This window comes from Halichondria panicea, chromosome 1 (assembly GCF_963675165.1).
Source record: "Halichondria panicea chromosome 1, odHalPani1.1, whole genome shotgun sequence".
In the NCBI taxonomy this organism is placed as follows: domain Eukaryota; kingdom Metazoa; phylum Porifera; class Demospongiae; order Suberitida; family Halichondriidae; genus Halichondria; species Halichondria panicea.
In genome coordinates, this window is record NC_087377.1 from 8105926 (window position 1) to 8330750 (window position 224825).

General features: G+C 41.2%; 12 protein-coding genes and 14 long non-coding RNA genes across 56 annotated transcripts; 15 read left to right on the top strand and 11 right to left on the bottom strand.

The window, feature by feature from the left end:
* Positions 1-6923: 6923 nt before the first annotated feature.
* On the bottom strand, positions 6924-10533 carry LOC135341976 (uncharacterized). 2 transcript variants are annotated; one of them, XR_010396705.1, is made up of 4 exons: positions 10368-10533; positions 9358-9461; positions 8714-9261; positions 6924-8673 (listed from the first exon to the last, which is right to left on the bottom strand). It is a non-coding gene; the product is annotated as an uncharacterized LOC135341976 (long non-coding RNA). The 2 variants fall into 2 exon arrangements; XR_010396703.1 differs by having other exon boundaries at positions 6924-9261.
* Positions 10534-22461: 11928 nt separating this feature from the next.
* Positions 22462-23732, bottom strand: LOC135341936 (uncharacterized). Its single transcript, XR_010396695.1, has 3 exons — positions 23196-23732; positions 23007-23141; positions 22462-22947 (listed from the first exon to the last, which is right to left on the bottom strand). It is a non-coding gene; the product is annotated as an uncharacterized LOC135341936 (long non-coding RNA).
* Positions 23733-46162: 22430 nt separating this feature from the next.
* On the top strand, positions 46163-47034 carry LOC135342703 (uncharacterized). Its single transcript, XM_064539521.1, has 2 exons — positions 46163-46808; positions 46852-47034. The coding sequence occupies exons 1-2, from the start codon at positions 46248-46250 to the stop codon at positions 47032-47034; spliced, it is 744 nt and encodes a 247-aa protein (XP_064395591.1). The 5' UTR covers positions 46163-46247.
* A 15504-nt stretch (positions 47035-62538) lies between these two features.
* LOC135342714 (uncharacterized) lies at positions 62539-63800 on the top strand (the record flags this gene model as incomplete). Its single annotated transcript, XM_064539547.1, has 1 exon — positions 62539-63800. A coding segment is annotated over exon 1 (1119 nt), but the record flags the coding sequence as incomplete, so codon positions are not given.
* A 1991-nt stretch (positions 63801-65791) lies between these two features.
* Positions 65792-67652, bottom strand: LOC135341632 (uncharacterized). Its single transcript, XM_064538240.1, has one exon. The coding sequence runs from the start codon at positions 67445-67447 to the stop codon at positions 66950-66952; it is 498 nt and encodes a 165-aa protein (XP_064394310.1). The 5' UTR covers positions 67448-67652; the 3' UTR covers positions 65792-66949.
* Positions 67653-69911: 2259 nt separating this feature from the next.
* Positions 69912-71511, top strand: LOC135341551 (uncharacterized). Its single transcript, XM_064538139.1, has one exon. The coding sequence runs from the start codon at positions 69912-69914 to the stop codon at positions 70722-70724; it is 813 nt and encodes a 270-aa protein (XP_064394209.1). The 3' UTR covers positions 70725-71511.
* Positions 71512-71514: 3 nt separating this feature from the next.
* LOC135342721 (uncharacterized) lies at positions 71515-74616 on the bottom strand. Its single transcript, XM_064539557.1, has 3 exons — positions 74590-74616; positions 74154-74488; positions 71515-74116 (listed from the first exon to the last, which is right to left on the bottom strand). The coding sequence occupies exons 1-3, from the start codon at positions 74614-74616 to the stop codon at positions 73930-73932; spliced, it is 549 nt and encodes a 182-aa protein (XP_064395627.1). The 3' UTR covers positions 71515-73929.
* Positions 74617-75553: 937 nt separating this feature from the next.
* Positions 75554-103497, bottom strand: LOC135341898 (uncharacterized). The gene is made up of 8 exons (XR_010396684.1): positions 103341-103497; positions 101745-101795; positions 101100-101233; positions 100904-100996; positions 82246-83656; positions 76705-82054; positions 75987-76073; positions 75554-75824 (listed from the first exon to the last, which is right to left on the bottom strand). It is a non-coding gene; the product is annotated as an uncharacterized LOC135341898 (long non-coding RNA).
* LOC135342156 (uncharacterized) lies at positions 84382-85704 on the top strand. 2 transcript variants are annotated; one of them, XR_010396776.1, is made up of 3 exons: positions 84382-84514; positions 84564-85196; positions 85274-85704. It is a non-coding gene; the product is annotated as an uncharacterized LOC135342156 (long non-coding RNA). The 2 variants fall into 2 exon arrangements; XR_010396775.1 differs by having other exon boundaries at positions 84564-85704.
* Positions 103498-113282: 9785 nt separating the features above from the next.
* Positions 113283-117405, bottom strand: LOC135341185 (dentin sialophosphoprotein-like). Of its 18 annotated transcripts, none has more exons than XM_064537768.1 (17): positions 117252-117405; positions 117100-117172; positions 116951-117027; positions 116799-116861; positions 116579-116629; positions 116268-116372; positions 116069-116173; positions 115870-115974; positions 115669-115773; positions 115078-115155; positions 114825-114929; positions 114674-114746; positions 114525-114601; positions 114373-114435; positions 114153-114203; positions 113842-113946; positions 113285-113745 (listed from the first exon to the last, which is right to left on the bottom strand). In XM_064537768.1, the coding sequence occupies exons 1-17, from the start codon at positions 117345-117347 to the stop codon at positions 113605-113607; spliced, it is 1473 nt and encodes a 490-aa protein (XP_064393838.1). In that variant the 5' UTR covers positions 117348-117405; the 3' UTR covers positions 113285-113604. The 18 variants fall into 18 exon arrangements, with proteins under 18 accessions (XP_064393851.1, XP_064393838.1, XP_064393843.1 ...); XM_064537729.1 differs by having other exon boundaries at positions 113286-113745; positions 115078-115212; positions 116069-116152; XM_064537735.1 differs by having other exon boundaries at positions 113287-113745; positions 115078-115212; positions 115669-115752.
* Positions 117406-129277: 11872 nt separating this feature from the next.
* On the bottom strand, positions 129278-130115 carry LOC135341841 (uncharacterized). Its single transcript, XR_010396667.1, has 2 exons — positions 129573-130115; positions 129278-129451 (listed from the first exon to the last, which is right to left on the bottom strand). It is a non-coding gene; the product is annotated as an uncharacterized LOC135341841 (long non-coding RNA).
* A 10-nt stretch (positions 130116-130125) lies between these two features.
* Positions 130126-166534, bottom strand: LOC135341457 (uncharacterized). Of its 2 annotated transcripts, XM_064538031.1 has the most exons (3): positions 163692-166534; positions 131395-131500; positions 130126-131228 (listed from the first exon to the last, which is right to left on the bottom strand). In XM_064538031.1, the coding sequence occupies exons 2-3, from the start codon at positions 131419-131421 to the stop codon at positions 130323-130325; spliced, it is 933 nt and encodes a 310-aa protein (XP_064394101.1). In that variant the 5' UTR covers positions 131422-131500; positions 163692-166534; the 3' UTR covers positions 130126-130322. The 2 variants fall into 2 exon arrangements, with proteins under 2 accessions (XP_064394101.1, XP_064394096.1); XM_064538026.1 differs by lacking the exon at positions 163692-166534 and having other exon boundaries at positions 131395-131689.
* LOC135341905 (uncharacterized) lies at positions 133681-136261 on the top strand. 5 transcript variants are annotated; one of them, XR_010396690.1, is made up of 5 exons: positions 133681-134960; positions 135010-135459; positions 135512-135627; positions 135675-135807; positions 135952-136261. It is a non-coding gene; the product is annotated as an uncharacterized LOC135341905 (long non-coding RNA). The 5 variants fall into 5 exon arrangements; XR_010396688.1 differs by having other exon boundaries at positions 135010-135129; positions 135171-135627; positions 135952-136260; XR_010396686.1 differs by having other exon boundaries at positions 135502-135627; positions 135952-136259.
* Positions 136797-139935, top strand: LOC135341542 (uncharacterized). Its single transcript, XM_064538128.1, has 10 exons — positions 136797-137282; positions 137352-137435; positions 137520-137651; positions 137708-137797; positions 137994-138075; positions 138169-138256; positions 138309-138499; positions 138684-138867; positions 139519-139688; positions 139800-139935. The coding sequence occupies exons 2-9, from the start codon at positions 137363-137365 to the stop codon at positions 139576-139578; spliced, it is 900 nt and encodes a 299-aa protein (XP_064394198.1). The 5' UTR covers positions 136797-137282; positions 137352-137362; the 3' UTR covers positions 139579-139688; positions 139800-139935.
* On the top strand, positions 140222-142138 carry LOC135341670 (uncharacterized). 2 transcript variants are annotated; one of them, XR_010396590.1, is made up of 9 exons: positions 140222-140451; positions 140576-140686; positions 140753-140945; positions 141032-141076; positions 141248-141370; positions 141540-141593; positions 141652-141749; positions 141801-141858; positions 142007-142138. XR_010396590.1 is itself a non-coding variant. In XM_064538287.1 (9 exons), the coding sequence occupies exons 5-9, from the start codon at positions 141253-141255 to the stop codon at positions 142058-142060; spliced, it is 462 nt and encodes a 153-aa protein (XP_064394357.1). In that variant the 5' UTR covers positions 140222-140451; positions 140576-140686; positions 140753-140945; positions 141032-141076; positions 141248-141252; the 3' UTR covers positions 142061-142138. The 2 variants fall into 2 exon arrangements, 1 of the variants encoding a protein (XP_064394357.1); XM_064538287.1 differs by having other exon boundaries at positions 141460-141593.
* Positions 143283-145044, top strand: LOC135342167 (uncharacterized). Its single transcript, XR_010396778.1, has 3 exons — positions 143283-144230; positions 144291-144596; positions 144787-145044. It is a non-coding gene; the product is annotated as an uncharacterized LOC135342167 (long non-coding RNA).
* On the top strand, positions 145080-145654 carry LOC135342169 (uncharacterized). The gene is made up of 2 exons (XR_010396779.1): positions 145080-145501; positions 145584-145654. It is a non-coding gene; the product is annotated as an uncharacterized LOC135342169 (long non-coding RNA).
* On the top strand, positions 145757-147771 carry LOC135342108 (uncharacterized). Its single transcript, XR_010396758.1, has 6 exons — positions 145757-145997; positions 146052-146102; positions 146178-146202; positions 146299-146466; positions 146521-146692; positions 146747-147771. It is a non-coding gene; the product is annotated as an uncharacterized LOC135342108 (long non-coding RNA).
* Positions 156037-159153, bottom strand: LOC135340921 (uncharacterized). 2 transcript variants are annotated; one of them, XM_064537353.1, is made up of 7 exons: positions 158965-159153; positions 158491-158845; positions 157787-158184; positions 157578-157691; positions 156644-157433; positions 156372-156593; positions 156037-156310 (listed from the first exon to the last, which is right to left on the bottom strand). In XM_064537353.1, exons 1-7 carry the CDS (start codon positions 159151-159153, stop codon positions 156186-156188), a joined length of 2193 nt encoding a protein of 730 aa, XP_064393423.1. In that variant the 3' UTR covers positions 156037-156185. The 2 variants fall into 2 exon arrangements, with proteins under 2 accessions (XP_064393423.1, XP_064393417.1); XM_064537347.1 differs by having other exon boundaries at positions 156037-156593.
* LOC135340877 (uncharacterized) lies at positions 159515-162637 on the top strand. Its single transcript, XM_064537293.1, has 7 exons — positions 159515-160321; positions 160430-160551; positions 160715-161132; positions 161272-161377; positions 161442-161701; positions 161793-162092; positions 162170-162637. Exons 1-7 carry the CDS (start codon positions 159515-159517, stop codon positions 162635-162637), a joined length of 2481 nt encoding a protein of 826 aa, XP_064393363.1.
* A 5164-nt stretch (positions 166535-171698) lies between the features above and the next one.
* Positions 171699-175771, top strand: LOC135341949 (uncharacterized). 3 transcript variants are annotated; one of them, XR_010396699.1, is made up of 10 exons: positions 171699-172025; positions 172496-172801; positions 172852-172903; positions 172984-173095; positions 173147-173395; positions 173581-173841; positions 173938-174025; positions 175111-175176; positions 175230-175578; positions 175631-175771. It is a non-coding gene; the product is annotated as an uncharacterized LOC135341949 (long non-coding RNA). The 3 variants fall into 3 exon arrangements; XR_010396700.1 differs by lacking the exons at positions 171699-172025; positions 172496-172801; positions 172852-172903 and having other exon boundaries at positions 172966-173095; positions 175230-175303; positions 175356-175578; XR_010396698.1 differs by lacking the exons at positions 171699-172025; positions 172496-172801; positions 172852-172903 and having other exon boundaries at positions 172966-173095.
* LOC135342039 (uncharacterized) lies at positions 173769-180146 on the bottom strand. Its single transcript, XR_010396734.1, has 3 exons — positions 180034-180146; positions 179282-179346; positions 173769-174018 (listed from the first exon to the last, which is right to left on the bottom strand). It is a non-coding gene; the product is annotated as an uncharacterized LOC135342039 (long non-coding RNA).
* A 22-nt stretch (positions 180147-180168) lies between these two features.
* Positions 180169-208962, top strand: LOC135342009 (uncharacterized). Of its 2 annotated transcripts, XR_010396730.1 has the most exons (5): positions 180169-180324; positions 183485-183582; positions 206653-206836; positions 207472-207810; positions 208652-208962. It is a non-coding gene; the product is annotated as an uncharacterized LOC135342009 (long non-coding RNA). The 2 variants fall into 2 exon arrangements; XR_010396728.1 differs by lacking the exons at positions 180169-180324; positions 183485-183582 and having other exon boundaries at positions 205641-206836.
* A 120-nt stretch (positions 208963-209082) lies between these two features.
* LOC135341133 (uncharacterized) lies at positions 209083-211044 on the bottom strand. The gene has a single exon (XM_064537631.1). The coding sequence runs from the start codon at positions 210911-210913 to the stop codon at positions 209198-209200; it is 1716 nt and encodes a 571-aa protein (XP_064393701.1). The 5' UTR covers positions 210914-211044; the 3' UTR covers positions 209083-209197.
* Positions 211045-211161: 117 nt separating this feature from the next.
* Positions 211162-215821, top strand: LOC135342096 (uncharacterized). Of its 2 annotated transcripts, XR_010396756.1 has the most exons (6): positions 211162-213693; positions 213774-214071; positions 214121-214304; positions 214358-214497; positions 214547-214697; positions 215383-215821. It is a non-coding gene; the product is annotated as an uncharacterized LOC135342096 (long non-coding RNA). The 2 variants fall into 2 exon arrangements; XR_010396755.1 differs by having other exon boundaries at positions 214547-215821.
* Positions 215822-218232: 2411 nt separating this feature from the next.
* On the top strand, positions 218233-220155 carry LOC135342102 (uncharacterized). The gene is made up of 5 exons (XR_010396757.1): positions 218233-218409; positions 218563-218690; positions 218757-219341; positions 219406-219493; positions 219652-220155. It is a non-coding gene; the product is annotated as an uncharacterized LOC135342102 (long non-coding RNA).
* Positions 220156-224825: the final 4670 nt, after the last annotated feature.

Sequence of the window (224825 nt, forward strand, 5' to 3'; positions counted from 1 at the left end):
AGTGTGCCAACCCTTGCCAAAGTTAGGTTTAATGGAAATCGAGTTGTAACAGGAATTGAATTTGCTCAAGAAGCTGGAGAATAATTGAACATTATGTACGTATTTATCAAAGTACAGATCAAAATGACTCTCCCAGGACCAGTAGCGGTCAATAAAAAGTTCCCGTATATCGTTTCTGTAGTACATGCGTCGTACGTTTGTACCGTCCAATTAAAATGTTATAAAAAAATATTCAAAAACGCTACGCAAAAAACGGTCCATAATTATACTGTTTATTGTAAACAGTGCATAGTGTCTCGAACACTGCAGGGATGATACGTAGCAACTGCCAAACAGTTTCGAGTGCAAAGCACTGACTGAGTCTGCTGCAAAGGATGGTTAACTCACAAACAAGCACTGAAGGCTATACAAGTAATGGCTGTTTGCTTCTACATGTTATAAGCAAATTGGCTAGGATGCACGTTGCCGAATCAAGATTGGCGTTTGGTACGAGTCCTCCAGCCTCTGCTGCAGTAGTAACTTACCATCATAGTCTTTCTGCTAGAAATGCACTAAATAGTGCATTCCCTCATTAACCAAAACCTATTACGTCTCATTTTCCTACTGCTCTTTAACTCGTCTAGCCGTATTTGTTGAGTTTGCCATTTCGTAGGAAACCAAATTGTCAGTATATTGATGGTAAAAGATGCTTGCAGTCCATATCCTTGATTTGTCAGGTAGCTAAGCATACACATAGAGTATGTTATCCAGACGCAAATGATACGTTACAAGACAAACTGTTGGCTGAGGCTGCTTCTGCCAAACTGAACAGCCTAAAAAAAATATATGATTCTGTTTCTGAGTCACAGAACAATGAAATTCTCCTTGCAAGATTTGCTTATGATGCATGGACACCAACAACATTTAATTATGATTCATGGATATAGTGTAACCTCAGCATGTCTTATACCAAACAATCTAACTACACCCTGAATAGCGGACACCATCTAAACACCGCTAAGCTCCGAACAACGAACAACAGCCTTGCACGAAAGATACATTTGTAGTGCTCTTCAATAAGAAGAAATTATTACAGCAAGCCTTATCAAGTTATCGTCAACGGTATACAACAAAATAGCGAGAAAATGGCAGAGCAAGAAAAATTTCGTGTAAACTGTCACCCGTAAAAAAAAGATGAGTACGTTGAAACGACGCAGACACACATGGCAGTCGGAGTTGCAATAATAAAACAAACTTGCATTGGCATGTTTCTATAACATTAGTCAATGATGTCTACCTGTTTAATTTCAGGACCATGCACGGTGACTTGTAATTAGTACTGTCACAATACCGTGTATTCACTAGCTGTGTGACGTCTACCTGTTTAACTTCAGGACCATGGAGATTTGTATTAATTATAAATTTTCATACCGCCACATTAAAAATGCACAATACTGTTGTGTTCACTGTGTGTAAGAAGTTACTAATTATGATCGTCGATTTGTACAGCATTCCACTATTCTTTCATTATAGACAGAGTGGCAGGTGTGACCGAAGCATTCCTCACTGTTGTGTGAGAAAATGGGACAGGGACCGTGTATAGGTTTGTTGTCATAGTAACCAAATATTTCAATAATTAGCTGTACACTCTTAATACTTATTGGCGAAGCAAAACATAGTGAGAGGCATTAGCACAGACCAGCTTGCATCATACTTTACGACCTGATCATTCCATTGCGCACCTAGCAATCATCCGAGTGTAGTGCTGATTTGCTGTCCACTGTTGCCATGAATGTACCTCTGCCGAGGTTGAGGATGCAGCCCGACTCTTGGTCGACTGATACGATATATACTGGATTCTATCATTGACGCTGGTGTTATAATAGATCGAAAATAAGTCGCCATGCATTTGCCTTCTTTGCATATTAATGTATGGGATCTGTCCCTGAGGTTTTATCACCATGTGTGCGGAGTTCCTGCTGCAGGTAGTCGTTGGGCGGACGTTTCGTGTAGTTTGTAAGGAGCCTTTGACTATATCACCTTATCCGTTTACGACATACGAACTACATTGGGTATGCTACAATCGTCCAGCTCAGCAAAAAATTGCCATCATGGACCGGGTATGATTACAACTTTCGGGAGGACGCAGCAGCAATAAGACAGCTCAGTTTCTTAGAGTGATTGGTCAAAAAGCGAGGCTGGAATATAATGTGACATGCAAGCCGTATTCTAGGCGGGCTGGTGTCACATGTGCAACTCCATGGACCCATTCCCAGCCGCTCCAAAATATCCGATTAAGGGGCACTAGCGTCACTCGGTGTTGTCGACTCCACCCCCAAAGCGACTACGACTGGATAATTTTTAATACCCGTATTTCCTAACTTTAATGGCAACCTGTCTATCTGCAAACATGCAAATCAGCCCTGCAGCAAGGGGCTAAGCTTTAGATGTAGTTAAACGTAGTTAACGAGGGAGCGGCCCACAGACATACGGGCATGCCCCTTTTTGCTAAGCTACCGCACATGCGTAGCCTATAAGTGCAAGTACAGCTGCTTACAAAACTGCCTCACAAGCACATCCACTAGACTGGCTGCTGCTCAATTTTCGAGTCTTGCGACAGTAGTTAACCTATAATTATGTCTAAAGACATGCATGCAGCTTGTGTACCATGCACGATCTGCTGGCCAACTTTACATTCAGCAGCTGGAAGTGTGGTAATGCATGCACATCACGACACCATTAAAAGCCGAAGCATGGGTGGCAGAACCGAGCCACCACCCAGATAGCAAGCATACGGCACGGCTTGGCTGAGAATAACTGCTGCATATAATGTGTATTACTACATGCATGAAGTGTACAACCTCTATAAAGACATATGCAACAAGTAAGAAGTTATAGTCATAGGGCATTGCTCAGGAGTCACTATATCAGATAAACCGTCCGTTAATACCAACTGTTATGCAAGAACAATAATTATATATGTAGTACCTACCCCTCCATACAAAGACACATTAAGCTGTAATGTAAGAAGTTATAGCCGTAGGGCATTGCTCAGGAGTCACTATATCAGATAAACCGTCCGTTAATACCAACTGTTATGCAAGAACAATAATTAGTACCTACCCCTCCATACAAAGACACATTAAGCTGTAATGTAAGAAGTTATAGCCGTAGGGCATTGCTCAGGAGTCACTATATCAGATAAACCGTCCGTTAATACCAACTGTTATGCAAGAACAATAATTAGTACCTACCCCTCCATACAAAGACACATTAAGCTGTAATGTAAGAAGTTATAGCCGTAGGGCATTGCTCAGGAGTCACTGTATCAGATAAACCGTCCGTTAATACCAACTGTTATGCAAGAACAATAATTAGTACCTACCCCTCCATACAAAGACACATTAAGCTGTAATGTAAGAAGTTATAGCCGTAGGGCATTGCTCAGGAGTCACTGTATCAGATAAACGGTCCGTTAACTGTGCTTAAGAAGTTGTAGCCTTAGGGCATTGCTCAGGAGTCACTGTATCAGATAAACGGTCCGTTAACTGTGCTTAAGAAGTTGTAGCCTTAGGGCATTGCTCAGTAGACACTGTATCAGACAAACTGTGTTTTGTAAGAAGCTATAGCCTTAGGGCATTGCTCAGGAGTCACTGTATCAGATAAACCGCCCGTCAATACAAAGGCATCCCTTTCCATTTCTTCTTGTGGTATTCTTTCTGACACTACATAACAAGGGTCGGTGCTTGTTGGAACTGCACGTTATATACGGAAGAATTTCCCCCGTGAACTAGTGGTCCCTAAGAATAAGGGAAAAGGGCACTATGACTATCGTTCCTCCGGTCCCCTCCTAGCTGGGTAGACAGCCGTTCAATTTATTTCCTAACGACAATTCATTTAGCTGTGGCCTCAACTGTATCCCAAGTGAAGCGCACTACCCTTGATGGTAGTTGTATCTGGGTTACATGCCCTCCTCTTATGCCGGACCACCAGAGGTGTATGGGTGGTGTTGACAGGGGAGACCACCTGATTGCGTGCTACAATTTAGGTGGCCTCACAGCAGAGACTCGACTCTAGGCACAGCGCATGCAGCCTTGCAATCCTGTGCTCTATATAGAATTGAATTGACCTGAATAAAGCTTTGCAAAAATGTATGCTTGACCACCGTACCCCATGGCGACACTATTCATACGTACTTGTTTCTTTGCAGAGGTTTGGCATAATTATACTAATGGGCGCTCCGAGAAGTGGTGGAAGCGTGTGTCTTCCTACCTGTTAGAGACGAGCATCCTTACCATCTATGGAAGTTTACTCGAAAGGATTGGTCACATGAGAAGCTGAAGAGGAAGGGTAGTTACATCAGGCTCAAATTAGAGCTAGCAGAGCAGCTCATAGATATCTACCGTAAGAAAGTCAACAAAGGTAGACCAAAGACTGCAGCTAGGGAAACTAAGATTCCACCCTTTTCATAATCCCGAGTACAATAACACGGAGCAACAGTGTGTCGTGTGCAATGCTGTAAGACGCAAGAAGAAGCTTACTAGGACACAGTATAGGCATGCACGGGGCGTGCTTCTCGTGTTCAGTGTGTAACGCCCGCCGTGTATCAACAAAGAGCGCAACTGTTGGAAGAAGTACCACCATGAGCAGCGCAACTATGCCTGCTAGGTGATTTTTATTTCAATTCCTTGGGGGTAGGACGTTCGTCCGGTGGGGCTATGACTGGTGGGAGTGGTAGCTAGGCCACGTCTTTATCCCCAAGTACTTAATTAGGGGAGCAATTATTTTAAATCAGCGGGGTTGCATTCCTCTAATTAAAGAGGGGATGCCTAACCCTATAATTAACAATCATCAGTCATGGTCCGACTCACCCTCCAAGGAGCGTTGCGGTAATGGATATATATGTTGTTTGTAGGTGTAGTTAGCATTATTATGTTTCTCGGAGTACCGAGATTAATTAGTGTCAACAGCTACGTAGTTACATACACTAATTTTGTTCTACTCTCTCTTGACACTGGCACAGAAGATATGGAACCTAGTTATGACTCTAATGTTTCACACACTGTGGACTTAGTAGTTCGCAATATAAAAGGCCGCTTAAATTAATGACAACAAATCCCTCCGTATACACTGCATGTACTTGGTGGTCAGTCTTCTATTAGCATTCTACATGTTAATAATTATGCATCTATCCAACCCTAACTCAGGTTCCTAATGTGTTACCTGGTTTACACCAACTTCCAGCGCCAGGGCGCAGTGGTCAATATGACAATGCGTGAATTGAGGAGTACGGAGAACAAGAATGAATTTAAGGTGGTGTCGGTGTGGGGGCACAAAACTGCAACATCACATGGATCTGCAAGGATCGTGATGCCTGTTAATATATACAAGATCATCATCGACCAATCACCACCAGGGGAGGATACCAACTTAGTATTTACGACTGCGGCTGGGGGGAAGGTAACACACATCGGTGCAGAACTGACAAAGCTGGGGGACTCTTTCGGAAAGAAGTTTGCTGTAAGTGTTAATTTAAGAGTTGAACTTCTGCTCTCACTTGCAACAAACTGCTGCAGATTACACCCACCCTGAATCGGAAGGCAATCGCAACCAAAGTGGGCAGAGAGTGCAGTGACGTTGAGGAAAGACAAGTGGCCAAATATATGACACACTCCATAGAAGTTGCCAGGGCCAGCTACCAACACCTGGCAACAACCGAGCAGGCGGTGTCTGTCTATTCCTCTCTCAACAAACCGACTGACAAGGAAGAACCACCCACAAAAAGGAGGAGGTTTTTTACAGAAACTGAAAGTGAATTAATCACAAATTACTTCAAACCTAACAAGGCCTCCAAACCACCAAACCCTGACATTCAGAACAGTGTGTATAACTGAGTGTATCCATTGCAAAAAAAACTTGTGAGCATACATGTTCTTCCTTTAGGAATTGGTTATTGTGTTACAACTGGGACGAAATGACTATGAAGTTATGGTCAAGAACAAACACAACATTTTTTTTTTCGAACTTTAAAAATTATTCTTTTCATTCAGCTGGCGAATTTGTGTTTTTTTTTTAATGGCATACTCTTTTTCTACAGTGCAATGATGTCCACAACAACAAAAGTCCCGCCCCAAATGTTGGGGCTAACGTGCATTGCTATCGTACCCTATCATACACTGGATTGTTTAGCCATCCTACCTTAACGAACTTAAATATAAACCGCGGGTGCTGATACCTCGGTGGAGGTGGCAAAGCTAATGCATACATGTACATGTATATAGAGCTTAGCTTTGGTTTCGTACTCGTGCTAGAACATATCTGCATGTAGTCATTAATTTTCTTGAAAATTTAGCTGATGGGACCCATTGACATATGGACGTCAGTGCAACATGGATCGAGGCGTACCATCAAATTTTAATGCTAGCTATAATTATGGGAGGAGTTATGGCACTCAATGCCACAAAGCAGATTGTTTGAAAATTTTTCAAAAATTATTCACAGATCGTACCACGTAGTGTGTTATATTGAAGACATTTCAAGCTACACACACAAGATATCATTTCCTATTCTCCTTGGGGATCAAAACATATTTTGGAATCTCAGTGGCAGCTGTTGATGAGCATGCATCAACTGATGACATAGTTTACTCGAAAGGATTGGTCACGCGAGAAGCTAAAAAGGAAGCGTAGTTACATCACATTCAAATTAGAGCTAGCAGAGCTCATAGGTAAGTAACTAAAGGTAGACCAAGGACTGCAGCTAGGGAAACTAGGCTCGATTCCACCCTTGATCATAATCCCGAGTACAATAACAAGGAGCAACAGTGTGTTGTGTGCAATGCTGTAAGACGCAAGAAGAAGCTTACTAGGGCACAGCATAGGCACGAGGCGTGCTTCTCGTGTTCAGTGTGTAACGTCCAGCTGTGTATCAACAAAGAATGCAACTGTTTTTAGTTTTTATGTACGTGGAGAATGCCGAACCACTATAAAAAACAAGCTAACCACAAGAATGCAGATAGTATGGCTGCAATAATTGCACACGTGCAATGTTTACAATCACTGTGTGTGCGTATCTCTGGCTGCGCTCACATGTATATTGTACTTACTACCGTACGGTGCAGCAGTAATACAAAGTTTGTAGACCACATTATAGCTAGCTAGTATGTCTTCCAGGACCACAAATAAAAGCTGGGATGAGGTGGTGGCGTAATGGAACAATAAAAATCGTATGCCAGGTACAAGGATTTCCAATTCAGAAGCTAAAATGGGTGTAATAAAATGAAGAATTAGGAATAACCACAAGAGCGCCTAATGCAACTACAGGCTTCCAGAGAGGCCAAAAAAAGTCTGAACTCTGAGAGAGGTGACAGTTCATAATTATAAATACAACAATAAACAATTACAAATTAAACCATAATATTATGTAAATGCATAGATGATGACAATACGTTCAGCATGCCAAGTGTTGGGGTGCAAACAGAGCATGAGCTTGTCTGCCACGGCGTGCAGACGGCGGAAGTAACTACGGATGACAAGAGTATCCAGTTCCCTGAGCCCCAATCAGCAGATGTCAGAATAGATGCTGTATCCCGTCTTTCAGAAGCAGCACAGCAGGCAGAGTATTCTCTTGATTCTGAGAGTCTATCATCTTTCGTCTCTAACGGGAGTGTGTCACTTCAATCGGTGGGTACTTTCCACATGCACAACTCCAGCTGTTCCTGGACACAATACTATCTAGTGTTAACATTTCTACTCAATGGTTATTTGCACGCGGATTACTTTCGATTGTATGGTTCTTTAATAGTGGGCTATGACTGGTGGCTAGGCCACGTCTTTACCCCTAAGTACTTAGAGAAATTATAATCATTATTTAACCAGCGGGATTGCATTCCTCTAATTAAAGAGGGGATGCCTAACCCTATAATTAACAGTCACGGTCCGACTCACCCTCCAAGGAGCGTTGCGGTAATGGATATAATTATATGTTGTTTGTAGGTGTAGTTAGCAAGGGTAGCATCATTATGTTTCTCGGAGTACCGAGATTAATTAGTGTCAACAGCTACGTAGTTACATTTTATTCTACTCTCTCTTGACACTGGCACAGAAGATATGGAACCTAGTTATGACTCTAATGTTTCACACACTGTGGACTTAGTAGTTCTCAATATAAAAGGCCGCTTAAATTAATGACAACAAATCCCTCCGTATACACTGCCATGTACTTGGTGGTCAGTCTTCTATTAGCATTATTCAGAACAGTGTGTATAACGAATGTAACTAACTCTATCCATTGCACAAAAACTCGTGAGCATCGTTATCGTACCCTATCATACACTGGATCGTTCCGCCATCCTACCTTTGTTCAACCATCCTACCTTAACGAACCCAAGTGAATTAAATATTAAAATGAAAGCACCGCGGTGGCAGTGCTGATACCTCGATGGAGGTGCCAAAGCTAATGCTAGAACATATCTGCATGTAGTTATTAATTTCCTTGAAAATTTAGCTGATGGGAAAAATGCTCCTCTGCCACCATTGACATATGGACGTAAGCGCAACGTGGATCGTCTTCGTACCATGGGCGGAGACGCGTCATGTGTACCATCAAATTTTAATTCAAAAATGCTAGCTATAATTATGGGAGGAGTTATGGCACTCAATACCACAAAGCGGAAAAGTCAGCACACCACCTCTCCTAACAAAAGTACAAAGAGCACTGCATAGCTCAAATGAACCGCTCTTCCTACCCTTTTTTGCCAGTATCATTCGCCAATGCAAAGGATTGGCTCTGTAAAAGCAAGTAGTTGCACGTCTACTCTTTTTCTAGTCTCGTGGGATCATACGATAGAACACTGGAATATTACAAATAGTTGCTGTGAACACTCACTGATACATCCTAATTATAGAGCACTGGTAAACTCCGTGAAGCGAAGTATTTTATGAATGGGAAGGGAAGGGGGCGGAGTTTTAAGAGTTTTTTTGGGTTCTAATACAGAGGAGGTACGACAGGCGCAGTGCAGCTCAAGTAATAATTATTAGCCTCTGATTACTCTCAGCAAAAACATACGACGTGGGCGGATAATTATTGCTCAATCAAAGGCTAATAAACTTGAGCTGCACCACGCCTGTCGTACCTCCTCTGGTTCTAATAGGCCCAGATCAGGATAAAACCCCGCCCCCTCCCATCTAATTACTCAAACCTCATTATAATTGTGCATCCACACCAGGTTGAAGATGGAGCTTGAGCCTCAAAAAAGTACGTGATATTGCAACCGGATCTTTGCTAAAGTGTGTGCAACAGGAATTAAAGGCGAATGACAAATTTGATATAATTATTGCTATCTTATATAAGTACTCCCAACTGCCAAGTCAGTTTTACCTTGGTGATAATCTCTGATAAGAAGGCACTGTGTTGAGGCGATGCATAATTATAGATCTAGGTCTCCCTAGCTGCTCTTTGTCAATATTCGGCAGACTGTGACACTGAGTGAGGAATGTATAGTCACGTGCACGGTATCTGTTAATGTAAGTTACATTCAGAATTTTGGACAAACAACAATTCTCACAATATTCACGAATTTTGCAGCTACCGTAATTATTATTAGTTTTCGATTTAAGGCGACTCTCTAACAATACGATAACCTTGATCGAACACAATTTTCTACCATCGAAGGCCTTAAGTCTAAGCCATTATAATAGCTCACAGTTTAACTTGGAACAACTCATTTAACATGTGGCACAAATACGTACAAATACAGAATAAATACATATTTTTCTTTTCGTATCTCATGAACCATACATTGAAATCACTCGTAACTATTTCCTACAGGTAGCCCAGATCTCGCTAAGATTATCCTACGAAGATCTGTAGCAATTACCAATTCGTCACTTTTCTTTCGATAATACTGTATGAAGCGTTCGAGGCAGCACAATCAAAATACCAGGTGAAAGAGCAGCTCAATGCACATGTGCTGGTACCTACAGAGTGTGGCATAGCTCCAACACAGCGCGCGCACAATAATTTTTTGGAAATTAGCAGTAGACATAGCGGCTAGGCTAAAGCGGAGAAAGGGCACTTAATAGAAACACAAACTGTGGTATAATTCAGAAGGAATGTATATATTGCTGCTTTATAATTATACTAGGAGTCAAGGTAGGCAGGACTAGGCAGGACCACGTACGTACGCATACCACAGATCAGTTCTTCAGGGTGCTATAATTAGAATGACAACGGTATGTACGTTTAATACAATAAAATGCAGTGCCGTGTATCCCACTTGATCCAACTATACTGTCACAGGTTTTATGAAAGATAATTTATTGAAATAAGTGCCAAAGTTAATCATCTTGCTAAAACTGAAGCGAAGGAATAAAAATAGTTCAACTTACCTATATATATCTATGGCTGCACACAGATTGTGAAGACCAGTGAAGGTTTTAGCATGGTTTTAGACATATATCCCAGTCTAGTCTGTCAAGCATCATGTATGGAGTATACAGTGAGTAGGAGTTCGAGTCTTCTCAGGAGTGAGCTTTTTAGGACCACGAGGTCCAATCCTCGATTTCAAGCCGCTGCCTCGGTGCGCGTGCGCATGCGTACCGTACATACATGTACTACAAGTCATAATGAAAGCAGACTTGACTTCTACTACAAGTGATAATGAAATCAGACTTGACTTGACTGCTAACCTCCTAACAGAGGTGTGCAGTAACGTTAGCACCGAACCAGAGCTGCAACCTATCACTAGCTCTGAGAGAGAACTGAGAACTGAGAACTGCTGCGGTGCATTGTGTCTGTCCGGCTGCTGACTATACAGTAATCCGTTAAATTTCTGCACTACTCTCTGACTTTATGTGTGCTGTGTTGTAGCTGCCACTGGGCTTAGATAATCTAAAAATTCGAGCGTGGTTCTTGTAACTGATATATGTGATTGTTGTGTATCGTTGCGCACGTGTCTTGTGTGACTGTTGTACGACAGCTGTGCTGTGTGATGTGTGATAATTATATTTGTGTGATATTTGTGATTCGGCTTGAGATATCGATCGGCGTCTGGCGTTGTTTTTTGTCAGATAAATCTTCAATTTGTTATTATTAATTGTTTGGCTCGACATGCATGCTTGTTAGCGGTTGTCATGGAATTTTCAAAGGTGGGACTGTTAAAAGCCAATCGGTTAAAGGGAAACCTGCTGTGAAACCTAATGAGAAGACCCCTTCTTCAGACCCACATTCTTTTGAAACTCAATAAATTGAAGCTGTGGCTCCACTGAAGACGACGGGAGTCCAATGGTGGAGTGCGATGTCTGCCAGAAATGGTCCCAGTCTCAATGTATTGGTCTCTCTGAGGCAGATGCTATCTCTGCTACATGCTCTCCCGACACTATAGCAATACTCAAATATCGTTGGAACTTGCTCGTATCAGCAGTTCCAGGAAAAAAGAAATGCATGGTGGCTCAGAGTCACCACAGGAGTCTCTCTCTAATTGATGAGAAATGGGATTCCCTCTCCTGCCCACCACACACTCCCACTCTGATCGATTTACAGGCACTTCTTCCACTGAGCAGGAAAATCCCCCCTCCCAGAGTGATTCCCCTGTGACTTCGGAGAACATACCTATGACTACTACTAACACCCTCCAAGATAACACCTCCCAAGATAAGAGATCCGTACGTCTCCCCTGCTCCCTCAACGCGGAGCTGCATGGAGGGGGTAGACTAAACCAACCTCACAATACGCACTTACATCAATTCTAAATTTCGGCTAAATATTAGAGGCTTCAAATCAAATATTGATTATCTGCGTACATGCACTACTTATATGCCACACGATTTATTCGCGATTTCTGAACACTGGCTTCATGAGTACGACCTGCATCTACTCTCCTCCTTAGTCTATGAATATTCATCATACATTATTATTATTTTGGCACTTCTTATTCAACTGAAGACATTCAAGAATTAGGTAAACATGACTCTATAATAATAATTATGCACAAAATAATTAATAATACATTGTGATACTTGTTGCAGATTCGTGTCACTTTTCTACCATGCAGTAGCTACGTAGGTCACACTCATGAAGATGTGGATCAGCTTTTCCAACACATTAATTTTATCTCGTGTGGGTGCAGAAACCATTATAATGGTGAGCATTTAATTGTCTGATCATGAATTATGCACGTCATTCACTTTCACCGTACGTTTACGCAACTTTTGACGTGTATAATACAATTTACAATTGCATCACTAGATATTGATAAAGTAACCTATGCATGGTTGACTATAATTATTGAGTGTGTGAGATACATTTTTATTAAATGTAAGTGCAAGTTGTTATAATGAGAGCTGGTATTGTTTTAAAACGTTTGATGAAGGTGACAGCACAAAGCTATACGCCACAGCCAGTCACAATTCAACTGAAGAGTGTTTACGATGTGCGTTCTTGGCTAGTTCCATACATTGAGGAGCTTCATGGACATAACCAGCCACATTGCTTTCGTCACTTTAGATGAAGATGGACGAGCAGTGATGCACTACAAGAATTGGAGCGAAGATGGATGGTAAGAGAAAGGTCTTATCTTGCTAAAGGTATATATACACAATGTCATGGGCTGTCAACATGCATCGGAAAAAATATACAGATGTGCGTCAGAGATAATTATCTTTAGTATAATTATAATTATATGAATGCATGTATATATTATTATCATGGATTCAGCACCTATTATGTATACTAAATTAATTATAAAATTAATTATACTATGCAAACTTTTAGGACGTGCCAGAGAGTTGCCCTTCAGCAGTTATTCCTTCTGATGAGAAGCAGGATGGACAACCAGTTGCGAATCGACATTCCCAAGTGGAAGCAATGGCTTTCTCCTCAATCCTGGGAGGAATCGGAAGAATTTCTACTTGTCTGGATTAGACAAGCTTGGAGGCACATCACAAGAAACTTCACAGTGGCCTTTGGAGCTGCTGGCAAGTACCATACAAGCTGACTCACTCCCTCCACACAAAAGAGAGGCAATGGTAAGAATCATAACGATGCAGTATACCGTACACAGCGGGTATTTTCGTATGCATGGTCGTATAATTATTTCGTATGAGCATCATACGAAAATTCATTATTCTACCGCTAGATTCTAATATTCAAAATAGGTCATTCGTACGAAATTGTACACCAACCAAAATTACCGGCTATGCGGTATGGCAATGCATTATACCCCCACACTAAATCTAACCCCTCCCCCTCCGATGTAAACAAGGAACACGCACTAACACCTTTAATTATACGACACTTACGTCACCACTACTTGATCTCATTGGTCAACAGCTGTAGGATATTATTATAGGGAGAGCATAATTATAGCCCCAGCCGGGCATGCACAGTTTTTCAAGTTGTTTTTTAGTCGAATGCATGGTAAACGCTTGGACCAAGGAAGCTCTTGAGCTGCTCAACTAGCTATTTGACGGCCCCAAATCCATCGTGGATTGAATTGTTGCTAGGGGGAGGTCCCTGTGGTATAAATCAGATATGCCACACCGGTGTGGTATATATACTTTACTTAATCACACTGTACACATTATACATGACAGTGAGCAAAATAATTGTGCGGCGTTTGTATCATAAAAAAATCAAATTTGAAACACCTTCGACCCCACCTTCTTAAATTTGAGACCCCTGATAAATAGGGATCTCAAGAAATCGTTGACACTTAAAACACCCTTCACAAATTTGAGACCCCTGCTTAAACGGGGTCTCAAGAAAATGATGACATATTACACCCTTCTCAAATTTGAGACACCTATTAAATAGGTGCTGTTTCAAAGAAGACCTTGTGTACCCACCGATTGGATAGCATAACCGCCGACAGTTTTATTTTTGTGAAATGTGCAAACAAACGTGTTAGAATCCTAGATGTCAGCCCAGAGATGGATGGTATAACTCTTAACCAGATTTACCCTCACGGCTCCATTTATATTCGTTTAACAGATTCTATAGTGTTCCTGCACCAAGTCGACCTTCCAGTGGAACTCAACCTCCTATCAATGCTCTTAGTGTGACAGCTCCCAACTCGTCCTCCTTCCACTCCAACGGCACCTCCTAGTGGGATTCCACTTCAGAGTGGCGCATTTAATTTTAATCTTTTAGAACACAAACAATTGCTTCAGCCCAGCTGGCCCCTAAATTATGGTGGCGTTTATGTTCTACAGCTAGTATAGAATTTGTAGAGAGAATAGGTGTGGTCTAGCTCAGTTTCACTTGCTAGCTGCCCTGTTGAGAGCTGAGTGACTCGTGAACAAGGTTCATTGACTGTAGCTATGGCATGGGTTAGACCTGTTTAGAAGGGTCAAAGATGCATGTGTTTTGATGTCTCAAACAAGCCTTTTTATAAGCACCAGAAACCAGCAACGGTTGGTGCTTCTTTAGGACCTAAAAAATTATGCTAATGCTGGCTGACGTGACGCTTAAATTATGGTGGCGCTGTAATTACATAAATTACGGTATATTCAATTATTTAACCCTTTAACCGTCACGGGCCACGATCGTGGCCCGCAATAGTGACTTTTTTTGCGAAATTCTAATTCTGCGATACTTAGGAAGTAGCTCGAACTACGCACATCCCTGTATACAGGAAGAGCTGTAGAATCACGTGCAATTTAGTCTAGAATTTTCCAAGCCACGTTGCTATGTTAAAATTTCAGTAGCATCTTACCGCACGAAGTTTATAGCTATGGCTAGGTTGTTTACTTGTGCTGATGTGCTTGAACAGCTTGAGGACAGCAATGGTGATGTCTCCTCTGGTGATGACAGTGCCTATGAAGGAGAGGGGATAGTAGGATACCTCCCAAAGGCTACCAGCTTTATGCCAGACGCTGATGAACTGTCTGGGACTGAAGACATGCATGACATGGACCTAGACGCTAGAGCTATGGACCAGGACGGTGAAAGACCAGGAGAGGGCTCACTGTGTGACTCTGGCAAGTAGTATAGTATAGCTAGAATATCAGTAGTAAGTATAGTATAGCTAAAATAGAATTAGCAGTAATGAACAGTCTTTATGTGAGCTTGTAAATTTCATAGATCGTTCACCGATATAGTAATACATGTACGTATTGTACTTCAAATTTATATATCTTAGCACTGTTACATTCATATGATGTGAAAATCAAGCTTAGTCAAGCCTTTATACCATATGATAGGCTGATCCATAAAAAAAAATTTTTGGATTTTATCTCACTGCTGGCCGAGCATTTAAAATGATAAAAACGGGTGAGCGTAATAACCGTGGTTGTTATGGCAACACATGTTGCACCATTTTATTCCTTGTTGTATGGGCATTCTATTGGTATATGGTTGCTAGGCATTTTATTGCTCTGGAAACCCGATAGAGAATTTACAGACATTTCACTTCACTGTTAATTAAAAATCCGACGGTTAAAGGGTTAAATGCATATAGATAGCATTGTTCATAACTATAACTTACCAGGGGTAAATTTAACTTCTTCCTCAGTCTTCCACCACTGACATTGATGGGATTTGATAACTTTGATTCCCATTCTACAAGCAGCAACCCAATTAGATTATGAAGATCCCTTAATTCGGAGAGGTGTTCTTCATCACCAGATTCAGAAATACTTAAGTAGTTACCAATGATCAGGGATAGATTTCTCATCACACTGATGCAATCTAGTTCTACATTTCCTTCACCCCTGCACTGTCTAATCACATCCTCCACAGCTTCTAAACAGTCCTCCATCGACATCATCATGACTCGAGGCTACAAATCTCTGCTTTGTAGTAGGAATAGTCACGTGACATGCAAGAGTTGATTTTGCCCCCGGCGCGGGATATAAATGTGTACACTGCGAGATAAAATGTGTACACCGCGGGATAAAATTGAAATTGCTGGGTGGTTCGCCAACGCAGTTTTGGCCATTCCATACACTTGCAGCCCAACAGCAAAACCACCAGATATGAATTTCATTGCCAATAATAATGAAAGCACCGCAGGTGCAGATGCTCGGTGGAGGTGCCAAAGCTACATAACATAATTATAGCTAGCTTTTTATACACACATTAATTTATCATGATGAATAATTTTCTTCATGCGGGAAACTCAAATATGACCATGATTGTTGTTAAAAACATGGCAAGTCAGCAGAGCCGTGCAGCTCTCTTCTTGCTCTGCAGCTACCAATAGCTAGCGTTCTAGTGCAGAGCTAACTACTAAGTAGAGTAGCAACACTCGGTGAACACATTTTGCTATGGACTATGGCATTCCAAGTAAGCAAAACTAGGCATAACTCGAGAACGAAGCTTTATTTTGCAAATCCAACCATTGCAAGCCAAGAAAACATGACTAGAAGCCTATAGAAACTCTTACTTGCATTTCATTGACCCTTGAGCAGCTGAAATAGTCTACACACACAGACACACAAACACACTACCATATACCTCGCTTGCGCATGTGCACCGAGACATAACTATAAGCTCAGCTTGCACTTTTAGCAGAATCTCATCAAATTGAATCTACAAGCCCAAAAAGGTGCTCAGTCACACATCTCCATGCGATTATATAGACTATTACTCACAGTGACTCAGTATTAGGCAGATCTCCACGTGGCAGAATTAAAACATGGCTATGAAGGTGTTGTTGTCTTACATGGATAGGAATAAACCTATCACAATTCCAGCCCAAGTTCAAGCTGTGCCGTTTCTAAAAGCTGAATTTGTAAAGCATTTCAACTTTATAAAACGTGAAGCTTAGTATTGTTTTTAAAATATGAACCTTACTTGGACTGAGTTTTAGACAAAGATGCTGTTATAAAAGATAAGGACAAATTAAAGGTGGTTGTGATACCACTTCCTACCTAGGGTGAAGAGCTAGAGCTATCTGATCAATTCGGAAAGGTTAGTTTGTAGTACATGCATGTAGTTAAATGCAGTCTTATACATTGGTATCATCGATATCTGAAAAACCATGCAGTAAGTAGGTCATCAAAAATTTTAGTTGAAGATGTGATGATAATGTTGTGACCTCTCTGGGCGTACTCTTGTTTTTCTTTTGAAGGAATTAATGGAGTCTTGCTAAAACAAGTACATGGAAAACAAGGAATTGCCTTACAGTGCAAGCGTACATACAGTATGATCAAGGCAATTCCTACACAGCATGCTGCCATATAGTAGTAAGGAACCACATAACGCCAGTTGAGGTATAATTATAATTATGGTTTTTACATTCAGGTCGAAAAGAATTGTGTCTGAATAAAGCATACACGTGGCTAGCTCAAAAGAAACCGGAATCAATACAGTCAGCGTGTAAGTGATTACATTATGAAACTAGTGTTCAAGCTGGCGCTGTGCTAATGCCTCTCGCCATGTTTTTGCTTTCGCTGAAAAGTATTAGAGTGTTATATTAGTTTCTATAATGAATTTTATATTAAAGTTAGCTTATCTATATAAAGTCACTGAGAAGAAAATACTTATTTACATGCATCTATTGTTGTATTATGTGGCTTACCAGGACCTCAAGAAAGAAGAAAATTGATCCTTCCAGGATCTGTGTAGTTGCAGTGTATATAATATCTAAGAAGAAAAGACCTGTGTACATGCATATTGTTATCTATATTGTTATATGGTAGTGTTTTGTGGCTTACCAGGCCTTCAAGACAAAGATGATTCTGCCAGGAAGTCTTGGATACAGAGGTTTTCAGGTTCCTTGAGAAACTATCATGTGCGCTTGCGCAAAACATTGAACTATGTACTCTGGTTTGCTGTGTCAGCACAGCTGCAAGATCATCTGATCATGGAACCAGGACAGCCTTTGTGTTCACTTTCGCTTGCTGTAGCTGCCACTGGGCGCCGAGTGACTATTAATAGTGGATCACAGAAACAAGTATCAAAGAACGGTGGTGGGTGCGTGTTAATTACACCATTAAGTAAAGGTACATATTCAATGCCAAATGTGCCTACTGCAAAACTCAATACAACATTACAAGGAGCTTCCCCACTTCTATCCAAAGTTTTGGTGAAAGTTGCATCAAAAGATGGGCCTATAAGCTCCTAACCCAAACTTGAATACTGCGCCGCAGTATGGGACCCCCATCAATCAACACTCACCAAGAAACTGGAGAACACCCAATCATTTGCCTGCAAAATCATAACCAAAGAATGGAAATCTGACTATACTTCTCTACTTAACAAACTCCAACTCAAATCTCTTAAAGACCGCAGGAATATCCAAAAACTTAAAGTATGCTTCAAAATCATCAACAACAAATCCTGTATTCCTCCCTCTGTCTTCTCACCCCACCCATCCCCTTCCCCCCGTCATCCGCACAGCCAAATACTCTTTATACCACATGTGGGCACCTCATCCCACAAACATTCCTTTTTTCTGGATGTAATACCAAAATGGAATTCTTTACCACCAGAAGTTATCAACAGCTCCTCTGATTCATCATTTAAATCGAACCTCAGTAGCTTTTTGTGTAATAATTATTATAATTAGCCGTAGCTCCTGTTTTATTTCTCTGTTTTTGTGTTGTCCAGGGGAAGTCTTCACACTAGCCATCTGAGCTACCTGATCTACCCTTATGCACACCTTGGTTTTGCATAAAAATTTCTTAAATAAAAAAAAAAAAAAAAAAAAAGATGTTCACTCTTCGTGATTTAGATATTACTACAATTCTCACATGTGAGAACTTAAAAGATGCCATTAAGAGACAGTTAACTGATGACATTGTTGATAGTGACTTCGATGTTGGATATGTGGAGGGTTCAAGTGTTGTGCGGATTAGAAATAGGCGTGATCTGGAGGAGGTGTGGTCCTGTATTGCAAAAAGTAAAGGCAAAGTAATGCTGTGGTGTGATGGCTTAAGCAACACCAAAGAGAGTCGCAAGCGTCCTCGAAGTGATGGCGTATCTGTGGTTAATACAAAGAAAAAAGTACCTGACAAGGCTGACAAGGAACAGAAAGTTCAGCAACTGGTCGACTCATTGAAAGAAAAGCACCTTAGTGATTATACACCTATGCAATTTCGTATATGGGCCGAAATGGTAGCAAGTGGTATGTATTGTAGTATGGACAATCCGCCTAACACCACAATGTTCACTCGTGCTGGCAGCGGCACTCCATCTCGAAATGTGCCAGTTGCTCGGGCTCTCTCTGATGCGGCAACTGTGATTGCTACAGCTTTGTCTCCTACCAGTTCGACACATATTTCAAGCAATAGCCCAGCAAAAGTTATAGAAAGTAGGTCGAAGCTATACAGGCAGTTGAATGAACTACAAAATCTAAAGCAAAGCGGGGTGTTGACTGACGAGGAATATTGTGAAGAGAAGGGTACAATCATGAAGTTACTTCAACAACTAAAGTGACATAATATTGATTAAACTGACAATTTTTGGTGTGCTGTGCATAGTTATTATTATACGTTGTGATAATGTTTTAGTCAATGTATCCACTATGAGAGATATAAGAAAGGCAGTCTTGTTTGGTTACCATACTAAATGCCATACTTAAGAGTACTCTTGAGGCACTGCATGATTGAAATACTCCATCGTTTTGCTTCATAATTGATTTCACTTGACTGAAAACCTCTTCGCAAGGATTCAAATCAGGTGAGTATGGAGGGAGAAAAAGCAGTCGTGCTCCTTCTTGGTTTTCAATTAAATCCATAACACCCTCCACATGGTGTATGGAGGCATTGTCCATAATCACAACTGAATGGGGATTTACCCAATTGAATGGATTTAGAATTGGAAGAACACAATCTCTCAAAAACTGCTCAAACCTTCCACCATCCACAGTCCCTTCAAAGAAGCATACATCATGTATTCCATCAAGGGACAGTACAGGAATTGCTGAGTAGCGTGTTCCACATGCTAGCAGCCTATGGTCTCTGGGCGTCATACCTCTTATACTGTATGCCCATTTTCGTACACAATTTCTTCTATCACACCCTGTCTCATCTAGCCATATGAGCATTCTTGGATCATAGGTTGTAACTTCAGCCATAAACTTAGCACGTAATTCATCATTACGCCGTATATGAATGTGTTGAATAACTTGCCGTGTACAGTTCATGAACTTCAGTGTTCGACAGATGGTTGCAACACTTACAGTAACGCCAAACATTGTAACAAGTTTTGCTTGAATTTCATGTAAGTATATGCCAGTGTTCTCCAAAATGATTCGTAGAAGTACAAGCTGTTCAAAATCTCCGAGTAGTTTCTGAGGACCATGTGTTGAAACTCTTGGCGCTACATCACCAGTTTGCTCAAAAGCATTAATATATCTATAGACAGTGCTCTCAGAAAGGCTGACTTGGTGTGATATGTCTTTACAATTCAAGTGATGAGCAAGATGGAGCCAAATTACTCTCCAACAAAGGTCCAACGAGTATGGAATCGGCATCTTAGTTTTTGAATTTCGCGAGTTTATTGATTGAAGTAGCCGGGCGGAGTCTATAGCTATTGTGCATTGCGCATGCTCTATTTATTTCACAGTCACTATAGTCAACCAACCTGAAAACCTCTGTATTATTTCTCACACATGGGGAATGAGCGCGCATGCGCATTACATCCACAGGAATAATTAAAGGGTGTGTCCAAAGAGATCAATTTTCACAAATGGCTACTGCTAGCTAGCTGTTTTAACAGATATTTTCTGAGTATTGTAGCTAACAAAAAGCTAGCGCTTTAGTGCAAGGCTAACTCATATGTTGAATAGAAAGTTTGTGCGGACAGATGATGCTATGAAAGATTCTGAAGAGACTGCAACAGCCTTCAATGTGAGTCAAACTAGCCATAACTCGAGAAAGAAGCTTTAGTTTGCTAATCCACGAATCAAAATCCAAGAGAACGTGGCTAGAAGCCTATAGAAGCTGTTAGCTTTCGTCGCATTGCAACCGTTGAGCAGTTACAGCTGGAACAGACACACACACAGACACAGTCAGCTTTACCTTATCCCTCATGCGGCTACGCCTCGAGGCATAATTAACAATGCTACATGTGATTAACAGAAAATTAATCTATCAGTTAATTGTGTGGGCTGTGAAAGAGTTTAAATTATGGCTATATCCAGATACTTATGGAGCTTAATTTGTGTCAAAATTCTAAGAGCAGTTTATTCAATTCCAAGTCCATGTTCCAATTCAAATTCCAATATTAAATGTCAACAATCCAATGCAAATTCCAAAGGCACATACACACATATGGAGCTTAATTTGTGTCAAAATTCTAAGAGCAGTTTATTCAATTCCAAGTCCATGTTAAATGTCAACAATCCAATGCAAATTCCAAAGGCACATACACACATACAGTAAAAACATTACAATTTCAAGTCAGTGTTCCAATTAAAATTCCAATATTTAATGTATTTCTCGTAAACAATAATATTTCCAAAATTTAATAGTATTCATTGTCCGTAACATAGTCCAACACTTCTTGGAAGACATCTACAGCATGAACACTGGAATGGAGAGTTCTTTGTAGAGGATAGAATGCTGGAAATGAGTCTATCGTACACACAAGGGGAACAATTGAACAGATACGAGAGATATTTATTTTTTAGCTTTGCACAGAGGATGTTCACCTTTCAACCAGACTGTTATTAAAGAATGACCTAAAGCTGATGCTGAGGATAATGAGACTAAGAATGAAGAAAAGGAGACGTTCTGTTGAGATAGATCCCAATGACATAGTCAGCAGTTTCTTAAGCCTCTACGAAACTGGCTTTGATGTTGCCATTCCGTTGGAGGTGTCGTTCCGTCATCAACAGGCAATTGATGTCGGAGGTGTGCGGAGGCATTTTCTTTCTCAGTTGCTGATAAACTTAGCTACGAGCAGTACCCTCTCATTGTTTGAAGGACAATTAGCTACGGGTGTTTTACCTTCTGTCAACCAGCATGCAGTGATGGCAGGCTATGTTAAGATGTTTGGTCAAGTGATAGTCCACAGTGTCCTTCAGGAGGGGCCTGCATTTCCCTACTTCCCCAAGTCTGTGTTTTTGTATCTGTGCAAAAAGGATTTGAATGCTGCCGTTCCCTTTTTGACAAAAAAAGATTTGCCACTGCCATCACGGATGATTGTCAATCAGGTGCGCAAATAATAATTATGTTTGTGTATTATACATGTACAAGACATTGATTTGAGAACCACCTTTTTTCCTATCATCGTTATCGCTTTTCTATTTCTTTATAGATACTAGAAGCAAGCACTGATGAAGAGCTAATGACTATGGCAAGAGAGGAAGAGTGTGCTCTGTTGCTGGCTCAAAGTGGTTCACGAGCGTTACTGAAGGTAATTCAATGCAAACTCATAAAAAAGTGGAACCTCCGCAACCACACGACGCGTTGCTAGGGAAGTTGCATTCGTATCTCTTCCCCTAGAGGCATATATCACACACTGAACATTTCTACTATATAGTATAGCCTCGATCCCAGGCCGATCCGTCTCTAATTGAACGCTAGGTCGCCTCCTCAGCCTGGTATTGATTGTATCTGGGCGTGACCGGAAACTGGTAAGTATCAGCTATGTACTGTAAAATCTTCAGTTCATCACAGTTGGCTAAAAATACAGCGATATAATGATATAATGACACTAGAAATTAATACTGTGCACACCAGTACTGCGTCCATAATAAATGCAGATGTTTAGAAGCGAAGATCTCAAACAAGAGCTTCCAGAAAGACTTAATAATTACTGCGCCTTCAGATGGCATAACAAAGATTGTGTGTTCACAGTGCATCAAGAGACAGTAGAATCCTGACGTCACTGGTCAGGATAGCAACCACAAGTGTTGAAAGAGCCATTCCACGTCAGTAGTTTTAGTGCAGGTAGTTCTATAAGATCGGACCCTTGGGAAGGACACGAGTGGCACTGGGGCATCCTCTTTCAATGAGTTCACACCCATCAGCTAGGAGGAGTACGACGGGGGTTGGAGGGGAAGGTTCCATTTTGCTCCTGTATACAAATTAGTATGAACTTAAATTCACCATTCCACTATACATTTTGTAACTCACAGTGATGGTCCACACAAAACTAGCCACGATCCCAGGCCGCACTTCCTTGAAGGCCGGTGAAGGAGGCTATCACAACACCAGTGCCAGTGCCGTAATGTCATATCTTGATCCAGATACCAAGGATTGGGCTATAGGCTATAGTGTACAATTTCCAATGATGAAAGGGTATTATTGATTTATATCGCTCACCTTGACAATACATCCCAGGCCCAGCCACTTGTGGACACCCCTGAGCATAGTATACAAGAGATCGATGGCCAGAGTCTGAGGATAGACTCTACCAAGTGTATCTGGCAATCAATGGTCTAATCAAGCGCTTGTATTAAATTGTGTAGTCAATCAAAAGTAGCCACTGATAGCAGAAACTTGAGAACCTAGATCTGTTCTTTCACAAGAGTGATGCTCCTTCTTCCTTGGCACAAGACAGCTCCTCACACTCTAGCTAGCTAAGCCTATATCTATGACAAACTAAACGAATAGACCTATGACACGGAGTTCTTTGTGATTTAACGGTGATTTTACGGAGTAAGTATGCTTACATACACTATTAGTGTTTCTATTCGCTCCACCTTGCTCAGGTATTCGCTCTTTTTTAGTGAATACCTGAGCAACCACAGCAACCACAGCACATGCCCAGATACACGCCCAGATACAATCAATACCAGGCCGAGGAGGCGACCTAGCGTTCAATTAGAGACGGATCGGCCTGGGATCGAGGCTACTATATAGTATAGATGTCAATCACAAAAGGGAAGCAATTTTAGTAATCTCTGCTTTTGTTTCCGGTTCCTGCCATGCCCAGATACAATCAACAATACCAGGCCGTATTTTTCAACTTCATTCTATTAAAAAAAAATTCGGCCTGGGACCGAGGCTAGTATATAGTGCTGTGTGTGTAATGATTGTGTCCAACTAATTGTGTTGCCTGTAAGTTATTTTGTACACTACGTGCATGCATTAATTTAGATTTGATTGTAAGCTCTCGCCTGAGTTCCTTAATTCCACTGGCCTATGGACGCTGAAGGTACACGAATGGCGTCAATTTTTATGATACCCCCAGGGTTTCATCTAATGGGAGGGCATGCTTAGTTCCTCCCAAAATTTGGGACATTAGTACTGTCTATGAAGTGCAATATGTAACTATAATATCTACTGTGATGCCAGAGGAGGTCCGACATGCATGCACGAATCACTATAAGTTCAGTGCATTGTGGTCATTGGGGTAACGTGATATGTTCAGGCCAAATGCACTGCAAATAATGGGCCTCCTTAAATTGATTAGGTCCTTTCCCGACATTTTTTACCCCTCTTTGTTTACACTGGCAATGTGTCTGCTGTGGAAGTTGCTGAAGCCATATTTGTCGACAGGGATTTATCTGCTGATGAACATGAAGTCACAAAAAAGAGGGGTAAAAAAATGTCGGGAAAGGACCTAAAATTGTGACATTCCCGCACCCGGTTGTGGCAATCGATCCCTCTTTGACAATCGATGGTGGCAATCGATTCCTGCAATCGATTCCTCTATGACAATCGATGGTGGCAATCGATTCCAACGATCGATCACTTAAAGGAAATCGATAATCGCCATCAACAATCGGAATCAAACTCTAGTATTGTCCACTATGGCATTCCATATAGACTCGCTTCGCTTGGAGCAAGATTAACTGCGATATAGTCTTCCATGTGTCTGCGACCATCAGCATTCGTTAAGATTTATCGATCTGTTTAATTGATTATAGTAAGTACTGTACCTAATATCTGTTCATCATCATAAAGTTATTTAATCCACGGTCATGTGACAAGTGGATTTGCTGGAGATCATGTGATCAGCAGTACTAATTACAATTCAAGAAATAGAAACCTAGCAAACAAACTATATTTCGTGGGATAAACTTTCGCGGAAATACTTTTAGAAAGGTTTTCGCGGATTTAATTTTCGCGGAATATAGCACCCTTTTGCAATCGCATGCATGTGGTATTAAATTCGTGGGTATAAATGTTTGCGGTTACCCACAAAAATTACCCGCTATACGGTATGTCGTGTTCAATTTTACATTGACCCTTGCATGCAGGTACATGCACCCACCAATGGAACAACAGCAAAATTTCCACTAGCAGAGGCCGAATAATATTGGCCACACCCCCTCCGCTGCCCCCACCCCTACCAAAGGGGTAATATGTTTCCTTAGAATTTCCAAAACCACTGGCCAAATACCCAGCCCCTCAACCAAATACAAAGAATAAAGTTATTTATGCAAGTATAAATTTTTCGTCAATGGCAGACACTCTGAGGCAACTGGAAACTGTTTTACCGTTAATACACTCGCTTCGCTTGGAGCAAGATTAACTGCGATAATAGTCTTCCATGTGTCTGCGACCACCAGCATTCGTTTCAGCTGTCCATTAGTGTGGCTCATTTAATCATTTTTGAGAGTGTAGTGTTATCAGGTTATTGTGGTTTATAAACTATGCATGTATAAGTATAGGATAGACTACACCTAAGAGTAGAATATGCGTCTATGTAACCTCCGCGGTTGCGGTTAGCCCGAGGCGCAAAGCCGAGGGAATCTAACCGTAACCAAGGCGGTTACTAAGACACATATTCTACGAGTGGGTGTGGTCTATCTAACTTGGACTTCATTGCGCATGCGCGAGGCGTGGTTATAAAAAGCCAGGTTTGGTGCGTAGCAACAGAAATTGAATTTGTGCGAGCTGGACGAGCTGGAGCTGTGAGAGACACCAGTTGACAGAAAAAGACAAGAAGATGGCTTCAAAACAACGAAAAACTACAGTAAAACTTAGTAAAGCTTGTGAAACGCTTCCTGAAGATACTGGAAAGAACAGACACGTAAAAAGAACATAGAACTATGCTAGAACTGACTCTGCAACACTACAAGAAGAATGAAGCACTGTGGTGGAGTGGAGGGGGTATAGAGCAGACTGGACCGGCATGGAACCTCAATAGAAAGTGTCAAGCGACTACTAAAGTGTTTTTGATGCTTCCTGGCCCCCCTGCCCATGCCCAACTGGAAAAAGCAATACAAAGCAACAGTGGACATGGAAAGAATGGATATTGACTGAAAAAACTATTGCATTCTGTGTTTTTTATAATGTTTTTGTCATCTTCTTGTCACTTTCACTAAAAATTTCATTCCAACTTTTGAGAACTTCCTGCAAATTATTTGTCACTTCCTGTAGAATATACGTCCATTTCCTGTAGAATATGTGTCCACTTCCTGTAGAATATGCGCCCATTTCCTGTAGAATAAGTACCTTCCTGTAGATTATGCTTCCATGTAATCTACTGTTTTTAGCCAATCAGATCAATTACAGATGATGTAATGTAGTCTAATTATAGAGAGAGGGGAATGAACCACGAAGCTCAACCAAACCCATACTTCACACCAGGTAAGATTTATCGATCTGTTGAATAATTATTATGATTATAGCTGCTCATCATTATAAAATTATGTAATCCACAGTCATGTGACTCTTTTAGCCAAGCGGATTTGCTGGAGATCATGTGATCAGCAGTACTAATTACAATTCAAGAAATAATTACGATTAGAAACCTAACAAACAATATGAGCTGCTTGATGATAAATAAAGTGCAAGTATAGAGAGCACTAGCACACTCAACATTAATTATCGTTACACATTAATTTTGTCTCGTGAGTTTTTGTGAGACTGTCACAAATTTGAAATACTGTATTAGTAAGTACACCAACATGAAAGAATGCACTCCAATTTAACCAAGAAAAATTGCACAACAAAAATCAGGTATACAATGTACTGCGGGAACCCATTGCCAAAATGAGTCTGTAGCTCTGTAATTGCTGCATGCAAGCGTATCCTCCCAACTTAGGAATTTCAGGGAAACACCAGCTGCAAAGTGTTAGCAAAGAGCTAGAGTAAGTGGCTAAAAGTACGCAAGTAATTTTCTGGATGCTAATAATTATTAAGCCAGTTCGCCCAGGCCTATAACCGCTAGCTGGATTAGGGGTGCACCCCCCTCCACATTACGTGCCCAAAAATTGATGCATAAAAATGTCAAAGATCACAAATCAGCAGATTATTGGGCTGGGTGCCAGCAGCAGAACTACAGCTGATACGTTTATATGGGAACAATATTATTTTCCTAGAGCCATTCCATAAAGAACCCAAATAGTGTTAACACAAGGATCTTAACAGTTCGAATAAAAAAAATCGGAAAGAATTTAAAAGACGAATGGATGGCTCCCTTAACGAAAACAAAAACTTGCAGCAATCAAACACTGTCTAGCAAGTGCAGTCACATGCATATGAAGTAATGTTAGAAGTGAGTCTTGAAGAGTGCATTTGTATGCACTCTTCAGAGACGACATGCAGAGCTATGAGAAGGGTGATCCTCCTCCGGTATTGGACGGAGAAAACCCTTGTGAACATTGTCACTTGTCACCCTGCGTCATAGCTACACCCAGCTGGTTGAGCAGCAGCTAATTTGGGCAACTTATGCAAGCGCTTCAAAATGTACCGGAAGTTTTGAGGCGAAGAGGTGGACAAACTAATAGATTGGGTATTTGGGCCTAGTCTCATGAAGAATCTACTCCATTTATCAAGCTACTCAGACACAAAGGACTATTTTATTATGTGCATGTTCGAGGGAGCTTAGTCGCAAATGTAGGCCTACACCCTTCTCATCACTCGATGCACTCCATCACAACACCTACAAGCCCATGGGGCCGGTGCTCCACAGTCCACAACCTCACACATCAGCCCCTCTCTCCTATATCTATACCGTTCACCACACCTTCCCTTTTACTATGGCCGAATCTATCTACCCATCTATCCATTCTCCACAAAAACAGCTGCACAAACCTCTCGAAAGAGAAAAGCTAAGACGGTGTTCAGTGACAAACGTACGAGGCAGCTTGAAAAAAGTTTCACAGAGAAGAAGTATTTATCCTTTCCTGAGAGGATTGGACTATAGCTCAAGCGAGCTCTGATCAGTACGAATGTGCTACTCTTTGTAGGAAGTCAGGTCAGCTGTAGCAATTCAAGGAATAATTATGATTACAAACAAACTGCTACGATATAAATGAAGTGCAAGTAGAGCGCTAGCACACTCTACATTATATGCTTACATATTAATTGTTGTCTCGTGAGGTTCCCGCCGTATCGGTAAGTGCACCAAAATGCCTGCATGGAATGCACTCCGATTCAACAAAATAGATAAATTCAACACTCATCAACCATGTTCCCAACCAGTGGAATTTGTACAGGAGATTTAAGTAAGAAGATTTATCAGCTATCAGCTCGTGGTGCGAACAGTGGAACCTTAGTCTCAATTACAAAAAAAATGCAGTGCTGTTCATTTTTCCAACAAAGTCCTCGCAACAATCCAACGTGTATACTATAGGTGAATGTGGTATTCCTTTTCTGGAATCTCAGCATGATTTGGGTGTAACAGTTTCAGGTACCCTATCTTGGAGTCAGCAGTGTGATACTGTCTGCTCCAAAGCATATGGAGCTCTCTATGTATAATTATACTACGCAGAAACGTGCATACAACATCATAGATAACTATCAAAAAGCAACTATATCTCTCGCTAGTTAAATCTTCAATCAGCTACTGTTGTCAACTCTGGATACCTCACCTTTGTAAAAACATTCAGTCAATAGAAAGAATTCAGAGGAGGGCTACGAAATACATCTTGAAGGACTACATTAGTGATTACAAGTCAAGACTGTTATCTTTACACATGTTGCCCCTCATGTATTGGTTAGATCTACAAGACATTATACTGATGATTAAATGCCTTAAAGATCCTCAAGATACGATCAATATCCACCAGTACATACAATTTGTAAATAGCAATACCAGAGCAGGAAAAAACAAAAAAATGTGTCACAGATTCGCAAGACTACAAGGAATTTTTATTTTGTTTGAATATGGATGTTTGTTGTAATCCCAAATGTTATACCATACACTATAAATATAAACGGGTTCCACGTACTGCATTCAATTATTTAGATTACTTTTAAAAAGTATACGTCTAGTTCCTTTCCATTGTTGTTTACTGCGTGGCATTGTTGTTTTGGACAAACATACTCGAGCAAAATGGTTGGGTTTGTCGCATTTCTTGCAAGTTTTTCCGATTGCAGGGCACGGAACTTCCTTGTGGGGCCATGTGAGTCCACACTTTCGACATTGGTTCGAAGGGGTGTGAGTTTGCTTCATCGGGAATTTACGTGGAGGTCTCTTCACGTGGAGTTGGTTCACAGACGCAGAGAGTTGTTCCATCCCACTAGCCTGGGTCTCGCTCATTTCCATTGATCTGGCTTTGCCAATCAGAGTATCAAGTGTGAGATCGTCACGAAGTGCTATTCTACGGAGTCTTTTCGATAAACAGTTCTGAATAAGGTTTAAATCGTTAAACTCGCAATTCTGGGCCAACTTCCGGAGTCTTGTTGTGTATTGTGTTTTGAGCATCAGTGCGAAACTTGAATCAACATTCTTCTTGGGGGCGAAGTATTCATCCAGCTTGTCTATAGCTGTGTCATAGTCATCTCGGATCATGACGGATACACGGCTCCATGGCCGAGAGGAAAGGGGGCGTAGTCAGAAGTCACATGGTGACACGCCCACTTCCAGTACGCATCTTTCGTGCGGATGACAAACGCCCATTTATTTCGCACCACTGCACTGATAAATTCACGGTAATATTTTAGTATGTCTCTCATTAATGTTGGTACAGCAGCTTTTGGCTCACCAAGGTGTATCTAAGAAGTCTTGGTTTGCTCGCAGATGACATTGTGTTCGGTAAGACAGTATAACTCTAGAAAACATTATTAAACACAAATCATTATAGTTGTGGTGATGACATGGAAGAGAGACTGAGGAGAGATGTGAAGGATGGGTATAAGTGGTGGTGCAAGGCGTGTAAGACGAGCAAAACTGTAAGGGCGGGCAGTTTCTTTGAGAAATCAAAGATTCCCCTTCGGACCTGGATCCTCCTGATTCACCTCTGGGCCTACCAACTTCCAGTGTGTACAGATGGTGGACACCTCCACGACTCCATCGTTAGGCTATATGGAAATAGTTCAAGACCGACAGGCAGCCACACTCCTCCCAATAATCAATGCCCATGTTGCAGCAGGGACAACAATTTATTCGGACCAGTGGAGTGCCTATAGCCAGGTTGGCTCTCTCCCCAATGTTGGTAGCCACTCAAGTGTGAACCACTCACTCAACTTTGTTGATCCAGCTACGGGAGTTCATACCCAGAACATTGAATCCTACTGGTCATCGGCCAAAAGGAAATTGAAGGCGCCATCAGCTACCCAGTGGAGGGAAAGATATGGATCAGATGGCTGTACAGCTTACAGCAGCATCACACAAGACATAAGGCAGCAGTACCCAGTTTAAACTACTACTGTCTATAGCTTACATCTCCGCTTGGATCATTTAACCTCACATTTAACCTCACATCATTATTCTCTCCTCATATTTTATCCTCAAATCATCTTGTTACAGTGTCTTTTTGGCTGTTATTCAATGGAATGTTATTTCACTGTTTTAAGGGGCGCGAAGAGTAAGTCACACTGTCGACACACTTCATGGTATGACAAACAAGTTGCGGGTGAAGAAGGAGACATCACAACAAGACCTCAGGATCATCGCAGAATTGTCTCACGTAATCTTGTGTGCACGCATGCAGATAAAGCAAAACCATCCAATTATGGATTTAAATAGACAGACAGCAATGTTGAGCACTATAGGTATAACTCGTATCATACACATACATAATACATACACATAGAGACAACTACAGCAAACACTGTACATTTCCTTTCCATGGCATGCTTTATTTTACAGATTGTATGGACCTTAAACAAAGTGGTAAAATTCATCGCATCTCTCAACCAAAAATGTCGGGATATACGAAGACAATAATTATTGTCAATGAAAACTGGTTACTCGTATACTTTATACTTGAGAGAAAACGGATCCAATTGTATGATCTTGCACATTCTTGTAGCAAGATCTTACGACAACATTTTCACTAGCAAATTGATAACAAACAAACAAAAAGCACCAGCGCAATCAACCTTTTCTCGATCTCAGTTCAAGCAGCTCGATTGTATCTCGTTTATCGGACAGGAAAACTTCGTTAGCTACAAACGATGGAATGTTTGCTGCCTTCTTTACCCGTTTGAGATATTTCTCCAATTTGTCTGGCCAGTATACATACTCGATGGTAGCAGAGGCTTGTTGATCGGTGTTGTTATTTCTGGTAGGGGCCACCGATCACATGATCAAGAGCTTTGCCCAGCACAACACCAGAACTGTCCCTAACCTAAGGTCAGTGTACAAAATTGCAGCCGGTCATAGGCCAATTTCCGTGCAATTCACACAAATGACCTAGCAAAACAGCACATGGTCATCCCTTGTGACCGATCAATCATTTGGGGTGTGGCTCAATTTATCCAAGAAGAGTTAGTAAACACTTGGCTAAAAGTCTCAGGCGTGTAGCTATGTAGATCTAGACTGTCCGACTAACCACTTGAAATTGCTAGTCTGTTTTTGTGTAGTCTCTCAGGCTCTGCATGTGTAGCTATGTAGATCTAGCTAAATGTTCAACCAGCTATAAAGTATAGTTTAGTGAAGTTCTCTAGCTCTAATCTAACTTCTTAAAAATAGATAAAAAAATAATATTGTTGATGATCAATAAACACCAGAAGAATTGTACACAGTATAGAGTATAGAGTATAGTTACATGTACCGGGCATGTATATATATATAGTGCAGCGATGTGCATGTCCTAGCAAATTAGTGGTATGTCCAACCAATATGCTACTTGGTCTGACAAATGGCCTAGCAAGTTATTTTGTACACTGAAGGTGTTTACTGTTGAGGAGATGGTGAATAGGAATCCCTCGGGGAATACGCAGTCTGCAAATCTTGACAGAATATAGATTGCAAGCAAAATGAAATACAGGAGAGACATAATTCAGTACCGAATTACATTCCTTTGTAAATTCTGTTATCGTGTTCAAACTACATGTACGTCCAGACGACTACCCATTTTTGAACGAGACCAAAAAACGGCTCTTGTCCAATTAACTTTCAGGACGTTAGTTTTGCGAATCTGGTAGAAACTACTCTAGCGTGAGTTAATTGCTGATAGTTGTAATGCTTACACAAGGTTCTTACTCTCTTAATACTCGGTTTATCTCTTGTCGGTTATTAGTTCTCCGTACAAAGCACAACAAGTGATTTCAAATTTTTTTTACCACACTAGGGTTGCTAGATGTTTATTTATTCCGTCACAAATGCTTTTTTCTGGACTCAAGTTCTGGGTTGTGTTACCATATAAAGTGTCTCGCTTTTTAATTCAATCATTTTGTCATCATATCCTGTCTAGGGCCATAATTATGCTGCCTCAGGGTGAACAGGTTAGCTTAAATGCTTCATACAAATTGCTGGGTCATTCATTCTTTATCCTTTTCTCGTTACAGTGTCACGATCCGTCTTCACCACTTTACTGGCAGGCAATTCCCTCACAATCTGTTGTGGAACGAAGTTCAAGTATCAAATTATACTACCCACAGGCGCAGTAATTTGCTTACAAATAATTTTTCCTCATTGGTGGAAAAATGTGGCACTTTCGGGGGGGTCAGTACTTGACAAGACACTCATGCGACCCTGCTCCAGCTCCTTTTGAAGGTACGAGTCTATCACCTCCGGGTGTCCCAGCGCTGACCCCTTGCAATTTGTACTCGTGTACTCATGTCACCCACTTGTGTTGTAGTCAATCCTCCATTATTAAACGACTAGTTGGTACTGGGTATAGTGGCCTGGGGGTAGCAAGCTAATTACCTCAGTTGCGCATTCGCAGCTAGGTATGTGGTAGTTTTCGAGAAAGTGTGGCCTGGGATCGAGGCTCTTTGTGCGTCTGCTAGTCAGGGCTGCATCCAGGATTTTGGGTCAGGGGGGCAAAGGCATGCACCGGGTAAGGCCAAATTAGGGGGGGTCCAGGGGCATGTTCTTCCAGAGGCTTAGATCACTTCTGGCGCAATTTTGGCTCATAATACCGTATAGCAGGGCACTAAATTTTAGCGGATTGCCCAAAATAAAACATTTCGAGGATAGAGGTTCAATTGACCACACCCCTAACAGTAAAGAGGTTCAATACCGGATGTAAACCAATTTTCGAGGCACTAAATATACTACTATAGTATGTACCTGTGCAGATTTCATTTGCCCAGAAGCACAAAGGAATTATAATGTTTGCTTGTGAATTCCTACCAGTGAGGCAAAGGTTTTTCACCAGTAAAATATAAATGTAAACCTCCATGTGTACCACAGTGCAAAAGCGTGGGCGGCTTGTTAAATTTGCTCACTTAGCTCTATTCTTACGCAAAAAAAAAGTTATGTCTTGCTCCAGTAAGAGAAAGCGCTGCTCGGGTGGAGATGGAGGATTAGGATTAGGAGGACACAAACCCCCATTGTGACCCCCAAGAGTTACAGCCAAGGGATATATAGGGATAGGGATATAGATCTAGTTATAGTTTTAAATTTAGAATCACTCAATATATAAAATAATATTGTAAAGTATACCAATAGTGCAAATTAATTAAGATCATGACAACAATTCACCTACTTTAAAATTGTTCGTAAGTAAATATCTTACAAATGCCATGTTTGCTATTTTGAACGATAACACTTTCAACGCCACTTGCTTTTCAACTGTCTAACAGTGTCTTTATTCTCTGATAAACTGTTCGAGTTTTTGTTTGAGTTCAGATTCTGGGTTAGAATTGTTGCCTCTATGACCAGTTCCTCAGTGGAATGATTGAACTTTTAACTTATATACATCATAGTCTTTCTGCTGGAGAAATGCACCAAAATAGTATAGGCACTTTAATATAGCGAGCTGCTTGGGCTCGGTTTATAATTATAAATTATGGAGCAAAAAAAAAAAAAAGTAAATTTGTGACAGTGACAGTGAGCCTGATGAAGCTGATGAACTAATAACAATAACAATAACAATAACAATTCATTCATAATTATCATCAAGAGATCAATCTACCATTTACACTTTATGCTATTGTACTTTACACCCAATGCTGAAAAAGCAAACTTGGTGACATTATTTCAGCCAAACCAGCTGAAGCTGCTCCTGTCAAAGAAGTTGTCATAGCAATTTAGCTGTTCCCATGCATTATTCTGCTTGCAACTGGAAACAGAACGACCAACAAAAACAGTACGTGTACTGGTATTAGAATAGACATTTATTGTGTACATAAGAATTAAAAATTCGAACCATCATCGAGTGCAAGAAAAATGTATTGCGTCATTACCAATGACATCATTAGGATCCAGTCCAGTGATTGTAAACAGTCAAATTTATTTTCTAAAGGGTTTTCACCAGTAAAATATTTAGTGTTCTCTGTTCTACTGCCGGTGTTCACCCCCAGGCAACTGACCAAGGAATTAATTATAGTCAATATTGCACATGCAATGCAATGGCTGCTACCAAAGTGCTCGGATGTCACTGTATAATTTCTGAAGTCTAGTTAAAAGTGAGCTATATATAGCTTCCAGAGACAAGCGTTGGTAGTTTAATATTGAATAATGAACTGAATGACATATGCATGCACATTAGACATCAACTTAAGAATAATAAGGCCTTGTAAAAATATCCACTGTCTCGCGTATCTTAACCAGCCCAACGTTAAGATGTAGCTGGAGTAGGAGCATGCATATACTTTTGAGCCCCATCTGAAGCGCTCGAATTTCCACCAGATGTGATTTTATTTATGGATTTCTTGTCACGTTGTCTCTGGCTACTACTTCCATGGTTGAAGTCTAGTCTTTGGAGGGTCCCCCAGGAGCATGCAGATATATCTAGGGCCATCTTTACCATTCTCCACCAGTTGTCTAGATTGTACAGCGTTCAAAATTCTTGCCATGTGGCCTTCACACGTTACCACGATTCTCAATCGTAATTGTATCACATCATGTAAGGTATATACGCATACTACATCTATACATTGAAAAATAATGTCTGTTTCTTAATTGGCACAGATCTGTTAAAATCTGTGTAAGATGACTTTCACGCCATAACCCTACACTAGAAACGAGTTACGAAGCGTGTGGAAGGTGCCAACCATGCAGTGAGAAAGTATATGAGCCAGAAGTTTTGGAATCTTCGCCGGGTTTCTAAACCATCCGAAATTGTAGGCCAGCTCATACGAATTCGCTAAGGTACCGATTCCAGTAGAACAGCAGGAGACTGAAGATGAACTGTTGTACGAGCGGAATGTTGAGTCTCTTCTGGAGGAGTTTGCAAACTGTAATTGAACAGAAAATTAATCTATCAGTTAATTGTGTGGGCTGTGAAAGAGTTTAAATAATAGCTATATCCAGACACTCTAAGGCAACTGGAAACTGCTTTACCGTTAATAAAGAAGTTTTTAGGTCATCTTCAAGCCTTTGGTGATCTTCCATAGTATTTATGATCTTGAGTAGCTCGACATCAAAGCAAAAAGGAAGCAGCTGGAATAGGTTATAGTGTCAGGTATATCGTGCTTTGAAGCAATTTCGAGCTTGTAATTTCAGTTGTGTTTTTGTTACGTAATCGAATGATAAATAATCGTACTTAAGAGCATGGGTTTATTATTAACTTGGTTGATTTCTACTGTCTGTATAAATAATAATAATATTATGCACTGAACTGCTGTGCACTTCTGGAAAAGTGAAAGGGAAATTATTATGCAGAGGTGATGTGGCACTGTATAGACTGTAATCACATAATAGCTGGTATTCTGTTATAAAGTTTTTCGGTGAGGAATATTCCCATAATTATGTTCACGAAGGAATAGAGCCACAGAGTTTTGTTAGGTTCATATTGTGTCAGATTTCACTCTCATATTGGCATTTCCACACTACCAGTGTTTGGAACTCGCGAGAGGATCCGGGGGAGGGTTCCTCCCTCAGCTGTGTAATATTTAATTACAAAGCCGCGGACCAAATTATAAGGAGTGGATCAAAATACGACATAGTTTTGTAAGTATAATGGCGGCGACAATGTTAGGGGGAAAATTACAAGTACGTTACCTGCTGGGCAATGCTTAGAATTATGTCCCCTCGGCGCTCCATATGATACCATTACAAATTATGCATCATGCTTGTTGGAAACTCGAAGCTGCAGTATTCCCCCACTCAAAATTGAAAATGAGTGTATCAAATTTTGCAAGAGAGCAGGTAGGTAACTCTGAACTAACACACTGTAGGTTTTGTTTGATCACGAGGTATTGTTCCCCACGCCCTCGACATGTGCAATAACGCTCGTCCTACTGACATGCTTCAAAGCCATAATGTCACAGGGTCTTGTGTGCTGGGTTCGGCAACTACTGACAACTATCAATTGATTTTTCGTGGCAACAAATGTGTGTATTGTAATTGTAGGATTTATGTGTTGTAAAAGTTTCGTTGTCATTCATTACTTTCATTTTAGAGCGCATCGCTAACATTAACAATAATATAAGATATGTGCATGCAAGTTAAAATAATCGTTAAAATAATCGTTAAATGAATAGTAATTTATTAAAATGATAAATGACAGGTGAGCATTAACTATAAATAACAACAAGACACCCTTGAGGTACGGCATAACATTATTATTATATGGGTGCACATGCTCACCAAGGAGTGATTCTAAAAGATGATAAAAGACTGTTAAGTTCAACCATAGATATGAAGGGGAAGCGTTTCGTGTATGTTGTGTATTTTAATTGTAAAAGAGGGCAAATAAACTCCAGTGTGAAGGTACTGAATAAAACTCCATGCCTTGTTAGCTCTGTTTGCTTTTGTAGATGAAGAGATTGATGGCTCAGCTTTTTGGTCCGCTGTGATGACACTTTGTTTGTACTTGTTTAAAGAAACTCGCAAAATAATTATGTTGGGTCAAGATCAATTAATACACCAAGAAGGAGCACAGACTAGAGGTAGCTTCAACTCTAGCTATGACAATACACAGTGCTGGCATGATTAGCTGTATGAAGTATAAAGCTAGAAACTTAATTGAATCAAGTTTTACTGTACAACCAGTTTCCCTTAGTTTAAAGTTCAAACAGGTGGCCGGACTATGGTAGGGGGGAGGCAGTAGATGTTAAATAACTGCTAATCTTTCTTGCCAGGGGTAAACAGATGTCCCGGGAAGGAGCACAGACGAGAAGTAGCTCCAACTCTAGCTATGAGTGAGTTGACAATACACAGTGCTGGCATGAATTAGCTGTATGAAGTATGAAGCTAGAAACTTAATTAAAGGACTCTTTATTATGCCTCGATGCGCATGCGCAAGCGAGGTATACAGTGTTTGTCTGTGTATACTGCTACAGCTGCTCAAGGCATTAATCAAGTGCAAGCAAGTGTTTCTGTAGGCTTTTAGTAGTCATGTTTACTTGGATTTTAACTATTCGTGCATGTGCAAAATAATGCTTCGTTCCTGAGTTATGCCTAGTTTTGCTTACTTGGAATGCCATTGCAGCCTTTTAAAAAGAGTACGTAGCAAAACTTGTCTATGGAGTGTACTTAGTAGTTAGCTCTGCACTAGAATGCTAGCTGTTGATAGCGGCAACAGTGAGAAGAGAGCTGCAAGCCATGTACCCCTTGAGAATGGAATTAACTGCAGTCGATGTCAAAGCATTATTCCCAAAACTGGGATAGTCAAGAAAATATGAAGTCGGTAAGTGGAAGTTCTTAAAGTTCTGCGCTGGGCCCTAACTCGATGTGCATTGACTTGTTATTCCTACATGCATGAAGTGTAATTTCTATCCCACAGCTGTAACTTTAGGGCATTGCTCAGGAGTCACTGTATCGTCTGTTAATAAGCTAATCGATTAATAGTACTCTAATAATTCAATGCATATCTAATCCAAGTACAACTACAAACCTGAACACACATGGGTCCATAGAAAAGATACGTTATTAATTCTGGTGGTAGCAGAGATTCAAAGCTGTATGTAGCGCTCCATGCAACAGTATGCTACCTCAAAAGGGCCGGAAACAACGTTACGGAGGAGGATGCTTCATGGTTTGTAGTACTCCAAAACACACGATTCCCAAAGGATATAGTTATGTACCAGCATGTCCCTAGAAAAGGGTGCATTGAACGAGGTATGCATGCACAACCAGTTGCACAATTATAACAGGTTATGGCAAGTGTTGAAACTTTGTTTCCCTCAACTGTGCATTTTAACCAACCTGTATTTTGATTCTAATATTCCTTATCAATGGTAGGCCACTCAGCTGTACATGTTCATGACGTTGTAACGGATTGGAGTTATGCACTCGCAGAATTTCTTGTTTCTTCGCTTTTTCGCGCTTTTCCTGGCAATCCTAGCAACGTTCACATTGCAAATGTTTTTTAGTTTTGATTCCCTTTCTTTTTCAATACAGTAGTACACTAATGATAAGATAAATGTGACGTTGATTAATTTTTCATCGTCCTGTAATCTTGTTGAAGACAATATATACCGTACCGTCGCGAAAATAAGCCCATCTTGAATAAACGCCCATCCCCTCTTTTGCCTCGAAGTTCTTGCACGAGGGTATTTTCACTCGATTATAAGCCCATCATCCAGCTACTATTACTATCACGTGTCCAGAACTGACGTCATAATTGTGATGAATTTTTGCATAGTGGTAGCTTTTAGAAAAGCTGGTTAGTGACAGAGTTAGTGCTAGCGCTAGCGCAGTGAGTTAGCCTCTATTTATATTCAGTCTCTTTGCTAGCTACATGTAGAACAGTCATGAGTTTCTCTGTGTGATTTCGCTTGCCCTCAAAAATGTAGATGCAGGGAACAACTAGCCCTTTCCCACGGATCTCGGAACGATGTCGATCCCCGGTGACTTTGCAGGTTATCTTACTGTTCCTTCTGTGGAGAAAGTACCAGAATGTACTGGATAGCTCTCTAGGAACATGACCGACGACTTGTCCACCTTTCCATGCTGCTACAGAATGGACATCAAAAACATTTCCATGGTCAGCAGTAACTTCGAGGTTCTCATTGATGTGTGGTGTCCATATCTCCTTGAATACATGATGTCCTCGAATGGTGGATTCAATTCTAAAGGAGGTAGCCATGATGCCGATGAGAAGAAGCAGGGTAATGATTTCTGTGCCGACTAGGCAAGATGTCTTGAACTGGGTGTCGACTGCCTGGAAATCCATCACAGTGGAGACGCTAGTCCATTCTTTTCTAGTGTGTGGACTAGCAAACGCTCTTGACGGTTCTTGACGGTTCACAAGACGATCTCGTGAGCAATGATGTGCCTTCTGTGGATGCTGAAGAAGTAGAACTGTCGGAGGAACTAGGATGAACCAGAAAGCAATGATGTCGACGAGATTGATCCGTTTTCAGAGGATGAAAGTGACACTGACTGACTACAATAATTATTAATGGTATCATATATATAGACTGCGCACAAAAAAGATGTGTATGGTAACTGAAAAATGAAAAAATTTTTTTTTGCTGAGTTTGCACAAATTAATTCGAGGTTAAGCCGCGTTATTTCGAGGTTAAGGCGCGGTGGGCGTATATTCGAGTGAAAATTCGCCGTTCGCGAATAAACGCCCAGTCCCCTAAAAGGCCCAAAGTTGTTGCAGAAAAGGGTGGGCGTATTTTCGCGACGGTACGGTGGTTTTTGGACACGTACCTGTGAACATGTGCATGTGCAACGTGGGAAGTTGTCATAGCAATGTAACTGTTCCCATATTATTATTCTAAAGTTGAAAACAAAGAGAGGTGAGTTTCTTGTGTTTGCATACCATTTTGAACAACTCTGTTACAGAATGAACCACCCACCGCCACAAGCAGCAGGACTGGCTCCTGAGCCTCCTCTGCCACCTGCACCACCAGTAGCAGGACTGGTTCCTGAGCCTCCTCTGCCACCAGCCTCAGGACTGGCTCCTCTGCCACAGGCACCACCACCAGCAGCAGGAGTGGCTAGACTGCCACCTGCACCACCAGCAGCAGGACTGGCTCCTGAGCCACCAGCCGCAGGACTACTGCCTCTTCCTGGACGTAGTCCACCTAGAGGTCCACCTAGAGCTCAACGGCCATGGCATCTGGCCAGGGCTAGGCTAAGAGTCCGAGGCCGTGGACAAGGCAGAGGAGGCCGTGGGCGAGGCAGAGGAGGCCGTGGACAAGGCAGAGGAGGCAGAGGAGGAGGTAGAGGCCAGGGCCTTGGAGCTGGAGGCAGAGCTTGTTGTGTAAAGTCCCTAGTATGCCACTGCTGAAGTTTCCAAGTGTATGAGTTAAGCAGCCCAGAGCAAACAGTGCTTTCTGTATTCAACATCACTCAGCTATCCAACAGATGTAAGAGGCTTCCTTGGTTACTGTGGAGCGAATAAATCAGCTGGTACATAGATACATAATTGAAGTCCTATAGTTATATACAATCATGTATATGCACGTGTGAAAAGGGTGGTTGCATGTATATGCACGTGCTCTATTTAATTATGCCCTGCAACTTGTAACTTAGTATATATGGTGTGATTATCCTCTGCTTAAAAGGTGCACATCTGAATGGGTGCAATTTTGGAAAAGTCATTATGCCGATAGTTCAACGCGCAAGCACTGAGCACACTTCCTGGGAATATTGTGAACAAATACTGTATAAGCTTGTATAAGTATTGTTGTCAGCACTCCATGCAACAATGTGCTACCTCAAAAGGGCCGGAAACAACGTTACGGAGGAGGATGCTTCATGGTTTGTAGTACTCCAAAACGCACGATTCCCAAAGGATATAGTTGCTATTGTGATTATTTATTTCCGTCACAGACATTATAATTATCATGGACAAGTGATATTCTACGTACTCTACACTTGTAACACTGTAAAACAGAACTTTATTCTGTGAAAATATAGTGTGTGTGGAGTGGGCGGCATGTGTGTGTGCATACCTCCACATATATAAGTCATGGTTTGCTTGGATTGGGTGGGGTTAGGTGTAGCTCCTCCTGATGCGGCTAGGCAAAAAATTGCTAGAGTGCCAGCTAGGATCCATCTTCTGTTTTCAACGAAAAGCTAAAGGTATTCTGCATGCATGGGATAAAAGGGTGGGACTGGTCTGGGAGATTACTGCGCATGCGTAAAGTACACTTGCGGCTGTCAGGGACAGATTTCGCAATACCCACAATTACTCACAACACCTTGTAGTTAGTACTCCTGCGGTCCTCTACTCAACTGCTCTACTATCAAGTAGGTGGAGACCGGAAGTTCTTGGCGATAATTTGCAGATTAAACCTACGAGACCTACGGTGGTCGAGGATTAGCCAGACACTATTCAGCCTTTGTTTTTCGGGAAAGTGCCAATAAACCGTCTCCTCAAATTTCACCAGAGGATAAAACATAATATGTTCCCCCGTCCACTTGCAGCAATTTGTTTGCTGATTGCAGATTACTTTGAGCGATCTGATTTGCCGGGCAACTAAGAGCATGAAACTAATTAATATTCTAAACCTCCAATCTCCAGGATGATCTTTGTTTTCTTTTCTCTTCTAGGAGTTCATGAATATCTCACTTTGTGTATCATATATTATATCATGGTATAATTCACTAAGATCCAAACTTACAAAAGGCATGCTCGTTTTAAAAATTTAGTCTACATCAGCATAGCTAGCTAGCTATCATGACTTCTTGTCAACTGTATGTCGGCTAGCTATCATGACTTCTTGTCAATTATATGTCGGCTAGCTATCATGACTTCTTGTCAACTGTATGTCAGCATGTGACATAACAACGCTGCTGTGTTGGGAGAGATAATGTCATATGTAGTATAAGGTCGCCATACTTCCGTTTTCCAGCTGTGTTTCGCTACACCATGCTGATGAGGACCAAAAGGCCGAAACCATCTGATGACATGACGGAAGGTGTGTATCTATGACCAGTCCCAATCCCTAGATTGGACTGGTCAGCGAGCTTAGTACGTACATAGTATGTTAATATATCAGCTTCCAGTTTATACTACGTTGTTTGCAGCACAGCCGAGGGGTTGCATTTCAGTGCTCTATGTCTTTATTCAGATGAACAAACCTGTAGACAAATGGTCACCACTGGATCCGTTGCGCATTTATACCTTCACACCAGCGGACCCTGGATTCTCTGGAACTTTTTACTCCTAAATCCTAAGATAACTGGAAGAAGACTCACGCTCATATTACCAGCAAGACCACCGGCACCACAAGCACTCCTGTAAGTCATATTCTATCAACTGAATAGTATAGTAGCTAAGGGGGCACTTCCCCCTTTAAAGACCTCCACACTCATGATTGACCAATCACCACCGGAGGAGGAGACAGACTTAGTGTTTACAACTGCGGCTGGGGGGAAGATCACTCACATGGGGGCCAAACTGACTAAGCTGGGGAACAAATTTGGAAAGAAGTTTACTGTAAGTGTTAATTTAAGAGTTGAACTAGTACTTGTTTTAATGAATACAATTGCACATCACCATAACTCTGCTCTCACTTGCAACAAACTGCTGCAGATTACACCCACCCTGTATATATCGCAAGGCAATCGCCACCAAAGTGGGCAGAGAATGCAGTGATGTAGAAGAAAGGCAGGTGGCAGAGTACATGACTCACTCTGTAGATATTGCCAGGGCCAGCTACCAACACCTGGCTTATTCTTCCCTCAACAGACGAAGTGATGAGAAAGAACAACCTCCCATGAAAAGGAGGAAGTTCACTGACAACAGAAAGTGGATTAATCCACGATTACTTTAAACCAGAAGAAACCTACAAACCACCGACCGCAGACAGAGCCCGTGCTTTCCTACAAGATAACCAAAGAGAAGGAAAGTTCTCAGGAAGAAGCTACCAGCATATCCAAGACAGAGTAAAGACAATATGAGGCACAATATGTTTAGTGTTTGACGACAATCAAGCAAATGGAAACCAGTTAGTCAATACTGTCCAGCCAAAAAAAGGCATTGTGGAAGGTACTCTAAAGAGTCAATGTTTATTGGTGTGTACAGCTATGAGTGCATAGGAGGTACAACACAAAGGAGTAATTATAACAACTATATGCTGCAATTTTTGCTGAGTCAGCAAATACAGTTTCAGCGTGAAGCGAAAACTACCAGCTCAATCAATGGAGTTGGTGACACAACATTTAACGAAAATTTTCAATGTGATAGTAATTACTGCTCTTTAATTATCTGTTTTGTTTGTTTCAGCGAATGCTTATCTAGGAACCTTTGCCTATAATTATATTGTTCTTGGACAACGACTGATATGGAAAAAAGAAAAGGCAAACGTAGAGCAGTCACTGTTAAGGACAGATTCTAATATTTAACATTTTTATAATGCTGTGGTGTTACAACACAATATCATTATACAGGTGTTACCGGACATGTTACAGGAAGTTGATAGTGGTCATTATAGTAGCAACGGTACTATGAGAGATATCTCAGATAGCTTATAGTAGCAGATAGCTTATAGTAGCAACGGTACTATGAGAGATATCTAGCTGTGATGGCAGTTATGTCAGAGACAACTATGGAGCTGAATATTGTAACAAAAAGCTCCAACTGGCATTTTACTGTGATGAGGCAATCCTTTGGGATCAAAAAGAGGAAAACACAGTGCATGGCTATATCTGCATCATCGTATATACCCATCGGGTCTATACTGGTGAGTTCAATATATTATAGTTTATGTATTTTTAAATTAAGCAGATGTTTGAGACCCCTAGATAGAGTCTTCACCAACATTTTAAAAGACAAGGCATGTATATACAGACAATGTGGCGTTAATAATCGCCTCAAAACAAAACAGGGCAACCGATAAGATGACAACACAAGATCAGGTAAGCGCGTATTTATGATGTTGGATACAGTAATAGCAAAAATATGAAAACACTCTATTAATTAGTAGTCAGTAAAAGGAAACTTTTCGATATGTAGGTAATAATATGCAGAAGCAGGTATGCTGGGAGGAGTAGCAAGACAGAGTGGCGAAAGGCATGTGCTAGCTAGTATACTCAGACTGCAGGTGAGTGACAACCTCATGCTTATACATGTACATTGTCATACCTTTGGCATACGTAATGTGCATTTGCATAGTACGTACATTGTATCTCGGGTTAGCTAATTCGCAACGCTTGCATACAGGTGCGCAACAGCTCAAATACTCGATAGGCTTCGTTATCTAACGTTGAGTATGGTTGTGTTTTAGACAAGCTGTCACGAGGGCAGAGACAACATCTCAAAAATTAGCTGCAAAGGCGTTAATTTTAAGCCGCTTTGAGGGTTAATTAGAAGAAAAAGACGTAAAGGAAGTACAATGTGGAGAGTTATAACTAAAAGATCTAAACCAAAAGTGCGAAGTCATAAAAAATGAACTGGCCTTCATAACGCAACTCAACATTGGGAAAGCACTGCAGCTTTATCCTATGCACATGCACATCTGACGAAAATTTGTCCCAGTTTACCTTCCAATCTTCCTCAAACATTTTCCTTCTGTACCCAAGCAAAGCAAGCTATACTCAATAGAATAGCTAACTAGCGTCACAAACGGCCTACACATCAGTTATGACAACAACTTTGAGTAAATTAATGCGAACATGATCACGGTCAGCACGAGAGAGTTACTGGATGGCTTTGGAAGTCTGCACCTCACCATCCTCGACACACCAGAGGTAAGAAATTATGCCCCGGTGCACATGCGCAAGCAAGGTATACGGTAGTGTGTCTGTCTGTGTATGTAGACTGCTACAGCTGCTTAGTAAGAGTTTCTATAGGTTTCAAGCCATGTTTTCTTGGATTTAATTTGTGGATTTGCATACATGTTCATCAGGATATAATGTGTGTATAAAAGCTATTGCTAATAGCTAGTACATCCACTGAGGCATCAGCACCGCGGTGCTTTCATTTTACTTCGGCACATCATAAGAATACAATTAAAAGGCAGCATTCGTTTTTTGCACAGTATAATTATTATATAGACCACGTTCATATGTGTAAATCTTTCATCTCTTATAATGATACAGGACTGGTCATGCATAGAGGTAACGGCAATTGTACGCCTAGTGAGATCCACCAACATTGCCCTGAGTCTATCGCCATTTGCAGTAGTTGTAATTCCTCACCGAAAGACCCGAAGTTGCAGCAGCAAGGTTGCAAAGTGCACTTGCAAGACACCAGCACTGCAAGCAATAATTATGTACTCATGACTTGTCGTCAACATTTCTATAATTATGTTGTATGAGTATGTACACCAGAAAGCCAACCACTTCTTTACAGTCAGTAACCAAACCCAAACACTATAACACCAATGGTGACTGGGCAATGGTCTTCTCAGTTGTGACGAGTAAGAAAACAGAGTTTGTGGGCAACCTTCTAACAGCAACTACGGTCAATACACCTCAAGGCAGGGCAAGACCAAAACCATTGCTTTATCAGGAACTAGTAACATCACCTGCATGGAATGAGTCTTTGACCCTTTGAGTGGGAATGGTAAGTATGGTTAACATATGGAAAAGATCCTTTAACAAGAATTTGCCTTCTAGCATATTTATTTTTGTGCATGAGAATAGCATGATACAGGCCATTTGTACTATCAGGACGTGGTAAACGTCCTGTGACGGGCATGTAACGACCCCGTGGATTTTGGCTGTGTAGTATTCCTATCTTACATTATTGGAGGAGCTAGATTTTGAGCATATTTATTTTTGTGCATGAGAACAGCATGATACAGGCCATTTGTACTATCAGGACGTGGTAAACGTCCTGTGACGGGCATGTAACGACCCCGTGGATTTTGGCTGTGTAGTATTCCTATCTTACATTATTGGAGGAGCTAGATTTTGCCCCCGAGTCTGTTGGTCTTGTTCTGAATATACTATATAAATAGAATTTTCCTAGTTCTGATGTATCATGGTTCAACTTTGTACAAAAGAGGTGTACACTTCTCATTGGGTGGACCTCAGGCTCTATACAGCTACCACCTATGGTGTAGTAAGCAATTCGATTTTGAACGAGTGCCGCTACCTCCATATGACTAGCGGCCTTTTTAGACCCTTAGAATTACTTTTTCTGACGGTAATTGTTTCTGGGAAAACTTGCGTGATGTGTTTGCACCAGTCACAACTGCTGACAAAGAGCAGAACGTGGGAGGGGTTACAAACAAAGCAATTATTCATTCACTACAAGTATTATTGAATTGAAGTTAAAATCAAGCATGGAAATTTCCAGAAGAGAAAAACTTAATATTCAATTCATGCTATTAATTCAACCATTATCTAATCCAATTACAACTACACAATACAGTATGAGTCGAACAGTCGCTACTGCAAAACCAAAACAGAAAAAGTTGAGTTGGTTGTTACTGCTTCACTATTACTACAAACATCATGGCCTAGGGGAGACGGAGGTGTACCTGCACGCTGACAATTGCACGGGTCAAAACAAAAACAGCTGCATGATACACTACCTTTATTGGCGTTGTATGACAGGACGGCACACGAAGGCCACAATCTCGTTCATGGTTGTCGGCCACACAAAGTTCGCTCCAGATTGGTGCTTTGGTCTTTTAAAACAGCGGTATAGAAGAACAAGAATTGGCTGTCTCACAGATATTGCTACCGTTGTCAACCAGTCTGCAGTCTGCAATGTCTCCCAGCTTGTTACCAGAGAGGACGGGACAACAGTTGTACCTGTGTATGATTGGACCAGTTTTTTTGCTGTCCGGATGAAGAAACTGACTGGCATCGAAAAGTTTCACCACTTTTACTTCGATTCGGCAAAACCAGGCGAGGTCGTTGTAAAAGTGCGCTCCGATTCAGAAATACGAGTTGCTGAAACAGCCTTGGACTCCTGATCCTCAAACACTTCCCGACAAAGTTCCACCAAGAGGGCTCTCAAGTGAACGTCAGTGGTACTTATACAAAAAAATCCGTCCGTTCTGTCCCTTTGAATCCCAAGACGTAACTTGTCCCTTGCCTACCGCATACATTAAATGCAGTTAAACGTAGTTAGCGAGGAAGCATCATATCTGCGGCGTCACCTCGGTTATAGAGATGCTCAGGCGTGGCCCCGTATATCGCGCATGCGTGACCGACTTACTTACACGTGCAAAGAACTTAAGTACTGCTATAAATCGGGTTGCTCAACTTGCATGTTTTGTAATTTATACAAACTGTTCAATGTACCACCAGTGATTGACACTGTCGTTACAAGAAGAAGTATAATGATTAACCAACTCATTGCAAAAACTGTTCACGTGCTTCTTTCCTTGGCCAACAGATTTTCCAGCACAAACTGGAAGGGATATACAGCCCCCGTACCCTCGCAAAAATAAGCCCATCTTGAATAAACGCCCATCCCCTCTTTTGCTTCGAAGTTCTTGCACAAGGGTATTTTCATTCGATTATAAGCCCACCCAGAATAAGAATTTGAGCATGCGCAGTAGCTGAATGCCACATGTTCACTATTAATTTTAGTGAAGAAAGGAAGTTTTAGGTAGTAGCTAGTAAGACTATACTCCTTGCTGGACCAAGATCAGACATTATAATTTTCTCTGTATGGATCTGTTTGCCCCTGAAGATGTATATGCAGGGAACAAGTATATGCTGAGAAAGAAAAACACAAAGTCCAAGAAAGTTATCACGCAGGCTAATTTTGCAGGTTACCTTGCCTTGGTTTTCTGAAACAAAGTACCTGATAGCTGCTCTGTAAGAGTATGACCTACTATCCTTCGAGAAGTTTCTGCTACATCTAACATCAACAAATAGAGTCAGAGCCCACTTCTTCATGTTCATTCTCTTGTCATGCTTCAATCATGATGCTCATGCATTAGTTTATAACATTGTTGTTGTCAATAAAATTTTCATAGTATGAAAATACAATAAATTAATAAGAATTGGCATAGAGCAAAGGTAAACCTCGATTTGAGGCCGCGGGTGGGCGTATTTTCGAGAGGGTACGGCAATTGTGTTTGCTACACTGGTAAACTCTGTGAAGCAAAGCATTTTATAAGGAAGGGAATTCTACTTTTTTTGTTCAATTTAATAGGGCCAAGACCAGATCAGAAGAAACGACCCCCTTCCCCATCATCACACTAATTAACCAAACCTCATTATAGTTGTGCATCCACACCAGGTTGAAGTTGGAGCTTGAGCCTCAAGATATTGCAATTTGCTAAAAGTGTGTGCAATGGGAAAGTAAGAGCGAGTGACAAATAATATTATTTATTGCTACTGTGTTTTGCAAGTTGCTTGTCATTGTGCACAGTAAATGGGCGTTGTCTATAGTAAAGTGAATGTGTCTATTCAGCAAAAAAATTAATTTGCTAACTTAGTTAGCTAAGCTGTTATAGTGTATATGCACATGCAGTACTCTGTTGACTTGCTATACTTCTGTTGATTTGAGCAGTTGTTTTAGTTATAGAAGTGCACTAAAAGAGCAGGTAGCCAGCACATTCCTGATTAAATCTAGTAACCACAGTAGTACTATAGACAACACCCATTTACTGTGCGCACAATGACAAGCAACTTGCAAAACACAGTATCTCTTAATGTTACCTTGGTGATAATCTTTAACTAGCTGATGAGGATATACTTCTTGAAGATATACACTGATGAGGCGATGCATAATTATAGATGTCAGTCTCTTTCAGTCTTTGGTCAATATTCGGAAGGAACATCTGCACTGATGAGGAATGTAGTCATGTGCAAGATATCTGTTAATCGTAACACATTCAGAATCTGGGACAAACAACACGAATATTTGCAGCTACCATGATTACCATTTCGATTTTAAGGCAACCCTCTAAAAATGCAATAACCTCGATCGAACACAATTTTTTACCGTCTAAAACCTTAAGGTTACGGTAAACACTTTGCTCATGATTTTTGTGAAACTGTAAGTGCCATGATAGAAGTTTGAAGCACATATACATGGTGTATCAATATGTAAAACATCTTCCAGTGGAAGCTCTGAGAAGTTACTAGAAACAACACATTCTAAATTAGCTCTGTACGTCTTATAGGGTACCATACTAGAGGGCTAAACTAAGCTTTTTTTGTTCCTCGGTCCTTTTTTTTTTAAACCTTTTCATATAGCGGCAGGGTAGTGATAATTTTCAAAAAATCATTGTCAATTCAAGATTTTTAGAGGTCTGAAAATTATTGAAGCTCCAGGGTGTCGCATATTTGGAGGATCGCCTTATAATTATACTAACACTAAAACATTCTACAAAAAAAGATTACCGCACTTCTTCTAAATAAGGCGCCTCTTTTAATAATTACCTTTTCGAGGCTAGTGTATGCAAAACAAGAAATAGCCAATAATTTATGGTGCCTTATGGGATAAATCTCCAGGTGGCACCTTATTTAATAAGGCTAATAAGTTATTAGAAGGGGGCCTCTTTTAGGGTAACATAGTTTCAACTTACCTATGGCTGCACGTAGATTATGAAGACCAGTCTACAGTTTAGACATCGTTCTGTACTGTAGAGACATCATGAGAGTCGGAGAAGAGTGAGTTTTAGGATCTTTTCCATGCACGAGGGCCGCCAGAAAATTATGTCTCGGTGCATGTGCGCATGCACGCGCATGAGCAAGCTACATGTTAGCCTGGATTCCAGGCCGAGTTGTTTCTAGCTAGGTCGACAACTTTCCGTTCTATTAAAAATAAATCGGCCTACATGTACATTTTATACACATTAGCCTCGATCCCAGGCCGCTCTTCCTTAGGGGAGGCCGGCTAAGACTACATGTAAGTTAGTCTCATGAATCAGCCGCCGTTCCTTTGGAACACCAAAGGAATGGCGGCTGATTCATGAGACCAAAGGAACGGCGGCTGATTCATGAGAGTACATGTAAGTCAGGGGAGGCCACAATGAAGGAGGCTAAGACTATCACTTCATAGTCCTGTCTGAATCACAGATTATAATGGGTGGACTCTCCAGCAGTGTTTTGCTGATTGCCACATGTCGACGTTGGCCCAGTTCAGCAAGAGGTATCGGTTCCCGTCGTCGCTACTGTATGACCGTGGGGAGACGGCAGAATCTGGCAGGACCGATGGTCGAAGGTGCATTGTTTCATCGGGCAGGGTGTAGACGGTTGGTGTCGGTCACTTGACGCTTCGAAGCGTGCAATGCAACCAACAAGCGATCCTTCAAGAGGAGGCCCCCTTGTCGCCGGCCCGACTGCTTATTTGGAGACGATTGTATTTACAGCCTGCGGAGTTGGTAAGCGGCCCCACAGACGTCAAATCAATTCAGAACACGTAGTAGTAGGTTGTGACATGGTTTGAGTTATGTTACTAGTGTGGGTCTGTATATTTATGGGGGTGGGGGTGCTTCGATTACACCGGGCTCGGCACCTGCACCCGAGTACCTCAAGTTGGGTCATGGCCTGGTTGTGCTATGGCTGTGAAGATCATATAGGCCATACCCTCCCATTGAACGCCTAGCAGGTCCGGGTGCACTGGAACAATCCCCCACTTGTAAAATTCGGTCGACTGCACTGTAGGTGTAGGTGGTGATGTACGAAGTGCTGCACTGTTTGACGCTAGCTATGTCGGGGTGAAGTAATGCCATCCTGTTGAGTAGCTAGCTTTTCCTTCGCCAGGGATGTTCCAAGGCGGACTTCAGGCGATGATCAAAGCCTACTCGGAGAACGCGGTCGGTAATAGTCATGCAGGTCTGACTGGAGATGGGGAGTCGCCCACTACCTTGGTGACTCATCACCCTGGGTCCGCCCGAGTCCCAGCACACTGGCTGCAGGTGTCCACATGCGAGGGCCCGTCATCGACGATTACCTTCCTGGGTCTGAGCTCGACACGGATCGGATGGAAATTCGGTGTAGGCCGGCAATCACCACCACCGACCAGTGTGGTCCTCCCGAGCGTACGTCGTTGGTAACGGAACATATGATTGTGTTGGTTATTGTCTTACTGGCTAAGTCTAGCATGTTCTCTTGTGTCACTAGCTAATTAAATAGCTGTTCTTATGATGTATGTTGATATTCGTGAATTAGATAGCGACGAGTGTTCTTGGAACACTCACTGAATTCAATTCCTTGCTCATTTTTGCTTGTCTTTCAGCACTTGAGCATTCGTGATAGCGCTCGGATTCTATGCTGATCAACTTGATGACCCAGGTACTGGCCATAAATTGCACTTCGGCTTCTGCATAGATGTTCCTTCTCAGATGTGCCCGTAACAAGTATATCATCGATCACTCTGGGGATGCCTCGCAGGATCGTGTCCAGTGAAGACGTGTATACTGGTACAAGCCTTGGTGTATGATGGATGCCTCGGGAGTTGTAGGTATGCTTCGGAGAGATCCAACTTGGTGAACACGGTGCCATTAGCCAGTGTAGCAAAAGATGAACGGTAACTCTCCACAGTCTATCCTTCTTGGGGAGCCCAGTTACTAGTGTTGACCTGCCTTGCTTCTCTAGGTGATTGAGTTCTTAACCAACAGGTAGGTTTGAAAAACTTTGGGGTCGTCCTTCTTTAGCAGGCCGTCGGGACTGCTTTGTCAATTCGGTAGTTGAAGCCAGTTCCTACAAAGTCTGTGTCCAGCGGTAGTCTAGCGGGTGTGTCTGACTTCCGTATTGGACGTGAAGTTGGAGTTGTCTGCATCGGTTCATCTGTGTATGTTCTTAACACAGTGCTCGATTTCCAACATGGTCTTCCATGTGGTTTGCCTTCTACCTTGAACTTGCATAGGTATAATTCCTCTGCATCAGAGTCAGGTTGCCCTTGGCCTTCTTCATTCATACCATAAGTTTTCGGTAACTTATTGGGGTACTTCTTTTCTTTGTTCTGGGATTTGGGCGCAATGTGCCACAAGTATGGCATTGGGCATCCTTGAAACGGGAGCAGGGTTGCTTCAGTACGACTAGGGGTCAGCGAGTGTTACAATCCATTCTTGGGACAGTAGTCTCTTCTGGATCGCTTATGTGCGTAGGCCACCTACGAGCCTGTCACGTAGTGCTTCATCCAGGAATGTTGCAATGAAGTGCAGCTTGCCGGAGTGCAGCCGCGATCGGAAATGAAATCGTTTTAGCAATCACAGACTTAAGAGTGTCAGGAGTTAGTTGGACCAATGATAGAGATCAACGCGTTCGAGAAACGTTCCAAGACCAACTGGTGTACTGACACACTATGATCCCAAAGTACCGGCAGCGGAACTAGAGCAGTCATCTTTGCGCACCGGTTTCATCAGTACTTGTACGGTTGACAATTCACCCTCGTGACCGACTTGACAGCAATTTTCGGCTCAAAGAAAGGAGTCCCCTCTGTCTATAAGATTGAGTTAAAATGTACTCACATGTCAAAGTTAACTATTGCAGGAACTGCATAAACATAGGTCCTTCGAACCAGATAGGTAGCTTCATAGTTTCTCTCGTTTCTCTCTTGGAAACTCCACAGAGACTAGACATTATTGTGCTTTATGTTATGTAAGAGCTGGATGAGAGAGCCTCATGGTGTGTTAAGTTTCTGGTTGATATTAATTGTTATTGATTATGTGATTGTTAGTGATTAGGCTATTAGATAGTCCTACGGATTGGAAGCGGTCGGTGACATTTTGGTGGCAGTGGGTGGGATTGATATCTACTGGTTTAGATAGACCCTAGGACTCAGAAAGGAACAGAGTTTAAGAGATCAGTTGATGTGCAGAGTGTAGCGATGGCAAGGGAACTAACAGAAATGTTAAAGGCTTGTTGGAAGACAGGGAGGTATTGGAGACAGAGATGAGTGATGAAGAGATGAGGCAGCTTGCTGCGTGGTTTTGTTGAGGGCACCCGCGGAGGGTGGCAGTGAGGAGCGAACGTGATCCAAAGGTAGCCGATATTGAAGCGTATCTTATCACTTTTGAACGGTTGTTGACGCCTTATGAGGTACCTGGGCTTTGCCCCCCAGCTAACTGGCAAGGCATATGCTGCTGGGGATTATACTCAATTGAAAGAGTATGTAAACGAGGAAACGTATCGGCAGTGATTTTAGTTGACTGTGGTGAAGACAGGCGAATCGACAAAGGAGTTTTGTGTGAGGCTAGACGATTTGGTGAGGAAGTGGACTTAGAGGTTGTTGCTAAAATGAGAGATGCGATTGTGTTGGATTGAATACTATGTCGAAAGAAGTGCGAATGTGGGTGAAGCCAACTACTAGTAGTGTGGAAGTGGCCCAACTAGCAGATGATTACTTTTAAGCTGTCGAAGGTGATGAGAAGAAACGACTCTCTATCACGTGCCAAGGATTGTCGGGTCCCCCCATCTAAAACGGAGAGGAGGCGTGACTTGAAAGATATCACATGCTTCAATTGTGGAAAAGGGTGTGGCCAAGTGTGTTGAACGTAGGAGTGATTTCGAGGGTTGGTTGACCGCAAGGTTGATGCTGTCGGATGTGTGCCTTGACACTGGTTGTACTAGGACCATGATTCGTCAAGACTTGGTTCCTAGATCGATCGATTGCTATTTACTGTGCACACTGTCGTCTATCCCCTGGCTAGAGTCGAGGTAGAGGAGACACATGAAGTTGAAGCAGCGGTATCTGAAACATTACCAGTGTCTATGTTGATGGGAACGGTTTTGAAGAGTTTGGTAAAGAACGATACGAAGGTGCCCTGGCAGTCATGGCTCAGGAAGACGAAGATGAGTCAAATTAACTAACGGAGGAAGAGTCAGGTATCTGTCCTCGTCAGTTGGATACGGAACCACAAAAAAGGATGCCGGTGTTACCAGACATTGATAACGAATTGTTTGTTGGCGGTAAAGAGTATCAGAAGAAAGACGGTACTGAGTGCTTGGACTTGTCGGCAGAAGAGCTGTAAGATGAAGACAGTACCAGGTGAAGAAAGCAGGAGAAGTGATGAGCATGATGTTGTGGAACAGTTGGTATTGCCGATCACAAGATGTCCTGATAAGATGGTGAATCGAATACTTCGGAGGTTCTACTGGCCTAGGCGAGGTTAGAAAGCTGCTCCGGGCGGGGCCCCATTAAGTGATAACTGAACGATAGATATCGTCGGGTTGTGATTATGCTACACGGTTTCCCGAGGTAGACGAGGAATTGTTGGTGTTTTTCTCGAGAGTAGGAGTGCCGGAGGAGATTCTCACGGATCAAGGTGCAAACTTCACATAAAAACTTTTCTATCGGATGCTGCACATTCACCCAATCCGTACTACTCCCTACCATCCTCAGACAGACGGGCTGGTTGAACGTTTTAACTCAAATCGATCGTGGATGGAACAAACTGATACCGTACGTTCTCTTTGCGTACAGAGAAGTAGAGCAGGCGTCGACGAGATTCTCGCGTTTTGAGTTAGTTTACGGTTGGTCGGTTCGTGGTCCGTTGGATGTGCTCAGAAGAAAAGACGAAAGATTTGGTATTGAAAAACGTGGAGACTGCACAAGGAGAGCAAAAGCGTTGGTACGATAGGAAGGCTCGCACTCAGGAGTTTGTTGGAGTCTTGATTTTGTTGCCTACGGATACTAAGAAACTACTTGCTCGCTGGCAGGGTCCGTACAAGATCATTTGGAAGATTGGCAAGGTCAACTATCAGGTTGACATGACGTAAGCGATTTTTCATGTCATAATTATGTTGAGGAGGTTTTATTGTCGAGAGTTTGTGGGATTTAGGAATCTGGTTCGAAGTTAGACATGGCAGTGTGAGTATAGGCTCAGAGGTGAACAAGCTGATATTGGAGGCCCAAGAGGTTGATCTAAAAGACCTGACAAGAAAGTCGCTGTCGAATCAAGTGTGGTGGACAGAGGAGTGTCAATGGGCGTTCGACGTTTTGGAAGAATCCTGTACTTCATAACCCCGGCTATTTGTTTTGCAAATGGATGCTTAGTGTGATTGCTTACTATAGCAGGATAGCGGTATTCCACGGTAGAACAGGAAAGGGGTCCAGGCGTTCAAGGATCATCATTCCCTCACGTGGTTGAATAATCGATGGAGTTTGGCATTTAACCAATGCGTGAAACTAATTCCCCTAGTTTCTCGCTGGACAATGGAGGGGGAGACTAGACATTATTGTGTATGATGTGCATGTTAGTTGTGGTTTTGTGGCTTATCTTGTGTTATGTAATAGTTGTGTGTCAGGTGATTTTTATATGTTATGTAAGAGCTGGATGGGGTAATAGAGAGGCCGCCTCATGGTGTGTTAAGTTTCTGGTTGAGTTTTGTGATTGTTGTGTTCATTTGTTGTGTGATTGTTAGTGTACTGGCTTGGAGTTAGGCTATTAGTCTATTGTCCTACGGATTGGAAGCGGTCGGTGACACTTGGAAACAGACACAAGGTCTGGAGATGGCTGAGGACAGTCTTCTCTGACAAAGCTTAGCACCAAGTTGGCAGAACTCGAGGCTAACCCACACGACACTAGCAAGATTGAAAAGCTAAAGACACTTAAACAAGAATTCAAAAATCACCGACTTTCTATTATCGATCGTATTGATGATAGAATGGTGGCATCAGCCGTGCAGCTACACCTTCTACCACGCCAGACAGGTGGGCACGAAGCAGTGGAGTTCGTTTATAAACGAGCTGGATAATGAAGAAGACGATTTAGTATACACCCTAGAAGAATACTGAGATCAAAACTAATGATCGACATTAATGTCGAGTTGACTAAATTACAGTACCTGAACAGAAAGGACTGTTTTTATAACTGTCATGAAACGCTATGCCGAGTGAAAGTTCTGTGACCAAGCTACCATAACGACATTTTACGATGGAAGACTACGCATCTGTACATGAACGAACGACTATCTTGCAAAGCGGCCTCACCAAGTCCAGTGACTACTACGATGAAGCAAAAAAGTGATCGCCTTCGTCAGATTCATCAGACGCATGTCCGTCGAAGTCCCTTCTCTCAGAGATGGTACTGGGAAGAAAATCAGCGCACTACATGATATGGTGACTCAAGCCCTCAAGTCGCTAGGACCTCTGAATTAGATGTTTAACATATTCAAGAACACTCTGACGTCCCGGACTACCTCGACTTTCTCAACCTAAGCGGCAAAAGCTTCGACTGAAAAGAAACGTGCATCAACTCTATGGCGACCAACCCCTGTGGACAAGAGAAACATCAACTGTACACCTGTTCCAAGTTTCGATCCCTGAAAAGATTCGATCCAAGAATCACTGCCTAACTCCTGGTCATTTTGCAACCATTGCAAACAAACCACACCATTCATTGCTCCACACGGACTACTGACGCCACTTCGCTACATGTGTCGATCAGTTAATGATGTGTCAAATCATGGTAGTCAAAGTATGTGTTTTAACTTAATTATTGGTTAATTTTTAGTTACCATAGTTTGTGATAGGAATGTTTATTAGTAATTATCTCTGTTGAGTTTCCTGGAGCAGAGCCTCCCTTAGTAGTGTTTTGTTTTGTACTATAGTTCTTTGTTGTGAAGAGGCCTATACCCTGCATGCATGTTCTGTTTTGTACCACATCAAAACGATGAGCGAACTGTTTGCAGCACTCGCAGTGCTTGGAGATCCTGTGAAAGAAGAAGACAGAGTCGTGCATCTGCTCGCTAGCCTACAAGACTCATTCGATATGTTGGTGACGGCACTGGAGGCACAGTCAGAGAGCGTGCCTAAATGGGAACTAGTAACCGAGAGACTACTGCACGAAGAATCAAAGTTCCAAGAAAAGGCTCCAAAACGTACGGATAGCGACGGACGGAAGGCACTCACAGCAAGTAACCTCAAGAGGCCCAAAAGCTTCAAATGTCATTTTTGCGACAAGCCTGGCCACTTCAAGAAGGACTGCATGAAGTTTCTAGCGACTCAGAGTCAAAAGAAACAAGCAGCCAGCCTAGCTGAGACGTACTCAGATGAAGAAGCTCTGGTGACTACCTAATGCTTCAACAACGAAAGGCGCCTGGATTGTTGACTCAGGAGCAACAAGTCATGAATTCTCGTTTACGGAGCTGAAGCTACTGCAAACTCCACAAGTAGTGACACTAGGCTCTCTTGAAGGAACTGCTGAAGGCATAGTGATACTGGAGACGGATGGACACACAAAGAAGTGCAAGTTGAACAATGTTCTTTTGGTACCCAAACTCTCATACAGCGTATCCAAAGTCTCCAGTAAAGGAAAGACAACAAGATTCGACAAGAAGGGGGCTGTGAAATTCTGAACGAGAAGAAGTTGCTTTCGCCACACGCGTTGGCAATCTCTACCACCTGGAACACTGTGTTCATAAATGTGGCTGGAAAAGACAGCACAGAGAAGCTGTGGCACAGAGTGAACAGAACTTGAAACTTGTTGAACAGTTTAACTATGATGCAATCGGTTTTTGCGAGACCTGTGTTAGTGGAAAGCATCATTGTAGCCCATTTGCCAGCAGTACCTCTCAGAGCCCTGGAACTTGTGCACTCGGACGTGTGTGGGAAAATACAAGAAAAGTCCCTAGGAGGAGCTGAATATTTTCTCACCTTCACTGATGAAAAAACAAGATACACGTGGGTGTATATCCTGAAAACTAAGGATCAGGTGTTTAATCACTTTCGCAATTGGAAGCAAACGAACGCTAAAAAACTCTAAGAACTACACTTCAAACGAATTTGAAAAATTCTTGAGGAATCCGACACGAAAGAACAATCCCAGAAGGCTCAATAGGACATTGGTTGAGTCAGCAGCAGCTTTTAGATGCAAATCTCTCCAAACGTTACTGGGCCGAGGCAGTATCAACCGCCTGAAGAATCGTTGCCCTACAAAGGGAGAAAAGCCGAAGGTATGCAACCTTCGAGTGATTGGGTGTGATGCATACGCCCATATTCCCAAAGATGAACGGGGTAAGTTTGACATTTCTTGTCGGGTATGGTGAAGAAACCAAAGGGTAGAGACTCTATAATGTAAAAACCTTCTACAGTCGAGACGTAAAAGATGGTGAAGAAACCGAAGCTAACGATTTCAAACTGATTGTCAATCTATCAAGTGAATCCGAATCTGAATCTGAAACGGAAGATGAACAATCCAACACCGAAAACGCCACCTAGAAGATCTAGCAGAGAGAGAAAGCAGCCTGTTTACTATGGAAGCTACCTCACAACTAATGCTAGCCGAGACAAGGCTAAATGGAAGGTAGCCATGGAGACAGAAATGAAGTCTCTGGAAGAAAACGATGTATGGAACCTCGTCAAGCTGTGAAAGCTAGTTGGCAGCAAATGGGTGTTTGTGAGGGATCGGGGATTTAGAGTACTTGAGATAACAGTTTTCACAGTCAGTTCGAAGGCACTAAACAAATACAAAACTCAAACACTTAAATACTAAGACCTGTTTCTAGAATGTTCTACTCACAAAACACATGATCTAAAATGTTCTAGAATGTTCTACTAACAAAACACATGCTGTTCTAGAATGTTCACTATAGTACTTGTGGTTTACCACATGATTAGCAATGTCCTGTGAGGCCTTGTCCTCACACTCCTCCGTCCTTCTCCGGCGACAAAGTTGTCGCGTTTGGATCATGAGCACGTGACAGTCCGTCAGCATTTGCATTAGCCCTTCCCGCTCGATGGCGAACAGTGAATGAATATGACTGCAGTTCTAAACTCCATCGTGTTAAACGAGCGTTTGTATCTTTGAGTCGGTTGAGCCACTCGAGGGAACGATGATCTGTTTGAACAGTAAATGGTTTCCCAAGTAGGTACACTTTGAATGCCTGTACTGCTAGCCGAATAGCCAGACACTCTTTCTCCACAGTGGAATAACGCTCCTCTCTAGGCAGTTTGCGGCTGTAGTAGGCAACAGGGTGCTCTGATCCCTCATCAGATAACTGGCTGAGTACGGCTCCAATAGCACGATCAGATGCATCAGTTTGTACAATAAACAGACGGTCAAAGTCAGGGTTCTTCAGTATAGGGGATGAACACAACAATCCCTTGAGAGTCTGAAATGCTTCTGAACATTCCGGTGTCCAAATTGTCTTATTGGGTGCATTTTTCCGAGTGAGATCAGTCAAGGGTGCTGCGATAGTGGTGAAATTAGGGATGAATTTTCTGTAGTAACCTGTGAGTCCGAGAAAAGCTCTAACTTGTTTCTTCGCCTTTGGTTCGGGAAAGTTCTTTACACTCTGTAGTTTAGATTCTTCTGGTGACACTCTTCCTCCTCCGACAACATGACCCAGATATACACATTTAGTCATTCCCAACTGGCATTTTTTTGGTTTGATTGTCAACCCAGCTGAGCGGAGTTTCTCGAATATCATTCGGACATGTCTGAGGTGCTCCTCCCAAGTTGTGCTGTGGATGATGAGATCATCAAGGTATGCTGCAGCAAATTCTGGTACATCCCATAATAGGCGATCCATCATTCGTTGGAAGGTGGCTGGGGCTCCATGCAGTCCAAAGGGCATCACTTTAAACTGAAACAGACCAAAAGGAGTTGTAAATGCTGTCAGGTGACGTGACTTAGTGTCTACAGGTACTTGCCAGTACCCTCTTGATAAGTCCAGTGTGGTGATGTACCTTGCTCCTCCAAGTCTATCAATGAGGTCCTCGACACGAGGCATCGGGTAGGCATCTGATGGTGAAACGGCATTGAGACGACGATAATCAACACACATGCGTAAAGAACCATCTTTCTTTTTCACCAGGACGATTGGTGCTGCCCAATTACTTGATGAGCGCTCGATAATACCTGTCTGTTCCATATCTTTGAGCTCAGTAAGTACGGTTTCACGATATGCGTGTGGCAATCGATACGGCGGTAGGCGAATCGGTCTTGCGTCACCCACTTCAATGTGATGCTCTGCAACAGTAGTCCTTCCAGGTTTGCTGTTTAATACGTCGCTGAATGATTGCAGAGTATGATGTAGTTCTTGAAGCTGAGTTGGGGTAAGGCTGCTGTTTATGACTGGTTGTTGTTTTGCTGTTGCATCTCTCCATAAAACGATTTCGTCGCTTGGGTCAACCTCGTCATTGAACATTGCAACATCAGTTGGAGTTTCCCATTTCTTGAGCATGTTGACATGAAACACTCTCTTTTGCTTTCGTCGATCGTGCATATCAACTTCGTAGGTGACTTTGCCAACTGGTTTGATGATGGAGTAAGGACCTTGCCATTCAGCTAACAGTTTGCTGGTTGATGTAGGCAGTAGTACAAGGACTTCATCACCAGACTTAAATTCTCGGTTCCTGGCATGTCGGTCATACCAGGTCTTCTGATCCTTCTGCGCTCTTTGGAGATTCTGCTGCACAAGTTCACTCAATTTTGCCAGTTTCTCTTGAATCGATAGGATGTATGAGACAACACTTTCGTCAGTTTTAGGGCTCGCTTCCCATGTTTCTCGGAGAATGTCGAGTAGTTCTCGCACGGGCCTTCCATACAAGAGTTCAAATGGAGAGAATCCTGTAGAAGCTTGTGGAACTTCTCGGTACGCGAATAGTAGGTAGGGTACTAGCCGATCCCAGTCTTTGCCTTCTTCTTTAGCCGTTTTCCTTAACATAGCTTTGAGAGTTTGGTTGAATCTTTCGACAAGTCCATCTGTTTGAGGATGATACGGACTGGTACGAATTGGCTTGATATGTAGAAGCCGGTATACTTCAGCTAACAGTTTGGATGTGAAGTTCGAACCCTGATCTGTCAGAATTTCTTCTGGTATGCCCACTCTCGAAAAGAACTTAACCAGCTCCTCGGCAATAGTCTCTGCATCGATCGCTCGGAGGGGAATCGCTTCGGGGTATCTAGTAGCATAGTCACAGATGACAAGGATATACTTATTCCCGCTTCGACTTCGTGGTAGTGGTCCCACTATATCCATGGCCATGCGTTGGAAGGGTGCTTCCATCACCGGTAGAGGTATAAGTGGGGCTCGATGCACACGTTTCTGAGAGGCCTTCTGGCATTCCGGGCACCTCTTGCAGTGGTCAGCAACATCCTTGTACACGTCTGGCCAGTAGAATCGCTGAAGGATACGCTGGGCTGTTTTCCATTTTCCCAGGTGGCCTGCAAGGGGTATATTGTGTGCAAGATTCAACACCTCTTGACGACATTGACTCGGTAAAACTAATTGTTCCAGTGTATCAGATTCTTCTTTGCTTCCAGGGGGGATGTATTTGCGATACAATATTCCATCTCGTTCGAAAAATTTGTTCCCCGCCAAACCAGATTCACCACTTGCTATCTTTCGAACAGTCTCAAGGGTAGGGTCGGCACCCTGTAGTTTCTGTAAGTCAGCTGCAGTAATTTCGAGAGAATGAGTGTCTGCTTGACGAGCGTGTTCCAGCCTTTGCTGTCGTTTTTGACTTCTGGTTTTTTATTTCTTTGGCCCTTCCTGGGATAAAGAGGGATTCGTCAAGGCTATCAAAGGGTTCGCACTGGGGCTCTGTCTGCACCATTTGCTCCTCAAGGGGTTTAGCTACTGCCCCTGATTCCTTTTCTTTTTCTTGGAGTTTTTGTTCAGTCTCTTGCTGTCGCTTCTCCTGGGCCCGAGTAGTGACGAGGAAGGCGTCCTCTTCATTTTGGTCTGTAGTGCCATTAATGAGAGATAATAGTCCGGGGATATCTCGGCCAAGTAAGACTGGTACCGGGAGAGTGTTGGAGATTCCAGCTCGCACCAGAAATTCTTTTGACCCTGTGGATACTTTGATATCTGCAAGGGGGTAAGTGACAGCATCACCATGAGCACATCTAATTGTAACTTCACCCTCCATCCTAATAGAGGGTGGCAGGAGGTCGGACCGGACCAGCGTCCTGGTAGCTCCAGTGTCCAAAATCAAATTTGAAACGGGCTTTCCTTCCACGAGACCTCGTCGGATGATCCTTTCGTTGGGGTTGAAGGACGTCAAAGTAGCGTTTCGTTCATCACAAAACAGATTTGGGTTGCTAGGGCACTTGTTAGCGAAGTGTCCCTTCTTTTGGCAGTTGAAACAGGTTGGTTCTCGTCTTGGTACAAAGGTATTCTCCTGTCTTGGCTTGGGGCAGTCTCGGGCCCAGTGACCTAGTAGTCCACATCTAGGGCAATTTCCTGGGGGTGTCTTTTCGCTCTTAGTAAATTTACGCTCCATGGTGCGGTGAGCCTGGATGTAGTCCTCAGCAAACTGAGCTGCTTCCCCACTGGTCTCTGGCTTTCGTTCACTTACATGGAGGCGTACATCCTCGGGAAGACCTTCTAAAAATTGTTCTCTGACCATGAGGTCGATCACTTGGGCGATGTCAGTACAGTCTCTTGTCCATCTGGTTGCTAAGTCTGTGAGTCGGGTGACCAACTCTTTAGGCGATTCTCCAGTGTTCATCTTCTGTGATCTGAATTGTTGCCGGTATGTTTCCTCATTGATATCGTATCTCCGCAGTATCGCGTTCTTCAACTGGTCATAGTCATTGGCTGTATCAGCCGCCATAGCTACATAAGCCTGCTGTGCCTTGCCAGTTAATTGAGGTGCAAGTAGGCATGTCCATCTTGACTTGTCCACTTCGTATGCTCCCATGCTACGTTCGAAGGTGATGAGAAAAGCCTCGATATCATCTGCATCTAAGAGACGACTCTGTCACGATATTTAGCATTACATCATCTTTTGTACTCAGTGACCTCGCCTCGTGTTGATATACATTGGCTAAAGTGAAACTGACTAGCTAGTTGCAGTAAACTATATATGCTCGTTACATGGTGGCAGCGGCGGGATCAACTACAAAGAAATGGCAACAGGTGGTTATATATTACCACCTCCACAAACTCTGGAAATACATGACACCCAAGCAGCAGAAAAATGGAAAAAATTCAAACGAGCATGGACTAACTATGCACTAGCAACGGAGCTAAACACCAAATCAGAGGCAGTTCAGGTGGCAACTCTACTCACTGTAATTGGAGAAGAAGCTCGCGAAGTATTCTCCACGTTCACAGACTGGGTAGATGATGACGAGGCCAAGATACTACCAGTGCTGGCCAAATTTGAACAGTATTGTCAGCCCCGGAAAAACACTCCTTTTGAGAGGTATAGATTCAACCGTCGGTCCCAAGAACAAGGTGAATCATATGATCAGTACAGAACAGCCCTGAGAAAGCTAGGAGAAAGCTGTGAGTTCCAGACTATCACTCCAGACGAGATACTAAGAGACAGATTGGTCTTCGGGATCCGAGATCCAAAAGTACGAGAGCGATTATTGCGAGAGTCTAACCTAACGTTGGGGAAAACCGATGAAATATGCCGTGCCGCAGAGAGCATGATGATGCAGATGAAAGAAGTGGACGGAAACTCAGGAGCCACTATATGTGCAGTCAAGTCAGAAGTCGAACGAACGAACCAAGAGGGCCGCAGTGGCCGAGAATGTTGGAATTGCGGTAGAAAACATGAATTCAACAAGAAAGAACTATGTCCAGCCTATGGTAAAACGTGCAATAAGTGCCGTAAACCAAACCACTTTGCAGTGAAATGCAGAAGTAGGCAAACTCTGAAGGAAGTCAAAACATTAGACGAGCAAGAGGAAATCTTGCAAACAGGAGTGCCAGGAACAGGCATAGATGACTCTCAGTTGGTCACACTCAAACTAGAGAGCGGAAACTGCTTACGCTTCCAGGTGGATACGGGAGCGCAGTGCAATGTAGTCCCGTTAGACTTATACAAGAAAGCAACAAAAGACCACAACCTAAGAAATGTCAAATCCACCAGTCAGAAGATCATTGCGTATGGAGGTACTCAAATTCCCGTGTACGGTATTGCTACCATCGAAGTCTCACGTGGAAGTTCCAAGTACAAGCTAGCCTGCAAACTAGTCAATAAGACGAATTACCCGACCATTACTAGGAAGGAAAGCTTGTGTGGGCATGAAAATTGTCGCATAATTATTTGGACAACGATGGCCTCAACAAACCAGTTACAGGAGATGCCACGGTGTTCTCAGTAAACGAGAAAGGCAGCCCTTTGGACCAAGACACTATCCTAAAAAAACACCCCAAAAGTTTTGGTGAAGGAGTGGGGTTAGTAGCAGGAGAGTACCACATCCGGCTCGATAAAACGATGGACCCTGTGCAACACCCTTCCAGAAGAGTTCCAGTTGCATTGAGAGGTCGCTTACAAGAGACACTCGACGTCCTAGTCCAGCAAGACATAATAGCCCCTGTGACAGAGCCCACTCCCTGGATCAGCTCGTTGGTGGTTCGGACCATGAAAGATGGAAAGCTACGTTTGTGTTTGGATCCAAAGGAACTAAACAATGCTATTCAGCGGGAGCACTACCCGTTACCCACCATTGAAGAGATTGCAACTCGTCTCCATGGGGCAAAGTTCTTCACGGTTTTGGATGCAAGAAACGGGTTTTGGCATGTGGCATTGGACATGCCATCGTCTCTACTCACCACGTTCAACACTCCATTTGGGAGATATCGGTGGAAACGAATGCCATTTGGGATTTGTTCGGCCCCAGAAGTTTTCCAGCGGAAAATGCACGAGATAATTGAGGGGCTGGAGGGAGTGGAAGTTGTGGCTGATGATTTCGTCGTAGTGGGTTACGGGGACACGACTGAAGCCGCCATCCTAGATCATGACAAACATCTAGAAGCTTTTTTGAATCGATGCGAAGAGCGAAACTTGAAACTGAACGACAAAAAGATCAAGTTGAGGCTAACAGAAGTACCTTTTATTGGTCATGTGGCCACGGCTGACGGGTTGTGTGTGGATCCCCACAAAGTGAAGGCCATCCAAGAAATGCCTCCTCCTTCTGACGTTGCCGGAGTGCAGCGTCTATTAGGACTTGCACAGTATTTGGGCAAGTTCCTGCCTCACTTGTCAGACATCACAAAACAATTGAGAGATTTGACCAGGAAAGACAGCGAATGGACGTGGGATCAGGCACAACGAAATGCTTTAGAGTCATTGAAGAAAGCCGTATCCAGTGCACCAGTCTTGCGGTACTACAATCTGGAAGATGAAGTGACACTACAATGTGATGCCTCACAATCTGGCCTTGGAGCTGCCCTACTTCAAGATGGTCAGCCGGTAGCATATGCATCAAGAGCACTTACCGAAACAGAGACCAGGTATGCTCAAATAGAAAAAGGATTGCTAGCAATTGTATTTGCTTGCGATCATTTCGAGGCGTACATCTACGGTCGAGAACAAGTTAATATCGAAACAGACCATCAGCCATTGGTATCGATCATTACCAAGCCGTTAAACAAAGCACCAGATAGGCTTCAACGAATGTTACTTCGGTTACAAAAATATAGCCTCCGGTTGAAGTATAAGAAAGGCCCGGAGATGTATTTGGCGGACACACTGAGCAGAGCATACCTACCAGAAGTCAATGTGTGCGAGTTCATCCAGAAACTAGAGGAAGTGGATCACACATCCACATTGGCCATTCCTGCTGACAGAATAGAACGTTTGAAGCAAGCATCGTCGGAGGATCCCGTTTTGGACGTGTTGCGACTCACCATTTTAAAAGGTTGGCCCGAAACGAAATCGGAGGTACCAGAGAGCATACATGCATATTATGACATTCGTGACAAATTGACAGTGCAAGACTCGTTGATCTTCAAAGGACAACGATTAGTGATCCCAGTGGCGTTACGGAAGGAGATGATTGAATTGGTCCACACTACTCATATTGGAGTGGAGGGATGCCTCAGACGGGCAAGAGAAACAATGTATTGGCCACGAATGTCGACGGAGCTCAAAGAATACATATCGAAGTGTGATGTGTGTGCAAGTCACCGAGTCATGCAAGGCAAAGAACCTCTCCAGCAGCACAGATTTGCAGCCTGACCATGGTCAAAAGTGGGAGCCGACTTATGTGAGCTAAAAGGACGTACATTACTTGTGGTGAGTGATTACTTTAGTAATTACGTTGAAGTCGAGAATGTTAGCAAACCCAATACAAATGGGGTGACCAAGCCGTTGAAGGCCATGTTTGCAAGGTGGGGTGTGCCTGAAGAGTTGGTGTCAGACAACGGCCCACAATTCAGCTCAACAGAGTTCGCAGAATTTTCAAGGAAATGGGGTTTCGAACACACCACATCATCCCCACACTACCCACAATCGAATGGGAAAGCGGAAAATGCGGTCAAGACTGTAAAACGGTTATTTACCAAGGCCAGAGAAGCTGGCCAATCCGAATTCCAGGCTCTACTAGACTGGCGTAACACACCCACAGAAGGAATAGGCACCAGCCCAGCGCAACGGTTCCTTGGTCGCCGATGCAAAACACTCCTTCCCACAACCAGAGCACTATTACAACCTCAGTACTCAACAGAGGAGGACACGCAAGCAATAAACCAGCAGAAAAAACGTCAGGAACTCTATTACAATCGTCAAACCAAACCACTAACACCTTTGACCTCGGGAGACACAGTGAGATTGCGCTTACCTGGAGAGAAAACTTGGAGTGCTGGTGTCTGCACAGGACTAGTTGGCCCCAGAAGCTATAAAGTCCAAGTAGGTGGTCACGAGTACAGACGAAACCGCCGTCAAGTGATTCAAACTGAGGAACCTCGAGAGATTGAGCTCCCAGAAGCTATAGTCCAAGAAGAGCAGCCAAGTAGTGAACAGGGACCTGCCCCGAACGATACCACAAGGAATGTGTCCCCTCAATTAGAAACTAACATACCCAAACCTGTACGCAGGTCTGGACGAAATCGGAAATCTCCAGATTGGTTCATGAACTATGTCCCAGCATAGGACAGAACACAAGTACGCGTTATTACGTAGCCTGTTATTACCTTTATTGTTAAATGTAGTCATTAGAATTATGGGTCACTATTATTTTACTATGGACCATTATGTTAATTTGTTTATGTCATCTATTTGGTTATGTATCGTTTAGTTATGTGTTTTTTTGGGGGAAAAAAAAGATGTCACGATATTTAGCATTACATCATCTTTTGTACTCAGTGACCTCGCCTCGTGTTGATATACATTGGCTAAAGTGAAACTGACTAGCTAGTTGCAGTAAACTATATATGCTCGTTACAGACTCAACTTCAGTGAGGGCCTGCTTTCGCTAGTTGGGGAATGAGCTGTCTTGTCAATCACAAGCCTCTGAAGCAGTGCCATCTGTTCCTTCAACTGGTGGCGCTCCTCTGCAAACTGCTCCTCCCGCAGTTGTCTGTCTCTAGCAAGTTCCTCCTCTCGTTGTCGCCTTTGTTCCTCTCTCTGCTCACTCTCAGCACGTCTTTGTTCTTCTCTCTGCTCTCTCTCGGCAGCTAGTTCTTCTTCTCGTTGTCGCCTTTGTTCCTCTCTCTGCTCTCTCTCGGCAGCTAGTTCTTCTTCTCGTTGTCGCCTTTGTTCCTCTCTCTGCTCTCTCTCGGCAGCTAGTTCTTCTTCTCGTCTCTGTCTCTCTTGTGCTATCTCCTCATCTCTCTTTCTGCGGTCCTCTAGCATCAGCTGCATCATCTCCCGGAGAGATGTAACATCTGTTCCCTCATTGCTAGACATCTTGTAGAGTCGTCCTGATCTAGTAGTCATGAACTGTAGGTCAGTGGAAAATCTGTCGCACTAGCGATCCCACCGCTGCCACCAAATGTGAGGGATCGGGGATTTAGAGTACTTGAGATAACAGTTTTCACAGTCAGTTCGAAGGCACTCAACAAATACAAAACTCAAACACTTAAATACTAAGACCTGTTTCTAGAATGTTCTACTCACAAAACACATGATCTAAAATGTTCTAGAATGTTCTACTAACAAAACACATGCTGTTCTAGAATGTTCACTATAGTACTTGTGGTTTACCACATGATTAGCAATGTCCTGTGAGGCCTTGTCCTCACAGTGTTTAAGAAGAAGACTGGATCTGATGGCTCAGTAGAACGATACAAGGCGAGACTAGTAGCTACACTCAGAAATATGGGACAGACTACGATGAAACATTCTGCCCAGTGGTTAGAAAAGAATCACTACGTGTCCTCATTGCTCTATCTGTTCAGAATGGACTCAAGCTTTTCTCTTGAGGAAGAAGTGTTCATGAAACAACCTGAGGTAAATGGAAAGGAGCAGTACGTCTGTAAACAAGAAGAGCATCTATGGACCGCGATGCTGGAACACAGCTCAATTGAAGGAGATGGATTTCACTCAGTCACAAAACAACCCATGTATCTACGAGAAGTTTTATATTGGAGTTAATTGGGCTGAACCCACGACTAGGCTTACACGTGAATATACCATCACAAACCACAAAGGTTTCAGACCAACCCAACTAACACATCACATTAATCGGCTACTCCGTGCTCTTATAATTACTTATTAACCATGTATAGCTTAACCACCAACCGCAAGTGGTTAGTTCCCAAAACCACACCCTAGTAGCTTAGGTACATCCTGTTCGCTTGGGGAGAGGGGTCAGCAGAACCACCCCAAAAGGGAGTGGCTCGTTACATGAGCCCTACCCGACCCCAAGCCTAGTACCTACCACTGTTACAAAGTTCAGATAAGGTGTATATGAAATTATAATGACTAATGAGCATTATACAAGTTCCGAACAGTTTCGTTACTGCTGACCGATAGTTCTAGCGACGGTACACAACTGGTCCCGGGGAGTGCGAACATACAACAGATAAGCCGAGCTTTCCTACCTGCCCATCGTCTTAATGAGCTGCCCCGATTCTGAAGCTGTGTCCAGCATACTGCTATCGACAAGGCTGATCTCACCGTTTTGATGAACCTCTACCGTCAATAAATTGAATAAATTGGCCTGAAGTGATCCTCTTGATACCATACCTCTTGATACCATATAGGCCAACCCTGCCACTGGGCATATGTCGTTATCCGTTTTTCCGACCACTACCGACACACCTTGGCGGAATGGGTCCGTCTTCGATGCCTGATCTAGGGTCATCGACGCCGAACGACAGGTGCACACTCTCGTCGTACTCAACGTCCGATGGAACTATGATTTCACCTGCTCTCAAGAAGCCGGAGCATTACAGCATCTGGCTGGCAGGTCATCTTTTCCCAGACTGGTAGACTACGAATCGTTGGCGTAATTGGTAGGCAGGAGATCGCCTTCTTCTCCTCTGATAACGTATTCCAGTCGAGGCATTGCCTCTACCCTGGGATTTCCCATACCGAGGGCGATTTGGACTGCAGCCAGCTTTGCCACAAACAAATGTGCCACAAAGAGACTGTTCTGATGCCGGGAAAGGGGTAATTTCTGCTGTTCTACAACATTTTAGGTACCTATTTGAACCGGTCCGGTATTCCCGCTGAGCTAAACCGGCGGAAAACAAGCTTCGAACGATTCCCTCCAGGTGGGAGCTAGCCAGTCCAGGTGCTGGTCCGTTAGGAGGGACACCATTGTCGGATGCAGTCTGTACTGTGCCTGGCTGGCCGCTGGGACCTGGGAGATACACGTTATCTCTAGAAATGGCGTCAGCCAAGACCCCTGGTACGTGTACCGCGATTAAATCCACCCTGAATCGGTATCTTGCTATTCCCCGAATTCTACTGCTCCCGTATTGTCGCAGTAGACCGTCACTGCCGAGTCCTTCCCCCAAATTGCTAAAGCCCATACAATCGGGAGCAGCTATCTACCCCCAGTTCCGGCCACCTCGACATGGCCTCGCTCTCCCATTTGACTTGGAACCACCGCGAGGACCAGAAGGCCCCAAAACCGGATGCGTCCGTGTACACCGTGAATCGTTCCGGCCGATTGTCCACCGATCTAAAGGGAGCCAGAAAGGTATGCCACCAGAAGAGGTCTGATCTGTGTGGAATGTGAACTAATTGTATCATGTATTTAGTAGAGTATTCTAGAATGTTCTGTTAGATTGTTTGTACTATGCTAGTTGTTATTAGATAGATCTAGAACCTTCTAGGAACTGTTTTGGTGTTTTGTATAAATACTCTGGTGTTGTTACAATGATGAGTCTTCATGTCTAAAAGTCAAATGACAACAAATCTACACGATACTACATGGTAGCAGCGGTGAACTATGGCCCACTTACGTCTACAACCGTTTAACTTTCGCAACCCCGATGACTGGCCTCGATGGAAACGCCGGTTTGAGCAGTTCAGAGAAGCGTCCTCTCTGACAGACGACAGTGCCAGAAAGCAAGTTAATACTCTTCTGTACGAAGAAGCAGATGCGGTGTTATCATCTACGAATGTAACCGCAGAGGAGCGTGCTGTCTATGAGACTGTTCTCGAGAAATTCGACGCTTTTTTCCAAGTGAGAAGAAATGTGATTTTTGAACGGGCACGATTCAACCAAAGGAACCAACTCAGTGGAGAGACGATGGAACAGTACATAATGGAACTGTACAAGTTAGCCGAAAGCTGTAACTACGGCGACATGAAGGACGAGATGATCCGTGATCAACTAGTAGTGGGAATTCATGACAATGCACTCTCAAAGCGACTGCAACTGCTCACTCTGGACAAAGCCAAAAAGACGGTACGTCAACAAGAGGCAGTGGGAGAACAGCTTAAAGGAACAGTAAAGGACGAATCAAGCTTAGACCAGCTTCGACAACGAAAAGGATTCCGTAAACAATGGAAGGCCAAAAAGCCAAGCTCAACAAACCCTCGAGTACCAACCAAGTCTAATTGCCAACGCTGTGGGAGAGGCCAACACACTCGTGAGAAATGCCCTGCTAAGGAGGCTACATGTCACACATGTCAGAAGAAAGGCCACTACAGTGCACAGTGTTTTTTCAAGAATGTATCCGAGTTGGAAAGTGGTAATGGCATGGATGCAGCTTATCTGGACACAGGTTCAAGTAAATCAGAAAACAACCTCGTTTAAGATGGACACAGGAGCGGAGGTCACAGCGATATTGATGGATACTTACCGACACTTAAAGAAGCCGCAGCTGACAACAGCTAGCAAAGCTCTATATGGACCTTCAAGAATCAAGTTGAAAGTAAAGGGAATGTTCGTGGCATCAATTTCTCGTGGAGACGTCGTGACGAAACAGCCCATATTTGTAGTGGATGGTCTGAAGACTAATTTGCTTGGATTACCTGCTATATCTGCATTGAATCTTGTAGTCAGGTTAGACGCCACTGTCGAAGGACCAAACAACACCCAAGCTATGGTAATACAGAAATACCCATCTGTTTTTCAAGGTCTCGGCAATCTAGGAGAGGAGTATGAGATAAAACTGAAAGATGGTGCTAAGCCTTACTCACTCATGGCTCCCAGACACATAGCATTACCTCTAAGGCCAAAGGTGAAGGAGGAGCTCTCAATCTCTGGGCGTCATATCCAAAGTGGACAAACCGACACAATGGTGTGCAGGGATAGTCGTGGTGCCAAAGAAGGCAGGAGCAATCCGAATTTGTGTCGACCTCAAGCCACTAAACGAGCATGTACTCAGGGAAGTACATCCACTGCCGAAAGTGGATGACACACTGGCTCAAATGACAGGAGCTAAAGTATTCAGCAAACTGGATGCAAACAGCGGGTTCTGGTAAATTCCGCTAGCCAAGACCTCAAGACACTTGACGACTTTCATTACTCCTTTTGGTCGGTACTACTTTAACAAATTGCCATTTGGAATATCAAGTGCCCCGGAACACTTTCAGAAACGAATGAGTAACATACTCTCAGGACTGGAAGGAGTTCTCTGTCTGATTGACGATGTGCTAGTCTTCGAAAAAGACAAACACGAGCATGACGAGAGACTTGCAGCAGCTCTAACACGGATCAAAGAAGCCAGAGTCACACTCAACGTAAGCAAATGCGAGTTTGAGAAGAGCAAATTGAAATTCCTCAGTCATGTGATAGATGCTGATGGGATTCGAGCAGACCCAGATAAAACATCAGCTATTCGGAATATGGTACCCCCCACCAATGTATCTGAGCTACGACGCTTTATGGGGATGGCAAACCAATTGGGAAAGTTTTCGAGCAAACTAGCAGAATTATCCCAACCACTTCGAGTGCTACTTAGCAAACGAACAGCCTGGATATGGGGACATGACCAAGAGAAAGCATTCACAGATCTCAAAGAAGAGCTATCAAGACCGACAATTTTGGCACTCTATAATCCACTAGCAGCAACAAAAGTTTCTGCAGATGCCTCAGCATACGGGTTGGGAGCAGTCTTACTACAAGAAGACAATTCCATGTGGAAGCCAGTTGCATATGCCTCCAGGTCAATGTCTGAAACAGAGCAACGATATGCTCAGATCAAGCTTTAGCTATCACCTGGGCATGTGAGAAGTTTGCAAGCTACATATTGGGAATGAAATTCCATATTGAAACAGATCACAAACCGCTAGTACCTTTACTAGGTTCGAAAGATCTCGACAAACTTCCACCCCGAGTGTTAAGATTTCGATTGCGACTTGCACGATTTCAGTACACAATTGAGCATGTTCCTGGAAAATATTTGTACACAGCCGATGCTTTATCAAGAGCACCTGAAGCAACCACTGAGAATGACACCAGATTACAAGAGGAGACGATAGTAGCATGCATTACTCATCTTCCAGCTGGCAAAGAAAGACTCGACGAATATAGGAAAGCCCAAGCAGCTGACCCTATTTGCTCTACCGTTGCAAGCTACTGCCAACATGGTTGGCCAAATCAAAGTGAAATCACTCCCGATATCAAACCCTACTGGAAAGCTCGTGGTGACCTTATGATACCCGATGGTACACTTTTGCTTTACGACCAACGAATTGTAGTCCCAAAAGCACTGCAAAGGCAGACCCTACAAAAGATTCACACGGGACATCAAGGAATTCAACAATGTCGTCTCCGTGCCAAACTCTCTATTTGGTGGCCGGGAATATCAAAAACCATCAACGACATGGTTAAGCAATGTTCAACATGTTCGAAGCACTTCAGTGAACCAATGATACCAACACCACTTCCTGACTACCCGTGGCAAAAAGTATCATCTGACCTATTTCAACTCGATGGTGCACAATAATTATATTGTAGTTGTCGACTATTACTCAAGGTACCCAGAAGTTGTCAAACTGCCAACAACTACCTCCAGACAAATCATTGAAGTTCTGAATAGAATATTTTCTCGTCATGGAATTCCGGAAACCCTAGTGAACGACAATGGACCTCAGTACTCATCTCGAGAGTTTCAAGATTTCGCAAGTTCCCGCCATTTGACAAGCAGTCCTCACTATGCACAGAGCAACGGACATGCAGAGAGAGCAGTGAAGACGGTGAAGAAACTGTTGCGAGAAGCAGAAGACCCTAACATGGCCTTACTAAGTTATAGGTCAACTCCTTTCCCTTGGTGCGGGCTCTCACCAGCTGAATTGCTGATGGGGAGACGAATACGAGCTAACATGCCTATTCAGAAAGACTTGCTTATCCCAGACTGGAAATACCTGAACCAGTTTCACAAAAGGAATCAAGAGTTCAAGGACAGGAAGATTTTGATTGCCGCCACAGGACCCAGTCACTCCCAGCACTCCCTGACAAAACAGAAGTGTGGGTTACTACAGGAAACCAACCGATACTTGGACAAATTGTGACTTCTACAACTACCCCTCGATCTTATGTTGTAAGTATACCCAGTGGAGAAATTAGGAGAAACAGGAGTCATCTCAACCCAATACCTCACTCCGATAACAGGACCGAAGAACCTGACCCGATTACAACTACGAGGGTGATTTAAACCAGATCCCGAACTGGGACAGCTATTCACCCACCAGAGAGACTGTAATTCCATCCCAGAGAAAGGGGGATGTGGAATGTGAACTAATTGTATCATGTATTTAGTAGAGTATTCTAGAATGTTCTGGTAGATTGTTTGTACTATGCTAGTTGTTATTAGATAGATCTAGAACCTTCTAGGAACTGTTTTGGTGTTTTGTATAAATACTCTGGTGTTGTTACAATGATGAGTCTTTATGTCTAAAAGTCAAAATTAATGACAACAAATCTACACGATACTACAATCTGTATGACTGATTCAATCGAAGGCAGCATAAAGGTCCGGACCACGCAGCAGGCATGGCCAACTAGCGATTCCAGTTTACGTCTTTCGCATGATTCCCGGCCCCAGCCATGATCGGATCAGATCCTGTAATGCTCGGAGTTTGGTATCGGATAGACAAATCTCAAGTGATCGAGTATCAATCTCAATACCCAGGAAGGTTAGGCAGGTGGACGGTCCTTCCAATTTGGGGAGTGCTACTGGGAGACCTAGATCCTCAAACGTTCTAAGCAGGTGTTCTAACGAGCGGGTACATTCGTCACTCTCCCAATACCATGTAGTCATCAAGATAATGAACGATAAAATTAACCCCTTCTTGGCGAATAATCCATTCCGCTGCGTCCGCTACTACTGACCTGAGACCGAATGGCAATGTGGTGTTTTCACATCCACCTTCGCCGCCTCTTCCCAATCCATCGTCCACTGAGGCATATTTCAGTGAGCCGTCATTAACACTCGCCCCTTCTGGGGATGAGAGGTCCACAATCAACCTCCATTCCCCCGGAGTTCGTATGAACCCCCGGGTGAAGTGCTCGAGGGAGGGGGCCGATGATTCGCCCAGCTGCGCACTTCGTCGCCAAGTAGTCTCGAATTGCTTCTGGGTGGAGACGGACAGCACCTACCCTAAAGCCCCCTTCTGTAATGTAACCACGAAACCGTTGGTCCGGGTGATTAACCAGTTTTTGGTTCCACACATACCGCACCTGGGAGTGAGGTGAGATGCATGCCATGAGGTCCTCGATGTACTGGTACACGCCTGCAGAGGATATACACGAATGACCTACCCCTAGGCTGTAACAATGCACTGTCAACATAAATGCAACAATGATCAATCAACACATAGATAAATATAATGCTAACTAAGCCAGATCGTCCTGATTAGCATGGGCGAAATCTTTCTCGGTGACCTTGCCTGCTCGCTCTGGGTAGTTAAGGCCCGGGTCTAGCCTTAAATACCAAAATTTACACTATGTTCATACTGCTGTATTATTTGTAATATACAGTGTTTGCTGCATCAAAATGATGCAAAATGAAGCTCAATGTTTTCTTTTTCTAAAAAACTGATTAGCTTAATTCAATTATGCTAATTAGCCCGTCATGGCAGTTTTGTAAGAAGAACTACAAATGCGGACATGAAGAAGCTAAGATCAAGCTTCGAACATCTCATAGCTAAGTACTAGGATGCATTCTTGAGATACACAACATAGCCTACCTCTAGAGTGGCCAGCATAGCTAAGGCAGTTTTGCACATATTAATTTCCCCAGCTGGAAACATAATCATGACAACCTACTCGGATCAGGTGGCACCGACACCCTAACTTTTGTTATTTTAACCCGAACCCCTCCCCCTGCAAAATTACATCCGGTGCCACCTGACCCGCAGCTAGTACCTTGGACACGTGACTTCACTTCCAATAATAAACATTATGAATCTCTACATAATCTACATGAAATGTTGGCAATGAATAAAATTAATGTTATCAGTGCCTGACCCAGGCCCGCATGTTGGCTTTAATTACCGGATTAGCAACTTCCGGATCTCAGAGCGAGTTTTGAGTATAAAAAGAGCTGCCGTGGGTGCGACCTTTGACCCCTAAATTTCATTCAAGCCTTAGTAACGAGCTGTTTTTTTCTCTTGCGCAAAAGCGCTCAGAACCCACACTAAAAAATATACACAAAGGGAAGGGAAATACATTCTTGGTAGTTTTTCTTTTTTACCAGAAGCAGAAACAAAAAACAAAAAAATAAAATAAATGGCTGACAAATACTTTATGTATAGATACAGCAAAAGGCAATGCACAATAAAGGAATCTTTTCAGCTCCAGGTCAGCTACAGTGAGCATACTCCAGGGCACGTTGTGGAAGAGTTAGGAAGCTTGCTTTCTTGCATAATAGACGGCATTGAAACTGTGAAACTCACCGAAAGTTCGATTCTGAAAAGGATTTTTATGGTACATCTATATCAAACAAAATCTTTACTACCATTTTAATAGAGCAAGTGGGGTGCATGGCACCAGACAGTGAGGCTCTCCTCCCCCCAGCAAAGAGCTAGGGATATAATAGGATATTTGCTTGATACAGATAGTAATACTTACATTTTCTACATAGGTTGATGATATACCCAGGGAGACTGTCAACAAGCAAAGGCAGTCGCAGTCCTTCAGAGCGTCCTTCAAAGCGACCTGAGAAAAAAAATGAATGTTACTGAAAGGGTGATGATGCCTCGGTACGGTGTAGGCAATGAAGCTACATGCAGTGCCATTATTAATGAATACACTGTACATAATTATAATTTACATTTTAGATGGATTCATCGGCCCTGGTGGATAATGCTTAATTCTTTATTTTACTTTATTCTCTCGTTATTCCTCTATTTTGCTACACACAAGTTGTACTAGCTTTCAAAGTAAGCAAACATAACCATAAGCATTATTTTGCATACCCAACTAATTGCAATTCAAGAAATAATTATGATTAGCAGCCTACAATAATTATACAAAAACTCTTCGAGCTTCATTTATCATCGAGCAGCTGTAACAGTCGATCTACACATACACAGACACACTACCGTATACCTTGCGCATGCCCAACTGAGGCATAATGACTGTATATATGAACAAACAAACTGCAAATTAATAGATATTACACAAAGGTCTTTCCCTACAGACATTCAACTCTCCTCTTCATTACTTTATCCATGAAAAATGAACAACAAAATTAATGTTAAAAAGCGAAAAAGCGTTCGCAGGTTGATGAAGTCACATTACTTTATACTAGACTACTACTTTTACTATAGACCTATGGACTACTTACTTGAGTTATTTATGTCCACATCTTCAACAACAGCATCAGTTTGTCAGATCCTTATGTTGGGCCAATGCATCTCTGGCAGCAAGATAACGCTTAGCACTGTCAATTATACCTACAAAGACTTGCTTGGTATCTTCACTCTCGAACTTTAGCTCCTGTGGAACCCCCAGTTGGCTTCTTTTGAGGTTGAGAACAGACTTCTTGAAATAAACTTTTGACAGCCATTTTTTGTTTTTAGTTTGTGTCTACTATCTCGTGAGAGAGCGAAAGAAGGCGTATCAAAAGAAGAATGTAAAAATGTAAAGAATGGGCATTATACTGTCAAGGGCGTCTTTTTGCAAGACTCAAGAATATTCATTGTTGCCATTTTGTCATTTTTTGGTTGCTTCCGGTCGGAGCTGCCCACGGCACGCCTTTTTATAGTCAGCATGCTCGTTTAAGTACCCAGAGCGTTTGAGATGTGCCTGTCCTCGGCTGTGTATTTCCAGGGCAGTACATGCTGTTCCCCGCAGATACTGCACTGATGGGTACGCTTGCAATTCCGGTACCGGCACGCATCTTCGTTAAACAAGCGACAGACTTTCCCCGTGACTGCTGCATTCCGTCGAAAAGCCGTGTCGTACCGCACCCAGGCAAGTCCCGCGAACTCCTGGTGTGCCCTCGAAATAGTGAGCCATCAGCTCTGGGATTGCCGTTGGTTCTAATCTTCCCGGCAAAGCATTGCAGCCACATATGAAAGTCGCTGACCTGTTTGGGACGACGTGACGACGCCTTCTTAGAGTCATCTTCTGCAGGGCCCAGAATTCTGGAAGCAGCTCTGCCATGTCTATAAACTTCCAGTAGTCAGCTATTTTTTAGACGATCGATTTCGGATTGGAGGTAGGCCCTCCCCCACGTAGACCAGGTAAGACACCGGGTGTGTCATAGCCCATGGCAGCATGCCGGTCCTGCTCCGAGTGGCAGTGCTCCCCACCCCCGTCGAGATCGGCCGTGTGCCGAGCACCGAGGTTACTGTAGGTAAGCTGGCCAGCGCCGAGATCGATGGCCAGTAGATCTGGAGTTGTGGATTTAGCACGATACGTGTTACTCAACACCTACATACAAATTATAGTTGCTTAACTCTCCTACTGTAATCTCTTAACTTAACCCTACTTGGTAGGCAGCCTGCCAGCCTAACTATACGCCTCCTTTTTTGTATACCACTCACCTGCACCTGCTCCACGGAGAGGCATACCACGGGGAGGCATACCAACTGATCCGGAGCTATGGCCCGACGACGTAGGGAGGAGTTCTCCCAGGACCTCCCGAACAATGCCCCGGATATTACCCGCCGACAGTGTTGTTGTTGCTGCTGTCGAGGGTGGTAGATGAAGAATAGGATGACGAGGTAGACATGCTCCGCAGGATGGGGCAGCGATTGAACCAATGGCGACGGCTAGAGCAGCATACACGACTGTTTGTATACACGAGGCAACTGCTTTGCGCATGCGCCCACATGGCTACCATGCTGGGCGCATGCACCCGAAGGTCGTTTAGTCCAGTCCAATTAACCTGGGGTGTCATACAGGGGGCCCCCCTTTTTTTACATTCAGGTACTAGTGGTATGACTAGTGTCCATAGCTGGCAATTTACATATTGGTATTGAAATATTGTATGACACCCTGTCAATAATCATTGACCCCCATTGTATGTTGATGACATCATAATTATTGGCTGGAAAGACGGTCTGGAGGAAGTCAAGACTGCAAAATTCAACATTAAGGACCTTGGCGAACTGAACTATTTTCTCGGGATCAAGGTTGATCAATATACACAGGACTCAATTTGGATTGGTCAACCAAGTCACTTACTCAAAACGCAGCACGCCAGTGAGCAACACCTCCAAGCTCACCAAAGCAGGATGTGTGTGTGGACCAGAAGGAGTATCAGTCTGCGATTGGAAGTTTGCTGTATCTCTCTGTTTGTACACGGCCAGACATTTCATATGCTGTGAGCAGTTTGGCCAGATTCACCCACGAAGGAGCACTGGTTAGCTCTGAAACGATTACTTCGCTACCTGAAAGGAACCCCGAATTATGGTTGACGAGCGAAAGTCAACCTCAGGGTACGTATTTTTGCTATGTGGTGGAGCAATCTCATGGAAAAGCAGAGATGTGTTGCATTGTCGACTGCCGAATCGGAATACGTTGCTATGGCTAGTGCTGCCCAAGAATCTGTCTGGCTAAGGCAACTAACCTCTACTTGCAGACTCACCTACTCTAATGTATGAGGACAATCAATCTGCTATCGCTATGACAAAGAATCCTCAATTCCATGGACGTGATATCAAACTTCACTTCATTCGCGAACAAGTGACACAAGGTACGATCACTCTCAAATATTTCAAATATTGTCCAACTACCGAAATAGTTGCTGACATTTTGTCTCAGTCGTGAAACTTTTTGCAAACTCCGAGAGAAAACTGGAGTGGTGGAACCGTAATGTTTAAGTCAAGTGAGAAGGAGTATTAGTTATGTGTTTTAACACTTAGACTTAATTATTGGTTATTGTTTAGTTACCATAGTTTGTGTTAGGAATGTTTATTAGTCTGTTTAGTTTCCTGGAGCAGAGCCTCCCTTAGTAGTCTTTTGTTTTGTACTATAGTTCTTTGTTGTAAAGAGTCTCTGTGCACTATACCCTGCATGCATGTTATGTTTTGTCATGTTACGTTTTGTCAGTGTCTTTCTGTGATCTCTATTGTTACCTGAAACTCTGTCAAATTCAACTCGCTCGCTGTGCATCAGATCTCTTGCCAATACGCTATTGGATACTGGATCCTCAGCATCATTCGTTTCTGAACGTCTAGCACAAGCATTGCATCTGTGCATGCGAAGGTCGACACAAAATGCAGGCTGCAACACAACGACGGGAAACAATCGCTGACTTAAATTCTCATCTCTTCTATGCAATCCTCAGGAAAGAACCTCAGATCACTGGCGACCTACCAGTGTACCCGTCACCTCCTGAAACGCCTTGCTACAAGAAGAATAGAAGTATTTGTTGATATGATACGCCATGGTTGGCGATCTGGAATCAATTTGGATGGGTCCTGGCTAGAAGCACATCAAAACTCACCTGACCTCCATACTGACAGGAGACGATATTCTTTGACAGTTTTGAGAAGTTGACTGTAACCTCACCTTCAATTGAGCACTTCAACACGAATCAGGAAGATGGTTCCATTGCCCAAACGTCTCCCAGACTCGGTGAACGACTTAGTGTTCAATTGGAGCCGCTTTTGAACAGTCCATCCACTCGAAGGGAATATTCCGAAAGGGGTACTTTGACAAACAGCATGCTGAAGAAGTTCCACCTGAAGATCTAGGACTTGGTGAGCAACCGGCGAACATGAATAAAAACCCTGGCTTGTAACGACAGGTACACGTCCACCCCCCTGAAGAAGTCATGGGTCAATCTTAGACGGAAGCTATACTCGGTTGGAGCATGTCAGAAAGATGACTGAACTCTTCAATGCGTTAGCTAGCATTGATGCTCCACTATCTGATGAAGATCAAAGTTCTTTCGGTGTGCGCTTTCGAGGTTAGCCCTGAGGTACCCGTGGTGACACAAAAGGTTGTTGTACGAGGAGAGATGCCAAGGCTATGCTGAAAGGACATTGTTTGAAATTCTACCAACGAAGCAGGTGTAAAGTCAGATTCCTCAAGGGTACAGCTGATCTTGGACTACTCTATAGAAGGAGCGATGCTAAAGAGCTAACTGGCTATTCTGATTCTGACTGGGCTGGTGACCTGAACGACAGGAAGTCAACTTCTGGATACATGTTCGTGTTAAGTGGTGCTCCAGCAGAAAGCAGAGTTCAGTTGCACTACTTTCAACAGCGAGCACTCTCGAGCGCTACACAAGAAGTAATGTACGTGGCTTACTTTCAGAGTTAAATTGTGAACCACAAGGAGCTACAGCCATACTGTATTCCATGGAAGTTGTTGCCAAGACTGTGAAACTCAAGTATACTGTAGCAGCGATCAGATGATAGCAGACATGCTGACAAAAGGACTTACCCGAGTCAAGTTTGTTCCCAATATCGAGAAGGAGTGTACATTATTTTATGATGTCATATCTATGTTTAGACTTACTGCTGGTACTTTCTTGTGTATATATGACCAGCAATTTTTTGTTTTTGTTGTTGTTCTCTCCGTGACAGGAGCAGCTGGTCCATCAAGAGAGGACCCGAGTTTAACTAGTCTTTACCCGCTGAGATCGCCAGCCCGAGTGTTGGGGTGCGGACAAGCGAGCTCAAACCTATGCGGTCGCCCCTGCGGGGAATTGCTGTGCTCAGTCACACAGCACGTACTACATGCACTGTATTATACAATAATTATGTTACCAGCTGAGGGTTTGCACCTTTTGCGATCAAGGATCGTGTTTATTTACTAAATTTGCCATAGACAGAACAGTAGGAGGGATTGGAAACTACCAGGCCGCCCGGCTCGATCCAGATAATTATGCTCGCGAAGTACTCTGGTTGTATTTCAACTGTTTCTAACTCTCCTATCCACTAGCGATCACTCAGGGTACTCGTAAGTTTACACCGCTGACAAGCTCTAAGTCTGTTGTCTTTACTCCATGTCAACTTTTCTCAAATGACAGTTGTTTGACCTGGTTATTATGTTTAAGTGCTATGGTTACATGCTATGCATGTACTGCATGTTCTTAAACGTTTGCAGTATAGTCCTTCAAAATTCGCATATATAATTATGTCTCAAGTAATACGGTAGCTTTCACTGACAAAGTAACCTCGATACATGCAATGTGATTCCTATTAATTTGCTAACATTAATGTTCCTGCTGTGATGATTTCAGTAACTGTATTAGCATAATAGTATGTAGGAAGTATAATAACCTTTAGCCTCATTAGTGGTAAATGATGTTATGTGTACTGTGTATGATTATGTCCTGATTTAGTTATTGTTTTACCATAATAGCTAAGTCTAGATTGTTCTCTTTGTGTTCTGTTTGTATAAATAGCTGTTCTTATGATTAATTTATGTTCAGAGTTCCATATTCGTGAATTAAACTCAAGATATCACACCTGCTAACGTCATTTTTATTATTATGGATCTATTATCCATAAACATATACAGAGGATGAGAAGGTATTATGAGACATTAAAATGTTTCTGACCCCCCTGTCTTACAATAATATCGAGGGAGCTAAATAGCCTGCTCACTAGTTGTTTGCAGCTAATGCTAGCATTTAGTGTTCAAAGCACCATTGCAATTAACGCTAATTTGATACTCATAATGTGATTATTATGCCTCGAGGCGTAGCCGCACGAGGGATACGGTAAAGCTGACTGTGTGTGTGTCTGTGTGTGTGTGTGTGTGTGTGTGTGTGTGTGTGTGTATTCCAGCAGTAACTGCTCAACGGTTGCAATGCGACGAAAACTAACAGCTTCTATAGGCTTCTAGCCACGTTCTCTTGGATTTTGATTCGTGGATTTGCAAACTAAAGCTTCTTTCTCGAGTTATGGCTAGTTTGACTCACATTGAAGGCTGTTGCAGTCTCTTCAGAATCTTTCATAGCATCATCTGTTCGCACAAACTTTCTATTCAACATATGAGTTAGCCTTGCACTAAAGCGCTAGCTTTTTGTTAGCTACAAGACTCAGAAATATCTGTTAAAAAAGCTAGCTAGCAGTAGCCATTAATAATAATAATAATAATAATTATCATTGAACACACCAGGAATAGGTGTACATAATTATTATATTACATGTATATAGTAATAGTATAGAACTATGGTGCAAGATAGTTAGTCCAACTTAAATTCAATCGCAGCAGATAGAGTTAATTATCATTGATGTATCTTCACGCGAGTTGAAAGAAATGCGGCCATGCCTGACATCCCGAACAAAGTCCGCACAAACCATATCGTCACTGCTATAAACTTTAATAAAATTCCTTTTGATCAGGTTGTTAGCCCCGACTGCTGTGATGAGAAAACTGATCTAATGAGGGTGGATTTAGATGCTAAAGCACGTGAAATGAAGTTAGAATAAATATCTGGTATTCTATTAAACAAACTCTAAACTCCAGCAACACAATGGAGAATTCTTGTGTGACATTGACGTGCAATTGATCTCTTTGGACACACCCTTTAATTATTCCTGTGGCATGCGCGCTCATTCCCCATGTGTGAGAAAATAATACAAGATCCAGATCCAGATCCTCCTGGCAGAATCATCTTTGTCTTGAGGGCCTGGTAAGCCACAAAACACTACCATATAACAATATAGATAACAATATGCATGTACACAGGTTTTTTCTTCTTAGATATTATATACACTGAACTATACAGATCCTGGAAGAATCAATTTTCTTCTTTCTTGAGGTCCTGGTAAGCCACATAATACAATAAATAACAACAATAGATGCATGTAAATAAGTGTTTTCTTCTCAGTGACTTTATATAGATAAGCTAACTTTAATATAAAATTCATTTATAGATAACACTAATACTTTTGAGCGAAAGCAAAAACATGGCGAGAGGCATTAGCACAGCGCCAGCTTGAACACTAGTTTTACCAGATACTGTTAACAGATACCTAGCGAATTTTACTACAAAACATTGGCACCCACTTAAATTTTGTCAATTATAATTGTACTTAAACAGCGGTAACTACAATTAGTTACCACACCATTCAATATGTACCTACACTATTATACATCCGTATGGTTGGTCAAAATAATTAATGCAAATTTCCTACACTTCCATTTATAAATGTGTGCAACTTTTTACAGCATTTTGCTGATTTTCGTCTAATACCATAGCATTATAGTGTTAGTATAGGTTTTATTATAATAGTTTGTCAAAAACTTTTGCATCATATGCTTGGCTCGCATCGGTGTGTAAATGGTAACAAGATTTCTTTTCAGGTTGGCTGCAGCCATGGAACCTGAGTGAAGAAACATTAATAATTATGTATAAGTTCATGTAAATAATCTGTAAAATCTTATAATTATTTCCACCTGACGTACACTGTCTATAATAGTTGACTGTCACTAAGGAGTGTACAATTTAAATACCTATAAGTGAGAGTGTAGATGCAGCTATAATATAATTATCATCAGAGGAGGTATGTTGGGGAATTGCACTTAATGACATAATGCCCGAGGGCCGCATATGGCATGTTGCACTCGTGCTGGGCAATAACTTGCTGCGAATAATCAATTCTCGCATACGGTTTAATTGGTGTACTTATTTCTGTCTGAGACATGCAGCTCATTAAACTCTATTGTTTGCACGCAGACTCCAGAGAAACATTGAGTCAGCTGCAGGCTCAGATTCAAGCACTTCAAGGTGTGTTCATATAATTATGCGGAAAGTCTCTCCAAGGACCTTCAATTAAAGTGTTATACTCCCATTATACTTCAATCACATGCATATAGTCCTAGGAAAAACCTCACTTTTGATGCTCCTCGCAGGGATCTCAAACGGGTAAGTTTAGTATGACATGATTGCAAACACCACAATTACAATTCATTCATTTAGTCCCCACTGAAGTCATGCTCACCATCACACTCCGATTTGGCCAATGAAAGCCATCGTGGGTATGTTTTCATTACATGGTTCACCCATGCACATTATAATTATGATCATCAATTGCAACATGCAGTACAAGGATTTTGAGGACGAGAGCGAGTACGAGTCAGAGTGGGCCCAGGATTCTGACTATGATGGACCTATGTCAGCAAGCTTGCCATGCTACAAGTATGAAAGAGTTTGGTCCCCCATCATCTTTTAACACAGAAAGGTATAACAAATTACTGTCCACTGCATGTACATCAATTTTATTCATGCAGGTGTGAGGCTTTCAACTCAAAGATGAGAAACTACAATGTATACTCTAATAAAGCTGCGTCAAGTAGAGACATTGCTCTCAGCTTTGCCGTGTTGGAAGACATTTTAAAAGGAGAAGGCATATTACCCGGCGGCCGTGGTATTGTCACTACTTCTGTTCCCTTTGTCTCCACTGCACTACAATCTATGGCAGACATGCCTGTCAAAAAGAAACGAAGAGGCTCCCCCGAAAGAAAACTATTTTGATAACCATTTTGTAGCCATATGTACTTGTATATACAGCCATTCAAATGTGGTCCGAATGGAGCAACACCACCCAAACACAAGGCGATATACCAGCCAGGAGCACTCAGAATTGTAATTATCACATTTTTATGTTGAGTCGACGAAAGCATACAAAATGACACAAATTACAGAAACAAGTACAGCCTGCATCTCTCTCGAGTGTTGAGCTTAAGGTGGGTGGAGAGGTGATGACTCTGGGAAGCCTTCCCACTGGCCTATCTGTGGATCTTCTTGAGACCTTCAACCTGCGGGATGATGTCCAAAGATATGTAGGTGTTGTGTCACAAGCTGGCCAACTTGTTCACTGTGGGCAATCTGTTAAATTGGCCACCACAGACAACATGTCACAGGTACGTACTTTACAAATTAACATTCGACTTGTGTTCACACACAACCTCACACTTCTACCACACACACAACACTGCAGTATGGTATACTGGTGGCAAATGTACTCAGACTAGCATCCCATTCATCTATGTGCCTGGTCCAGAAATTTGAGGGCATCGTCTTGAATGGACAACCAATTGTCAACGAGTATGACTGCCCACTGTTGACCCTAACGGATACGATTACTGGAGTCTACCCTGTTGACATTTTACTTGAAACGTCAATAGTACATGAATGTACAGCCACTTGTGAATTTGTCAGTAACGGACCGCTCAATGTCCTACAAGTCGAACGAGAGACAATTCCAACAAACAGATTTGTATACATGCACGACTGGACGAATAAATTGTATTGTTTCAATGTATACTGCATGACGCAGTAGCTTTCATGTTGTTACTATCACTTTTGTGCTTTCAATTCTATTGCTAATTTGTTGTCTGTACTATCACTTTGCCTTTAAAATAATGACAATTCTGAAACTATTATTAAAAGAGCTTTACAGTCAGTTTCAGAATGATAGAATTTCAAGTCTGATTCAGCTCAGATTACAAAACGATACATAAGTGTACACACATTTTGAATCTGACCTGTTCCCCTAATGTTCAGATTCACAAATGATCACATGATCTGTATGCGACTGTAACCACTTCCGATACACACTGTGCCAGTTCCGATACAGAATGAAATTTTTGGCTGTGTAGCTAGTTGATCGAGTAAAACCCTGAAAGCATTTGTTGTAGGCTACCTAGTAGCTATTAAAGGCCTTAACTAAGACTATTAGATAGTAGAGAACTTGTTTCCTGCTGCGCAAGACAGAGTGCAGCCAAGCAAGGGGACAATTCAGGTAAATATTAGCTTGTTGTTTGTATAGACCATGATTACCTATGAATCTGCTTTTGCGCAGCAGGATTTCATCAGTATATAATATGTACATCAGGATTCCAGGAAAAGATAGGATCTAACTAACCTGGAACAAATGCTTTATTTATAATTAGTTTTACAAGGAAATTTCATGTTAATTGGTCACATGATAATTACATGATCTTTATTTTTGATTAAGATTGTTATGAGAAAACAAAATGTCAAATTGATATGTTTAATATCGCACACTTTTCAACGTATGTGACGTTGGTCTTTTCTTGATTCTGGACGTGCCTTAATGCACCTGAGAGTGCAAGTAGGAAATTTACTCATCATGCAAGGGTGAACCAACACGTATACTAAAATAAACCTTGTTGCACAAGTTTACACGATTAAGTACACAGATCAATGCATGAACTATGATTTACCACTCTGTGTCGCATCAATAATAGTTGAAGCATCATGGCTGAATGTCTGTATCAGCTCTATTCGTAGCCAGGCCGAGGCTACCCTATTTGAAGAGAGTCATCACCCTCAACAGGTTGTGATAACTCTGGTTTATGACATACAAAATTAATAAATTGACGCAAAAAATATTTGTGACATTCATTAACAGAACAGGTTTTTTTAGTCAAATTAACAATAATTATTACTTTTGCAGTGCTGCATATGCTGAACCTGTCTAGAAAACCTTATCCCAAGTACTATTTGCAAGCACATTACTTGCAAGCATTCACCTTGTTGCTCAATACTGCAAATCTGTCACATGGAACAAAAAAACAAGCTCCTCTATACTACATGTATGACTCAGCACAAAGATACAAATACGCTTCTGAAATCCTTACAATTTACTTTTGCGTGTTTACGCCTCACATTTGCAGGAAGAAGGTGTTGTATTTCAGTTTGAGAATGGGGACAAGTTACGTTTACGTGGCACTATTGCTACATTTTCTGCGGACAATCTTGCTGCCTGGGGTGTATGGCTGTGGACAGCACGATGCAAACTCAGGTAGGCATTAAATTGATACTAACTTGATCTCGATCATGCCTTCTTTTCTTACACAGTTTTTAGAGAGTGACTTCACACTAAAAGGTGCAGTACCAGCATCACGTCGGTGCATTGTCTGGCCCCTGTTGAATTGATTGCAGTATTTTCATATCACAGAAGGAATGGTCCCTGATGTCATGCACGATATTTTTGAGGGATAGCTAGAGCTCTGCATTCAGCACATGCTGTTACACTTTGTCTCGACAAAAGTTATGTCACTGACAACATTGAACAACAGAATACGGTGGGGTCGATATCCACAAACCGACAGTGTCGGTCTTTCTCATTGCAAACAAGGCCGTCAATGTAATTGGTATGTGCTTGATTATAATATCACGTACATGTACAGCTTTTCACATGTGGTGGCTATATAGGGCCTCTGGACTTTATTGATGCATCAATGCATTGGGAGAATTTCATCACACTACTTACGATTATTGATTTTGTGCTCCCACTGTTGCGGATGCTAATTTAGTCGGCTACGTGTCAAGGAGCTGTAACCAGACCGACCACTGACACACCCAAGATGCACTATATGATATACACCTGCCATCTTGGATGAAAATTAAGTGTCTGTTTGTTAGCTATTTCACTGTGCTTCGATCGTCATCGTACAGTACAGGTCAGCTGAAAGTTAAACGTTATAACGAAGCCTTACGGCGTTGTAACGAAAAAATCTGCGTTTATAACGCTTAGCCAGAGCATAGATATAACTCTGTGGATGTGAAACGTAGGTAGTATATGGAATATTCGTGTTCACTCACTGCAACGGCACCCAGCTGCAGAAATGGACATTTTTAGTGTTGATTTTCTTGCACAGCTGCGCACCTGTGGCTTCAGTTGAGGAGAAGGTCTGCTGTACTCGTAGGTGGAGGTAGTCTCGCAAGCAGATGTGGGGGGAGGGAATGTCTGGTCACCACTACTGCTCTGTAATTCCGTGGCACTGAGAAAGGTAGTCAATTAACCGTTCAACGTCACTCTACGACACAGACCACGTGTCACACCTCGACAGCTCTCATCAAAATGAGCTAGCTAGCTATGGCAAAAGAGTTGCCGAAGTATATCCTATGTCACTCTGTACTCGAAACAACTAAACGGCGGAAGTTATTCAGTCCTTCCCCACTGAACATGTTCGCGCATTCAGAAAGTCTTGTTTGAGGAGCACCAAAAGACTTTGGAGCCACAAGTGTTTGTTTGTAGGCCTTGCTTGAGAAGTGTAGAGAAGCTGAAAAAACTATTATGATAGCCACGGTCACGGATGACCCAGATAATTATGTGAAATCAATCAAGATATCCACCCCGGCATTTGCTTCTTTTGGTGAGGAATCGTAGTACGTCTTTATGGAAGGAGTGGTCATTCTGGATGAATCCCAACATTCATCAAGGCTATGCCATACTGGTTTGCTGTACATCATGTGCTAAACATGCAGCTGATGAACAAAGTATATATGTCTCTATAATTATTCAAAAATATGTTTTCGACCTGGCAGCTTGTATAGACATACTTAATTGAATTGTGTACTTATAATTATCTCTTTTTGAATAATTTTTATAGTCTGTGGATCGAGGATTGGTTCATCACTCTCGAGAAAAATTCTTTTGCACTGTACGCTTAAACCACAGAGGCAGACATCATATGTTCTCCAAACCGTGTGGAGAGACCTGACGTCTGACTTTGATATCATGGGACCACATTATACTAGTGACGTCACATTTTCACATGGCATCCTTTGTCGAATTATCATGGATTCAATCCATCAATCATAGTTTTAAAGAATCCTTAATGCTTAAATATACTTAAAAAACAATCTAAGCGAATTACTTTAATAACTTGTTGTTTTGACTAATTCTTTTACTTAAAACAATCTAAGCGAATTATCAAAATAAACTTGTTGTTTTGACTAATTTTTTTAACTTTTAAGCGAATTATTACGATAATTATACTAATTGACTACTACTGAAACAACATCATTACTAATCTCGATTTAGTATTGTTACTGGAGTTTAAATTGTTTCAAGCATAAAAAAATTGTTGTTTTAACGAACTTTTTTTGTAGTGCATGTAAAAATTAGATACATGTATTATTATGCTCCACCTCCATCCCTTTGAATACCTGCTCTCCGATCGTTTGACTTGCCTCCAATGACCCCCTCTCGAGCTACAACCCCTTCTCATCCTGTGATTCCGTCTCTCAACAACGGTACACAGCCAGCCCACTACGCCTAGCGACCATTCCACGCAAGAATCTGAGGATAACCAGGTACGTACGTATGTACATTTATATGCGTACATTAGTGTCAAACTTATACATGTCAACAGAGCCCTGTATCAGCTGATAGGCTGTTATCGCTGAAGATTTGATGAGTTGCTTTTCACTCTTCAACAGAGAAAGGAGTTTAATTGCAGTGGAACAAGAGGAAAAAAAGGCCCTTGATACCGAAGTGCTCCTTGAAATCAAGGCCAATGCCTTCACCTATTGACCTCTAGAGGGGAGTGAGCAGAGAGATGGCCTGGAAAAATTGCATTAGAGCAATCAATGAGTGAGGAAGGCTTTTAAACTACCTTCAAAGGAAAGACTCCTCCAGTGACAAAGAAAATGAGAACTAGCTTGCTGAACATTCAGTAGTGTGCTGTATTATGACACTGCACAAAGCTCCTATGGTTTCCTTAACGTTATGGTTCTATAAATTATGGTTTGCAGTACCAAGAAATCTAAGTTATGTGCACGTTCTGCAAACAAAGCCCTAACGATACGTAACTTTCAGCGGTTGTAGTATATGCGGTATGAAACCAAACATAGCTTCTTCAAGCATTGGTCTAACATTATCAGATTTTCACCAATGAGTGAGCGTCACCAACACTACATGTGCTATCAGATGTGTGACACTACTCGGTACCTGAAGAATCCTCCAGTTACCTAAAAGGTAAGTACAAGAACGTTACCCGAGTAAATTGTCATATCAGGAAGTACTCCAGCTTCTTTGAGCTACACATGTAACATCTCTTGAGAATTGTCCCTGTGAAACTAAATAATGATTAAGTACTCATAAAAATACTTAACTATACATGTACTTCATAATCGTATCTTTTGTTGATAGAGGGGTACTCCACTTGTTGAAGGAATCAAAGCTAATACTGCATATTGAGATACTGAAGATGAAGATATTGTGCAACATTTTTTTGTGGCCGTGGAATTAGAAAGCTACTGCAAAAAGTGATAACTGGAGAAACCTTTCAGACTGTTAGCTAGTCAATTAAAGTATAGAAAGCAGCTCTGAATTGTTAGCTTGGAAATTTCTTCAAAAAATGGTCCCATGCGCATGCCTAGCAGCAATTTGAAGAAGACTCTTCAGCTCCTGGTGCATGTACCACCCCCACCCATTTCATGCAGCACAATGTGTGCAACAGAAGGAAAGATGAGTGAGTACACAGGTATACAAGGGCAGAACTCAGCTCTGAGATAAAGAATCCCCAAAAGTTTATATTGGGCTCACTGACCCAATGCATCCCTCTCTAGCTTCACGACACAATGTCAATGGGTATTTTGTGACTTTATTTTATTACGAAGAATCCTCTACTGGTGGATCAGGGAATTTAAAGTTACCATTTATTACCTGGTAAAGGTCTGTTGTCCAAATTGAATCATGTCTGAACAGTCGCCCCCTAGTTCCACTCAACAACGATGAAGATGGCATAGAACCCCTAACTCCGGGACATTTCCTAATCGGAAGACATCTCAATGATTTTCTTGGCCCCAAAATTAATAATAATAATTGTTGCCTCATGCACGACTGATAACTCTCTGTGGAAAAAAATTAATAAGAACAAAAAAGTGTAATAAACATAATCAAAATATGGGAGTGATGTAGATGTGACCATGGAAACTCAATCTATCCTGGAAAATCCTTTATACCGATAGTCTAACGTGCGAGCACCGAGTGCAATTGGCTAATTATTTGAAGCACTTCCACAATTGCTGGAAAAATTATCATTTCTCTTTATCAACGTTGCAGTTATATTGGAATAGTGCATGCATGGTAGCTAACAGTATGCTTATTGCCCAACACGCAAGCACACGAGAGTGACTTGTCAATCATTGCAGAACAATACAGCAAGAACAAGCTGATGAGATAAATGTGATGTTGCATTCGACGTACATATTAACTTGTCATCGTCCTGTAATCTTGTTGAAGATAGAATAATTATGAGCTGAATATACTTGACGTTGGACACGGTATAACTGTGAACATCTGCATGTGCAATGTGGGAATTTTCCATATTGAGAAATAGGGGAGTTGCTTTTCTGTGCGCTTGTATACCAACTCTTATGCCAAAATAATAATAATAATTAATTTTTAATAATAATAATATTCGTCTTGTTACATTTCACATAGACGATTTCAATTTAATAACTGTGTTCAATAAACTAACAAGTTACGTATGCTAAATTTTTCAGGAACATTGTAAGTATAATTTTTATATTGGTTGACCAGCACCTGCAACAAATAGTCTATGAATGGTGGTATAATCTGTTTTTGCAATTGATCCCCTCTGAAATAACACACATTCAAACACATAGACCAAGGGTAGCCCTTGATACAATTCTTTTCACCATGATAAAACTTAATAGTTTGTCATTATAGAACATAACAGAGAATAATTATTGATCATGGCTACAATGTAACTCTCAATTGTACACTGTGACCCGTGGTCCACCTAAACTATTATGTTCTCTACTTCTTGTGTATCACACAAGCCTAGGGCTTGTATTAAAATGAATGTGAAAATGAACACGAAAGCTGCTATCGCTTCCCTGTTGGTGATTTTGAGAATCCTCTCAGTATTTATTTAGTAGATGTTGTAAACTGCTTTCTGAGCTTGAGAAAACAAAAGTTCTTTGGAAGCCTAAAAATGGTGACGGTGTTAGAGGAATGAATGACCCCCCGGTCATTCCTGTGTAAGGTATGGGGGACTCCCCCCAGGAGTAAATGACTCCCTATGTCACTCGGGAGAAAACTGCATTCCACACACTAACTGTATACTGAAATTGATTTCTCATTTCGTGGTCCACATGCAGAATAATTTTGATAGCTGTATAAATAATAATTATACTATGCATGAGCAGAATATTTTTGCAGACGCGTTGAACCAAGCTGCATAAAATAATTACGCCAATGCAGGGACTCGGGGAAGAATGGAACGCAGGTGAGCTAGTAGAATTTGCAGAGTTCACATGTACCACGTGGTAGTTGTAGCTTGAGAAAACAAAAGTTCTTTGGAAGCCTAAAAATGGTGACGGTGTTAGAGGAATGAATGACCCCCCGGTCAGTCCTGCGTAAGGTATGGGGGACTCCCCCCAGGAGTAAATGACTCCCTATGCGCACGCTTTTTAAATTTTGTTCCTGTCAATGTTGACCTGTTTTCCAAGTCTATAGAACGAAGAGCCAGGATGAAGAGCAAGGTTAGTAGCAATTAAGGTAGCAATGAAGCAAGGTCCCTGTAGTAGAGACAGTAAGTGACAGCTGAAATGTAGACCTACCTATAATTATAATTATACTTGTGAATGAAAAGCACGGTTGCAAGGTTAATATGGGAAAGCCAATTGCAAGTGTTGAGCTGCAAATCACCCAAATGTATAAGCCTCTAATAGCACACAATGGGTTGTTACTGTCTGTGGCCTCTATTCAGCAGCAGAGCATATGAGGCACCACCTTGTACGTAAACTCAAAAGTAAAAAGAACTGAATAGCCGCAAGAGACCAGAGAGATTTTCCTATACTGCCCTTGTCTCCGCCCTGACGCCTACGATGAAATGATCCAGTGTGATACGTGCAACTCTGCATTCTGCCTTACTGAGGGGCCGTTCGGACAGTGAGGACGAGGACGAGAGTGATATTGTGGTGGTAATGCACTAACAATGATTGTGTCAGATTAATTTTAAATAATTCCAGGAGGAACCTTCTGCTAAACGTGCAAAACTGAATCGTTCATTGTTATTACAAGGAAGGATGGACATCGAATTTGAAAAGGTAGAGGCAAGTCTGCCAAGGTTGATGGGTGTGTGGCGGAATGGCCCGGGGAAAAAATGTTTGGAGGCAATTCTAAGATTGATTATCACCCACGATGTTACAAAGAAACTTGATTGATATGGCTCCAATGTGTATGCACTTTTACACACACACACAATCGAAGCTTTACCATACTTACGGTACGTATAGGTAGTTATAGGCTAATTGAATGTTTGGAGGAAGTGGAGAACAGCAGCAAGAAACATGGTCTTGTAAACTTTTGCACCACGATAACTTTATGGGCCAATTAAACACGACAATTATAGATTGCATTTATGCTCGCCCCTCTTTTGTCACCCTAGTTATTTTCGAATCACTGGCATAGTTGTTTTTTCCTTCCAGTTTTGTCATGACTCATGGCACAAAACAGTCACAGGACGTTTATGTCAGAAATTCAAATTTTACCGCCAAGTTCACTGATGTTACACTGCCACTTGCGTCAATGACAGATGTAGAAGTTACTATTAAAAGGTATCTCCTCACTGATTCTGTGTTTATTGGAGAAGTAAGTGTTCAACATTGCAATTTATCTGTCTGTATGTGAGTAAAACGAATAGGTCTATTGCCGTATGAATCCAATTAGCGATTGATTTACATTAACACACTACGAGAATCAAAACTAATGCTCGCCCCATGACACGTGTTTTGAATATAAATGGAATTTTTAAGGCTTTCGTTCCACTGCTGTTTGTTTTTCAAGCACTGTAATAATTATTTGCACTGTTTTGTTTGTTTTTCATGCACTGCATAAATAATTATTGTGATGGATGTTATTATTTCATATTGCTTTACAGTGAACCGTGAGACATGTGAACAGTTGACTAAGTGATGTAAGCAGCTATACCCTTTTTTATTGATGAAAAACATGGTTATGATAAACGGGGGTCTGTTGAAGAAATGAAAAAGAAAAAGTCTAAAGAAATGCAATGCACCAGTGTTTAGACATTGCATGGTAGCCATCTCTTTGCTGTTTGGAGTTGGGCAAAATCTTGAAGTCCGTGGCGTTACTTTTCCAACGGAATTATAATATCAGAACAAGAGGAAACATTGTTGTATATACCTGTTGAATCAAATAAAGAAAGTGCTTCGTGTACAAGGATTGGATCTTTCAAGCCACAATAGCACAAAGTAAAATCAACTAAGTACATACTCAAAAGACTGAACCACGCAGTGACTAGACTATCAATCAAGTTCAAGACTGTTATCTGTGAGAGGCCGATTTATAGCAGCAATACATGTGTAGTTTTGATCTATATGCTTCGAGGGGTAGCCGCACCCGGGATACGGTAAAGCCAGAGGAGCAGGTAATGAATTAAACGCATCCAACACACACTATATTATACATGCTGTGTTTGGTGCAAACGCAAGGTGCAATATTCGTAGAAATATGGAGATGGATTGGTCAATAAATGACACCACAAAGGGTCAAGGACTTTGCAAGAAATTAAAACACCGAGTGGCAAGGGTTAGAAGACTGTTGCGTCCGAAAATTCAGTGACACACTCACTATTGAGAAGTTGTTTCACTTGCAAATAATTATGGTATCACCACAAAGTGCAAGTGCTGACAAAGTGCTAATGGAAACCGAAAGTGTGTCTCCTCAAATTTCACCCGAGAATGAACACCTTCTAGACAACCTGGAAGGTAATAATTGCACACGTGCATGGCTGAGAAGTACGCGATGACCATGGACGGCTCCCTCAGAAAACCTCACCAGTGTTCTACTGAAACTAAACATTGAGGCTCCAAACTGATTGTAAAAATAATTATTATGGTCAATAATGTCTACTTGTTTGACTTCAGAACCATGGTGAGAACTGTGCAGACAACGTTCTACTTGCCCCAAACTAACTGTGATGATTATGGTCAATGATGTCTACCTATTTGACTTCAAAACCATGGTGAGAACTGTGCAGACAACGTTCTTACGGTCAATGATGTCTACCTATTTGATTTCAGAACCATGATGAGCAGATAACGTTCTTACGGTCAATGATGTCTACCTATTTGATTTCAGAACCATGGTGAGCAGACAACGTTCTACATTAGGGCTCCAAACTGACCGTGATAATTATGGTCAATGATGTCTACATGTTCGATTTCAGAACCATGGTGAGCTGTAATTAGTATACTGCCACATTGAAATGCACAATACTGTGTGTTCGTTCACTGCATGTAAGAAGCTACTAATTTTTTGTACGTCTAATCTGTGCAGGATACATTTTCCATTATCATTCCATTGTAAACAGAGTGGCGAGTGTGGCTATATGTACTATGGAAGTAATGTACTGTTTTGCAGAATCTTTGCAATAGTATTGTGTCCGTTTAACAGATGCTTGGCGACAAAAGAGACGCTGGTGCTGTGCCTGTGCCTGGCTTGGAACTCTAGCTGTGACTGTGGTGGGTGATCAATTACCTATAATTATTGTTTTGACCTTAGAATTTGATAATCAAACAGCAGACGTATACTGCCACAACTTTATTGCTATACAACAGAATTAGCATATTTCAGTTAAACCTAGCCATAATCTCTAACAGAACAGGCATAAGCAGTGAGCATGTCATCTTGTTGGTGTTATTTTAGTGCTCCCTGATCTGTATCTTTGTAGAATCAAGTGCAGAAGAAAATTAAAATACTAATTAATAACTGTATTTTATGCAATTCCCCTTTTGGACGCAATTAGTACCCCGCGTATTGACCCGGCTCAGTTTTTGGCTCACCTATTGCCCCGCCAAAACACGGATACCGCACCATACTTCAATCTTTATTGTGGTAAATACAGTAGTACATTAATGATAAGATAAATGTGACGATGATTAATTTGTTCCCATGCATTATTTCTTCATTGTTGCTTGCAACTTGCATTGAAAGAGGCGAGTTTCTTTTCCCTGTGCTTGCATACCATTTTGTCCGGTACAACTCTGTTACAGAATGGCAACAGTTACACTGAAAACACTGAGTCCAGCTCCTCAAGGTCTGGTGGCAGCTCCAGATCCAGGACTATACATCCATCTTCTCCAGGCCTGGTGGTAGTAGCTGTTGCTCCTGCTCGCGCTCCTACTGCAGCAGCAGCTCCTCTGTCACCAGCTATACGCCCACCACCAGGTCTGTGGCATTGGGCCAAGGCTAGGGCCATACCCACCAAGGTCAGGGGCTTGGACCGTAGAGGCCGAGGATACCTAAGCGAATTACTTTAATACTTGTTGTTTTGACTAATTCTTTTACTCAAGCGAATTATCAAAATAAACTTGTTGTTTTGACTAATTAACTTTTACTTTTAAGCGAATTATTACTTTAATTCAAGATGTACTCGTTGTTTTGACTAATTAAAATTGACTACTACTGAACAACATCATTACTAATCTCGATTTAGCATTGTTACTGGAGTTTCAATTGTTTCAAGCATAAAAAAATCGTTGTTTTAACAAACTTTTTTTGTAGTGCATGTAAAAATTTGATATATGTATATGCTCCACCTCTATCCCTTTGAATACCTGCTCTCCAATCGTTTGACTTGCCTCCAATGACCCCCTCTCGAGCTACAACCCCTTCTCATCCTGTGATTCCGTCTCTCAACAACGCCTAGCGATCATTCTACGCAAGAATCAGCTGATAGGCTGTTATTGCTGAAGATTAATAAGTTGCTTTTCACTCTTCAACAGAGAAAGGAGTTTAATTGCAGTGGAATGAGAGGAAAAAAAGGCCCTTGATGCTCCTTAAAATCAAGGCCAATGCCTTCACCTATTGACCTCTAGAGGGGAGTGAGCAGAGAGAGATGGCCTGGAAAAATTGCATTAGAGCAATCGATGAGTGAGGAAGGCTTTTAAACTACCTTCAAAGGAAAGGCTCCTCCAGTGAGAGAACTAGCTTGCTTCATTTCAGTAGTGTGCTGTATTATGACACTGCACAAAGCTCCTATGGTTTCCTTAACGCTATGGTTTCATTAATACCTATAAATTATGGTTCCAGCTCCTTTGGCACAAGCTATACGCCCACCACCAGGTCTGTGGCATTGGGCCAGGGGCTAGGGCCATACCCGCCAGGGTCAAGGGCTTGGACCGTAGAGGCCGAGGCCGTGGAGCTGGAGGAGGTGCAATTAGTATCCCCTTCGATGATCTAAAGAAGTTCAAGCAAGGGATCACCACAGTTGGGCGGCAAGTTACTATTACGTCAATGCCTTGATTCACACCTATAACACTACAACTACATAGTCACAAACTAACGCGTATCGCCCATAATTAAAGCTGCGAATTTCCACGTCAAAACAATATAACTGCAATCTTCCACCCCATTATTTGCTAACTATCCCCATTTTCTTGTGTATACAAATGCAATTGGTTTGTGAGCACACGCATGAATTAATTGTTTTAAGACGAAAAATAATTATACTAGATAACCTCAAACATCATCTTCGTCATCACTTCCAGCCTCCTATATATATAAAAGGAATCTCGGGATAATGCTTCACAATCCAGTCAAAGCCAGAATGTCTGATCCCGAGGAAGAACTCCTAGGAATCCGAGACCTCAACATCCAAGAAGGATCTTCTCAACTTGCCACCAGCTGCCAACCCACCAGTCACGGCTTCCAATCCACCACCTCCAGCTCTACCAATCACCGGCACTGGCTTTACTATGTCTAGTACTACAGCAAACAGCATTCCCACTTTTTCTCGACCACGGGCACCCTTCAGAAGCCATACTCTTCTACCACATCCAGCTCCATTTGGGCCCTATCCTCCATTCTACTCTCCTTAATTTTATAGCGCTCTCCTTCCTCTGCTACCTGTACCCCTGGCCCCACTTTTCTGTGCATGGACAAGATGGACACAACGTGCCACGGCAGAGGATCAAGACGAGATCGCGAAGAAATAAAGAACAAGGCCTCTGCTCGATACGCCCGCACCATCTGGATCCACCCTCATACTCAACCTGAAACATGTCCAGCGACTAACAATTTTCCAGCCAAAAGACTGAACTATGCTGAGCATGCTAGCTTTACTATTTACATGCACGTATCTATGTCTAGCATTTTGTTTCTTGTTTATTTATTCTTTTCGTATGTTGTATATATAGATCGTCTTCTTCGAGGGATCTAATACACACACCAGCTCAAGTCGGTCTTAGGGATCTACACTAATGCTCACTCGCAGCCAAACAGCTGAGAATCCTGCCAGATCCTCCAGCTCTGTGGCAGGAAAAAAGTCCTCGTGCAGTTCTTTGACCAGGGCAATTTCTCTGTCCCAGTTGGATTATTTCATCGAAGGCCCTGAAACGGAAAGACGAGGATCGAAAGAAAAATTCTGTTCTTCATGGGAGATCTTCCATAAATTAATTAATTAATGAATAAATTAATTAATAAAAAACCCAAAATTATTATTATCGTTCGAACAAAAAAGAATATAATTATTACAATTTTCAGGAGTTCATGTAGAGGAGGATCCAACTCCCACGCATCCATCGGACTAAAAACGTCACTACACTCCAGGATCGTGCAGTACAGAAAAGCTAAACACTAAACCACTAAACATTTCTCAAATGGAATGGTTTCGTGCGCATGCCCAGTCAATAATAATTATTAATCCATGCCTTCCTGATCTAAATCCATGCATCCTGACAGCAACTCTATAGGAAATGAGATAAGTGCCCACTCACCATTGTATACCTTGTGTATGTATAGCTACTCTTAATTCTTGTCCACTTCCCTACATCTATAATTATCATCACGTACATTACATCGCCCATCGCCCGTTCTAGTACAATATCAACACTGTCCAATCTACCTCTACTCATACACGTCATTATCGCACGCTACCTACCTCTAAAATAATATACGCAACACTTTCTTTCAAGTAATGCATGATGCTGTTCCTTGATTTCACCTCTATTCTAGGACCACTACTAATGAACCCTGAACGACCAAGAATAATGCGACATTGTAAGCATGTTTGTGCCAAGACGATCGTCAGCATCCAACGAAAATGGAGGGCAAAAAGAGGAGGAGGAGCTAGACGTGGATAGTCAAGTTGAAAGCAGTGTTGTGTCAGGCTGAGTTGTCAAGGATATTTTATATAGAATGATTATAGAGTAGGCCTAGCGCCTACGGATCGATTTGACAGACGTAATGATTTTTGTATAAACCAATCAGATTGCTGTATTTGTGTGACTGTAAAACAAAGAAAAAACAGCTAGCTACTCAGTCTTCTTCTAGGGATCAAATTATGCACATATATATCATTAATGGCATCAGCCTTACCGTTTCCACTCACCAGCTCTACCAGTACCGTCTCAAGATGGCAGACCTTGCCTCGCTGAATTCGTCCTCATCTGAGCAGGAAGCCAAGAAAAGCTTGCAAGCTTATATGTACGTTATGTAGAATGATATTTTCTGTAACCCTTTCTCAGTTCGAGATATTTCGATCAGTGCCCCCTAGAGCACATTTGGGGAGTAAGCTGGATATAAGAGTAAAGATGAAGGAGACAAAAAGAGAAAGAAGGCGAAAAAAGGCCCCGGCCATGGCCACCTGCACCTCCCCAAATGTGGCCACGTCCACGTCGACCGGAAGAAGGAATTGTAAATGTCAGTTTGTTAGCTAGTCTAGCTGTGTGAATATCTGTTTATGCACATTACTTTCCTTAAAGATTTATCACGGTCAAGTGAACTTCTAGAATTATCTATTGTTATTACTGTCTATAATGTGTTCATAATTAAATTTTATAGGCCACAAAATAATAATGCAAAAGTTTATATAATATATAATTATGATAAATCGAAGCACTCGTACAGCGTATATATATACCGTATAGCGCGAAATTTTCGCGGATTTCGTGGGTTAGAATCCTACACGAAAATTAAGTCCACAAAAATTGAATTACCTGCTATAACATGCATAGATTTAAAGGCGTGGCTTCCGGTAAGCAGTCATTCCGCGAACATTGTGCAACGAAATAGCTTTTAGAGGCTAATCCACGAAATATAAGTGCCTCGAAAATTTCGCGCTATACGGTATATAATTATGGCTAGTAATTTCCGGGGGTCGAAACATTTAAGGTTGAGCAATATTAGCAATATAGCCAGTTTGTGGTAAAATAAAGTCTCGTGCTCTGATTCCCCTTACATTATTTATACTGAAAATCATTAGAATGGAAAAATAGCTATATATAACACTGAAAACAAGTTTCTTGTCCTAATTGCATTGCTCCTGGTTAACATGTATTGCGCAAGCTGGCACACGCAGTATAATTTCTGATTGTAGCCCGCCTGCCTAACCATACAGTTTACCAGGTCATATCAACCAACATAGCAGGGTGTCATACAGGGGGAAAGGGGGGATACCCCCCCCTAGCTCCAATTCCCCCCCCCTTTCAATTATGACTGAGTGTCCATAGCTGGGTATTGAAATAACAGTTAACCTTTTTTTAGCAACATTTTCTGGTTACTTTTCTCATTTCCCCCCTCTACTTCAAAATCCTGTATGACACCCTGCATAGTCTACAACTTCGTGGGTCATATGTTACAGCACTGGAATAATAAGCTGTGAACACTCACTGATATATATTATGCTACACTTGTAAACTTAGTCAAGTAAAACATGTCAAGGCATGGGAGGGAGAGGGGGTTTCTTCAATTTAATATGGCCAAGACCAGATCAGGAGAAACAGCCCCCACTCCCCCTCATCACACTAATCAAACCTCATTATAATTGTGCATCCACAACCAGGTTGAAGTTGGAGCAGCTTGAGCATAAAAAAAGTACGAGATATTGATATTGCAACCGGAACTTTGCTAAAAATGTGTGCAATGGGATGAATGAAAAAAATATTAATTATAAAAATATCATGCTATCTCGTAAGTATTCTCCAAAATATTAATGCCAAGTCAGTGTTACCTTGGTGATAATCCTGAACTAGGGATATACTTCTCATCTGTGTTGAGGCGAGGAATAATTTTAGATCTAGGTCTTTCGCGTTCAGTCTGTTCTTTGTCAATATTCGGAAGAAATTCTGCACTGATTCTGTGACACTGAGGAATGTAGTTAAATAGAAGATATATGCGTAAGTCACATTCAGAACCTTGGACAAACACAATATTCATGACAGCTACCATATAATTTTGATTAAGGCGACCGTAAAAATTGCGATACCCTTGATAGAACACAATTTTCTACCATCGAAGGCCTTGAGTCTATAAGCTCACAGTTAACAAACATGTGGCACAAATACCTATACTCGTACTTCACTGATTCTCACCTATGTATTACTAAAACGTAATTACTGTATAGCTAGAAATTTCTACGGCCCAAACAGATCAAGTGTTTCTGTTTTGAAAACAGAAGAAAAAATAGCTAAAAAAAGACCTTCTGCGGATAATATTTCACTTTCAACTGTTAAATTAGGAGTGGTTATAATAAGCATTTGATAGTGCCACACCCTAACTCCACAAAATTTACTACCTGCGAAATTTTCCAGAATATTGAATTGCACGAAATTTTCCACCAGTACGGTATACGGTACTAAAATTTAATTTAACTTACAGACTCTGTTTCAGTGACCAGACAGGGCTTCATACAGAGGGGTGGGGGAGCCTGGAAATATGAAAAAACAATGATGTCATACCAAATTGTACAGTGATTCAAATAATTATATAGATCTACATGTAGCTATAATGATTATTCTACGTGTATCAGTTGAGAAAAGCCTCTTACACACATCAGGCAGGAGTGCATACATGTATACAGTAGAACCTCGCTAATCCGAATAGAGCGGGACCAGACCCCATCCAAATACATGAAATTTCTGGATTAACAGATGTTATTAATTGATTATGAATATCATTAACGAAGACACTTTTGTACATGTATTATGATATTACTGTGGCCAGAAGGGAAGCTGCTAGCTAGAATAGTCTTTATCTCAACTTTCTCTCCAATACAGTGAGTCTTGTGAGCTCTCTTCGTTTTCTTTGCAGTGGCCATTGTCTTGAGCAGTTTATCAATAAAATTATTGCTGATTCAGCTAAGCAATTTACATTGCGCATGCGCAGTACTCTATTCTACTGACAGCCCCTCCTCTTTTTCAGTTTGCCATTTTGTCCGGATGTGCGAGGTTTCGGATTAAAGGGGTCCGGATTAGCTAGGTTCTACTGTATCCATTTTTATCTAGCACATGGTACAGTTCAAAAGTTCAGACATGCAGGAAATTACATGTATACACAAAAATTAAATGCATTTTAAAATTTAAACCATACAACATAAGCAGTGCATGTACATAGTGGGACCATAATTATAGGCTCTGTACAAACACTAGAGGTCATTGAGTAGCTTTTCCGCTTAGCAAAAAAAATTTTTTTTCAGGCGAGTTGAAGGTGTACAATGCAGTAAGAACAGTTAAGAACTAGACTAATAGTTTTAAGCATAAAACCTCCTTAGAAAATCATTCTGTAAAATTTTCAACGGCATACAGCCAGCGTCATTTCCCCTCCTCTGAAACACGGCCAGACGTTCTTTCCAAATAATAATGTTGGCGCTTGCTTGCAACACTAACGTACAGCAGGTAATTTTTGTGAGATAAAAATTTGTTGAACTCTAACAGCAGTGATCTTCGTGAGTAAACAATTTCATCTGCTTCATTACGTATTGCATTGCATGCACAGCTGAGCTATACATTTGCTCTACAGTAGTTCCTACTTTCCAAAGGTCAGAAGACAGCTTGACATAATTATGACTGCATGATTTTTTTGGAGGGGTGCAGTAGCTAGAAGTAAACTCATTTGCAGCAGTAGTAACATGATAGGGCTACGTTATCTCAGAATCAGGGCGGGACAAACAGTCACATGCACAAAACATAAGCTAACGTGATGGATTCATTGAACACAGATAGTAGATCTTGATAGCAAGGCTCTTTTGATCATTCTAAGTTAATAATTCTTTTCGGTTCCCAAAAAGGGGCCATTTTCAGTGTGCTATAATTAGAAAGACTACAGTACGGTACATACAGAGTTGATCCAACTATTGTCACAGATTGAAATAAAAATAATATATTTTGTGAGTTTATCCACACTACACTCTATTCTCCTACTAACCTCAAAAAAGGATACTTGAACGAACTGAACTAATAATAGTTTAACTTACCTATAATTATATATCTTTGGCTGCACGTAGATTGTGAAGACCAGTCTGTTAAGAGTTTTTGTCTGTGCCAAGCATCACCCTGGCCCTATGCGCACATGCAGGATGAGACTCACAGAGTTATTACTGCGGTTTTCAGAGTTCTTGCATCTCCAATGTCTAGAGCGGAAGTATGGCAAGCGGTTTGTAACATAAGTATTATTATGACGTTGACGTGCTTTACAGCATGACGTGAGGGCCTTACGGCCCTCACGTCATGCTGTAAACACGTCACGTAATGTAGGATGTGCAAGGAACCGCGCATGCGCAAAGTGGAAAAGGATGTGGACCTCCTTGGAGCACGAGTGTTACTGCAGTTATACATGGTGGCTGGATGTCCCTCTATATCAGAGACTGTTAACTCTCTTTCCTGATGTCATGGTGTTGTGATGATGCAAAAGGTGTAAGCGGCTCAACTTTAAATCATAACCGTTGATGTACAAACAGACAGTGAAAGCCTTACTCTCAACTCTTCACAAGTGCAGTGCAGTTCATTTTTCTCCTCTATCATCACAACACTGATGTATATACTAGCATTGGTGAATGTGCTATTTGGCTGGTTATTAATCTCCTTGTGGAGGAAATGCAAGTGCCCTGTGAAGAAACCTTTTACAGTAGCTTTCTCAACTGAAGGCAGAGCCTCTAAAATCGGCTCCCTCTCTGACTACACAAGACTGTGGTGATCTGAATGATCCACGGAGGAGAACTCTATCATGAGGTGGGTATAAAGTATATTATGTGTGTACAGTATCATCGACTCTCGCTATTCTGGCTCTCTGAAGTACGGCTACGGCCACCTCAATATACCCGCCATTTGGTTTGGCACGGATTGCTAGCTATAATTGTTTATACTACCACACTTGCCCTGAAATGTATACCTGCCAGTTCTGGCTGCCCCTAACTATATGTGATATATACGTTTTTATTTTTATTACGGCCGGATGTGACGTTTTGGGTGTAGTTTGGCAGACAAGGGCATTATCTTTGCACCGCAAAATCATGCAGTCATTAGATTCGAGGTAGGGTCGTTTTAGCCACGGCTATTTTCTGAAATGTGGCTACCTCGCTATTCTTGCCAAGCTCCACTGTCTAAGTGTGGCTGGATTAACAATGTATGTGCATGGCATTGCATGCATGTGTGTGTGCAAATTAATAAAGTGTGTTTTATCGTTGTGTTTTCCATTCAGGTTTTTGAGTTGATTGAATCATAGATTGAAGAGTTAGAGGGATAGGAAACAGAGTGGTGCACGTGATGATTTTACATTGAATCTGCAGTGGAGCCTCGAAAATTATCCGCGTTACTCCCTATATGAACGAGGCTATTAAGCACATTTTTGCCGGGTAACTCCCAAAGCTGTGTTTCCTCGAGAAATCATCTCTTTCAGCAACTTATAACACGCCTAGTCCATGAGCCACGTGTAGTACTTGCTAATGACTGACCACACCCAGTAAAAAGAGACTTTTCAATAAAGTTATATGTTCCCAAGGCTGTTTTAGAGCTATTGGAACATGTAACGTGTAAGCGTGCTGGTTATGACTACTACAATAGGTATAGACCTTGAAATATAAGTGAGTTGCACGGACTAAGCACAGTTACTTGTAGTTTATTATGCACTGCATGGGTGTAGAAATAGATATTGTTGTGATGGCCTCGATTAAACTGCAGCGTATATAGCGCAGATGTTACTCGAGATACCAACCGTTTCCTATCCCTATAACTCTTCAATCTATGATTGAATTAAGCTGTTGAGATGCATGGTAGTGTGCGGCCATTTATAATAATAATGCTGTATCTGGCGTGAGTTTTTAAGCCGTGGCTATTTTCTGAAATAGCAGCTTGCCTGATAGAGTGGACATGGTCACTAGGTAGATTGTTGTGTTAAGATCTATACACTTATATATAATTATAATTATGCTTCGATCAAGTCCAGCTCATGCAGTAACGATTGGTCTATAGATACAATATATTTAATCTGCTATAATTTATTTATACCTTTTACAGGAAGCTAGAATTATATTAGCTGTTCCTGGTATAACTGCATGATCACCTAAAAAAAGCTTGCTTAATGGAACCTCATGCACAGACTGTCAGAGCTCACTTCACTTTGCATGGTCCAGTGATAGCTATATATACACGAGCTGATAGCACCAGATTCTGTGATGGCAGTCCTAAATTTAACTTGGCCACTTTGGTCCACTGCGCATGCACTGTGAAAAAGCTGATAGCCATGGCAGCAGAACCTAATTTCATATACGCACCAGATTCTAAATTGAAGTTGGCCACTTTGGTCCACTGATCCATCAGCAATTATGTATACCAGGTCTAAGATTTGTTGATTCACCTTATAGCTGCTACAATACCATGCATATGCACCCTCAATAGCCTTCACTCCTTTTTAAGACTTATTGTATGAATGGAAGTGTTAGAACTAACGGTTCTTAAGAATACTCCAGGTAATAAAGATATAGAGAAAGAAAGCAAAGCAAATCTGAGTACCTGAGTTTCTTTAAAGTGGTTTGTCAGATATTATGATACTGTTGAAATTGGTGTATAGGACACTACCAACAAGAAACGATAATCTGTCGTTTAATGCAATTATATATAATAATACACAGGGATAATAATTATCGGCAACTACTAAAGCTATATAGAAATCCTGGTAAGACTGCAATGTTATGCTATATTTTTAGCTCATAAAATTAATGTTCACTCTGGAATAATAAACTGTATATATAGTAACTGAACTCTAAACTCGTTGAACCTATTTACTTATAAATTATTATTATGTATATTTTATCCTCACGTGATTTTTTGTGTTTATGCCATGCTAGCCTCGTTGTTCGCCTAACTGTTATAAAAGCAAAAACTCGGCCTGGGATCGAGGCTAATGCCATGCATGTGTTTTCTGAAATAAGATTTAATTTGTCACTGGTGTCTCAGAACTAACTATATATAGCTAGCTAAAGCTTAGCCTCGAAAAAATACTTCACTTTTGATGGCTGGCTCAGTAGTGACTTAGGCCCGAGGCCCGAGTTTACTTCAAAATAGCATAGACACTTTGCTTGTTTATGGGAATTGGACTTGCTCAATACTGATTTATCTACAAGTGAAAGCATTGGCTGTGATAGTTGTCTTGGATGGTTTCACTTAAAGTGTGTTGGATTGAAGAATGCTCCTAAAAGCAAGCACTGGTTTTGTCTGATTTTTATGATTACTCATCTATGACACATGCTAATGTCAGAATTTACTTAGAGCTCGTAAAATAAAAAAATTACTTCATGAACTTGGCGCTGTAACTAGAAGAATGACGGCAGCATTATTATGGTCAGAGATGAAAGTTCACCATGCCGTAACAATAGCAAGGTAAGCAGCCTTCACAGTGCCGTAAGAATAGTCACAGCGTTTTTAATTTTGCTGCATGCAGAATCCAGAATCACTGGGAAACTCAAAGAGTGGGTAATAATCGACAACGATTGTTATTAAAAACTATCTGATCGTCGATGATTGTTATTAAAAACGATCAATGCTAAAAGTTCAAGTCTAAAATTAATGGCTTGCAGCTCTCTTCCGATATAATAAGTCCGATATAATAAATAGGAGTCCGATAAGTATAGGACTCCAATATAATAAGTAGGAGTCCGATGAAGGCCATCATCAGGGGGCTGGATATTCACTCCTAAAAGGTGAAGGAGAAAAGAAAAGAAAGAGGGCAAAAAAGAGAAGACGAGAGTCAGCAACTTCACAATGGCGTATCTTTCTATCAAAGGTGTTCTATCAAAGGTGCTGGAACGCATTGTTCATAATGAGGTAGTGGAGTATCTTACTTCCAACAACCTTCTTTCAACACTTCAATTTGGCTTCAGGTGGGGCAGTTCTACCCAGGAGGCAATCCTCCATGCTACTCATGACTGGCACCGCTCATTGGAGAATGGCTCTAGTGTAGCTGCTGTTTTCTTTGACCTGAGCAAAGCCTTCGACAGAGTCCCTCACCAAGGCCTCCTGAAAACTCTCTGGTCAGCAGGCATCTCGGGCAGCCTACATAAGTGGTTTACTAGCTACCTCACAAACAGGAAGCAGAAGGTAGTCCTAGATAGTCACTCTTCGTCCACCGCCAATGTCACTTCTGGAGTACCAGTCCATCTTAGGCCCCCTTCTGTTCAGCCTATACATTGATCCCCTAACAAGAATTCCTCTTTCTCCGGGCTCTCAGCTGTTATTATATGCGGACGACATACTCCTGTACAGCCCCATTAGAAATGAATTTGACGTCTTGGATCTTCAAGGAGATATTGATGCCATCGCCAACTGGGTCAACACTGCGGGTCTCACTCTCAATCAGTCAAAACCAAACTGCTACTCCTCTCTAGAAAGAGACAGCCCCCGTCCATCATACTCTCTACAAACTCAGGTCAAATCACACAAGTGGACTCCTTGTCCTACCTTGGAGTCACCATCACAAAAGACCTAAAATGGAATCTGCGCTACAGGCACTTCAACCAAGCAGATCAGTCCACACTTTCCTCCCTGTACAAATCACTGGTGCTCCCACTTCTGGATTACTGTAGCAGTGTGTGGGACCCATCTTCTTCTTGTGCCATCAATCAGTTGGAGTCGGTTCAGAAGTTTGGAGCGCGACTCTGTACCAAACGCTGGTCAGATCAATACTTACCTCTGCTAGCTAGTTTATCTTGGCCCTCTCTGAGCACAAGACGGTCTCAACAGAAAGTAACTCTGTGCCGCAGGATCATCAGGGGGGAATCAATTCTCCACTCGTCAAGGTTCACACTCAATCCGAAACCTCAGCATTACCATCATGACCAACCTCTACTTATCCCCTTTGCCAAAACACTGTCTTATCAATCATCATTCTTCGTAAATGTGGTTCCACTCTGGAATTCCCTACCAAGCAGTGCTGTCTCTGCAAGTAGTTTACTTAGTTTTAAGGCTCATGTGCGGGATTGTTTCAATTAATTACTTACTTATAACTAATTGCCTGCTTGCCCTTACTTACAGTTTTGTGTCTGTTAATTAATTTGTATGTCACTGTCCTTGTCACTGCCTGAACCTTTTAGCTACTTTTGTTTTTTGTTTGTTTTTGTTTTTTTGTTTTGCATTTTGCTGTTTTTTGTTAGGGCTACCTTAATATTAGCTCTCAGTTGCTAGTTGGTACGTACCTATGCTCTGCATTAAATTTTATAAAGGAAAAAAAAATCAGAGGGGCTCCTACTGTACCACTTGTAGGGGCTGGCTCAGAAACGAATAACACCACGTGAGCAAATACTTCAAGGAGCAGACACTTCTTACAACACAAAACTTCTTACTGGACTTGCTGCTAACATTATAACAACAACTTTCTCACACATTAGATTTAATAAATTTAATAAATTATAGGTTTAGCAAAGGTAAACTTCTTTATATATATTTTTATATGGATTAAAGTATTTTGGTGATTTCCTCAGACAGAAAAAGAAAAGAAAACGCAATACGAAAAAAGCGATCTAGAAGCTGAAGAGTTGAAGCCACACTGCCTCTCTTAACTGGATACTAGCCACTGATGCTTGTGTCAATTACTTATCAATTTTCTAATACAGAACCAAAATTAAAAGTATGCGCATGTGCAACCGACTAAGACCCATTGGCAGTAAACCTTTGAGGCCGTTATGAAGTAGCATAGTAGACTTTCATTCACACTGTTGCAAAAAGGTCCTCGACTCAATAAAAACAACAAAGGCAAAAAAGAGGCGGCTACAGTTTAAGAAATCGCAAAGGACATCATACGAAGCACAGCAACGAAAAGAAATTATGTTGTAATAAGAAAAATAGGCTGTTAGCTTGACATTAAAATATAGCATAATATAGGTAATATCTTGAGCATGTATTTCCTGATGCTTTCCCAACTCAAGATTGATTGTCGTAATTAATTCTATACCTCGGCTCGCATGAATAATAAGTAGTATGGTTCTACTTCAATGTTCATAGATTCCATGGGAATTACATAGATGGGAGGAAGCTTACAACAGTAAGTCTAAATAATAGCTTAATAATAATAATAATAATCGCCACGTTCATTTTCACGAGCAATGTAGTTATGTAATTAAAAAACGGCCTTTTGTGACGCAATATGCAATATGGTCCAACCCACTGTGTCTGTGGCCAGACGTTCTCTATTCAACATGCTCTCTCATGCCCAAGAGGAGGCTACCCCAGCATAAGGCACAACGAGCTAAGAGATAAAACTGCCTCTCTATACTGAAAGAAACCTACCATGGTGTCGCAACGGAGCCAACTCTACAACCAGTGACAAGTGAAACCTTTGAAGGTGCCTCAGCAGAGACGGAAACGGTTTCAGATAATGAAGAGGATCTCGTCATTCGAGCAATGGTCTATTTTGGTGATTTCCTCAGACAGAAAAAAGTATGAAGGAAAGTTAAAGAGAAAAGAAAACGCAATACGAACAAAGCGATCTAGAAGCTGAAGAGTTGAAGCCACTGCCTCTCTTAACTGGATACTAGCCACTGATGCTTGTGTCAATTACTTATCAATTTTCTAATACAGAACCAAAATTAAAATTATGCGCATGTGCAACCGACTAAGACCCATTGGCAGTAAACCTTATTGGCAGTAAACCTTCGAGGCCGTTACGAGTCAATAGCAGTATAGTAGCCTTTCATTCACACTGTTGCAAAAAGGTCCTCGACTCAATAAAAACAACAAAGGCAAAAAAGAGGCGGCTACAGTTGAAGAAACAAAGGACATACGAAGCACAGCAACGAAAACTGTGGTCAAATAAACATGGACACCACACCTACGCGGAGAGGATGAGGATATGGTTGAAAAGGTCGAGATTGTCAAGGGAGCAAAGGAAAAGAGAAAGTGCAAGTGTGGATCCAGTAGCCATTCCTTACCAACTCACAGAAACTACTGTCCAAACAACCCCAACAATTTAAAACTTGCCGCAAACAGTGGCGCAACACCGATTGGCAATCTCGCTGAGAAAGAGTTTGGTGATTCCAGATAGAATAGAAGTCATGAATAGTGGCTTCTTCAATGCAAAATTTCTCTAACGATCGGGCGATCGATGATCAAGTCTGACTATCGATCGGAGGAGCTCGACATCGATGCCTTTGAGGATGCCATCACTAGTGCATGTATGTGGAGCACTTGCAGGACCTGCCCTATGAACTCACGAGTACGCTATGCCAGCAGTTCTCTTCAGTTTAATCATTAATTTTGTGTTATGTTTTATCACAATTAACTTACATGTAATAATATAATTATGTTCAGTTTAAAAAAAAATTGCACAAGCTATCATGTCAAAATGTGATGGGACTAGCGCTCTAGTGCTGTCTAGTGCAGTCTATGTCATCACATTTTTCGCCGCGGTTTAAACCGCCATGTGTTTCAAAAGGAGGCGATTTGCAATTGCAGATCCGCAATGTCAATTTTTTAAGGGGGGAATAAAGCCCAAGAAATAAATAACATAAATAATAAATACTGAGGGGAAAAATTGCCTGAGGCCGTCATTTAATGCGCACGACCCCTCACTCAAATACGTAATGCACCCATTCTACTTTTATATCAAACGTTGAACTGTAATTGTTAGTGTGTTGGATCACAGGCCAAGCGATCATTTAATCACTGAATTGTCATTCATCAATCATCACTTTTTGTAGATTTACAATGACAATGTATGTCTCGAGTTGTATAATTGTATAAAGCTTAATTAAGAGCCGTATGTGAAAATGAACATGCATGACAGTACATATAAAACGTGCACTTATTAAAATACACAACAATGTTCAGTTTGGCTCAAAACAATCAGGCAGCTGTTCCGTATGAGATGCATCGTTGATTGTCCCCTTGCAATAAGCCCGCTTGAACTATAGCATTCTATCAGGAAAATTAAATTATAAGAGGTGTCGTTTTCTTCAATATCGATATTACGATGTTGTCTAACACATACTTTGAAGCAATTTGTTGACCATATCCTCCACATAGTAACAGCTACTAAATACACAAATGGAAGAACTCAAAACATTCCGGTAAGAACAAAAGAAAAGTTAACAAAATGAACTGCTTTCAGGCTATAGCTGAAGCTGAAGCACCATAATCAGAACAATTTCAACATCATCACAATATCGATTAATATATAAGTTGTAGATACGAAACTGCTCTTTGTATGGCTGTACCAGTAGCTGGACGATGACAAAAACATGGTACATATGAGATAGCAATGAATATTTCGTGAGAGGGCGAACAAGACAAACATAATGATATGAGAGAGAAAGAACGTTCTAGAAAAGCATCGACAGTCACGAGTTCCATTTGTCCCGTCCTTGTAGTAACCTTGATAACAGTAAACAAACATATCAACGTGTTGACGCTGAATTTTAAACTTGTTCAGAACTCGTTGAAACCAACGCATTGGATAGATGACAAGAAATACAAGTGGAAAGATAATCACCAAGATCAAAACAAACAAAGCAGTGATAGCGTAGGGAAGGTGTTCTTTACTGAAGTAATCCACAGATGCATCGAGGTAGAGAACATAGCGGACACTATACTCTTTAATCCTGAGACAAATCAAGCCTTCCAAACCTGAAAGTAATTTCTTTTACTCCACAATCACACTGGAAGTGAAAACTTACTCCCATTCCACCGTCTAAAGTAGTTCGTTTTTCTAGTGGTACAAATAGAAGTAATTACTAAACTTTCAGTGTAAACAAAGGTTAATTTATAGCTCACAAGTCATTTCTGCGCATGGGCATCTGAAGGCCAAACAAGACCAAGCAGCAGACCGCAGAGGTCCTTAGTGATGTGAGCTCAGGCAAGCACTTTCGGTCACTTTCGGCCGTAACAAACCACCACACCTTGCACAAAAGTACTGTACGTGTTTGGGTTCGAGACTCTTAAACGAATTGTGTAGTTTTATGTACTGAATCCCCTGAGCAACCACTAATTAGATCTAACCCACCACCCCCCGCGTCTGCTCTCACGTTACAGGTGTATTTGAGTACCAGAGAGTCACCATCACAGATCAACAAAGTTATTGGGAAACAACACACATGTCTTATAATACTGTTACAAAAAGCACATAATTGTCGTGGTCAACGAATCAGTCCAAGAAGAGGAGGGGCATAACCTGTTGAAAAATAATTGAAATCACCCATTTAGGGAGTTAAAATGATGTACGCAAGCAGCTAACCTAAAGTCTGTCAATTTGTCACACTACATGGTCCGTACTAAACAGACAGTTCGTAGACATTCCTCTTCTTCAATGAGTTAGCCAAGGTAGAGAAGCTAGTCGCGCGGAAAAAAATCTAGCCAAGAGCTTAATATGGGCTGTTCGTACATCAAAGTGAAGTCTGTTGGGACATGCCCCAACCACCAGCTCTATACTATATTAACACATATACTGTAAAAAGAGATGTGCCATTTATAGCATGCGTGTATAGCGTGTTACACATGTGTCAAACTGCTTAAACGGCTGACTGCAGAACTTTTAAACAAGCTAAGAACTGAAAATTGATGTACGTGCAGCCAAAGTGTTCGCCACGATTGTACATGGTCATTAATGGTCCTAACAGTGAATCATCGGAATTGTAAAATCAATTCCGCCCTATAAGAAGCTTTTGACTGTACTCAATAGATTAAATGAGTATATAATATGAGGCATACACAGGAGTTGCATGCCCTCTTCTCCTCTTCTCTTTATATGCCCTTGTCTTGGAAATACTACATGTGAGCTTGCAATTTGACATACGTGTAGCATGTTATTTGGAGGGACAATCAAATGACACGCATGTCAGGGTTGAAACAACCCACTTGTTTTTACAGTGCGCGCGCATGCATGCCAGTTATAACAGGGATTGTGAGCGTTAGCCAATAGCAATAGGTCATACACCATACATTGATTTAAGCTGTGCAACAGTTGGAAAGTTTGCAAGCGTCGAACCACACCGAACTCTCGCAAGGTACAGTTGGCTTAAGCTGTGCAACAGTTCTGATGTGTCGAACCATATCTAACTCTCGCACAGTACTGTTTGCTTAAGCTGTGCATTCATTGAATTGCTGTGCATTGTTCGGTGTGGTTCGACTCTTCCGAACCTCTTCGATATACAACAATGCAGTAAAATTTGACGAAGAAGAAAGAATATGAATATGTAATGTCCAATGAGCTGTATCATTACCTGCTTACCACATTTATCACCACAAAACAATGCTAGTCTACAATACTTGTACAATTAGCACACGAGTACTCACTGACTCAATCCCACTGGTGTCACTCGTCTCAGGATCATCATTGTTGTCCTGTGAGTTCACGGATTCTTTGTTCTTTGTACCCGCCTTGGTTTTTTTCGATGTAGCCTATGTGTGTGTGTGTGTGTAATAATGGATAATGTGTATATTAAACACTCAAACCCTAACCCATGGCACTTGTACAATTAGCACACGAGTACTCACTGACTCAATCCCACTGGTGTCACTCGTCTCAGGATCATCATTGTTGTCCTGTGAGTTCACAGATTCTTTGTTCTTTGTACCCGCCTTGGTTTTTTTCGATGTAGCCTATGTGTGTGTGTGTGTAATAATGGATAATGTGTATATTAAACACTCAAACCCTAACCCATGGTTACAGTACCCTTACTTCTCTACGCTACATGTGTGTGTGTTTGAGAAATGGTATTAACAGGGTAGGTGATGACGGCTTTCCACCGTAAACTCCTAACACTCCCAGGAAGTCGAACTCAAACACATGTATGTTATATTCTTGCCTTTTTTTTACGTTTGTTACGTGGCAGAGGCTCGTTCTCACTACTGCCATCCTGTAGAAAGGACAGGAAGTTGTCAAACATAATGTAGACCATATCATGCGAGTGGTTCGACTCTTCCGAACCTCTAAGAACTACTGTACAGCATAAGCAAAGAGTACTTTGCCAGAGTTCGGTGTGGTTCGACTCTTCCGAACCTCTTCAAAGTAAGTTAATAATTTACCTGTGGTTTATTTTTCTTAAATGGTGGAGGACTCAATGACTCGTCACTGCACACATTCTGATTCTGTAGAAAGATCAGATAAGGACATCCATCAAGACAAAAAACGGGGTTGAGCAACAGACACAGCAACAGAGGGAACGAGGACAGTTTACCTCTCGGCATTCCCTCACTAGCTGCTTGACTTTACTTGCTGCTTTGCTTTTCCTCGTTTCGAGGGCTTCTGGAGTGTCTATAATAGGGGGGGAACCAACGTTGTTTATGTTTAGGCAATCAACACCAAACATATGCTTGGGGAACTTACTTTCAAAAAATTTTTCATTGTCTCCCAACTCACGTTTCTTGGGAGTGAGTGTGACTAATGTTCCTTCAGTGGTCTGTGTGTGTGTGGGGGGGGGAGGTATTTATCTGATCTGGATGGAATTTAATGGTGTTAGCTAGTTACATGTACATACCTTACACACGGCCTTAAAACCTGCGGGACCTTTACTGGTCACATAGCCAGGGATTTCTTGGGTCTGGGTTATTCTTACTGGCGACGATGATGCAGTACTTTTAAGCTGTGCAACAGTTGGAAAAAGTTTGCAAGCGTCGAACCACACCGAACTCTCGCAAGGTACAGCTGGTTTAAGCTGTGCTTACCACATTTATCACCACAAAACAGTGCTAGTCTACAATACTTGTACACTTAGCACACAAGTAACTCACTGACTCATTCCTACTGGTGTCACTCGTCTCAGGTGCATGTAAACCAGAAGAGGAGATCGCATCATCATCATTCTTGTCCTGTGAGTTCACGGATTCTTTGTTCTTTGTACCCGCCTTAGTTTTTTTCGATGTAGCCTGTGTGTGTGTGTAATAATTGATAATGTTTCAATGCTTTTGAACCTCTTCGAAGTATTTCAAATCAGTTCGAAGAGGTTTGGAAATGTGTATAGTGTACTATTTGATTTAAGCTGTGCAACAGTTGGAAAGTTTGCAAGCGTCGAACCACACCGAACTCTCGCAAGGTACAGTTGGCTTAAGCTGTGCAACAGTTCTGATGTGTCGAACCATATCTAACTCTCGCACAGTACTGTTTGCTTAAGCTGTGCATTCATTGAATTGCTGTGCATTGTTCGGTGTGGTTCGACTCTTCCGAACCTCTTCGATATACAACAATGCAGTAAAATTTGACGAAGAAGAAAGAATATGAATATGTAATGTCCAATGAGCTGTATCATTACCTGCTTACCACATTTATCACCACAAAACAATGCTAGTCTACAATACTTGTACAATTAGCACACGAGTACTCACTGACTCAATCCCACTGGTGTCACTCGTCTCAGGATCATCATTGTTGTCCTGTGAGTTCACGGATTCTTTGTTCTTTGTACCCGCCTTGGTTTTTTTCGATGTAGCCTATGTGTGTGTGTGTGTGTAATAATGGATAATGTGTATATTAAACACTTAAACCCTAACCCATGGCACTTGTACAATTAGCACACGAGTACTCACTGACTCAATCCCACTGGTGTCACTCGTCTCAGGATCATCATTGTTGTCCTGTGAGTTCACAGATTCTTTGTTCTTTGTACCCGCCTTGGTTTTTTTCGATGTAGCCTATGTGTGTGGTGTGTAATAATGGATAATGTGTATATTAAACACTCAAACCCTAACCCATGGCAACTTGTACAATTAGCACACGAGTACTCACTGACTCAATCCCACTGGTGTCACTCGTCTCAGGATCATCATTGTTGTCCTGTGAGTTCACAGATTCTTTGTTCTTTGTACCCGCCTTGGTTTTTTTCGATGTAGCCTATGTGTGTGTGTGTGTAATAATGGATAATGTGTATATTAAACACTCAAACCCTAACCCATGGCACTTGTACAATTAGCACACGAGTACTCACTGACTCAATCCCACTGGTGTCACTCGTCTCAGGATCATCATTGTTGTCCTGTGAGTTCACAGATTCTTTGTTCTTTGTACCCGCCTTGGTTTTTTTCGATGTAGCCTATGTGTGTGTGTGTGTAATAATGGATAATGTGTATATTAAACACTCAAACCCTAACCCATGGTTACAGTACCCTTACTTCTCTACGCTACATGTGTGTGTGTTTGAGAAATGGTATTAACAGGGTAGGTGATGACGGCTTTCCACCGTAAACTCCTAACACTCCCAGGAAGTCGAACTCAAACACATGTATGTTATATTCTTGCCTTTTTTTTACGTTTGTTACGTGGCAGAGGCTCGTTCTCACTACTGCCATCCTGTAGAAAGGACAGGAAGTTGTCAAACATAATGTAGACTATATCATGCGAGTGGTTCGACTCTTCCGAACCTCTAAGAACTACTGTACAGCATAAGCAAAGAGTACTTTGCCAGAGTTCGGTGTGGTTCGACTCTTCCGAACCTCTTCAAAGTAAGTTAATAATTTACCTGTGGTTTATTTTTCTTAAATGGTGGAGGACTCAATGACTCGTCACTGCACACATTCTGATTCTGTAGAAAGATCAGATAAGGACATCCATCAAGACAAAAAACGAGGTTGAGCAACAGACACAGCAACAGAGGGAACGAGGACAGTTTACCTCTCGGCATTCCCTCACTAGCTGCTTGACTTTACTTGCTGCTTTGCTTTTCCTCGTTTCGAGGGCTTCTGGAGTGTCTATAATAGGGGGGGAACCAACGTTGTTTATGTTTAGGCAATCAACACCAAACATATGCTTGGGGAACTTACTTTCAAACAATTTTTCATTGTCTCCCAACTCACGTTTCTTGGGAGTGAGTGTGACTAATGTTCCTTCAGTGGTCTGTGTGTGTGTGGGGGGGGGGAGGTATTTATCTGATCTGGATGGAATTTAATGGTGTTAGCTAGTTACATGTACATACCTTACACACGGCCTTAAAACCTGCGGGACCTTTACTGGTCACATAGCCAGGGATTTCTTGGGTCTGGGTTATTCTTACTGCCGACGATGATGCCATTTGTTCGAACTAGGCGTTGCGACTGGTAACGTGTCAGATGTGTCACGTGTCAGGTCATTTGCAGCACAAGCAAACACTTGGTGAGTGTGTTCTACAGGGTGTTCGGTGTGTTTCGATCCCTCCAACTTTTTCGAACTATACTACTGGAGATGCAAACACTTTGTGAAGGTGTTCTACTGGAGTTCGGTGTGGTTCGATCGTTCCGAACCTCTTCAAACTACATTACTGGACACGTAAACACTTGGTGAGGGTGTTCTACAGGTGTTCGGTGATTTGATCCCTTCGAACCTCTTCGAACTATATTACTGGACACGCAAACACTTGGTGAGGGTGTACTACAGGTGTTTGGTGTGGTTGGATCCCACCAAACCTCGTCGAACTACGCTACTGGACTGGCAAACACTTGGTTAGGGTGTTGTACAGGTGTTCGGTGTGGTTCGGTGTGGTTCGATCCTTTGATCCTCTTCGAACTACACTACTGGACATGCCAAAACTTGATTAGGGTGTTCTACAAGTGTTCGGTGTGGTTCGATCCCTCACCAAGTGTTTGCGGTCCAGTAGTGTAGTTCGAAGAGGATCGGAAGGATCGAACCACGCCGAACACCTGTAGAACACCCTAACCAAGTGTTTGCGTCTCCAGTAGTGTAGTTCAAAGAGGATCGGAAGGATCGAACCACACCGAACACCTGTAGAACACCCTAACCAAGTGTTTGCGCATCCAGTAGTGTAGTTCGAAGAGGTTCGGAAGGATTGAACCACAATGAACACTTGTCCAGTAGTGTAGTTCGAAGAGGTTCGGAAGAATCGAACCACACCGAACACCTGTAGAACACCCTCACCAAGTGTTTGCTTGTGCTGAGATTTAGGACACGTAAACACTTGGTAAGGGTGTTCTACAGGTGTTCGGTGATTTGATCCCTTCGAACCTCTTCGAACTATATTACTGGACACGCAAACACTTGGTGAGTGTGTTCTATAGATGTTCAGTGTGGCTCGATCGCTCCGAACCTCTTCGAACTATGCTACTGGACTGGTAAACACTTGGTTAGGGTGTTGTACAGGTGTTCGGTGTGGTTCGATCCCTAAATCTCAGCACAAGCAAACACTTGGTGAGGGTGTTCTACAGGTGTTCGATTCTTCCGAACCTCTTCGAAGTACACTACTGGACACGCAAACACTTGGTTAGGGTGTTCTACAGGTGTTCGGTGTGGTTCGAACCACACCGAACTCCTGTAGAACACCTTCACAAAGTGTTTGAATCTCCAGTAGTATAGTTTGAAGAAGTTCAGAGGGATCGAACCACACTGAACACCAGTAGAACACCCTCACCAAGTGTTTGTGTGTCCAATAGTGTAGTTCGAAGAGGTTCGGAAGAATCGAACCACACCGAACACCTTGTAGAACACACTCACCAAGTGTTTGCTTGTGCTGAGATTTAGTGATCGAACCACACCAAACACCTGTACAACACCCTAACCAAGTGTTTGCCTGTCCAGTAGTGTAGTTCAAAGAAGTTAGGAACCACACTAAACACATGTAGAACACCCTCACCAAGTGTTTGCTTGTGCTGAGATTTAGAGATTGAACCACACCGAACACCTGTACAACACCCTAACCAAGTGTTTGCCTGTACAACTCTTCCGAACCTCTTCAAACTATTGTACAGCATAAACAAAGAGTATCTTGCAAGTGTTTGGTGTGGTTCGATCAAGTTTGAAGAGATTCGAAAGAGACTTTGAACCACACCGAACTCTCGCGTGTCCAGTGGTGTAGTTCGATGAGGTTCGGAAGAATCGAACCACACCGAACACCTGTAGAACACCTTCACCAAGTGTTTGCGTGTCCAGTAGTATAGTTCGAAGTTATAAGTGGGTTCGAAGTAGTTGAACCACCCCGATCTCATTTGCGACTATCCAGCAGTCTGCGTTTCCTAGGTCTAGTAGTGGTTCGGGCAGGTTCGAAGTAGTTGAACCACCTCTACCTCATCCCACAGTCCTTGTTTCCACTGTATAACAGTGGAAACAAGGACTTCGGAACTTGGATAGTCTCACATGGTTTAGTAGTTAAACCACCCGGATCTCATGTGAGACTATCCAGCAGTCTTCGTTACCTCTGTCCAGCAGTGGTTCAAGCAGTAGTTCAAGTAGTTGAACCACCTCTATCTCATCCCACAGTCTTCATTTCCACGGTCTAACAGTGGTTCAAACAGGTTCGAAGTAGTGGAACCACCTCTATCTCATCCCACAGTCTTCGTTTCCTAGATCTAGCAGTAGGTTCGAGCAGGTTCGAAGTAGTGTAGTTCGAAGAGGTTCGGAAGGATTGAACCACAATGAACACTTGTAGAACACCCTAATCAAGTGTTGGCGTAGTTGAGGGTGTTCTATAGGTGTTGGGTGTGGTTCGATCCCTCCGAACCTCTTCGAACTATGCTACTGGACTGGCAAACACTTGGTTAGGGTGTTGTACAGGTGTTCGGTGTGGTTCGATCCCTAAATCTCAGCACAAGCAAACACTTGGTGAGGGTGTTCTACAGGTGTTCGGTGTGGTTCGATTCTTCCGAACTTCTTCGAACTATACTACTGGAGATGCAAACACTTTGTGAAGGTGTTCTACAGGAGTTCGGTGTGGTTCGATTTTTCTGAACCTCTTCAAACTACACTACTGGACTGGCAAACACTTGGTTAGGGTGTTGTACAGGTGTTCGGTGTGGTTCGATCCCACTACTTCCAACCTGCCCGAACCACTGCTAGACTGAGGAAACGCAAACTGCTGGATGGTCTCACATGAGATCAGGTTGGTTCAACTACTTCGAACCTCGCACCACCAAGTCCTCTAGCTCACATGCACTCTTCACTTCATCCACCATAAGATAATTATACCAATGATGGATCTAGATCTTTCCAAACAAAAATGACTTGATATGATAGAACCACACAACAAATCTGACCTTGACGAGCTTTAATTGTCAAGATTTATAGCCTCTTCACTTGTTCTTCTGTCTTAACTTCAGAATAATGTTTTCTAAATAATTAAGAGCCATTCCAATCGATTAATGATAAACGGGATACTGACTGCTAGTACGATAGTACACGAATATAAATGTGAACAAAAATATCCATTAGTCTAATTTTTAGTCTACTTGAATGACTGGGCGCATGCATGCGCAGACAACTAGTGCAGGCCTATATAGTTGTTCACCTAAACGTTATAAAAGCGAAAACTCGGCCTGGGATCGAGGCTAGCTATAATATAAAGCTACGACAATTCAGATGTAGATTAAATCTGGAATGTACCTTGCCATGTCTTGAACATGCACACGCATACATTGCATGCAAAACAGTTTTTTTATGCATGAGTCTAATCTATACACGATTGTATTGGCCGCATCTCATTTAACACGCAGGAAGAAACGTCAATGATCATTAACTCTATCTGCTGCCATTGACTATAAGTTGGACTTACTATTCCTCACGAATACTAAACTATTAATTTTTATCTTTACACTATATACTTGTAATAATTTATACACTTGTACACCTATCCCTGGTGGTGTGTTAATTGTTATTATTGTTGTAACATGCATGATATTACTACATGTTTTACTTCATTGAAAGATATTTTCCCTGTCTAGCATGCAGTATGCAAGGATATCGGACACTTACCAGTACTATAGGTTTTGCGTTATTGTTGAGAATTGATTATTTAATAAACTGATTAAATTCGCTGATTATATAAGCATGTACCGCGAACATTTATATGCAAGATTAACGCATGCATGCATGTATGCTGCAGAAAGGCTGCGCTATTCCGCGAAAATTAAATCTGCGAAAACCTTTCTATTAAACAGTCATCCTGCGAAGTTTATGTATATACCCACTATATACGATGCTCGTAAAAAATTCATTTTTGGTACATGTATATTGAACAGTATATATTTATATGCATGCTAGCTATTCTTTTATGCTCAAGTTAACAGCCTATATTAATTGCCTCCAAAACACGGCATATAGGCCCCATGTCGTTGCACAAGTAACACAAACTAATAATGGCCAAAATTTATGCATATGACCTCTATCTATTAATTCTACAATATATAGGAGATAATTACCCACCATGCAGTACTTCGGGCCTAAATATGTTTATACTATAATCATGACTCGTATATTGACCATGCAGTACTTCCGGGCCTACAAAATATGTTTATACTATAATTATGACTCGTATATTGACCTGTATTTCAAAACCTCCCTATTATTCTAGCTCATAAATGTTATAAAAGTGCCTATTATCAGTGCAATCTGTTGAAGGTGTGCATGCATGTGCTCCATTTATAGGATGCTTATACGGTCTCACCAAAGAAAGTTTTAGGCATTATCAAACTGCCCGTGTTGGTGAATCCTGCTGAGGAACGTGTTGGTGGCTATCTTGTAGATATTGATTGGCAATTATTATGTCGACTAATCTGCTTCAGCGATTCCTTCACTTCACAACTGGGAGCAGTGTATTGTCTGTCAGCAGTATCATCGTACAATTCAATCGTCTGAGTGGGCCAGGAGGCCTTGTGCGCACAACACATGTGATGCTTTGCTAAAGCTACCAATCTCGTATGCCAATTATAGCGAATTTCACGGAAAGTGGATGGCAATCCTCAACGACAATGACCTTTGTTGGGTAATGAACTGTTTGTAACTTCTTTCTGAATGGACCATGAACTTCTTAATTAAGTATCGTCATTGTCATTATGTTACTATTCCCTGAATGGACCTTGAACTTCTTAAGTTTAATTATTTGTGCTGATCACGTCATAATTGTTTTGGCTATATACACAGTAAAAACAGATAATTATGTTATAATAACATAAAACATCTCAAATAAAATGCATCATTTGAAATTATTTTAATGTAGAAATGACATAAATATCTGTCATTTTAACACTAAAATACGATGATGCATCCCATATAACATGTGTTTTTGCTGTGTAGCTAGCTTACTCTCAGTGTCATCCTTCATTTCAATCAATCACCTTCATGGATGTTCATAATAATTATAATAATTATTATGATTATCGTCAATTCTAACAATAACTCCCTTTAATTATATAGGTAGTATTGTTTTGGCTTATGCTATGTACTGCATGCATACTCTCATTAATCATTTTTCATGTTGATAATTATGAGCTTTGTTTACTGAGCATCACAATGGCATGCATCAAAATAATAATTATGTAAGGATAACATCAAATTATGAGAGTCATCATGGTCATGTTTTATACCGTAATCGTTGACATAAACTGCAAAACTTGTTCATACAAATCAATGCCAAACTCATCAGAAGGTGCTAACGGATTAACAGCTTGCTGTAGGAGAGCAAAATTCTCTGAACTTAGCCTTATTGGCACCTCAGGCACAACTATAGAACGTCCCTGAGACGGGATGGGGCCTTCCATATCAATTCCATATTCTTCCTCCACATTCTCAAAAAAAATCCAAAGCTGCGAGTCCGGAGTGCTGCAAAAGTAGTGCCCCTGTTGTAAACAACTGGTGTGGAGACTTATGGTGTGCAGTTCGGATTGAGTGATGGTTCCATCCACCAATGAACAGTGCAAGTGCCTGATTAATATGTGGAATGAACACATAATGAAGGGAATACAGATGCGTCTCATTCAAACAGTCTAATAGATCCACTTGTTCCATAAAGTAAAACAGCTTGTAAAAGAGAATAGTCACACAGCGGTGCATGTCCCTCCATATAGTCGCTCTATGCGTTGATTATGGACCGAGGCTCCTACAATCACACTCCTCCTATCATGTCCTCTTTTTTCTAACATGTGATGTGCGACCAATACATTTTCCCCACCTCGGTCCATTCTTATATACGAGATGGCAGCTGATGCTTTTGAACTGCACACAAAAATAATTCGTACACGGTTGACGATTTATTATTGCCACAACACTTCAAGAAAGTCACCAGCCTACTGTAGCCGTCAATGCAGCCATGAGTGACGATTCTCCATCTAATAAGCTTATGATGTGAATCTGAAACAAGATAATTCAACCATAATTAATTTTAATGTGATGAAATTAGTCAATACTATAATGATAGCACCGCAGGTGCTGATGCCTCGATGGAGATGCCAAAGCTACATAACATAAAGCTACTAATAGCTTTTATACACATGATGAACATTTTTGATATTGCTGCATGCAAACTTAGAGTGGGTAATGATTGACCATGATTATTGTTAAACAATAAAACAATCGATAAAACAATAAAACAATCGATGCCAAAAGTTCAAGTCTAAAATTAATGGATGCATCAGCAGAGCCTTGCAGCTCTCTTCTCACTCTTGTAATGCAGCTACCAATAGCTAGCATTCTAGTGCAGAGCTAACTACTAAGTAGAGTAGCAACACTCGGTAAATAAGTTTGGCTACGTGCCTGGCTTCTGAAAAGACTGCAATGGCATTCCAAGTAAGCAAAACTAGGCGTAACTCGAGAACGAAGCATTATTTTGCAAATCCACGAATTAAAATCCAAGTAAACATGACTATAGAAGCCTATAGAAACTCTTACTTGCACTTGATTGCAGTCTACACACACATAGACACACAAACGTATACCTCGCTTGCGCATGCGCACCGAGGCATAATAATGGTCTAACTGGTTTGGGTTTACGGGGCCGCCCGGGGTAATTAAAAGCGTATCACATACGGATCAGTAATTGCACAGGGTTCAAACAACAGCTGCGGCTAAAAATATTATTAAAATTGCTGAGAACGGCATCATTAACGATTAGGTTACTCGTATAAGGGATTAAGAACACTCATAACAAACACAGGCAAGGGCCAATTAGAAGCCTTGCCATTGCTTGTTCCTCGTACTACTTGATCAGAGGCTGCAGCTATATACGATATTTTGCTAGCAATTAGAATTCGAGAGACCAGAAAGGTGTTCATTACGTCTACTAATGCTCCAGTAAAATGAGACCGCTTCCTTTTTTGCCTTTAGAAAGGGCTACTTTTAACCGTGCGTAAAGAATCTCACGCACGGAATAACTCTTCTTTGATAAGAATGCACAAGTCACAAATTAATACTTGCGCTTATTTATTAATGTTACCATGCAGACTCAATTACAAACACATCTATGGCTGCTTGTCGTGACCAAATGTTTGGCATCCATCCACGCATTATGTAATTTGTGGTTAGTTCTACGCTGGGACAACTCTTTGATAAGTAGCATACCAGTTCCTTTCTGAAGGCAAACAGGAAGTGGTTTAGCAGGTAAGTTCTTTTCACCTGCACAAACTCAAAGTCTGCCATGTGAAAGTCTGCACTAACAAGCTGCTACTGTAGATACCACTGCAGTATCAATATGACTCAGAGGTGATTACGGTTAAAGTTTATTGAGGCTACTATTTGAGAGCAGCTTTTATCGCACTGAAGATGGGGATTAATTTTAGAGGCTACTATTTGAGTGTGGGCTTTATACAAGAGCGGCCTCTGATCAAGCATAATTAATATTTTGACGAATATCAAAAGGATGATACCGTATTTATTCGATCTAAGGTGACACTTTTAAAGCCTAATTTTGGAGGTTGAAAAATTATGTTGAAGTCTTGGTGTTGCATATTTGATCATTGTTTCTCTAGAGGCTATAGTTTGACCTCTATTTAGAACGTGACATACACAAATATTGTCAACACAGCAGTTGCTACAGTATATAGCCGGACCACGAATATTTTACCCAGCGACCTTGACTACCTTTACCTGCAGTGCAAGCAGAAACTATGAAAATAAGATCCATGAATGGACTTCCTCCCCCTCCCCCCCTAAACATCTGCATTCAGGTACTATAGTTGTATGACTGAGTATATGCAAAGGCAATCTCAAAACCCACTAGAATTCACCCTATATACCTTCGAATGAACACCAGTCATGTCTCTGCATGGCCGGCGATGTTATTAATTATTAAACAGGGTGTTGAAATAATGGTGACTTTTAGACCCCCCCCTTATTTCCACTCTCTACTTCAAAGTCCTGTAAATGACATCCTGTTGACAAAATAACACGTGCATATTATGAAGGGTGTCGCATATTTGGAGGGTTGCTTTACATGGATACCTTTAGCTATTTTCCAGCAATCAAGAATATTTTTTGATTATTTCCACACGATACGTGGGGCACGGAAATCAAGCTTTTGGGAACTTAAAGAAGGCCTGTAAAGCCTTAAAGTTATTGCAGGGGACAAGATCAATCCCTCTTTCCTATAATTATATCTACATGTATGGTTCCAGTTATCAATATGCATTTACAAAAACTTGTACAAATAATAATTATACCCACCAATATGCCAGAGGTTTGGGCCAGCAACTGAGTAAGGCTGTCGTCGACTAAGACCACCCATCAATATCTTGAAGCTGCACTTAATGGGTCAGATGACCTTAGAGAACATCGGACTCTATCCCTTGACACACTATATCCCATTTTTCTCAGCCTTCCACATACCATAATGACTCCTAACGTCGGGGATTCTGAATGGATTTCCTTCACAATCCTGTTGAGCTCATCATCTGATAAAGTTGTTGCAGAGTCATCCAGCAATTCACACTCAACTCGTCTTCTGTATACACAAGATTACTTATGTTTATCAGTCAAAAACTTACCTATATATGGTCATATACAAGACACACCAAGCAGGGCCGCAATTTCAGTCCTGGACCAGCTAAAATTTAGTGATGATAGGTACACTAGTTGTTCCTTTTCAATTTCAAACTTAGATCTTCCTCTTCCAAAGATTCTTTTAGCAGCTTGATACTGGAATTTGCTGGTTTCTAACATCTCTTCATATTGCACCCACTGTCTGTGTACACTTCTCAGGCACTCTAGTAGATGAGCCAAATTCGATTGAAACTCATTAATTACTAGCTCATCTTCTTCTCCAACTTCAGAACCCCCTTGCAGCATTTGATCAGATAGTTGCATGCAAGTACTCAGACAAACTTCTAGTCTTGGCAAAACCTAGTCACAAAATTCTCGATTCGCTATTCCACGTTGATGTTCTGTGTTCTCTAGGAATCTGCTGACATCAATAAAGTATTGACTCCATGCTCCAAACAATTCATCCTGCTCAGCCATCTCTAGCTACAGTGCAACAACCAAAGAGAGTAGATTTTTTTTTATATTATTTTTTTCACATTTTGTGGCATATCTTCTGAAGTAAAAGTGATATGATCTATTTGAGTGCAGGTACTGAAAGTTCAATTATTGGCGCTTCCATTGGACCACCACCTGTTACATCATATGACATCATCACTATGAAATGGCTGTCTAAAGATGTGTACCTCCGAAAATATGTTAGGAATAGAAGTAGCTTATTTGTTTGAGTTAAGATCTGAAATTTATTGTGTATGTACCTGACTATATTGCTCATCTTTTGAGCTTCAACAGAAGTCTGGGCTGCTAGTAAGTTCTGAGAAATACTGAATTTTGTTGTTTTTTGGTGGCAAATATGTTAGGAATACAACTTTCGATTTTATGCTAGTTAAGGTCTGATTTTTGAGGAGCATGTACTACAATAGCATAGAATTCATCTGTACTAACTTACAGGAGCTAGACAAGTCTCATCTTTGCTAGAGCGGCCCTTCTTGTCAAAAATGGTGATTTTGCTCCGTTTTGCTACTTTTGCTGACGTATGCAATGATATTCATTGATTTGTGACATCACAAATCATCCTGTTGTTATTTGCTACATCCAAAGGTCATGTGATGTCTACCTGCAAATATACAGTTGGTGTTGGTCATTCTGTGTCACAGGGGCGTGGTAATTGAGCTTACTACGTAGCCAAATCGCCCCAAAAGTCATAAAAAGCACTGTTTTTGACAAGATGGGCCGCTCTAGCAAAGAAGAGGCTAGCCTAACTCCTGTAAGTTAGTACAGATGAAAAGTACACTATTGTAGTACATGCTGCTCAAAAATCAGACCTTAACTAATATAAAATCGAAAGTTGTATTCCTAACATATTTGCCACCAAAAAACAACAAAATGCAGTATTTCTCAGAACTTACTAGTAGCCCAGACTTCCGTTGAAGCTCAAAAGATGAGCAATATACTCAGGTACATGCACAACAAATTTCAGATCTTAACTCAAACAAATAAGCTACTTCTATTCCTAACATATTTTCGGAAGTACACATCTTCAGACAGCCATTTTATACTGATGATGTCATGTGATGTAACAGGTGGTGGTCCAATGGAAGCGCCAATAGTTGAACTTTCAGTACCTGCACTCAAATAGATCATATCACTTTTACTTTAGAAGATATGCCACAAAATGTAAAAAATGTGTACCAAAAAAAAAAATCTACTCTCTTTGGTTGTTGCACTGTTGTAGCTATTGTATTTTTCCAAGATCTTGCAAAATGAGCCCATGATAGGTTTATTCTGTTCACGCGCATGCGCAGTAGATCTGTTTGAATTTGAGCAATGGCTACTAATACTTCTTGTGAATCAAAGAGATCTAGTGCTTACAGTGAAGATCTACGTTGGAGGATCATATGGCAAAGTGAGGCTCTTCTTTATAAACCATCAGTGATAGCTCATAATCTCAACATTGATGTGTCAACTGTTTGGAGAGTGATGCACTGGAGATGTTGCCAAAAAAGAATACCCAGTTCAGAGAGCATTTTGGGTAATCACAGAACCAGTGCAGCTCTTCATCATCCATCTCATACTCCAAAGGCCGGGGATGTTCCTCCGAGAAATCACAAGTGAAGTAAAGTCAACACTTGGGCTAGATGTGAGTGAAAGCGCTGTGTGTAAGATGCTGAAAAAAAGCGGATTTACAAGGCAGAAGCTGGTTACATTTGCCTTACAGAGAGACGATTTACTCCGAAATGAATTTGTAACTGATGTTTCTTTGTATGAAAAGAGTTCTCTTGTGTTTATTGACGAAACAGGCACCGACGCAAGGGATTCTATACGCACGTATGGCTACAGCTTGAGAGGCAAACCATTGAAAGCCCAGAAATTGTTTGTGAGAGGATAACATATTTCTGCCATTGCGGCGATGTCGATTAATGGAATTATAGGATTGAAAATTGTACAAGGTGGTGTAAATGGTGATCATTTCTATGATTTTGTGTGCACTTCCCTTTTTCCTCATCTTTTGCCATTCAACGGTACTAACGAAAATAGTATTGTCATCATGGATAACTGTTCCATCCACCATGTGCCTGAAGTTGAGCAAGTTATCAGTGATGCTGGATCGGTCAGTCATTACCTGCCTCCGTACTCACCGGATTTTAATCCCATAGAACTAGCTTTTTCGAAAGTCAAGTATATGATGAGATCATTGGAAACAGAAATGCAAGCAATCGATGATATTGAAACTATTGTATTATATGCATTTTCAACAATAACAGTAGCAGATTGTCAAGCCTGGATTTCAAGTATAGGAATATACTAGAATACAAACACTAATTATTATGTACAAATAACAAAACAGCATAAATAACATAATTATACAACATACAGGGGCGTACACAGGGTGGTGCTTAGGGTGCTCCAGCACCCCCATCCAGACTCTGGTGCTCCAGCACCCTATACAGACTCAGAGAAGCTCAAGTAGATAGTTCAACCATCACTGGCTGGCTAGAAGGAAGCTACACTTACTGCAGCTATCTAAAGCTTAATAGTGATAGTTACAATAACTTTATACCAGTTAGATCTAGCTAGCTAGCTAAGCTGGCCTAAAAAACTTACTTTTCTTCGATCGTTACTGGGATATCCATGGGAACTAGTGAAGAGTGGGGAGGGGCTCAATAATAAGGCTAGGCAGTAGGAAGTGGTTTGCTGTATCAAACACATAGAACACTTGATTGCTTCACAACATGCAGCACGACAAGGTTCTTGGATCCAGGTACATGAGGTACATGAATGTATAGTATAATTATATAATTAAGCCTACATGTATGTACAATAAATTAATAATAATCAATGTTTGCAATGTAAACTACAAAGTCTCTTTTCCTCAACATCAAGGTACTGGTGGTCATACTTTGTACGCTGCCTGTCACCTCCTGGTAAGCTGATCAATCTTTTAGTGGCCTGAAAAGAAAAGAATCAAGACTGTCGTCAGATCAAGCAAAGGAACAAACGTTTATCATCACTTACACTTCTACATTTACACAGAGTAGACTAGACATGATTGCATTGACATTTGACATACCTTAAGAAGAGTTGGCTAGAGTTTGCCATCCCAGGCGAATTGAGCTTCTGGTCATAAACATTCTTGACTTGCTGATGGCTAGTCTCATGAATCAGCCGCCGTTCTTTTGGAACCACCGTCTGAGCACTCTTGTCATCGTTTTATGTGCCAAGACGGAATTCCGTCTTGACCAATCAAATTGCAGAAGTCCAGTCAGGTGATGAACTTGGAGGCAGCAAAGAACTGCACTTTGCTCAACGCATTTGGATAATCATTACGCATGCATTACACATGGTAAATACTTCATACATAGAAGCTGCTACGAAGCATAAGCAAGGCAAGCAGGGGTCCTTGGGCACAGATTTAGCACCACAGCAAAACACAAGTAGAGAGAGATGCCTTCGCTTGGCGATTTGTATAACAATTAGGAAATATGTGTGGGCGTAAGATCACGATTTAATTACATTCCATTGGTTTTGTGAGCAATCAACATTCCATTTTGAAATGACTTCATGACAAGAGTGCTCAGACGGTGGTTCCAAAGAACGGCGGCTGATTCATGAGACTACTGATGGCACTGTACTGTCGTATATACTGTCAGTACTGTGCACCATCTAGAAAACAGTGGGCGTTGCCGACAAAAGGGGCGTGACTCCCGGAAGTGGGCGTGGTTTAAATTTTGCGCCGCGCTTCGCGCGCAATGAGCACCTCCATTGACTGAATCCTAGGATCGCCCCTGACATACTAAGTTGCAAGTACATTATATTCATGTCACTGAAGCCTTTTCAGTCCGAATAAAATATCTCGCTTTTGCTCTTCAAACTCATCTTGTGTTAAGACACAGTCATCATACAACTGTTTGAGAGTGCTTAGCTGTCCAAAGGATTTTCCACGTATTTCAGAGGCTTTACCAGGGGAAATTCCCAATTGTGATAAATCGTTTGAACGTCTGGTAGGTGTACATGAATCTAAAATAGTCTGTTGAATAGTAGCTGATTGGGTGACTGGAGAAACACAATTTATTGCCTTAACAACGGCTGCCGCAGTGCTCGCAATAGTATCTGACATTGTCAAGTCATCCTTTCTTTGTTTCCTTTTTGGAGTAATACCAGTAATCATAGGGACTTGTGGAGGTGTATCTTTACTTGAATGGATCCCTGTTGTAATCATGCGAGCCCACAGACGGTACTGCACTTCGCTTAAATTAAATTTTTCTTTATTCAGTTCCTTCAATTCTTTTGTTAACTCTTCTACCTCAAGCTCCTTTTCCTCTCTTCTTGACAAACACCCTTCTCCAGTCTTTCGCCGCTTAGGATTTGGAGTTTCACTATCAGTAACATTTCGGCCATCACACCACAACATAATTTCTTGAGTGATAGACTTGCTATACATCGAAGCTAAATCTTCTTCTGTGTAAATCCAATATTTAGCAGATGGGCGGCCAGCAAAGTAACCCATTGAAAATGATGTTGTTGCTGGTACTTGACTCTTGAATTCTTCCATTAACCTGACCTTCATATCTGTCATAGATGAGAAATGGCTATGAAAAGTCCTCATGTCTCTAACAACCATGTCTGTTTTTTTTGCCGGGTTGATGATCTTTACTCGGTACAAAATTTGAGATTGTGTTAGTGGTGTCGGAGCAGGAGTACGAGTCGTGTCAGAAGTTGTACTTCCCTATGAAAACATTTACACGTAAACAATTATTATCAGCAGTTAGCGCACTTATAGTTTAGATCTAGCTCCACAAAATAATGTATTTATTGTCACCAATTATGTTTCTATTAAGTGAGCACTATAGATATAGATCTTCCTACATGACAATCTAATTGTGCACACTTACTGTTTGCATACATCCACTTGTACTCATAAACCCTGGTGGCAGAACAGTGACTGTTACTCTTCTGCTTGGAGCTGGTTGCCTAGCTGTTGCCTCACGATCACTTGCACTGTAAGCCATTGTACATTGTAAACGTACACATGTGTTAGATCTGTGCGCGTGCGCAGTGACGTTTTTGGACTTTCACCAAAATGATTGCAAGATCTTGGAAAAATACAATAGCTTGTTATGAAAGCTAAGGCATGCAAGGTTGCTTATGCGCATGCGCATATGAAAAGGCAAGAAGGTGATAAGGAAGGCAAGGTCAAGGTTCAAAGTATCTACGTACGCCACGTTATAAGGTTACGTACGCCACGTTATAAGGTCACGTACGTCATGCTAAACGTCAAACCAACAAAACAGAAAAAAATGGTTGTATGGCGCGCCGTGTGTTTCAATAACAATGTCTGCATATACATAGGCGTGTCCTGGTGTGAATATACCGACATAGCATGCACGTGCAATGATCGCCTTATGCAGTGATCATGTCTGCACATGCAACCATTAGTCTCTGCACATGCAGTGATTATGTCTGCACATGCAGTGATCATGTCTGCACATGCAACCATTAGTCTCTGCACATGCAGTGATCATGTCTGCACATGCAACCATTAGTCTCTGCACATGCAGTGATCATGTCTGCACATGCAACCATTAGTCTCTGCACATGCAGTGATCATGTCTGCACATGCAACCATTAGTCTCTGCGTGTGCAGTGATCATGTCTGCACATGCAGTGATCATGTCTGCACATGCAACCATTAGTCTCTGCACATGCAGTGATCATGTCTGCACATGCAACCATTAGTCTCTGCACATGCAGTGATCATGTCTGCACATGCAAAATGTGTTCCAGCCGAGTACTTCAATGGCAGATTCGTCTTCATCCATGTCCATATCATCTATTATATCCATCATTAATTTTTAATACATCTTTGATACACGTGCTTTACATAGAGCTGCTGCATCAGGTCAAAGTATATGTTTCTCAATGGGACTCAGGTCTATACTGTACTGCATGTGCAGAGACTAATGGTTGCATGTGCAGACATGATCACTGCATAAGGCGATCATTGCACGTGCATGCTATGTCGGTATATTCACACCAGGACACTCCTATGTATATGCAGACATTGTTATTGAAACACACGGCGCGCCATATGGTTGGAATATGCTCAGAGAAAGGTACCTCAAGCTGGATAACAGCGCTGCCTATTGCAGAGCATGGTTTCATGCTATACAAGGGAGCCTTCAGAGATGCTCTTTGCCTCAGGTACGGCTGGCGGCCTCAGAACCTACCCTCTCACTGTGTCTGTGGACTTCACTTCACAGTAGAGCATGCACTCAGCTGCTCTAGGGGAGGATTTCCAACAATAAGACATAATGAAATACGCAACATCACAGCAAATCTTATGAGCGAAGTATGTCCAGATGTGGGTATTGAACCAACCTTACAGCCTGTGACGGAAGAGCAGTTCCAACTTAGGACAACCAACCGCGAGGATGGGGCTCGCCTTGATGTTGTGGCCCAGAGCTTCTGGAGCAACGATAGACAGAGTGCATTTTTTGATGTCAGGGTCTTCAACCCGTACGCACCTACCTATCGCCGCTCCACCATGGCCCAGAGCTACAGAAGAAACGAGATGGAGAAGAAGAGAGCTTATGAACAGCGTGTAAGAGAAGTCGAACATGGATCGTTCACGCCTTTGGTTTTCTCTGCTGCTGGAGGTATGGGTCCGGCTGCAGATATTGTCTACAAGAAACTAGCTTCAATGCTGGCAGAGAAACAGGACAAAACATACAGCACAACTCTGAATTGGATGAGATGTAGGCTAAATTTCTCCCTCATAAGATCAGAGATTATGTGCATCAGAGGCTCTAGGAAGTCATTCACCACCACCACACCATGGAAGGCCTTAGACACTGGCACTATTGACCTAGCAACTCAAGAAGGCCGGGTGCTATCGGTCTGAAACATGTGTTTTCACCCAGGAACTTTATAAAATTATGTCACATGTTTTTGTTGTTTTTTCTTGGTTTGTTTTTTTGTTTTGTCTTTTGTCTTTTATCTTCTCACTTGCAATAAAATTAAAGTTGGAAAAAAAAAAAAAAAAAAAAAAAAAAAAAACGTCACGTATGTCATGTTATAACATTCAAACGTCATAACGCCATCATTTCTTTATGTTACAAACCGCTTGCCATACGGAAGTACCTGTCACTTGAACCGTTACGTAACAAGATTGAATTCTAGCTTCATTCTAAACCGATTTTTTCCCAATACATGATTTGGGAGAAAATCAACCTTGGAAATAGCCTTTGCAAGCCTTTTGCATCACCACTGAAGCTATCCTTGAGATTGTAAGCACTTCCAATAGTTTTGTGAGCTACTATTAGTAACACAGGACTGGATGTCTGGAGCTAAGAGAGAGAGATTCTACTGTCTATATGACTCATCACTGACATCAGCTTGCAGCAACACAAAATGAGTAGGCAGACCGGGGTAGTCACTTCAACCAGTTCCTTATATAATACTGAGAAGCTACACTCTTATTTCAGACTTCTCTGGATAACTACTAGTAACGAATAAGTTTGTCTGTAAATGAAAACCATGTAAAAAAACTTGCCTGACTCAGCAATATTGTGCTCCCGTGATGTTGTCCAACCTTAAATGTTTGGGAATATCACGTGACCAGTGACTTCCGCTCTAGACATTGGCAAGAACTCTGAAAACCGCAGTACACTTTCCAGATTATGGCAATGGGACTCTGATGAATGGACCAAAGGTAGATTACGTCATGAGGAGGCTGAGAGCCTGCAGGGTGGGTGGGGCTCACACAAGCCCCATGCAACATGCACACAGTACAGAGCTAGACGCTCAAGTATCCCTGCAGCATGTAGCCTATGCAGCATGTAGATATACTGTTGATTGAAGCATAGATAGTAGAAGAAGTAACGGAGTAGTCTCTCGAAACATGTCTGTCGATTCCTCTACTATCTATAATTGAAGCAACAATTTAAGAAAGGTATGGAACAGCTGGTCCAGGTCTCTCTGGTGTCCTTTCACTCCCTACACAAAGTACAAGCGTTTAAACATTCTCGATATGGCTCCGTTGGTATCAAGTAAACCTGAAAATGCATTCGTTGGTCCATTAAAGTTCCTATTTCAGTGGGTGGACCAACAAACGGGCTGGATAATAAGCAAGAAAATAGTTTACTTACTTTGCATGCATTCTTTTTATAGCCGTATCCGAGCTCATTTAAAAGCTTGGTGTCTCCGTTGGCATCAGGAAAACCTGCTCGTTGGTCCATACAGGAGGCCGTTTCTGGAAACTAGGTGGACCAACGGCCTGGACGACAAGTAAAGTTCACGCACTTTGAATGCATTCTGTGTTCCCCAGGTTGGTGTGATTATGAGCTCATTTCAAAGCTTGGTGTCTCCGTTGGCATCATTATAAACTGGAAATCCTGCTTGTTGGTCTATGAGGTTTCCTGTTTCTGGAAACTGGATGGACCAACGGCCTGGACGACAAGTAAAAAAATAGTTCACGCACTTGAATGCATTCTTTTAATGTGTTCCAGGTTGGTGTGAGCAAGCTTGCATGGTGTCTCCGTTGGCATCATTAAACTGGAAAACCTGCTCGTTGGTCCATAAGGTTTCCTGTTTCTGGAAACTGGGTGGACAAATGGCCTGAACAACAAGTAAGAAAATAGTTCACGCACTTTCTTTTAATGTGTTCCAGGTTGGTGTGAGCTTCAAAGCTTGCATGGTGTCTCCATTGGCATCTTTAAACTAGAAAACCTGCTCGTTGGTCCATAAGGTTTCCTGCTTCTGGAAACTAGGTGGACCAACAGCCTGGACGACAAGTAAGAAATAGTTCACGCAGCTTGAATGCAATGTGTTCCAGGTTGGTGTCAGCTCATTTCAAAACTTAGTGTCTCTTGTTTGCATCAATTAAAGGAAAACCTGCTCGTTGGTCCATAAGGTTTCCTGTTTCTGGAAACTAGGTGGACCAACGGCCTGGACGACAAGTAAGAAAATAGTTCACGCAGCTTTAATGTGTTCCTGCATAGTTGGTGTCAGAGCTTGGTGGCTCTCCGTTGGCATCATGCAGTTATACTAAAAAACCTGGACGTTGGCCCATAACCTCTTCTGTTTTTGGAAACTGGGCGGACCAACGGCCTGGACGACACTGACAAGTAAGAAACTAGTTCATGCAGCTTAGCTTGCATTCATTCTTTTATAGGTGGGTATCAGCTCATTTCAAATGCTGCATGCATGGTGGCTTTGTTGGAAACTCGAAAACCTGTTCCCTGCATGGTCTATCAGAATATCATATCCAGCCGGAAATTGGATAGACACAACAGCCTATACGACAGGTAAGGTAATAAGTAACACACGACAGTCTGGTATGTACACTTTTACAGCTGTGAAGTTTCACAATGATATTTTTACTAATTCAAGTCTATAATTATTTGTTTACACAATTTGTCAGACTACTGTCGTAAAAACTCATCATACAGCTGCATCTACAGACTCTATTATACATTAGACTGAATGAAAGCCTCACTGCGACTCTGTATGCTGAAATCTACAATGACATTTAAGCTAAGAGCTCAGCTTGTCTACTCACTAGACTATAGTGTATTTTTGTCAAATGTGGTTGTACCTAAAACATGTGTGGTGATACTATGTGTAGCTACTATATCAGACAGGTCTCATCAAGAGATTCTTGTTCCTGCATGGATTTAACTAGAATACTGATGATGTGTATTCCTCGCTTATCTGAGTTGGTCCATTTCTGTGGCTTAGCCTATATATAATGATTAATATGTAAAACGTACTTCAATGTTGTTTATATATATTTATATCCCGTTGCTACGTTGTTGCCAAGTGCAATATGAAGCATATTGCACTGCTGAAAGTCATATTGCACTGACCGCAAAGTCATATTGCACTGACCGCAAAACGCCCCTCTGGCAATTAGACAGACAATTAAATTAAAATTAAATTAATACGCATGAGAAATAACAAGTATCAAAGTATGTCCAGCCATGCAGGAATGAATGTTCAGCACTGCTGGAGTTTCTTCTTGCAACCGTGCAGGTTTTAAAATTGTCCAAGATTTATTTTGTGGAAGATTCTGTGTTCCAATTCCTAGATCGACCTAGTCCTCGACATCGTGATGCATGTCAATTCTGCTTCACCGTAGCACTAGAAGTGGCTCTTTTTGCTGGGGGCATGAGCTGTTTTGCAGCAGTGTAGAAGCGAGCTTTCTTGGCTTGGTTATGAGGCCGAGCGTAGACCAGCAGCTAGTATTCACTGAGTAGTGGGGTGGGGCTATTTCTTTGCAGTAAGTGGGGCGGGGCTGTTTTGCAGCACCAGAAGTGGGGTGGGGCTGTTTTGCAGATTTCAGTTAAAACTCCAACAATTTTGTGTCAAGCCATTCGTCGGTCATGCCAATCTTATACGCTGCAGATACTGGCGTCTAGAAGAGAGAAGAGATGGAGCTGTGTCTAGAGTTGTCTCTGTCTTTTTTTGTGCTGTTTATATTGTGTTACTAGGACAGTGTTATGTTGCTATGCCCTCGGGATATAAACTAGTTATAACACGTGCACTCGGGCTGCATGGCATATATTGCACTCAGCCCTCGGGGCTGGCGCCCTCGTGCTTCAGTGCAATATATTCCATACATCCCTCGTGCCCGTGTTATAACTATAACATATATATTTGGATATATAATTATAGGCGGATAAATGGCTAAATGGAAAGAAATGCCAAGTGATTGTACCCAAATTTGCCATTCTCTATTACAAAAGGGAGAGGGGCCGGCCCCCTCAAATTGTTTGGAGAGGTAGGTCTACTACAAACCACAACACACTTGATTCATCGTATATATACCTATAATTATATTGACATGCAGGACCTGAACATATGAAATCGTTCGTTGAGAATGAAGCTGTAAGAGATGAATTTCTTAGAGCTGCAGCACAGTCAACATCGTCCAGTTAGTTTATGATGCTGCATGTAGACATACAAATACACACACGCGCACACATGCACACTCACTCACATACAACATGACATATAGAATCAGAACAACCAGCTGGAAGGCAAAACCATCCACCTACAGTACCAACCATTCCCATCTCAACAACAGATTTCTCAACCTTGAAGTATAATGTGCTTGGAAAGCTTTCCAATAGAGTTCTCAACCCGTTTCGTAAGCATGCAATGTTATGATACACTTATAATAAGTGTTACATTATCTTCATGCAGGTAAGAAAAAGGGATTTTATTGTGACTTAAACAGGCCGAGGTGGTTTCCGGAAGAACTCCGCTTCCAGTGCCCTACACACAAAGGGCCAAGTAAGTACACCTATACACTGTAAAAATGAAGTGTGCTGAGCACACTGAAAATTAACAGTCGCATATTATATAGCACACTTTTTTAGGTGTTATAATTAATTTTTATTCTGCTCACCACACTTCAGTGTATAACATGAGTATATGTACGTATGAATTATATATGTTGTATACGTGCATACATGCATTATGCATGCAGATGATGAACGAAAGTACTCCTCTGATGAGCTTTGTCAGATCCTAGATGCTTGTATGAAGGAATGTCCTGAGATATTCAAAGTGTATGTTATTAAATACATACACAATTATCTATATCTATGTTGTCGGTGAATTAATGGCATTTTATGACACTATATGCATATGCATGCACCCAGGCATACCAGTGATGACTCATTGACAAGTGAATCAGATAATGAGCATGCTCCTCTGGTCAAGGAACATCAACATCTACAACCAAGTAAAGTGAGTATAATAATCTACATTATGTGTGATCAATCATTATAATTATGTGCAGTCTGACCGGAATCATCAAGCCCTCAATCCTCAAGATGCATTGCCTTTAGTGTATGACTTTGCAGCAAGTCATCCATGGGAGGAGTTGGTGGAGAAAGCTAAAGACACCTACGATTTAGTAGATTTCAGTAGCTTAGATGCTGCTCACCCAGTGGATATAATAGAAGTTAGAAGGCGTTACTTGGATCGAAGGTTAACTGCGTATATATAACTGCCAAGGAATATAGTGTATATAATTATACATGCATGCACGATCCTAGTCTATGTATATACGTATATAGTGAGTGATCTGGCTTTATATAGGCTATAATAATTTATCATGCTCGTGCATGTATAGCCATGTATAGCATTATAATGATGCATGCAATTAATACAGACTCCAGAGTGTGGCGAAAGGTCGACTTCGTAGGGACCTTCATGCTGGTGCATCAACTAAAGACGGCAACTGCTTCTTTAACTCCATCAGCACATGTCTCTTTGGAGATGAATCGAAAAGTGAAATGCTTCGCCTCTTCACATTCTGCCATGCTGTGAAGCATCATGATTTATACAGGAAATTGGTGTGTTTCAGGGTATCGTATAGCGGGTAATTTTCGGGGGACAAAAATTAATATTCGTGGTTCAGCAATATTGAGACATTTCGTGGGTAATATTTTCGTGGTAGCTGCTTGCACTGCAGGTAAAGGTAGGCAAGGTCGCTCCATTCGTGGGTAAAACATTCGTAGTCAGACCTCCAACCACGAAAACCACGAATATTTTGCCCCACGAAAATTACACACTATACGGTATACTATGTAATTTATCAATCACTAAAATGTAAGTGTTATAATAATTATAATCACATGTTGTCCTATTATTCACTGTGATTCGTACAGTGATTAATCGCGTATCAGTAAATGAACGACGTGCAATTACTGCCTTGACGACCGTACGTTCGAATAACGGCCGCGGCTAATGTTTTTACTGAAACTGCAGCTAAAAATGTCCTTAAAACTGCATCACAAACGATTAACAATCAATAGTATGGCTACTCGTGCAATAAGGGACTAATAGCACTCATAACAAGCACTGGCAAGGTTAATAGCACTCGGCTATACGCCTCGTGAAATTAGTATCCTTGCCATTGCTTGTTACTCGTGCTATTAATCCCATATTGCACTCTTAGCCATACTATTAATTATACTAATCATGCATGTATACTTCTGTAACAGTTCACAAATGAGTTCAGCAGCCAGGATCGTGCTCTTCAAATTCTTATCGATCGTTGCTAGTACAGACAGTATCTTTGTCAACAGGCCTGTGGGTGCTTCCATCACTGAACTGCTGCAGTATACCCTGAAAGAGGAGACTAAAGCAACAGCTGAGAATGGAAGTTATTCAGGTGTGCATATAGAACAAGTAGTATAGTGCATGCATACATGTATACATGCATGCCTGGCATAGATAATGAGTTGATCTTGACCCATTCCACTTCATGATATTATTATTGTAGGATTGCTGCAAGTACAGTTTGCGTCGTCTGCACTAGACACAACAATACAGCAGCACTGTCAATATCCCAGGGATGCATATGACAGTTGCGTAGTGCCTCAGTTTTTAATGAGCAAGGCAATTCACATTATGTGGACGCAATTAGCTGAATCAACAGATGAACCACATCGTACCTGTCTTCCCAGATGAATGTAAGTGGCATTATACTGACTGGCAACTTATACGCATAATATAGACACGCAGTCATGCATGTATGCAGACTCGCTATATAGAATTGTCACGTTGAATTATGTGGTTTTGTCATAATTTTTATATATTTTATAGTCCCTGCATGCATGCATGGTGTTCTTATCATTCAGAAATGTTAACTGTATGTCTGCATGACTTTCTGATCGTCTCCTTCCTTATACGTATAGTAATGGCAGTGCCAAAATTAATGTTGATGGTCCTCTTCTCACTGAGTCTGTATCATCATACTGCGTAATGGACAGGGTTGGCCAGTGTATTGCAAGCTCCTTGCATGGAAAGAGAAGGATTCAATGGGTTGTATGTGACACCTGTCAGTGCTGGTACTATTGCGTGTGCATTGGTTTTCAAGTGGACCAAAAAAAGGAGTTTTCATGTTGCAAAGAGAGTTCCTTACCAAATGAAATGTGAGTACAATCACATGCATGCATATACATAATTATTATACAAGCCATGCATGCATATACAGTATATATATACTTATCTAACTCTGTGTATAGATAACTATAATTATAAGAACACCTGTTTTAGAGTGATATCTGGTGGAAGCAAAAGCACAAGCTACTTGCTGAATCGAAAAGATGTGAGGAGCCTTTACCCGAAGAGAGGAGTGTCTGATGCAGTTATTGACTACTTTACTAGGTGATATATATCTATATAGTTGCCACAGTATAAATTACACACATGCATTTTAATCTTATATTTTAGGTTCATGCTAGAATGTGTACCACATGCAATGACTGTCGTCAGTGCTCTGACGTATCAAAGACTCTCAAGATTGTTCGAAACAAACAAGTTGCAAAAGTACGGACCGATTGAAGAGTGGGTACAGAAACTCAAACGGAGTTGATGTATGCACATTGCAAGAAAAGGCATGGATTCTGTTTCCGTGTAGAGTAAGGTATAAGTTGTCACATTGAATTCACTTTCATATATAGTGTTTATGAGAATTTCATTGTTCCCACGTATGCATCATAATTATTATAGAGGCTGGCACTGGATTCTTGTTGCTGTCAATCTCCCAAAGAAAACGTACGTTATTATGCATGTGATTGAGTTTCTGGAGTCTAATTTGACCAGTACCCATACATGCATGTGAGCTCCTCATGGATGCATTATATTGTGTGATAGGATTACATGTTTTATTGGTCTGTGAAAAAGATTATTACTATATAATGTGAGTACAATTTTCCTTTTCTGTAGTGTCTATGTTCTTGACTCCCAGTCGCCAATTCTCTCACTTTTTAGAGCAGGCAACACAAGATTGTTCAATTCTTAAGCATGTGCATTCGACAACCTGCAAAGATGGATATACAGTGTGTGAAGGTATATAATTTATAGAGTGCACATGCATGGGGTAATCATAAAAGTTAAATTATTGACTTGCTTAGTTACCCCAAATGCAATTTTTTTAGTCTTCTTGGATACTCCACGCACTCCTTGTTTCGTGATGGATTTCATTTCACGAATGTTTATTGTATATGTGGCCGCTCAGGATGGAGTTGAATGTGGCATTCATGTGATACACAATATTATGACAATGGTCAAGGTACGTGATGATATATGTAAAAGCATTCGTGAGTATTTACACTAACACAATTGATCAGTTTTCTGGACTACCTGCATCAAAGCACCTGCAAAAGTCTGTAAACACTGCTGAATTACGTGGATTGATCCTGTTATCATGCTACTCCACTCAACAAAGGTAAAAAAATGATTTTGGCTACTCCCTCATGTGTACCTATATATACTGCAGCCAAAAGACATCTCACGGAGTCAGAAGGAGTAAAAGGGTTGCTAATACAGATCTGCAGGTGAGTACACCACACTGACACGCACTCATGATTGTGTTCATGCTTTCACAAAAGTTGATTGCTATGTACTTGTATATAATGTGTATATGAGCATGCTTCACTGCATGCTGGTATATAAACTATACTGACATTGTCTACTATGCAATAGACTGATGATGATGCCAGTGTATCTGTTAAGAAGACAGCAAAATCGAAGCCTTAACTGCTATTATTACTCGACATTAATTGTATAGCTTGTAGTATATAGCTCAGAATGTTTATTTACTATTGTATATAATTATGTGCAATAATATAGTTACTATATAGTTTCCCTCATATAGTTTCTCATCTGTTATTCCCCCATGCGTATATATATATATGATTGTGTTGTGTGTAATTTCTTCAGTCACCCCTTATTGTAACGCATGCATGATAAGTCAGAACAAGTGACGCCACAATTTTAAAAATTCATGGTTGTAAAACAAAAAGTGCATGACAAGACCATCATGCATGTGAGTACAATATATATATATATATACAATATTATACTTATAGTTTTTTCTGATTGTGATACCATAGATAAAATCCACAATGTGTGAGGAAATTTCTTTTACTCATATATGACAGTGACGATTTGATTCTCTTCAAGCATGAATTGCTTTGCTCTACCATCTGGCTGTTCAAGGCATCATATTGTCTACAGGTGCTCATTTTGTAAGCAACACTGCATCCTGTATGATATATAAGTGCACGGTAATTAAAATCATATATACAATTATTATAAATTAATATTAGACAGTTAAGTCTATGATAACAACATGACTACATGCACTGTATTATATCACTTTTTATAATCATGTCACCAGCCTAGCTGAGGGTTTGCACTTTAGTGCTCTAGTTGTTATGTGTGTTGATTAATGAATCTGTGGCTAAGGCAAAATTTAGCTTGTTCTCTTGAACCAGAAACTGGGGACTCCGGGGATATCATCGTATAATTCAACATGGCGCAAATATTGACAGCTGAAGTGCGATACAGATTATTTCATACATACTACTGCATTCATTGCAAAATGTTGGTGTTATATAAATCACCACACACCCACCACCTTTGGTTGCCATGGAAATCTTTTTGGACGAGTTTTAGATAATTTGTTCACCAACACAATGGTATCATTAAATGCTCCAATCCCAAAATATTTACATTTATGTACCAATACGCACCAAATTGCGTTTATTTACTCAAGGCACTGTAACTTCTAAGAGTGAGAAGAGAGCGTGGGCTGACACTGACGTAATGACAAAAATCCACGGACGCTTTCTAAAAATAGAACTGCCCATATTCATTTAGCCAATCGGATTGCAGATTTTTTTGTGACGCTCTGCCATTTTCAGGAGTATAAAGTAGCAGTTACTCAAGTTTTCCCAGTCTTCTTTCGAGGGATCTTTTGCTCTTTTGCTAACACTGTCGTGTTCCGTTAACGGGTTGTACCGTCTCAATACCTATATCCTCTCAGCCCTGCTCTACCGACATCTCTCTCAACAAAGCAGGTTCTTTGTTCGTGTCGTGATTTATAAAAATTAATGGTAGATCTTTTCGCACACACGTATACTCGGGCTCAACTATCCGTCTCTCTACTATCTCTTAGCTCTCTCATGTTCATGTCTTGATTATAATTTATATAATGTGTCAGTTGTACAATGTGAAGGAAGTACCGTAATTGATGTAATTACAGCGCCACCATAATTTAAGCGCCACATCAGCATCAGCATAATTTTTTAGGCCCTAAAAAAGCGCCAACCGTTGCTGGAATTATTTTTTTCTGGCACTTATAAAAAGGCTTGTTTGAGACATCAAGACAATCATCCTGCATCTTTGACTTTCTTCACTTCTAAACAGTTGTCTAACCCATAGCTACAGTCAATGAATGTTGTTCACGAGTCACTCAGCTCTCAACGGTGCCATAGCTACAGTCAATGAATGTTGTTCACGAGTCACTCAGCTCTCAACGGTGCAGCTAGCAAGTGAAACTGAGCTAGACCACGCCCATTTTCTCTACAAATTCTATACTAGCTGTTGAACATAAGCGCCACCATAATTTAGGCGCCAGCTTGGGCTGAACGCAATTTTTTGTGTTATAAAGACGTGCCACTCAGAAGTGGAATTAATTTTTTCTGGCGCTGTAATTACATCAATTACGGTACAGGGTTCCCATTATTACTGTTTGAAGTGGCTTGCCCCAGCCTGCGATCTAGTTGCAATATCCTATGGTCTTAGGTGTAGACATGTCGTTACCTTGCTTATTTTGCTACCCAGAACTCAATGGAATCGAAAACGAAAACGAAAACAAACAATCTGGATGCGGATAAAATAATTGTTGCTCTAGATGATGAATGTAAGTAAACAATCTAGTTAATTATTGAACTTGTACATGTTAAGTTATTTACTGGTACAGGTGAGATTGACCCAGTGTTATACATTGTCTTCTCATCGTCAGAGATTCTTCACAATTGTTTGGGCCCAGCGATTGTTGCACCTCCAGATGAAGACGCAATTCCGTCACCACAGCAAGGTGATGTTTGACCCCTTTGTATTTGCAGGTGCAACTGCTGCACAAAGTGTATAAGCCGTGACGACTTGGGTGAACGCTGTTGCCAAAAAGGCTATTGGCATCAGTGCGTACAAAAATTGTCTGGCAACAGATCAACATGGCATACCCATTACACCGGGGTTACATCTTGACAAATTACGGTGTCACCATGTAAGTGTCTTTAGATAGTATGACTTTTGCCTAAAGTATGGGGGGGGGGGGAGTAATATCTAGTTGTGTCATGCTTGAAACTTTAGGGGTCGCTTCCAATAATTATATGCAAGGCCTTAGGGACTACTGTACTCCTGATTGTGGCTTTAGTGCTGCTATTATTTTATCACATGTTGTTTTTCTTTGGCAGGTTTCAGATATCCTTACCTACCTGAACCGGTATACTACCTGGATGCTTAACTGCAAGTTGGCAAACCTGTCCATGGGATCTGTGTGCCAAGTTACATGATCAGAATCCAAAATGAAAATCACAAAATGTTCTGTTGGCCCATTTTAACTGTGAATCCTTTAACTGAACCAAAAATGTATAAAATGTTTTTTAACTTTTTGTTGTAAATAATCACAGAAACCAGTGGTTAATTATTTGAAGTTGAAAAATTTAATTATGTTGAAGTCCAGGTGTCGCTATGGTTTGACCTCTATTTTAAACACTTGGAAGTAGAGGGCACAGACTGGGTTGAACCGTAGATTTCCATTTGTATGCCCACTGGGAGTGGAAAGTCTGCCCTGTGCAAGTTTCTCAAGCTACTGGTTGATAGCTCCTCCTTAACAGTTGCAGTTGCAGTTCATTAAGTCGGAATAACAGTCTGTTGCTTTGCATCAGTTCTAAACAAGGCAATGGTGCCAAGCAGTTCCAGAGAGGTAACGAATTCTGACCCATCCTGGTGCCTTGACGACCAGTCGTTCAAGAAGATGGGAGCTCTGATGGCTGAAAATCACAGCAAACTGATTGGCGTGTACGATGAGTTAGCCACGTTCCTGTCACAGATAAATGTGTTTAGATACAGAGGACTCTGTACGTTCCTGCAATTGTATGGTGGTAGTTCATGGACTCTGCAGAACAGGTAATTTTTTTTATATCAGTGTAGTGTATAGTAATTAATGGTTTGGTTAACACGTTAATAACAAACATGATGCCAACTTCAGTATGCAGTTCGTGTGAGTCTGGACCAGAAGGATCCACCCCTGTGAGCGGCCGAGGACTCCAGGACGTGAGAGTCTGGGCCAAGAAGGATCCACACCTGTGAGCGGCCGAGGACTCCAGGACGTGAGAGTCTGGGCCAAGAAGGATCCACACCTGTGAGCGGCCGAGGACTCCAGGACGTGAGAGTCTGGGCCAAGAAGGATCCACACCTGTGAGCGGCCAAGGACTGATTGTTACCCCTGGACGTGAGAGTCTGGGCCAAGAAGGATCCACACCTGTGAGCGGCCAAGGCTCGTTTCCCAAGGAGATAACTATAGCCGCAATACAATGTTTGACCAATCACACTTGTATAATTATATAATTATGATGAAATGAAGAGCATCAAGTGATGTGGGTAACCGGATGCCCAGGAAAAGGTATGATTGTCGTATATAAATGTACTAACTTCATACATGCAATAATTATAAAAGGAAGATCTCAGCCAGCATTTAAGGCACACCCACAAAGCGTCCTGGAATGAGGTATGTCCCAGTTTTATGTGCATCATTAAATGATAAATAAAATATAAATTTCATAGCCATTATTCTATGCTATAGGTGCAACAACTCCCGGCAGATAGAGGTAATTAATAATCTAAAACAACCCCACTTTCGATCTGCAAGTATCAAAGCACCAGACGCAATTAAGGTTCGGCAGTGGACTTGCGAAATGCTACAGATCCATGACTCGTCGACTGTGTTGCCTAATAAAGACGTGATACAGTATCTGGTATCTGGACTGGGCGCAAAGCACCAGACGCATTTAAGGTTCGGCAGTGGACTTGCGAAATGCTAACTGTGTTGCCTAATAAAGACGTGCTGGTGGAGGAACGGAAGATGGATGTTGGTGAGATTTAGATAGTATATTATTGATTAAACCTTGTACTCTACCAAATACCAGGGTTGTTGGACTGCAGTACTCCCGGGATACTTCTGTTACCCCGAATAAGCCAACACCAGCTGGACTGGGCGCAAAGCACCAGACGCAATTAAGGTTCGGCAGTGGACTTGCGAAATGCTAACTGTGTTGCCTAATAAAGACGTGCTGGTGGAGGAACGGAAGATGGATGTTGGTGAGATTTAGATAGTATATTATTGATTAAACCTTGTACTCTACCAAATACCAGGGTTGTTGGACTGCAGTACTCTCGGGATACTTCTGTTACCCCGAATAAGCCAACACCAGCTGGACTGGGCGCAAAGCACCAGACGCAATTAAGGTTCGGCAGTGGACTTGCGAAATGCTACAGATGCATGACTCGTCGACTGTGTTGCCTAATAAAGACATGGTACAGTATTTGGTGGAGGAACTAAAGGTGAGCTTTAGATAGTCTATTATTGATTAAACCTGGTACTCGAGGACAATTTCCTCATTCCCCTGTTCTCAGTTATTCATTATAATTATGTTTGGTTTGTTTGGTTATGTACTATGTGATCAGATGTCGTAGCTTTTGGCTAACCTAACACTACAACGCTGGGAGGTTCCCAGTCGTTACATAGAGTAACCTAAGTCATACCGCCAGTGCTGTACGTACGTGCTGATCAACCCTCCGACTCCTAGCATCGGTGATGCAAGTGTGTCCAGTGCAATGTTCTCGATTCTCATTTGAAGGATGGTTCTACTCAACCATGTCTTATATATTTATGACTTGGACAATGTTGCTTACCGCAGTAAAGTTCACCCATGGTTGTACCGCTTAGGCGCACAGGTATTACATGTTCATCAGCAGATATGTGTACGGTACGTCTCTTGTTATGATCGATATACACTTTGAGACAACGCAATGTTTTTACAGAGTGAACACGTGACAAATAAGATCATACGTTTAAAATTGCCGCAAACATTGGAACATGGATAGTAACAGTTTGTTTGCAGTTATTAGTGAAAAGGAAAATTGTGACATAGAGAGGGACGTGATGTTTCTCTACATTAGCTATAGTTGCTCAATGGGTTGAAAGATGATTTCAGATGCTTGTGTGACAGGTGTGCCACCTCTCTCCAGTGCCGGCCCAGGCTTGGGACTCTGTCTCAGACTCAGTATTATCTTGTGTCGCTTCGTTGTCACTACCACTTACAAGCGTCTTGCCACCCTCGACATTACAGCATGTTTCAGTTTTGACGTAAAAAATTACATATATTAATTTGACACCAAATGCCATAGACACGCGACCTTTATATTTTGCTGAAGTAATGCTTTGCTTTCTGTCTCAGGTTGAAAATGTGGCACTAGAGATTCAGCTTATATACTGGTGAAATCTTCTTGATAATTATACTATCAGTTGGACACCAGTAAAAGGAACAAGTACTACCGTGTTTAGTTGTGTATTAATATGGTATGTACACAACGAATTCTTCAGTGAAAGTGGACTGACTCATTTCAAACAATTAAACCATAATTATTATAGTCAGTGTTTGGAACGCGCGAGAGAATCCGGGGGAGGGGTTTCTCGGCTGTGTAATTTTTTAAGTAGGGACCAAATTATAAGGAGTAGATTAAAATGTTAGTAAGTCTTGTTTGTTGTTCTAGCTGTGTGCATATGTATATATAAATATCTGCGAATTGGCCAATTGATTCCTGCAATGCTTTGAGGTTTTATACGTTGCCTTTAAAGTAAGCAAACAACGAAGCATTATTTTGCAAATACTAATTGCGGAATAATTATGATGATGCACTGTATATTCCTCTAATACTTTTGGAGCGAAAGCATAACATGGCGAGCAGCGCAACTTGCAACACTTGTTTAAACCTGGGAGGACAAAATGGTGAGCGTGTACTCGAGACAGAAAAGATATTGGAAGTTCTGATGAACATAATATGAAAGCTTTGTTAATAGAAATGTAGTCATTCTTCTCTTGCTGAAGTCGGGTGTGTACAAAACGTAATGAAAGAATGTCATTCAGCATTGAAACGGGCAGCTATGTTAAAATTATTAAGTAACAAGAAATGGGGTCTAATGATGTTCATTAGTAACTGGAAGTTGTTCGTTCAAGCGACGATGCGATATACTAAGAATAATAGGGGAAAGAAAGGACTATCAACTATTGTTGAAACGCTACAGGCCAGGCTTTGAGAACGTATTTCAAAGGACTGAGGTTGGTTGTAATTGGATAGCTGTGTTCACATTTAAACATAATTATAGAGTGAGATTAATGTCAAAACCCTACGTGAGACACTTGCCTGCGAGTACAACTAGGCTCCGGCAAGATTCGAATTTGTGTTGTTGGAGAGGGCAGATGATCGACACTGGTGAGGGATTATACGGTAGCAATAGTAGTTAATTGCTTAACTCAATTATTTTTACGGGGGGGGGGGGGGGGGGGGGGGTAAGCTGGTGATGACCGATGGTAAGTATACATTAGTCCTTCATGTGTATGTGTACTCATTTATACACTGTTTTCCCATGTAGGATATATCTCTTACAGATGCAGAGCTGGTTAGAAACTCCCACAGAATCGTTGTTCTCTGTGGCAAAGAAAGAGTAAAATACTTCATTGTTGTTGTGTGAAGCCCCCATCCATCCATCCCAAGTGTCCTTTTCTTCAGCCTATGCGTTCAACTTGGAGCACTCAAAAAAGCTATAGAATATTACACTTCCTACAAAACTATTACGTAAGTTACAGCTTAGCTGTAAGTACATTATCAACATTTAGTACGCATTCATGTGTACTGTTATTTCTATACACTAATAATATGGTCGGGTGATGAAGCTGCTATATGACTCATTAGCTACCACTCAAAAGAACCTATATGTGGCGCAACCTATATAGCTATATTTTTAAATTATTGTTGTAACCCAGCAAGCTTAATGGGAACCATTTGATTTTATATGCTCACACTTGACTGGGGTGCATGGAGGGACTAGGCGACGATCATCCAAAACCACTGTCATGATCGGTCTCGTCACTGAAAGGCTTAACATTTCCTGCAGGAACATTGAGATCATCTACTGTAACAATAGCCAGATTACAGACACGTACTAAGGTTGAGGCCGTGTCCTGTGACACCGGCGGTCCAATTTAAAGTGCAAGTCTGGTGGAGCAGTGGAATTGGTCCTGATCCAAGAGATGTGCTCCACCAAAACCAAGGTTAAATCGAGAATATGAGTAATATCATTACTGCAGTCTTGTGCAGTAGAGGTGTCCCCGATTGTCATTGCCTAAATCCAATTTTGTGCGTACGTATAGGCTTCATATTACCTTAACCCTTTCCCCGCTTTAGCTGCCTATATAAATTATAGACAACATGGCTACTGATAAATTTTGCTACACACGCTGTGTTTGAATGTACCACCCCCTATAGGTATCAGCACATGTGCAATGATCTCTGTCGTAATTTTACTATGTGGTCCGTTTCGTTGATCATAGCTGATGGCTTCAAGACCAAGATACAGGGGTCTACTAAGAAGTGTGTTAGCCCTAGAGACAGTGATGTGATTTTGTCCTTTTGGAGTCATAGGACAGTGACTGCGATGATAGGGATGTAGGAAACTACTTACCTTAAGGTGACATATTTTCGCGTGTATTAATTTCTGCTATTTCTGCGAATGAGAGTAAAATCGTAAAAATTAGTACTCGCAAATAATTGGCCGCCCTCTTGTTTAACCCTTTAACCGCTACGGGCCACGAATAAGTGACTTTTTTTGCGAAATTCTAACTCTGCGATACTTAGGAAGTAGCTCGAACTACGTACATCCCTGTATAGAGGAAGAGCTGTAGAATCACGTGCAATTTAGTCTAGAATTTTCCAAGCCACGTTGCTATGTTAAAATTTCATTAGCATCTTACCGCACGAAGTTTATAGCTATGGCTAGATTGTTTACTTGTGCCGATGTGCTTGAACAGCTTGAGGACAGCAATGGCGATGTCTCCTCTGGTGATGACAGTGCCTATGAAGGAGAGGGATACCTCCCAAAGGCTACCAGCTTTATGCCAGACGCTGATGAACTGTCTGGGACTGAGGACATGGACCTAGACGCTAGCGCTATGGACCAGGACGGTGAAAGACCAGGAGAGGGCTCACTGTGTGACTCTGGCAAGAAGTATAGTATAGCAAGAATATCAGTAGTGTAAGTATAGTATAGCTAAAATAGTAATGAACAGTCTTTATGTGAGCTTGTAAATTTCATAGATCGTTCACCGATATAGTAATACATGTACGTATTGTTCTTCAAATTGATATATCTTAGCACTGTTACATTCATATGATGTGAAAATCAAGCTTAGTCAAGCCTTTATACCATATGATAGGCTGATCCATAAAAAAAAATTTTTGGATTTTATCTCACCGCTGGCCGAGCATTTAAAATGATAAAAACGGGTGAGCGTAATAACCGTAGTTGTTATGGCAACACATATTGCACCATTTTATTCCTTGTTGTATGGGCATTCTATTGGTATATGGTTGCTAGGCATTTTATTGCTCTGGAAACACGATAGAGAATTTACAGACATTTCACTTCACTGTTAATTAAGAATCTGACGGTTAAAGGGTTAATGTATCCAGATCGACATTTCGCAAAAAATTATACCGCAAAATGTACAAAACTGTAAAAACGCAAACAAATCTACCTGTGAAAATATGTCACCTTAAGGTACCTACCAGCAGATGTTTCTCTGAGGAAGAAGCTTGAGATTGATAATGTTCATGGACCTGGTGAGTAACTAGAATAAACGTAGTGTTAGCAGTATCAGTATACAGCATTGTTTAGTTAGTTCACACAGCGGGAGCCATCATTTCCTATAAACCTATAATATATAGGCGAAGCAAGCACTGTTGGGTGAAAATCTAGTGTATGGCCCGAGTCCCAGGCTTTCTGAAACAAGAGATGGAATGTTTGAGGTTGTATACGCTTCATGTATACGCTTCATGTATACGCTTCATGTTCCCAGTGATCAAAGAAAAGCCAGAGAGGCCATGAAACAATGGGCCCAACATGCACTCAGACTGTAGATATCAGCATGTTTGCATCTCACGTTATTTTACCGATTAAGTGTGATGATAGTAGTGGAAACGAAGCGGTATGCAGCCAGATGCAGACAAAACCTTAGCCAGCATAGTAGGCCGTGGACCCCAGTTATAATTGAGGATATGAAATGTGGGGTGATTATTCTTACGAGGATTGTCAGTTGCACACGTACTGGTCTACTGCCCTATCCAAGAACCTCCTAACCCTGAACCAACTCAAGCCAGCCATCTCCAAGAACCAACTCAAGCCAACCCTATCCAAGAACCAACTCAAGCCAACCCTATCCAAGAACCAACTCAAGCCAACCCTATCCAAGAACCAGAAGTCACTGTGCCAACAACTCAAGAAGAAAAAGTGCAAACTTTTAAAGTAAGTGTCTAACTCAAACTCTTGTTCAATAGTTAGTGTCATTGTGAACATTTTCCAGGATTCACATGCAAAGTGCCAGGGTGTGGAATGACCATCATGAAGCCGTGGAACCATCTGTATCAGGGCAAACGACACTCCGCACTAACAAAGGAGGCCAAGAGAGAGTTTCTGATGCTGGTTAGGGCTGCAGGCCCTATCATCCTTCCCAAGGCAGTTATTGTCAAGGAGATGTAAGAGCATTACTGCTGTATTTCAAGTTGTGCATACTTACGCTACCTTACTTTTCACAGAGAACACAAGCAGCACAGTGAACCCAGTGAGAGCAGTGAGCGCAGTGCAGCATACCACATAAACACAGTCGGTAGACAAAGGTTTGGCTCCACCATGTGCATGAAAAGCCACCCAAAGGACCATCCCTTGATAATGCAGTTTTCAAGGGATATATGCTTGACTTCTTGTCTGTTCTTTTCAAATCAGGCCTTTCTTTATCCATGCAGCTACTTGGGAGTCTGTCCGGTGGCTCAAAGAGCGTAAAGGTGCAGACAGAGGCCGCTGTGGATCTGGGCAAGTACCTGTACTTCGCCAACTCCGAGATTGTAGATGCCAACGAAATTGTCAACATGGTACAAATCGAAAACTTTATCAAGATGTTGGCTAAGTTGGGGATTGGGCCCAGTGGCCAGGTGTCGAAACTGAATGTTATATCTCAAGCCCAGACATTCGTGAATCACCGGTGAGTGTAGCTACATGTTGTGTACAAATAATGATATCTCATTTGCAGCTTGCCAAATGACCTCTCAAAAGCAGATGAGACACTGATTGGTAAAGCCCATGTCTCCCAAACAAAGACAAACGGGCTGAAGAAGGGGCTGCGAAAGCAGCAGCTCCTTCTCTCGGCGAAAAAGAAGGAGTACGTATCAAAGCATCTGACTGCCCCAGACGACCTCATCAACTTCCTCCAGGCTGAGGGCACCCTGGAGGAAGTTTTGAAGGGAGGAGATGATGTCATGCTCAGACGGTAAGCCTTCTACATGTTAATAATTATGCATCTACACACGATTGTCTATCCAACCATAACCCAGGTTCCTAATGTGCTACTTGGTTTACACCAACTTCCAGCGCCAGGGCGCAGTAGTTAATATGACAATGGGTGAATTGAGGAGTGCGGAGAAGAAGAACGAATTTCAGGTGGTGTCAGTGTGGGGGCATTAAATTTGAGCAGATTTGGAGGTACTTCTATTTGTGCAACCTTGATCATCAGGTACCTAGAGGACAGCCAGGGCATAACAAGCTTTTCAGCTGATAGACCTAGTATCTGCGCCATTTGAATCGCCATATAACGCTGAGCTCACAATAGATGACGCTATCCTTAGTGCACAAACAATTTAATACCACAATTTGTCTCACAATTGGCAGAGAGCCATAAACGTGCTCTAGATCGTTTTTATCATAACGACGTGTCAAGTTTATGATCAAGTTCAAGGGAGACTAGGTTTCAAGCAGTGTCTGAAAAACAAAAGGCTGTCAGTGCGTACAAATAAGGCGCATTCAGATCTACACGTTCTGCCGCAGCTGTTGACAAGCAACAGATGACCCCGGTGCCACAGCTAGAGTAGTATATTATACGGCCCGCTATAACCGGAAATCATTGTTCCTCAGCTTTTTGGGGGGCTGATATAGCCACCCTGTTTATTTTTTGACTACTATATATGTTGCTGAGGCCTCTACTGTACCCAAGGTGAAGCGCACAGCCTGTGATGGTAGTCGTACCTGCATGGGTGTGTACCCTCCTCTCATGCCTGTGACAAGTGGTACCACTGTGCTGCCATTCAGCGACTATAACACATTGTATAGACAACTGCAATTAGATAGCAGGTTTTCGGTTTTCAATTCATGTATTGGAGCAATAAATAAATAAAATAAAAATACTGTATTTTTCTTTCTTGTAGAATTGCAATGTAAAGTAGAATTTCAAAGCCAAAATGTCACAAGTTGCACAGTGGTGCGGGCTCAAAAACTACCGATTGATTCTTTATCTACCACATTAACTTTCATCAAATCAGCTCTTCATTGTACATGATCTTTCAGTCGTGATCTTTTCATGTTAACAATGACGTACAAGAAATTGCAAGGAGTATGTAATTACAATATCTGTGTGATAAATGCTCCATTTGAGGTGAACATTTCAGGAGAATGTTCAGGTGGTGGGTGATGTATGATCGTGAACAGCAAAAAGTCAACTACTTTGAGCTAAAGATGTCAAACCACACTGCAATTGACATTATTGTGAGCCTATGAGGGTCAAGTAATTACACGAAAAGAAGTTTTGTCGAAAATTATTGCAAAATTTTAACGCACTAATTCAGCGCTAAGTGGAATTACAGTTATGTGTTCGCTGGTTCGCTTGGGTTATTAGTGTAAAGATCATGATTAGGATTGCAGATAATTATTATAGACATACAATTAGTGATTAATTTGTATAAAGGTGACCTTGGCAGTCTGAAATGGAGTCAAGAGAAACAACAACACGGTGAACTACATCATAAGTTCAAGGAAGGATCGAAAAGAAACTGAAAGATTTTGCTGTACGTAGTATTAAACGAGAATCGCCATCTGCATTATTCAGCTGCATTATTCAGGAAGAATCGTGCGCTCTGCCAGGAATCTATTGCGGTAGTCCACTGTAAATGGGAATCCCCTTTGCCAATAGAAATTAGATTGCTTAAAAACTGTCATTTGAGGAGAACAACACCACGTTTATCAGTGACCACTGCAAGAAACTGCACAGCGACAAACTACCAACTGTTGTCATTTGGAGGATGTCCTACTTAATTCACAGTACGTGTATAATTATAACCGCTGGAATTTCTCTTTTTTGTGTTGGGTTTGTGCTCTTTTGCATCTATGAAAACAAAATTAATAATGAATATTCTGTCACGTGGTAGTCTCGTAGAAGCAGCCCTCAGGGGTTGACCACGCGCCACCATTCACGTGGCATTCCCAAGGTCTCTGCTCACGTTACCAAGTTCGGGACTATAATTATAGCCAGATCAGATAAACTTTTTTGTAATACCATTGCTATAACCCCATGCACATGTTTAATTATCGATGCTGTTTCAATTACCTGAGAAAAAGTGTTTTGTAAACAAACGATCGCGAGCTGAAGATATTTAATTTCCATTCTCGAGAGTAATAGTATGGATTTTGAGTGTATTAGTGTAACCAAATACAAGGTGCTACAGGCACATGAATCCGGAAGCATCACATGCAATAATTCATCTTAAAACACTCTCTCAACTATTTTGACTTGGTCTCAACTACTTTTTGAATTGAAATAGACATGTTTGTGGTAAAATTAACCACGAAATTGATGATAAACCACATTTCATACACACTCTTTTTACCTTTTGAAGAACATAGCAACAAAGGTCCCATAAATATCTCTACTTTGAAAAGGTGTCAAACATTAAGCATTAAAAATGTTAGTACATGATTTCAGCTCACAACAAAGGTACCAAAAAATTACATTGATTAAACTTTACACTTTAAAGTTTTTGAACTCTCTACCTCAAACGTATACCGGGGACCCACGTGTGAGACCTTGGTTGAACCAAGGACCCACACTTTATCTTGATGCGCAAACGAAGGACCCACGTGTGAGACCTTGGTTGAACCAAGGACCCACACTTTACTTTGCTGCGCCAACAAAAGACCCACGTGTGAGACCTTGGTTGAACCAAGGACCCACACTTTACTTTGTTGCGCCAACGAAGGACCCACGTGTGAGACCTTGGTTGAACCAAGGACCCACACTTTACTTTGTTGCGCCAACGAAGGACCCACGTGTGAGACCTTGGTTGAACCAAGGACCCACACTTTACTTTGTTGCGCCAACGAAGGACCCACGTGTGAGACCTTGGTTGAACCAAGGACCCACACTTTACTTTGTTGCGCCAACAAAGGACCCACGTGTGAGACCTTGGTTGAACCAAGGACCCACACTTTACTTTGTTGCGCCAACGAAGGACCCACGTGTGAGACCTTGGTTGAAAAAAGGCCGGAAACTGAAGATCCATAGTCATTATACACAGGAAATTAATCATGTAAGTATCACAATGCAATGGACATAGCTGAATCCTAACCTTAAAGTCATACGTATAATGGGGTGTAACAATACTAAGATATGAACTTAAGCAATGTTGCAGGTAGCCGATAAATAGCATTAAATTTTTAAGCAGTATCAGTTGCAGGTAGCAGTGATGCTACTTTCCGATAAATAGCTTGCTGGTTATCTTGAGACGGCACAATAGATACTATATTCCTCCCCAGAGTAACGGCTGTGTACGATATTAGCTCTGTATATGTAGGGATGCAAAATTAATTCATAGCAAGGTATACTAAAAATACCATACGTACCTTTCTCATTTCCGCTAGTAATGTCTAGCACCGTAGACCCAGCCACACACAAGTGAGAAATGAGATATTCATAAAGACAGGCTGAGTCGCCATCTACAAAGTTTAGTCTGTGGTCATTGGGTGGATAGTCTAGCATCTCCTTGGCTGAAGCGTCTACTGCCGGGGTGAAAAAAGCAACAACTACAGCCTCCACGCAGGGTGTAAGGTATGTAGTGGTGCTTGCTGTAGAGACAAAATTAAATAATTGTACTGTACGATAAGAATGTACGTACCTTTTGCTATACTGGTGTTAGCAAAAAACAGCACTTCAGCTTTTCCAAAAGTACGCCTCCATGTGTTCATTGTTGTCTGTTGGGCGTCAACAGGACATACACAGGCAACTACATACATGTAACAACCTAAAAAGGCATTGATCTCTTTTATGGTGTATGCGATACTCTCCATATTCTCACTGTGTGATGTTATAACTAGGTGGGCCCCTTCAAAAGACGGGTTTGCCTTTCTGATCATATTTCCCGAAATTACTGAAATTTCTGTTACTAAAACATTCACAGATGCACCATTGACGATAATACTGGAAGCTGGTGATGCGTCGTCAGCTAAATAGCTTTTTGCCCGCTGGCAGAAACTAACGAAAGCTTTCGGAATCGTTTTTCGAATGTCGATGCCAAGAAATCGATTCAGCTGATCGTCAGTAGCAAAAGCGGGAAATTTGTCAACAGCTTGATCCCATGACTCAACATTTGTTAGTTTTGCAAATGCTGTTTTCAGAGCTGCTTTCTGCTTTAAATGAGTAGCAGCAGTCTGCAGCTCAGTCAGAGAGGTTTCCCCAGCTATAACTTTTTGCAGTAGTAAACACTGATCGCTAATTGGCAGCGTTCGAATAGGTGCCAAGTAGTTCTGCTTAAATTCGGGCTTCTGTAATAGTGTCGACATTCTTAGCTTTTGTGCCTTTAGTTTCGACTGCTCGAACAGGTCCATTACCTGAACTACCAGGTCCCACACTTGCTTACGTAAGCTGGCTTGAGAGAACACATTATCCTTATGTGTGTGGGATATATCCTGCAAGGTATATATAACTTATTATAATACTCATTTCCTACATTCTTATAGTTTCAAAATAGCTGTTATGTGCAGTTGTAGTAAGCAGTATACAAGCTGACAAACGCATTTTCTTTTGTGCTCCTGAGTCTCAATTATACATACCTTTGGGAGAATAGCCATCTCGCAAGAGGTTTTCCAATCTTGCGACTGGGCTGGGGTTTCCATCGAGAGATCTATGTCATTCAATGCATATAGTCGAGAGCGACAAGCTTCTACCTATACATGCATGTATACACATGGTTAATTAAGTGAAAGTAAAAGGTTGGCTGTAAAGCAAAACTATCACAACAATAAATATATTAGTTACTGACCAGATCGCGGTGTGTAACTCGGTGAACGAAATGTGAATTGTCGTTGTGCCTTGAAGCAAGGCGAAGTGATTCTTCATCACTGAGGCCGACGTAGACATCGGCAAGAGCCACTGTGTAGTATGGGTTATCGGGATGCTCTGTTGCCAACTGATTTTTGCAAATTAAGCTATGCAATCCTCCTAGGACTTCGTACTCATATACGTTTTTGTGCTTAGCTTTAAATTCTCCAGAATTGTGAACACTAGTACACAAAACTGCCATTGGGCATGCACCTGGAGCAGAGGGGTCAGCAACCATCCTCTTTTTGAGGTGTCCCAAGAATGTTGAATCTGCTTCACGCAGTAGTCGTGATTTCTTTGGAGGAGCATGTAGTTGCGTTATCGGTAGTTCCATCACACCTTAGGGTTAAAAAAGACTCATCATACACTTCAGCAGCCATACAATCAAGGCACATACATAATGTCAAGAGTTCATTACGAAGAGTACGCAACTCCAATAGACTGTACACAAAAAGCATTCCTACAATCTGACATCACAGTAATACTGGCTGTATATAGTAACCGCAACTAGCAGAAGGCAATGAGTAACTATGTTATTCATTGCCTTTCCTACTGGCAGTTGTAAATGAATAACATTAGTGATAATTATCACTAATGTTATTCATTGCAAATCTTGATAATGTACATGAATGCATTTATTATTACCTTTTCTAGCACTTTCAATTGCTTCGTCAATTGGCGCCTTGATAAATTTTCGTTTCTTTGTAGGAGAAGGTTGGTCGTACGGCAATATTTCGTTCGAAACAGCTGAAACTCTTGATGACTTTGGTGTTTTTGAAGTAGCATCCTTTGAAGTGGATGGAGGAGTAAGCTCAGCACTAGCAGAATGCCTCAATTTGTCCATAGGCTCATTAGCTGTAGTCGCAAACGTATCCTGTAACTCATCCCATTTTTGAATGAAGTCGTAACTCGTAAGTATCCCCATGAAATTCGTAGAGAAACCCTTCGTGCAGTCATGGCGTTCCAGCTTCATAACAATCGTTCCAGAGGCACAATTGAACTGTGTAGACATTATAATTATGTAGAGCATGACTGTCACAGTAAAATTATATACAACTTAGCTTATTACAAAATCACAAAATTACAAATTAAATTGAGGAGGATTAATTTGTAACTCACACGAACAGTGCTTGCTTGCTTTGGCCTCTTCTTGAATCTCTCCAAATCAGCTACGGTTGGTATAGTGATATCCATCACATTGCCCAAGTCTTTGTTGGCATTCACCTTCTTGATGAGCTCTCCATCACTGTACACCAAGGACACACCATCCCCTGTACTTTCAAGATACCACTTCTTGGGCTTTGTCATAATTATTCCGATCAGAGTAGAGGAAAGCTTTAGCTACAGCTATAACTAACTGCTCACAAATCGCAAAATTTTGAATAAAAACCATGGAAACACCACGCCTAAATTACTTTCTAACAAGATTTGTTATTGATAAGTACGAGATTTCTATCAATTATTATTAATTAAGTGGGTGTCATAACGACATAAAATGTATTATTGCCTGTACTTAACAAGATTTTTTATTGATTATTGCTACATGCATCCAACAAGACTGTGTGCATGTGAGCTGCATGCTCTCTTTAGTTCTTGTTGCTAAGCAATAGTTTTAGAAACTGTACAGCTAGCTATATAGTTATTATTCCAGTGGGATAGTTCAGTTTAAATGGATTCAAGCTTTGAAACTGATTCAGAACTAGATTCGGACACTCCCCTCTCAAAGAGACCCTGCATAGAAACCTTGGAGTCTAGCTATAGCTATGATACAAGCGATGACGATGTGGCCTTTTGCTCGTCAGATACCGACACTGAATCAGACGATGATATGGTTTTCATATCTGACAAAGAAGACAATGAAATAATACCCACTGCCGGTAGTATTAATGAAGAACAAATTGAGCTGAAAGAAATTGGAATGCTACTTACTAGTAACTGTTGCATGGACCTGTGTGCGAGACAGCTTTGCGTGAATGATGTGCTTTTGTCCCGTAAAAAATTTGTTTTAATGGGGACAGTCGTTCAGAGGCAGTGGTTAACAGACAAACTGATCGACAATAGCCACACTTCTTCTACTGGGGAGCTCAACACTACATATCTCATTGCTGGGAAAAATGTGTGCAAAAATACTTTTTGTGAAGTAAATGGAATCTCCAAGAGCAGGCTCCAACGCATAAGAAAAGCTGTTTCCTCTGGTCATTTCAATGCGAACGAGCATGGTAACCAGGGAAAAAGACGTCCCACGTCAAGAGTGCAAGAGGCACGAGTTTGGATGGAGAGGCACTTCCACCTCATAGGCGACAAACAGCCAGACAAGAACAAAATCCATCTTCCCAGCTGGGAGAAGAAAGAGGATGTGTATGGAAGGTACAAAGGAGATATGTTGAGGGCTGAAATCTCTGAGGCTTCACTTGTGGGGTTAAGTACCTTCTACAGGATTTGGAACGAAGATTTTCCGAATGTCGCCATTCCTGAGGTACGCTATGCTTGTTAAAGTTGTGCTACATGTATATATACCATTATATAAATCCCACTGTTTACATAATTATAGTGTCAAAAATTACTATCAGTTTTATCTATGCAGGAAAACAGATTTTCCAAGTGTGATACGTGTGTCAAATTGAAACTGGAAAAGAGAGAGTGCCTGGACAAAGATAAGCAACTTCTGCTTGACCAAGAGTTAAAAAAACATCTGGCTAAAGTCGAGTAAGTCCATTGCAATAAAATCTGCACTGTGGCACTACTATATATATAATGAGCGTTTGAAGTAAGAGTGTTTGGTAACCTCCAGTTTCTACATTGAGACTATACTCAATGCAAACACCCTCATACTATTGGCAATAAATTTAGTTGTGTGTTAACGTTACAGGATAGAACGTCGAAAATACCAGCACCACAGGGAAAAATCAAGATCGGAACCAACAAAATTTCTGACATTGATCATTGATGGCATGGACCAGGCAAAGACAAACCTTCCACAGACCAGCCTAATTGCAAAATCACAGTCCAGTCTATGGAAATTAAGGACGCACGTTACTGGTGTGCTTGCCCACACGAAAAGTCCTCATGGGAAAATCGCTTACACATATATTGATCTACTTCAATATCCACATGGCAGCAATTTGACCATTACAATCATTTTGAAGGTTCTACTGAGCTTTGCTCGTACCAAGAAGATGTTGCCTCAGAACCTATTTCTCCAAATGGACAACACAGCCCGAGAAAACAAGAATAAGTATGTTCTTGCCTTCTGCTCTATGCTTGTGGAGCTCAACATCTTCAAAAAGGTTTGTCAGATTGTATACCATGCACTCTAAATGAATGTACTTAGATAACGGCTATTCTGAATAATGAATAATTGTAGTCCTAAATCTCTATACTCTTGCTTATAATTATTATACTTCCATATAATCCTAATATTTACAGGTTCAGATAAATTTCTTACCCGTCGGGCACACGCACGAGGACGTGGACCAACTATTTTCAAGAATAGGTGACAAGATACGGAGGGGAGGTTGTGAGTCAATCCCAGGTAAGCAATTTTCAAACGATTAAATTGGTTGATGTATAGCTACCTCTTCTGCTTTGTAATGCAGGGCTTCTGGCAGCCATCAGTGCAAGTTACACACCTAATCCAACATCAGAAATGATTGATGGAGTTTGGGATTTCAAGGCGTATTTAGAGCCATATCTAAATGGGGTTGAAGGGCACTCAAAGTATGGAGTTTTTAGGTTCACGAAAGACAGTCTTGGACATGCAGAGATGCATTACAAGAAATGGTCAACTGATCCATGGGAACCCAACAAAGAGGTGGAAAATCAGGTCCTGATTGAACCGGGCTTGAAAATTATCAAGGTTAGACTAACTTGTACGGACAGTAATACATTATTATTAATGCATGCATAATTATACTAATTGAATAAAGAGCTCTATATCTTCCTAACAGGAAATATCTGATTGTTTGGAGAAGCCTACTTTAATGACACCCGATTTAGGGAAACTCGACCTTCCTCGATTTGTTGGTGATCTGAAGAAGTATCGACAGTGGTTGTGTTCTAGTGCGTGGAGTCATTGGGAAGAGTTTATCGAAACCATTGACGAATTGTCCAGTGTTCCTTTTATCACGTGGGACATACACCAGCTGATCTCAACATCAATTATTTCTGCTCACAAGGTGACTACCAACCCGGAGCTAGGTCAAGACCTGACAAAGCTCCTTGATAAGGATAAAACTCCTTCCAAAAAGGTGAGAGTTATTACGTATAATTATAAGTAGCTTTTGAAGCTCTATATCTAGGTATTTACAAATTTTTTTCTGTGTAGATTAAAATCCGGAAGACCAGAGCCCCACAAGCAAAGTCTGCAGCAGATGGGACCAGAGCCCCACAAGCAAAGTCTGCAGCAGATGGTGAACCCACGAGAGTACAATCGAGCCAATGTACCAGTCCAGCTGAAACAGATATTGAAACCTTGGGTGCAGCAGAACCCCCTGAAGTAGTCCAGCCTCAAGTAGGTGCATTTGTAGCAGTGTATTTGGATAAATACTCAATGGAGAAGTTTCCACTGATCGGAAAGGTAACTGCTATTAACCCGAATGGAAACCACCTTCAGCTTGACTGGTATGTTGGCTCGTACTCTGGAGTATGGCGGGTATGCAAGCAAAGGAAGGTTGTCTGGAGTGAGGAGGTGAAGGTTGACTGTATCTTAACCACCGTAGCATTCACGGATGCGATGAGATTGTCACGGTCGATGGTTCAAAATCTCAAGACTCGATACGAAAAATACCTCTGAACTACATTGTGTAACAGTTATTTAGTGTTGTAATTGCTTCTGTTAACTTATTAACTTTGCATGCATGCATGTACTCTAGCATAATTATGTTCATTGTCAACCAAGGACCCACCTTGGTCTTCACCAGCACCGTTCATTAACATACCAAGGACCCACGTGTGGGTCCTTGGTCTTCACTCGCACAGTTCATTGTCAACCAAGGACCCACGTGTGGGTCCTTGGTCTTCACTCGCACAGTTCATTGTCAACCAAGGACCCACACGTGGGTCCTTGGTCTTCACCAGCACCGTTTATTAACATACCAAGGACCCACGTGTGGGTCCTTGGTCTTCACTCGCACAGTTCATTGTCAACCAAGGACCCACACGTGGGTCCTTGGTCTTCACCAGCACCGTTTATTAACAGACCAAGGACCCACGTGTGGGTCCTTGGTCTTCACTCGCACAGTTCATTGTCAACCAAGGACCCACACGTGGGCCATGATAAATCTAGGGACCCATGTATTGATAACTTTTTCAAATCAGTACAACCACAGATTGTTGATGTAATTATGAAGAAAAAAGTGGCCTATAATTTGAATAGTATTGAGCACCAAGGTATAACTGGGGTCCCAGGAAATGACACTATTGAACTCAACAACACTCACAAATCCACTACAATGTGAACAAGTAGTTTCAAAAAAGTGCTGATTGTTCATACCCCCGAAATGTGAATAACTAAAAAACACACTGTGAAACAAAGGACCCCCAAAAAAGACACTTTTATTGAACTTTAAGCAGCCTATAGTTATTGTTTGAGGGGTTTCTATGGGCTATCTTGAGACCAAGTCAAAATAGTTGAGAGAGTGTTTTAAGCACATGGTGGAAAGAAAATATGGCTTATGCAAGAAACGAAACGCGTACGGTACGTTAATTTATATGAAGTGTACTTACAAAATAAATAAAATAAATAATTCTAATAATTAATAAGAGCTGTACATGGAGGATCCAATACCAGATCATGTACTCACGTTCAAGTACAAACATGGACAACTGTTTTTTTTAGTTTTACTTACCCACAATAGTGTCCGATTTTTTCATCACCCACACCTATATCACGTTGCACCTATGCAATACAATACGTGATATGTCTTCAGGTACTATCTCTCATCGAATCAACAGCGGGTGGCGGCCCTCAGGAGGTGCAATGTGAATCAAATTAATAATCATCATAAGATTTATACATTAATAATTATTGTCATAATCAAAGTTTCTTGCAGAATGATTAGCAAATGACGATTTATGCAGGAATTTCTTGGGAATAATAGGCAGAAATTATTTTAGGCTTCAATGGCGGCAACCAACTCTCCCACCGAATCTACCGTAGGCGACAAACATCCGAGACAGGTTAAGTATTTACAATTAGTGCGATTGTAGCAAAGAAAAAACCAGTGGCTGAGGAATTTTTAGGTGTTCATTGTCAGAGCTGCATCCACGATTTTGGGCACCGTGTATAATATGCCCGGAAATTTTTGGCTTAGATCACTTTGGGCAGCTATTAGTCAAAAGAAGATGAGACGCTTATAGGAAAAGCACATGTGAGCGAAACGAAGACAAATGGACTCAAGAAAGGGCTGAGAAAGCAGCAGCTCCTTCTCTCCGCCAAAAAGAAGGAATATGTTTTGAAACATCTATAACAGTCCCTGACGACCTCATCAACTTTCTCCAGGCTGAGGGCACCCTGGAGGAAGTATTGAAGGGAGGAGATAGTGCAGACAGAGGCTGCAGTAGATCTGGGGAAGTATCTTCACTACGCCAACTCGGAGGCTGTAGATTGCAATGATATCGTCAACATGGTAAAAATTGAGAGCTTCATCAAGATGTTGGCCAATTTGGGGATTGGGCCAAGTGGCCAGGTGTCTAAACTTAATGTTATTTCACAAGCCCAGACGTTTGTGATTCACCGGTGAGTGTAGCTACATGTTGTGTACAAACAATGATATCTCATTTGCAGGTTGCCAAATGACCTCTCAAAATCAATTATAGTTTTATGAATAATTATGCTGCAAAATAGTTAAGTGCGCAGCTGCATGCCAATTAAAACAAGCTAACTAGGTTCCGGGTTCCCCTCCCCAACATTTTTTTTATATTTGGGAGCTTGGATCACATGGCGCCATCCATTGCAGTTTAACTAAGTTTCTATAATTAAGTCTGTGTTCAATATTATTGTCAAGCAAATCCTAGGGAAGAGGGGACGAATTACCCTCAATGCAGCCCTGATTGTGTTCTCCACTTTTAGGTGGTATTTTCTGTCTTTCTTATGAGGGGACCGAGGAAATGTTCCAATTGGAAGACCTGACATGGACTATGACCATTTTCAGAGACATTATCCAGATCGCTCTTTTGATTCGCCAACTGTTCGCGAACTGAAAACGAGTCCATTCCATTTGATCAGGACTATAGTGCCACTGTCGAACGATAACAGGGCAGCAGACTACTTAGGAGGTGACCAAGACTGCGTATACTATTGGATCGTCTGTGTTGCAGTGTGGATTTCTTGGCCAAGACGACGTCGATCTCACGCCTAAGATTATACTATACGTTAGGAACCGATATCGAATGACAAGTCTCATTTAAAAAGGTGAATGGAGGAATTTGTTTGATATATGCAAGCAGTCCATGTTCAATTTTTTCCCGCCTGTTACAACAAAAGACGAGTCCTCCTGCTAAGGGGTGTTATCATTATATTGACCTAAGTTCCTGTCAGATCTGCCTGCCCTATATGTTCTGTGAGAAGAAGCTTGCCTGCCTGCACTATGTGTTCTGTGGCAACCGAGTCCATCCTGAGTAAACATTTTATGGTATGTATAAAACCTACGGCAAGAGCAGGTTAGATAAGACATTCACTAAGCTAACTACTTTGTAACTTGGTTGCCGTGCTGCGTGCAAAGCCAACGTGTGTTGACTGTGACAAGTGGGCATAATCCTGTCCATGCTGTGAAACTAAAATTTCTAGGTGGATGGTATAAACACTATACAACCAAAATAACTCCAGCGACAGAACCTTTTGACCTATCCCTATTCATATTCCATTGAGATGTAAAGAAAAAGAAAACAAAATGCTAGGAAAAGATCTTCTGAGATTGCTAGATACATCTTCAAAAGAATCATCTGTGTTTTGATTTCCTAATTGTAAACTAAAACAATGCATAATTAACTTAAGTTACAGTGGTTCATATACTATATTTTGACTCGGTTTGAATGTGCTGAAGAAGGTTTGGAGCGATTAATTACGATGACCCCACCTGAATGTGGTGGTTTTCCCTGTATTTTTGTGTTTGTTTGATTGCGATGTAGTAGTAATGAAGCTCAAGACTTCTTGAAATCAATTAACAACTAGCCTCAACTGCTTCGTTCCGATGAAAACCAACTAGCTATGAGTTTGCATTAATTTATAGCATGCACGAGCAGTCCATTTTCATTTATTAATTAACGTTGCGGTTGTATTTGAATAGCATCATGCATGGTAGATGCTAACAGTGTGTGGCACTTATTGCCCAATATGCGCAAGGAGCAACCACACAAGAGTTTTCGTGCTACAAAGCTATAAAATTAAAATTGCTAATTAAGGCTAGAGACCATGCACCCTTTTCGGGCAGGCCAACCGCCAATTAGAAAGAGACAAATACGGGGATCACCCCCTCAACACGCCAATAGAACAACCGGATTAATTATGGCGTCTTGTCAAATAAGAAAACAAAACAGCAACAAACAAGCTGTCAAGCTACCGCAGTGGTTTTGCAACACTGTTTTATTATAACTACGTACAATTATAATTGTGGCGTTGTCTGAGCCAGACGGACAGCGTAATACTGTACATGTGTCACTGACTTGTCATATCATATTCCTAGCTCTATAACTATAGCAGCTACCAATAGCTAGCGTTATAGTGCAGAGCTAACTACTCAGTAGAGTAGCAACACTCGGTGAACAAGTTTTGCTACGCACTTTTCTGAAAAGGCTGCAATAGTATTCCAAGCAAGCAAAACTATAGTGCAAACTCGAGAACGAAACTTTATTGTCAAACAAAAAACAAATCAATAAATTAAAATCCAAGAGAACATGACTAGAGACGCTTGAATTGCAGAATGCAGAGGCTGCAAAAACGCATTGATTTACATTAGTAAAACAGCATGCCAGCTGAGCACATTTTTACTATGGAAGTAAAATGGGTAGTAATTATGATAATGGGCATCATAGATACCGAATGCACATTATCTAACCCATTTAGATCAACCAATTGGCTACTAGAAATGCACTAGCTTAGCAACAGTCAACCTAGCAACTGCATCACTTCTTTTAAAAATTAATATCTGAAAAGTTGGCATCTCTGTGGCTCTACTAAATCTGTGTCTCTATTCAAGTCAAAATTATAGTCCTAGCTCCACCCACAAAGCTCTTCCCTGCTTTTGCAGCAAACAAGCCTAGCATGCATACTTTAGGTATGCCATGGACTCATAATACTCTCGAACAAAGCAAAAGGAAGAAACTCAAGCTAGAATTTGCAGCAAACAAGCGGCTCTCTTGAACAAAGCGAAAGGAAGAAGACAACGCTAGAATCCCAGTACTCCTCTACATCCAGCTCCTCCCCTGTGCAGCCTTGCAGTAAACGAGCACAGAACACTGCCCAAGAAACAAGCGGCTCCAAACAAAGCCAAAAGAAAAAAAATATAGAGCTTCCCTCTTCCATTCTACAAACTGTATACATGTATATAGAGTGTTGCTGAGTGTAGTTTCATTTGGATACAAAGATCTCACGCAGTTTCTTTTCAAGCTTCTCCCCCAAACTTAAAAAAAGAGTGTTATATAATTATACTTATGTTATTGTGCTACTAGACTAAGCATCTAGCTACAGTCATGTTACTACATGTGCATCTCATTGCAATACAATGTACATAGCCTAAAGAGAGCACGTTGCCAAGTGCTCTGTTAGAAATAGAGCACATAGCAACAATAAGCAAAAACACTCAAGTGGGATCTAATATGTCACAGTTAAAAAGAGAGAGGAGCGTGAACGGAGGGTGGCCGAGACACAGGCAGGGCTACGACAGAAGGAAGAGGAGACCCAAATTAAATTCCTCGTGCTCTTAAATGAAAAGGCCTATTATACGGCAACATTTGCAGAGCAGGACAATATTGTTTCCGCATACTGATACAATATCTACGCATTGCTTCTGACTACCGCGCAAGCTGACACACGGTATAATTTTCTGATTATAGCCCACCTGCCTATCCATCCATACAACGTCATATCGACCAAAACAGTTTACATTACTACAAGTGTTTGTGACGTAATCTTATCACAAAACACTACGTGGAATTTACAGTAGCCCTCATATAAAAGTTGCCGCTCCGCACCGTTCAATTGTGTAAAACAGGCCAAATAGAAACGGAAGTCCAGCTCATTAAAATACGCTACCATTTAGTTAGCGGTTTTCTGACTCCGTAAAAACGGAATGTTACGTGTAACGGGAACTTTTATATGAGGGCTACTGTACGTTAACAACCAAAGCACTGCGGGTACTGATGCCTCGATGGAGGTGTTAAAGCTACATAACGTAAAGCTGCTTTTACACACACATTTGAACATTATTTAACAATATACACATACAACCATTCAAAACAACTACTCTCACCTTGGAGCGAAAATCCTCACTTGTGTAGCACCCTTGCTTGCTTAAATCGGTCTAGCTATGCTTATCACTGAGTTGTCCCGATCCTCTGTGACCCGGATCGACCCAGACGTCTCCCATGCTGCCCACTGACTTTATTCAAAGTGTAACCACGCCCAGACCCAAACCTCCCGGCGACCAAACCCAACCTCTGACTCAGATCAGACCTTAATCTATGCTATGATAGTGACAACCATGGTCCTTGAGCTAAAGGAGCCTTTGAGACTTTTCTCTGGTGAGATGCATGCCACTGCTTAATTTTCCTGCAAAAGAAACTTAGCTCAGGTTGCCAAGACGTCTTGGCGCCGTCGCCATAAAGCTTTGCAAAAATGTATGCTTGACCACCCACGGCCACACACTAAATCTGTAATTTATATTCATACGTACTTGTATGGGATGGTTTATGATCGATCATGATTGTTGTTAAAAATGATGGATTCCTCCCCGTGTGTCCCACAACGAGGCATAATAATGGCTGTGAACCCTCACCGATGGAGACAGAGGAGGTCCGACAGGCGCGGTGCAGCGCAAGTAATTAGCCTTTGATTAATCTCAGCAAAAACATACAACGTGGGCGGGGCGTGTGCGGATAATAATTATTCAATCAAAGGCTAATTGCCTGAGCTGCACCGCGCCTGTCGTACCTCCTCTGTGATAGAGAAATACACCTCAATTTGAGTGTGTTTACTGAACTCTGTACGTAAAACATTACAAGCGTGGGAGGGGGAAGGGAGTTTTAGTTTTTTTGTTCAATTTAATGGGGCCAATATCAGATCAGAAGAAACAACCCCTGGCCCTTCACCCCATCAAAATTAATTAATCAAACCTTATCATAATTGTGCATATCCACACCATCTTGAAGTTGGAGCTTGAGCTTCAAAAAATTACCGGATCTTCGCTGAAGTGTGTGCAATGGGAAATTAAGGGTGAGTGACACGTACCTACTAGGAGTCAAGGTAGGTAGGAACCACAGATCAGAGGAGGTTGGACACAAAGCTAAACAGTTATAATGACATTGTCTTTATTTGGCATATTAATTGTAGTCAGCATATAGGCCATCTTTTCATTAGATAACAGCATAGCTGAGCTATACATTTGCTCTACCCTACAACCCAGGTGTCAAGGAACGCAGTAAAATGCAGCAGCAGTAATAGTGTAGCTGCATGGGGGCCAGACCCTTTCTCATGGGATCAAGAAGAGAAAAAATTAAGGTCTGGCAAGGGTCCCCTTTACCGACGACAGTGAACTTTTGAAGTAGCAGACTTCAGGATTTTATACAGGATTTTTAGCCAGGGGGGGAAATGATGACATTTTTTTTAAAGCAAAGCAGAAAAGCGTCGCTCAAATTGACCTCTAGTGTGTATGTACATGCTCAGCTTATGTTGTAAGGTTTAAATTTCAAAGGGTTATCATAACAATAAATGTATACATGCATTTTGTATCTGCTATAATTGTGTAATCTCCTGTTCGAACATTTGAACTGCACCATGTACTATATCAAAATGAATATACATGTACAATGTATGCACTCCTGATGTATGTAAAACGCTTTTTCTCAACTGATACATGTATAGATACTCATTATACATGTAGATCTTCACTGTACAATTTGGTATAACATCATTCATTTCCAAGGGGGGAAATCCCATGGCTCCCACCCCTCTGTATGAAACCCAGAGGAGGTTTGACAGGCGCAATGCAGCTCAAGTAATTAGCCTTTGATTACTCTCAGCAAAAACATTACGATGTGGGTGGATAATCAAAGGCTAATTGCCTGAGCTGCATCGTACCTCCTCTGTATGAAACCCTGACATTGCAAGCAAATAATCATGACCTTCAAGCTCACGTGATGAATACATTAGTGACCTTTGACCCTGTCCAACCTCCTCTGACTACATATGGCAGATCTTGTTAGTGATAGGTCAGTTTAGTTTGAGCTATAATTATGATAAACCATGCCTAAGAACAACCCTATATAAATCAAGAGTGCATAAGAAGAGAAGAGTGTCAAACTATACTGATACTTATACACAAACACTGTGCACGAAGTAACGTGACATCCTGTCAATTGCACGTGACGTTTGCGCATAGTTACGCAACGCACAGAATTTGTTAATAGTGAGTAAAGAGTGCAAGTAAAGAGGATCAACTCGACTATTGTCTCTATTTAGATGATTTTTGTAAAGAGATCGTCTTCTATCGTCTTCTGTAAGTGTGCAGTGAGCAGCTCCGTGAGCTCTTAACGTTGAACGCGAACGACTAGCTAGAATTGTTCGATTACCACACCCCTAAAAACATCACGGTTAACATTTACTAGGAGATTACTAGTATAAAGTACTTTATTACGTGCGAGTCACGCTACTTTGTGCAGTGTTTGCATGTGTAAAAGTATCAGTAGGTCGACACTCTTCTCTTCTTGCTACAGTAAATCATAGATTGAAGAGTTAGAGGGATAGGAAACGGTTTGTATCTCGAGTAACATCCGCGCTACGGTGCGGTTTAACCGAGGCCATCACAACAATATCTATTTCTACACTCAGTGCATAATAAACTACAGGTAACTGTGCTTAGTCCGTGCAACTCACTTATATTTCAAGGTCTATACCTATTGTAGTAGTCATAACCAGCACGCTTACACGTTACATGTTCCAATAGCTCTAAAACAGCCTTGGGAACATATAACTTTATTGGAAAGTCTCTTTTTACTGGGTGTGGTCAGTCATTAGCAAGTACTACACGTGGCTCATGGACTAGGCGTGTTTTAAGTTGCTGAAAGAGATTATGTCTCGAGGAAACACAGCTTTGGGAGTTACCCGGCAAAAGTGTGCTTAATAGCCTTGTTCATAGGGCGTAGCGCGGATAATTTTCGAGGCTCCACTGCAGATTCAATGTAAAATCATCACGTGCACCACTCCGTTTCCTATCCCTCTCTCTTCAATCTATGAGTAAATGCACAAAAGAATTTTCATGTTCTGGGCCAATCCTCGAAAACAACCAGCTATACGGTACCCTCGAAATTACTATACCCAACTGTTCCCCCCCCCCCTCCCACACGTACATGAAGGAACATCATTAAAAATAGTTCAACTCAACTTACCTATGCTGCACGAAGATTGTGAAGACCAGTCAAGAGTTTTAGACATACGCCTGTACTGTTAAGACATCATATGCTCAAACCATAGATAAACGAAATCTATGCTCAAACTACAGACATGAAATCGAGCTAGAGAAGAGCGAGTTTTTAGGACCACGAGGTGAAATGATCCATTCCTAGATTTCAGGCCGCCAGAAAGTAATTTTGTCCTCCGCCTCCCCGCAAAGCCCCCCCCCCCCCCCCCCCCCCCCCGCATGCACACTGAAACCACATAGATGGGCGTGCCCGTCCCCAGCCATAAAAAGGGTGATGTCAGCGATCGATTCAGATCATCCTGCAATATAATTGGCTAAAGGTAGTGTTGTATCCAACTTAGAAAAAAATCATGTACAGTTTTGAGCCACGATTTAATACAGTCCTGACACATTGACTGTGTAATGCCAATAATTATTTGTCATTAATTTTTATAGCAAAGCGGATTTAGCAAATGTGACATTTGCAACCAAGTTTGACCTGGAGCGTTCAAAATGTGGAGGGAGATGTGGGTTCACTGAGGAATATACATTTCATTTGAGCCGTGTTCAGTAAGTGTTAACTGTTATGTATGCATGCTATATATGTACCTCATTGGCACACTGTAACCGTATATATAATTATAATTATGTATAAAATTGTATGTATATAATTTATGTCATGCATGGCATCATAGAAGTATATATAATGTAAGTTTCAAGACTCCCGTGCAAACCCTCCCTTATATGGACTCTTTAATCTGTAGTCATAGTGGCTGCATTTCAGGTGAAATAATGATCAGCTATAATTATAGAGTATAATCCTTGCTAAACGAAACGATTGGTATGCATGTATGTCGAGGTAACCGTAATTCAGAGAGCCTGGTTAAGAGAGTGTCTACTGTATTGATCGAGTGGGTGTGCATAAGCGTGTGAATCCACTGAGATTAAAAAGTTGAATTCAATTATAGCCTCTTTTATATGTAGCTAGTGCGTGCATGCATTGGGTGAATATTATATGGCTCATGCATGTTATTATACAGGAATTCAAGATTGATTTACGTACTACGGCCATAGAGAAGAGGCTAGATCTAATCCAGAGAAATGTGTTACCATTATCATTGACGGTATGGATCAAAGCAAAACCAATCTTCCATGTCTCACACAAACGCCTAAATTGGTTCAAGGTTTGCAACAGTTGAGAACTCACATATCCGGGGCACTTGTTCATACAAGATCACCTCATGGAAAGCTGGCTTTTGCATATTATTATGTAGACATGCTGCAGTATCCCCACGATTCCAACCTGACAATTCATGTGCTGTTGTCAGTTCTGAAGGAGATGAAAGGTAAATTACCTGCAACACTCAACCTTCAACTTGATAATACCTCACGGCAGATACGTGTTGGGTTTTTGTGCCCTTCTGGTATCCAGAAAAATGTTCAAGAAGGTAATACAATCATGAAGTTTATTATACCTTCTGCATGGCTCATAATAACCATGCATCTCTCTATATTATTATGTATATAGGTGAGGGTAAACTTTCTACCCATCAGTCATAGATCTACCCATGAACACATCGACCAATTTTTCTCAAGAATATCGACACAGCTAAATCAAACAGGAGCTGAAACTCTACCAGGTAAACTTTTTAGAATCGTATAAGTCATGATTTCAAATGTGAATTTTGTAGATCTTGAAGCTCAAATTTCAGCCTCGAGTACTCCTCCTGCGACAGTTAAAATAGTGGACAGCATTTTTGACGTCCGTTCGTGGATATCGCCTTGCCTTGAAGGACTTCATGGTCATTCCAGACCTCACTGTTTCAGATTTGTTGCCGACCCTACTGTATTAGCAGAAGACTCAAAAGTGCTCATGTATTATAGGAATTGGTGTACTTGATGCTTGGTGTGAAACGGAAGAGGCCTTGGAAATTCTTATGGTATACTATGATATAAATACCATACGGAGATAATTATAATTATGCCAAGCTTTTTTCTTAAAACTCTATACCCTTCGTTAGTTGTAAATCATTTTCAGCTATTAAATTTGGTATGCTCAATTTTGACAACTGCATAGCGGCAAGCTAATTTCCAGTTGATATTTCATTCATTTCATGTCATGCAGGACGTACCAAGTGGAGTACCTCCAACTCTGCAGCCATCTGACCTGAAAATTGATGTACCTTTGTTTTAAGAAAATCGAGTGATTTTGTCATAGTTCCTATTGTGGTGGTGAACATGTGCACTGCACTAACCACGTCTGCAGGAAGATGCACTAAAGTACAAACGATGGCTTACAGAAACTGCTGGTGGGATCAACTAGACATCAGATCTATCTACCATGATGAAAAGCAATCTAGTGAATGGATTCATAACTTAGAAGAAGGTAATTATAAAATTATACGTGACATTGCATGTAAAGCATAATTATAGAATTAACGACCGTCATAATTATACCGTTATTTCTGTTACATTGTTTTAGGAAATTCAAACGAAGAACCGTCTATAGTGGACTTCTGAGAAATCCAGATTTAGCTGCTCTCTTTGCTGCAGAGGACCAACCCTGCAAGGTAACACAAAATATACTCACAGTCAGTAATATTAAGTTATGTGCACAGTATCAAGAGTTCATAAGAAAGAGTACGCAACTCCACTTAAAACCGTATAGTGGGCGTTTCTTCCAACCTAAGGACATCAACATGCTGTTGTATAAACTGTGAAATCAAATTTGCAATAAGCATAGTGATGATTATCACTAATCTTATTCATTATCACTAATGTTATTCATTTTACAACTGCCAGCATAGGGAAGGCATAGTTACTCATTGCCTTTCCTGCTATTATATAGTTGCGATTACAACAGCTAGTATCTGTGACGTATAGGTGTGGAGGAATGCTTTTTGTGTACAGTCTATTGGAGTTGCGTACTCTTCCTAATAAATGACCGTATTATATAGTAGGTAATTTTCATGGGGTAACTCGTGTGAGTACCGTATATCTTCTAATTATCGGACAACAAAAAATAATTATTTTCGAAATTGTCTGGGTATAATTGGAACAGATTTTTATAGAGCATGCGAAGTGTCCGGAATAATTAGAACAAGCAAGCAGCTGCATGCGAGCTAGCTAAGTTGCGACTGAATAGTTGCACTAGCTATCTAAAACTAGCTACTCAAAGCTTGGTTTAAGGATTATCTGTCACCAAACTGCTAAAAGCTATCAGCAAAGAAGAGGACATGAGCATTGTGTGTTCCTCTGTGCAGGGAGTTTGTACGTGCTGTGTGTGAAGGACATTCCCACGACTTCACTATAATGACCTAGAACACAGTGTCTGACTTAGTAAACAAAATTAATAACTCTTATTTTATTGACAATGATAATAGCAGTACATAATATAACATAACAATGATAATAGCAGTACATACATAATTATCATGTAAATCTTGCTCGTGTTTGATTGGTGTAATGATTATTATGTATTGAACATGTGAATGTGAGGAGAAATAGTGTTAAGGAAAATTGCGCCTTTTTAGGTAAAACTTGAGTGGGTGGGTAATTCAAATGGTCCAACTGGATGATCCTGTTGCATGTTCTATAAAAGTATATTATGTTTTGAGAAGTTGACTCATTTAATGCAACATGACTACTGTGTTAGCTCCAGGTAGTAGTCCTATTCTGAAAACATCAGTGGAGGATGAAAAATTACTCGACAGTGTAGAAGGTATATCAATTTGAGTGTTGTTACAATGATCACGGCTTCTTTTACCCGGGCAGGCGAAGAATACAACAGCCTGATGGAAATGGTGACGGAGAGCGGGGACATTGCCGTGTCCAAATAAAATAGTGAAGTAAGTAACTTCAATGCAATAAAACCTTAAATCTTTGCTTTGCTATTTATAGGCTGTACCAAGACCTAGTATAGTGTTAGGCAAACTGATGAAGAGGCGTGGATAGAGGCAAGAAGGAGGAGGGAGATAGAGATCGAGGAAGACAGGGCGTGGAGGGAGGAACGACAGAGGAGGAGAGAGATTGAGATGAAGAGGGTGTGGAGGGAAGAAAGAAAGAGAATGAGGGAGAGACTTTGGAAGAAGAAAGCAAAGAGTGGGGGAGAAATATAACATCAGTAAGCTATTGAATATATATACAAGTAGCTTCATAGACATGTGTGTTTATAGATATCTTGCTGCTCGGTTGTAATAAACCAAGCCCAAGACCAAGGACAACAACGAGGGGGGAAAAAATGGAGGGGAAGGGTAAGCCGTAAGGGACCTGGACGTACCCTCCCGCTGAAACACTTGACATAGAATAACTGATGCACAAAGTTACTATATAGATCTACTATGTAATATTTATTGTATACATGTTCTTACTATTATTATTTCAAAAAAACTTTACTAAACAAGTGCAAAAAACATTTTATGAAAAAATGGGGAAGAGTATAGGGTTGGAAGAGCATGCACACTGAAAGAACAAAAAGTTCGAAAACAAGATTGTAGGTTGGTATAGTCTTTGCATGCTCCAACTAGCTGGGGGTGGGGTTCAATCTTTGCGATCTTCACCAGTTGGGTCCAGCATTACTTCGAGTTTTGGTGGGCAAGGCTCAGTGTTTAGGTGCTGGTCCATCTGGAGGAAAGAAAAGGTGCGAACCAAAATAGCTACAGTGCTAGCATAATTATAGCATTGGGTAACCTATAGACTACTATCTCCACTACTATGATTATAGAATTATACTACTATCATAATAATTCATAACACTAATTCGATGTTGACAGAGTGAGCTGGTTTACATTGGTAGACTGAGCATAATAAGAATTAATTGATGATAACTACGTATAATGATTATACGTAGCAAGGTGATAATTAGACTATAATTATGAATGCGGTGCTGATGCCAAAGCTACATAACATAAAACTATAGGTGCTATATTTTATATTAGCGCTTATAATAGCTGGAGTAATGCTGACTCAAACCCTCACAAAGAAACAACGTATAGCTCCGCTTTGCAAGGTTGCCTGATTCTGGAAATTAGTTAGTTATGCACTCGCCAAATTTTTTGTTTCTTTGCTTTTTCGCGCTTTTCTTTTCCTGGCAATCCTAGCAACATTCACATTGCAAATGTTTTGATTACCTTTTTTTCCATTACAGCTACATGTAGTAGTACATTGATAAATGTGACGTTGATTACCGTAATTTGTCATCGTCCTGTAATCTTGTTGAAGATAATATATAAGTGGTCATTGGACACGTACCTGTGAACATGTGCATGTGCAACGTGGGAAGTTGTCATAGCAATTTAGCAGTTCCCATGCATTATTTTTTATTGTTGCTTTAAAAGAGGTGAGTTCTTTTCTGTGTGCTTGCATACCATTTTGAACAACTGTGTACAGAATAGATCCACTACCTATTGAAGCACCTCCAGCAGGTGCAGGAATACTCTTCTGTCTTTCAATATAGATATCCCATTGCTCCGTAACATTTAACATAGGACTAACTTATCATAGCCGTGGGGGAAGAGGAAGGGGGAAGAGGAAGGGGGAGGACGAAGGGGGAAACAACAAAACAAGAGAAAACCCAAATAAAAACTGTATTATGGAAGAACGAACATACATTGTATTATTATGATCGTAACAGTTATACTTATAATATTATACATAACTTATAGTAGTTATTACTGATGCGTGCTAAACAGCACAATAATTGCACAAGAGGTGTGCGTTAAGTGTATAATTAAAAACGCTGCATGCACACGCCCACGAAACGATTGTTTTGCCTGCGTGCTACGTACTCGAAACAAATGCAGCGTACTACGGAAACGGAACAGAAACTTAATTTTGGCCTCTACTGTAAGAGCTAAGTTAAAACGAGTGTCAAAAAATGCATATTACCATCGGCACCATATCGATTGAAAAACAAAGGAAAAGGCGGAAACAACTACCGTATAGCGGGTATATTTCGAGGGTATAAATGTTCGCGGTTTTCGCGGATTGAGCCTGTACCGCGAAAATTTATACCCACAAAAATTTATGAATAGTAGGCGGCGTGTTCAGTATTATGGATTCGAGGCTAACGGTGTGGAGGTACAGCTGCACGTTGATGTGCGCATGCGCCAAAAGGCTGGAACTCAGACCACGAAAATAAAATCCGCGAAATCCTTTGTAATGGTCCATCCGCGAAAATTTATACCCTCGAAATATACCCGCTATACGGTATCCAAAAAAAACCACGAAACTACAGAAAAAACTTTAGAAAATGAAATTAGAACAGCCTTAAGTAGGAAAACAACACCGAGGACTCTAACATGACCACGATACTACACCAATCAAACGAACTCCCACCTATCCAGCTACAGCCGTATTGTGGTGAACAAGGGACACTTGCAGGCTCCAGCCACCACATCTTCCTAGTCGAGCCTTGCATCCATATTTAAACCCGTATTGAATGAAGAAGACTTAGGCTCTCTCAAATGTATGTATTAATTCATTGCTATATACACCTATACATGTAAGTACTATACTCTATAAGTATAACCGTATCCTATATAGTTGATTTACTATAATTATAGTCACCCGGTTCATAGCAAAATTTAATACGTAGCTGTTTACTGACGTAGCTAGGTCACAGATTGTATTTGTCGCAATGAATTATAACATCTATTATCATACAGGCCGGGTATTTGCAGTGTATCTACCCCACTGCTACTATGACGAACGAAACGTTTAATGCTGTTGTTAACAGTGCTTGCTCTGGAGCAACACGAAGGACCAAAGTAGTTGGTGACCAATGAAGATTGAAGTACTGCTGTAGATAGTGTCATTTTAATGGTATTGAGTTTCTACGGTATAACAATGACATCTGTATCAAGAGTGCATAAAACAAGCAGCACACATGCTGCATGCAGTTGAATCCGGAAGCGTAGGTGTGAGACAAAAGCATCACACATGTCATGCATACGTGTGACATGTGTGTGGCATACTAGGTGCGGTACGCGTGCATGCAATAAGAGCAGCATGTGTGCAGACTGCATTCACAGTGCATTCACGAGGCACTCTCGTAGTACAGCTTTTATTTTATGTGTTCAGTAAGTAAGAATTAACGTGATTCACGAATAATGACATCAATGTTTTATTTACCGGAGCACTGCGAGCTGAAGTACTCGGGTTGAATAACCAGCGAAAAACTAAAGTGCGATCACATCAGTAAAATTAATGTGGAGAAGGGAAAAAAATAATGAAGAAATAACAGTTTACACAATTAATACTATTATAGTGAGTGTTGCAAGCTGCGCTGTGCTAATGTCTCTCGCCGTGCTTTCGCTCAAGTGTTATCAAGAGTATAATAATAGCAAAGAGGGTATCGAACGTATAGGCATACTGTACATTAGATGTATCACTCTCTTTGCTATACTTGCAACTGGTTCAACGTGCTATATCAACTCCACCCACAGTGCCATGCCCCATACATGGGCGATAATTTAAAATGAAGAGCGTTTAATACGGGTATAGCGGGTAATTTTCGTGGGGTAAAAAATTCGAAAAACGGTAATTTTCATGAGTAAACATCTCATTTCCTGCACTGCGTTCATACGTTCTGGTAAGCCACGCCTACGTTTAAATTTTGTGGAAGTCGGCTTGCACATGAATTTTTTACCCCACAAAAATTACCCAATATACAAGTGTCTTACTTAGAAAGGTAGGAAAAAATGTAAATGCGTCAGGTAAATTATACACAGGGGGAGGGGGTGGTGGAAAGTTTAGCTGTTTTATATTTAATGGGCCAAGACCAGATCAGGAGAAGCAACTCCCCCCCCCCATTAAATCAATCAAACCTCATCATTATGAATTAATCCACACCGGGTTGAATTTTGAGCTTGAGCCTCAAACGGGATCATTGCTAGAAAATGTGTGTGCAATAGAGAAAGGGTGAGCTAGAAGCAAAAATATTATAATTATAACAAGAACCAAGGTGTCCGGATAATCAAGGTTCTACTGTACTGCTAAACGCAAAAATATAGATGATCATAATTGTATACAGAACGAGGCTGGAACCACTTGATCTTAGCTAATTAAGGTCACTAATTGGATTTCTACTACTACTTCAAGCCTAGTTTTTAGTGCCGTAAGCTTAAACGTTATTTTTAAGGGTAGGTCAAATCTTATTTTGCTCAGAAGCAGAGATACAAGTACAAGTCTTGACTGGACTTGTACTAGCCTCAATACCATGAGCGGCTGTTTTTTTAGTCTCAAATTCCAGCCTTTTGGCAAGATACAATACCAATGTACTACTAATGTACCAATACAAGTACGTACCAATAAAAGTTGGGGAGGGCGTTTTCTTAAAGTCAACGCACAGCTGGCCTCAAGACTTGTATGATAGTTTCTCTGCTTAGTGCTTCTATTAAAGATCTACTCCCTAGCTCAAAACATCTCCCTACAAGTCTACATGGGCAATGCCTCTAAATACATGTAGATTTAGTCTGGGGGCCAGACCTTTTTTTTCAGACTAATGTAGACTAGGCACTATTGAGCTCATGTCAATGATGCAAACCATACATTTACTAGATAATGTGAACATACAGACCATCTCTAGCTCTGCCATCGCGCCAGTGGCTGTCCTTAGTTACTGCATGCAGTATTCTTCACTTTCTTCTTCTTTGGATGAAGTTTCTTGCCAGCTGGATTCATCGAGCAATGCGCGTGCGCAATGCAACACACTAATTATGCGCATGGTGGATCACATGAGCTGTTTCAACCTTCTTCACTTCTCTGCTCTGCTCTTCTGGGTACGGCCAGGTACCTATAGCTCTCTGGTGATCTGCCGAGCTCGGTGATCTGCGGATTCTTTCAGTCTCTTATTATAGTCTAGTTTTAGGTAAGTTGAATTGAATTTTATGAAGGTGTCAAATACTTTATAATACTTACAGCTCAGGGTGGCTTTCAGGCCTTCGTTTTCTTGTGTGCCTACCGTACTTATTCGATTTAAAGCGACCCTCCAAATATGCGACACCCTCGATATTTTCCAATTTTCTGACCTCTAAAAATACCGTAATTGATGTAATTACAGCACCAGAAAAAATTAATTCCACTTCTGAGTGGCGCATCTTTAGAGCACAAAAAATGTCGTTCAGCCCAAACTGGCGCCTAAATTATGGTGGTGCTTATGTTCAACAGCTAGTATAGATAAAATGGGCGTGGTCTAGCTCAGTTTCGCTTGCTAGCTGCACCGTTGAGAGCTGAATGACTTGTGAACAACATTCATTGACTGTAGCTATGGGTTAGACAACTGTTTAGAAGTGAAGGAAGTCGAAGATGCAGGATGATTGCCTTTATGTCTCAAACAAGCCTTTTTATAAGCGCCAGAAAAAAATAATTCCAACAAATGTTGGCGCTTTTTTAGGACCTAAAAAATTATGCTGATGCTGACGTGGCGCTTAAATTATGGTGGCGCTGTAATTACATCAATTACGGTAATTAGAAAACCAAAAAAATGAACACCGTACATTCAGCCCGGCTGGCTGGCGCCTAAAGTACGTTGAATAATTATGTTAAAGTCCTGGTGTTACATCTAATTGGAAGTACGTAAGTAACTCCACCTAATTTATTTGCCTTGATTTTAACCGCATAAAAATATGTATTTATATATGTATTAGACGTTGTGGTTCTCATTTACCTCTATTTAGGACACTTTGTGGTAAGATTACTTGGTTTTGCCCCCGAGCTACATGTATTAGGTCTGGCTCCCAAAATGCGCGATGTTTGTGGAATGACTGACCTTTAACCGTCGGATTCTTAATTAACAGTGAAGTGAAATGTCTGTAAATTCTCTATCGGGTTTCCAGAGCTGCCTAGCAACCATATACCAATAGAATGCCCATACAACAAGGAATAAAATGGTGCAACATGTGTTGCCATAACAACCTCAGTTATTACGCTCACCCGTTTTTATCATTTTAAATGCTCGGCCAGCGGTGAGATAAAATCCCCAAAATTTGTTTTATGGATCAGCCTATCATATGGTATAAAGGCTTGACTAAGCTTGATTTTCACATCATATGAATGTAACAGTGCTAAGATATATCAATTTGAAGTACAATACGTACATGTATTACTATATCAGTGAACGATCTATGAAATTTACAAGCTCACATAAAGACTGTTCATTACTATTTTAGCTATACTATACTTACACTACTGATATTCTATACTACTTGCCAGAGTCACACAGTGAGCCCTCTCCTGGTCTTTCACCGTCCTGGTCCATAGCGCTAGCGTCTAGGTCCATGTCATGCATGTCCTCAGTCCCAGACAGTTCATCAGCGTCTGGCATAAAGCTGGTAGCCTTTGGGAGGTATCCTACTATCCCCTCTCCTTCATAGGCACTGTCATCACCAGAGGAGACATCGCCATTGCTGTCCTCAAGCTGTTCAAGCACATCGGCACAAGTAAACAATCTAGCCATAGCTATAAACTTCGTGCGGTAAGATGCTAATGAAATTTTAACATAGCAACGTGGCTTGGAAAATTCTAGACTAAATTGCACGTGATTCTGCAGCTCTTCTTCTATACAGGGATGTGCGTAGTTCGAGCTACTTCCTAAGTATCGCAGAATTAGAATTTCGCAAAAAAAGTCACTATTGCGGGCCACGATCGTGGCCCGTGACGGTTAAAGGGTTAATCTTTGCACGTTATAGCAGATTAAAGATCAGTTTTCGTGTAGGATTGCTAACCCACATTAGTGATTAGAAAAAATGGGTGTGGTCTAGCTCAGTTTCATTTGCTAGCTAACTGCACGGTTGTTGAGCACTGAATCGTACAATAGCTTTAGCTGAATGTCTTAGAGAATTATCAGGTAGTTTGTTTCAGCGTAGTAGTTAACATGTGGCATTTAGCTACTGCGAATGCTTAACTCTTTATTCTGGGTGGGCTTATAATCGAGTGAAAATACCCTTGTGCTTTCGCGAGGGTACGGTAGTCAATATAGAAACCACATGTACCGTATAGCGCGAAATGTTTGAGGGGCTTAATTTTCGCGGATTTCGTGGGTTAGAATTCTGTACGAAAATTAAGTCCACGAAAAGTTTTCTTTAATTAGAATTACCTGCTAACGTGCAAATATTTAAAGGCGTGGCTTCCGGTAAGCGCGAACATTGTGCAACGAAATGGTTTTTAGAGGCCAATCCACGAAATATAAGTGCCTCGAAAATTTCGCGCTATACGGTATATACAAAAGCAATGGATAGATTTGTGGTAAGACTATAGGTGATGACCAATCATCCTAGCTCTAGCAAAGCTACATGTAACAAAGACCGTGTCTAGATAATGTTGGGTATAGTACCCCTCTCTCTCTCTCACTCTCCCTCTTCCTCTCCTCGGCCTATTTTCGCTTCTCTTTTGGGGGGGATGAAACCCTGGCAGTACAAATGCCTGTTAATGAATCTGCCAGATCCTAGGGGGGTAGAAATACCCCCCTCAATGCAGCCCTGTACCGTATAGCGCGAAATTTTCGTGGATTTCCTCGATTAGCAATCCTACACGAAAATGTTAGAATTACGTGCAAGGATTAAAGGCGTGGCTTCCGATAAGCAGTCATTCCATGAACATTGTGCGAACAAAAGGCCATTCCACGAAATAATCTAGAACATTTCGCGCTATACGGTAGTTGATAAAAATATTTAGCGGACAATTGCGATCACACGCATTGAGCTACTGCGCATGCTCAAACTCTTCATTTTGGATGGGCCTACAATCGAGTGAATTACCCTTGTGCAAGAACTTCGAAGCAAAATATTTGTTATTCATAAGCCTCATTATTTTTCGTGCTTTTTCTGGGAGGACGGAAGTTGTGGTTGGGGAATTCGTGTGATCCATAAAAGTAAATGACTTCTCCGAATATAGGCGATATTTAGCCGACAATTGTGTTGAAAACTATTCTCCGACGCCCTAGAGAAGTTATTCATTTTTCCTCCCCGTGTCTATAATCATAAATTTTTTTATGCTTGGTTTATTGGTTTAGTGATATACATAATCTGCAGCTTCTTGAAGTTTTCTGGAGGAGCTCTGAAGATTTCAAGATAACTCCATTTAGGCGCAGACTTCTAGTATCTGATGTCGGAAAAGCAATTATAATGAGGTTTGATTAATGAAGGATAGGATTTAAACTTCCCAAATGAGTTGCATTTTTCGCATGATTAACTATCAGTAGCCATGCAGTCCAGGTTTTGGCATTTCCGTGTGTTCTGGGGTGATGGATTCCATTATTTTTGTAGCGTTAAATCGTGTTTTAGTCAACGAGCACACATTTCTGTTTATCCATGGCATGCAGGGTTTCATCTAGTGGGGGGACAAGAGTGAACCCAATTGTATACTTACGTATGTCTTACACAGTCATGCATGGTTATTCTAATGTGGGTGTATTGTAGTGTTATATGTTATAATCACTTTTAAAATTCAAATCGCAGTATGAACGAAACGACTAGCTGAACACGTACAATGTATACAGGCATCTAACAACACTTAATTATTACTACACATAATAGCATGTTCATCCATGTCCAAAGACGCCAAGACATGTCCATGTAATCCTAAGTTGCCCATGAGTATGTACAATTATAGTATTATCCCAGGATGTCCCAGCACCATGCACTCCCATAAGTATCAACCCGGGGTGACCAGGCGTATAGCTATATGTGTGTCTAGGTATCCCAGGAGTACTAGATACCTTGCTACCATCCCATGATCAACCCGGGATGACTAGGCGTATCTAGCTATAGGTGCTTGTCCAAGTATCCCGGGAGTACTAAGTATATCGCGCTACCATCCTAGGATCAACCCGGGATGACCAAGTGCATAGCCACATGCTTGTCCAAGTATCCCGGGAGTACTAAGTATCACGTTACCATCCCAGGATCAACCCGGGATGATCAGGCGTATAGCCACATGCTTGTCCAAGTATCCCGGGAGTACTAAGTACCGCGCTACCATCCCAGGTTCAACCCGGGATGACCAGGTGCATAGCTATAAGTGCTTGTCCAAGTATCCCGGGAGTACTAAGTATCACGCTACCATCCTAGGATCAACCCGGGATGACCAGGTGCATAGCTATAGGTGCGTGTCCAAGTATCCCGGGAGTACTAAGTATCGCGCTACCATCCCAGGATCAACCCGGGATGATCAGGCGTATAGCTATAGGTGCATGCTTGTCCAAGTATCCCTGGAGTACTAGATACCTTGCTACCATCCTAGGATCAACCCGGGATGACCAGGTGCATAGCGTGTCCAAGTATCCCGGGAGTACTAAGTATCGCGCTACCATCCCAGGATCAACCCGGGATGACCAGGCGTATAGCCACATGTTTGTCCAAGTATCCCGGGAGTACTAAGTATCGCGCTACCATCCCAGGATCAACCCGGGATGCCCAGCAATAGGTGCGTGTCTAAGTATCCCGGGAGTACTAAGTATCGCGCTATCAACCCGGGATGACCAGGTGCATAGCTATATAGGTGCGTGTCCAAGTATCCCGGGAGTACTAAGTATCACGCTACCATCCCAGGATCAACCCGGGATGACCAGGCATATAGCCACATGTTTGTCCAAGTATCCCGGGAGTACTAAGTATCGCGCTACCATCCCAGGATCAACCCGGGATGATCAGGCATATAGCCACGTGCTTGTCCAAGTCTCCCGGGATGCTCCTGGTATAATTAATGTGGTATTGCAATTATTGTGCAAGCACAATAATTTATTACAAGAATCAACATAATTATACGTATATACAACTAACAGACTATCAACACAACAATTGAGATAAATGTACTTGCAGACTGAAAGTGGGTAGATGTTGCTGCACAGTCAAAGTTCATGGCAAGATGTCCCAGTGGCACTATTATAGAGAAAGTGCACATGCACGCAATAAGATGATCATTATTATCGTGACATGTCATGTTTAACTGGAATGTATCATTTTGTAAACATGAACTGTTTTAGATTATTACCTCTATCTGTCGAGAGTTGTTGGTGTCTCTTGTTCTTGTTCCTGTGACCTATATTCACACATGCACGCATTGCATAGAATAATGACTATACACATAAAACTGGGACATTAAAAATGCCCTTATTAAATTGCTGGTAAAATTGCTGTAACATTATAATCTTGCAGTTATAATTATACATACCTCATTGGATGGTGTGCCTATTGAGCTGGCTGAGATCTTCCTATTATAATAATTATATTGCTTAACGTTTGCATCCTCAAAATGAAGGGTTAGTACTGTAACATTTATATACGACGCCTATACCTTTTCTTGGACTTTTCCTGGGCGTCCGGTTACCCGCATCACTTGATGCCTCCCCTCTCTTCATTTCATTACCACTATAGTTATACAAGTGTATGATTAGTAGCTAGGTCAAAAGTTGTATTGCGGCTATAGGTTATCTACTAAGACAGGCACACATTATATCGTTCCAACACTATATACATGCTGTACGACATTTTCGAGGGGCTTAATTCGTTGATTTCGTGCATGGGTTAGCAATCCAACATGAAAATTAACTCCACGGAAATTGTTTGGTTAAAGACGTGGCTTCCGGCAAGCAGTCATTCCACAAACATTGTGCAACAAAATGCTTTTAGAGGCCATTCCACCAAATAGAAGTGCCTCGAAAATTTCGTTGTATGTACGGTATATACATACATATCTGCACTGTAAAAAGAAACTTACGATGTTATTTCTTCCTCTTGAAGACTTTCCGCATATCTACTGAGGGACACTTGGAATGACAGAAGCTTTGAAGCCAGTTCTTCTCTTTTCTCTACCTCTTGCAGATCTGGTAGAGATTATATATAGACATAAATTAGTTGATCCTGCAATCGCCACAAATTTTATACACTTACAAAACTTGTGCCTCGCTTGGATTTTGTGGTTAGAACTTCTCCCAAACCTTCCCTTTCTAACAGCTTAATGGCATTGATGGCACTTTCTTTGTTTCCCTTGTTTCTAAACCTCTTAGCTGCCAGAAGTGGGCTGATGTAGAGAGTGCTCCCTGCAATGTGTATTTAGCTAGTTCCTTATCCTCCGAGTGATGTCCATCACTGAGCGCAGAGGCTTTAAAAGATAAAAAGTTACTAACACTGTTATAAGCATGCCATATAAAGTATTCGAGGTATCAATAAAAAGGGTTAGGGTTAGGGCCAGGGTTTCGTCCCTAAATGGCGACCATTTCTGGTCAAAAACGACCATTTTGGGTCCAAACGCAACCATAAAACCCAAATATGTGACCCCGTCCCGTCCCTTTCTGGACCCTGCCGACCATTTACCAGCGACCGAAAAAAGGGTCAGAGGTCCCTTTTGCCAACAAAAACCCATCACTGCGTCCCATTTTCCCGTCACCAAACTAATTTTCCGTCCCAAAATTTTCCCGTGAAAAGTTTCTCCGACCCTTTAGGGATGTGGGAAAAATTGTCCCGTCCCTCAAAAAAATTGTTGCGTCCCAAAATTTAAAGTTTCCCCGACCCTCGAGAAAAAGTGTCCCGTCACATTTCTGAATTGTTTCAATCATTTGTCAAAACTAAACAAGTGTTATAATGATGACACAGAACCCAAGTATTATGAATGAATAACAGAGATGAATGACTACAGCACATAAGCTGCCAGAACCCAACAAAACAGTCCAACATAAAACAATAGACAGTGCTGAGAACAAGGACAAGGACAAAAAACAAAACAGTGCAACATAAAACAATAGACAGTGCTGAGAACAAGGACAAGGACAAAAAACAAAACAGTGCAACATAAAATAATAGACAGTGCTGAGAACAAGGACAAGGACAAAAAACAAAACGGAGATAAATGACTAAGCTACAGCACATAAGCTGCCAGAACCCAAGTATTATGAATGACTAAGCTACAGCACATAAGCTAATTGTTCTTGTATTTAATTATGTTCTTCACTTTGTCTTGTATGTTTTTTTTATTTCTATCTAGATTGTGGTCTTGTAGGAACTGTCCACATGTCAGCAGGCTGGGTGTTGAGTTTGAGTCTATGTAGCTGTCGAAGTAGAGAGAAATTGTCTCCGTCTCGTCGTCAGTGTACTTTCGTCTTGTCTTCGTACTTTCGAGGAAAGTAGGTGTTGTCTTTGTCTTCTTTGTCTTTGGAGCCACAAAGTCCTCAGCTGAATCAGAGGTGTGTGGTGGTGGTGATGGTGGTGGTGGTGGTGGTGACTTCCTCTCTGCCTTCTTCTTAGCAGGTTCAGCAAAGTCTGAGGTAGAGTCAGACTCCTCAGAAGACTCCTCCTCGGACCGTTGGGTCGACCTTGTGAGGGCAGTGTACGCCTTGACGGAGTACTGTGGGTTTGAGATCGTTTGATAATAGTTTGAGTCCGTCTGAGTGGAGTGTGCCAGGTGCCTCGCTGCCAAGGCACTGTCCTCTTGCACAACGCTGGTAGCAGCAGTTGTGGCTGCCACCTTTCTGGCCCTAGTGGGCGTAATACTCTTCAACCCAAACTTCTTGAAGACGTACTTAGCTCTCTGGGTGAACTTGTCGTACTGTTTACCGCCGACTAGGGCCAGAACGAACGGATGGTCGTGGTCTTCAATCTGTTGTGGCCGAACTGAGCGGATGTAGACGTTCACCCTGTCTACGTCGACAGTGGTGAGGACACACTTGCAGCACCCTGCCACCGACGTCTTGTGCTCCTTGACCATCACCACTGTCAACAACACCCCATCAGCGTTCGTGTACTGCCGCTTCTTATCCCACTCGGCCATGGTCATGTTCGTGGCTGCCCCCGGCCTCTGCCACGATCTGTAGGGGTTAAGGTGATGAAAAGTACTGAGTTAATATGATATGTAGCTGTAGCACAGTGTGATGGCTATGAAGGTGGTGCACAGGTTCAGCAGCCTATCGTCGGAGACGAGGTTCAGGTAGCAGTCGTTGGCCACGCTTCTAAACATCTCCCACATCTTGGGACACTCGACGAGGGCCACAACGTCGTTCATTTCCACCCCGTCACTGGACTGCTCCATGAGACGGGTGGCACGTTTCCTGATTGTGATAATTACATAGCATAATAATTATGATGTGTCAAATCTATACCTGGCCTTGTCCTTCCGCCAGGTGGTCCGCCATTGGTTTAGGGTCTCCGACATTCTGACGAAGTTCTGGTAGACCGACTCATCCACCTCGTTTGCTCTCAAGTACTTAGAGCAGACTCGAAAGTGTCCAGCTTTGCGAGCCTGTCCTCAATTTGAACCATGCCCTCGTCCTTGAGCTTGGTCACGTAGGCCAGGAGCAAGTTCCTATTGAGTAGGTTGTTCCAGTTGGGGGCCTCCGATGCTACAGGCCCAGCGCAGAACTTGAGGAACTTACTGACGTCTACTACCATTTCGGTGGCCATCTTCTCCGACCTCTCCTTCCCGTCGATGCTCTGCAGCCACTTCTTAAAGAGTTCAAAGCAAGTCAGAGTAACGAGAAACCTAGGAAAGGTCCTTGTTCCCCTGACCTGCATTTGCTCTCTTGGCGCTATCTCAGACTCGGAGACCTCCACCTCCTCCTCCGCCTGGTTGGGTTGGTGCATGGACAACAGAGAACATGGTGGTCAGCTTCTTCTGCTGTCTGGTGATGTTGAGCTGCGGTACACCAATCTCCGCCTTCCTAGCTCTCACAGCTCGTTTCAGCAGGTCCAACCTTTCCTCCGTCGAGTACTTGGGTGCTTGACCTTGATGTGCTGCGAGAGCCTGTTCTGGGGTTTGCTGGTGCAACCTACAACAGGGCACTTCCTTGGGCACATGCTATTTTTCTTTACCTAAGCGCAAGTGCTTGCAGCATTGCTGTACCGCTTCAACACATTGTTTCCATGTCTTGATCGGATTTTTCCAATATTGTGGAAATTGAGTGAAGATAGCTTTTTTGAGCTCACCAAACTCCTTCTCTCGACCCAATTGGGGCATCACATCTGGGCCAAACAAAAAGCCTCCTTTGCCACTTTGCATGCCAATCTCCCTGCCTTCGATTCGCCCTGCATGTTTGGGTATTTGGCCATCACGTTTTCAACGGTTATAATGTTGACCGGTCTATTTCGTTTGACGGAAGACAGTCAGTAGTTGATTGGGTTACAGGGAGCGGCGACTGGGTAGAAATAGATGTGCGTTTTGTGGGTGTATTGTGAATAGATGGTGCAGTTGTGCTGATTGGCCAGGAATTGCACATAATGGTGGAGAATTAAAATTAGGTTGATGGAAATGATGAAGTACGAAGCTTGCATGGGGTTACATGTAGGTGTAGACCGTTGTGATGAATATTGCAATTCGTTTTCGACCTTAGCTAATTTAAATTCTAAATTAATAATCGTTTCTTGAATAGCAAGATCTCTATCACTAGAATGATTTTGATCACTAGTCGTATGTGTTACATGTAGCAGTGAGATCTGTATTGTTCAGTATCCTCACAGTTATTATCGCTAAGGAATTTTATTTCTTCTTGTTCCATCTGCTCTTTGTCACCTACAGTACACGTATGTATATATAATTAGAGACTCCCAGGGAACTAACAGATGTACCGTGCACCTATATTGTAAGTTACACACATTTAATAGACGTACAATGTACCTTAAGGTCACTATTATAAACGGGTATTAAATTTAGCGTTTTTAGCGAGAACGACCCAAACCGCTAATATAAGTACTCGCATACTTTTATTTAACCAAAGAAATTTTTAAAATTCGTTTAAATGGAAGTAGTCTATTAGCTATCATTATAGGTCTAGTACAACAAATATAATACATGTATATGTACGTACAGTATAGTACTAGTTCAGTTTATGAAAAAGGAATTTGTCACGTATTATTCTGATGCTGTTAGTAAGCAACTAGACTCTGAAATGAATCTTGAAGATGTTGAAGTTGACTTTCGTCTTTCAGTGATTAAACCACTCCATGCCCAATGGTTAGTTAACTTGTATAACTTCTTTTCAACTGAGAAAGGAAGAAAAGTCATATATAATGGATGGATGAAGGCTGGCATATCAGGACTATTGGATGGAACAACTGTTTTACCACCAGAGGACCCTTTTGAATGCATTGTTTGTGACACTAGCTAATTCATTCAATTCAATTGTGTGTGATAATTATTCCTATCGCTAATTAAAAAATTTGGAAACTGAATTATGAAATAGCTAAAATTAGTACCTGCCAAATTGGTAGGTCTCCAAACCGCCAAATTTAGTACCCGTTTAAAATAGTGTCCTTAAGGTACATACCAACAGCAAGAATCTTGCCAGTGTATTGGTTCGGGCCCATCTTCACCTGGCATTCTTAACCCACTTCAACAGTTCCTAAGCAAATAAGCAAATAAAGCCTCTCTATAGAAAACCCGTTTTCAGGTGCACCGCTCTTTTCATCCTTTCCATCTCCTTCTAGTTCTGTAGATAGATTTGCTAGTCGACAGGCTTTGGAAATACAGAGTAGCAGGTGGAACCAGTTGCAAGCATGGCAGCATAGAATAATAGATACTATTTGGGCCACATGCGCCATCTACAGGAGATTTTACTAGTCGACAGGCTTTGCAAATACAGAATTGGTGACTCACCTCTCACCCCAACAACCGAGCCATCCAGCCCATATCAGGTACAATAACATCACATTTTTGTACAATTGTTGTCGACTGCTCTTCTGGCCACAGTACCAAGCAGTAGAGTTCTGAGGATCAGGAGTGGACACACAATATTAAACCTAAGCAAGCATGACAAAATAACTGACACTATAGAGTAAACTATACACTTGAGTAGAAAGCAAGCATGACAAAATAATAAGTGTGGGGGTGGGGACCTGTTTTTATTAATTAACTGTGAACTCGTAGAATTAGCTTGTAACAGATAGCATGCCTTTTCTTTTCTTTGTTTTTTGCTCATTTTCTTTTTTTTGCATTAGTTTTTGGAGTTGTTCCTCTTCATCAAGGAGCAGGGTGCCATTTCACTACTTTTTTGGTTGGCTTTTTCTTCCTCCATTATGTGTCAAGCAGCTCCCTAAATTCGAGACAGTACTGTTTGCAATAATTTTTTACGTAGCCTTTTTACCACAGTGTTCGTGCCTTCCAATTGCACCAATAGACCGTCCTTGCTGTTCAACATCCTGTGTACAGGCATCAGTATACGCCGCCTGCTCTCTGGAGACTTGATTCCACGGCCCCTTTTTGTCCAGTCTATGCAGTGTTGTATTTCACCAATTGTTGTAACATTCTGTGTACATCTACAGTACTAGAGGCACCCCATATAGCCCTCTGGATTCCACGGTACCTTTGTGTCCAGTCTATGCAGTGTTGTATTGCACCAATTGTTGTAACATTCTGTGTACAGGCTATCAGTACACAAGATCTACAGTACTAGAGGCACCCCCATAGCCCTCTCTGGAGACTTATGTCCAGTCTATGCAGTGTTGAATTACACCAATTGTTGTAACATTCTGTGTACAGGCTATCAGTACACAAGTACTAGAAGCACCCCCATAGCCGCCTGCTCTCTGCATGGAGACTGGATTCCACGGCCCCTTTTTGTCCAGTCTATGCAGTGTTGTATTTCTGTGTACAAGCGGCACCCCCATAGCCGCCTGCTCTCTGGAGACTGGATTCCACGACCCGTTTTTGTCACGGGCACAGTTTGGGCGTCGACAAAAGCGCTCAAATAGCACTCGCCCCTCATCGCAGTACAAATAATATTCTATAATCACGAATGTACAAGCTACAATCAAATTTTGTTTAAGAGATAGATTAATAGATAGCCACAAATCATGGTAAATTATAAGACATGATAGATGGCATAAATTCTTGCTGGCGGAAAATCATACATGCAAACCACATCATTAATAAATATTATCTCTTTATAGGCCCAATCGTAACTCTTCAATCTATGGCCGGTCCAATCGAATCGTGGGGAAAAGGGTCATCACTTTAGGATGGCCACAAACAAAAATGCATAGGGCATTCATTTTCTTTGCATATCCGTGTCTTGGGTGAACTGTATGTTTGTGCACTCTCTGCTACCGTTACAGTGCCCTGCTTCACCACTGTTGCCTCCTTAATCTTTTTTCGTAACATGTCCTACACCCTGCCCACACAAACCTTTGTGGAGTGTTTTGATGGTGGGATTGAATTATAACACACTTTTTAGGGGAAATATATAGGAAAGGATTCAGTGTGAGCAACAGTTAAACAAGTCCACTTATTTCTGGTTTATTGTCACTGGGGCATTGAATATCTGCAGATCGAGGAAATTATGGAAAGTTCAAACAACACTATTATAAAACTTTATTACTTACATAGACACTTCTGTTGTTGCCAACGACCTCGACCTCGCTGTGGAGCAGTAGGCAGGTATTCCTCATCACTGGAATCAGTCTCCACTAGGAAAGGATTCAGTGTCAGTAAAAGTGAGATGGAGACAGGAAGTACTTTAATACCTTGCACAGGATCAAGAGGAGGGAGGGATTCATACTGATCAGCTGGAGGCCGAGGAGAAGGAGTAACTGCGTGAAGCGATCCTCTTAATGCCCAGGCTGGGCGCAGAGGTGTGTCCTCTTCAGGATTTCGATTAGGAGCTGGAGTTGTTGCAGCACACAAAAAAGAACTTTTTTGAGAAATATTTATATCCTCTATACCTTGCCGGAGCCTTCTCCAGAAATCAAGTTGCATACGTACACCCTGTACTCGCCCAATACACGCAGTGATCAAATACATGGCAAATGCAGTGTTGCGTCCTAAAAGGAATTGCATGTCAAACCATCTTCAATTGAAGAGTCGAATTGACTGTATTATTTTTGCACAAAGGAAATTTTCGTAGGTATCCAGGTGCTAGCAGCCCAGACTCAGTGTGGGATGCAAAGCAGAAACTCCAGCAGTGCTGAAAACAGTGCCTCACTGGACTTACTTTGATCCTCTATATGTGTGAGGAACAGAGAGGTGTGGTAATGGAGCTTCAGAGGGTTACAATGAAGGATATGTGTAGAGTACAGCAGCTACATTTGCATGCAGTTGTCTCTGTTTCTGAGTGTATATGGCAACAAATCCGCAAATGTTATGTGAATTACAACTACATATTGTATACTGTAGGGTTATTTGTACTTTTAGCGTACGTACTACAGAACCGAAACTTTTAGTAGTAATCCTTTCAATCATATGCAACCATTACTTTGACTAACATGCACACTCACTCTATTGTACTAATTGCCTCATTTCCCAAAGTGTTCAAAGGGATTGGCAAACTCAAGAACACACATGTCCGGTTACACATTGATGACTCAGTCGCTCCGAAAATTAAAGAAGAAAGAAAAATTCACAACTAAATTCGATCCTGCCCCTTACAAGGTGATTGAAGTCAAAGGTTCGATGGTAACGGCGACTCGAAATGAAAGAGATATCACGAGAAACGTTAGCAGTCTTCACAGCACGTTTTTTCTCCTAAAAGAGTGTACTTGAACAGTGCAATTTCAAACTCTTTCCATTGAGCCATAAAGTGGTGTCCAATGCTCCAGTTAAATCCTTGATCATTTACATAACATAAATGGAAACAAGCATACATTATATAAACTACGTGAACATAATAATGAAGGTGACATGACGCTTACTATGTGCACATCTGCCAGTCAGAAAACTTCTCCAGCACCTCTTTGACAGACGGGCTACCATTGCTTATCCACCTCAGGTTTCGAATTGATATTATGTCTAACGCAGGTACAGTACCGTTTTGTGTTTTTTTGTATTGAAGTTCGTTCGTATACGCATAGACCTGCTGTATTGCGATGACCAAAGCTGCAGAACTACAGTCACAAACCTGGCAAGGTGTGGTGAGCATTATTGTATTGAATAGTTTTGCTGAAGTACTCATGGGTGTCCCCAGCCATCAGGAAACTGACTTGAACCTGAAAAAAGAGTTTTAAACTCTGACTCAAACCTGAAAAAATTACATGTTTAGTCAAAAACATTTTTCTGGCATTCTTTAGCACCAGATGCCATGAATGCAAATAACAGCTGATTCTTGTTTTTCCTATAGCAGACATAGTAGGTTTTAGTCTAGGTTGCGCATAATTAGAAGGGCACCTCTTTAGAAGTACTAATGTGCTCTCTACCTTCACACTATAGACATGGTGACAACAGGAAGGGGTAGAATGAGCGGCAACAGTCATCAGCATTACATTACGCCGCAATCATCGAAATCTATCACAATAAAAAGTAACAACTTGCACATAGACAAACGAACTACCCGTGGATGCCCGATGCCCCCACCCGCAATGTAACCATACTGTAATGAATTCACTTGGCTCACTTTCTCACATGTCATGAACAACTTGATTATTCATGCCCATTCCTCTAGTTATTGCCAGCTCGTAGATCTCTTCCAGTATTCTTCTCCTGTTTCCACGTGTAGGGTAGATTTCCGAATGAGTTTCGCTTGATACTCTGAAAGCACATGGACTAAATTAGAATGATGTAATTACACTGAAGCATACACTTGTTTCATAATAAAGCATCAGTCGCCACCTGTTTGGGTCTGTTCATCAAAGCCATTAGTTGCCCCAACAACACCATGCATGTCCAAGTCGTGCTTGGCTAGCTCAAAACAGCTACATCGCATCTCTAGCAGGTACTCGATTGTGTAGAGTTTTGAGCTGTCACTTCCTTTGTTCTTGTGGCACCCACAGCCATGTTGAATGTTTTTCAGCCTCCTTCTCCGGAGTGAGTGTCCTCGGGGTGGTGGGAGGCACATTCCGTGGAAGTATTGAAAGGGCATCATCCAACTGCTCTTACGTTAGTGGTTGATCGTCCTCATCCTCATCACTAACACCTGAAACGATTGTTCATGTCACTGATTGCACTTGTTCGTTCAGGAGGAGGCTTACCATTGTCATCAAGATTGCCTTGTTGCTTGACTACCACCTGAAGCAAAGTTTTTGGATCTGTTACGTATTGCATTAGTTTATTAAGATTTTCAGAAAGCTTACCTCTGTCATGAGGACTGCCTGGCGAGGGTCCATAGCCACCTTCACCCAACCCATCCCATAGCCACCTTCCTACCTGGGAAGTCTTTAGACTGCTCGCTTGGCCATTGCTTAGCGTTTTTAGGCCTAAAATCTTCACACAAGTGTAGAGGAGGCTTTCAAGTTGCATAATATTATTATGAAAGAAAATCAAAAGGTGGGAGAAATCAGCAAGTTTATAATTTTTGTCATAACAAATTTGCGCGATAAGGGTCGTTTTCCTAGGCCCTGTCACATCAATTTCAACGTAATAAGGGGTGGCTTTGTAATCATTATATCCCGTGTTATTAATGTGCGCATACCTGTAAACAAGGGATGTATTGCAGTAAAATTCCAAATTTGAGGTAGAAGTCATCCAACTTGTTTTTCAGGGTCATACGTTCATGAACTCATTCAATGTCTGTATTTATTTATTGAAGGTAACCACTTACATGGGATGGTCCTTCCCACCTTCCATATACTAACCAGGATTGCACTGGATACAAATTTTCTTTTCCTTATCTCTGTATAATTATTCACGCGCTGTTGTATACGTGATTTTTTGTGTGGTAGAACACGCTTCTGTGGTGTTAGTGTTTGTAGGGTTTCCTTGACAGTATCCTATGGCGCAGATCATCAAAATCAAGCTACTAGGACGCCTTACAACACACCTTCACTACAGCCGTAACATATGGGTATCCTCTTGTTGCAACGAATCCTCTAGTTGTGTGACCGCCACCACTGTTTTTTGTTTTTTTACTGATTTCCGTCTCCTTCTTTTCCATGCACCCTTACGTGAAGTTAAAATGTTTGAACAACAATTATTAATTTTGTTAACCGTAAAGCAATTTGTTACGGAATGCTGCGTGTTAAATTAAATATCGTTTTAACCGTAACTTTTTATGTCATAATAACTATTATGTACACATTATACATTACGAGACACTTAATTATTTTGTTGACTGTTCCAAAAATAACTCATTCATTTTATGAGAGCTTATTGCAACATGGAAATTGTATGCCATACGTAACCAATGCTCAAATACTGAAACTGATGATGTCACCACCTTCGATGTCATCACCTTCCTAACAATTTGTTTATGTGACTCATTTTTGGAACCACAATACACAGGGTTCAGGCTTCTGGTTCTCATAATTACACTGAGTATTTCCCACTTTTTTCTCTTCAAGAGCAAGTCCAGGAGTAGCCACACAGTTATGAGACAGGGTGGGTATTATGAGACGCAACGGTTGACACAAATTCAGGCTGCATAAAGAAAGATTTTTATAAAAGAAAAAAGCAAGTAGATCTATTGATTGAAGTTATGGCCTCTTGAAAATAGCCTGCCAAATTATATATCTACGAAAAACTTCGTTTTGATAGCTACTTGAACAGTATGGCCCTATGGCTTTGCAATAGGCTGTTATTCCTCCCAGAACTTTGATGTCAGGAGAATGCAATCGTCCTCAGCCAGGGAGCTGGCATCTTTGTTAAGGTCTTTGACCACTAGTTTTCTCCTTTCTTTTGCAGACGAAGCAAATAAATTGGAGAGGGTATGCACACAAAAAGCGAACAGTTAATGTGTGTGAAGCAGGAGCTAGGATGAACACATAACATGGTGGTTATAAGAGCGTCGTTGAGTGATAGATTAACAACTATAGCTATGCATAATTTTCGCAAGTTGGTCTGCCGCGATAATGTAGCTCATGCGAGTCGATGTGTGACCAGCACAAGTCCTTCCTTTGGCACTTAGCCTTCCTGAAATTTCTATCATATTGCGCCCTGGCAATTCCCTCATAATCCCGGGCACACTTGATGATCATTGCCATGTACGACAACAACTCCGGGGGGAACTTCGACGATATAATGGCCACATAGCTTGCAAAACACTGTGACCACAACATGTCTGTTATCGGACCGGCCCTCTTTTTGGGCATTATCAGTACACTCCGAAACATCAGAGTTTCCTCTTCTTCCGACATCCATACCTCCGGCAACAATTCCGACATATCTACAAAGTTTACATCCAAAATTTTCTTCGGAGCTTGTCCGGCAGGGGTAGGAGGCTATTCTCACTTTCCTTGATGGAAGGGACCCTTATTTCCTCAACCATGCTCCCCGACAACAAACCAGACAGTCCTGGCAGAGAGACTTCCGCTCCCACATTGGGGTGATTAGCCATTAGCCATTAGCTGCCACCGGAGGCATTACACCCAACGAGGCTGAACCAAGAACAGTTGCAGACGTTGAGGGGGCGGACGCACCGGAGTGACGCTTGCAGGAGGTAAGGGAGGGGCTGGTAGAGATGCAACTGCAGGGGTTACCACAGTAGCGACAACTGAAGTCCCAGCAACGGCCATGTTGCTGGAGCAGCTGTAGACATAGTTGAGAGCAGTTTTGCAGAAGCAGCTGTAGACATAGTTGAGAGCAGTTTTGCAGAGTACTGAAGTCGTTATTGAGAGAACCGAGGTGCTACTATAAGTCGAAATGAACAGAGTTCTGGTAGCAGCTCGGACGTCCGTTTACTCAATAATTTAACAACTGATATAATTACACTGAGGAAAACAATTGGTGCGACTATAGTGTATTAAGAACTTACAATCTGTCTCCTGAGGTACCCCACGTCTCCCTTCTCCTCTCTTCTCTCCTCTTCTCTCCCTAAAACTCCTTATCTCCCACACGACCAGGGTTCCCCAGGCCTCCTTTCTCTCCCTGCCGACACATACTCTATATATACTCACTAAATGTACTGCAAATGTCACTGCTAACAGTTAAGTATTATAGCAGTCTAAGAGTCCAGCAAACTGAGAAATAGTTTCACTTGCTTGCAATAATTATTATTCCAGATTGACCCCATAGTGTGAAAAACTGAGTGCACAACATTTTTATTCTCAAAGGATGATGTTTGACACATCACAGTATGAGCCTTGGGGCAGTCCTTTTAGGCAAAGCCTTTACGATTTCATCTGGACTGTCAGTTACCTGTGATTATCATGTTGACAGATGCACAACAATGTGTACTAAAGTACACTTAATTCTAACCTGCGCTAATGCAACTCGCTACAGCTAGTGCTTTTAGTGCAGTTTGTGTGAACAGATGCATAGTGCTATATGAAAGATTCTGAAGAGATTGCAACAGTGAAATCAAAGTAGCCAAAACTATCTCATTAGCAATTTTGGCCAATAGTTCTGCTTTTGACTCGGAGCCACACTGTAAATGTTGAGGAAGATATTCTTGTGTCTTTATTTCTATTGCAGCAAATGTGTCAATCATCATTAACATAGAGAGTTCGATATTAATTATGTAGTAAAAATAATATTAATGAACGTTCAATTTAAGATACAGCATGGTGTTAGAGTCTAGTGAACGTTTGGTATAAGCAGCTTAAGATTACGTGGTGATTAAGTGATATCGAACGCCAGTTTAGTCTGTATAATATCTATCTAAGGAAGTGCACAAAATAGTAACATTGGTTGGTACTTTCTGTTGGTCAAAAATGTTAAAATAATAATTAAAACTGCCCTTTTTTTGTCTTCCTTCATCTCCACCGTCCTCCTCTCGGTTCCTCTTTCGAGTGTCTCAATTAAAACCTTTGGTGAGAGTACATACTCGCTCGTGTATTGTTGCAATAATTATTTGCATCACCACAGTTAAAGTCTCCTTTGATGTATCCCAACCCCAGTTTGAAGAAGCATATTGTTTTGATCAGCTTGGTTGCACATGTTTGCTACCCAACAAGTCCGCTTCCAATGGAACATCAGGGCCTCATCCGACGCAACAATTTCGTTTTCAAACTTGGTGCGATATAATAAAGGTGTTTCTTATACCTCTTAACCAAGCACTGTGCTATTCAGGTGTGTTGCATGTATCTTGCTCTGTACAGGTAGTATAATACGTATGGGGGGAATTGGTTCAAAGCCAGATGCAAACTTCTTGAAGTATATTTGTATTCCAGAAACTGTTCCCTCCATTTGCCTCGTATACTACTTCGGTTGATCCTATAATCTCGTCACATCTGTATGACATATATAAATATTTTGGCATTGTCATCACACCTTTTCTGTCGGTGTGTTTTGAAGCCTTCCTGGGTTGTCAAAAATTATGTGCACTTCGTCGGTGCCTTTGTACCTCCTAATAGGAACTTTACATATTGTGTGACATCCAAGGGGTGTTGTATTTATCATTCCAAGATATAACACTCCAATCATTATTTTGGTAGCTGCGTTGTGATAATTACTGGCGGGTTTGCTTCATTGCATCTTGTGTTTTTTAAGACTTTGTAAAATAGCTTTTCTGACCTTTTAAAGGATTATCGTGATTATTACGAAGAGATAGTGGGTAAGCCACTCCTATAGGGAACTAGTTTGTACAGACTTCTCACATTTTGTTCAAATTTTCGATCGTTAGGTTTGACACTGAATATATTGGTTGGTCATTTCTGGGAATAGCTGATTTGTTGCTGAGCTTTCGTCCGATACGTTAAGAACATTACTACTCGATTTATGTAGTCTTCAATTGGTTTAACAATCGATGTTTTGCACCGTTTATTGACGAGCATTTCATGCGCCTCGTCAATACCAACGGAATACCATGGTTTTCCTGTTACATTGATTTAAGCCCAGCATCAAAATATGGTTTCATTACCGCATTCTAGTAGTTGATCAGTCTCCATGGTATCAGCCATTCTAAGTCCTCCGCATATTAGTGACTGAAGTAGCACATAATTATAGTTTAGCATCACTAGATGCTGGTGAATTTTAGTTTTTATGTACTTGCTGTGCAAATTGTGCAGAATCTCTAGCCGTTATTGTGTCTTTATTGTCTGCTACTGCATCCATAACACGTAAGTAATGCACATTGGACTTCTCTGTGTGGTTGGCCTAAGAATAGAAAGATAGTCTTGAATGTTGATCAAGGTGCTAGAGCTCTCTGGCATTGTACTTTCCAATGCCACCTTCCCCAGCAAGTATGTACCAATTTGTTCCATGATCTCATCTAATGCTATAACTTAATAACAAGTACCTTACTCACATAACATTCAGTACAAGTGTTAATGTCCTTTCCACACAATGGACCATAAATTATACGTTAAACGTACAGGACACACACACCTTTCCGAGCTCATTAACTTGTTGAATAAATAAATGGTTTTATGAGAGAATCATAGCCAAAGCACCGGATGTCTGAGGCTTTTGCTAGAGCAAAAATGTGAATAGCTTGTATTCGCGAGTGAAGCATGGGACGAACGTTTCCAAGAACCAACGTAGTAGAACACTCCTATAATTATCAATTATGTACATGTAGCTTGTGATTTCCAGCGAGAAGATAGGCCACTTCAATGTCGTCATATAGTACAGGATGAACTGAAGAGCAGTTTGATGCTTGGAAAATATGGGATGACTTTTGAAGAATTGTGCATCTCTTAAAAATTCATCAGTACTCTGATGCGTTCGCTCTAGTTCTCCTCTCACGGCAGGATTGAGTCTAAACAATGTCAGATTTTTTGATTACCGTTTTCTGATCACCTGGCTGACAAGAAGCAACAATGCTCTGTTTCAATGGAAGACTTTCTAGTAGCTGAGAATCAACAAACAAACATTGTCCACAAAACGCACTCACAAAAACGGTCTACACCATTGTGTGTTAGCGAAAACTCTTCTGTAGACTTCAACAGAAATCTAGCACTTGACCTATGGCTATATCCATCTCGTCATCAGATCCATTACTCAGGGCTAGGGGGTTAATTGTTGGGTATCATCTGCATCGGCTTGATCTTCATCTGTAAACAACACTCAGTGTCTACAAAGCAACACTACTATAATAGCTGCGCAATGCTTAGTCAGTACTAATGATTTTACCTTTGTGGTTACGCTGTAGGTGCTTCTTGAAAGATGACCACTTTTTTAAGCTTTCACTATACACGGAGTACATTAACATTGATTAACGACCATCTCCGAAGAGCAGAGTTATTGTGGCAGCAAATGATGCATACCTATAGTAGGCCTTTTTCCATTATCGGATTTGTCCATGACAAAATCTTGCACCATACACATGCATGTACAACAAAGGCTGCTTGGTATGGTTTTGGATGTGCCACATTGAATACGTAATACGCAGCCATCATGCAGGTATACTAGACTAGTCCTTCGACAATTGTTGTTACAGGCACCTCCACCAGACAATCATTAATTTTATGCATAAATTAACGTTTGCAGGATGAAGTCTTTACTTTCAAAAATGACCAGCCGGGGTTCAACGATTGTTGACTTGAAATGGTCGTTCACATTTCCGCATGCCTATATAATACAAAGGAGAGCTAGTATTAATTTCTGCGAAAAATCAGAATCAGTTATAATTATTATCATTTAGCCATGTCTCTGTTAGACACACTACGTCTGGTGAAAGAGCAAGACAGTTTGCTGCAACGTTATCAATTTTTGGTAAAATGCTCCTGGCATTGTAATATAGAACGGGAAAGTTTTTCGTGTGAGTGACATTTGTTTCAGTTTGTCTAAAGGTTATTCATGTGCCCTGTAGTCATTGATTAGAGACAAACTCAGGTTGCTGCACATTGAACATAGTTTACCTGTGCACGCTGTCTGCCAGTAGCACACACTGACGTGTTCGTAGCACTTCAGCAAACAATTCTTCATTTCTTCAATCTTCGAGAGACTGGTGCTAATTAATGCAACATTGAATGTGCTCACAGTTTTCTCGGGTATTGTATATTCAGCTGTTTTGTGGGTATACAGGGCTTTGAATTTGTTTTGTCTTCCATGCCTGCATGTTGTTCATTATCAGGAGTGTATATACGTAGTTATATATACATGTATTAATTTATATAGCTGTACGTGCATGCATGCACATAATTATACCACGGTCCACGGGTATGTCAGCCAGGAAGAGGTTTGAGCCAATGAATAGGGTAGACAACTAGACATCCCTCATATCTTGGCAGCACATGTTTGCTTTATCCCCTTCGACCACATAAGCCCAATGTAGTGCCTGAGCTGATATATATCAGCCGAGGGGACAACAGTGTCTGTGCTGCCTGCTTTTTCTGATTTCAGAGCTGCCTCCCAGTAAGACAGAAAAGACGCCGGTATTGTTTTCATATCTGTTAGAATGTCCTGGGGTAGTGAAGGCTACGTTTGCCTCACACCACGTATACTGGAGGTAGTTATCCTGGGATGGAATTATACTTGACTTAAAAAATGTGATTATAGAATAATAATACACTTTTGAATGTGATTGTTAATTTACTTGCAAAAAGCGCTTTTCCAGAACGTGTAGAGAGGGTTCTACTATATAGCCCTGATTATAATTATATAGATCATGCATAGCAACCATGATTCTCAATATAGCCAATCACTGTTCTTATTTAATCTTTGCTACATAATAATTATTGTCTAAATGAAGTACATGACTAAATCAGTATACAGATTTTCTAAGTTGGATAGAACACTTCCTCTAGCCAATCAGATTGCAGGCAAACATGGTCTAAGAACTGTTAATTCATATAACAACGTCCATGCAGATAGAAATAGATTACGCTATCAGGCTATTCTATTATATTAAATACCTCTGTGCTTCTTTATGCGTAGCAACATTATTTTGTCTATCGAAAATCTTTTCAAGCGCTATTTACACAAATTGTATACCTTTGATAACATTTCCAGTTTAAATTTATCAGGAAGGCACTGGATTGGGCTGAAATTTTGCTGTTTAAACTCGGGCTTTGTAGTCAGAGATTTTGTTGAGAGGGTCTGGTCTTTCAGCTCCCCCTCCTCGTACAAGTTCATGACCGATACAGCCAATGCCCAGACTTAAAAAAAGACAGTAAAGCTTTCCTGCTTAAAGACATTTTCCATTGTGCAGCGGCCCATATCTATGCCCATATCCTAAGATTTGGACGAATAAATTATTATGAGCTAGCCTCGATCCTAGCCCCTCTCACTAGAGGGCCTGGTAACCACCGTTTGTGCGTGGGTGGATTCAATAGTAAACTCTTTGTAGTTTATCAATTAACTTTTTATACTATGGTCACCCACGTGGTTGATTAAACTATTAGTGTCAAGAGAGAGAAATCGCCATCACAACTCTAGGCTCATACAAGGAGCACTGAGATGGCATCAAACAAGTGTCTGGAAGCAAGTAGATTTGCCAGAGCCGGTCGGTACTGACAGAAAAACGCCTACCACTCTACCACAGTACAAAAGAAGACAAAACCTGACTTTCCAACACTGGAGAGAGCTTGAGCAAGAGCAGAACAGAAGTAGAAGCCATCACAACAAAACTAGTCGCTAGTCTAGGTCATAAATGTTGTAAGTAGCTGTGTTATTTCATTAAAACTGCTGTGATTTGTGCAATGACATCATTGTAAAATATACAATATACTGACTAATTTACTAAGATATCTCGATCCCCAAGAATCTTGGGGCAACTGTTTCGATCAACACGTACAGCCTATTTCTATTGTATACATAATCCCGATGTGTCATCTTGTGGATAAAATGACTTGTGTTGTGGCGAGAGGCGAGCCTAAGTGCTTCATCGTCTGTCAGACCAACATGCATACACCTCAGCAAGGACAGTCTGTAGCAACGTATTATCTGGATACTTGGCTGCTACTATCCTTCTTGCCAAGGCCGTATGCTGGCCTCCAAGCAGCTCGTACTTGTAGGCGTCCACTCTGTTGGTGTCAAACACCTCTATACTCTCGACAGAAATACACAGAACAGAAATTGGAGGTACACCTGGAGCAGATGGATCCTTGGTGAACTTCTTCACCACAAATACAGTGTCGACCGTTTAAGCAGCGTTGTATTTTTGGTTCTGAGAGGTTTCTGGCTGGAGATCAATAGTTCCTGCATGCATGCATGTACATACAATTTCAAGCGAGAGAAGTTCAAGAAGAGGAGACAGCTAGGACTGGAATAAACATTATTATTGTGCCTCGGTGCGCATGCGCAAGCGAAGTTGAAATTGCATGTGTAATCAGTTTTTGGAAAAAATATTTTTCGAAGGTGCTTTCAGCAAGTGTGATATTTGCACTGAGTTTGACTAGGAAAGAATGAAGAGTGGATGGAGATGTGGATTTAAGAAGGAGTATAGTGCATGTCAGCATGCATGGCCATATTGCATAATATGCAACTTAGGAATGTAAACTAAATAGGACTTGACAATTAATTTTTAAACTTACGGCATATTATATATTACATATTTATCTACAGTTTGGCTGATTCAGTTTCCATGGAAACTCTTGTAATTACAAACCACGACTATAATTAAAGAAGTAATTGATTTTCAAACTTTCTTGAATAACCGACATTGTATTATGTTTGGTATCATAATATTTGGGGTATACTGACTTATAGCACATGTACTTACACTTTATAGAGAGATTTTATTGAAAACATGCAGTAAAGATATTTTACAATTATTAATCAACTTTATGGGTACATATTTTGAATTTATATCATGTTCAATAAGAATTATGATATCAACTTCAAACCAGGGTTATTAATTCAATTAACTGCTAATAGACAACACTATAGAGAGTTTTTATCATTTGTACAAAAGAAATGAAAAAAAAAGTGGGAGTACAAAGATAAAATTACTCGTTGATACTTATGCGTGGTTGATTCGTCATGGGCCTGACCAGAAGCAGTGGATCCATCTGTATCTTCAGAGGTATCAGTGTCAGAGAGAGATGCATCAGTTTCAGTTGAAACATTAAGATCAGGAAGTGAGGAATCACCATCATCAGATCGTGAACTTTGTGAGAGTTTTGCCTTCTTTGTGAGCTCTGGCTTGCTGCAGGTGCTTGCTTCTCTTGTTTGTACGAGGCATGAATAGCTCAGGAGACAATGGATTAATGGCAGAAATAGCTAGCTAGCTAGAAATAGCTATTAAATCAGAGCTAGTGAAAAACATCTAAAAAGAAAAAATACGTTGCCATGGTGATGACGTCATTTGCGTCATAATTGCCCACAAATTTTTGCCTTTTTTGGTGGGCTACTCTATATCTCCAGAAATACTTACTCAAATGAAATTTCGAAAAAACCATTAAATAGAGCTCTGCAAAAGCTGATGATTGACACTAACTTTACCACAAAAATGTGTTTACTACGTGAATGACACGCAATGCAAATTATGGCCACTTATGGTGAATTGCACTATATATGAACAATATCTACAGATTTTTCATTAAGTGACTCTGTAAGTCTTTACCTTGTATATATTCAAGTACAGATTACATTTCCAAGCAATTATTGTATATTAATTCTTTGCCTTTAGTCAGACAGCAATAAAACGTACCTATAGATTACCTGACTCGTCCCATGTGCATATACAACATCAAAAATGTAATTATGGGTGCATGTTGGGACTCACAATTATGCATACGAATTTTATTCCATCTTGCTATTATTATTATGGTGACAGGCAAGAAAGGCAGAAGTATTATGGTCATAGGGATAAATCTAGAACAAATCCAGAGCACAGTGTTACCATTGAATCATCATTGATGGCATGGATCAGCACAAGACCAATCTTCAGATCCCAAAGTCTGTGCAGGGATTGCTTCCTCTCAGAACACACGTCACTGGAGCGCTAGTACACACCCGGGCCCCTCATGGAAAGTTAGCTCACGTCTAGATCTACATTGAATATGCCTCATGACTGCAACGTTATGGTTCATGTGCTCAAATCCTTGATCATCTCCCACCAGTTCTCAACATCCAACTAGACAATACAGCAAAAGAAAACAAAAACAAGTTCTTCCTGATCCTGCAGGGTTTTGCGCATTGTTGGTAGACTGGAAGATATTCACATAATTATTACATAGCGACTGCACCACTGCCCTGCCCTAATGACTAATTATAACCATTCATGCATACATTGTCAATGCATGGTTGCCCATGCATGCATATGACACTGCATGTGTATACATTGTGCTACAGCTTTTCTCAAGGATATCTAAGCAGCTCACTCTAAAAGGAGCTGAATCTTTACCAGGTAATATGCATTCTTGAATAAGTATAGGTATTAATTATGCATGGTAGTCGATTATAATTGTAGCTATATAATTATACTTCCTATAAAGGTTGGTTTTGAATTGATTGTAATGATTATTTCATGTATAAGTGTACAGATCTCCCAAAGCAGATTACACAGTCAAGCACACCTACCCCAAAGGTTGAGATACTCAATACTATTTCTGCTGTGAGGTCGTGGCTGGAACCTTGTATTGATGGACTAAACGGTGACTCTTCCACATTGCTTCAAATTCTTTTTAGAAGATGGGAAAGCTGTGTTGTATTTTCGGCATTGGAGCAGTGATGCTTGGTGCAATGCTGATGTAGCAGTGAAACTACTTCCGGCAAGTCTGCATGTATATACTAACTTTTTTTTTGTCAGTGATCATACTAAATGCCTCACAAGCACATGCATATGGCAACACCGTTTGTGCAAGGGTGTATGCAGTTGCTAATAATATAGCGGTGTTTTACAGACGCCAAAGTTCCAACATAATTATATATTCTACAGCTCTCTAGGCCCTGATAATACACCCATTCCATTCTTGAATTCTTGAAAAATGTGCCTATAAAAAATTGGATTTTACACTATATAGCGTATTTTTGAGGGTGATTTTCGCTGATTTTGTGCATTGGGTTAGCATGCAATCCTATACACAAAGATGAAGTCCACAAAAATTGTTAGAATTATCTGCTATAACATGCAAAGATGAAAGGTGTAATAGATCTAGTAGCAATGTAACACCTAATGTTGTGTATGTTTCATATGATAAAAAATATCTCTCTGTTAGCTTCTCCAAATCTAGTATGCTAAACAGAGTCAATAAAAACAAGTTAACACAACCATGGAATACAACAATAACATAACAATGCAGATAAGATTTACAATTAGAATTCTATTCTGATCCTACAAAAGAGAAAGGGAACTTTTAACAGTGTGTGGATGCATGCATTATGGTTTCATTTGTGTTTTTTGCAGGTTTTTGGTTTTTTCTACTTCACGCTTGGAAACATATTTCTCAAGTACCGGTCACGTCTATATAAGTTATGTAAATCTGGTTGCAATTGTCAAGAAGAAGCTTATTGACAAATATACAATGATGCCTGTTATCCTTGAACCTTTCATTGCAGATGTTGTAAAATTAGTAAGGATAATATCCTAGCACCTTTCATTTCATTGCAGGTGTTGTAGTACATTCTTGTCCTCCCATGCACAGGAATTAAGAGGGGTACACCTTTCCCATCTCCCACTGCAGCAGAAATGTTATGGCACAATACCGTTAACGACAGCCTTGTACCAAGATGACAAAAATTACTTGTGAGGGAAAACAAAATATGTAGTGATAACAAGGTATTTGTTTCCCTCCAAAGTGATTAAAAGGTCAAATAAAGTGAATCTCTCAAGCTGATTTGTCTAGGGCGCGATATAATATTATTATAGCTCAAACAATTAATTCCCCTTGTGATTATAAAGACGATCAAGCTAGTGGTGGTGTATAAACTCAGGGGTGCGAGGGTAAACTCAGTTTTACATAGGGCTACGTGGTGTTTTAATTAATGACCTTTTGAACTTTTGGCACTGATCGTTTTTAACAACACTCATGGTCGATCATTAAGCACAAATGTTCATCATTATATAATGTGTATATAAATTATAAAAGCTATTGCTGTAATAGCTATACGTGCTTTGGCACCGGCACCTCCACCGAAGCATCAGCACGTACCTGTTCCATTCACCTTATGTGTACATGTACTTACACTCCATTTCACTCTTGTAATTTCTACATAATAATCAAATACCTGTCAATCCTTGAAGGTGTTAGGGTTAGTAGTAGCTTTGACACGTACATGTACTTACACACTCCATTTCACTCTTGTAATTTCTGCATAATAATCAAATACCTGTCAATTAAGAAGTGTGTTAGTAGCTTTGACACCTCCACCGAAGCACCAGCACGTACCTGTACCAGTCACCCTAAGTACATATACTTGCACACACCATTCGTAATAATCATTAAATACCTGTCAATCCTGCACATTAAAAAAGGTGTCACGAGCAGGAGTACATTCCTGTCCTGAGTCAATGCAGATTGATATGAAACTCCACTATAGTGATCATGAAAGTGCTTTCTATAACAATAATTGTTGTGTTTCTACAGAAACGTGTGACACGGCGAGTTTATTCACCAAAGGAAGCTTTATAGTGAGCAGACTACAAGCTAAGCTACCGACAACTATTGCAACATCTTATCAAAGGTGGAACTATAGCAACACTAACCCCCGAAGTTACGACAGCTACATAATAATTATACACATTGTTGCAATAACAGGTTGATCTTGACCTCATGATTGTCATTTTCTGGGATACAAAATAAATGTAGCAATAAATGTTTTAATTATAGTGTACATGCCATGTTAATGACTTTCTGATCTGCATGCGCAGTTGTAAGCACATTTCTAGACGATTTTCCCCGTGAAATATGCTCTATTGGATAAGAGTCAGTTTGGAATAAAGCTAATCATGGTATGCTACATGCAGATGTCAATTGACTGTTAAAGCCTTAGGGTATGTTAACTGAGAGTATTAAAATTTTGGAGTGACAAAGCAAAATGGGTCTATTCAATGGACATGGGATTTTCAGTAATTACAAAAGACAAGCACTAGAAAAAAACTTAGAACTACTCAGCTAGTGATGTTAAAGTCTTTAATCTTGAGAAACTGTTGCAATAAGTGGTTCATACTCATTTGGATACAGAAGGCGATGGGGGATTGTCTCTTCGTCGTTGTTTACTGCATTTTTTCGAGACTTTTTCGTTTTGTACCACGATCGACACAGTTTGAAAGTCGAATAGGCTACGTAGCATACAATGTATAAAAGAGGTATCAATTTCAAAACGTTTGGTAGGTCTATCCATCCAGCATTATATGCTGTCCAATACAGGTGCCAAGATGTTCCGATTGAAAATATCAACCAAAAAATTGAGTCGAGAATATTGCACCAGTCAACTCGATATGGGCGTAATGCTAGCACTAATACAGCTGGAATGGTCGGTCCCATGGCGTAAATTAGTTCACTGAACTGTTGGTTGATGCAAAACACCAGAATGATTCGGAGGATTAGATATAAGCCAGCAAACCATCGATAGTCCCTTGTTCCTGGTTCAGTTCCATTCTTAAAGCATCCTTGAGTAATATTAGCCATTTCGTCTATCAAGAGGCATTTTAATCGACATAAAACAAGAAATTTTTGAAAAGTTCTGTTCTGGTAAAATAAGATGAAAAGAGCAGGCAATAGTACAAAGAACAGGGTAAATAAAGATGATAAAACTATGTACGGAATGTGGTTCTTAGAGAATGCTTCTGTCTTGGCATCATAGTAGATGTTGTTTGTAGTATATCCACACACATTCCAAATTGTAACAGGTTGGATCAGGTACAGTGAGATAGAACAAAACTTACAGTATGACAACAGCATAAAAGTCGTGAATGCATTAATCACAGACCCTTTGATTTGCCAACTCTTCCTGAATCTTACTAAACATTTGTGCAATGGCCTCCACACAATCACAATTATTCTACACCCTTTGTCATGTAGCGTTATACAGATGTACACAAGCAATATCAATACCATTGGGTAAAGAGCCTCGATATATTGCAATGACAACACTGTTAACATGTTCATTTCTTCACTGATGCAAAATGAGGGAACAGCATATGTGAAAAAATCTAAGCTGAATAATCCATATACATCAGCAACGAATTGTGTTATCGAGTATGATTCCTCCAATCCATGAACAGCAAACGGGTAATTGTTAAACACATTTGTGATCAGTTGGACGCAAAGCACAAATCCATTCAAAGCAGGAGATGCTATATTGATCCTAAATACAATGACAATAATGCATAACACAGTAAGTGGCAACATTAGCCTCACAAAGAAGAGGAACCATCCATATGGAGAACCCACGCATTCTTTGCATTCTCGATAGTACGAAAACACAGCTGGTCCTAGTCCTGGTAAACAATCACTACACAAGAGCCCGGTGCGATTCAGAGGGCTACATATTTGCTCAGTTAGTTGCAATGTGTCCTGCGTTATGAGTTCGTGTGGTACTGTATTGTATCGTGTGTTGTAAGGGCAGCGTCCTAAAGACGTCATATTGTTTTCAAAGGTTGCGCAGTAGTCTCTTCTGAGAAGTTGTGGTGGAACTTTACACTGAGTGATATAGGCATTAGTGTACTGACTACCTCCACAAACACACTGAGTACTGTTCTGGTACCAATACCAAGTAGGGCATTTTCCAGGAGGATTTTGTGCTATGGACTGTAGGCAATTATAATTCTGAGCTGCACTACAATCTAACACACTTAGTATTGCAATAGCTAAGATTATAAAATTACTCATGTTATATCTATTCATTGAGCCAGCATAATAGTATATCTATACTGTAGCTATAGCTAAGTCACTCTATACAGTAGAACCACAGATACTATGGACCTAAAACGAGAAGAGGGCAACAACTACACTATCCCAGAGAAGGTTGGACACACATCATCATGACGCCTTCAGTCATGTGATAATTATAAACGTTGAGGTCAAAGGTGAGAATGTAAAGTGCAATGCGCAAGTACGTAAGAGCTAGAGAACGCTAAAGATAACTAGTGCTCTGACCTCCTCTGCTCATATAGATCATAATCCTGTTAGACAAAAATTAGTAGCTTTGACAGTTGTCTTAATTAATTAATCAACCAGGAAAGGGTTTTAAAATAATTGTGTATACTGACTGACCTTACTATTAATTCTAGGCGCACGGTTGTCGGACCTCCTCTGACAGCAGTATACATTGTGAGTTGCATGCCCTCTTCTCTTCATACACCCTTGGTAGAACCTCGCTAATCCAAACCAGATCCCATCCGGATGTCATTAATAATAATTATTGATTATGAATATCACAAAGACATTTTTGACAAAAGTTTTGTACATGTATTATGATATTACTGTGGCCATAAAGACAGGGAATAGTCTTTTATCTCAACTTTCTCTCCAATACAGTGAGTCTTGTGAGCTCTCTCTTGCTTCGTTTTTCTTTGCAGTGGCCGCGGCCATTGTTTCCATTGATGTGATATGCGCGATCAGAGGAGGCTGGACACGCGTCATCCGTATAGTCATCCGTTAGTCATTAATTAATAGTCATCAATATAATTCTATGAATACGCTTAAAATCGTCGATCCTGCAGCATTTTACCTAACTCTTCCTCTTGCTCGTTTATCTCTCTTGTATTATATCTCCTGTTAGTTAATGAGTCGTAGTAGTTTAACACTATGATCGCTATACCTGTACATCTGTTTTGCAACCCCTAGCTTGATGTAAGCTTAAACAAGCCAGTTAAAGCAATTCTTCGTGAATCATGGAACAACTATATGCTTGAGCAGTCAGATTCTCCCATCGATAAAATTAAAACCATATATAAACAAATGGTTTTAGATTGGATTGAAAATGCAAACTCCACTCTTAATTCGAAACAAGTATCATTACGAAATCTTTTTTAGTTACAGGCCTATCCAATGCTCTTGGTGAACATGAAAACGACCTCATCCGAAATGAAACAGTCCGAAAAGAAATTGAAGAAATTATCAGCGAGGTTTTTGGAGAAGAAACAATGGGATTTCAGGCAAGTTCCAACCAGGATTCAGATCCATTTTCAAGCGACTCAGAAGCATCTTCAATTGCTGGAACTGATCAAGAGCTATTTTCTGATAGAGAGATTAACGTGAGCGAATATTCCGATGAAGCAATCACTTCACCCGAGTTTGAATTGATCACTGAAGATGAAAACTGAGACCCAAGGCCTTATTGTACTTGAACGTAGCATTACCTCCTACAATTATAGCTCTTATAATGGTAACGTGCATCGATCACACTATAATGAATGATCATGCTGTTTTAATAGACAAGTACATGACACCAAAGAATCAATCATTATAATCATTTTACATAAACGGGAGGGGTAAATAAAAATGTTTTACTGTCAATTTATTAATTGAAGTACTATTGGTTTATACTTCATATCCATCAGCAGTGAGTTCAACTTTTTAATGTCCTTTTTTCCCCCCTGAAACTTGTAAATACAAGGTATCTCAAGTCCACCTTCCGGTAAAAACGAACGCTGCCTCCTTCCAGTTACAACGCAGGTTATTGTCCCACCCCTACCAATGAAATGCCAGCATATTTGAGAAATTTCTTTGGGAACATGCCCCACAGTTTCTCATTGGGGGTTTGGCAATAGCAACTGCATAGGGGTTGCCGTGCTCCTGCTGAGTTGGTAACTCTTCATTTATTGTAGGAGACTATACATTTTTGTACACATGGAAACCACGAACAACACTTCAGTAGCATTCAGTTGCTTGATCCATAGTAAACAAACTTGCAATAATGCAGCTGAGCAGTGTATACGTATAACAAGACCACACCCATTATAATTTAGGCGCCAGCTTGGGCTGAACGCAATTTTTTTGTGTTCTACGCCACTCAGAAGTGGTTTCTGGCGCTGTAATTACATCATTTACGGTACTGTTCTGTGTGTCCCAATATGTAGAGGTTATAAAGAAAGAAAAGATGAATCGTTCTAGGTCGCGATAATTAGCTAATTAGAGCTAAAGGTTAATCGTGTCCTCCCTCCTGTGGTACTGGTACTGCATGATGTAGAACAACGTACACAATGTGTAGCCTGTAAGTTTTAACTGTCTAGCACAGCAACTCAGGAGCAGTAAAAAAAAACTAAACTAGACTGGAGCTAGACATGCTGAAACATGTGAGAACAGGTACGTAGTTGGTACTATACTGTGACATGTTGAAAATCGAATGGCTCAAGGTCCTGCATGGAGTAGGATCCCAGAGTCAGCTAACAGAGACTATAGGCATACAACAATAAATTGAAGCAATTAATAAGCTTTAATTAGTGAACCTGTTCCATTATGCTAGATTGTTCCTGGTAGATCTATATACAGGATCACTTCAGTTAAATAACCCATGATTTTGCTCGCTTTTTAACACCGAAAAAGCTGCATGTTAATGTATTATAGAAACAAACTTCAAAAGGTGGTCCTCCGTCTCCAACTATCACTGAAGCTGATTGTGACGTAGCCTCAATTCGAGGCTAATTCTGACACTGCTGTTACCGATGGTTACACCTAGTAAAGTGAGACATTGTAGCTATGCTATTATCTTGCCTTATATACATGCTCATTCAACTACTCACGATCACATTGCTTTCTACAGGATACTTCGCCCACATGCACAATAGATCCAGCAACCCCTGACGAAGGGGTGATAATCATTGGGAATGAAATACCCAATCCGTTCCCGTTCCCCACCCACTATCGCTCGGACATTGAAGCAGGACTGCACCTGAAGTGCATGGATTCTGTAGTCCAGGCTAAATTTCTAACGAGGATTGCCGGTGTCATGTATATACATGTACAAGAGAAATCCAGATGTCGATGACTATAATTATAGAAGTGTTGCTACTCAGGTAGTGAACCGCTACCCCTTCCTGTCGTCACCACTGGAAGGCATGGTAAGTTAATGTATTGTGAGTTTTAGTTAGTATACCATTATTATTGCAGGGCCATATCGTGAAAACTCTGAGAAATAGAATGAGGGAAAAGAGGAGGCAGAAAAAAAACAGAAGGAACAACGCCGATAAAGATAGAGCACATCAGTGCATTTGAAAAACAAAAAAAGAAGACGAAAGATCAAATTCAATGTTCCTGGAGGGGACGACGAAGGCTCTTATATCCGCCACTGCAAGTATGTTTCCTTTAGGGATTTTTTCTTCTCAGTATATCAATATTATTTAACAGATTTCTCTGTGGAGAAAACAAAAAAGATCACCGAATATGGTTTCAGTAATAGAACTAATGTGCCTAATGAGATATCTGAGCATCCGATGCACGTTTCTGCGATCTTGGAAAAGTTCCCCTTTCTTGGGAACAAGGAAATTGTAAGTACTTTTAGTCTACAATAATTATTAATTTTACTCTATTGTACAGCTGATTGCCGAACTCTGGAGGAACCTAAGAAAAGAAAGCAGCCCCTCAGATGCTGAGCTTTGGAACAATTCGTTCAATAAATCTTGGAATGTGCAAGACATCGAGTACCAGTAGCATCCACAAATTGTTGTGGAAATTGGACAGTTGGCAGGTATATATTATTTTTAATGTATAATAATAGGCGCATTTTTATGCCTCGGTGCGCATGCGCAAGCGAGGTATACGGTAGTGTGTTTGTGTGTGTGTGTGTGTGTAGACTGCTACAGCTGCTCAAGGATGAATCAAGTGCAAGTAAGAGTTTCTATAGGCTTCTAGTCATGTTTACTTGGATTTTAATTCGTGGATTTGCAAAATAATGCGAGTTATGCCTATATAGTTTAGCTATTGGTAGCTATTGGTAGCTGCAAGGCTCTGCTAATGCGGCCATTACTTTTAGACTTGAACTTTTGGCATCGATCGTTTTTAACAATAATCATGGACCCACTCTGAGTTTTTGCATGCAGCAAAATTATCATGTGCATAAAAGCAGTTTAAGCTATTAGTAGCTTTATGTTATGTAGCTTTGGCATCTCCACCGAGGCATCAGCACCTGCGGTGCTTCATAAAATAGGTGCTCCTAAGTATTGCCGACCTTATGACAATAAAATCACTCGACCCAATTTTGAAAACCCTAATGTCATTATACTTATGTTTCGCGGACTGACCACAATATAGACCTTGGAACATATCAAAGTACGTGCTTGATGAAGATTACAAAAGAATTCTCTTTTATTATAGATCGACTGACTGCATGATCATGACTCACATTAGTTGGGCGTGGTTTGTTTTACATGCAGGCTTCACTGAGCATGGCAGCAGCAGCAAACGATTGCAAGTCATCCTTCTTTGCTCGTGAAAACTAATGAGAATGGGGTTGTCAACAAAGTCTTTGATTTGTGAAAAGACAATCATATCCCCAATAGAGAGGCCCCAATTGTCCTAGCAGCGTTTTATTCATTTGAACTACCTAAAAGGGATTGCAATCCATGTTTACTCTATTGGAAACACTCCTTTGTGGTTTGAAGCCTAAAAAAATACCCACCATCGTATCCAACATGCTTGTAAGGATGAAGAAGTAGACCGACTATATAATGAACTCAGGATATGACCTATAGCTGTATGCTATAATAATGTATAACCATTGTGTTTTACTTATGATTGTTGTGTATTAATTTGTGCAAAATACTATTGTCATGCATTGAAGTGATAATAATTATTTATTGAATATTTTACATGGGGATTATGAAGCGCCTGCTGCGTGGAATGTTATAGTGCGTTAAACCACACCAAATTTTGAGTGACTATTGTGGCAAATGAATCACGCACTATTTTGTGTGAAAACCACGCATTATTTTTTACAGTGTATAGCGTTATAGTGTAGAGCTAGCTAATATTATGTATAATAATAGAGTAGCAACACTCGGTGGACAAGTTTTGTATGCACTCTTCTGAAAAGGCTGCAATGGCATTCCAAGTATATAAGCAAAACTAGGCATAACAACAGCCGTACAGTCTGGGTTTGCCTCGAAAATCGCAGATCAGCTGGTGTGATACGGAAACCAAGAATCCAATTGCAACTACATCCAGTCTGTTCAATCGCCACACAGCCTGAAGAAAAAGCTGCTGTAGATGCCGAAGATGACGAAGAGAACGTGCAAGCACTATACACAAATTAGCCACAACTAGAAGCCCGGCAGCACAAGCTGTGCAAACACTGCTTTCTGCTACAAGGAAATACAGATTAACATTCTTCACATTGCAGAAAGAATTATCAATTCGATTAATTCTTGAAAAATTTACGATTTTCAAGGAGGCAAAATGGGTATGTTCACAATAAACAGTAATAAACTAGACACCAATCGTTCCACTATAATTATAATTAATTTTAATGACATTGATGTATTTATATATGCAGCTAAGATACGAGTTCAAAGAAGTCACAGCAACAAATGACATTGCTGACGTCATGGTCAGTAACTGGTCACACACTTGTCACATGTTGTTCCCTGAAAGAAAAAGCTTGACGATATGCATGCAGTACAAGTACTGACAAAGAATCTGTACCACAAAAAACCATGTTCCCAACCAGTGGAATTTGTGCAGGTGCGTAACTGCATGTAATCAATATTGTGCATGTATAATAGCATTATGCACATGCATACACAATATTGAGAGTTAATCATGCATGCATTATGCATGCATGGTAAACTTTTGTAATAAGCATGCACACAGTTATAATTATTATATTGCACACAGTTATATATGCAGCGACATTATAATAGATGCATGCATAATTATATGTCTTTCATGCAGCTGTTATAAATTATACATAGCTATAATTATAATAATTATTATACATTATATGCAGGCATGTGGAGAGATAGCGTGTCATTTTCAGTGTCGCGTTGTGGAACCAAGAATCGTGGTGTTTTATGAAGACGACAGCATTGTACAAGCGTTTCTCTGTGCTGAGGGAGTCAGCATCTTTGAAGTTGACACCACTACCCTATCTGATTGCCTGATCGTGCTGATGCCTATACTATGTATTCGACATACAGTACCCTAGTGTGTGGAAGCCGTCTCTCCTCTTTTTTCAAGAAATCTTAATGGATAAAAAAGAGAAGAAACAAACAAGGCCCATTCGGTACACCACTTACTTAAAAAAACTTGGTGTTTGACTTATTAATACATGCATGCATGCTATATTATTTTTATTATGTTTTATTGTGATGTGACATGTAACTTAATTAATTATGTGATTTGGTTATTATGGGTTGAGTAATGCATGACCGCAAAAGGCATTAATTGGAATGGAAAAGGTAATGATAATAATAACACGTGTCAAAATGACCCGCTAGATCGACACACCTTCAATTTGACACACGTGTAGCATGTCATTTGGAGGGACAGTCAAATGACACGCGTGTCAGTGTTGAAACAACCCACTTGTTTTTACAGTGAAGTAAGCAAAACTAGGCATAGCAACAGCCGTACAGTCTGGGTTTGCCTCGAATCCAGGATACAGAAAAATAAGCGCGAACCTTCGAACCGGCACTGCATTTACTTTTAGAGATGGGCCACACGGGAAGCTAAGTATTACAGGCAGTACTTCAACTTTTGTGGTAACGCTATAACGCTATAATAGTATTATACCTGTTATGCTGGGAAGTTGTGATTGGTCATTTACTAATAGAAACCACGGACAGTGACCCTTGGTAGTGTGAGAAAGTATGTGGGCAGTGGTGCAAAATGACAATGCGTATATAGAGACATTGATGTATGTCTCCATTTTGGACATCATAGATGTTCTTTCAAAATGAAACGATTCTTTCCGAGGTTATTTACATTAACAATAACTATTACCGTATTACTATTGCAGGTGAAAAACCTAATTAGCAAAATGTGATCTAACTATTACGTTCTGGCAAGGATCGTGTACCGTATAGCGGGTAATTTTCGTGGGGTAAAAATTCGTTCAACTCGAACAACGGTGGTTTTCGTCAGTAAACATTTCGATCTCGTGGCTGCACTGCATTCCTATACGTTCCGGTAAGCCACGCCTACATTAAAATTTCATGGAGGTCAGCCTGCCCACGAAAATAACGAATATTTTACCCCAGGAAAATTACCTGCTATACGGTATTTACTAGTATAGGTGTTGCAATTTTATTGTTGCGAATTAGTCAACCCTCGCATTATTATGCTTGATGCTCGCAAAACACTCTAGTAATTTTGATCTGCTCATAGATCCATAATGGGCACTGTGACACTGAAGGTTGAAATCTGTAACCCTTTGGGTTCAAAACGATCTATCCATAAGCTTGGTAAGTGGGGAAAATTAATATGTATTTGCATGTTGTTGTAATGCTCTATCTACATGCACAAGTGCATGCATACACACCTATAGCCTCCTTCACCGGGATCGAGGCTAGTTAATGCCTTATATGCATGCATGGTTTCATTTGTGTTTTTTGCAGGTTTTTTCTACTTCACACTTGAAAACATGTATCTCCTGAGTACCGGTCACGTCTAAGTTGTGTAAATCTGGTTGCAATACACCATGCCTGTTATCCTAGAATCTTTCATTGCAGATGTTGTAAAATTGGTAAGGATAATATCCTAGAAACTTTCATTCCAAATGAGTAGTACATTCTTGTCCTCCCATGCACAGGAATTAAGAGGGGTACACCTTTCCCATCTCCCACTGCAGCAGAAATGTTATGGCACAATCAGCATGTATCCACAGATAACCTATGCAAATCTATTAGGTGGTCTTAAATAAGGGAGCATAGCTTTTCGTGGTTGCCGCCAATGTATAGATAATACACATATACATGCACGTATATACATAATGATGTAAATAATTATAAGGGTTCGATTTTGCAGTTTTGTGAGGATGACTTTGTTTTGAGATCTGAAGAGCAGTAGTTTCAACAGTGTGAAGAGCTAGAAACTAGCCAGTATGATCACTACTCCAAGGTATTAATATCATACGATCTGTGTTCACGCAGCTCAAGTACTACAATTTCTGCAATGGCTCGCTTTTGACTGATATCACTATGACGTACTTGAAGGTGTATTGCAGGTTGAAGTGAAGTTGGTGCTCCAGCACTGCAGCATACGTCTGAAAAGATACTTCCGATTGTCATTTCTTCAGCAACTTCGAGCTGAAATATATGGAGTCAACTAAACGTCCCATCCCTACCAAAAAGAGCATGCACCCTACACTGTAGTGATCACTCTTTGAATCAGAATGGTTAGTATAGATGTGAAGTACGTACTATGTATGTAGTATGTGTAATGTATCACTACAAACAAAGGTATTTTCAACCAAGTCTGTGTCAGAGCTGGGAGAATAGCTGAGAGACTGGAAAAAAATTTCCCAGGAAACGATTGACCTCTTTCAAGGTACGTAAAACTATACAATTCTGTACTTGTGCAATTAGTAGCCTTTTACCATAACCCGTGCTATTATGCACTCTTTTAAACTCAACTATTTTTTTATATGCAGTTGTGACATACACCCATAATTATTTTACATTGTAGAATTAATTGATAATACATAGAGCAAGAAAGGTGTTCTTGGAGCTGCCTGCATGAGGACCATGCTAGTGCCGAAGGTTGGGCCACATGCATACAAAACTGTTAAGAAAAAGGCACATCTTCCGGAATGAATTAACTGCCCAGCCTCTTCTGTGGATAAATGGGCATTACTCCAGCGAAGTTCAACTGACGAAGCTCTTTGTCGAGAGGGGTCTACTGGCAACGTTTCCACCAAAGATGGCACCTCTTGTGCTCCTGAGTACATTCTAATCTGTCTTTTCACAGAAGGCTGTGTCAATTTCTACACAGCTTTGGAGGTATTCTTTCTTGACAGAAAATCTAAGAGAACAAAACTGAACAGGCTTTGTAGCTGAGTTAAACATTTAGCTATAGGCTAGCTCTGCATCACCATGTTACCTTTAATTTATAACTTTTAAAGTACATGTATACTATCTTCTCTAATAATCATCATGCAGTGTACCATGCAGTACGTACTAACTATGGTTAAGTTGTGAAAAAAAATTAAACTGGAAACAAGAATCAGCTCAAAGAGACCTCAGGAAAAGCCAATCCCACGGCCGTTTCCTTTGCCTGAAAATGTTCAGACCACCATCATGGAAAGCCTCAAAAAGAATGTAAGGACAAGAACTAAATTTGTAACCACCATTGCAGAAGCCATATTCCAACATAAATCCTGGCCACTGCCTGAGGAATATCAGGAGGTCACACTCCAAGCAGTGAAAAAATGGAGAAGACACGTATGTACGTATATGCCACTAAAATATCATTTATTTGTACAATCATACTATTATACAATTCTAAGCTATAATTATCACACTCATTGGTTATAACTACATAGCAACAAAATATTCATTTTGTTATACGTGTATAATTTTCTGAGATCCTATTATAGTCACTTATGCATAGATTGGAAACGAAAATTTCACAGCAGGGAAAGAGAAATGTTGACATGGAGTAATTCAAGCTAAACTCAGCAGAAATTAAAAACAGAGTAAAGACAACGGACTTAGAGCTTGTCAGTGGTGTAAACTTACTTCTCTAGAGTACCTCCCATGCAGTGGTTGCTAGTGGATAGGAGAGCTAAATACAACCTCATAGCGGTCAACCACGAAAATATTCGCGATCACTAAATCATAATGCGGAGTGTTTCACAGAGAGGCTCCAATCCCCTTCCTTTTCAATCTATAAGTAAATGAACTAGGTTCGGAAACCAGACGGGGAAAAGAGGAGCGGAAAATCGAGAGCAAGAATGGGGACGAAAATGTTTTTCTTATAGTGCTCCTTCAAGCACACCATGCGCCCCTCTCAAAAGATAGGCCTGCTTTTGAACGGCACATAAAGATGCTAACACTAGAGTGTAATAAGACACAATCAGGAGGTGATTGCATATATTGTCACGATTACCTATTTATCTGACCAGGTCACTCATGCTAAAGACATTCGGCTTTCGCCGAACCGAATTGAAATAATGGAGAGCACGAGCCCAATACCTAACATTGTGGCCAAATATCCACCACACGTACTATTTCAGCAAAATAACTACACACATGTATTACTATAATCATGCATTTAGTTGGTCAGGGAACTTGGCCGTATCGAGGGAAGAGAAATTACCACCAGGGCATGGGAAGTTTTGTGCCCCAAAATAATACAGTCGACTAGCCGTAAAACATGAAATAATGTACGGTGATTCAAGACGCTCTAGCCAAGTTGAAGTGCACAATGGAATTTGTAACAGCTAGATACAATGCCACTGGGGAAATTATTTGTAGAAAGGAGTACTGTAGCTAGACAAAGTAAACTGTATGTAACACGGTAACTGTTCGTATTGCTTCACTGCTGCTTGCACATTACAGCCGAGTTTCACAGTATGTTGGGTTTATTCTGCCTCTATACTATATGCTAACCGACACCCGATTCAAGGCAGACCACAAGTGAATTATTCTTACTGAGGTAAAGGCAAACATTACAATACATAATAATTATGCCTTCACTCTGTAAATATGAACTTATTATAGTGGCCAAAAACAGTAATAATCAAGATAATAGCTACATATGCAACCTTGCCAAACCATGGTTGAAAGGAATTTTCCATCCAAGATGGCACCTCTTATTCTCCTAAGCACTTTCTATGTGTTCAACCTGTCGTACATAGAAGGCTGTGTAAATTTTTACACAGCTTTGGAGGTGTTCTTCCTGGCTGATTCCAGGAGAACCAAACTAAATAGGCTTTGTGCTGAGCTGGACATTTAGAACTCTTGTGTATACTGCAAATGCAATAGCTAAACTTTGTCATTGTGCATGCTAGATCTATATTTTGCTGTATATATAACACAAATCTGAAGAGATTGCATGCATGCAAGGCTTGTTGACAACATTGATGCATGTATATATATATATGCTAGATCTGTACGTATAACTGAATTTGAAGAGTGCAGCTTTTGAGGTGGATAAAAATGAATCACCAACGAAGAGCAAAAAAGTGCAGATGACAAAAATTCGCTATCAGAACCTTCCCACTGCCAACAAATTATTGCTCAGATGTTGAGAAAACTCCGGGAACAGGGAAGATGACGGCAGAGACAACATCAGCTAGCCTTTATATTTAATACCTCGATTAAAGGTGCTATTCTGGTGTATAAAAAATACCCAACTGAAATTCGACATTCCCGCAAAGAGGAAATGGTATGAAAAACCATTCGCAACCCCCCGAAACTATTTTCAGCGACTAAACTTTTCTATAGCAAGGAAATGAGGTAGATCTACTATACGAATAATTTTTAACTAATCACGCTACTACTGATACAGTTGATGAGGGAGCTAGAAAGAATTACAGGAAGTTAAATTTCAGGGAAGAAGTTGCAAAGAATGGCACCCTGCATAATTGACCAGGACAAGTGGGAAATGTTAAGAAAAGCAGTAGAGCTGTAGATTCAAAATAATACCGAAGTGCGGGCATGGACAAGGATAGCATTAAGAACTTGGGTTAACCAAGCCAGTTGATGTTCCTCGAAATTTTCAGCCCCATGTTCAAGCTGGAGCATCTAACAGAAAAATCGAGAGCAAAGTTTATTACAAGATTGGCGGAGGCAGTGTACAGATATAAGAGCTCTCGTGAACGTTGCTAGGATTGCCAGAAAAAGAAATGCGCGAAAAAGTGAAGAAACAAGAAATTCGTCATCGTCCTGTCATCTTGTTGAAGATAATATATAAGTGGTTTTTGGACACGTACCTGTGAACGTGTGCATGTGCAACGTGGGAAGTTGTCATAGCAATGTAGCTGTTCCCATGCATTATTCTTCTACAGTTGAAAGCAAAGAGAGGTGGGTTTCTTTTCTCTGTGTTTGCATACCATTTTGAACAATTCTGTTACAGAATGAACCACCCACCGCCACCAGCAGCCGCAGGACTGGCTCTTGAGCCTCCTCTGCCACCAGCCGCAGGACTGGCTCCTCTGCCACCATCACCAGCAGCAGGAGTGGCTCGACTGCCACCACCAGCCGCAGGACTACTGCCTAATCCTGGACGTAGTCCTGCAGGTCCACCTATAGAGCTCCACGGCCATGGCATCTGGCCAGGGCCGCAGGAAGAGGCGGTACATAGCAATGTAGCTGTTCCCATGCATTATTATTCTACAGTTGAAAGCAAAGAGAGGTGAGTTTCTTTTCTCTGTGTTTGCATACCATTTTGAACCAGAATGAACCACCCACCGCCACCAGCAGCAGGACTGGCTCCCGAGCCTCCTCTGCCACCAGCCGCAGGACTGGCTCCTCTGCCACCATCACCAGCAGCAGGAGTGGCTCGACTGCCACCACCAGCCGCAGGACTACTGCCTAATCCTGGACGTAGTCCTGCAGGTCCACCTAGAGCTCCACGGCCATGGCATCTGGCCAGGGCTAGGGCCGCAGGAAGAGGCGGTAGAGTCCGAGGCCGAGGCCGTGGAGCTGGAGGAGGCCGAGGAGGTGCATGTGGGATGGGTTTTTTGGGAGCCCCACGCTCATGGCCGCCACCTGCACCTCCCCGGCCAGGGCCCAGGCCCCAAGAAGAAAGCAGAGTAGTTAATGTGAGTTGTTAGCTGTTGTTCAGAATATCTGTTCAATTGCATACTCTTTCCTTACAGATTTATCATGGTCAAGTGAACTATTATAATTAGAATTATCGTCTTATTATAAATGTGTTCATAATCAATAATTATGTATAATTATTGGCCACAAAATTATGATGATGCTGATGATGCGATCAATCGATTGAATGTACGTAGCTAGCTGCAATAATTATATCAGCACAAAATTATATATAATTATGCCTGGGGAAGTGTTACGAGAACGCCATGGCATACCTGCGTAAGCCAGATGGCCAAAAATAAGGAACAAGGACCACTGTTACAGTAGCTGTCTCAGAACTTAAGAAGTCAAAACAACCCTCTAAGTTGGCAATGCCACATTTGGTCGAACCATGTGAAGACTAGAACAGGACAACCACAAGAAATGGATACCTGACATCATTGAGCTTGCTAGACTAGAACAGGACTACCACAGAATCCAAGGCAAATTCAATGTCAACGAGATTTCTGACTGCAGCTTAAGAAGGTGAGCTTTTAATTATGGCGTACTTATTATTATGCATGTTGCACATACGCAATACTTTTGCAATAGCAAAGGTTAACAAAAATATAGCAGTATAATTATGCTAATGACTAATCTGCAACTCGCAATTACACTACATGGTTCTTGAGATGGAAGATATAGTAGATACATCGGAATTCTATTCAGACATTGTTCTTGGTATAAAGAGTGTTTGAAGATATTTTCCTTGCATATGGGAGTGATAGCTGCATGGACACCGTTGGAATGCCGGTGTTTGTCTCTCACAGCTCCAGTGCTGCCGGGTACTCAACTGCTTTCATGTGACAATCTTTTACGACAAATCTGCCGTCATTAAAGTAGGGAGACCACTTCTATTTAGTAGAGAAGGAAAACTTTCCTGCCACAGCTTCAGACATATCTTAGAGCGAATTTCTGGACATCCTCCAGTGCTTTGATGTTCTTATTAAGGTAGGGGTCCCAGACAGCACAAGCATATTCCAATTCCAGTAGTGGAACGATATAGTAGATACATACAATCTCGATGACTGTGAAACTGTAAAAGTTCCGATACAGTATTCCTAATTGTGCAT

Coding starts and splice junctions, on each gene's coding strand:
- LOC135342703 (XM_064539521.1), top strand. CDS start 46,248: ATGGAAATTTCCAGAAGAGAAAAACTTAATATTCAATTCATGCTATTA. Junction 46,809..46,851: donor ACCACTTTTACTTCGATTCG/GCAAAACCAGGC, acceptor GCTCCGATTCAG/AAATACGAGTTGCTGAAACA.
- LOC135341670 (XM_064538287.1), top strand. CDS start 141,253: ATGTTCTTGACTCCCAGTCGCCAATTCTCTCACTTTTTAGAGCAGGCA. Junction 141,371..141,459: donor TGGATATACAGTGTGTGAAG/GTATATAATTTA, acceptor CAATTTTTTTAG/TCTTCTTGGATACTCCACGC. Junction 141,859..142,006: donor TTGCTAATACAGATCTGCAG/GTGAGTACACCA, acceptor ACTATGCAATAG/ACTGATGATGATGCCAGTGT.
- LOC135340877 (XM_064537293.1), top strand. CDS start 159,515: ATGGATTCAAGCTTTGAAACTGATTCAGAACTAGATTCGGACACTCCC. Junction 160,322..160,429: donor CGAATGTCGCCATTCCTGAG/GTACGCTATGCT, acceptor TTATCTATGCAG/GAAAACAGATTTTCCAAGTG. Junction 162,093..162,169: donor ATAAAACTCCTTCCAAAAAG/GTGAGAGTTATT, acceptor TTTTCTGTGTAG/ATTAAAATCCGGAAGACCAG.
- LOC135341133 (XM_064537631.1), bottom strand. CDS start 210,913: ATGAATAGATATAACATGAGTAATTTTATAATCTTAGCTATTGCAATA.
- LOC135340921 (XM_064537347.1), bottom strand. CDS start 159,153: ATGACAAAGCCCAAGAAGTGGTATCTTGAAAGTACAGGGGATGGTGTG. Junction 158,846..158,964: donor AGCAAGCAAGCACTGTTCGT/GTGAGTTACAAA, acceptor ATGTCTACACAG/TTCAATTGTGCCTCTGGAAC. Junction 157,692..157,786: donor GAGTTACACACCGCGATCTG/GTCAGTAACTAA, acceptor ATGCATGTATAG/GTAGAAGCTTGTCGCTCTCG.
- LOC135341457 (XM_064538026.1), bottom strand. CDS start 131,511: ATGGCTTACAGTGCAAGTGATCGTGAGGCAACAGCTAGGCAACCAGCT. Junction 131,229..131,394: donor CAAGTGGATGTATGCAAACA/GTAAGTGTGCAC, acceptor ATGTTTTCATAG/GGAAGTACAACTTCTGACAC.
- LOC135341551 (XM_064538139.1), top strand. CDS start 69,912: ATGGCCCACTTACGTCTACAACCGTTTAACTTTCGCAACCCCGATGAC.
- LOC135341185 (XM_064537692.1), bottom strand. CDS start 117,347: ATGGCATCATCGTCGGCAGTAAGAATAACCCAGACCCAAGAAATCCCT. Junction 116,630..116,798: donor TTAAGAAAAATAAACCACAG/GTAAATTATTAA, acceptor TCCTTTCTACAG/GATGGCAGTAGTGAGAACGA. Junction 113,746..113,841: donor ACACCAGTGGGATTGAGTCA/GTGAGTACTCGT, acceptor ACACACACATAG/GCTACATCGAAAAAAACCAA.
- LOC135342721 (XM_064539557.1), bottom strand. CDS start 74,616: ATGCATCTCACCTCACTCCCAGGTGCG. Junction 74,489..74,589: donor TCACCTCACTCCCAGGTGCG/GTATGTGTGGAA, acceptor GTCTCCACCCAG/AAGCAATTCGAGACTACTTG. Junction 74,117..74,153: donor GACTACATGGTATTGGGAGA/GTGACGAATGTA, acceptor ACACCTGCTTAG/AACGTTTGAGGATCTAGGTC.
- LOC135341632 (XM_064538240.1), bottom strand. CDS start 67,447: ATGACTACTAGATCAGGACGACTCTACAAGATGTCTAGCAATGAGGGA.
- LOC135341542 (XM_064538128.1), top strand. CDS start 137,363: ATGAAATCGTTCGTTGAGAATGAAGCTGTAAGAGATGAATTTCTTAGA. Junction 137,436..137,519: donor AGCACAGTCAACATCGTCCA/GTTAGTTTATGA, acceptor CATGACATATAG/AATCAGAACAACCAGCTGGA. Junction 137,652..137,707: donor TAGAGTTCTCAACCCGTTTC/GTAAGCATGCAA, acceptor ATCTTCATGCAG/GTAAGAAAAAGGGATTTTAT.